Raw genomic sequence first — 240,728 nt, 5'->3', positions numbered from 1 at the left:
GGCCTCTCTTGTACCCCAGTTTCATCATCGACAGCAGTGTCTTCAGCTACCCAGGCCCTACACTCGCAATTTTCCTGAACTACTCCATTTCCTCTCCTTTAAGATCTTAATCTCTTCCTTGACCTCGCCTTATCTAATATCTTTTGTTTGACATCCATTTTTCTCTTTGACCTCTGGTGTGCCATGGGACATTTTTGTAGGCACTAGAAGAATGAAAATTGTTTGTGGCTTCTTTCACAAAGTTCTGCAATCAGTGTTCATGTATAACTGTGACTTGGTGTGCTTTTTACGTTTGGTATAATGGGGGTGGAATTGTGAAAAAAAAGTTCCCTGTTCTCAAGGCATGGGCATGGATTATGTTCATACATCATACATGGTAGTAAATTTACTGCTGTGGCTTCCTTTATAATTTCAAAGTATTATATAACATACAATATTGCAGAATTATGTGACTTTAAATTCAAGATTTTAAAAAACATAATGTATGCTGATTGCAATGTTTCTGGAAACCATTGAAGATAATGTTAAAATTTGACAACTTTTCACAATCACCCCAGCAGTGTGAATGTTATTGTACATCAAGTAGAATAGCAATCCAGAGTAGTGCACACTACCACTTTAAATTGGGTAAGAATTTCTTTAAAACACTAGATACAATGTGGAACTCAATTCTTATTGGGAATAGTGAAATTATTAAAAGCCACAGCTTGGATTAATACATCCAGAGATTCACCCGGTATGTTCAAGTGTTTTAATAAGACCACTGAAAAGGATAGATGTGACTACCATATAGAAATCCTGAAGGTTTGTACCTATCCTGATGTTGATTTCTTCATGTATTAATGTTTGTCTAAGTGGAGAGAATAGTCCTGAGTGTGAGAATATTTCTTAGATAAATATTCAGCTTTCCGAATGAATTATATAAAGGTGGAGAGCATCAAACTTCTACCAATGACACATTGCTTTGTGCTTAGCACTTCCAACAAAGATGGTTGTGATTGTTGGCAGTCAATCATCTCAGTTCCAGGACGTCACTGCAGGAGTACCTTAGGGTAGTGTCCTAGGCCCAACCATCCATAGCTGCTTCATCTATGACCTTCCTTCCATCATAAGGTCAGAAGTGGGGATGTTCACTGATGATTGCACAATGTTCACCATTCATGACTCCACAGATACTGAAGCAGCCCATGTCCAAATGCAGCAAGACCTGGACAATATCAAGGCTTGGGCCGGCAAGCAACATTTGTGACACACAAGTACTAGGAAATGACCATCTCCAACAAGAGAGAATCTATACATGGTCCCTTGACATTCAATGGCATTACCATCACCGAATCCCCCAATATCAACATCCTCGGGGTTACCATTGACCAGAAACTGAAATGGACTAACCTTATAAATACTGTGGCTACAAGAGCAGGTCAGAGGCTAGGAATCTTGCAGCAAATAACTCGCCTCCTACCTCCCCAAAGCCTTTCCACCATCTAGAAGGCATAAGTCAGGTGTGTGATGGAATGCCCTCTACTTGCCTGGATGAGTGCAACTCCAACAACACTCAAGAAGCTTGACACCAAAGCAGCTTGCTTGATTGGCACCTCATCCGCAAACATTCACTCCTTCCATCACCACCACACAGTGGCAGCAGTGTGTACCGTCTGCTAGATGCACTGCAGGAGCTCACCAAGACTCCTTAGTGCCTTCCAAACCCACAACCACTACCATCTAAAAGGACGTGGCCAGCAGGTAGATGGGAACACCACCACCTGGAAGTTCCCCTCCAAGTCACTCACCATCCTGACTTGGAAATATATCACCGTTCCTTCACTGTCACTGGGTCAGTGGAACTCCCTAACAGCATTGTGGGTATACCTACACCACATGGACTGCAGTGGTTCAAGAAGGCAGCTCAGCACCACCGCCTTAAGGGCAATTGGGGATGGGCAATAAATGCTGGCCTAGCCAGCAACACCCACATCTCGTGCATGAAAAAAAAGGCCGCTATGAACTTTCTGAAAGGATTTTGAAGGAGGTAAAAAAGCTAAAATTCTTGCCTGAAATGACCCCATCTTCCCGGAAAAAGGTTTGTGCTAATTGTTTCCCAGATCTTTCTTTCCATGGTAATCCCTGGAATGAAGTACCAAAATTTGCAACCTTCAGTGAAAATGCATCCTTCAAATTTCCATGCAACTTGCCAATTTTTAAAGATGATATTCACCCTGATTGTACCAAGCTGTCAGTAAAGCATACAGCCCTTTCATGAGCCTGTTCCTACACTGAGTTTTCACTGGCTGAAGTAAATATTAACGTCCTGCACTACCTAGCCTTTAGTTGATTCATATCAAACTGCGTAATCGTTGCAGATCCCGGATTCTAGTTGCATTGAGTTTTTATCTACTTACCCAATTGAAAACGAGTAGGTTATTTGGTTAACATGCTTGTATATTAGAAATATTAATTTTAAATTGAGAACCAGATGACAAGTATTGCTGCAAGTGAAAGGACTTCCGAAGCTAGGAGCTGAAAGATGTTAGAACAAAATGGCTGCCAGATTAAAACAGATTGAGAACTTGGCCAGTATTTTATCCCATTTTGTATATCTTGGGGAGCTCTGGAGCTGGTATAGATGGAGGATGTCATAGGGCCAATTTCAGCAGAGTTCACTGCAGTTATTAAAATGGGCTACCTGCTCAATTCTAGGCCAGCAAGCAGACCTGCAGCCAAACTCCAGCCAAGTGAAGTTCTGGTGGTTATCGGTCATTTCAGCCCTGAAACCTCATGCTTCATGGAAAATTAGCACTGTCTGTCACACACATGTATGTGATACTGGCAACTGATGTGTCATGCATCAAAGCTAGCATCATCAGTTTCATATGGAAAACTTTTTTAATGAAGTTGTATCAGTACAGACAAGAAATGCATTCATTCACTGCAAGGGTTGGTATTCAGTGAAGATGCAACTGATCTGTTGCCATAGTACAGATTTCTGCTCATTGACACATGGTTCCCAGGAGACAGACACAAAGCTGAAACAATTGCAGATGGTGGTTTGCTCATACCTAATCATTCTCACATCCCACTTCCCCTCTGCCCACAATGGCTGCAGGTTGCCTAAGCACGCACTACATGGATTTTCCCCTTCCCTTCACTACATCCCTATTGTCTTTCAGATAATTAAGAACAATGATGTAGGAGCAAGACGTATAAGAGAAAGAAGAGATTGATGACGAAGAAACACCATCATTCACATTTGGATTCCCCACAAATGGAAACCTTTTCTCTACCATATTATACCATTCATAATGTTAAAGGCTTCTGTTTGATCAATCTGCACTGCACAAACTCAACATTGGTGTTAACCATTTGTTCTCAAGGTATGGGCAGCACTGGCAAGATCTCATTTATTTTTCATCTTTAGTTACCCAGATGGTGGGCTGCCTTCTTGGACCATTGCAGTCTTTGTGAAGATGGTGCTCCAATTTGGGCAAGAGTTAAGAGTGAATTAACTAAACTCTGCAATTTAAAACTTCAACATGATATTAGAACAAGTATTTCCATTTGAAAGTTGACAGGACCCATACCTTTTTGCCTGTCTAATGCACTTAGCCATTTCTTAAAGTCATATTTAGTGAATCGAATAAGTTTGAGAATGTGCTGCTGCTAATGGCCCACAGTGCCTCATGAATGCCCACTTTTGAGCTGCTAGATCTGTTAATCGATTCCACTAAACACAGTGGTATTTTGCCACATGACACGATGGAAGGTATTCTAAGAATGAAGATGGCAGTTCATCTACTAATGTTGTCTTGACAGATACATCTGGGAAAGATAGATTGGTAAGGACAAAATCATGTAGATTAATCACCTGTATAGGTTCTCTCAACAGCTGCAGCAAGGAATAGCAGTCATGTCCTTCAGCAATGGTGGAACTACTGAGGCACTCTTGGTGATGGATGTTGAAGTCCCCCACCCAGAGTACATTCTGTGTCCTTGCTATCTTTGGTGCTTTCCCAACATGGAGGAGTACTGATTCATCACCTGAGGGAGGGCAGACAGTGGTAATCAGCAGGAGCTTCCTTGCCCATAATCTGATACCTAGAGACTCCATGATCCGGAATCAATATTAAGGACTCTAAGTTAGTATTCCACTGTTCCCTGACCTCTAGGAGGTCTGTGCTATTGGTAGGACAAGACACAACAGGAACGGTGATGGAGGACTGTGAGACTTAACTGATTGGTATAGAATCATATAATCTTACAGCCCAGGAGACTATTGGCTCATAAATGAATTCCAGATCCTAACATCTTGCTGCAGAATAAACTCCTTATGTCCCCTATGGCTCTCTTGCTGTTTATCTTAAACCTGTATCGTCTGTTTACTGACCCTATTGCGAGTGGAAACAATTTCTTCTTATTTACTCTGTTAAAACTTCTGTGATTCTGAGAGTATGACTATGTCAGGCATTCTGTGAAACAGCTCTGGTTCAGCACCTGCTTTAGGCGTTAGTGAGGAGGACTTTGCAGCATCAACTGGACTGGGTGTGCCTTTATTATGTCCTGATTCAATGCGTAGGTTGCAACCAAATTGTCTGATTTTATTCTTTTGTTCCTTTCAAACAGTTGGATAAAATGGAATGACTTGCTAGACCACAGCAGAGAGCAGTTAAGAGTCAACCATAGATGGGATTGGAGTCACATATAAACTAGATTAGGTAGGGATGGCAGATCTCATTCCCTAGAGGACAAGTAACCAGTTGGTTTTATATGACAGCTTCATGATCACCTCTACTAACACTAGCTGTTTATTCCCAAATTTCATAAAAGAAATAAATTGAAATGTCTATAGGTTTTGAAGGACATTCCCTGGATTAATAGGCCAGGACTCCAGATAACTGGTTTATTAACATAAACACTTCGCCACCTCGTGCTTTCAACAGCAACAACTTCTATTTATATAATGCTTTAATGTAATGAAACACCCCAAGGTGCTTAATATATATATATATATATATATATATGGATTATATGTTATATATTGAATATATATATTATAGTTTGAATATATAGAACCCCTTTTCAACCCATATATCTGGATATTGTCTCACCTTATCCTGTTCTGTCTTTCCTTCTGCCACATAGCTGGGAAATTTTCCTTCCTGCCAGTTCTTTGGATGAGAAATGTCTCATTTTTGTATTCCTGATCTGAGGAATCCTTCTGGTTGAATGCCCGCAATTTGCCAATCATCTCCCTGCTGCTGCTGCTTCCCATGTTACAGGCATACCCTGTTCCCACTTACATTGTGTGAACTTCCTGATGCCATGTTTTACTGCTTCTCATTTCCAGCCTACGCCTAAACAAGATGTAATAGCTAACAAGCAGGATGTGGCATTTCTGAAGTCAGTGTTGCCCAGCAAGGAGGATGTGGGATAGCCTATATTTGGATTAACTTTATTTGTGTTGAACCTTTTAACTCTTTTAGTTAAAGTGACAGCACATTTGGTTGAAATGACTCAATGCTAGGCATTTCCAATGCAAACAGGTTTACAGTTAATGTTAGTATTAAAATCTGGTGAACCCTCCTCGTATGAGGAGCAGGCTTTAATGTTTGGGGGAAATGTGGAGCAATTCTGATTGTAAACAGATGGCTTGTATGGTAGCACCTCCAACAAACTTCAGCTTTCACGCACAAAATCCATCCTGCCAAACAGTTTAAATGTGAGTGAACTCATTTCTTCTCTCTACAGTTCCTCTGCTGAGGGGTTTCCAAAACATGCATTTTTCTTTTTTTTTTTCCTCTTTTCTTTTTTTTCCCAAAGTGGCCATCTTTTATAGAGATCTAACAAGTTACAATGAATGTTATTTCAAATTGTAGCCAGCACTGAAGGTTAGTAATTATTAACAAGTGTGAGATAGAGATCACAAGATTAATTTTCTAACTTTGGGTTCCTGGAAATGCAGGCTTGCAATGCCCCAATATTTCAATCACTGCGAATAATGGTTGGAAAATTACCCATATTGCAAATTCACATTTCTAAGACAGCAGAAAACCTCTAATCAGTTAATAAAGTTAGCCAAGACTTGAGATTTTTAAAAAGCCTTAGTTTCACCTGGCTCGCATATAGCAATGCTATCTTTTAGTTCCTGCTTTGTTCTCTCTTTTCCTTTCTGCTCTTCAGCTCTCATTTCCTTCATGCACATAAACCACGGAGAGTCAAATAAATAAAGCAATCTGTAGAATATCCTGCTTGCTTTGAGAACATGTGATTAATTTGCTTTGGGATAGAGTCAGTTCTTGCATTATTATGTAAACATTGATCTTTCAAAAGGCATTTGACACAGTGCCACATTGCTGAGAAAAGCTATTGCTCATGGAATAAAAGGGACAGTAACAATGTGGATACAAAATTGGCTGGAAAATAGAACTAAGCAGAGAGTAATGGTCAATGAATGTTTTTCAGGCTGGGGGAAGGTTTGTAGTGGAGTTCCTGAGGGGTTGGTATTGGGACCCTTTTCCTGATATATATTAATGATCTAGATCTTGGTGTGCAGGGGACAATTTTAAAATTTGTGGATGATATGAAGCTTGGGAGTAAAGTGTGAGGAGGACAGTGTAGAACTTCAGAAGGACATAGACAAGTTGTGGAGTGGGCAGATAGGTGACAGATGAAGTTCAATGAGAAAAAGTGAGGTAATGCATTTTGGTAGGAAGAACATGGACAGACAATATAAAATAAGGGGTGAAATTTTGAAGGGAGTGCAGGAGCAGAAAGACTTGGGTGTATATGTGCATAGATCATTGAAGGTGGCAGGACAGGTGGAGAGAGCAGGTAATAAAGCATATAGTATCCTGGGCTTTATTAATAGGGGCATAGAGTACAAGAGCAGAGGGGTTATGCTGAATTCATATAAGACACTCATCAGACCTCAGCTGGAGTATTCAGTGCAGTTCTGGATGCCACATTATAGGAAGGATGTGAACACATTAGAGAGAGAGTGCAGAAAAGGTTTACAAGAATGGTTCCAGGGATGAGAAACTTCAGTTACAAAGATAAAACAAAGAAAAGTACAGCACAGGAACAGGCCCTTCGGCCCTCCAAGCCTGCATCGATCATATTGTCCATCAATTAAAACATTTTGCACTTCTGGGGTCCGTATCCCTCTATTCCCATTCTATTCATATATTTGTCAAGCTGCCTCTTAAACACCACTATCGTACCTGCTTCCACCACCTCCTCTGGCAGCGAATTCCAGACACTCACTACCCTCTGCGTAAAAAAAACTTGCCCCGCACATCTCCTCTATAGTTTTCTCCTCTCACCTTAAATCTATGTCCCCTAGTAATTGACTCTTCCACCCTGGGAAAAAGCTTCTGACTAACTACTCTGTCCATGCCACTCATAATTTTGTAAACTTCTATCAAGTCGCCCCTCAATCTCCATTGCTCTAGCGAGAACAATCCGAGTTTCTCTAACCCCTCCTCACAGCTAATAACCTCCAGACCAGGCAGCTTCCTGGTAAACCTCCTCTGCACTCTCTCCAATGCCTCCATATCCTTCTGGTAATGTGGTGACCAGAATTGCACGCAATATTCCAAGTGTGGCCTAACCAAGGTTCTATACAACTGCAGCATGACTTCCCAGCTTTTATATTCAATACCCCTGCTGATGAGGGCAACCATGCCATATGCCTTCCTGACTACTGCGTTGCCACTTTCAGTGACCTGTGGATCTGTACACCCAGATCTCTCTGCCCATCGATGCCCTTAAAGGTTCTGCCATTTACTGTATAATTCCTGCCTGTATTAGACCTTCCAAAATGCATTACCTTGCATTTGTGCAGATTAAACTCCATCTGCCATTTCTCCACCCAAGTCTCCAACCGATCTATATCCCATTGTATCCTTTGACAATTGTCTTCACTATCTGCAACTCCTCCAACCTTAGAGTTGTCTGCAAATTTACTAATTAGCCCAGTTACATTTTCTTCCAAATCATTTATGTATACTACAAACAGCAAAGGTCCCAGCACTGATCCCTGCGGAACTCCACTAGTCACAGCTCTCCATTCAGAAAAGCACCCTTCCACTTCTACCCTCTTTCTTCTATGACCAAGCCAATTCTGTAACCATCTTGCCAGCTCACCTCTCATCCCATGTGACTTTACCTTCTGTACTAGTCTGCCATGAGGGACCTTGTCAAAGGTCTTACTGAAATCCATGTATATAACATCCACTGCCCTTCCATCGTCGATCATCTTTGTCACTTCCTCGAAAAACTCGATCAAGTTAGTGAGACACAACCTCCCCTTCAAAAAACCATGCTGCCTCTCACTAATATGCCCATTTGCTTCCAAAAGGTAGTAAATCCTGTCGTGAAGAATCTTCTCCAATAATTTCCCTACCACTGACGTAAGGCTCACCGGCCTGTAATTTCCTGGATTATCCCTGCTACCCTTCTTAACAATGGAACGACAATGGCCATTTTCCAGTCCTCTGGGACCTCACCCATAGCCAGTGAGGATACAAAGATTTCTGTCAAGGCCCCAGCAATTTCCTCCCTTGCCTCCTTCAGTACTCTGGGGTAGATCCCATCTGGCCCTGGGGACTTATCCACTTTAATATTCTTCAAGATGCCTAACACCTTTTTTGATCTCAACATGATCCAGGCTATCTACACACTCTTCCCTAGACAAATCAACCATTAAGTCCTTCTCTTTGGTGAATACTGATGAGAAGTATTCATTTAGTATCTCTCCCATTTCTTCTTTCTCCACACACAGATTCCCACCTCTGTCCCTGAGTGGGCCTACCCTTTCCCTGGTTACTCTCTTGCTTTTTACATATGTATAAAAGGCCTTGGGATTTTCCTTAATCCTGGTTGCCAGTGACTTTTCATGACCCTTTTAGCCCCCCTGACTCCTTGCTTAAGTTTCTTCCTACTTTCTTTATATTCTCCACAGGCTTCATCTGTTCCCAGCCTTCTAGCCCTTATGAATGCTTCCCTTTTCTTTTTGACTAATCTCACAATATCCTTCGTTATCCAAGGTTCCTGAAACTTGCCATGCTTATCCTTAATCCTAGCAGGAACATGCCAGTCCTGAACTCTTAACAACCAACGTTTGAAAGCCCCCCACATGTCAGTTGTTGATTTGCCCTCAAACATCTGCCTCCAGTCTAGATTCCTCAGTTCCTGCCTAATATTATTATAATTAGACTTCCCCCAATTCAGCACCTTAACCCAAGGACTCCTATTATCCTTATCCACCAGTCCTACTCCGGCCCCCTTCCACAACTCTTTCTCCGGTACATCGATGATTACTTCGGTGCCGCTTCATGATCTCGTCGGGACTTGGAAAAATTTATTAATTTTGCTTCCAATCTCCACCCCTCCATCATTTTCACGTGGTCCATCTCTGACACTTCCCTTCCCTTCCTTGACCTCTCTGTCTCAATCTCTGGTGATAGACTGTCCACCAATATCCATTACAAACCCACCGACTCCCACAGCTATCTCGACTACAGCTCCTCACACCCCGCTTCCTGTAAGGACTCCATCCCATTCTCTCAGTTTCTTCGCCTCCGTCGCATCTGTTCCGATGATGCTACCTTCAAAAACAGTTCCTCTGACGTCCTCCTTCTTCCTTAACCGAGGTTTTCCACCCACGGTCGTTGACAGGGCCCTCAACCGTGTCCGGCCTATCTCCTGCGCATCCGCCCTCACGCCTTCTCCTCCCTCCCAGAAACATGATAGGGTCCCCCTTGTCCTCACTTATCACCCCACCAGCCTCCGCATTCAAAGGATCATCCTCCGCCATTTCCGCCAACTCCAGCATGATGCCACCACCAAACACATCTTCCCTTCACCCCCCTTATCGGCATTCCGTAGGGATCGCTCCCTCCAGGACACCCTGGTCCACTCCTCCATCACCCCCTACTCCTCAACCCCCTCCTATGGCACCACCCCATGCCCACGCAAAAGATGCAACACCTGCCCCTTCACTTCCTCTCTCCTCACCGTCCGAGGACTCAAACACACCTTTCAAGTGAAGCAGCATTTCACTTGCATTTCCCCCAACTTAGTCTACTGCATTCGTTGCTCCCAATGTGGTCTCCTCTACATTGGAGAGACCAAACGTAAACTGGGCGACCGCTTTGCAGAACACCTGCGATCTGTCCGCAAGAATGACCCAAACCTCCCTGTCGCTTGCCATTTTAACACTCCACCCTGCTCTCTTGCCCACATGTCTGTCCTTGGCTTGCTGCATTGTTCCAGTGAAGCCCAACGCAAACTGGAGGAACAACACCTCATCTTCCGACTAGGCACTTTACAGCCTTCCGGACTGAATATTGAATTCAACAACTTTAGGTCGTGAGCTCCCTCCCCCATCCCCACCCCCTTTCTGTTTCCCCCTTCCTTTTTTTTCCCAATAAATTATGAAGATTTTCCTTTTCCCACCTATTTCCATTATTTAAAAAAAAATATATAAAAAAAATTTAAAAAAATTAAAAAAAACCCCACTAGAGCTATACCTTGAGTGCCCTACCATCCATTCTTAATTAGCACATTCGTTTAGATAATATCACCAACTATAACTTTAACAACTATGTGTTCTATTGTACTATTGTCATTGACATCTTTTGATGATCTGCTTCTATCACTGCTTGTTTGTCCCTACAACCACACCCCCCCCCCCCCACCTCTCTCTCTCTCTCCGCCCCCCACACACACACCTTAAACCAGCTTATATTTCAACTCTTTCTTGGACTCGAACTCAAGTTCTGTCGAAGGGTCATGAGGACTCGAAACGTCAACTCTTTTCTTCTCCGCCGATGCTACCAGACCTGCTGAGTTTTTCCAGGTAATTCTGTTTTTGTTTTGGATTTCCAGCATCCGCAGTTTTTTTGTTTTTATTTTTAGTACCTTGAAACTTACTGAATTATGGTCACTTTTTCCGAAATGCTCCCCTACTGAAACTTCGACCACCTGGCCGGGTTCATTCCCTAATACCAGGTCCAATATTGCCCCTTCCCTAGTTGGACTATCCACATATTGTCTCAGGAAGCCCTCCTGAATGCACCTTACAAATTCTGCACCATCCAAACCCTTAGCACTAAGTGATTCCCAGTCAATATAGGGAAAGTTAAAATCACCCACCACAGCAACCCTATTGCTTTTACATCTTTGCAAAATCTGCCTACATAACTGTTCCTCAATCTCCCGCCGGCAGTTGGGAGGCCTATAGTAAACCCCCAACATTGTGACTGCACCCTTCCTATTCTGGAGCTCTACCCATTTGGCCTCGCTGCATCAGCCTACTGAGGTGTCCTCCTGTTGTATAGATTGGAGAGGTTGGGACTGTTCTCCTTATAGAAAAGAAGGCTAAGAGGAGATTTGGTAAGAGATATCCAAAATCATGAGGGTGTATCTACAGGGTAGATAAGGAGAATCTGTTTCTGCTTGTAAAAGGATCAAGAACAAGAGGGCACAGATTTTAAAGTGACTTGTAAAAGAAGCAAAAAACGTTTTCACACATCAAGTTGTCCGAGTCTGGAATGCACTGCCTGAAAGTGTAGTGAAGGCAGGTTCAATCGAGGCATTCAAGAGGGCATTGGATAATTATCTGAATAGAAACAATGTGCAATGGTATGGAGAAAAGGCAGGGCAATGGCACTAGGTCAGAATGCTCATTTGGAAAGCTGATGCTGACACGGCAGGCTGAATGGCTGCCTGTGTTAAAATTCTGTGATTCATTAGTCAAACTCTTAAAACAATATAGGAAACAAATTTTCTTTGAACATACACCAAACAAATGATTCATTTTTGAGATGAGTAAGTAAGACTTCTGAAAACACTAACATGACGTGTTTTGGTAATTGTCAATTGTAATATTATGACAGCTGAAAATGCAGCCGAATGTGTTCTGACCACCCTTGATGCCTAGTCTGGGAATAATGGGTCCTTGGAGAGACTTACAAACCAGGAAGAATGATTTAGAATGAAAGGCATCTTTAAAACATTAGAAGAAGCCCACTTTTTTTATCCTGTAAGATTCTACTTAGCACAATCTTAGGTAACATTTTGGAGGGTGGTTCCCACACATCAGGAGGTCCAATAACATGTTCCTGAAATAGTTGCAAAGCAGGGAGAAATTCTGCAACTGAAGTAAAATACAGATCACTGAAAACACACACCCCTTTGTTGATACATTACCCCAAATTTTTTGAGCCAATGGAATAAAACTGACACTGGCAACATGGATGTGAAATTGGCTGTGGGACAGAGAATAATGATGAATAGTTGTTTTTTGGACTGGAGAAAGGTATATAGTGGGATTTCCCAGAAGTTGGTGTAGGACCACTGCTTTTCTTGGTCTATACTGATGACTTGTGTGGATGTACAGGGTGCAATTTCACAATTTGTGGATGACACAAAATATAGAAGTATTGTGAGAAGAATGAATGATAGATATCAAGACAACATAGGCAGGCTGGAATGGGTGGATAGGCGGCTAATGCAATTTAACGCAGAGAAGTGCGAAGTGATACATTTTGGTAGGAAGAACAAGGAGAGGCAATATAAGCTAAAGGATATGATTCTGAAGGGGGTGCAGAAACAGAGACCTGGGCTTATATGTGAAGATGAGAAGTAGGAGCAGGAGAAGACTATGTGGGTTCCACCATTCAGTACAATCATGGTCGATCTTGGGCTTCAACTCCACTCTCCTGCCCGATCCCCATAACCCTTGATTCCCTTAGAGATCAAAAGTCTGTCTATCCCAGCTTTAAATGTATCCAATGATAGTATTTCCACAGACCTGTGGGGTAGAGAATACACAATTCTTTGGGTGAAGAAATTTCTCCATCTCAGTCCTAAATATTTAGTCCCTTATCAAACTGTGCCTCCTTGTTTTGATTCCCCAGCCAGGGGAAATAATCTCTGTGTCTACTCTGCCAAGCCCCTTCAGAATCTTGCTTGTTTCGATGAGATCACCTGTCATTCTTCTAAACTCTAAAGAATATAGATCAATTGTACTCAGCCTCTTATCAAAGAATAACCCTCTTTTCCTAGGGACCGATCTAGTGAACCCTCACTGTACCTTCTCCAATGCAAGTATATCCTTCCTTAAATATGGGGACTAAAATTGCACACAGTATTCCAGGTGTAGCCTCACCAAAGCTACATACAATTGCAGCAAGACTTGCAATAAAGGCCACCATGCCATTTTGCTTTCTTAATTGTTGATTGTACTTGCATGCTAACTTTTTTGTTCCTTGCACGAGTACACCCACGTCTCTTTGAACGTCAACATTTACAAGTTTCATAACTGTTAAAAAATATTCAGCTTTTTTATTCTTATTGAATAATTGAATAACTTCACACTTCCCCACATTATACTCCAGCTGCCACTTGTTGCCCACTCACAAAGCCTGTCCACCATCTACAAGGCACAAGTCAGGAGTGTGATGGAATACTCCCCACTTGCCTGGATGAGTGCAGCTCCAACAAAACTCATGAAGCTTGACACTGTCCAGGACAAAGTAGCCCACTTGATTGACACCATATCCACAAACATTCACTCCCTCCACCACTGTACCTACACCACATGGACTGCAGCAGCTCAAGAAGGCAGGCCACCACCACCTACTCAAGGACAACTAGGGATGGGCAATAAATGCTGGCCTAGCCAGCAAAGCCCACATCCTGTGAATGAATAAAAAATATTAACCTGTCTATATCTCTTTACAGCCTCTTTGTGTCCTCACAGCTTGCATTTTTCTATCATCAGCAAACTTAGATATGTTACTCTCTGAATCTTATATAGATTTTAAATAACTGAGGCCCCAGCACTGATCCTTGCGGCACTCCGCTTGTCACAGCTTGCCAATTGGAAAATGTCCCATTTATCTCTACTCCCTGCTTCTTGTCCGTTAACCAATTTTCTATTCATGCTAATTTATCACCTCTACCTCTTGTACATTAAGCTTTTATGTGGCACCTTATCAAATTCCTTTTGAAAATCCAGGTATACCACCTTCATTTACCCTGCTAGTTACATCCTCAAAAACTCTAATAAATTTCTCAAACAGGATTTCCATTTCATAAAACCATATTGCTTTGTTCCAATCTTACTGTGCTTTTCTAAGGCATTGCTAAGACTTCCTTAATAATAGATTCCATCACTTTCCTGGTGACTGATATCAGGCTAATTGGTCTGTAGTTCCCTGTTTCCAACCTCCCTCCATTCTTTAATAGTGTTTGAAAATTGCTAACTTCCAATCGGTCAAGACTGTCTCTGAATCTATGGAAATTTGGAAAATCATAGTTAGCACATCCACTTTCTCTGCAGCTATCTCTTAGAACCCTAGGTCCTGGGAATTTGGCAGATTTTAGCCCCTTATGTTTCTCTAGTACTTTTTCTCTGCTGATGTTAATTACCTTAATTTCCTCACTCTTATTAGCCCCTAGATTATCCTCAATTTCTGGTATGTAACCTGAATCTTCTACTGTGAAGACAGACACAAAATATTTATTTAATGTCTCTGTCATTTCCCCTCTCCACATGACAATTTCCCTTGTTCCAGCTTCTAAGGGGCTAACGTTTACTTCAGTTACTCTCTATCTTTTAATATATTTGTAAAAACCATTACAATCTGTTTTTATATTCTTGTGCACAAGTCACTGAAGGTGGTAGGGCCAGTTGAGAAATTGGTTAACAAGGCGTTTGGGATCTCAGGTATTATAAATAGAGGCACAGGGTACAAAAGCATTGGAGTAATGTTGAATCTTAATAAAACACTGGGTGGAATTTTCCAGTCCTTGGCATCCCTTCCATAAACATTCATTCCTTCCACTGACATGCAATGGCAGCCATGTGTACCATCTACAAACTGCACTGCAGAAACTCACCAAGGCTCCTTAGGCAGCATCTTCCAAACCCATGACTGCTACAATCTGGGACAAGGGCAGCAGCTACATGGAAATACCACCACCTGGAAAACCCCCTCCAAGTCACCATCCTGATGTGGAGATATATCGCTGTTCCTTCACTGTTGCTGGGTCAAAATCCTGGTTCCCTTCCTAACAGCAGTGTGGGTGTACCTCCACCACAGGGACTCCAGTGGTTCAAGAAATCAGCTCACCACTACCTTCTTAAGGGCAACTAAAGATGGGCAATAAATGATAGCCTATCCAATGACATTCACATCCCATAATTGAATAAAAAAGCCCCAAAAGCGGCAGGTGTAATGAGGTGGGGGGTGCGTGTAATGAGGTGAGGGGGGGGGGGTTGCAATGTGGCGGGAGCTGAAAAATCGGTGGATCTTCAAAGTGCAGGAGCTTCCAAGAGTTGGATCTTGCCTTCACAAAGGAGGCACAAATAACACACCAGAAATGTTGGGGAACACAGGGTTTAGTGAGAGAGAGGAACTGAAAGAAATCAGTATTAGTAGGGAAATGGTGTTGGAGAAATTGATGGGATTGAAGGCCAATAAATCCCAAGGGCCTGATAATCTACATCCCAGAGTATTTAAGCAAGTGGCCCTAGAAATAGTGGATGCAATGTTGGTCATCTTCCGAGATTCTATAGACTCTGGAACAGTTCCTACAGATTGGAGGGTAGCTAATGTAACCCCACTATTTAAAAAGGGAGGTGGAGAGAAAAACAGTGAATTATAGACCAGTCAGCCTGACGTTGGTAGTGGAGAAAATTCTTGAGTCCATTATAAAAGATTTAATAGCTGAGCACTTAGGAAACAGTGGCAGAATCAGACAGAGTCAGCATGGATTTACGAAAGGGAAATCTTGCTTGACAAATCTACTGGAACTTTTCGAGGATGTAACTAGTGGAGTTGATGAGGGGGAGTCAGTGGATATGGTTTATTTGGACTTTCAGAAGGCTTTCAACAAAGTCCCATATAAGAGATTAGCGTGTAAAATTATAGCACATGGGATTGGGGGTAGTTTATTGAGATGGATAGAAAACTGGTTGGCAGACAGGAAACAAAGAGTAGGAATAAACAGGTCTTTTTCTGAATGGCAGGCAGTGACTAGTGGGGTACCGCAGGAATCGGTGCTATTGGTATATATTCACAATATATATTAATGATTTAGTTGAGGGAATTAAATATAATATCTCCAAATTTGCAGATGACACAAAGCTGGGTGGGAGGGTGATCTGTGAGGAGGATACAGAGATGCTTCAGTGTGATTTGGACAAGCTGAGTGAGTGGGCAAATGCATGGCAGATGCTGTATAACGTGGATAAATGTGAGGTTATCCACTTTGGTAGCAAAAACAGGAAGGCAGATTATTACCTGAAAGGGTATAAATTGAGAGAAGGGAATGTGCAACGAGACCTGGGTGTCCTCATACACCAGTCGCTGAAGGTAAGCATGCAGGTGCAGCAGGCAGTAAAGGTGGCAAATGGTATGTTGGCCTTCATGATGAGAGGATTTGAGTACAGGAACAGGGATGTCTTGCTGCAATTGTACAGGGCTTTGGTGAGACCCACACCTAGAATATTGTGTTCAGTTTTGGTCTCCTTATCTGAGGAAGGATGTACTTGCTATAGAGGGAGTGCAGCGAAGGTTTACCAGACTGATTCCTGGGATGGCGGGACTGACATATAAGGCGAGATTTGCTGGAGTTCAGAAGAATGAGGGGGGATCTCATAGAAACCTATAAAATTCTAACAGAACTAGACAGGGTAGATGCAGGAAGGATGTTCCCGATGGTGAGGGAATCCAGAACCAGGGGGTCTGAGGATATGGGGTAGACCATTTAGGACTGAGATGAGGAGAACTTTCTTCACCCAGAGAATGGTGAACCTGTGGAATTCGCTACCACAGAAAGTGGTTGAGGTCAAACCATTGAATGTTTTCAAGAAGGAGTTAGATAGAGCTCTTGGGGTGAAAGGGATCAAAAGAAATGGGAATAAAGCGGGAGCAGGCTATTGAGTTTTATGATCAGCCATGTTTGTAGTGAATGGTGGAGCAGGCTTGAAGGGCCGAATGGCCTACTCCTATTTTCTATGTTTCTATATTTTGAGCTACAGGAGCTTCCAGGAGGTGGATCTTCTGGGCAGCTGCATGACGTACTGTTAGGCAGCAATGTTCTGTGTTGGGGAGACAGGATTAGACGGGGTGAGATGAATGAAGAGGTGGTGCAGGTGTGGAGGCTTACAGGGGGTTGGGGGAGGTTGGGGTGGTAGGGGTAAGAGAGATGCTGCGGCAGTTGTGGAAATGATGTGATGGTATGGAGCAGGAGCGCAGTAGGGGGTTGTGAAGGCGTGAATGGGCATGGTGGTTATGTAGCTGTGAATGGGTATGGGGGGAAGAGGGCAAAGGGGTTCAGAGGGAGGGGTCTGTGATGTCAACTGATTAGTCCTGGGAGTCATACTGAGGGAATTGGTGATAGGAAAGGATAGTGAGAGTTAAAATGGTCAGTGGGCGCCGGTAGATTGGGAGGCTGAGGGTTCGGTGATCACAGGTGATGGGGCACTGAGGGTTGTTGAAGGAGATACAGAAGTAGAAGTGGATTCTGGGGGTTGGCAGAATGAGCGGGGCAGATCTACTGTCACTGGGGTAGGCTCCTCAGGAATGTGGGGAATGTAGGCATTCACCTGCACAGGACAGGGGGTGATGGGGAAGAGTTTAGGAATGTAAAGAACATATGTTTTTATATCTGTTGGACTGTGGATTAAAATGACAATGGCTGAAGTTTGAAAGACATGTCTACTGGAACAGTGTGAGAGATATATACAATGTTGCTGTTCTGGAACAGTGTGTGCCATGAAAGACTGCATGGTGCCAAGGAGGAGTCCAGTCTAATGGGGAACTACCTGGCAACAACATTTTAATTGGCTCCTAATCAGGTGACCAGGGTTTGTGTGAGAGTGGTGCAGCAGTAAAAAAGAAGCTCTTAGACTGAAAAGAAAAATGACCCAAAACCTCTTTCTCCTGTGTGTGTCAGATTCCAGTAATTTTGCAATAATAGCTAGCTGTTTTTTATCTCCTCATATTTCTATAGCCTGCTCTCTCTCTGAAAAACTCCTGTCAAGAGGAAAAGGGGAAAATCACTGCTGGAGACATTGAAAAGCAAGTGCTCAACCAGCGAACTAAAGACTGAAAGTGCTGGAAGACCACCTCATGTCATCAACAAAGAACTGAAAGGAATTTGGAAGACATTGATCAAAATTAACCCATTGAATCCTGTACTCTGGAATTGGTGCTATTGAACTGTTTTATCCCACCCTTAATATCCATGTTTTTTTGTGTTTTATGTATCTTGTGTGTGTGTGTGTGTGTGTATCGGGATTTAAGAAGGGGTAGGATTTAGGTTATAGAGTTAGAAATTAATAGTTCATATTTCTTTCTTTTGCCACTGGTTAAAGATAATTTGTTCAATAAACAGTTATTTACTTATTAAGTTTACAAATCTGGTGCTTGTATTCTGTTAACCTAAATTAAACAGGTAGAATTGGGGCAATCTGGTGGTTTGATCAAACTTTTCACATTTGTCACGGCTCGGGGAACAGTGGGGCTTGATATTACAGTGCACTATCCCCAGTTAGTTATGACAAGGGGTAACTGGGAAGGTCAAATGTTACACCTGCAGGGTAAATGGTTATGGGTAGTTGGGTATGGGTCATGGGAACGGGTAAAGGTATTGGACTGCACATCGAAGGCAACAACAACCAGGACTGCTCGTACTAATGCAGAGCCTCATGGTGGAGATCTCGAGATGCTGCATGAGGGTTGGTCATCAGGTGTGTGCAGAAATGCAGGTCAGCTCAACTGGACAACTGAAGGGGAACCCCAGCGCATAGTACTTACAATGCTAGGGCCTTGGGACAGATGAGAGTGTGAAGGGCAAAGGCTCACTGTTCTGGGGAGGCTTCTTGCACATGGCCCCCAAGGGCCCTGCAAACAACTTTCCTCCCTGCAAATGCCTTATTCTGGGGGACATGGACCCAGCCTGGCGTGTCCCCTGGTAGATGGTGGTTGGGGGGAGGGGGGCACAGACTAAAGGAATATGAATCACAAATAAACCACATCAGACCTCATTAAAGTGCAAGTCTAGGCTATTTACAAAAATGTCATAACATTACCAATCATAGTGCACACATCCAACCACATGTGAAATCAAAACTTCTTAATTTTTCATTCCCTACCACATCTTCTAGGTGCTCCCCCGACATCTGCAGCAGGGATGGAGACAGCCTGCTGACCAGTTTGCCTTTTTGCCTTGGATGACCTTGGTGGGCGTCCTCTGGAGACCTGAGGCCTGGAGGACCCCAGCTTACTTGGCTGTCCTGCTGTGGGGCAGCTGCTCTCTCTGCAGTCACAGAGGATGAAGCTGAAGGGGTCATAGGCAAAGGGGATTCTGAAGGGTGGACACTTTCATAGAGTCCTGATTGAAGGTCCCAGGATGTCCAACAGCCACTCCTCCACCTCACATGCCACTCTGTCGAGGCCTCCGTTGTTTCTGCCTGATGTTCCCTCCCTTACAGTTTTCCCAGCTTCTCATGCTGGGCCCATCCCAGAGGTTTATCATCCAACTTGGACATCACTCGCAGTTGCCTCTTCCCCAACAGTCTTCCGAGTGCCAGTGAGTTTGGTTACCCTGCCTCCTCCTGCTGTGGGCACATGTCCATGCAGTGACCACCAGAATGTGAGATCCTGCCTGAACAACATCTAGTACCCACGGAGGTGTGTGTCTCTGCCCTGGTGGAGAGTGCAGGTGATTTGTGTGATGCCTCTACAGATCCACTTTCTTCCTCCTCCCCAATGTCCTCAGTCCTCTGTGGGCTGGAGGGCCTGCTGGACAGGGCTTCCTTTTCTAGCCTTCCCCTCTTCCTGCTGGCACCTGTAAGTGAAAGAGTAGAGAGTGAGTGACTGCATGAGCTGCCTCCAACATGGAAGAATGCATGACTCTTAGGTTTCAATGTGACTACATTATGCATGGATTCTTACTGGGTGGAGGCTGCCGCTGACCTCTCCATCTCTGTGGTGAGCCCACGCAGATAGAAGGATAAGGCTCACAGAGGCATAGCATGAGTGGTGCTTGCTGGTGTGCTCGATGCCTAACCCCCTTTTCCCCACCCCTCCCAGACAGCATCTGAGCTCTCTGTGCGGAAGAGTTGGGGGCCCACAGTGGCCTCTCTACCTGCAGACTAGCTGGACTGCAGTGGGGATATGAGGCATCACTTTGTCACATTGAGTAGTTCTTTTATGCATGGGCTGCTTGGATGGTGCCCTTGTCACTGAAACCTATATCCCCTCTACCATTCAGTGAGGTGAATTTGAGCACTTGAGTCTTCAGTTACCCTACTGTGGTTGAGGTCATTTATTCATTTCCAGCATTGCAGGGCAGTTCTCTGGAGGAGGACCCTGTGCACTGACCTCCTGGAGACTTACTCCCATGCAGGGCTTGTCACACAGCTTGGCCTTCTCCTTCCATCCTTGGGGTAGAGGACACCCCACCTGGCTTTCACTGCATCAAAGAGCACATTAAGGGACATGTCACTGAATTTGGGGGCCAGAGCTCCCTATGATTGGCTGGCCATCTCCACCTTCAACGATGGGTATGGAAGAAGTTGATGTCCGTGTGCCTTTTAAATATGGCGCCTGGATATGACAGCGGGTTGCATACCATCCAGCCCATTGTGCCACGCAAAATGTTAAGGAACCCCCGACTGCATAATTAATTAAGCCATCATTGGGCGATTCAGCTCGAATTCCTACCGACCTCTGTGGTGGGAAACACTCCCGGTTCCCGCCCCTGCATGGGACTTAGACCCGGAGTGGAAAAATCTACCCACTGGTTCAGACTCATCCAGACTATTGTGTCCAATTCTGTGCTCTGCACTTTAAGAAGGATGTGAAGGAATTGGAGAGGGTGTAGAAAAGATTTACAAGAATGCCTCCAGGGATGAGGGATTTCAGTTACATGGACAGATTGGAGCAGCTGGGTTGTTGTCCTCAGAGAAAAGAAGTTTGAGAGGAGATTTGATAGAGGTGTTCAAAACTATGAGGGTTCTAGACAGATTAGAGGGAGAAACTGTTCCCATTGGTGGAAGTAATGAGAATCAGAGGACGCCAATTTAAACCAATTGGCAAAAGAACCAAACACGAGGAAAACATTTTTATGCAGAGTATTTGGGATTTGATATATGCTACCTGAAAGGGTGATGGAAACAGAATCAATCTTAGCTTCCTAAAGGGAATTGCATATGCAGCTGCTGAGAAAAAAATGTGCAGTGCTGCAAGGAAAGGTCAGGGGGGTGTAACTAGCTAAATTGCTCTTTTGGAGAGCTGGCACAAGCTTGATGGGCCAATTTTTCGTTTTCTGTGCTGTAACCATTTTATGATGTAATTCTATAATTGCTTTAACTTTAGACCTCCAAGCTTGCTTAGGTCGCAGGATCATTACAGTAGAATTGACAGGTTAAACCCTACTGTAATCCAAGACTTGGGCAAATTGAAGTCAGTTCCTTCTCCATTTCAGCCTGAAAATGTAAGCAAATAGAATTACAGTGAATGTACTGCACAGTTTGGTCCAAATAGTCTCCTTCCATTCTAGCTACCTCATCTCAGTCTTTAAGCATGATTTTCTATTCTCTTTTTTTCACATGTCACCAATCTAGTTTTCCTTTAAAAGCACCTAAGCATATTGAGCTCAATCTCATCCTAACCTTTCTCTGAGTAAGAAAATTCCTCTTTATTTTCCCTGGTGAATTATTAGTAACCTTTATCCATTTATGGCTCCTAGTTTTGTATTTTCCCATAAATGGAAATATTTTCTTCACATCAACCCAATGCAACTCATTATTAATTTTAAATTTTATAGACCTCTATCGTTTAAATAGTAAAAGAGTGGTAAAAAGGAGGAGTGGAGCCAATTAGGGACCAAAAAGGGGATTTATGCATGGCTGAGGTAGTAAATGAATACTTTGCATCTGTCTTTAACAAGAAAGAAAATGCTACATGGGTCAAAGTGAAAGAGGAAGTAATTCAGACTCTTGAAGGGTTTAAAATTGATAAGGTGGAAGTACTGGATAGATTGTCTGTACTTAAAGTTGATAAGGCACCAGGACCAGATGAGATGCATCCAAGGTATCCTTGAAAGAAGTAAGAGTGGAAATTGCAGAGGCACTGGCCATAATTTTTCAGTCTTCCTTAGACTCATGGGTGGTGACAGAGGACTGGAGAATTGCAAACATTACATCCTTGTTCAAAAAAGGGTATAAAAATAAGCCCAGCAACTACAAGCCAGTCAGTTTAACTTCAGTGGTAGGGAAGCTTCTAGAAACAAATGCAAATTAATTAAGGAAAACCAGCATGGATTTGTTAAGCGCAAATTATGTTTAACTAACTTGCTTGAGTTTTTTTGATGAGCTAACAGAGAGAGTTGATGAGGGAAATGCTGTTGTTGTGGTGTGCACGGACTTCCAAAAGGTATTTGATAAAGTGCCACATAACAGACTTGTGAGCAAAATTAGAGCTCATGGAATAAAGGGACAGTAGCAATGTAGACACAAAATTGGCTGAGTGACAGGAAACCGAAATAGTGGCTAATGGATGTTTGGACATTTTTTGGATTGGAGAAAACTCTCCAGAGTAGAGTTCCCTGGAGGTCAGCGTTAGGACCCACATTCTTCTTGTTATATATAAATGACCTAGACCTTGGTGTATAGGGCACAATTTCAAAATTTGCAGATGATACAAAACTTGGAAGCATAATAAACTGTGAGGAGGATAGTATAGAACTTCAAAAGGACATAGACAGGTTGGTGGAATGGGGGACAAATGCCAGATGAAATTTAATGCAGTTTGATAGGAAGAATGTGAGAGACAATATAAAGATACAATTCTAAATGGGCTGCAGGTGCAGAGGGACCTGTGTGTATTGTGTATAAATCATTGAAGGTGGCAGGACAGATTGAGAGAGTTGTTAATAAAGCATGTGGAATCCTAGGCTTTATTAATAGGGGCATTAAGTATAAATGCAAGAAAGTTACAGTAATCCAGTTTAAAACATGAGCCCAGCTCAACTGGAATATTGCATCCAGTTCTGGGCACCACACTTTAGTAAAGATGTGAAGGCATTAGAGAGAGTACAGAAAAGATTCACGAGAGTGGTTACAGGGATGAAGAAATAAATTTAGAGAACTTCAGTTATGAAGATAGGTTGGAGAAGTTAGGACTGTTTTTTTGGAGAATAGTATGTTAAGAAGAGATTTGATAGAGGTATTCAAAATAATGAGGGGCCTGGACAGAGTAGATGGGGAAAAACTGATCCCAGAACCAGGGGGCACAGGCTTAAGGCAACTGACGAAAGAAGCAATGACCATGTGAGGAAACCTTTTTCACGCAGCGAGCAGTTAGGATGTGGAATGCACTGCCTGAGATTGTAGTGGAGGCAAGGTCAATTGAAGCATTCAAGAGGAAATTGGATTATTATCTGAAAAGGAAGAATATGCAAGGCTATGAGGAGAAAGTGAGGGAATAGCACTAGGTGAGTATGTCGGTTCTGTTAGTATCCTTGTAAACCTTTCTTTCACTTTGTCAGTTATTCTATGTCATTTTTAGAGAATGGAGAACAGAAATGTGCACGCTACTCCCAAGTGCAGCCTGATCTGGGTCTTAGACAAGTTTAACATAACTTTGCTACTTTAGAATTCTGTGTCCCTAGAAATAAATCTCTGTGCTTTGTTAGAATTTTTAATTTCTTTGCTGAGCTGTGATACTGCTTTTAATCAGCAAAAGGAAAGCTTATTCAGTCCACTGGGTCTTTTGTCACCAATATCCGTTTCAGTGTCAGAATGACCTTCTTAGAGTTGTACCGTATGCATCTGCCTAACACTCCATGGTGATTAGTGCCACGCATAGTTCTGTTGAAGGGTCACGAGGACTCGAAACATCAACTCTTTTCTTCTCCGCCGATGCTGCCAGACCTGCTGAGTTTTTCCAGGTAATTCTGTTTTTGTTCAAGATGACAAGAGTTGGACAATTACCAATTAGGTGAAGGGTCAAGGCCCATGATATCACTAAAGTTGAAAAAAAGCAGGAAAATAGTCAAGGGACATCAAGTCAATTTTGAATTTTAAAATACAATATTATAGGAGGAAGTAGAGTTATCTAAATAAATTTTAAATAATTTTAAAGAAGATTAAATTCCAGCATCGTAAAGAAATATTAAGAGGTTAATAAACTGTTCTTTAGAATATTTAAAGTCTAGCCACTCAACCAGATCTGGGGCCACCCGTCCCTTTCTTCAAAATAAATAGCAGCTAATATGTATTATTTTTGTTGTTTGTCCCTAGTCTTCACCAACAATACCCCCACCCCCCCACCCTGTTCCCTTTGTCTCTACTTGGTGCAGAGATTCAGCACTCTCACCTACGAGTCAGTAAGTTGTGAGTTCAAGTACTTCTCCAAAGACTTGAGCACAAATTCTAGCTCTATGCTCAATTACAGTACTAAGGGAGTTGCCATATTTTAGATGAAATATGAAACCAAAGCCCTGTCTGCCCTCTCAAGTGGATGAAAAAGATCCCATGACATTATTTGAAGAAGAGCAGAAGAGTTCCCCTGGTGTCCTGGCCAAACTTTATTCCTCAACCAAAATTACTTTTACATATAAAAAGTCACTTGCAACGTTAACTCTGTTTTTCTCTCATAGATGCTGTTAGGTCTGCTGAGTTTTTCCAGCATTTTCTGTTTTTGTTACTTTAACATATATTGTCCAGTCATTATCATATTTGCTTTTTGTGGGATCTTGTTGTGCCCAGACTCTTTGCTGTTATGTACAATAAAGCAGTGATTATGCTTTAAAAGCCTTTCATTGGCTGTAAAGCATTTTGGAATGTTCCGAGCTAGTGAAAGGTAAATGCTTGTCTTTCTATATTTACTATTGAGGGGTAAAGCTGTCTCTCACAAATTGCCAAGAGATACTCATGGCCACCATGAAACCCTTCCTAGGTTTCTCATCTTCTGCAAGGAAATGACAGAACATCTAGCTGGAGCCAACCTTTGCTCAATGCATCTGAGAATTTGAGTGCAAATCTGGAGTTTATCTAATGCCCCTTACTCTGTGATTCTGTAGTGTCTGTAATACTTTCAGGTACATAGGCCAGAAATTTTTGCTCGGTGGGTGGGCGCATGCCCGGTCCACTCGGGTGTGAAATGATGCACCTTGCCGTTGGCTGAGCATGCCGAAGTCAACGCGCAGTTGCACGATAGTTCGGTCAGTGGGTGCGTGCCAGAGCCAGCAGTTCGCCTGCTGACAATTAAAAGACCTGGTAAGGCCATTAAGTTATCAATTAATGTAAATTTTCACTGCCCGTCCAACCGAACGGTTGGCGGGCAGGCAAGAAGGCCGAAAAGGCCTTTGCGTTTTTTTGAAAAGCTCATCCACAGGTGGGACAAGGCTTCCAAAAGCAAATAAACACAAAATACAAACTTTAATTTTTCATTACTAACATGTCTCTGCTCATGTGACAGAGTCACATGAGGGGGCATGTTTCATTATCTTTTTTTTATATCCCTTCATCTCCCTGAGGCTGGTCCGCGTCTCAGGGAGATTATGCAGCGCTCACTCATGCGCATGCGTGAAGTTCATGCTCGGACAGCTTGCAATCCTTTGCTCTCTGCTCAGCGCTGCTGCTTGCGTTTCATGCCAGCATGAAATTGCAGTGCGATGCCGATCGTGGGCGACGGTTGGCTTTCCGACTGCCCCGCCCACCCCCGCTGAGCCCGCCCGCCAAAGGCAAAATCTGCCCATAGTGTTCTCCATTGCCTCATCACACAAATGGTGTGATTCATAAGGCCATTGATGGATGCAACATCAATGTTATTAGGTAATTTTCCCCCAAAGAACACTTACTCCCCAACTAATACACGATTAAAATATGACTGAAAACATCAACACTCAATTCAGCTGCTAACAGCCGGCAAACATTTACCCAGGAAGTGAGGTTTGTTTTAACAGTACTGCCAATTACACCTTTTCAGCATGAATCAGAAAAGTAAACAAAATAGATTTAGTATCTGGCTCATGTTAAGGAACTAGGGCTACTGTAGCTTTGAGTATAATAGAGGATTACAACATGCCTTTCACTTCCGCAACTTGAAATGAACACAGCCCCAGAGCTGGGATGAAAGCATCCTCTGTCATTGACTGTAAAGGCCTTTTATGAAGTGAAATTGGACAGTCTCCATGCAGTTCCTAGCTGACGCTGTTCATGAACGCAGAGTTTACTTGCTACAAAGAGGTCATAAGAAAGATTGGTGAGGGCAATGGAAATGCCACACTGGTGTAGTGGGAAAGAAACTGAAGTCCATTCAGGAGAAATCTTACTCTTGATGCCTTTAAGGGAGAGATAGTTAAGTTCATGACGGAGGAAGGGATAGACAGTTAGACCAATAGGGTTAGATGAAATGGAAAGAAAGAATAAAAGCAAAAAACTGCGGATGCTGGAAATCCAAAACAAAAACAAAAATACCTGGAAAAACTCAGCAGTTCTGTTGAAGAGTCATATGGACTCGAAACGTTAACTGTATTCCTCTCCTCAGATGCTGCCAGACCTGTTGAGTTTTTCCGGGTATTTTTGTTTTTGTTTTGGAAAGGGAGAATACTTGTGTCAAGCATAAACCCTGGCACAAAGCTGGTGTGCCTGTTTCTGTGCTATATGTTCAATGTAACAATGATGTGCGCTCCAAATAATATTGGGAAAGTGCTTTATGGGGCAGGTTCAGCCTTCCTACACTTAACAAACAAAATTGGAGACTGCCTGAGGTTGATGGGATCTCTGTTACATTATTGAAATAGCTCCAAGATTAACACAAAATTCTCCCTCCTAGGACCTCCAAAAATGTTATCTTTAGGTTGGAACTGAACTGTCAAGAATGAGTTGATTTAAATTTTATGAGTTCTTTTGTTTTGGCATGCCCCAGTATATTCTGAACTTTCAGTCAATGCTTTTAAAAACTGGACAAACAGACTAATAAAATGACCACTGCAAATGACCTTTGGCATTTGATCTTCAGACAGCCCTAAGTCTCAAGTGACTATCTAATCAAATACAGATATTCACAGCCATCCAGGCAATTCACATACAATTCCAAACAAGGATAATTTTACCATCAATCAGGATTAATATTTTGGTAAGAAAATGATGAAGTTACATAGTTCTTGGAAACTGAGAATTTAAATGCAGTAAAGGAGCAAAGTCATACAGGCCTACAGCACAGAAAAAGGCCCTTCGGCCCATCGAGTTTGCACCAGCCAAACAAGTACCTATTCTAATCCCGTTTTTCAGCACTAGGCCCATAAGCCTTGTATGCCATGGCATCGCAAGTGCACATCCAAATACTCCTTAAATGTTATGGCAGTGAGTTTCAGATTCCCACTATCCTCTGGGTGAAAAAATTCTTCCTCATATCCTCTCTAAAGCTCCTGCCCCTTACCTTAAATCTATGCCCCTGGTTATTGACCCCTCCACCAAGGAGTAAATCTCCTTCGACCCTATCTATGCTCCTCATAATTTTATACACCTCAATCTCCTCTGCTGCAGGGAAAATAAACCCATGACACTAGGAGATTCTAAGGAACAAAGGGACCTTGGCGTGTGTGTCTATAGATCTCTGAAGGCGGTGGGACGTGTTAGTGGAGTGGTGAAAAAGGCATATGGGACACTTGCCTTTATTAATCGAGGCATAGATTGCAAAGTAGGGAGGTCATGTTGGAGTTGTATAGAATCTTGGTGAGGCCACAGCTGGAGTACTGTGTGTAGTTCTAGTCGCCACATTATGGGAAGGATGTGATCGCACTGGAGGGGGTGCAGAGGACATTCACCAGGCTGCTGCCTGGGATGAAACATTTAAGTTATGAAGAGAGGTTGAAAAGACTTGGGTTGTTTTCGTTGGAGCAGAGAAGACTGAGGAGCGACCTGATCGTGGTGTACAAGATTATGAGGGGCATGGACAGGATGGATAGGGAGCAGCTGTTCCCTTTGTTTGAAGGGTCAGTCACAAGGGGACATAAGATCAAGGTGAGGGGCAGGAGGTTTAGGGGGGATGCGAGGAAGAACTTTTTTACCCAGAGGGTGGTGACGGTCTGGAATATGCTGCCTGGGTCGGTGGTGGAGGTGGGTTGCCTCACATTCTTTTAAAAGTACCTGGATGAGCACTTGGCACGTCATAACATTCAAGGCTATGGGCCAAGTGCTGGTAAATGGGATTAGGTAGGTAGGTCAGGTGTTTCTCACGTGTCATTGCAGACTCGATGGACCGAAGGGCCTTTTCTGCACTGTGTGATTCTGTGATTCTTTGATTCAGTCCATCCAATCTCTCCTCATAATTAAAACTCTCCAGCCCCGGCAACATCCTGGTAAATCTCCTCTGTACTCTCTCTAGTGCAAGAACATCCTTCCTATAATGCAGATTCCAGAACCTCACACAATATTCTAGCTGTGGCATAACCAGCGTTTTATACAGTTCCAGCATAACCTCTCTGCTCTTGTATTCTATGCCTCTGCTAATAAAGGCAAGTATCCCGTATGCCTTCTTAACCACCTTATCTACCTATCCTGCTACCTTCAGGGACCGGTGGACATGTACACCAAGGTCCCTCTGATCCTCGGTACTTCCCAGTGTTCTACCATTCATTGTGTATTCCCGTGCCATGTTTGTCCTGGCTAAGTGCATCACCTCACACTTATGCAGATTATGTTCCATTTGCCACTGATCAGCCCATCTGACCAGCCCGTCTATATCCTCCTGTAATCTAAGGCTATCCTCTTCACTATTTGCCACCCCACCAATTTTTGTGTCATCCACGAACTTACTGATTAACCCTCCTACATTCAAGTCTAAATCATTTATATATTCCACAAACAGCAAGGGACCCAACACCAATCCCTGTGGGACCCCACTGGACACTAGGCATCCTGTCACAAAAACACCCCTCAACCATTACCCTCTGCTTCCTGCCACTCAGCTAATTCTGGATCCAATTTGCCAAATTGCCTTGGATCCCATGAGCTCTTACCTTTGTTATCAGTCCCCCATGCGGGACCTTATCAAAAGCCTTGTGGAAGTCCAAGTAGACTACATCAAATGCATTGTCCTCATCTACACACCTGGTCACCTCTTCTAAAAATTCAATCAAATTGGTCAGACATGACTGCCCTTAACAAAACTATGCTGACTGTCCTTGATTAATCCCTGCCTCTCCAAGTGTAGATTAATTCTGTCCCTCAGAATTGCTTCCCCACCACTGAGGTTAGACTGATGGCCTGTAGTTCCCTGGTTTATCCCTTCCTCCCTTCCTGAATAATGGTACCACATTGGCTGTCCTCCAGTCCTCTGGCACCTCTCCTGTGGCCAGAGAGGTATTGAAAATTATTGCCAGCACCCCTGCTATCTCCTCCCTTGCCTCACTCAACAGCCTGGGATACATTTCACCTGGGCCTGGAGATTTATCTACTTTTAAGCCTGCCATATCACTGAGAACCTCCTCCCTTTCTGTGCTAATTTCTTTAATTATATCACAGTCCTTCTGCCTGATTTCCATACCTACGTCATCCCTCTCACTTGTGAACACCGACACAAAGTATTCATTTAGAATCCTACCTATGTCTTCCGGCTCCACACACAAATTCTCACTATGGTCCTTAATGTGCCCTACTCTTTCCCTAGTTATCCTCTTACTCTTCATGTACTTGTAAAATAACTTTGGATTTTCCTTTATTTTACCTGCCAATGTTTTCCATGCCCCCTTCTGGCACTCCTAATTTCCTTTTTAAGTACCCCCTACACATTCTATGATCACCTAGGGCTTTCGCTGTTTTGAACCCTCGGTACCTGCCATAAGCCTCCCTTTTTCTCTTTATCCAATCCTATATATCTCTCGACATCCAGGGTTCCCTGGATTTGTTGGTCCCGCCCTTTATCTTTACTGGAATATGTTGGCCGTGTACTCTCCCTATTTTCTTCTTGAATGAGTCCCACTGCTGTGACGCAGATTTACCTAAAAGTAGTTGCTCCCAATCCGCTCTGGCTAAATCATATCTGATATTATTAAAATCGGCCTTCCCCCATTTTAGAACTCTGACTTCTGGCGCATCCTTGTCCTTTTCCATAACAGGAATCACTATCTGCAAAATGCTCCCCCACTGATACCTCTACCACTTGCCCGGCCTCATTCCCTAAAATTAAGTCCAGGACTTCTCTTGCAGGACCTTCTATGTACTGGCTTAAAAAGCTCTCCTGGATGCATTTTAAGAATTCTGCTCCCTCTAAACCTATCACACTATGACTAACCCAGTTAATGTTAGGGAGTTAGGTGTCAGTGTCAGTGCAGACTCGATGGGCCGAAGGGCCCCTTCTGCACTGTGTGATTCTGTGAATGTTGGGGAAGTTGAAATCCCCCACTCTTACTACCCTATTATTTTTACACTCCTCTGAAATTTCTACATATCTACATATCAGCTCTTCTATTTCTCTCTGACTGTTTGGGGGGCCCATGGTACACACCCAGCAATGAGATTGCTTCGTTTTTGTTTTTCAGTTCCACCCATGTGGAATCATTTGAGGATCCTTCTAAGATGTCATCCCTCCTTACTGCTGTAATTGATTCCTTACTGCTGTAATTGATTCCTTGATCAATATTGTGATACCCCCTCCTCTTTTACTTCTTTCCCAGTCTCGCCTGATGACCCCATATCCTGGAATATTGAGCTGCCAATCCTGCCCCTTTCTCAGCCATGTCTCTGTGACAGCAATGACATCATACTTCCATGTGTTAATTTGTGACCTCAATTCATCTGCCTTATTTGTCAGACCCCTTGCATTAAAATAAATACCATCCAACCTTGCCAAACTCCCTTGTGTATAATTTCGATGCCTTCCAGATTCACTTGCTCTCTCTTCTAATTTTGGCTGTGCATCTCCCCCTGCTGAACCACCTCTTAGGATCCCATCCTCCTGCCAAGTTAGTTTAAACCCTCCCCAACAGCACTAGCAAGCCTCCCCGCAAGGACGTTTGTCCCATTCCGGTTCAGGTGCAATCCATCCGCCTTGTACAGGTCCCACCACCCCCAGAAATGGTTCCAATGTTCCAGAAATCTAAAGCCCTCCCTCCTGCACCATCTCTCCAGCCACGCATTCATCTGGACTGACCTCCTATTTCTATACTCACTAGCGCATGGCACAGGAAGTAATCCAGAAATTACTACCATTGAGGTCGTTTTTTAATCTGTTTCCTAGCTCCCTAAATTCTGCTTGCAGGATCTCATCCATCTTTCTACCTATGTCGTTGGTACCAATATGTACCACGCTCTCTGTTTGTTTGCCCTCCCCTTTTAGAATGCCCTGCAGCCGCTCAGTGACATCCTTGACCCTGGCACCAGGGAGGCAACATACCATCCTGGAGTCACGCCTATGACTGCAGAAATGCCTGCCTGTTCCCCTTACTATTGAGTCTCCTACCACTATTGCTCTTCTCCTCTTCACCCCCCCCCCACCTCCCCCGGCCCCATGCAGCTGAGCAACTCACATTGCCATAAGCGTGGCTGCACTCCCCAGAGGAACCGTCACTCTCACCATTTTCCAAAACAGAAAAACAGTTCTTGAGCGAGATGCACCCTGGGGGTTTCCTGACTACCTGCCTGACACCTTTCTTCTGACTGATGGTCACCCATTCTCTCTCTGTCTGCACTTTTGTAAGCTGTGGGGTGACCGCGTCTAAAAACGTGCTATCCATGAAACTCTCAGCCTCGCAGATGCACCTCAGTGCCTCCAGCTGCCACTCAAGCACTGAAACTCAGAGCTCAAGTAACTGCAGCTGGTGGCACTTCCTGCACACGTCGTCAGTCAGAGCGCAAGGAGCATTTAGGATTTCCCACATGTTGCAGGTGGTGCATAACACAGGACAGAGCTGTCTTGCCATGCCACTAGTTGAAAGAAAAACCCCTTTAAGTTAAATACAGTAAAAAAAGTTAAATTATTTATATACTTCAGATAAAAACTAGAACCCTTACCTTTCCTTAGTTTAATCTATTTTAAACTAGAGAAAAACTGGAGAAAAAAGATCTGAGAGAATAAATTCATAAATCACTAAAAATAGCTTGTAAGTTCATAGGGCCATAATTGAAATCAAGCCCCTGAGTTTATTTTGAAAAGTAGAGAAGATACATTAAACTTATATCAAACATTGCTTAGACTACAACATTGTTGGTTCTATTGAAGGGTCATGAGGACTCGAAACGTCAACTCTTTTCTTCTCCGTCGATGCTGCCAGACCTGCTGAGTTTTTCCAGGTAATTCTGTTCTTGTATTGCTTAGACTACACCTGGAGTGCTGGATATGGCTCCAGTCACCATCTTAAAAAAAGGATATGAAGGCATTGGAGACAGTGCAAAAAATATACCAGAAATGCAGGGCTATATCTATCAGATAAAGATGAACAGGCTGAATCACTACTTTTTCTTGAAAAGAGAAGCTTGTTGGCTGAGTGTTTAAAATTAATGAAAGTTTTTATAGTGTAAATACAGGACACAGAGGGGGAACTGTAACAATACTGACCTGCTGGGCTTTGTGGGGGTGGAGGTGCCAGTAGAGCTTGGGTACTTGAGAGCTGGGACTGTCTCACGTGTTGTGAATTTTAACTTCACAGGATTCTTCTTCTTAGGTAGTCCCTCGTATTTGAGGATGACTTGCTTCCACTCCGGTTCTGGGATGGCTGGTGAGTCCAATGCCTAATCTGCAGATTCTGTTAATTATGGGGTAGCTAATGTTTGAAAGGTTAGGTGGATGAGTTACTTGGAGGTTTATGCTGTCTCTCAAATGCCTCAACTCCACCTGTGTTCTTGCAAAGTCTCTCGATATTTTCAGTACCTTTCTGAATGAAGCTTCTCCATTTTAGTAAGTCAAAAGCCAGAGACTCCCATGAGTTGATGGGGATGTTTTACCTCTACAGGGTATGTGTGACTACAATGCAGGTCTTCAGCACAACAACTGGTGTGCTGTGGGGACCTGTAGGTTTTGGATTGTCCAGTGCACTCAGCCATTTTTCATAACATGGAATTAATTGAATTGACTTAAGACTGAAGTATGTGAAATTGGGAATTCAGGAGGAGGCAGAGAAAGATCATTGACTTGGAATTTCTTATAGATATTCCGAACAATTCAGCCTAAACTTCTGATTGCACTGCCATCATTGAGAATTGTGATGTTCGTGGAGTTTCCTCCTCTATTAGTTGTTTAATTGTCACCACCATTCATAACTGGACACGGAAAGACTTCAGAGCTTTGACCTGATCCTTGAAGAAAAGGCTGAGAGGAGATTTGGTAGAGGTAAAATCATGAGGAGTCCGGGCGTAATAGAGAGACGGAAACTGTTTCCATTAGTGGAAAGATCAAGAATGAGAAGGCACAGATTTAAGTAATTAGCAAAAGAAACAATGGCAATGTGTGGAAAAACATTTTCACGCAGCGAGTGGTTAGGATCTGGAATGTACTGCCTGTGGAGTCAGGTTCAATCGAGGCAATCAAAATGAAATTGGATTATTATCTGAAAAGGAAGAATGTGCAGGGTTACAGGGCGAAGGGGGGTCGGGTGGAGAATGGCACTAGCTGAATTGTTCATTTGGAGAACTGGTGCAGACATGATGGGACGAATGGCCTCCTATGGTGTAACAATTCTGTGATCAGTTGGTTGTGGAATTGCTTAGCTCTGTCTATAGCATGCTGCTTCTGCTGTTTAACACGCATGTAGCTCTGTAGTGTATCTTCACCAATTTGACAGCTCATGTTCAGATATTTCTGCCCACAGCGCCGCAGAGATACCCAGTTTTGAGCTGCTAGATTTGTTCTGAATCTATTCCATTTACCACAGTACTAGTGCCACACATGATGGAACATATTCACAGTATGATGATGGGACTCGGTCTCCACAGGAACTGTGGGGTGGTCACTTCTGTCATTGACAGATGTGTCTGAGACAGTTAGATTGGTGAAGACATGGTCAAATAGATTAGCCCCTCAGGTTGGTTCTCTCATCACCTGCCACAAGCCTGATCTGGTGGTTATATTGTTCAGGGCTAAGCCAGCCCTATCAGTCTCCCACTTAGAGTACATTCTGTATCCTTGCTACCTTCAGTGCTGCTTCCAAGTGGTGTTAAACATGGTGGAGTTTGGATTCATCAGTTGAGGGAGGGCTGCAATAACAAAAGATAGCCAAAGCAAATGTTTTGCCACTGGTACACATCACTGAAATTAAATTGAGCAGATTTAATCTTTTTGAGTACCGAATGTATTTTGAAACTTGCGCAATTGTTAATTGTTTCAAATGATTTTTCTTTCATTTCATGAGGCTTCATGGTTTGCAATCAATGTTGAGGACTACCAGGGCCACTCCCCTCAGAGTATATACCATACTGTCCCCACTTTGGAGGGTCTGTCCTTTTGGTGGAACAGGGCAGAGTCAGGACTAATGATGCAAGTCTGCAGGACATTATCTGATGAGTCACCACATCCCCCTTCTGCCTCCGACAGTCCCATTCCCCATGCTCTTGCAATTGGTCATCTGACACTGTTTTGCTGCACTGCATAGAAAATGAACTAAGTGGATGATTCTCGACTGTCAACCAGCTTTTTCTTTCCCATCTGTCCTAGAGCATACGCAACTCTAGTTCTGAGTCCTGAGCACTTATGGCCATTTTATAGCTATAAATGATCCCAGATATTGGCAAATCATTGACCACAGAATGTTCGCCCATTTAGATTGCCTGATTCTATTTCATATACAGCCACCAGAAAGAAGAGATTTTTATCCCATCACTAAGGGATGAATTTTAACTTAACACAAGTGTCCAAATTTTCTACACTCCATACCCCCAATGCTTAGGTACTCATTCATACATGTTTTGCATAGCTTATGCAAATCATAGAAATATGATTTCTTTTGCAAGAGTAAAATCTGAAGAAAACCAACTACACAAAGTAAACAACTAAATATCGTTATTCAAAATCTCTAATAGATAAATGCACTGATCAACCAGATTTTGTAAATATTAAGATTATGCAACAATACATTCTGTCATTCTTCAGCCATTAGAGTTTCCATTCAGTGTGAGCAAAGCCATGCAAGATCAATCCCTTCATCATAAAATGATTTTAAAATTAACTTATCAATCCTTACTGATACAATGCCAAGCATGATTTCCTTATACTGTTTCTAAAACATCTTTGGCAAAGCATGGTTTCTGTACTCCGAAAGTGTCTTGATTTCAATATAAGAAACATTATTTGGCTTGTACAACACAAAGGAATTACATCATTTAAAAGGAGCTGCATATTACATAATTTCACACAGAATTACATAAATTGGGACACTGCCATCAACAATCTGTTAAATATAGGCTGTCTTGGTCCTGTTGCCATGGTTCAGAGGTAACACTTTCACCCGAGTCAGAGATCGTGGGTTAAAATTCCACTTCAGAGAGTTGAACACAATATCCAGGCTGATGTTCCATTGCAGTATTGAGGGTGTATTGCACTGCTAGAGGTGCCATATTTATTATGAGAACTGGAACTGAGGCTCCATCTGCCCTCTCAAGTAGACTTACAAGAAGCCATAGCAGTATTTCTAAGAAGAGCATGGTTAGGGTTTACTCTTACCCTAAACTGGTATCCCAGAAAAATTTATTCCTCAGTCAAGAACTAAGAACAGATTTTCCAGTCATTTGTCTCAGTGCTTTTTGTGGGACCATGTGTAGAAATTGGCTGGCATGTTTCCTACATTAAAGTACAGTCACGTTGTATTGACGGAAAAACACTTTGGGACATCCTGAGGCTGTGAAAGGCACTAAGTAAATATAAGTCTTTCTAATTGCATCCATTGGTTGCTCTGTGCAGCTCCACTCCATTACCTAGGAATCTATGTGCCTCCTCAGTGAGCAGCTAGGCTGGGGATCAACCCATCACCACTTTAAACAGAAAATACAATTAATTTCTCTTGGAACATGCAAATTACATAAAAGGTTTAATTAAGAAGACAAAATGCTACTCAGATAAACTAATTAACTCGTCACAATGATCATAAATGGAAAAAGCATGCAAAAAGTGAGATAAAAAGCAACCCGATTTTCAGATTAATGTATAGTTGTGTGCCACTGTTTCCAATAAATGATATTCTTCCATCAACTGCAGGATAAACCCGTTGCATTTGTTTGATGTAGTCTGAAACAACTGAATAATCAGTGTCACCTACAGAAGCAAAAAAATCCTTATTAAAATAACATTAATATAAATACTAGCAGAGACCTGTAAAACATTTATGGTGAAATTAGTATCTTTATTGCAACTGTACTTCTTTAAATCCCCATCTTGTGTCATTCCATCCTTCCCATGACATCAATCTCAGGCCATATCCATCCCATTGCTTTCATCTCTCTCATATCATCCCCATTACAAACCCCTACCTCACCCTTTCTTCCTATGCAATCCCACCCCCGTCTCATATCTCCCATGCCTCAAACCCCTCCAATGCTGCCTCCCCCAATACTGTTTTCCCCAATTCCTACCCCCCCCCCCCGCCCCCCCGACCATGCATGCTATTCCCCTCTGTGCTATTTCCTGCCCCCTCCCTTCCATCATCCTCCCTCCAGCCACGGGAACTTTGTTGTTGGCTTTCCATACCTGCCACTTTTTTTTCCTCCACCAATTTCCCTCCCAACCCACTGCTATCACCACCAACCATTGGAAGCCAATGTTCATCAAATGCTTCAGTTGTCCTTATGGTCCATGTGCTTTGCCCACCAAATCAACCCATTAGCCAATTAGAAAAGTGTGGTCAGACAAAAACTGCAAATTATTATTATAGATTGGTAATAAATGGCTGGTGATTTGAACACCAATTGAAAATGTGCGTGTACCAGTGTTGTGTTTCAGGTTTTTGTTCTTCAACATGGTGAACCCATCTCCACCTCCAGCAATATAAGAGTTGACAGCTATTTTGTAAACTTTGGAGTCTTTGAGCGGTTCATAGTGTGGCACACGGCAGTCTGAGCAGAGAACATCCAGTCTGGCCACTCTGCGACCTGGCCTTTTACTCAGGTCGAACTCCACGTGGACACCTAAGAAAATGAATCACGTCAGTCTTGGCAGCAAGGAGAGAATTAACATTACAAACAATCACGTTTGGGATACTGTGTGCCCCTGAACCCGTTCACTTTAACTCCCTCCCACCTGGACTCCTCCTTTCCCTCTGAACCCTTCCCCTCCCATTCACTTCTGATAAATGATATTCTTCTACTGACTTCAGGATGATGACACTTCATTCCTCTGTGATATGCATGTCATAGGATCTCAGTTTACATATTTTAAGTGGCTTCCCACCTAAAATGTCAGGCTCTCTGACCATTCTTTTCAGGACCCTAAGCAAGATATCAACAATGAAGTGCCACCATTTCCAGGCCACAATCTCCTTATTCCCGCCGGGTTGAAACACTTAACATCAGACTTAATGGATGAAGTTTGACTGCTGTTGATGTGCTGGCAAGGGGAACTGAGGAACTGTTTGGATACCTGTGCAGTCAGTTGGTGCCCAATGAGAGCCTTTGCTGGCTCTTGTAGTCTGCTTTCTCCTCCCCTCTCACTCTCATTGCAAGCTTAAGAGAATACTAGATATTTCATCTAAAGAGTATGGGGAGATCAGAGAGGTAACAATAGGGCAGAACTTCTCAGAAAGTACTCCAGGTATGGTCTAATCTGGGCTTTATGTATCTGAGGCATGACTTCAATTCCCTTGTATTCTAGGCCTCTAAGTAAAAGAGCCAACATTCCATTGGCCTTTTCGATTACTGTTTGGACCTGTTCATGATATTTTAATGATCGATGTATCTGAACCCACCCCCTCCCCGACTCAGTGTTTTTTGCCTTGGGATGTTCAACATGTTGACCTCTCCCTCAACTGTAAATACCGAGACAAAGTAATTATACAGCATGTCCTCCATTTCCTTATTTTCACTGACAATATCACCATTATCAGCTTTTAAGGACTCCACCTTGCTCCTGATGTCTTGCTTTTTCTGAATATAATTGTAAACTTTTTATCTGTTGAATTTAATGCTGCTTGCCAGTCTCTTTTCATATTCCCTTTTTGTAGCTCTTGCTATCTTTTAGTCACTCTCTGATGTTCATTGTATCTTTCTTATTCGCCAGGATCTGTGCTAGTTCTTGCATTTTTCTGCCTTTTCTTTTAATTTTATGTTGTTTCTTATTTCTTCAGTTGCTATGTCTCCTTTTTTTTGACAAGTAGAGCTCATGCCCCTTGGGGGTGTAAAGTGATTCTATAAAATGTCAAGTTCTTTTTTGAACAATCCCCAATCATTAAAAGATTTGCCCAGTTTAATGTGGACAGTCTCTGTCTGAACACATTAAAGTCAGCCTTACCTAAATCTAGAATCTTAGTGGCTGTTTTGCATTTCTCCCTTTCAAATACTGTCAAGACAATCTTCGTATGATCACACTTAGATAAATGCTTACTCATTGTAAGGCTGCTAACCAACATTCCCTCTAATCTTTTTCAGTGTACATAGGCCATTAAATTTTTTGTGCTAAACATATCTGCATAACTTACAGGGAACATTGCAGTTATCAAATCTGCCCATTAACTATTAATAAATCCAATATTGCATGCTCCCTTGCTGGTTCTATATTGTTGCAGAAAACTATCTGGACACACTCAAGAAATTCATTATCTTTCTGACATGTGCTAGTTTGTTTATTCCAGTCTCTATGGGAGTCAAATATCCCCCATTAAAACCATTCTGCCTTTGCTACATGTTTTCACAATCTCTGTATTTGTACAATATACCATTTCACGGTGGTTATCAGGCAACATATACACAATTCCCAGTACAGCTTTAGATCCTTTTCTATTTCTTAATTCTACCCATAAAGTCTCCATTGGCTGCTTACCTCTTCATCATCACTGAAGTGATTTCATCCTTAATTATGAAGGCTACTCTTTCCTGTAGACATTATAACCTGACTGTTCTAACTTAACTTGCAGCCAACTCTCAGCAATGATTATCATGTCATACCCTCCAAGTTGAATGAAGAATTTGTGGTTGCTATTCATTCAATTTGTTCTCTATTACGCTATCCATTTGTATAAAGAGCATTGATCTGCATCACACCCTAACCTGTGCTTCTGCTATAAAGTTTTACCCCCATGGGCAGAATTTTCTCGTCAGCGCATGGGTGTGGGCCCTGCTCGCCGATACATAAAATGACGCGCGGTGACGTTGGGCATGTGTCCCGATGCCTCTGTGCTTCATTCTGATCTTTTGTTCCATGGGCATGCACCGGGTCGGCTGTGCATCCGCCGAACTGTCAAAGGCCTGTTAAGGCCATTAATACAGCAATTAATCAAATTGACAGGGCTGCCTGCCCAACCTTATGTGACACTGTGACATGAGGGGACATGTGTAAATCATTTTTAACTTTCTTTTTTTCCAACTTTCAAATTGAACTTAATCTCCCTGAGGCAGCTCCGTGCCCCCGATTCTCCCTCCTCCCGCACAATTGGCTGGATTGCCCATGTAAAATGGCGGGGTGCAGTCGATCACAGGCAACAATCAGCTCCGTGCCCACCTGCGCCCGCTCCCAACCAGCCCGCTTGGCAGGTGGAAGATTCTACCCCATGTTTTTATTTCTCTCTCGGCTTAATTTTTTTCAAATTCTTTCAAGGGACGTGGGAATCGCTGGGTAGGCCACCATCTTTGTTGCCTATCCCTAATTGCCCTTGAGAAGGTGGTGATGAGCTGCCTTCTTGAACCACTGCCGTCCATGTGGTGCCGGTACACCCACTGTGCTGTTAGGGAGGGAGTTCCAGGATTTTGACCCAGCGACAGTGAAGGAACAGCGATATATTTCAAAGTCAGAATGGTGAGTGGCTTGGAGGGGAACTTGCAGGTTCCCATGCATCTGCTTTCCATGTCCTTCTAGGTGGTATAGGTCGCGGGCTTGGAAGGTGCTGTCGAAGGAGGCTTGGTGAGTTGCTGCAGTGCATCTTGTAGGTGGTACACACTGCTGCCGCTATGTGTTGGTGGTGGGGGCAATGGATGTTGAAGGCTGATGCTTGGGGTGCCAAATGGGATGCTTTGCCCTGGATAGTGTTGAGCTTCTTGAGTGTTGTTGGGGCTGCACTCATCCAGGTAAGTGGGGAATATTCCATCACACTCTTGACTTGTGCCTTGTAAATGGTGGACAGGCTTTGGGGAATCAGGAGCTGAGTTACTTGCCACAGGATTCCCAGCCTCTGACCTGCTCTTGTAGCCACAGTGTTTATATGGTTGTTCCAGTTCAGTTTCTGGTCAATGGTAACTCCCAGGATGTTGATAATAGGATTCAGCAATGGTAATGCCGTTGAATAACAAGGGGAGACAGTTAGAATCTCTTGTTAGAGATGGTCATTGCCTGGCACTTATTTGGCACAAATGTTACTTGCTACTTGTCAGCCCAAGCGTGAATGTTATCCAGGTCTTGCTGCATATGGACACGGACTGCTTCAGTTTGCGAGGATTCATGAATGATGCTGAACATGGTGCAATCATCAGCGAACATCCCCACTTCTGACCTTATCATGAAGGGAAGGTCATTACTTTAATTAATTACTTTACATTTTTTAATTTTCCCTTTACCAGTAGCTTCAAAGGCACATTTTATAGTCATAGTGTTATAACAGCACAGAAGGAGACCATTCAATGCAACAAGACCATGTTGGCTCTCCATAGAGCAACCCACTCAGTTCCATTCTCCTGCTCAATCTCCACAGCTCTGTAAGTTTATTTCCCTTAAGTGCCTATCCAATGAAATCATTGATCTTTTCACTTCCACTACCCTTGTAGGCAGTGAGCTCCAAGTTATTGCCACTTATAGCGTAAAAAAAAATCTCATCCCCGTGTCTCTTGCCCAAAACATTAAATCTGTGTCCCCTGGTCCTTGTACCATCAGGTAATGGGAACAGATTTTGCTCTGTCTACCTTATCTAAACATGTCATAATCTTATCCATCTCTATTAGTTCTCCCTCAAACTCCTTCGCTCCAAGGAAAACAACCCCAGCTTCTTCAATCTAACCTTGTAACCAAGTTTGCTGTTACTCTACTTTCTTCCGTTATGCTTGTTTTGGGACCATAATTTAGACTACCTTTCCACCTGAACCCCCTGCCTCCAACTCCTCCTCGTCTATTTACTGATTTAAAGTGCTTGTGACCGCCCTATTTATCCTTTCCAGTAAGATACTTGGCCCAGCCTTGTTCTGCTGTGGAGCCTGTTCAAATGGTACAGTGACCTTCTGTCCCAGTTCTGGTGCCAGTATCCCATGAAATGGAATCCCTCTTTTCCATACCTTTAACCATGTGTTTACCTCCCTAATCGGCTCACCTGCAGGTTCAATCTATTCCCAGAATGGCAATAGGGGTCCTATACATGAGATAGGCTCCCAATTTTCATATGAAGGCACTTCAGATACCCCATGGATAAAACTGACCATGGGCAAATGCTCATGTTTACAAGGTGGTAAATCTGCTGACCCCATTTTGAGGAAGTTGTTTTTCAGCAAGTTAAAATTGGTTCCACAATTATAAATTTGCATATTTGCAATGTGAACCCCAGCCAAGGAGTAGGACTCCTTAATAGATGTAAAGTAATTAACAACAATGGCATAAGAGGCATGAATAATTGCTGAGTGGTTTTTTTTAAGAGATCAGCTGTCATACTGTAGCAACAATTGGCTTGTACGGTAATGCTGTGTTCAACACTGGAGAATGACCTTACCAGCCACCTGCAGGAACTCTCCTGTGTTCTGTCCATATCTCCTGACAGAATGCTCAAAAGCCTCTCTTAAAGTTGAACCGTAGACTTTAAGCAGATCAACAGTACTTCCAAATGGTAAAACAGTTAAAAGATTTTCTGCTCGTATTGTTCCTGTGTGTAGGGAAAAAAGATGAACCCATTAAGTTATTTGGTAGGAATGGAGGAATACAGTGTGTACCATTTACAAAGTGCACTGCAGGAATTCAACAAGGCTCCTTAGACAGCACCTTTCAAACTCACCACCACTACCATCTAGAAGGACAAGGGCAGCAGATAGATAGGAACACCACCACCTGGAAGTTCCCCTTGAAGCCACTCACCATTCTGACTTGGAAATATATCACCGTTCCTTTAATAGCACTGAGTCAAAATCCTGGAACTCCCTTCCTACAGCACTGTGGGTGTACCTACACCACATGGGCTGCAGTGGTTCAGGAAGGCAGCTCACCACCACCTTCTCAAGGGCAAATAGGGATGGGTAATAAATGCTGCCAGTGAAGCCCACATCCCATGAATGAATTTAAAAAAGGGTCATTTTAGTCACTGATAACTCTTCCCTCGGCCCTCACTTTCAGCTTCTAACATTCATTTAGTTGGGTTTTTATACCCCAAACTGGAGAGTTTTACATTTCACATTCACTTATTAGCTATCTTGTCTTCAAATATTTAACCAGTTTTTTTCAAAGGATGCAGTTTTCTCTGTCTATGACACTGTGACAACTTCACTTTATGGCAAAGTATTCATGAAACTCCAACGCACTGTGTAAAGAAATTTTTCTCAACCTCTCTCATTCTCTTACTAGTAATTCTAAATTGTAGACTTATCATTGAATCTTCAAACAGGAGATATAATATTTCTGATTAGTCAATTTCTATTTGATCTTCTCTGCTTTAGTGAGAATAGTCTCAATTCCAGGGTATCAACCTGGTGAATTCACATTATATGCTCCTTTTGATATTAATGCCTTTTCTATAATGAGGCACCCTAACTGGTAACTAGGGATACGCTAGCTGAGGCCTAACCAACATTTTATACAAATTTATCATTACTTCTTTATACTTGTACTCTGTAGCCCTGTAATGAAAAACATGATGTTGTTGCCCCTCTTAAGGTTTAATTCATTCACATTCTCACTTCAGGGAATGTTGTATTTAAATCAACAGTTTTCTGTAATCATCTGCCAGCTTCCCCATCTTTCAGCTGATTGCTTTGTCCCATTCATTGTTCTTAGTTCCAAAACATAGTATCTCACAAGTACCTACCACCTGTTTGCTTTCTTCCACAGCAACAACTTAAGAAAATCTTGTTGGGTGCTTCACAAGAGTGTAATCAGACAAAAAATCTATTAACATCTTAATATTTTCCTTAAGCCTTTTGTGATCCTCTTCATTGTTTACTAAGCCCTTATTTTTGTCATCAGCAGATTTTGAGATTCCTGAACTCAAGTTCAAATTACCCACACATATGGAGGAAAAAAGTGGACCAAGCACTGACCCCTGGGATATTCCACTACCAACTTGCTCTAATCTATGCAATATCCATTTACCCGTATTTGGTATCAAACAGCTTTCAATCCATGCTGCTACATTTTCTCTTATTCTTTAAGTTTAAATTTTCTAACAAATTGCATTTATGTAGCTTTCATGTAACAAAACTTCTCAAACCTCTTGTTAGATGTCTTATCTCACAACTTCTGAAAGGTCATATAAAATCCATCTATCACATTCCCTTTATCTAGCCAATCAGTTCATTGAAAAATTATTAAATTTCTCAATCAAAACTTGCCTTTAACAGTTATACTGGTTGTTGTTGATTAATCCAAGCATTTTTAAATGCTTACTAATTTTAATTCAAATCACAGTTTCTAAGAATTTGTCACAAATTACATTAGACTATTGAGTAAGATGATCTTATGGTTACACGATGTAAAATTTGCTCTGAAAAATGCAGCTGTTACCTTAGCAGCATTCCTTAAACTGGTAGGCCTCAACATTCTGGTTAGCATATCTGCCCTTTGTCTGGAGCAGGAGGGTAAGGGATGGGGAGAAGGGGTGTGAAGCAGGAGGTGCATAGTTGTAACAATGTGCAGCTTATAAATCAGAAGAGATTGTGCGATGTGAGAAGTTTGGATTAGGTAGGAACATATTGTCATCCTCAATAGTTTCAACCCCATTACTGGCCACAGCTTCAGTTGTGGCCACACCAGTGATTGCCTCATACCTTTCCTTCAGGTGCTGTCCAAAACATTGAGGCCTACCAGTGTCTACTAAAGACTGCTGCCAGGATAGTGAGCATTCATCAACATGATGTGCTGAGCATGGTTGCACACAAACTGTACATTCAGCGTGTGGTAATCTTTGTGATTGCAGTACATTTCACCATTGAGCAGCCACAGAGCCATGTGTGTACAATTAGTGGCAGCTTGCACATGGGGAAGCCCACTATCCTGGCAAAGTAATGCTGGTCCATCTGCTTCTCTCTGTTTAGAAAGAACACAATGAAATCCCCTCTCCTGGTAAAAATAACCTCTGTCAGTTCTCCAGATCTTCCAATGACAATAACCAGAAATGCTGAGACGTTCGCCATTGTTGTGGAAGAAATCTTGACCCACACAGTACTTACCCAGGAGGTTTAAACTTAGGATGGATAGAATTACACAGTCCGGGTTGTTGGCATCAAACAGGTTCTGTTTATAGATATTAAATATCCAATACTTAAAGGTAATAAGGTGAACAGGTGCTGGGTGTTGAGTTTTTACTTATACTCAATTAATATATAAGGACGAGTCAGCCAGCACTGGCTGTCTCCCTCCATGACTTTTAACTTGGTGGCCCTGTGGATCATGTCCATGTCTCGTGGGAAGTACCATGATCACAGAATCACAGAATGCAGAAGAGGCCCTTAGGCCCATCGAGTCTGCACCGACACGTGAGAAACACTTGACCTACCTACCTAACCCCATTTACCAGCACTTGGCCCATAGACTTGAATGTTACGACGTGCCAGGTATTTTTTAAAGGATGTGAGGCAACCCGCCTCTACCACCCTCACAGGCAACGTATTCCAGACCGTCACCACCCTCTGGGTAAAAAGGTTTTTCCTCACATCCCCCCCCAAATTTCCTGCCCCTCACCTTGAACTTATGCCCCCTTGTGACTGACCCTTCAACTAAGGGGAACAGCTGCTCCCTATCCACCCTGTGTCCCTCATAATCTTGTACACCTCGATCAGGTCGCCCCTCAGTCTCCTCTGCTCCAACGAAAACAACCCCAGTCTATCCAACCTCTCTTCATAACTTAAATGTTTCATCCCAGGCAACATCCTGGTGAGTCTCCTCTGCACCCCCTCCAGTGCAATCACATCCTTCTTATAATGTGGCGACCAGAACAGCACGCAGTACTCCAGCTGTGGCCTCACCAAGTTTCTATACAACTCCAACATGACCTCCCTAGTTTTGTAATCTATGCCTGAATTGATAAAGGTAAGTGTCCCGTATGCCTTTTTCAACAACCCACGAACATGCCCTCCACCTTCAGAGATCTATGGACACACATCCCAAGATCTCTTTGTTCCTCAGAACTTCCTAGTGCCATGCCGTTTGTTGAATACTTCCTTTTCAAATTACTCCTTCCAAAGTGTATCACCTCTCACTTTTCAGGGTTAAATTCCATCTGCCACTTATCTGCCCATTTGACCATCCCGTCTATATCTTCCTGTAGCCCAAGACACTCAACCTCACTGTTAACCACCCGGCCAATCTTTGTATCATTCACCAACTTACTAATCCTACCCCCACAGTCATCTATGTCGTTTATATAAATGACAAATAATCGGGGACCCAGCACAGATCCCTGTGGTACGCCACTGGACACTGGCTTCCAGTCACTAAAGCATCCTTCTGTCTTCACCCTCTGTCTCCTACAACTAAGGCAATTTTGAATCCGCCTTATCAAATTACTTGTATCCCATGTGCATTTGCCTTCTTTATAAGTCTCCCATGTGGGACCTTGTCAAAGGCTTTGCTGAAATCCATAGAAACTACATCAACTGCACTACCCTCATCTACACACCTGGTCACCGCCTCAAAAAATTCAATCAAATTTGTTAGGCATGACCTCCTTCTGACAAAGCCATGCTGACTATCCCTGATCAAGCCTTGCCTCTCCAAGTGGAGATAGATTCTCTCCTTCAGAATTTTCTCCAATAGTTTCCCTACCATTGACTCACTGGCCTGTAGTTCCCTGGCTTATCTCTACAACCCTTCTTAAATAGCGGAACCACATCAGCTGTTCTCCTGTCCTCTGGCACCTCCCCTGTGGCCAGAGAGGAATTAAAAATTTGGGTCAGAGCCCCTGTGATCTCCTCCCTTGCCTCCCTCAGCAGTCTGGGACACAAATCATCTGGTCCTGGAGATTTGTCCACTTTTAAGCCTGCCAACACCTCCAATACCTTGTCACTCCCTATATCAATTTGCTCAAGAACCTTGCAGTCTCTCTCCCCGAGTTCCATACCTTCATCCTCATTCTCTTGGGTGAAGACGGATGTAAAGTATTCATTCAACACTCTAGCGATGTCCTCTGGCTCCACCCATAGATTGCCCCCTTGGTCCCTTATGGGCCCTACTCTTTCCATGGTTATCCTTTTCCCATTGATATACTTATAGAATATCTTGGGATTTTCCCTACTTTTACCAGCCAGAGCTTTCTCATATCCCCTCTTTGTTCTCCTAATTGCTTTCTTAAGCTCTACCCTGCACTTTCTGTACTCCACTAATACCTCCACTGATTTGCTGCCCTTGTACCTGTTAAAAGCCTCTCTTTTCCTTCTCATCGTAACCTGAATATCTCTGGTCATCCATGGTTCTTTGGACTTGTTACTCCTTCCTATCACCCTAGTGGGAACATGTTGAGCCTGTACCCTCCCCATTTCCTTTTTGAATGCCCCCCCACTGTTCCTCTGTAGATTTCCCCACAAGTAGCTGTTCCCAGTCTACCTTGGCCAGATCCTGCCTTATTTTACTAAAATGCACTCTCCCCCATTCCAAAACATTTTTTTTACAACTTGTCCATTTCTTTGTCCATAACAAGCTTAAACTGTACCATGTTGTGGTCGCTATCACTAAAATGCTTTCTCACCACCACCTCAGCCTGCCTGTCCGGCTTCATTCCTCAGAATTAGGTCCAGCACTGCGCCGTCCCTTGTTGGACCCTCTACATATTGACCTAAAAAGTTCTCCTGTACACATTTCAAGAAATCGACTCCATCCAAGCCCTTAACACAATGCCTATCCCAATTAATGTTGGGAAAGTTGAAATCACCTAATATAATTACCCTATTGTTATTGCTTTTACACACCTCTGCAAATTGTGCACATATTTGCTCCTCAATTTCCCGCTGACTATAATAAACACCTAACAATGTGGCTGCTCCTTTTTTATTCCTAAGCTCTACCCACAAAGCTTCATTTGATGCTCCCTCCAAGATATCATCTCTCCTTACTGCAGTAACTGACTCCTTAACTAATAATGCAATGCCTCCTCTTCTTTTACCCCCTCCCCTATCTCGCCTGAAGATTCTATATCCCGGAATGTTGAGCTGCCAATCTTCCCGTCCCTCAATCATTTCTCAGTGATGGCTACTATATCACAATTTTACGTGTCAATCCTCACCCTTAACTCATCCATTTTACCTGTAATACTCCTGGCATTATAGTAGAGACCATCCAGCCTTGCCTTAATCTCTTGAAACTTAATGCAGCTGTACTCCCCCTGACTTGATTGTTTTACTGTATTATGATGTGTCCCTATTCTGCTAACATTCTGTGTCACCTTACCCTGCTGAATTAGTTTAAACTCCTCCCAACAGCACTAGCAAACCCGCCCGCAAGGATGTTAGTCCCGTTCTAGTTCAGATGTAGACTGTCCGCTTGTACAGGTCCCATCTTCCCCAGAAACAGTCTCAGTGATCCAGGAATGTAAAACCCTCCCTCCTGCACCAACTCTTAAGCCACGTATTCATCTGCGCTATTCTCCTAGTTCTGAGCTCCCATGTTGTAGGCTGCACCCCCTTTTTGGTAACTTTAAAAGTCTTTTGCTTTTGTTTTATTTGCACTTCAGTCCCATGCTCCTGATCTATGGGCACCCGGCACTGATGAAGGCAGGGAGTGTGGAGGACCTCCTCGTGAACCTGCTCAAGTTGGCCATCAACAGGTCTAGGCAGTGGGCGATCAAGGGGGTCATCCGACCACTGTCTGCCCCATTTCTGCAGCTACATTCGTGACCAGGTGTCCCTGGAGAGGGAGCACACAGTGTCTACGGCACAACAGAGGCCTTCCATGCTTGGTGGGCATGGCGGGGCCTGGGGTGCTTTATCGACCCTCTTAATCACGTTTGGTTTAATGTTTGTAAGTTTCCTTTTAACATCTAATTTTCAGTTTGCAGTGTCCCTTTAAGGGGCTGCATCTTGTTTTGTCTCTCGTTTTTCCCTAATTTAGTTTAATTGGCTTGATCAAAAGAAAAGCATTGGTTGTCTTCCTCCGTGCCTTTTAGCTTGGCATGGTGGGGTTTCCTGTACAGGCTGCTGCTGCACACCTTTCATTTCCTTGCCTTTGCCTGCCACCCAGATGCACTCTGGCGTGCCTTGTTGCCACCCAGTAGTGGAGATCCTCAGTGAAGGGCTCTCTAAATGAGAGGCTTCCCCCTTTCTATTGGGGACCTGGGGTGGAGGGTGTTTCATGCGGCAGTCCCGTACAACTTTAGGTCATCTCAGTTCTCAGATTTCCAGCATTTTGCGGCCTTGTGGAATCTGTGGACCATGTCCGTGTAGGGTGTTGTAGGCTGCACTCCCCTTTCAGTTATTTATAAAAACCTTTTGCTTCTGTTTTGTTTGCACTTCAGCCCCATGCTCCTGATCTTCGGACACCCTAGGAGTGGAGGGGGGCAGGGAAGGAGGAGGACCCCCTCATGAACCTGCTCCTGGGCTTGGCCAAGTTGGCCATTAACAGGTCCAAGCAGCGGGCAATCGAGGGTGTCATCCTGCCTGTCTGCCCCTCTTCCATGGCCGGTGTCCTTGAAGAGGGGGCATGTGGTGTCTATTGGCAGTATAGAGGCCTGTGCTCGGTAGGTACCACGGGGACTGGGGTGCTTTATAGATCCTTTTAATTTGACATTTGTAAGTTTCCTTTAATATTTGACTTTTTTTTGCAGTGTCCCTTTAAGGGGCTGCTTCTTGATTTATCCCTCATTTTACTAATTTAGTTTAATTGGTTTCTCAAAAGACTAGCACTGGCTGTCTCAAAAACAAAAAGTGCTGGAAAAACTCAGCAGGTCTGGCAGCATTTGTGGAGAGAAAAACAGACTAAACGTTTCGAGTCTGCATGATTCTTCTTCAGGGCTGACTGTTTCTTGTGTCAGTTCTGTAGCGGGCAATTGACAGTCTCTACCGAAGCATCCTGGTTTCTTGTATCCTTCACATCCAGGCTTGGGAGTTAGCCAACATTGGTAACAGAGGATGGGTTCCTGAAACTGAAGACTGGAGGCTGACATTCACTTCCAGATAGAAGGTTAGAATTGCAGTTAATGTTTTTGAAAGAAGATTGTAATTGCCAACTGTTTGAAGAAAGATGACTGAAACCAGGTGTAAGGTGGCAGGATATGATTTTACACCACTGTTTTGTGAAACCGAACCTTTTGATCAATGAGGTCGCGGCATGGACACGGATTACATCCCTGCTGAAAAGAAAGCAAGAGCTAGCTCCACAACTCCTACTTCCTGCCAGGAGCAAGGTCCGCCACAAACTGTTCTTGGAAATAGACACTCAGGGCCTGAACAATGACGAAGGTTTGGACGACCTCAATACTCACGGATAAAATTTATACGAAAGATGACATATTGAATGCCTATGAGGCTTGGCCCGACTTTGGCAAATTTAGAAAAATGGATGATTCGTCCATAGAAGAATACATCATGGAGTTTAAGCAACCAAATGCAAGATTGCAGTGATTTCACATTGAAATTCCTAAATCAGTCCTTACCTTTAAATTATTGGACTGTGCTAGAATATCAAACATGGATAGGCTTTTGGTTTTAACCGGAATTAGATTTATAGGGAGAGAAAAACACTTAAGGATCAAGTGTCCAAAGCCTGGGAAAGCATTCATTTCCAGCCACTTTTATGGTGCAAATGGGCTCTTCAGCAGTGACATAAAAGATGGAGGATACTATGCTGGCAGCATTTTGGGACTGTTCAAATATGTTCAAGCACCCAAACATATGACAGAAAAATTACAAACAATGAGTACAAGGACAGAGACCCTTTTGGGAGCTATAACAGATGGTGGAAATCGGGTAATTGGAAGGAGAATAATTCCCTGAAATAACCAAGGGGTGGTCAACAAGTGCTTCAGATACGGATCTAAGTATCATTATGCGTTGAATTTCCCTGAAATGAAAGGCAGAGTTTTTGAGAACATGATATCAAAGGTACAGAAGACAAGAGAACAATGCCAACCAATCAGAAGGAATTGTATTAGTTACTAAAAGTTTTAGTCCGGTAATGAGTATCCCAGTTGCAGATTCAGTCAATTGTGCATTCTAGACAGTGGGTTTACGTCCACAGTATGTGGAGTAGGCTGGCTAAACTGTTATATGGATTTTTTAAGGAAGACTGCAGTAAAGTCAAAGGACATGACAGTTCTGCTTGTTTCAGATTTGGTGACAGTAACATGTTGAAATCACTAAAAAGAATAGCAATTCCGTGTAAAATAGCAGCGGTAAATTGCTTTATCGGTGCTGATGTTGTATCGAGTGAAATACCTTTAATGTTAAGTAAGCCTACAATGAAAAATGCTCAAATGAAGTTAGACATGGAGAATGATAAAGTCATTGCCTTTGGAAAATCTGTAGATTTACAACTCATGCAGTCGGGACATTATTCTATTCCTTTAAGGCTTATCATCTCTAGACAGAATGTTAAAGAGATATTAATGGCAGCTGGGGATAAGGATTTAAGGGAGAAGAAGCAAATTTTTACTAAACTAAATCAACAATTTGCGCATCCCTCAGGCCATAGGTTGAAGTTTCTGTTAAAGGATGTGGGGGGTACTGGATGAGGAATACACTAGACTTGTCAAGAATATTAGTGGAAAGTACAGGAGAATGTCATCGCAACAGTAGCAAGTTTTCCATTGGCAAGAGACTTTAATGAAACTATAGTCATGGACCTCAAAGTATACAAAGAAAGAAACACTTTTCCATTTTGTAGATATAGCAACTAGGTTTAGTTGTCAATGGTAATTTTTAATGAAAACCAAAAAAAAATTATCGATAAAAATAATGGAAAGGTGGATAGGAACAGGGATGGAAGCACCAGCTAAATTCTTAACAGATAATGGAGGAGAATTTGCCTATGAGGGATCTGAGAGTATGTGAAAATTTGAATATTGTAGCAAAACAGCAGCAGAAAGCTTGTTTAATAATGAATTATGCGAGAGAAATCACGCTGTGATTGACAAAATGCTCTGAAAAATTTTGGCAGACCAACCAAATTGTAAATTGTCAACTGCTTTAGCATGGGCAGTACATGCAAAAAACATGCTCCAGATGGTTGGGGGCTAGAACGTCTATCGATTAGTTTATGGCAGGAATCCAAAGATACCTTCAATAATTTGGGAGCATCCCCCTGACTTGGAAGGGTTACCATTAGTTCAGTTTTTGCAGAACATTGAATCCCATGCTTGCAGGGAGAGCGTTTATAAGGCGGAAGCGTCAGAAAAGATCAGGAGAGCTTTGAGGTATTAAATCAGGCCGTGAGAAATGCATTTTCGGCCTGGGGATATGGCAAATTATAAAAGGGAAGGGCAGAAAGAATGGAGAGGCCCAGGATAAGTTATAGGCACTGATGGCAAAATGATAATCTTGCAACATGGTAACCAAACTGTCAGAGTACATTCCACGCAACTTAGTGGCACTGATTACAAGTTGACGGAACCTGAACAAATGATGAAAACTGAAGGTGCACCAGGCACCTTGCTCACATATATGCCAGACCTGTAAGAACAACATATTGTGGTAGATAACTTGCCATATGAGAGTAGATCAAGTGATTGTGTAGATCAGGATAGGGCAATTTGTCACCAAGATCAACCAATGAAAGTTGGAACTAGGGTGGCATACATGTCAAAGGGGTTAGTGAGTGGAGGGAAGTCATCATACTAGGAAGGGCAGGAAAGGCCACAGGGAAATACAAAAAAAAAACTGGCTGAATGTACAAGACAAGGGGCAGAATATGAGATCTATGGATTGGCAGAAGGAAATAAAAATGTGGAAAGCCAGGAAACATAGTGTAAGTTCAGACAGTGAGTCTACTGGTGATCACAGCTCAAGGAAAAGACCAAAAAATTGTAAGAGGAAGTCAAGTCGCAGGAGGGGCAGGTCAAATAGTAGCAGTCCAGAAAGGGACAGGAGATCTAGTAGGCGATGTACTTTAACTAGAGCAAGGACCACAGAATAGTCAAGGAGTGACACAAGAAGTAGGGGCTCCTACGATGGAGAAGCTCTAGTGGCTATGAAGTAGTTAGATGAAAATGAAATTGACAATTAGAGAGAGTTTGGTGTTTACATGGAGGTGCCAGACAAAAGGACAACCAACGTTGTCCCATAGATGTACAGAGAAAGTACTTACCGATGGGACAAATAAAGCAATAAAGCAAAGGCTAGACTGGTGGTTTGGGGATTCAAAGAACAACTGGGCAATCAGGAGGTTACAGCAGATTCCCCAACAGCAGAAAAAATAAGTCTGAGGATATTCCAAGCACTTCTAGCGACATACTCATGAATGTAAATCCATTGACGTCAAATCAGCATTTTTGCAAAGGAAGCAATTTCAAAAAGAAGTATTTTTAAAGTCTCCAAAAGAATCTGGAGATACAGAGGGGGAATTATAGAGGTTGAGTAAGTGTGTTTGCAGGCTAAACGATGCATCCAGGGTTTGGTATTTTTCACTTAGGTTTGTCTTATTAAAAGCTAGTTGTGTTCAGCTAAAAGTAGATCCAGCAACATTTGTGTATTATTAAGGAAAACTAGCAGGTGTTTTCTTATTGCACGAAGATGATGTGCTGTGGGGAGATTTTGCGGCATTTGAAAAATTTATAATAGATAAAATTATGAAGAAATTCAAAATTGGAAGTCTGGCTTCTGGAGCATAAGGTTGGATATTAGGCAGACTAAATTGGGAATAGCCGTGGCTCAACAGTGTTACCCAGAGAATATTAATAGGATCCTGATAAATCAGGCTAGGTCCTTGCAAAACGGAGACTCTTCAAGTAAGGAAGAAGCAGATCAGTTCAGAAGCTTAACTGGGCAATTTAACTGGTTATGGGTTAAACTGGGCATGCCGACAAGACCGGAAGCGTGTTACGATATATTAGAATTGAGAAGTGTCGGGTTTTGATCTCACAAGTATAACACAGATGTTGGAAAGGAAGGAAATTTCCAAAAATAAATGGGTTGAATCAAGTTGTCCGATTGTTTCACAAAAAGAACGGCTTGTTCAAAGAAATTGTTGAATATCCTCAAGAGGGATGCCTTGTATTGTGATGGATTGTGACATGGAAATTTTCATTAATTTTTTATTTATTTTTTTGTTTTCTTTTAAGAAAAAGGGGAATTTGGATTATGTCACAGGGTGATGGTATAATAAGGTAACATGTATTTTCATTTTGTATGAATTTTTTAATGCATATCAAATTAATTTAAAGAAAACAGGGAATATGTTAGCATTTAATAGACTCTGTTTAATGAATATTAAATACCCAGTACTTGAAGGCAATAAGGTGAACAGTTGCTGGGTGTTGAATTGTAAATTATACTCAATTTTACATAAGGAAGAATCAGCCAGAACTGGCTGTCTGGTGTGTTAGAGGGGAGACGTCAGCTCTGTAGTGGCAATAAACAGCCTCTACCTAAGCATCCTAGTTTCTTGTATCCTTCACGTCCAGGCTTGAGAGTTAGCCAACATGGGTGTCTGTCCGAGACTGTCCCTGATACTGACCTTTGTGTCAGAGACTTGGGCTTGATGATCCGTACTTACCCAGGTACATAATCCATCCTTCACAGGCATATCTCAGTGATTAAAAGCGGGAGCTGCATAGGAAAAGCCTAAAGAACACTGCAGTTCACCCACTGCCTGACAACGCTCACCCCCCACCCCTCCAAGCCCGACAATGCTCACTGTTTTTGTGTGGTCGGGGTCTAGATGGGGGTTTTGGGGATTATCTATTCTACCAAAGTATGCTGCTCAAGTCTGTAGTTTTTTGAAATCATTACCCTTTTATTGACAACAAGTATTTACACATTTGGACCTCTACATGAGGTTGGAATGTCTCCTCCTTCCAGATCTCTCTTCCTTCTCAGACATGTGATTTGACATTATGATTACATTAGCATAATTTATGTTTCTGATTTTAACCCTTTCCTCTACATCTCCCTCCAAGTCTTTATCCCGATCATATTTAGCTTCTCCTACATCTCCCCCTAAAGTCTCAGACTTCACCGGGTTACTCCTGAGGTGCCTCAACCAATCTCCCTGATCTCATTCTGATCTCCTTTTGAAGTCGAGGATATTCTGTACTTTCCCTTTTGTCAGTGTGAGTGATCTTCTCCTCAGTGGCTGTAGAGCTTGTAATAAGTCTTTATTGGGATCTGTGTGATAAGCCCAAGTTTCCAGTTTCTTTCTCTCCAAGGATATTAAGGTGCTGCAGTTTCTCCTTATGATACCCTGGTCTATCTCAATCCTGTACGAGCTTGGTTATGGAGTTTTTTCAATAATTGTGCCTTCCTTCTGTTGGTCTTGGACCCATGCTCTCTTCCCCCTGGACTTCAGCCCTGCTAACTCATGAGCTCTGTGCCTGTGATTAAAGTTCTGAGCTTGGTTGCGACTCTGTTCTTCCTCGGACTGTTTTACCCTCTCGTGGTCATTTGAGGTGATATTTGCGAAATTGTGGAATAGCTAATTAGCAAATTGCGGCCCATTGTCAGACACTATGATGCCACGCGTTACATAAATTTTCTTGAGGGATTAGATGTCTGATTCTGCTGTGATACAATGCAATAAATTTACTTAAATCCACAGAGTGTGGTAATCAATGACAATAAGAAATATTTCTCTCTAAATTCAAATAAATCCATTCCTAGGCGCTCCTCTGGCCTTGATGGAAAAGTAGAACTTAATAGTGGTTCTTTTTGTATAGCACAAGTAAAACAATTAGAAATCATTTCTTTATAGAGTAATGCCTGGCCACCGGACTGATTAATTGCTGTGCTCTTGCCAGCGATTTTTGCCTGGATGACTTGGTGAAGTCTTTGAAGAATATCCAACCACAGTGTTTTCGGTACGACAATTCTCTCATTGAAGAATATTAAGTCAAAAATGAGACAGTGAGGTGCTTGCGCTGTTCAAATTACCGCTGTAGTATAGGATTAGTGGGGCTATAGTCTAGCCATACTTCCAGATAATATTCTCAAACTTGGAGACATTGCTTCATCTGTTTGCTGAGCTTAGACCATAAGACCATAAGACATAGGAGCAGAAATTAGGCATTCGGCCCATCGAGTCTGCTCCACCATTCAAGCATGACTGATAAGTTTCTCAACCCCATTCTCCCGCCTTCTCCCCGTAACCTTTGATCCCCTTACCAATCAAGAACCTATCTATCTTGGTCTTAAATACACTCAATGACCTGGCCTCCACAGCCTTCTGTGGCAATGAATTCCATAAATTCACCACTCTCTGGCTAAAGAAGTTTCTCCTCATGTCTGTTCTAAAAGGTCTTCCCTTTATTCTGAGACTGTGCCCTCGGGTCCTAGTCTCTCCTACTAATGGAAACATCTTCCCCACGTCCATTCTATGTAGGCCTTTTCAATATTCTGTAAGTTTCAATCAGATCCCCCCTCATCCTTTTAAACTCCATCGAGTATAGACCCAGAGTCCTCAAACGTTCCTCATATGTTAAGCCTTTCATTCCTGGGATCGTTCTCGTGAACCTCCTCTGGACCCTTTCCAGGGCCAGATCATCCTTCCTGAGATACGGGGCCCAAAATTGCTCACAATATTCTAAATGTGGTCTGACCAGAGCCTTATAAAGCCTCAGCAGCACATCACTGCTTTTATATTCTAGTCTTCTCGAAATAAATGCCAACATTGCATTTGCCTTCCTAACTATTGACTCAAGCTTGTTTTATTTTCTGCAACTTTTTTGCAGTAGCCAGTAAGTGCTGAGTGATTAAGGGTGTATATGCTTCAATCTCCTTGATGAAGTGTAAATCCTCTTGTTTGGTTCCTTCTGATGATATTCGTGACAGTGTGTCTGTGTGTAGTAGAATAGATAATCCCCAAAACCCCCATCTAGACCCCGACCACACAAGGAAACAGTGAGCACTGTCGGGCTGTGCGGGGTGGGGGTTGGGTGAGCATTGTCAGGTAGTGGGTGAACTGCAGTGTTCTTTAGGCTTTTCCTATGCAGCTCCCACTTTTAAGAAGCCAATGCTTCTTTTTCTTTCATGGCATATGGTTGTTCTGTTTCTGTTAGTGACCAAGAGGCATAATGGACTGGTCTATGCTTGCTGTCACCCTGCACTTGAAGCAAAACCGCCACCAGACCTGTGGACTTTGCATCTGCTGCTACTATGATCAGTAATTCTAGGTCATAATGCGCCAAGATTTCAGAAGAGATTAGAAATTGTTCAATCCTTTCAAAAGCATTTTGTTGGTCCACATTCCAGCACCACTGTTGACCCTGTCTGAACAGCTGTCTTAAGGACTCATTGACCTCTTCAGAGGAACTTGCCTACTTGGTTGATCATCCCAAGAAATCTTTGAAGCTCTGTTTTGTTCCTGGGTTGTGGAAATTCTCTGATAACTTTTATTTTTTTGTGGATTAACTGTGATTCCAGTGGCTTGTATCATGTGACCTAGGAATTTGATCATAGGTTTGGCGAACTCACATTTTTCATTCAATGTTAGGCCTTCATCCTGTAAGACTCAGGACAGCTCTGACTCTGCGATCATGCTCTTCTCTCGTGGATCCATTTATAAGTATGTCATCCATGTGGCATATTACTGCTTCCATGCCTTCTAGAGTGTTCCCTGGAAAATTTCTGTAGCGGACACTATTTGAAAGGGCAACCTATTGAAACAATAATGACCTAATGCTATAAATGTGGTCAACAATCTGGACTCTGTCTAGAGGAGACTGCCAAAATCCACTGTTTGCACCCAATTTGGTAAATAAAGTACTCTTGGCTCGTTTGGCAAGGCTCTCATCTGCTGAGGCCATTGGGTGGATCTCACGTTCCACTGATTTGTCTGAATTGAATCCATGCAGATTCTTATAGAGCTGTTTCACTTTGGGGTCATAACTTGCCATTTTGTAAGCATGGTGACCAGTGAGATACCGTAGAAGACACCAATAGCATTCCAAAAATATTAAATAATCAAGGGGCAAAAAGGGGAGGCGGGGGAGGAAATAAATACAATAACTATCACTAGAAAAAAAGTGCTAGGGAAACTAATGGGGCTAGAGGCCGATAAGTCCCCTGGACCTGATGGGTTGCATCCTAGAAAATTAAAGGAAGTAGCTACACAGATAGTGGATGCACTGGTAGTAATCTTCCAAGAATACTAAGATTCTGGAAAATTCCCTGAAGTCAATATAACACCCTTACTCAAAAAGGGAGGGAGACAAAAAACAGGTGACTACAGGCCAGTTAGCTTAACATCCATCATTGGGAAAATGTTGGAGTCGATGATAAAGGATGTAATAGCAAAGCATTTAGAAATACATAATCTAATCAAGCAGAGTCAGCATGGTTTCATGAAGGGGAAATCATGCCTAAAAAAATTATTAGAATCCTTTGAGAAAGTAACAAGCAGGATAGATAAAGGGGAACCAGTAGATGTAATATATTTGGATTTCCAAAAGGCATTCAATAAGGTACCACATATAAGGCTACTTAATAAGACAAGAGCCCATGGTGTTGGGGGTAATATATTAGCATGGATAGAGGATTGGCTAACTAATAGAAGACAGAGTTGGGATAGGGGAGACAGTTTCAGGATGGCAACCTGTAAATAGTGGAGTGCCGCAGGGATCAGTGCTGGGGCCACAAGTACTTACAATATATATTAATGACTTAGATGAGGGAAGTGAATGTACTATCGCCAAGTTTGCGGATGACACAAAATAGGTGGGAAGGCAAGTGATGAGGATGACACAAGGAGTCTACAGAGGGATAGAGACAGGTTAAGTGAGTGGGCAAAAATTTAGCAGGTGGAATATAATGTGGGAAAATGTGAGGTTATGCGCTTTGTCAGGAAGAATAGTGGAGCTGAATATTATTTAAATGGAGAAAGACTGCAGAAAGCTGCAGCACAGAGGGATTTGGGAGTCCTTGTGCATGAATCTCAAAAAGCTAGCATACATGTTCAACAGGTAATAGGGAAGGCAAATGGGAATGTTGGCCTTTATTTCAAAGGGAATGGAGTATAAAAATGGGGAAGCCTTGCTAAAACTATACAAGGCACTAGTTAGCCCACACCTAGAATACTGTGAACAATTTTGGTCCCCTTATCTAAGGAAAGATATAGTGGCATTGGAGGCAGTCCAGAGAAGGTTCGCTAGGTTGATCCCGGGGATGGAGGCATTTTCTTATGAGGAGAGGTTGAGTCGGTTGGGCCTGTAAAAATTGGAGTTTAGAAGAATGAGAGGTGACCTTATCGAAACATATAAGATTCTTAGGGGGCTTGACAGGGTAGATGCTGAGAGGTTGTTTCCCCATGTGGGAGAGTCTAGGACCAGAGGACATAATCTCAGAGTAAGGGGACGCCAATTTAAAACAGAGATGAGGAGGAATTTCTTCTCTCAGAGGGTAGTTAATCTGTGGGATTCTTTACCGCAGAGGGCTGTAGAGGCTGGGTCATTCAGTATATTCAAGGCTGAAATAGACAGATTTTTAATCAGTAAGGAAATCAGGTTATGGGGAAAAGGCAGGAAAGTGGAGTTGAGGATTATCAGATCAGCCATGATCTCACTGAATGGTGGAGTAGACTTGATGGGCTGAATGGCCTGCTTCTGCTCCTATGTCTTATGGTCTAATCCCTTGTTCTGCATCTTTTCTATTTCACAATTGATTTTGTCCAACATAAAAGCAAAACACTGCGGACGCTGGAAATCTGAAACAAAAACAGAAAATGCTGGAAAAACCCAACAGGTCTACCAGCATCTGTGGAGAGAGAAACAGAGTTAACGTTTCAAGTCTATATGACTGTTCTTCAGCTCTAAAGAAGGGTCATATGGAGTTGAAACACTAACTCTGTTTCTCTCTCCACAGATGCTGCTAGACCTGCTGAGTTTTTCCAGCATTTTCTGACTTTGTCCAACAGTGGATGAGGGATTTTCTTCGATGTGAAGAGGCAAATTGGTTTAGCATCAGCTCATAGGGTGATACGGCGCTCGGTCTTTAACTTCCCTAGGCCTGTAAACAACTTTGGAAATTCATTTTGAAATGTACTCCTGTAGTTCTCATCAGCAACTTAATGCACTTTATAGATTAATTTCAGTTTTAGACATGCCTTTGTACTTATTAGAGACCACTCTTGATTTTGAATAACAGAGTGTTTCAAGGATTTCCTAATCTTTATATTTCAGCTCTGTCATGAATTGGCCTTTTATTTTTAAAGTTGTTCCACCAGGGTCTTGTATTTTGATAGATGAGGGCTGCAATGTGATCTATTTCAGCCTTTTGATTTCATCTGATAAAACAGAAACCCCAGCTCCTGCGTCTAGTTTTAAACTCTATGGGGTATCTATCCACTTCAAGTTTAATACCTCAATACTTGTTTTCAGTATCACTTACCTCCCCCAGGAGGATAGTTCCTTTGCTTGTGGTTCTTTCACTTCTTGTATGTGGGTGTGATTTCACATTTTCTCCCTCTTTTTATAGGTTGTCAGTGTTTTTGAGTGATGAACAGTTTTGAAGTGGCCTATTATTCTACAGTTGTGGCACTCTGCTACCCCACCCCACCTCACTGCTGGACATTCTTCTCACTTGTGCAGTTTGTTTCCGCCACACTGAAGAGCAGAGTCAGAGAGTTAGAACGCGAGAAAGAGTGAGAGAAAGTGAAGTCAGAGAGTTAAAAGAGCAGGAGAAGGGGCAAGACTGGGAGAGTGGAGTTGGAGTGTTAAAAGAGCACGCGAAGGAGTGAGACTGAGAGCACAGCCAGGAGTTAATAGAGCGCGAGAAGGAGTGAGATTGAGAGCGGAGTTGGGAGTTAAAAGAGTGCGAGAAGAGGTGAGACCGAGAGTAGAGTTGGGAGTTAAGAGCGCAAGAAGGGGCAAGTAAGTCCTCTGGTTCCTCAGACCCAGCCAAGAGCCACATGGCACCACAGCTGGCTCAGCTGCATAGGAGGGGAAGAGGAAGAGTGGAAGAGCTACAGTAGTAGGGGATTCCATAGTTTGGGGAGCAGATAGGCGTTTCTGTGGCCATAGACGTGAATCCCTGATGCCAGGGTGAAGCAAGTCACTGAGCAGGACATTCTTTTGGGGGAGGGTGAACAGCTAGAGGTCGTGGTCCACATTATTGGGACCAGTGACATAGGTAGGAAAAGGGATGAGGTCCTGAAAGCAGATTTTAGTGAGTTAGGAAGTGAATTAAAAAGCAGGACCTCAAGAGCAGTAATCTCAGGATTACTCCCTGTGCCACATGCTACTGAGTATAAGAATAGGGAGATTGAGCAGTTCAACAAGTGGCTGGAGAAATGGAGTAGGAGGGAGGGCTTTAGATTTCTGAGGTATTGGGTTCAGTTCTGGGGCTGGTGGGACTTGTACAAGAAGGATGGGTTATACTTTAACAGGACTGGGACTAGTGTTCTCACGGGGAGGTTTGCTAGTGCTGTTGGGGAGGGTTTAAATTAGATTGGTGGGGGATGGGAACCTGGGGGGAAGTTCAGAGTGCAGAGGAGAAAAACTAGCAGTGGGAAGTAGTGAAGTATTAGCTGATAATGAGGATATATCGGAGAGTTGCATCAAGGTAGATAGAATACTTAGAGAGTTTGACAGAATTAGAGTAGACAATAGTAAGTCATTAGATGGGGTCAGAATAAGCAGGAAAGTAAAAAAACCTTAATCAGGGCTAATGTGCATGTATGTCAATGCGCGGAGTGGGGTTAATAAGATTACTGAACTGCAGGCACAAGTTGACAAATGGAATGATGATATTATTGCTATAACAGAGACCTGGCTCAAAGAAGGGCACGGCTGGACGTTAAATATTCCTGGGTAAAGGGTGTTGCAGAGAGACGGGAAAGGAAGAAAAAGTGGAAGGGAAGGTGGGGGTGGGAGTGGCAATATTGGTTAAAGATGACATTACATTACTGGAGAGAGAGGATGTTCCAGAGGGATGAAGGACAGAATCTCTCTTGCTACGTAAGGAAAGGTGGGAAAGGTGCAATAACATTGGTTGGTGCAGTATATGTGGAAGGGGTGTGGAGAAACAAATTTGCAAAGAATTTACAGAGAGGTGCAAGAGTTATAGATTAATCATAATGGGAGACTTCAATTATCCAAATATAGACTGGGATAGGAATAGTACAAGAGGACAAGAGGGGAGAGAGTTCCTGGAATGTGTTCAAGATAATTTTATGCAGCAGTATGTTTCCAGTCCAACGAGAGGACATGCACTTTTGGACCTGGTTCTGGGGAATGAATTGGTCTAAGTGGATCAAGTATCAGTGGGAGGGCCTCTAGGGGGCAGTGACCATTTTATCATAATGTTCAGGTTAATCATAGAAAAGGACAGGGAGCAATCCAGAGCAGAGACAGTTAATTGGGGGAAAGCCAAGTGCCTTGAGTGAGCTGGAATCAAACACTGGCAGAAAAGACGGTGGCTGAACAATGGGCCACCTTCAAAGGAAAAGTATTGCAGGCAATGTCAAGGTATATTCCCTTGAAGGGAAGGGTAGGACAAATAAATGCAGAGCACCCTGGATGACGAAAGAGATAGAGCTAAAGATGAAAAGGAAGAAGCGTGCGTATGATAAATGTCAGGTAGAAAATACAATAGAGAATCAGGCTAAATACAGAACGACCAGAGGGGAAGTGAGGAAACTAATAAGAAAAGCAAGGAGAGACCATGAAAAGAGGCTGGCAGTGAACATAAAAAGAAATAAATTTCTACAAAGAGTTAAGTTTTAAAATGCTGCCTGACTGCCAGATGACGGCAGATTTTGCAAGCAACATTATGCAACTAAATTTCAGTGGAAACTCAAGTGAAAAAACACTTTTCAAAACTGGCATTTTTTTTTAGCACAAGGTTTGCAGCAAGATCAACAACTGCATCCAAAATGGAAATGCTACCTCATGTAAATAATAAAAAGGTGGTTCTATGGTTCTAAGTCCAACCTAACAAGTGAGGCACCACACTTTGATGTCCCCTGTGCCTCTCAATACCCTGTTTTAACCTGTTCATTTACCCAGCATTTTATTTCATTGAAATCCAACCATCAGTCAAGTTCTTACCTTTGGTGGTTCTACACTTATTTATTCTTCAGCTGTTAATTCTTGACCTCACTTTCTTCTCAAATTGTAGTAAGTATAAGGCTGTTTGGCATAGCAAGGGTTAATGTGGGATTGGAGAACAGTACCGGCCTTGGTGTGATGTAGAGTCACAGTAGACAGGAGACAGTATGGTAGAGAGAGAGTCTGAGGGAAGTCGGCACAGAGTAAAGGCTATACCTTGGAGGTATGTAAATAGTTGTGTGTTAACAATAAATATTTATATTCAACCACGCAAGCCTCCAGACCTCTTAGTGAGACACCAAAAAACCTTACAGCACAATTCACAACTAAAATCTCCTCCATTACTACAGATGCCTCTCAGAGGCGGTCTTCCTCTTTCTAAATGTCTGACAACTCCTAAATCTTAATAAAGTTTAAGGATGTTTTTGTATTAGACAAAACTTACTTTTCTGTTTTCAGTTCATTAATACTTTTCAAATGACTGAATTTGGGCTACTTCTTGGTGAACTAAGTTTTGATGAAACATGGCACTGTTCATCAGGGATAGAAGTACTCAAAGTATTTGTGAAAATATTAGTATATACCATTGTTACTGAGCTCATCAATGGGCCCACGGATTCCGCCCCCTTGCGTCAAACAAATGGATACGTGGGTCCAAGACTTTTCATCTGGTTTTCGGATATTTTCATTGATCTGAAATTATTGCAAGATAGAGAAGAGCAATGTAGGTTCTGTTAGCTCACTTAGATGATAAGCTGCACTTCTGCAGGACATTCATTCTTATCACTGCGCTCATGCATACAGATTGTCACAGTCAATTCCTGGTTAGTGAGATTCAACAACAACTTATATTTTTATAGTGCCTTTAACATAATGAAATGTCCCAAAGTGCTTTACAGGAGCATAATATAAGACAAAGTATAACACCAAACTACATAAAGAGATATTAGGTCAGAAGACCAAAAGCTGGTCAAAGAGATAGATTCAAGGAAGTCTCTTAAAGGGAAAAGTGAAGCAGAGACGGAGATGAGCAGTAAAGGAAGGGAATTCCAAAGCTTGGGTCTGGGCAATTGAAGACTTGGTCCTCAGTGCTGGAACAATTATAATTAGGAATGCATAAGAGACCAGAATTAGAGGAACACAGGTATCTCAGAGGGTTGTGGGGTTGGAGGGGATTACAGAGATAGGGAGGGGCAAGGCCATGGAAGGATTTGAAAACAGGAATGAACATTTCGAAATCAAGACGTTACTTGACCAGGAGCCAATTTAAGTCAGTGAGCACATGGGTGATGGGGGAACCAGACTTGCGGCGAGTTAAACCATGAGCAGCAGAGTTTTGGATGACTTATAGCTGATGAATGGCTGAGTGTGGGAGACCAGCTAGAAGTGAGTAGGAATAATCAAGTCTAGAGGTGAAAAGGCATGAATGTGGGTTTCAGCAGCAGGTGAGCTAAGACAAAGGCAAAGTCGAGTGATGTTACTGAGATGGAAATAGGCGATCTTAGTGATGGCACAAATATTCCAACATTAATGACTCAATCATCATTGTCAGATCTATAAAAATGTTTTGAAGTTTACTCTAACTTGATAGACTGATATGGTTAGTGAATATGAGCAATGGAGATGATGTAACGGAATATATTTTATGTTTCTATTGGCTGAAATAGAAGGAAATGCACTTGGTTTTTATATAACCTCAATCTACAGTAAGTCCCACTTAACATTGACCCATTTAACGTTGTTTCACTTTAACATTGTGAATATAGTGTCAAAATATCCATTTAATGTTACGAGCTTCAATTTAACATCATTTGCCACAGATTTCCTGTTCTGTGGTCTGCCTGCGCACATGACCTTTTTCAAGTGCTTCAACTCGCGCCCTCAGTCCTTAAGTCCCTCTTGCTTCTGGCTCCCGTTCCTACCATCCATTCTTACTTTTAAAGTTCCCTGTATCCATTGCCACTACTGGGAACTTCTTTAGCTGCTCTTCTTCCCCTCGCTCCTGCAATTGCTCCTAATGTTGCTCCTGGCCTTGCTCCTGCCCTTGTTCCTGGCTTTTTACCCTGAATAGCTTTGACCTTTTCCTTGCTCCTGTTCCTACCCTCTTGTCCTTACCTTTAAAGTCCCCTGTGTCTGTTGCCAAGACCAGGGACTTCTTCAGCTGCTCTTCTTCCCCTAGCTCCCATTCCCTCTCTGAGCTTGCACTGAAGTCCTGGGACTTCAGCTGCTACCTGTACCGATCAACGTCTGCCACTAGATGGTGCCTAAAACTAAAACTAGACAGGTATAAATTTTAAAAAACATTTAATTACATTTACTGTATATTTTTTATTTTAAACTTTATTTCAATTATGAATGAATGCAAATTTCCCTCCAAGCCACACGCCATCCTGCCTTGGAGCAATATTGCTGTTCCTTTACGTGTTGCTGGGTCAAAATCCTAGAATCCCCTTCCTAACAGTACCTTGGGTGTACCTACACCACATGAACTCCAGTGGTTCAAGAAGGCAACTCACTATCACCTTCTCAAGGGCAATTAGGGATGGACAATAAATGCTGGCTTAGCCAGTGATGCCCACATCCTGTGAATGAATTTTTAAAAGCATTTAGGGATGTACAGCATTTAAACTTAATGTTTGAATACTTTTTTCTGATGAGAAAGTCCCAAAGTTCCTAAGTATATAGTATTTCTTTTATATTTAGTGACTTATTTTATTTTGCAAATTACTTCATCGATGAATGCACAGCGCTGCACATGGGCGCTACTGATTTTCAACTTGTACATTGTTTTTTCAGGAGAGAAATGTCCAAAGGAACCTAACTCTGATTTTAACATTGATTCCTATGGGAACTTATGATTAAATTAAAGTTGCTTCACTTAAAGTCGCCATTTTCAGGAATGCAACCACAACTTTGTGAGGTCTTACTGTAATTCCATAGTGAATATAGCTCACAGCTCACAATTGCCTTTAATTTTGCACTAACATGGAAATTTCACACTTGATTGCGGGAGTGTAGGAAGTATAAAGAAGGTTAACAGAGATATTCATTTTAAAGGTGGAATTAAAGTACAGTTACCACCTCATCTCCAGCAGGCCAGTCTAGCTGCATCTATTGTAAAACATGCTATGTTTCAGCGGGTGAAGATTCATGCTCAACATGGATTTCTCCTGCTAATACCTTTGTAAATGCCAAGAAGCAAAGTCAATGTAGATATTCACAGGATGAAAGCAAATGATTTGCATTAATATTGCACTTTTCATGACCTCAGGATGTCCCAATGTGCTCCTAAAGTATTTCGTGAAGAATAGATCCAGTTTTTTGTGTCCCAAAAATGTCAGGAATGGGTGTGGGTTTGACAAAAAAAAAGTCAGTGGTACTACAATTTTGAACTTCCCATTGGAAAAGTAGCTTGCACAAACTTCCCAGAGGTTTGAAGAGGTCTTGGTCAGGTTCAGGTTGCATCGGGCATCGGGGTCATCATTGACTGCCCTAGGGTAAATTTGTTTTCCATGTCCCCCAGCATTTGTGTCTAGCCGGGCAGGCTTTGGAAAGCTTCTGAAAACCGGCTTTATTAAACAGTTTGTGAATCTTGGGGAAAGCCTGCTGAAGAGTTGGGAACATTCTTACAGGTAAGTGTTAAATAGTTTAATGGCTTCACATGTCATTATTAGATCTTGTCTTATAAGTTAGATGTGTTTTTACTGCAGTGCTTGATCAAACAGGTCTATTCTGCAAAAGTAAGTTGACCATTACATTGACCAACATTGTGTGTGCTTTGAAATGTATTAGAGTACTTTTCCCACTGGGAAAGTGCACTTATGCAATTAAAACTGAAGAATATAGTGGTTGGGAACTCTAGTATCATGATCTAAGTGATTTAAATGCCCACAGAATTTTAAATATTTTATAAAATAGGTCTGCAGCTTTCACTTAGAGAAAAAAGGAAACAGCCACCTGCTCCTGGATTGCTTTCATTGATAGGGCATCTGGTGTAGCTTGGAAAATATATAGCCATCTTCTTTGGAGTTTCAATAATCTTCATTATTTATAGTTATAAGGGCTTATTTTGACGGCTGAGCACATTATGAACTCCTGGCTGAGTTTCAAAAGCTGTAGACCACATCTCATCAGGAAGTCATGTTCATAGTTTGACAGTTTTAAGAGGTTATTCAAGGATTATCTGTCTTTAATGTGATTACTGAATAGTTTCTTTTGGTTTTACAACTGAATGACCACTTGAGAGGATTTATATCTTTTTTCCCCTTGGGTCTGGATTCTTTGTAAGATGAATGGTTGTGATTTTCAGTGACAGATTGTTAGAGGTGTACTTTTTATGTCCAGTTTAAAGGATTCCCTTTGCAATTACAAGGGCTCCTGAGGAGTGTATATACTTGTTGAGTGGCTGTGGAGGATACATAGAAGGTACGAAAGGGCATAGGAGTATGAGAAGGCATGGAGGAGGCATGAGGAATATGAGGGGGAAAGGAGACTATGAGGAGAGATGAAGTGAGAATAGGGGTAGGTGGGGTAAGGGGGCTTGGAGAGCTTTGTCAATGTCCCAACAAACTGAGGCAGGCCATCTAACCAGCCCATCCTGCCACTAGCACTCCTTTGAGGCTGCCTCAGGAGTTGGAAAACCTGAACCATGCCCACCCATGTCTCCAGGAGATGAAAACATGGCATGTATGGGCAGAGGTGACAGGCTAACGTTTCTGAAGTCGGGAAATGACCCAATTCGCATTTCCCAGGCCCAACATGAAAATGCAACCCATAGCTACTGTTGTAATGCAGGAAATGCTGCAGTTAATTTATGCTCAGAAAACCCCCACAAGCAGCAGCGTGATAATAATCAGATAATCTGAGGGATAAATATTGGCCAGGACACTAGGGAGAACTCCTGCTCTTCTTTGAAATAGTGTCATGGAATTCCAGTGCTCTATTGCATTGCACCTTCACCCCAATCTCCTTCCTTCTGCTATTTCAGTCAAGTTATTAACCCAGTAACTCAGTTATAAACTAAGTAGCATAACAATGTAATCAGAGTTCAGAGCAGGATGTACAAAGTCAAATTTGGAGGTGCAAAGCACCCCCAATACTAAAACAGCAGTATCAATTGCTTTCTCTAGATTCCATCCCACCTTCATCACTTGGCCACTTGGAAAAATATTGGTCAAGTTTTCTGCTCCTGATTGGTATCCATGGAGCTTTTATCAATGTGACTATGCATGAATGGCAGCAATGACAATCTAGGCTTTCAGTCAGTCACCAGCTGCTGACGTACAATCATCCACAAGAGAATGGCCAAAAGCGAAGGGGTGTGGAACTATATCCGAGTATCAATTTCCATCTTTCAGAGGTAAGTGGTGGGATTAGGGAGGAAACTGGAAGACTCTCCATCACTCAATCACTGTACAACTCAGGTCACTTGAACAAATGACAGAAAACGGAGTGACGGTATCCCTTCCCCTATCTTAGTTGAATAATGTCAGAGAGTCACACATTGCTGGCTTTATATCCATGAAGTAAATGATACTGAGGTTGCCCACACAAGTGTTTCTTACCATGGCATCACAGATTAAATTTCCCAAATTGCATTCCCGATTCCTACATTCCTCAGTGGTTCCATTCAGATAAACCAGTGTTTGCCCAATGACTTCCTTTGAATATTTGGCAAGTGCTTTTTTCCAGTTGTTTACATCTGCCAGCAGCACCTCATCTGAAGGTAAGACAGGAGAGAAAGTTTTAATGCCATTCATTTATAGAATTAAATGATACTCCTCGACAGCTTTCTCTTTTTCCGCTCCAGGGGAGAATACCCCTGCTCTTCTTCAAAATAACAGCAACAGCTGAGGAGCAACCACATGAGGAGGTATTAGGACCAAAAGCTTGGTCAAAGAGCAATGTTTAATGAAGCGATTAAAAGTAAAGCGATCAGAATTGGAGGAGTGCATAGCTATCAGAGAGTACCACAGGATCTTTTACATCCACTTGAGGGGCCAGATGAGGCCTTAGTTTAACATTGCATCTGTCAGCGCTGCACTCCCACAGTATTTGTCATTTATCGCTCAGTTGGTAGCAATCTTGTCTCTGAGACAGAAGGTTGTGGGTTCAAGTTCCAACACTCTGATGCAGTACTGAGAGAGTGCTGCACTGTTGGAAACAGTGATGGGATGTTAAACTGAGTCCCCATCCGCCTGCTCGGATGGATGCAAAGGAACCCAGAGCATTACTCTGAAGAAGAGTAAGGGAGCTATCTCCAGCGTCCTGGCTAATATTTCTCCCTCAATCAACATCACAAAAAAGGGAGATAACCTGGTCATTATCACATTGCTGTTTGTGGAGTTTGATGTGCTGCCATGCTTCGTACATTACAGCACTGACTACACTGTACTTCATTGCTGTAAAGCACTTTGAGATGTCTGGCGGTCATGAAAAGTGCAATTTAAATTGAAGTCTTTCTTTCACTGAGGTGTCAGCTTAGTGACTGCACTCGACTCTCTAGAGTGGACATACGTCCACAATCTTCTGACCCAGACATGAGAATGCTACCATTGAGCCAAGGCTGGCAGCCTATATGATATCAGGCACTGCTCTCGGTGTAAGCAATGCATTATGGAAGTGTCAACAAAGCAGCCTCCTCAAACTGAACTCTAGTCTGTTTCCTCAGAAAGGATGTTCTCAGCTGGACATTCTGGAGTAGAGGAAGCTATTTTTTATAATTTATACACTTATAATAAACAATAACAATTGTACATGAATTGAGCATACCCTCTTAGATGATGTAAAAGGTCCCATGGCACGATTTTGTAGAAAGATTAGGGTTTTTTCCCTGGTTTTCCTGGCCAACATATATTCCACATCCAAAAAAGAAAGTAATATTCAAATATGAAGGCAAAATAAAATAACATGATGTAGCTTATGAGGATCATTAATAAATACAATGGTTGGATAAAAAAACTGAGGAAAATTTGAATGGTTGGTGCATGAGACAAAGGTCAACCCTCCTCAAATAAAAACAAAAACAGAATTACCTGGAAAAACTCAGCAGGTCTGGCAGCATCGGCGGAGAAGAAAAGAGTTGACGTTTCGAGTCCTCATGACCCTTCGACAGAACTTGTGTTCGAGTCCAAGAAAGATATTTCAACTCTTTCTTGGACTCGAACGCAAGTTCTGTCGAAGGGTCATGAGGACTCGAAACGTCAACTCTTTTCTTCTCCGCCGATGCTGCCAGACCTGCTGAGTTTTTCCAGGTAATTCTGTTTTTGTTTTTGTTTTGGATTTCCAGCATCCGCAGTTTTTTTGTTTTTACCTCCTCAAATAATGTTGATAACAATCTAGTTGAATTCTTTTAGTTGCTCTTTGTCATAACTCAAAATGCAGTATTTAGAAAAGTTGCTTCAAAAACTCAATTTCTTTCATTGCAATGAATAACTTCCCAATCAATGTGTACTTGTCATATTACCTTGAGGGATGCTGCTGTCTAACAGTATTGGATTTCCCTCAGCTTTGGTCACTATTCCTTCATCATTGAATGTCACCTTTAGATGTCCAAGGTATTTTCCATATGCGTAGGCCTGTACAACAGGAACATTATTGCCGCTATCTGATTTTACAATGTAGGGGTAAGGACCGGCAGGAGCATTATTGGAAGGAGCCTTGCCTGTAAAGTTAAAATAAACAATATAATAAATATAGCAGATGGACATAGACAACTAAAACAATGACCTAATTATTTGCCTTATGGATTCAGGATTGTACAGCACATTCAGCTCATGAAGCCTGTGTCGGCTTGTTGAACGAACTATCCAGTTATCCCACTCCCCTGGTCTTTACCAGAGTACTGTAAACTTTTCATTTTAAGTAGAGATCCAGTTCCCTTTTGAAAGTTACTATTGAATCTGCTTCCATCATTTCTGGCAATGCGTTCCTGACCATAACTCTGTAAAAAAAATCAAATTCTCCTCTCTTCCCTGACATCCTTGTCCATTATTTTGAATCTTTGTCCTTGAGTTATCAATCATCCTCTTAGCGAAAACATTTTCTCCCTTTCTACCTATCAAAATTCTCATAAATTTGCACATATCTTTTCAATCTCCCCTTAACCTTTGCTTTAAGGAAAACAGTTACAGCTTCTCAAGTCTTGCCACAGAACTAAAGGGCAGAAGTTTGCTTGCCTGCTAGTGTCGGGCATGTTTGGCGGCTTGGGCGGGCTATATATGGCAAGGAGGCCAAAAATTGGTTTCACGACATTGTGAAACCAGTTTGCGATCGTCTGCTCAGCCTGTTTATAGCGGACCATTTTTTCCCGCCATCGGATGTTGGGAACCTCATTTTAACACATTTGCATATCACTATAAGGCCAGCACACTGGAATCATCCCCCCACATTGGATCATCCGCTCACACCAGCATGTTTGCACGTCGAGGTGTTTCACAACAGCATAAGGCACGGACATGGCGGACTGCACTTTGAGGGACACTCGGAAGTGTCAAGTTAGTAAAGTTACGGAGCGCTCGTGAGGGTCACCTCTTAGACTCCAAGCATGAGGCACATTGGGTGGGGGGCAAGGGCTGCCCTGTGGTTAAGGTGCATTGTGGAGGGGCAAGGGCTACCCTGCAGTTGATGGTAGTGCACAAGCACGTGCAGGATGGTGTGGGAAGGGAAGTAGCCACACATTAGGGAAATCTTGTACAAAGTGACCATTCCTCCACAGCTAAGACAGTTCAGGTGCAACCACACTGACATGCTAGGAGTCCGGCCTCTAGCTTATCTGCCCACTTGAGTAACGCAGAGGCATGAAATTGCCACCAAATGCTCCAGAGCTTTTCACCCCTCAGGCACAGACAGCAAACTAATGAGTGTTTTAGTGGACTGCAGAACAGTTGGATGATAGGGCAGATCGTACAATCTCTTTGCTAAAACTGGCCATGGAGCAGTCACTAGTGGAGTTGCTCATGGCCCCTTGCAATGTCATCTTCCCGGTTTGGACCAGTCTCCCCCATGGTTCAAGCTAACAGCGCAGCCTTGTAGTGTGGGTTAGGAGAATGCCTGCGCCTGAGCTGAGAGTACAGCATGCAGTCCAGTGGGCAAAGCTGCCACCAATTGGTCAGGTGGAATGAGGTGGAGGTGGGCAGGGTTTCAGGCAGCCATGCAGCGCACTAAACTCTGGCCATCCAAGTGGTGGCCATCGCCTTTGACTGTGATGAGAGTGAAGAGGTCCTCGAAGGCGTCAATGAGGCCCTTGCACTGGCTAGACAAGGCAGGTGTTCTCGGGAGGCCCTCATAGCTGCTGGATTTGTGGAAGATGCAGTGAGGAGGCACCATAAGATCCACACATTGCATCTGTGAACATTTGACTCCAGTCTGGCTTATGGCAGTGCACGTACCCTCTGTGATAATGCTCCTGTCATTGAGACACAGTGGAGGCCCTAATAGTCGCTCGATTGCAGGAGGATGATGATGACATGCAGTGAGGATCTTCACATTGCCTCTAAGAATGTCTGACTCCTGGCCGAGCTCCCTTGCGCTCCATGATCAGGACGATCATAGAGACGCAGCCAAGAAACTTTAAAGGGATCTGATCCTTTGTCCGCCTGCAGCAGCTGAACCCCTCAGGAGCACAGCATCAATGGTCACAGATGCTTGAGGGGATGGGGGCCAGCCCCACCTTAAGAAGTGCTGAGAGCACACAGAGAGAATGAAGGAACCCTGTGACACCTGCCCACGACATTCTGGAAATAATGACAAGCAACATCAAGGTGCAGGCTTCAGTAATGTGTCCGGGGAGTGTGAGGCCCAACCATCTCTTTGATCTGAAGGCTGCACAAAGCACAGGGAAGAGGCCCTGAGTGAGTCACCCGCCTTTATCTTGTGCCGATAGGTTTCACATCTGAGTGACACGAACACTGCTCATCAGAACAAGGAGCCATAGGAAGGGAGACATTCCTGAGAGTTTACTGACAATAGTGAACAGTATATACAAGTGGTTAACACCCATGCCCAGGCTGTGCAACAACATCAACTTTCCTGTGCTCCCCGTTGATAGCTCAGCTGATACAGTGCAGGACTGTAGGTGACTGTAAAACTGGCATCTAGGTTACTGGTTCAATTCTGGCTCGAAGAAAGCCCTCTTTGTTTTATCTAGGATGGAGGGTGTTGCACGCAGCAGTCCCATATAATTGTAGCATGTGTAGGTTCACGGACTCCCAAGATGCTTGTATTTTTTGCGGCCTTGTGGAGTCCGTGGACCATGCTTATATAGGTTATATAGGCTGCACCCCTTTTTTAGTTACTTTGCTTCTGTTTTGTTTACACGTCAGCCTCACGCTCCTGATCTATGGGCACCCAGTGCGGAGAGGGGCTGGGAGGGAGGAGGACCTCCTCGTGAACCAGCACCTGGGCCTGGCCAAGTTGGCCATTAACAGGCCTAGGAGTGGGTGATTGAGGGGATGTCCGACTGTTTGCTACGTTCATGGCCGGGTGTCACTGAGAGGGAGCATGCAGTGTCTGCCGGCACTGACGAGGCCTTCTGTGCTCGGTGGGCACCGCGGGGACTGGTGTGTTTTATTGACACTGTTAATCACATTTTGGTTTAATCTTTGTAAGTTTCCTTTAAATTTGGTCTTTTGTTTTTGCAGTTTCCCTTTAAGGGGCTGCCTTTTAATTTGTCCCCTGATTTGTTAATTTAGTTTATTTGTCTTCTAAGAAAAGAGCTACATCAATTTTCCTAACCCTTTAGCTACGTTTTGGTGCTCCCGCAACATCCACAGCGGAGGTGGAGGCAGCCTATTGACTGCTACTCCCTGTTGTCTGTGATGACCTTGGCGGGTGTCCTCTGGACGGCTGAGCCCTGGAGGACTAAGGCCCACTTTCAGAGTCCTGCTGTGTGGCAGTGGCACCCTCCTCAGTCTGTGGAACTGGACCTGCTGGGGTTACAGGAACAGGGGATTTGGATGGGCTGGACACTCCTGGGGTCACCTGGGTGGATGGCCCCAGGGTGTGCACCTGCTGATCCTCCTCCTATGGGTGCCCGAGGGCCCCTGGCTGACTCTTTGAGAAGGAGTAGCTGGAGTGAGATCGAGCTGCCCTGGACCCCTCCCGCATACACACTGTTGGAGGCCAACTACGTGATGTATGCTGCGAGATGGGCAGTCGACATCGAGATGCTGATTCTCTTAAAACTTAAAAGTAAATTAAAGACAGCCTTATATTATTACCATAGGAGATAAACAAACAAGTGAACTTTTCAGCATTACCCAAGGACTGGGTTTAGGGTTTTATCAACTTTATTAAATCACATTCAGCAATTGTATACTTTTCCAGATCCCTCCAGACAGAAGATCAACTCTTACTCTTTCACAATTAAAGGCCTCATGGAGATGAAAATGGATTTCATAAAATATTATAAACAGATTCAAATTATTAACATGTCACATTATCTTGATGAAGGGTATTAATACGGGTCAAACCTTTTTGGAAAATAACAAGCGTGTGAATGATGCTCACCATTATTAAAGCACTAATCAGCCAGCAAATTGAGGAGATGAAGAGATACATATGAGTTGCATGCATGTAGTGATTTTTGAAATTTCAAATTTCACCTTTTTTCTACTTTTCCCTTCTCCTCTCTTACTCCGACTTTTCTTTCCTTCTCTTTATATTTTTTCTGTATCTGCTTTAACTCAGCCTTCATCTCTATTGATCCTCTATTTATTTTTCAATCCTCAAATCTCACTGTTTGGCCCGTCATTCACCAAGGTCCCAGGTGTCCTACTGTCCTCGGCGCACCATTATCAGCTCACACTTTCAGCAACTTACCCAAAATCTATCTTCTGAGCTGATAGGTGAGGGAAAAGTCTAACTAACAGCACCTGCCCCATTCCAGCAAGATTTGGCCCAATATAACCTGTAGAAACATTGTAGAATAAATAGTAAAAAGTAAATAAATAACCTTAGAAAGTGCAGAGATCATTAACATTAATTAAATAGTGATTATCATCCTTTAAGGACAGATTCTTTGGGATTCATTTCACTCCAAGCTGGCATGCCTAACAAAAATGAACCAACTATATCAGCCTCAATAATCTGATGCTCGAACCATGCCAAGTCTAGGGAACTATTGGTGCTGTTTGGCCCACATGGAACAAGAGACACATCACCGGGAGCTGGGCTTTATCTGATTTAAACTTCAACTGTAACCTTGCACATACAATCCCTGGGCCTTGGACTAGACCAAGTTCTATCAACTTCGAAGAACTAGTCCTGACTACCTACTCCACCCAGGGAGAAAATGATCTCTTGGCAAACAGGAAGTCTACATGTGTGGCTTTCTTAGTAGGTTGGTTTGGAGATAGTTACATAGGAACAAAGGATCACTTAGTCCCTCAAGCCTGTTGCACCATTCAAATAGATCACGGCTGATCAGTATCTCAACTCCATTTACCCACCATAAGCAAAAATCTATCCATCTTAGTTTTGAAATTTTCAATTGACTTAGCCTCAACTGCTTTTTGGGTAAGAATATTTCAGTTTTCCAATACCCTTTGAATGAGGACTTGTTTGATCACATCACCCTTCAGTGGCCTAACTCCAATTAAAAATTTCTCTCTCCTTGTCCTGAACTCACCCACCAGAGGAAATAGTTTCTCCTTATCAAATCCTTCTTGAACACCAGAATTAGATCACTCTGTCGTCATCTGTAATAGGTATGTGCAATCTGTCATCATAATTTAATCCTCTTATAGGTATCATTCTGGTGAATCTGTGCTGCACTCCCTCCAAGGCCAATATATCCTTCCTGAGTGTGCTGAATGCAGTACTCAAAATAGGGTCTGACCAGAGCTCTGTACAGCTATATCAAAACTTCCACCCCTTTTTATACCAGCCACTTTGAGATAAATGCCAACATTCCCGTAGCCTTTTGAATTATTCTTTGTACCTGTCCACTGATTTTAGTGCTTACTGTGCTTGGACCCTGGTTCCTTCACAGTTCCTAGCTTCTTGACAATGAGAAAACAGACTGCTCTATCTTTTGCTAATCCAAGAACTCCCATGTTGAATTTATCTGCCACAATTTTCCCACAGTTAGACATGGTGTTGGGTAGTGACGCATGTCAGACATTTGAGTGACCAAAGAAAGGCAGTGAAGTGTGGCTAAAATTATAGAGGTCAGAGCACCTCAAGTCATACCCTTAGTAATTGGATCACGGTCAAATTTGGGTGAAATGCGGATGTTGCCACTGATAGTGGAACCTCAGGAAATTAATTTGCATATTACGGACAAGTTATGGGCACCAGTTAGTACCAGAGACAGCTTATCCTGGTGCAGGGGGTAGGCCGGGTGCAGGGGGTAGTGCAGGCGCAGCATGAGCATCGGCTGGGAGGCTGGCTCAGGGGAGGGGTCAATCAGGAAATTTAATGCAGCAAAGAAGGTTACCAGGCATCTGATGAAGGCTGTTCAAAATGGCGAGGAGATTTGATAAGATAATTCATGAAATGACATTTGCCAAACTGTTTGGTGTGTCAGTAGTTAGAGGGCATAAATTTATGATAATTTTCAGAAATGAATCAAAAGATTTGGAGAATTTATTTTATGCAAGATATGAAATGTGGCACCACAACAGTGGTCGGAACAGAACTCAGCAACTTAAAAAGTTAATTGACTAAATGTTTGGAAACAAGTAAACTAGAGTGGATAAAGAGTTCTCTCTGAGGCAGTGCACACATCATGTCTGACTTTGGGGTTCTAATAGGGGCCCTCACCTCCTCACGCCTCAGAGCAGATATTGGAAATTCAGATGACGGGCAGGCAATTGCCTAACCGTGCATCACAGAACCACTGTTTGCTTCAATGAGCAAGACTGTCCTCACTGTGGATGCAAGGCTAGAAGAGTTGCCCCTGTAAATTAAAAGCTGTGTCGACTGACCATGACATTTCAACTAATGTTGAATTGAGCTCACAACAGAGGTTCGAGGTTCAACTGGGTGACATTCAAATCAATAAATTGTATAGAATGTGAAATTTGAAGTTTTCTTTGTGCGTGAGCTTTTGTTAGAGTGAGTTGTTATGATCTAGAAAGCTCTGTCTGAAATGCTGATGAAAGGAGATTCAATAGTAACTCAAAATAGAATTTGTATTAATTTTGACGGTAAATAATTTGCTGGTCTATGGGGAGAGAATAGGTGAATGGGGCTAATTAGTAGCTTTTTCAAACAGCTAGCACAGGCACAATGGACAAAATGGCCTCCTTCTGTGCTGTAAGATTATATAATTTTGGCACAACTGACACAGAGATTTGGTTGAGAATTTACCTGTGTAAAGAAAAGTGTTGGTATGTCCTCCCACTACAACATCAACTCCTTTCACTTTCTTTGCAATTTGCTTGTCCGTCTCAAAGCCCGCATGACCCAGGGCGATAATCTTGTTAACCCCTAGAGTTGTGAGTTTGTTAACTTCACGCTGCACAGCTTCAATCTCATCTTCAAAGATTAGATGTGGCCCTGGAATATATATATATATATATATAACATTAATTGGTGGCCATTTCAAAGCTCCATAACGCAGGGAACCTCAGCTTCAATTGGTACCCACCTGGGCTTGAAAGCATTGGTGTTTCTTTGGTGGTGTATCCAACCAAACCAATCTTCTGCCCACTGACCTTTAGGATCTTAAAAGGATGATAGTAGCCGGCGAGCTTTGGTGCTAACTGTTGATCTGCCTTTATATTTGCACTCAGCACTGGAAAAGAAACATTCTGAAGAAAGGGGTTCAAGAGGCCATCCACATCATTGTCGAACTCATGATTCCCCAAAGCCTACAGAACATGAAACCAGACAAGTTACAAAGTTTAAAAAAAACAAAACATTCAGGGTATCAAAACTGTTCTGTCCATGGAACTGGATTCAGACTGATTATAATGTCCTTTATGACTACATACTTTGCTCAATCTTTAATGTTAAACAGTCAGTGCAAATGGAGATGGAGGCTGAAATCTGTTTAAATTGCATGTTACTTTTACAGTTATTCACAAACAGAGCAAATTGCAATAGAAATAAAGTAGCTTGCATATAGTGACACCATGAGTTCTGGCTAGAATGACATACAGGGCGTAATCTTCCGGCTCGATCAGAAGTGGGAAGCCTGGCGGATGGGGAACTTAATTTGGTGTGAGGCCAAAAATCAGTTTCCTAATGGTGGGTTGAACTTTAACAATTATATTCTCGGGACTTTATATGCAGGTTAAAGGTAGATCGCGCTTACCAATGCACAATGTTGAGACGTCCTTTTGCATGCATTAGCAAGTTAAAAGGCCACCTCACCGGAATTAAGTACCCCCTCCAAATTAAGTTAACTGCCAGTGAGAAACTCGAACATTCACAAGACTGCACGTAAGGTGGTGTGCACCTGATGAAGTAGACTTCTTCCAATATCAATAGTGAGATGCTGTTACATTGTCCTCTTTGTGGGGTGCTCGTAAATGCCAGCCTGTGCTTGAGACTCGGTGGTGGAAGTGCAAGTTGTGTGGGGAATAACCAAGAGAGGGAGGAAGGGTTAGTAGGGAAGGGTGGGGCAGTGGCTGGACAAAGGTGGAAGGGATGGTTCAGGCTCTCCAGGAAGGAAGAGTGCAGGCTGTCTGGGTGTCCTTTATATGTGATACCCAAACCTTCGACCCATGAGGTAATGGTGAGGATGGCGATTTCCTGCCTGCCCCAAGATTCAGTGAGTTCCTCGTAGATGCATATGTAATATGATGAGTAGCGCAATATTGCGCCTGGTCACCCATCCCCCCTCCCCCGTGGAAATAACTCTGACTTCTGCTCCCACCAGTGAACTTAGACTCCAGAACAGAAGATTCTAGCCATCGAATTACATAGGATGTGCAGATGAGAAACAGGTGACTTGACCCAACAGGTCCACACTGTTGTTTCTGCTCCTCCCACCCTTCATCGTACACTGTCAGCATAACCTTCTATTCCTTTTTCCCCTCACGTTTACCTAGCTTCTCCTTACATGCACTATTTACCTCAACTACTCCTTGTGGTAGCAAGTTCCACATTCTAACCACTCTCTGGATAGAGACGTTTTTTCCTGAAATCTATCGGATTTATGAATGATTACGTCATATTTATGGTTCCTAGCTTTGATCTACCCTCCAAGTGGAAATATCTCCTCTGTTCACCGATCAATAATATATAATCTTAAAGAACTCTTATTAGGTCACACCTGCACCTTTGCTTTTCGAGAGAAAAGGGTTTCAGTCTGTTTTGTCTTTTCTGAGAAGTATAACCTCTCAAATTCTGAAATCATTCCAAGAAATCTGTTTAAATCTGTTTTGGACCTTCTACAGTGTATCTTTGGCTGGAATTTTCCGGTCCCACTGTGGCAAGACCTGCCATGGGGGATACAGCAGGCCAGCCAAAAGTCCATTGGCTTTCGGGAGGACTGGAAGATCTCGGCATCGGATGGGGCCGGAAAATCCCAGCCCCTATCCTCCTCATATTATGGGGATCAGAATGGAGATAACTGAGTTTTTCCTCTGTCCATCACTCCTGAAGACCCACATTATTGTGCACATAATTTATATGATGTAACTATCCTCCACTTTTGACATTTCGCAGGAGAAATAATCCTGCTGTGCTCATGAAAATGTTTGCCGTATTTTTAGTAATAAGTTCAACGATTCTGTCAATGGAAACCACAACTCTTGAGATGATAAAAGGGTAACAACAAACATTCCAAATAAAATAAAGGGAAATGCTCATGGGAGAAGAGGGGTCAGGCCTATTTTAGTTGATAATAATTTACAGTTATAGCTTTTCATTTGAATTATAATGGAGGGCAGAGCCTCCTGTTAGAATTTTCTTTTACAGTGCTTAGATGCTGTTTGTGTTAACTTTGTGTTTGTCCGTTTTGCTGGGAAAGATAAAGCAAATCCACATATTCAGTCAGTAGAGCAGCAACTAGTTGGTTCCTCATCTTTGTTTTATTCTTTCATGGGATGTGGGTATCACTGCCAAGGCCAGCATCCTTATTTACCACAACTCAATGGCTTGTGAGGCTATTTCAGAGGGAATCAAGAGTGAACCATATTGCCGGAGGTCTGGAGTCACATGTAAGCCAAACCAGGTAAGAATAGATTGCTTTTCCTAAAGAATATTAATGAACCAGATGGCTTTTACAACAATTGATGATAGTTTCAAGGTCAGCATTATTGACACTAGCTTTCAATTCTTGTTCATTAGACGCATTTAAATTCCATCAGCTGCAGTGGATTTGAATCCACATCCCAACAGCATTAGCCCGGGTCTCCCAATTAGTAGTCCAGTAACATTACTACTACACCACCATTATCCAGGCTGTCATTTGTCTCTACTCACACAAGTCAGATCTGAAATTATTTATCATCTTTGAAATGCTAAGTAGAAGCATGCTTCCAGTCCCTCATCAGCTGTCTATCTAAAAACAACCGAGCTGTTTAATACAGCAATCAGTGAAAATAGACCAGAGTGATTCATTTGGTGATTAATTAGGATGTGGGGAGGAGGCAACAGTTTATACTGCTACTAGTGGTATGATTAACCAAAATCTTGTCTACCTGTTTGTTGAGAATAGGGTCTGAGGCTCCTTTGGGGAAACTTACTTAGCGAGGAAATGATTGACTTTTGTCTCCAAGGCGTTTGATTGGATTTGTCCTGCTTTTTGTTGACAGCATATATCTGAGCAATTTTCCAATTTGTCAGGTTGGCACCAGTAGCTGTATCCATACAGCTTGCCTAAGGGTGCAGTTAGTTCTGGAACACAAGTCTTCAGTACTGCAGTTGGGATGTTGTGTGCAGAGCTTTGATCTGATCCATTGGGTGTGGGATCCTTATCTCTGTCTACAGCATGCTATTTCCATTGTTTAACATGAATGGAGTCCTATATTGTAGCTTTATCAGGTTGGCACCACATTTTAGCTATGTCTCGTGCTGTTCCTCACATGTTCTCCTACACCCTTCACTGAATAAGGATTAATAATTTGGGTTGATGGCAATTGTAGAACAAGGGATATGTCGGGCCATGAGATTACATGGTGTGGTTGAATACGATTCTACTACTGCTGTTGTTCCATAGTTCTTCATGGATTTAGTTTTGTGCTGCTAGATCTGTTGTGAGTCTATCCAATTTAGCACAGTAGTAGTGCCACACATGACAAAGGGTGTCACAATTTTGTATCAATAAGGACTGTTCACAGGTCACTCCTACAAATATGATCATAGACAGATGCACTTGCAGCAGATAAATTGGTAAGGACAAGTAGGTTTTCCCTCATGTTGGTTCTCTCACAACCAGCCATAACTCCACTCTGGCAGCAATGTACTTCAGGATTCAGCTGGCTCATCAGTAGTGATACTACAGAGTCACTCTTAGTGATGGACATTGAAGTTCCCCACCAATAGGACATTCTGTGATACAGCTAACATTAACACTTCTTCCAGGCAATGTTCATCGTAGAGCAGCACTGATTCTTGGAGTTTGAAGTCAATGTTCAGGACTCCCAGGGAAAGTTCCTCCCAAATGTTTACTTCTATATCAATACCACTGGTGGTGCAGCCCTGCCAGTGGGATGCCCTGGTGATGGTGGAGTCTAGGACATTTGCTGATAAGTATAACTATGTCAGGCTGTTGCTTGAATAGGCTGGGGGACAGCTCTCTGTGGTTAGCTTAAAAATAGTATCAAACTTTAAAGAAAGATCATATAATTGCACAAGGATGGGTGGCAGGTCAGGAGACTGGACAGAATATAAAAAACAGCACAGAAAGACTAAAAGATTCATAAGGAGGGAAAAATTAAGAGTACAAGAGAAAGCTAGTTAGAAATACAAAAACAGATAGTAAGAGTTTTTATGGATATTTAAATAAGAGATTTAGCAAAGTGAGGGTTGCTACTGTAGAAAGTGAGTCGGGGAGTTAATAACGGAAAATAAGGAGATGGCAGATAAATTGAACAGGTATCTCACATCAGTCTTCATGACAGAGATATAAGTAACATCCTAGAAATAGCTGTAAGGCAGGATCTTTAGGTCGGTGAGCGGGGGATGGGGCGGAGTTCCGCCTGACATCACCCTGCATCATTTCAATTTTCAGGAAAGTGGGGGCGCAGCCGAATCAGCTGTGTGCCCGCCGACCTGTCAACGGCCTATTGAGGCCATTTAAAAAGTCATTCACATAATTAACGGACCTTAGGGTTGGAAGGCAGGCCAGGAGCCCTGGCAGGATTCAGAAAAAACATGAAACCTCATCCACGGGCAGGATGAGGTTTCATGAGGGTTTTTAAAAATGTAATAAATGTTTGAATTAAAGTGATGGACATGTCCCAACTTGTGACAACGTCAGGGAAATTTTTTCAACATTTACCTTCAAAGTTTTAATTCAGAGCCGATCTCCCTAAGGCATCACTTAGCACTCTCAGCTGAGGGAATCCACTCCCGCCCGCACAGGGAACGCATAGCACTTCCTGGTGGATGTCACTCTGGGCAAGCCTTAATTGGCCTGCCCACTTAAAATGGTGGCGCGCCCCCAATCGGGGGCACTGATAGGAGGCACGCCTGCCTGTGCCCGCTCCTGCACTTCTCCCCCCGATGGGGTAAAAATTCTTCCCCAGGAAATGGAAAGGAGAGAGGAACTCCAGGAAAATTACAATCAACAAGGAATAGGTACTTAGCAAATTGTTGGAGTTGCGGACTGACAAGTCCCTGGGCCCTGATGGACTTCATCCTAGGGTCTTGAAAGAAATGGCTACTCTGTTAGTTGATGCATTGGTTTTAATTTTCCAAATTTCCTCAGGGCGGAATCATCCCAGGTTTTCACTAAGTGGGAAAAAGGATGTTTTATCTGCAGGCCGCAATGGTGGCTTTTCACACCCTATTGTCTCATTCCTGGTGCATCCTACCTCATTAATAATGCATTCCTGGGAAACATGCTGGATTGCCGGTGGGCGGCCTCTGATTTGTTCATCCCGCCACCACCTCAGGCCTTCACTAACTGGACGCCAGATTTAAAGGCTGCCTCTGCACAGAGCTAGCATTCTTCAAGGGATAGGAAGCTGCTGGGAACAGATGGCTGTCAAAGGGAGGGAACACGCTGCCATCAAATTTAGCGATGCCCCCCTTGAGCGCTTGCTAGACACAGTGGAAGCCCACCGCGAAGTCCTCTATCTCACTCTGGGCAAAGACCAGCAAGCAAGGTCACCATGGGAGGCGGTGGCAATTGTTAAAACCCTGCAAAAGAGGACAGCCACTCAGTGCTGAAAGAGGATAAATGGTCTCATCTATTCTGCCAGGGTAAGTCACTCTTCTTATCATTCTCAACTCACACCCTCACAAACCTTTCACACATCCATAGGGATCTCACACCACATGGGACAACACTACTAACTCTCACACACACTCTCACATCTCCATCAGGCTCATATCCTCTCGAGCTCACATCCTCATTCCTGTCTCTGGCTCCACTCATCACACAAACATTCCATGCAGTGCCATGTGCCCTGCTCACACTCTTTCCATCTGTTTTCATGCAGGAGAAGCTGGTTCATAACATCAGGGAGAGGTCCCAGACCGGGGGTGCAGTGGCCCACATTAGGTCACTCACTCACTTTGAGGAGCGTGCCATTGTGCTCACTGTTAAGGACGTGGACCATGCCTGTGGCAATAGTGAGGTGGTGGAGAACACTCATTTGAGGATCTCTCTCTCAACACAACTGTGAGTTCTCTCTCTCCTGCTTTGGACTCTGCTGCCATGCACTCATTATCTCTATTTTGGTTCACAGGGAGCTCTGCCAAGTGACCAAAACCCTCAGCCAGCCAGACCCTCTGCTCCATCCAGGTCCTCACCTCCAGCCAAGAGGATACCTCATCCACTGAAGAGCTGAAATAAGCAGCCTGGAAGACCTATCACAGCGCTTACCCACACCCTTCACCAGTGCAGACCCGCACTGAAGGCATCAGAGGCAACAGAGCCAACCACTGCACAGGCTGTCTCTACCGCTGCTGCGGATGTCAGGGCAGCACCTAAAAGAAGTGGTAGGCCTAGAAAAGTTAAGGGTTTATGATCACAAGTGGCTGCATGGGTGAACACATTTTGTCACTTTATAATCTGAAAATATATTCACGTTCACTGAATAATATGTAACGTGTCTTTCAGCCTCATTGACAGGCTTCACTAATCCTCCCCCTGCAACCCCCCAACTAGTAGTTCAGTTGCACGTAGCAGGACGAGTGATTCTGGGGGGAGAAATGTGTGTGGGGCAGAGCCGTTTGTCCACGAGAATCCGCACAACATCCAATGCATGTGTTCTTCCAGGGCTCCAGCATCCTCTGCTCCTTGGATATCCACGATGTGTGCAAAACCCTAAATAGTAAGTCCCAACCTCTGCAGGTCATACTTGTCAAGATGTGTTCTGGGCTAGCGTGTTTTCCCACTGGCGTTGGCAGTAAATTTCTCATGGGGGCACAATTCTGGTGAGCAGCGCTCATAATTAGATGCAAATGTATTGAAATGATAATCCTGACATGGTCGGCGGGCAATGCGGCCCACCATTGATGAGTGGAGCGGACGACTGTAAGCTGGTTTCACGACAGCATGAAACGATTTTTGGCCTTATCGCCATATTGTCCCCTCACACCAACCATGACGCCCGACACCAACGGGCAAGGAAAATTCCGGCCATATATTCGGGGAAGGTTCCATTAGATTGGAAAATAACGAATGTAACTCCTTTATTCAAAAGGGAGGGAGATAGAAAGCAGGAAACTACAGGCCAGTTAGCTTAACATCTGTCATAAGGAAAATGTTAGAAACTATTATTAAAGATGTTATGGCAAGGCACTTAGAAAAATTCAAGGCAATCAGAGTCCACATTGTTTTTTGAAAGGGAAATCCTGTTTTACAACTTTATCGGAGTTCTTTGAAGGAGTTACATGTGCTGTGGATAAAGGGGAGGTACTTTATTTAGATTTTCAGAAGGCATTTGATAAGGTGCCACGTCAAAGGTTATTGCAGAAAATAAATCTCATGGTGTAGTGGGTAACATATTGGTATGGTTAGAAGTTTGGTTAGCTGACAGGAAACAGAGAGTAGGCATAAATGGATCAATTTTTGCTTGGTAAGATGTAATGAGTGGTGTACCACAGGCATCAGTGCTGAGATCTCAACTGAAAATGACTTGGATGAAGGGACTGAAGGAATGGTTGCTAAATTTCCTGAAGACACAAAAATAGGTAGGAAAATAAGTTGTGAAGAGGTTACAAAGGGACATAGGTTAAGTGAGTGGGCAAAGATTTGGCAAATGAAGTATTATGTGGGCAAATGTGAAACTGTCCATTTTGGCATGAAGAATAAAAATGCTTATTATCTAAATGGTGAGAGATTGCAGAGCTCTTAGACTCAGAATGATCTGGGTGTTCTAGTACATGAATCACAAAAGGCTAGAATGCAGCTACAGCAAGTAATTAGGGAAGATAATAGGATATCATTGTTTATTGTGAGGGGCAATCGAATATAAAAATAGGGAGGTTATGCTTCAGTTATACAAGGCGTTGGTGAGACCACATCTGGAGTACTGTATACAGTATTGGTCTCCTTATTTGAGGAAGGATGTAAATGCATTGGAAGCAGTTCAGAAAAAGTTTACTGGACAAGTACCAGGAATGGGGGTTGTCTTATGAGGAAAGCTTGGACAGGCTAGGCTTGTATCCACTGGAGTTTAGAAGATTAAGAGACAACTTGATTGAAACCTTTAAGATCCTGAGGGGTCTTGAAGGCTAGGTGTGGAGAGCACGTTTCCTCTTGTAAAACTAGCTTAAAAAGTGAGGTAAAAACAAAAAAACTGCGGATGCTGGAAATCCAAAACAAAAACAGAATTACCTGGAAAAACTCAGCAGGTCTGGCAGCATCGGCGGAGAAGAAAAGAGTTGACGTTTCGAGTCCTCATGACCCTTCGACAGAACTTGCGTTCGAGTCCAAGAAAGAGTTGAAATATAAGCTGGTTTAAGGTGTGTGTGTGGGGGGCGGAGAGATAGAGAGACAAAGAGGTGGAGGGGGGGTGGGGGTGTGTGGTTGTAGGGACAAACAAGCAGTGATAGAAGCAGATCATCAAAAGATGTCAACGACAATAGTACAATAGAACACATAGGTGTTAAAATTAAAGTTGGTGATATTATCTAAACGAATGTGCTAATTAAGAATGGATGGTAGGGCACTCAAGGTATAGCTCTAGTGGGTTTTTTTTATATATATAATGGAAATAGGTGGGAAAAGGAAAATCTTTATAATTTATTGGAAAAAAAAGGGAAGGGGGAAACAGAAAGGGGGTGGGGATGGGGGAGGGAGCTTACGACTTAAAGTTGTTGAATTCAATATTCAGTCCAGAAGGCTGTAAAGTCCCTAGTCGGAAGATGAGGTGTTGTTCCTCCAGTTTGCGTTGGGCTTCACTGGAACAATGCAGCAAGCCAAGGACAGACATGTGGGCAAGAGAGCAGGGTGGAGTGTTGAAATGGCAAGCGACAGGGAGGTTTGGGTCATTCTTGCAGACAGACCGCAGGTGTTCTGCAAAGCGGTCGCCCAGTTTACGTTTGGTCTCTCCAACGTAGAGGAGACCACATTGGGAGCAACGGATGCAGTAGACTAAGTTGGGGGAAATGCAAGTGAAATGCTGCTTCACTTGAAAGGAGTGTTTGGGTCCTTGGACGGTGAGGAGAGAGGAAGTGAAGGGGCAGGTGTTGCATTTTTTGCGTGGGCATGGGGTGGTGCCATAGGAGGGGGTTGAGGCCCATCCACCACTACTCTCCTCCGTCTGGCTGAACTTGTTCTCACACTGAACAATTTCTCCTTCAATTCCTCTCACTTCCTCCAAATAAAAGGTGTGGCTATGGGTACCCGCATGGGCCCCAGCTATGCCTGTCTCTTTATGGGGTATGTGGAACATTCCTTGTTGCAGTCCTACTCCGGCCCCCTTCCACAACTCTTTCTCCGGTACATCGATGATTACTTTGGTGCCGCTTCATGCTCTCGTCAGGACTTGGAAAAATTTATTAATTTTGCTTCCAATCTCCACCCCTCCATCATTTTCACGTGGTCCATCTCTGACACTTCCCTTCCCTTCCTTGACCTCTCTGTCTCAATCTCTGGTGATAGACTGTCCACCAATATCCATTACAAACCCACCGACTCCCACAGCTATCTTGACTACAGCTCCTCACACCCTGCTTCCTGTAAGGACTCCATCCCATTCTCTCAATTCCTTCGCCTCCGTCGCATCTGTTCCGATGATGCTACATTCAAAAACAGTTCCTCTGACATGTCCTCCTTCTTCCTTAACCGAGGTTTTCCACCCACGGTCGTTGACAGGGCCCTCAACCGTGTCCGGCCCATCTCCCGCGCATCCGCCCTCACGCCTTCTCCTCCCTCCCAGAAACATGATAGGATCCCCCTTGTCCTCACTTATCACCAGCCTCCGCATTCAAAGGATCATCCTCCGCCATTTCCGCCAACTCCAGCATGATGCCACCACCAAACACATCTTCCCTTCACCCCCCTTATCGGCATTCCGTAGGGATCGCTCCCTCCGGGACACCCTGGTCCACTCCTCCATCACCCCCTACTCCTCAACCCCCTCCTATGGCACCACCCCATGCCCACGCAAAAAATGCAACACCTGCCCCTTCACTTCCTCTCTCCTCACTGTCCAAGGACCCAAACACTCCTTTCAAGTGAAGCAGCATTTCACTTGCATTTCCCCTAACTTAGTCTACTGCATCCGTTGCTCCCAATGTGGTCTCCTCTACATTGGAGAGACCAAACGTAAACTGGGCGACCGCTTTGCAGAACACCTGCGGTCTGTCCGCAAGAATGACCCAAACCTCCCTGTCACTTGCCATTTCAACACTCCACCCTGCTCTCTTGCCCACATGTCTGTCCTTGGCTTGCTGCATTGTTCCAGTGAAGCCCAACGCAAACTGGAGGAACAACACCTCATCTTCCGACTAGGGACTTTACAGCCTTCTGGACTGAATATTGAATTCAACAACTTTAAGTCGTAAGCTCCCTCCCCCATCCCCACCCCCTTTCTGGTTCCCCCTTCCCTTTTTTTTCCAATAAATTATAAAGATTTTCCTTTTCCCACCTATTTCCATTATATATATAAAAAAAAACCCACTAGAGCTATACCTTGAGTGCCCTACCATCCATTCTTAATTAGCACATTCGTTTAGATAATATCACCAACTTTAATTTTGACACCTATGTGTTCTATTGTACTATTGTCGTTGACATCTTTTGATGATCTGCTTCTATCACTGCTTGTTTGTCCCTACAAGCACACACCCCCACCCCCCCCCCACCTCTTTGTCTCTCTATCTCTCCGCCCCCCACACACACACACCTTAAACCAGCTTATATTTCAACTCTTTCTTGGACTCGAACGCAAGTTCTGTCGAAGGGTCATGAGGACTCGAAACGTCAACTCTTTTCTTCTCCGCCGATGCTGCCAGACCTGCTGAGTTTTTCCAGGTAATTCTGTTTTTGTTTTAAAAAGTGAGGGGTTGTCATTCAAGGCAGAGAGGGGGACAATTTTTTTTTCTCTGACAGTAGTGAGCCTTTGGAACACCTTTCCTCAAAAGGCGGTGGAAGCAGATTCTTTGAAGGCTGAGCTAGATAGATTCTTGATAAAGAAGGGGCAAAAGGTTATTGGGGGTAGGCAGGACGCCACAATCCAGGTCAACCATGATTTTATTGAATGGCATAGCAGGCTGGAGTGGCCTATACATGTTCCTAATTCATATACTTGTATGGGCACAAGTCCCCATATATTAGAGAGAGAAAATTTGCAAGATCACCTGGGCTGTTGTGCCTTTTTTGTGTCTGAATCTGATGCCTAGGTCAATGCTGAGTGGTCCATCCTGTTTTATTCTTATTTTACTTTTTGGCAGCAGTTTGATACAACTGAGTGGCTTTCTCACCATTTCAGAATGCAGTTAAAAGTCAAGCGCATTGCTATGGATCTTGAGTCATATGTAGGCCAGATTTAATAACGACGGCAAATTTCCTTTCTTACAGGACATTGAGTTTTAACAGCAATTCAATAGCTTCATGGTCACCATGACTGATAAGAGCTTTTGTATTCCAAATTTATTTGAATTAACTGAGTTCAAATTCACAAACCACAATAGTAAGATTGGATCTAACATCTGTAGATTATTAGTCCATGCCTCTCTAGTCCAGGAATATTTCCACTATACTACTGCATCCAAAATGCATATTCCTGTTTTATAACATCAACATTAGTTATAAAACAGGTTTATTATAATTTTAGACTTATTTCAGCATCTGTTGAAAGCTTAAAAAAATCCAGTTCAGGGAAGCTGGTATTTCCTTTGCTCTGTATGCATTTTAGGGTTAAAGAGAGGGTAAATATTCTGCTAAGGAACAAATCATATAAGGTGTATTGATCCAATACTGACTGTCATTACTGCACATTTACAGACCACCCAGAATACAATAGAAACAGAGGCCGGGATTTCCAGCCCTGTTGTGGAAGGACCCGCCGCAGGGGATGTAGTTGCCCAGCTAAAAGTCCATTGACTTTCGGCAGGACTGTAGAATACGAGCAGCAGCATGGCCAGAAAATCCCACCCAAAGCTTGCAAAGGACAAGGGAAGCAATATCATGCTTTGACTCTCTCAGTTGCCATGGTGATATAGAGCAGAGTTTTGCCGTTGGCGGGGGATGGGAGAGGGTAGTCGGGAAGCTGACCGCCGCCCGCGATCAGCACAGCACCGCAATTTCACCCTGGCGGGGCCACTTAAGCACGTGTGGAACGCGAGCGACAGTGCTCAGCACTGCCTGTGTGGGCAGGGTGAGGAGTGTGAATGGGCCTAGCACAAACTTCATACATGGGCCCGAAAGAATGTTTCAATCTCCCTGAGGCATGGAGCTGCTTCAGGGAGATGAAGTGCTGTTTAAAAACATAATGCACAAAAAAAGTCATAAAACATGTCCCCTCATGTGACTCCTGTCACATGAGCAGGGACATGTTTTTACTTCAAGTGTTACGTTTTTATTTTATTTTAATTTGCTTTAGGAAACCTCGTCCCACCTTTAGATGAAGTTTCCTAAAAAATGCAAAGGCCGTTTGGCCTTTTTGCCTGTCCGTCAACTGTTAGGTTGAATGGACAGTGAAAATTTCAGGACAATTGTTAACTTAATGGCCTTAATAGGCTTTTTAATTGTCAGTGGGCGTGCTGCTGGCTCAGGCACGCATCCGCCGACTGAACTATCGCAAGAGTGCGCATTGATGTCGGCACGTTTGGCCGACGTCAACTCGCTTCATTTCACGCTTGGCGTGTCAGGCACACGCCCACGCACCGAGTGAAAAATCCTGCCAATAGTTTTGTCCATCTTACTTCCCAAATGTAGATTGATGGGATGGATGGATTCAAGAAGAATGCCAACTTAGATTCTGGGAGGCAGGCCTCTCAATGAGTTTTGGGAGCATGGGCAGGGGACAGGGAATAGACATAATTCAGATTTTTAACTTTTAGAATGGTGAAACCTGGTTTAATAGCTTGTGTGTTACGGATGTATTAACATGTTAGCAACACCTATTCCGATTACTGCAAAATGAAAACTTGTTAGTTTCCAGATTCTAGGTTCTGAATGGACTAAAAATTAACTTTGAAAGAAAATTTACAAATGGTCGGACAACAACAAAAGAGACAATAGATTAGTAAAAGGGTTTTCCATTGGAAAAGTGTGACATGCAGAAAGGGGCATGCAGACAGGATACCATGCCTGGGTGAGACAGGAATTTGGTGCAGGGGGAAAGAAGTGCTCCTTTTTTAAAACTTTTTTCAGACTTTACTGGTTGGAGAGTTTCCTTCCTTGTCTCCAAGCTAGGTGTGTACAACTTTCTATTAGTCATTTGTTAGTACAGAACTTGAGTATTGCTGAGAAAAGAGACTTTTTTGTCGAAGCTTTTTGTCTTGTACTCAGGACAATCTTCAAGAAAATACCAATGTCGGGGAAACAACACATTTATACTGCATGAGAAGGGAGTGCTAATTGGTTGGCGAGTGAACTCTGATTAGTAGAGATGTTGTCATGGAAAATGTACCAGTTGATTGTGACCGACAGTTGACTGTCATTGGCTGCCAAGCATTGTTTGAAATTTAAACCACGCAGGTTGACTCTGGTCATGACATTGCCCTGGGAACCAGCGAATGGCTGTCACTCATTTTGTTTAGCTGAAACAGGTGCAATGTGTGTACATGTCCTTTTTGTCTACAAATAACAGGGCCCTGTGTATTAATATATGTAGCTTCCAGGATACCCAAATGCGCTGCATGGCAAGCCTGGCTGACAACCTTAACTTGACTGTCAGCATAATTATTAGCACACAGAGGATTATTTAGCAAATGTTGTCCAATCACGGAATCACATCTAATGTTGCACAATGTGTTCTGAGTTTTGCAAGCTTGGGCTGGTTGGGTACAGCCTGTACCTTGCCCATTGCGAACCGTGGAGGGACATACTGTTTGATACGACCTGCCAGTCTTTTAAGATGTATGGCTCACATACCTAGCAGCACACTGGCATTGAAATTCATACACCACGTTACTCATTTGTGGGATAGGCAGAACGTCTTTTTGGATTAACAGCAGCATCCTGTTAATGGTGAATACCACTTGTGTTGCTACTGCATAGTAGTAGTGCGAAACAGCTAAGCTTCATTTGTTGCTCAAATTTTTGAGATAATCCCTGCCCTTCCACTGTAATTTGAGGTAGACTGATCACTTTTCAAGACCGAAAGTGATGGCCTTGGGCCCATTCATGACTTCGCATTATATACCACATGAAATGATCTGATCGGGGTAGCCATTATCCCACATGATGTCTTTGATGCACCCTATTTCAGCACAAATGGCTCGTACCCTATTTATGAGGCTGCTGATAAGGCCAATCTTATGGTGTGTAGAACTGTCAGAGTCCCAACTTGTGTATTGAGCAGTGAAGGTAGGCTAGCGGTAGACCATGGTAGAGAACCCTCTGGTGGTTTTCTCAACTAGTACATCAAGGAAAAGAAGTTCATTTGACTGCTCCATTTCAAAGGTAAATTTGAGTGCAGGATTGAGCCCATTAAGATATTTAAGGACATAAACAAAAATACCTGGAAAAACTCAGCAGGTCTGACAGCATCTGCGGAGAGGGATATAGTTGATGTTTTGAGTCCATATGACCCTTCATCAGAACTAAGACATATAGAAATGAGATTAAATATAAGCTGGTAGAAGGGGGTGGGATAGGAGAGTTCGATAGGGAGCCATTGACAGGTGGAGGCCAAGAAGAGACTGCCAAAGATCTCATAGACAAAAGGGTGTTGATGGCGGTGATATTATCTAAAGGATGTGCTAATGGGGACATTAAGGGAACCAAGCTAGTGGCAGATGGCCCTAGTGCAGGTGGGGTGAAAGGAAGGGATCAAATGGGCTAAAAGGTGGAGATGAAACAATAGATTGAAATAAATTTAAAAATAGGAGGGAAAAGAAAAAAATATAGTGTAAAAAAAAATATTGGAAAAAGGGGGATCGGAAAGGGGGTGGGGATGGAGGAGACAGTTCATGATCTGAAATTGTTGAACTCAATATTCAGTCTGGAAAGTTGTAAAGTGCCTAGTCGGAAGATGAGGTGCTGTTCCTCCAGTTTGCGTTGAGCTTCACTGGAACATTGCAGCAGGCCAAGGATGGACATGTGGGCATGAGAGCAGGGTGGTGTGTTGAAATGGGAATTATTACATGCAGTTGTGGATTTAAATTTAGCAAACCTATCATCCACATATCGGAAATATGCAAGGGGTAGGAAGTTGGGCATCATTCCATCAAAGGCATGTTTCTCATTGTACCCAACAAAGGTGTTTGCAGGAGCTGGGGCTCGAGGGGATCCCATGACATCATCTATTTGGGCATACATGGTGTCATGGTATTTTCTTGCAAATTGTCCTGTGGAGTGCAAGACGAAAAGCTTTGAAATGAATATTGCTGAAAGAGACATTTAAGTCCTGTACTGCCCAATAACTATTTGTATACCTGAGGTAGAGGTGCAACTAAAACCAAGTTCAGGATATCAACAACACAGTTCGATTGTAACCTTAGCTCCAACTCCCCCCTATTTGACCTGTCAATCAGATCCGCGATGATTTTATTGAATGGTGGAGCAGGTTAGAGGGGCCAAGAGGCCTACTCCTGCTTCTAATTTGTATGTTAGTATAAAAATGAATTGAAAAGTTAAAAAAAATAAAATTATCAAAAGATAAAGCAAGAATTGGGGAAAAGAAATGGCTTGGTATGCACAATTAATTGTTTTTCAATGATCATTGTTTTAGCTTCTGCTTTTCATTATTTTTGACTTCGTTATTTTTATTCATTCATGGGACGTAGGCTTCGCTGGCTGGGCCATCATTTATTACTCATCCCTAATTGCTCTTGAGAAGGTGGTGGTGAGCTGCTTTCTTGAACCACTGCAGTCTATGAACCACCCACAGTGCTGTTAGGAAGGGGGTTCCAGGATTTTGACCCAGTGACAGTGAAGGAACGGCGATATATTTCCATGTCAGGATGGTGAGTGGCTTGGAGGGGAATATCCAGGTGGTGGTGTTCCCATCTATCTGCTGTCCTTGTCCTTCTAGATGGTAGTGTTCATGGGTTTGGAAGGTGCTGTCTAAGGACCCTTGATGAATTCCTGTAGTGCATCTTGTAGATGGTACGCACTGCTGAGACTGTGCGTCAGTGGAGGAGGGAGTGAATGTTTGTGGATGTGGTGCCAATAAAGCAGGCTGCTTTGTCCTGGACGGTGTCAAGCTTCTTGTGTGTTGTGGGAGCTACTCTCATCCAGGCCAGTGGAGAGTATTCCACTACTATCCTGACTTGTGCCTTGTAGATGGTGGACAGACTTTGGGGAGTCAGGAGGCGAGCTACTCGTCGCATGATTCCTAGCCTCTGACCTGCTCTTGTGGCCACAGTATTTATATGGCTAGTCCAGTTCAGTTTCTGGTCAATGGTAACTGTCAGGATGTTGATAGTGGGGGATTCAGTGATTGTAATGCCATTGAACATCAAGGGGCGATGGTTGGACTCTCTCTTGTTGGAGATGATCATTATCTGACACTTGTGTGGCGGGAATATTACTTGCCAATAGTCAGCCCAAGCCTGGAAAATGTCCAGATCTTGCTGCATTTGGACATCGACTGCTTCAGTATCTGAGAAGTCACGAATGGTGCTCAATATTGTGCAATCATCAGCGAACATCCCCACTTCTGACCTTATGATGGAAGGAAGGTCATTGATGAAGCAGCTGAAGATGGTTGGGCCGAGGCCACCACTATGGGGATCTCCTGCAGTGATGTCCTAGAGCTGAGATGAGTGACCTCCAACAATCACAACCACCTTCCTTTGTGCTAGGTATGACTCCAACCAGGGAGAGTTTTCCCCTTGATTCCCATTGACTCCAGTTTTGCTAGGGCTCCTTAATGCCACACTCAATCAAACGGGGATTCGACGTCAAGGGCAGTCACTCTCACCTCACCTCGGGAGTTCAGTTCTTTTGTCCATATTTGAACCAAGGCTGTGATGAGGTCAGGAGCTGAGTAGCCCTAGTGGAACCCAAACTGGGTGTCAGTGATCAGGTTATTGCTACGCAAGTGCCACTTGACAGCACTGTTGATGACCCTTCCATTACTTTATAGTGTAGATTGCTGGGGCAGTAATTGGCTGGGTTGGATTTGTCTCGCTTTTTCTGTACAGGACATGCCTGGGCAGTCTTTCACATTGCCGGGTAGACACCAGTGTTGTAGCTGTACTGGAACAGCTTGGCTAGGGGCGCGGCAAGTTCTTCAGTTCTATTGCCGGAACATTGTCAGGGTCCATAGCCTTTGAGGTATCCAGTGCCTTCAGCTGTTTCTTGATATCACGTGGAATGAATTGAATTGGCTGAAGACTGGCTTCTGTGATGGCATCTTAATTACTCTCATATAAAGAAATCAAAGAATCATACAGCACAAAAGGAGGCCATATAATTGATTGGCTACCTTTTTCAGAAAGCCAGCACAGGTACAATCAGCTCTACTCTCCAGATGGAGTTTAATGACCTCCCTTGAGGCAAGTTTTGAGGTGGGAGGCATTTAATTGGCTGCCTCTCCTTGGTCAAATCAGGAGTGGGAACGTTTGTGGCTAGCCTTGCCACCCCACTGCCAATTGAGACACTGAAGTGGGCAACTAATGCCCACATAAGGGTTTCACCCCACAGTTGCTGGTATTCAACCACAGGTGGGCGGAAGAGTGGCCATGCCAGAAGCCCGAAAAGCAAACCCACAGGCACCCCGGGTTCCTGGTTCAAAGGCACTTGGTGCCTGCTTGAGGGACCCAGCTTCAGGAAGGCGGTGCCTGCTGACAGCCACCCCCTGCACTTGCTACTCATGCTCTCCCCACCCCTTCCCCTGCGACCCTCACCCATGATCCACATCCTGCCCTCGTTCCTGTGGCCAGGGTCCTTTGCTGATCTTGGCTATCTCCTTGGGCGCATTACCAGCCTTCGCTCCCCCACTGGCACTGCTTCCAATGGGCAGCTGCCAGGGAAGGGCACTTAAGTACCTAATTGGCACTTTTTACAATAGGCCTCCAGAAAGTAGGCAACTCTGGGCATCAATACCTCCTCCCATTCTTTACACCTTGCCTTCCAATTTTTTTCCTTTTCATTCATGGGATGTGAGCATCACTGGCGAAACCAGCATTTATTGCCCATCCCTAATTGCCCTTGTGGTGGTGAGCTGCCTTTTTGAACCACTGAAGTCCATGTGGTATAGGTATACCATAGTGTTGTTAGGGAGGGAGTTCCAGGATTTTGACACATTTTGAAAGTTACTGTTGACTCTGCTTCTACTGCCCTTTTAGATAATGCATTCAAACTCATAACAATTCAGTGCATTAAAACAAATTCTCTTTATCTCCCCTCTGGCTCTTTTGCCAAATATCTTAAAACTGCCTCCTCTGGTTCGTGACATTTTTGTCACTGAAAACAGTAGCCTGAATCTTATAGTACCCCCCCTAGGGGCAGTATGGTAGGCAGAAGGGGTGCATAAAATTGGCACATTGCCTGCTCTGCCTGCCCACCCACCCCTGAACCCGCTGCGATTCTGCCATTTGTGAGGGAAGTGTAGGGTGGCTCGCTCAAGGAAGGGAAGGGAAGTGTCAGAGATGCACCGTATGAAAGTGATGGAGGGGTGGAAATTGGAAGCAAGTTTGATAAATTTTTCCAGGTCCAGACGAGAGCATGAAGCAGCACCAAAGTAATCATCAATGTAGCGGAGAAAGTTATGGGAAGGGGGCCTGAGTAGGACTGGAACAAGGAATGTTCCACATACCCAATAAAGAGACAGGCATAACTGGGGCCCATGCGGGTACCCATAGCCACACCTTTTATTTGGAGGAAGTGAACTTGTTTTCTCACTGAACAATTTCTCCTTAAACTTGTCTTACTTCCTCCAAATAAAAAGGTGTGCCCCCACCTATCACTGGCCTTCAATCCGGCTTCACCTGCTCCACCCCCTTTAAACAGTATAAATTTCACCACATTTTTACTTCTCTTTAGTTCTGAAGAAGAGTCAAATGGACTCAAAACGTTAACTCTGTCTTTCTCTCCACAGACGCTGTTCAACCTTCTGAGTTTTTCCAGCATTTTCTGTGCAAGTATTGGGACCCTTGCTTTTCCTGATATATATTAATGATCTAGATCTTGGTGTGCAGGGAACAATTTCAAAGTTTGTAGATTATACAAAGACACAATAAACTAAGGGGTAAAATTTTGAAGGGGGTGCAGGAGCAGAAAGACCTGGATGCATATGTGCATAAATCATTGAAGGTGGCAGGACAGATGGAGAGAGCAGTTAATAAAGCATTATTAATAGGGCAGAGAGTACAAGAGTAGGGAGGTTATGCTGAATTTATAGGAGATACTAGTTAGACATGTTGGAATATTGTGTACAGTTCTGGGCACCACACTATAGGAAGGATGCGAGCACACTGGAGACAATGCAGAAAAGGTTTACAAGAATGGTTCCAGGGGTGAGAAACTTCAGCTACGAGGATAGATTGGAGAGGTTGGGACTGTTCTCCTTGGAAAGAAGGTGGCTGAAAGGAGATTTGATAGAGATGTTCAAAATCATGAAGGGGCTGGCTTGTAAAAGGATCAAGAACGAGAGGGCACAGGATTAAAGCGATTTGTAAAAGAAGCAAGTGTGATGTGAGAAAAAACTTTTTCACACAATGAGTGGTTTGGGTCTTGAATGCACTGCCTGGAAATGTGGTGGAGGCAGGTTCAATTGAGGCATTCAAGAGGGTATTAGATAATTATTTGAATAGAAACAATGTGCAGGGATAGAGGGAAAAGGCAGGGCAATGGAACTAGGCCATGATGCTCATTTGGAGAGTCAGTGCAGACACAATGGGCCGAATGGCCTCCTTCTGTGCCATTAAAATTCTGTGATTCTGTGATATAAAATCCATCACATTTCTGTTTCCCTTTAGCTCTGAAGAAGAGTCATATGGACCAAAATGTTAACTCTGTTTCTCTCTCCACAGATGCTTCCAGACCTGCTGAGGTTTTTCAGCACCTGTTTTTATTTCAGATTTTCAGCATCCGCAGTATTTTGCTTTTGTCTCCTGGATATGTCCAGCCAGAGTTGGCAACCCTATTAATATGCCCCATTATTGAAGACAGCAGTTACAAACCACAGACTTTTGTTTAAATTTCTGCTTCATTTTCTTGAAAAAATCCTGAACCCAGGCTTCATTTGTCACAGGATCCCAGCTAGACTATCCCAGAATGGAAATACAGTCTCTTGATCAATGTCAACAAGACAAAGGTGATGAGGCTGGGTGGATAGAACTGCAAGATTCTGATTAACCGAGTTCAGCTTGGACAGGTTGATACCTTCCGCTATCTTGGATCACTCATCTTAGAAGATGCAGAGTCTACCAAAGAAGTCTGGACTAGACTTAACGAGGGTTATGACATTGTGAACTCACTTAAGAGTATGGAATAGTTACAGATTCTCAATTACAATGAAAATTTGTCTTCTGAAATCCCTATTGTGGCCAGTGACATTGTATGGCTCTGAAAGCTGGGCCATCAAGAAGAGTGATGAGGCTCAAATAAGACCATTTGAAATGAAAGGACTCAGGCAAATATTACATATCATGGATGACCAAGCAGACAAACACATGGGTGCACGAGAAAGCTGGTATTAAGAGGAGCTTGCTTGAGGCATTGATATCAGGGAAGCTCACATATTTTGTACATGTGATGTGAACTGGAGTGGAGTGGAGTGTTTGGAAAAAGAGGTAATGCAGAGCAAAGCATCTGGAAAACATGCACAAGGAAGACCCAAGACCATGGATGTATAATATCAGAACATGGACAGCCTCTCTTATGAGGCAGGCAGTGAGAGCTGTGGAGAAAGATAGTTCATAGTGCAGCCAACCCTCTGAATGGGGATGGATAAAAGACGAGACCCAGCCAGAATAACTTGTTTGTGTTGTAGCTTCAATGTCTGTATCAGGAGTCTTATGGTGTCGGAATGCACTTGACAAGTACATTATCAGTCTTGTACTGCAGCACAATTTTTTGACAGTCCAGGAACTACTGTCAGTGAATGAATGCTTAATGTCTTTGCATGACATTTCTTGGTCTGCTCTGTTAATGCCTGCTTTAAAAAAATATGAATGTTGTATGAATCAATTGAGCATTTGGCTGCTAATATTGCCAACTACAATTTCTAGTTTTGAATCACTGTGTCAGAATTTCCAGTTGTGAAGTTTTTCGACAATGAAGCAACCATTTATACTAATCAAAATCCTGTGGTTAGACATCAGCAGTAGGAGTGTCTGCAATAAAGAACTACTAGCACCATGTAACGACAGCAGTATGATTGTATATTTAAAGCTAATTTTCTGGGGTCCTGTTTCCATCACCACAGATTGCCAATTCAGATGTATAATACCCATAATACTCCATCCATTAAAATTAAGAGAAAATTGTGACTAAGCCCAAATTTCTGATATGCACTGCTAGTGGGATGCTCCCTATTACAGTGGCAAATTTGTAAAGGTATTCCTTGCTAAAAAGGAGCATTCAGGCAGCCAGTGTACCAGCTTTAAATTTCTGATAACAGAAAAGAGGTGACAATTTCTATAGGTAGGAATTTCAATGGTAGTCATAGGTCAGTTGTTCAGTTTCCAAGAGCAGAAAATTCTAATGTTGACTTATTTCCCTGTCCCCCACCTCCTTATATATTGTGTAAGAAATAAATTTTGCAGACTGAGATACTGTGGAACTGCAAATAGGCAAACATAAACTGGTCAGATGAAATTTCTTTCTTGCACTCATTAGAAAAATCACAAACCTGAAATAGAAATTATGAACAGCTTGGGACTGAATTAAAAAGCAGAATCACAAAGGTAATAATCTCTGGATTACTCAGACAAAATGTCCAATGGTGAATTCCTTCAGAGGTCAGCAGGCTGAACTAATGCTGGATAATTCATTTTTCTAGTAGAGTTGGCTTCCATGATCAAATAAGCACGCAGTGATGAATTAGTCTTGTAGGCAATGGTATAGAAGTTCAGAAGTCCCTGTAGAAAAAGAGTGTTGGTAGGGGCCAGGCATTCAAACCTGGACAGAGCACTTGTTCTGTGCTGCTGCTTGGTAGATGGAAGATAGTATCACAGCAGTATAACTGATTCTCCCAGCTAGGGGGCGTCATGTCACATGACTCCCACTTCTCCACTTTGGCTTTAACAAAGGGTGTATATTCCTTTGTCTGGGTTCCTGAGATTGAAATTCTTAATGATTGGAACATCAACAAAGGAAGGTTACAGGTTCTTTGTCCTAGCAGACTAGTAGACTCCAGACCTGGCATATGAAATATAGCTGGCCTTTGCGTAATTCCCTTTGAATTTGGTCTCTGCAGCCCACTGGGATCATTAGCATCTCTTCAGAGATAATGAGGTGCAAGGTGCTGTGATCCTGCCTTATTGTTCGAGGTCACAGCCAGATATGGCTTAGTCATTTTAAAAAGGTCACTGTCCAGTTTTAAAATTTTACAAAGCAGCTACAAGGATATATATGTATTTTATAAAAATAGAGTATGAGGCCTTAGCCCCATTACAATAAATACTGGGGGAAGTGATCAAGTGCGGGAAGGTGTGGTAAAATAAAGAGAAAGGACAAGGCAATGGAGTAGGGTAGCAACGTGGGTAATAATAAACCAGAGTGTGGCAGGAAAGGACACAGCTTACAAACTTAAATGTGCACTAGCAAATAAGGCCAGAGTTTGCATGAATGGTAAAAATCAGAATTAAAGGCTCTGTATCTGAATGCTTACAGCATTCATAACAAACGGGTAAACTGTAGCACAAATAGAAATAAATATTTATGACCTGATAGCCATTACAGAGATGTGGTTGCAAGATGACCAAGGCTGAGACCTAAATATTTAAGACTATTTGGCATTTTAAAAGGATAGGAAGCTAAGAAAAGGTGCTGGGGTAGCTCTGTTAATTATGGATGACATTAGCATAGTATTGAGAGATGGCCTTAGTTCAGAAGATCAAGATGTAGAACCAGTGTGGGTAGAGGTAAGAAATAGCAAAGGTAAAAAGTCACTTGTGTGAGTAGTTTATAGGCTCCCAACAGTAGCTACACTGTAGGACAGAGTATAGAGGAAGAAATAATGCATACAAAGACAGTGCTCCCAAGACACTGTGATGCATCAGAGAGGGAGAAAGTTACCTGAGCATTTTGTTCTAGAAAGCAGACTTATCCCTTAGGCTAGGGTCTTCTGATTTGGTCTGTAGTCAGGGGCAGGAGGATGTGACTGAGTGTGATTCAGGTATGAAGATCAAGGAGGTAGAAATGGAGAAGCCTCAACCCTTGCAATTACCCAACAGGTTTGAGGTTCTTGCAGCTGTAAGAAGGGTACTTCCATCATCATGGATGATTACAATCTTCATATAGTTGGATGAATCAATAAACTCATGTTCCAGACTACCTTTGCCAGAGTATATTCAGGACAATTTCATGGAGCTGTGCACTCTAGAGCCTTGGGGAGCAGGCTATTTTAGATCTGGTAATGTGCAATGAGACGGGATTAATAATGAGCTCAGAGTAAATGAGACTTTAGGCAACAGTGATCATAACACGATAGAATTTCTTGTTCGGTTTTAGGATGGAAAGAGTGGGTCTAAGATTACTGTCTTAAACTTAAATAAAGATAATTACAAAAGGTGAGGTCAGAGTTAAAGCAAACTGAGAAAATAGGTTAAAAAGGTAGGAGAGTTGAGAAACAGTAGCAAACATTTAAGGAGATATTCCGTAACTCTCAGCAAATATATAAAACACAAGATCCTGAAGGGACTTGACAGGATGGATGTGGAAAGGATACTTCCTCTTGTGGGAGAATGTAGAACTAAGGGGTTACTGTTTAAAAATAAGGGATCGCCCATTTAAGACAGATTAGGAAAAAATTTTCTGAGGGTTGAGACACTTTGGAATTCTCTTCCTCAAAAAGGCAGTTGAGGCAGAGTCTTTGAATATCTTTAAGGCAGAAGTAGCCAGATTTTTGAGCGCAAGGGGGTGAAAGGTTATTGGGGCTTGGCAGGAATGTGAAGTTGAGGTTAAGATTAGATTAGCCATAGATCTTATTGAATAGAGAAGCGGGCGGTGATGTAGTGGTATTGTCACTGAACTGGTAATCCAGAGACCCTATTCTGGGTCTCTGGGGACCCAAGTTCAAATCCCACCATGGCAGGTGGTGGAATTTGATTTCAATAAAAACCTGGAGTTAAAACATCTAATGATGACCATTGCCGATTGTCGTAAAAACCCATCCGGTTCACTAATGTCCTTTCAGAAAGGAAATCTGCTGTCCTTACCTGGTCTGGCCTATATGTGACTCCAGACCCACAGCAATATAGTTGACTCTTAAAATACCCTCTGAACAAGGGCAGTTAGGGATGGGCAATAAATGCTGGCCTTGTCAGCGACACCCAAATCCTGTGAATGAATGAAAAAAAAGGCTCAAGAGGCTGTGGCCTACTCCTGCTCCTAATTTGTATGTTCATATTCCATTGAGAAAGGAAAAAACTCTGAGAAGGACTCACAACTAACTAAGGAAGCCAAGGATAGAATCAAATTGAAAGAAAAAAAAATGTACAATATTGCAAAGACCAGTGCTGGCTTAGAAGGTTGGACCAATTTTAGAAATCAACAAAGAATGACTAAAAAATGAAGATGGAGAATTTAGAGTATGAGAGAAAGCTAGCTAGAAATATTTTTTTAAAAGTGAAAGTATTTAAAAAGGAAAAAGAATAACTAACCTGAGTGCTGGTTCCCGAGATGGTGAGAATGGGGAAGTAATAACGGGAAGCAAAGAAATGGTGGAAGTGCTGAACAAGTATTTTGTGTGTGTCTTCATTGTAGAAGACAGAAAAAAACTAAACCAACACATTTGAAAATCAAGTGGTAAATATATGTCTATCATCCTGGCTACTTTATAAAATTATGATTCTCTTTTTTTTTAAAAAAAAAATGGGCAAATGGCTGGACTGATAACATGGTCGCCGCTGATCACATTATTGTTCTGGAAGTTTCTGAACAATTTAAACATGGACAAAGGCTAACACAAACCACTGGAATGTAACACTCCTTGCATTGTATAAACATTCCAGCCAAGCCAACGCAAAGGATAGTAGATGAGACATCTTCACCAGTCAGCTATGGACAAAGACTGAGATATTTGTGACTCCTCATCTCCAATGTTGCACTAATGGTTCTACAGTTACCTGCTCAAAACACAATTGTTTTAACCTTGATAACTGAATAGCTCGGCCTGAAATCACCGTCACATGACCAGGACTAGAGCTGTTTGAATTGCTTTAATCATACATCTTTCAGGTTATGTCTTCAGTCTTCTATTTAATATCTGACTGGCAGACCACACAGAAGCAAGCTCTGGCCAGGTTGGACAAGTGGCACCCACCCCCCCTATCTAACCTGACTTCACTGGGACAATTTTGTACTACAGCCTACAGAACTGATTCAATCTCTGCATGCCTACTTCATCTTGGGACATCCATGCCACCTGAAATGCAAAGCTTACACCACTGGTCTTTAGTCAGTCGAACTCTACGAAAGAATTTGTCATTGTACTTGAATTGTGGACTCAAGTGCAATCATAATTCTTATTTTTAATCATGGTCTTTGCCCTGAACCCTTTTCTTTATCTTATCCCTTTTTTATTGTATGAATGCAAAAAAGGGGCAGACATTGCAAAACCCCTTTCCCGTGTTTTGTGTGTGTGTAAAATAAACATATCCTTTTATTTTACCATCTCGAGTTTGCTGTGGGGTTATTAATAGAGGATTGGATCACTCTAAACCGAAGGGTTGGGGGAACATACAACATCACTTATAAAAGGGGGAAATAAAAAACACCTTTGTTTACGGATAGGTAGATAGTGAAGAAATCAGGGCTGTTATAAATTAAATCCTCTCCTGTCTGTAACAAGTATGATGGAATACTCCATTTGCCTGGATGAGTGCAGCTCCAACAACACTCAAGTAGCCTGACACTATCCAGGACAAAGCAGCCTGCTTGATTGGCACCACATCCACAAACATTCACTCCCTCCAATACCGATGCACAGTTGCCGCAGTATGTACCATCTATAAGATGCACTGCAGGAACTCACCAAGCTTCCTTAGGTATCACCTTCCAAACCCACGACACATGGCAACACCGCCACCTGGAAGTTCCTCTCCAAACTACTCACCAACTTGTCTTGGAAATAGATTGCCCTTCCTTCACAGGATAAAAATCTTGGAACTCCCTCCCTAACAGCACTTTGGGTTTACCTACATGGACTGCAGCAGTTCAAGAAGGCAGCTCAACACCACCTTCTCACGGGCAATTAGGGATGGGCAATAAATGCTGGCCTAGCCAGTGATGACCACATCCCATGAATGATTTTTTTTTTTAAAACTAAAGAGATACTAGAAAAGCTATTAGAAGTAGAGGATGACAAATCCCTTGGATCTGATGACTTTCATCCGAGGATCTTAAAAGTACTGGCTGCAGAGGTAGCAGGTGCATTAGTTGTGATCCTCCAAAATTCCCTAGATTCTGGAAATGTCCCAGTGGATTGGAAAATAGCTAATGTAACACCTCTATTCAAGAAAGGAGAGACACAGAAAACAGGAAACTATAGGCCAGTTAGCCTAACATCTGCCATAAGGAAAATCATAATACGATAAACATGGTTTGGTGAAAGGGAGATCATGTTTCACTAATTTATTAGAGTTATTTGAGGAAGTAACAAGCAAGGTGGTTAAAGGGAAGTCTGTAGATATGGTGTACTTGGATTTCTAGAAGGCATTGCACAAGGGGCCATATCAAAAGGTTATTATACAAAATAACTCATGGTGTAGGGTGTAATATATTAATGTGGTGGAGAATTAATTAGCTAACAAGAAGCAGAGAGTAGGGATAAATGGGTCATTTTTGGTGGGGCAAGCTGCAATTAGTGTACCACAGGGATCAGTGCTAGGGCCCCAACTACATCAATGACTTGGATGAAGGGACTGAATATACAGGAGCTAAATTTGCTGATGGCACAAAGATAGGTAGGAAAGTAAGTTGTCAAGAAAACATATAGCATACAGAGGGATTTAGAATGTTAAATGGGTGGGCAAAAATTGGCAGATGGAGTAGAATGTGGGAAAATATGAACTTGTTCATTTTGGCAGGAAGAATAGAAAAGCAGCATATTTGAATGGAGAGAGGCTGTCAAACTCTTTGGTACAGAAAGGTCTGGATATCCTGGTACATGAATCACAACAAGTTGGCTTGCAGGTGATTAGGAAGGCAAATGGAATATGGTATTTATTGCAAGAGCATTACATTATAAAAGTAGGCAAGTGTTGTTGCCTTAGGCTGCATCTGGCATACAGTGCAGTTTTGGTTTCCTTACTTAAGGAAGGATATAGTTGCATTGGCAGTTCAGAAAAGATTCCCTTGACTGATTCCTAGAATGAAGGGGTTGGCTTATGAGGAAATATTAGACAGGTTGGGACTGTACCCATGAGGGTTTATAAGAATGTTACAAACATGTATAGATTTTATAAAAAAAATCCTAATCTTTCTTTTAAATGGACACAAGGAGCCTGAAAAATATCTGCCAAAAGTCACCTGATCTTTTGCAACTGCAATGTTCGTCAAGCTTCAAGGGGGTTCAAGCAAATAGACCAACCTAGACTGGCACATTTTTTAAAATATTCATTCATGGGATGTGGATGTCACTGGCTAGGCTAGCATTTATTGCCCATCCTCTAATTACCCTTGAGGTGGTGGTGAGCTGCCTTCTTGAACCACTGCAGTCCATGTGGTGTAGGTACACCCACAGTTCTGTTAGGGAGGGAGCTCCAGGATTTTGTCAATGGGAATCAGGGGGAAAACTCTCCGCTGGTTGGAGTCACACCGAGCACAAAGGAAGATGGTTGTGGTTGTTGGAGGTCAGTCATCTTAGCTCCAGGACTGCAGGAGATTCTCAGGGTAGCGTCCTTGGCCCAACCATCTTCAGCTGCTTCAATGACCTTCCTTCCAACGTAAGTTAAGAAATGGGGATGTTTGCTGATGATTGCACAATGTTTGGCACCATTCGTGACTCCTCAGATACTGAAGCAAATGCAGCAAGACCTGGACAATATCCAGGCTTGGGCTTACAAGTAACATTCCCGCCAGATAAGTGTCAGATAATGACCATCTTCAACAAGAGGGAATCCAACCATCGCCCCTTGATGTTCAATGGCATTACCATCACTGAATCCCCCACTATCAACATCCTGACAGTAACCATTGACCAGAAACTGAACTGGACTAGCCATATAAATACTGTGGCTACAAGGGCAGGTCAGAGGCTGGGAATCATGCAAGGAGTAACTCACCTGTTGACTCCCCAAAGCCTGTCCACCATCTTCAAGGCACAAGTCAGGAGTGTGATGGAATATTCCTCACTTGCCTGGATGAATGCAGCTCCCACAACGTTCAAGAAGCTGGGCACCTGCTAGGACAAAGCAGCCCACTTGATTGGCACCAAATCCACAAACATTCACTCCCTCCACCACCAACGCACAGTAGCAGCAGTGTGTACCATCGACAAGATGTCCTGCAGGAATTCACCAAGGTTCCTTCGACAGCATCCTCCAAACCCACGAGCACTACCATCTAGAAGGACAAGGGCAACAGATAGATGGGAACACCACCACCTGGAAGTTCCCCTCCAAGCCACTCACCATCCTCAGTTGGGAATACATCGCCATTCCTTCACTGTCACTGGGTTTTATTTTTTTCCCTATGGGATGTGGGTGTCACTGGCTGGGCCAGCATTTAATGCCCATCCCTAGTTGCCCTTGAGAAGGTGGTGGTGAGCTACCTTCTTGAACCACTGCAGTCTATGTGGTGTAGGTACACCCACAGTGCTGTTAGGAAGGGAGTTCCCAGTGGTGGCGTTCCCATTTGTCTGATGCCCTTGCCCTTCTAGGTGGCAATGGTTGTGGATTTGGAAGATGCTGTCTAAGGAGCCTTGGTTGGACTCCATGGGCGGAATTTTGCCGGGAAGCCGACCGTGATTGGGGACACACCACGATTACATGTTGGCTGCTCACCCAGCGTGAAACACGAACATTTGCGGGTGCGTGCTTGAAAATCATGAGCAGTTTTCAAAAGAGATCTTAAAATGTTTTAAAACATGCCCCCTCATGTGACTCTGTCAGATGAACAGGAACATGTTATTAAATAAATTTTAAAATTATTTTACTTTTATTTGATGTTGGAAACCTCATCTCACCCGTGGATGATATTTCAAAAAAAATGCAAAAGGCCATGGCCTTTTTGCCTGCCCGCCAACCATAAGGTTGGATAGGCAGCTAAAATTTCCTTTATTTACTTCTTTAATGGCCTTAACAGGCCTTTCAATTGTCTATGGGTGTGCTGCCTACTCCGGCAACCTGCCAACTGAAATATTGTGCCAATGCGCGGTGACAGCGGGATGTTCACCCAGCGTCATCGCTTGTCATTTTATGCTCCGTCGGGTTGGGTGCCTGCTTGCCCGCTGAGCTAATAGTTCAGCCCTATGTCTTTTTTGACGACTTCCTTTCCTACCTATCTTTCCACAAGGGTAAACAGAAACTTATTGACCATGGCTTCCCTGGAGATGTGAACAGTCCTTTCCTGTTGCACCAAATCTGGAAGAATGGGAGCCATTCAAGTTAATGACCAGGACATTTAAAGGGTTAATTACCTTGGCTAAAAGACAATGGACGGGACTATGCCCCAGCTCTGGGCTAACGTGGAAGCATGATTCGACAGTTTGGAATAGCAGCCATTTTGAGTCTTGAACCTGCCACCAGGAGTCAGAGGAAGTCAGAAATCATCACTGGTCATGCCAGCAGAACCAGTGAAGAAAACAGACCTTCACTTGCTCCCTAAACCTGTTGACTTGCTGAGTTCACCTGCAAAGGCAACCTCTGACTATTCAACTTTAGAAGCCATCTCATCTGAACAGAATTCCAACTTCAACTCTGCACTCCGGACAACCAACAATTCAACTGCAAGCTATGGGCCTGCAACAATATCTTAAAGGACTGAAGTGAATCATCATTATAAGTATCTTTTATCCTTATTGATATCTAATTTTTATATCTGTTTGGTTAGTAACTTTATTATTTCTATGTAAGTAACTTACAGCAGTCTTTTGTAATAAGCTAACCTTTCCTGGTTTAAGACTAAAGCTTTGGTTATTTTTAAAATGGAATCACTCGTAAATTAAAAAGGAGCTACACACAGACAAATTCCTAGCTCATGTGCCACGTTGAGGAAACATCTTTTAAGTGGTTGTGACAAGAATGGGAGGTGATCTTATTGAAACATAAGATCCTGAGGGGACTTGGCAGGAGAGGGGGGGATGCTTTCCTCTTGTGGAGGAGTCTAGAACTAGGGGGCATGGTATAAAGGTTAGGAGTTTCCCATTTAAAACTGTGATAAGGAGGATTTTCTTTTCTCTAAGGGTCATTAGTCTGTGGAATTCTCTTGCAGTGGAGGCTGGGTCAGTAGGGTCATTGAATATATTCAAGGTTTTTTGGTCAACAAAGGAGTCGAGGGTTACGAAAGCTGGAACAGAGAGTTGAAGCCACAATCTTATCGAATGTTGGAGCAGGCTTGAGGGGCTGAATGGCCTAACTCCTGCTCTAATTTTTTGTTCCTGCGGCATCAGTTCGATGAAAGACTGGATTCATATGCTGAAAGTTGTATAAGGAGCATGTACTTAAACAAAGAGCACATCGGTACATACAGTGGAACTTCTTCTCTTTGGAAAAAGCACTGAAGAGGGAGGGGACCACCTTAATAAAAACAATTCTAGCATCCTTACTGCTCTTGCCTGGTGCTCCCACTGTTAGGCCACTGTCTCTCATGCACCCTTTGTTCTGTTGCAAAACTCCCAGCAGCTGGTTTCTGGTTTCCAACATTTTTGTTGGGCTGGCAGTGGGAATTGTTGGTGGGGCGGAGGGTGGGTGAAGGGATGAGCAGTGCCTTAGGAAGTATCCAGTCATGATGTTCCAGGTGAGTATGGCACAGGCTTGACAAACCAGCTGGTCTTTTCTTGCTGTTTATTTTCATACGTTTGTATAACAGTGACCCTGTGAACATGAGCTGATCCAGCGAGGCCAGCTCACATGCATGTGTACGAGTCACATGTGCACGCGAGCAATGGCACCATGTGCAAGTGAATAGTTGGCTCTACAAGTAGGATGAAATGGATATCCTTGCCAAGTGGGAAAATGGGCAAACGGTTATAATCTATATTTAAAATATGTCAGGTAAAATAAGACCCTGAGTTTAAATCTGTGAAAGTATAGTGGGGCATGGTTTGTAACAAAAGCTATGGGCACATCCAATATTTGATCAATTTAAACATATAGGGGTAGAGACATGTGTTGAAGGTATAAAATTTACCTTCAATGGTGGGTCTGGGGAAAACGTTCTTTATCACGACATTGAAGGAATCAGTTTTCTTCAGATATGGCTGGAACCTTGTTTAAAACTGTTAACACTGAGGGTGGAATCATCCCAGAATTGCACTAAGTGAACAACAATGCTTTATTCGCCAGCCGCAATGTCAGGTTTTCACCCCATATTGTCCGCTTCCCACCTCATTAATTATGCAGCCACAGGAAACAGTCTCGCTGGCGGGCGGCCTCTGAATTGCTTGCTATGCCATTACCTCACCATTTCCTCACTGAGTGTCATATCTAAACTGCAGCCCAGGACTGCTCCAATGAAGACATGGACCTGAAAGCCAAGAAGAGTTTAATGAACTGTCACTGGGACGCCTTTTGGAGGCCCGCCATGATGTCCTCCACCCCCACTCTGGCCACAGGACGTCCAGTAATCTCAGCACTCCAGTTTGGGAGGCAGTGGCAGTCAGTGCCAACACTGCACAGAAGAGATTGGCCATTCAGTGCAAAAAAAGGTTGAATGGTCTCATCCATGCTGCCAGGATAAGGCAACTATCTCATCACGCCAAATTCATACACTCAAGACCACCAGATATTCCCTGGCATCTTACTCACTGCCAGTTCAAGGGACATCACCACTCACTCTTCTATACACATCCTCACGTCTCCATTTGGCCTCATACTCTCTGGAGATTTCCTCCACAGCCCTCATCATCTTGAGGCCACTTGCACAGATCAACATGTGCATCCACACAATCCCTGGGATACCCACCATCCCGAGTACAGCCTCTTCCCTTACCCGAGACCTGTCCCCCCTTTCCCCAAACAAGCCCTAGTGCCTGCACATGAACAGGAGGGTGAGCACATCGAGAGTGGAGCACAGCCAGAATTTGGTGCAAAGCAGGAATTTGGTGCAAAGCAGGAATTTGGTGCAAAGCAGGAATTTGGTGCAAAGCAGGAATTTGGTGCAAAGCAGGAATTTGGTGCAAAGCAGGAATTTGGTGCAAAGCAGGAATTTGGTGCAAAGCAGGAATTTGGTGCAAAGCAGGAATTTGGTGCAAAGCAGGAATTTGGTGCAAAGCAGGAATTTGGTGCAAAGCAGGAATTTGGTGCAAAGCAGGAATTTGGTGCAAAGCAGGAATTTGGTGCAAAGCAGGAATTTGGTGCAAAGCAGGAATTTGGTGCAAAGCAGGAATTTGGTGCAAAGCAGGAATTTGGTGCAAAGCAGGAATTTGGTGCAAAGCAGGAATTTGGTGCAAAGCAGGAATTTGGTGCAAAGCAGGAATTTGGTGCGTGGGGGACCAGGTGCTCTTTGCATTTTTCCTTGCTATCCAACTTCTTAAAATCTTCAGAGCGTGCTGCAGCAGGAGAGGCTACAAGGGAAAGGAATCACTGGTAAGTAGTGGGTAAGGTATTTACTACTTTAATCACCTATAGTTTAAGGTCTTTTTGTGGTTTACAGTTTGTTTATTCTACAGTAACAAGGATCAGGAAAGAAGGGCCCTATAGTAATTGACTTAAAAGGCTTAATTTAAAGGGATAATTCATGGCAGGAGCACTCAAAGCCGTGGTGTGCTCCTTGTGGGAAGCCAGGGACGTTTCCAGTGCCCAGGCCCAGCATGTGTGCAGGAAGTGTGTCCAGCTGCAGCTCCTGAAAGCTTGGGTTTCAGAGCTGGAACGGCGGCTGGGGACACTGTGGAGCATCCGTGAGTCTGAGAGCATCGTGGATAGCACGTTTAGAGGTGGTCACACCGCAGATGAAGGGACTTGAGGAAGAAAGGGAATGGGTGACCACCAGGCAGTCCAAGAGAAACAGGCAGGTAGTTCAGGAGTCCCCTGGGGTCCCCCTCACAAATCTGTATTCCGTTTTGGAGGCTGATGAGGGCGCTGGTTCCTCCAGGGAGTGCAGACAGAGCCAAGCTCCTGGCACCACAAGCAGCCTGTGAGGGGAGGAGGGGAGGAAGAGAGGAAAAGCAATAGTAATAGGGGGTTCTATAGTCAGGCACTACTGTGGCTGTCAACGTGACTCCAGGATGGTATGTTGCTTCCCTGGTGCCAGGGTCCAGGATGTCACTGAATGGCTGCAGGGCATCCTGAAGGGGGAGGGCATAGGTGGAAAGAGGCATGAGGTCTTGCATCAAGAATTCGGGGAGTTGGGCAGTAGACTAAAAAGCAAGACCCCTCAGGTTGTAATCTCTGGCTTGCTCCCAGTGCCACATGCTAGCGAGCTCAGGAATAGAAGAATAGCACAGATGAATATGTGGATTAGCAGCTGGTGCAGGAGGGAGGGTTTTAGATTCCCGGATCACTGGGACCATTTCTGGGGAATGTGGGACCTGTACAAGCAGGACGGTCTACAGCTGAACCAGAGCGGGACTAACATCCTTGTGGGCGGGTTTGCTAGTGCTATTGGGAGGAGTTTAAACTAATTCAGCAGGGGAAGGGGACACAGTATGTTAGCAGAATAGGGACACATCATAATACAGTAAAACAATCAAGTCAGAGGGAGTATAGCTGCAATAAGCTTCAAGGGAGCATGGCAAGGCTGGATGGCCTCTACTTTAGTGCCAGGAGTATTACAGGTAAAACAGGTGAGTTAAGGGTGAGGATTGACACATGGAATTGAGATATAGTAGCCATCACTGAGTCGTGGTTGAGGGAGGGGCAGGATTGGCAGCTTAACATTCTGGGATATAGAATCTTCAGGTGAGACGGGAAGGGGGTAAAAGAGGAGGAGGCATTGCATTATCAGTTAAGGAGTCAGTTACTGCAGTAAGAGATGATATCTTGGAGGGGGCATTGAATGAAGCTTTGTGGGTGGAGCTTAGGAATAAAAAAGGGGCAGCCACATTATTAGGTGTTTATTATAGACCCCCAGATAGTCAGTCGCAAATTGAGGACCAAATATGTGCACAATTTGTACGTAAAAACAATAATAGGGTAGGGTAACTATATTAGGTGATTTCAACTTTTCCAACATTAATTGTGATAGAATAGTGTTAAGTGCTTGGATGGAGTCGATTTCTTGAAACACGTACAGGAGAACCTTTTAGGTCAATATGTAGAGGGTACAATAAGGGACCGTGCATTGCTGGTTCTAATTCTGGGGAATGAAGCCGGACAGGCGGCTGAGGTGGTGGTGGGGGAGCATTTTAGTGATAGCGACCACAACATGGTACAGTTTAAGTTTGTTATGGACAAAGAAATAGCCAAGTTGCAAAAAAAATGTTTTGGATTGCGGGGGGGTGGGGGGGGGGGATTTGTAAAATAAGGCAGGATCTGGCCAAGGTAGACTGGGAACAGCTACTTGTGGGGAAATCTACAAAGGAACAGTGGTGGGGTGTTCAAAAAGGAAATGGGGAGGGTACAGGCTCAGCACGTTACTTCTTCCTATCCCCTTAGAGGGAACAAGCCCATAGAATCATGGATGACCAGAGATATTCAGGTTACGATGAGAAGAGAGAGAGAGAGGTTTTTGAGCAGGTACAAGGGAAGCAAGTTAGCAGAGGCATTAGTGAAGTACAGCAAGTGCAGGGTGGAGCTTAAGAAAGCAATTAGGAGAGCAAAGAGGGGATATGAGAAAGCTCTGGCTGGTAAAAGGGAAAATCCTAAGATATAAGTATATCAATGGGAAGAGGATAATCAGGGAAAGAGTAGGGCCCATAAGGGATCAAGGGGGCAATCTATGGGTGGAGCCAGAGGACATCACTAGAGAGTGTTGAAATGAATACTTCACGTCGATTTTCATCCAAGAGAATGGAGGATGAAGATATCAAACTTGGGGAGAGAGACTGCGAGGTTCTTAAGCAAATTGATATAGGGAGTGACAAGGTATTGGCAGGCTTAAAGCTGGACAAATCTCCAGGTCCGGATGATTTGTGTCCCAGACTGCTGAGGGAGGAGATTGCAGGGGTTCTGACCTGAATTTTTAATTCCTCTCTGGCCATGGGGGGACTGGAAAACAGCTAATGTGATTCTACTATAAGAAGGGTTGTAGAGATAAGCCAGGGAATTACAGGCCAGTGAGCCTCATGTCAGTGATAGGGAAACTATTGGAGAAAATTCTGAAGGAGTGTATCTATTTCCACTTGGAGAGGCAAGGTTTGATCAAGGATAGTCAGCATGGCTTTGTCAGAGGGAGGTTATGCCTAACAAATTTGATTGAATTTTGAGGAGGTGACCAGGTGTGTAGATGAGGGTAGTGCAGTTGATGTAGTCTATATGGATTTCAGCAAAGCCTTTGACAAGGTCCTACATGGGAGATTTATAAAGAAGGCAGATGCACATGGCATACAGGGTAATTTGATAAGATGGATTCAAAATTGGCTTAGTTGTCAGAGGCAGAGGGTGATGACAGAAGGATGCTTTAGTGACTGGAAGCCAGTGTCCAGAGGGATACCACAGGGATCTGTGCTGGGTCCCCTATTATTTGTCATTTACATAAACGATATAGATGACTACGTGGGGGGTAGGATTAGTAAGTTTGCGAATGACACAAAGATTGGCCGGGTGGTTAACGGTGAGATTGAGTGTCTTGGGCTACAGGAAGATATAGATGGGATGGTCAAATGGGCAGATAAGTGGCAGATGGAATTTAACACTGAAAAGTGTGAGGTGATACACTTTGGAAGGAGTAATTTGATAAGGAAGTATTCAATGAACGGCATGACACTAAGAAGTTCTGAGGAACAAAGGGACCTTGGCGTGTGTGTCCATAGATCTCTGAAGGCAGAGGGGCATGTTAGTGGAGTGGTGATAAAGACACATGGGACACTTGCCTTTATCAATCGAGGCATAGATTACAAAAGTAGGGAGGTCATGTTGGAGTTGTATAGAACCTTGGTGAGGCCACAGCTGGAGTAGTGTGCACAGTTCTGGTTGCCACATTATAGGAAGGATGTGATTGCATTTCAGGGTGTGCAGAGGAGATTCACCAGGATGTTGCCTGGGATGAAACATTTAAAGTTATTAAGAGAGGTTGGATAGACTGGGGTTGTTTTCATTGGAGCAGAGAAGACCGAGGAACAACCTGATCGAGGTGTACAAGATTATGAGGGGCATGGACAGGGTGGATAGGGAGCAGCTGTTCCCCTTAGTTGAAGGGTCAGTCACGAGGGGACACAAGTTCAAGGTGAGGGGCAGGAGGCTTAGGGGAGATGTGAGGAAAATCTTTTTTACCCAGAGGTTGGTGACGGTCTGGAATGCGCTGCCTCGGAGGGTGGTGGAGGCGGGTTGCCTCACATCCTTTAAAAAGTACCTGGATGAGCACTTGGCACGTCATAACATTCAAGGCTATGGGCAAAGTGCTGGTAAACGGGATTAGGTAGGTAGGTCAGGTGTTTCTCACGTGTCAGTGCAGAATCGATGGGCCGAAGGGCCTCTTCTGCACTGTGAGATTGTGTTATTCCTGCAGCCACTGAAAAGCCACCCTGCCTTATGGCTGGTCTGGTAGCTAAAGACCTGCCCGAGCCCCCCCTAAAAAGTGATGTGGCGCTGTGAAGCCTGGTGCTGATGACCGTGTGTGCTGCCTGAACCAAGGTAGGCAAACAAACCTCGAAGTCCCAAGCAAAGATCAGCTCCTGAAGAGCAGGTCATTCATTTATACTTGTGAATCGTTGCACGCCGTGGAAGGGATGGTTCTAGCAAGCAGTGCAGATATATTAAAATGACATTCCTGACTTCTAGTGGCAGGAAGCGTGGTCCATTGACAGGTGGAGCAGATGATTCATGATGTCATAAAACCGGTTTTTGGCTTTCCCGCCATATTGTCTGCTCATGCACGCCATGATGCCCAACGCCAATGGGGGTGGAAAATTCCTCACTGAGGGTGGAATTGTAACTGGAGCATCTTTCCCAACAGACCAAGAGGAAGTAGGCACCACTTCCACTCTTTGCTGCTTCCCAAGTGATTACAGTGGCCATGTGCATGGCAGAAGCTTTTCTGTGGTGAAACCCACCATCAGCTGTCAATGCAGCAGATATGGACAGGTTATAAAAAGGGTCTCCTGGTCAAATAGGGAGGCTCTGTATCACAGCCGCAGCTTTCCTGCCCAACTTCATTGCCACTAATGTAAGACGTATTGAGAGCACAAAGGTCACATAGGTGTTTTTCAAATTTGAATTTCACATTACATTGGTTTCACTTTATTCATCTGTGTATCGTTATTTGTCGAGACTAGTTTAGTTGACACACATTGATAGTTACAGGGGCGTTGGGACACTTCCTTTAATGTTGAAAGAAACAATGCTGTGTTTCTTTGTTCTCTCTTTATTGAATGTTCATGTTAGTGTTCAGTGTTGTATTTGCCAGTGGGACATGGCTGAACTTGCATGCTCAGCTGGCCCTCCCTTCTATGTATTGTGAAGGACATTGTCCGAGATCACTCTTAGATGGCGAGAAGCCCTATAAAAAAGGACCCTGCCAGCAAATGCCCCGAGATGGACCGGTGTGGTCCTTCAGGCCCCTCACTATCTAAACGTTGACTGACTGTTCTCACCACCCCCACCAGACCGAGCATGCCAGGTCCTTCCCTCTTCCACTCCATGCCCTCAACCCCACCCTCTGTCATCCCTTGAATTCCTCTTCCACTCTGTCTCCCCCCCCCACCACTCACCACTGAGCCACCCTGCGGGCTGCCATTCTCCTGATCCCTCCCTTGTGCAATAGACTTCAGGAAAACTACCATCAGACACAACCGCACAAAATCAACTGCTACACGCCACTTTTAAATTAATGTGAACCAGATGCCACAGAATTCCTGCGTGCTGCAAGCTTTATATTGAAGGTAGGACTTTATTAAAAAGAAAGTTTCACACTAATGAGTATTCATGACATCTGACACCATAAACAGGCCATTGACTTAATCTCTGCATCTCAACCTGTTGTTGGGGAATCAAAATTTCAGCTCCCACCTAATTGAGTCACCCACACACCTTCCCCATTCTTAGAGACTGCACAAAATTTCCACCTCCTCCTCCTCCTGTCCCCCCAACCCCCATCCCACCGCAAGTACAAAGTCCTTTTAAGATATTTCCACAGAAAGTAAGTATCTTATATGATGATCTCTTTTACCTTTGACAGTCAGCCCTAATAAGCATTACTGGCAGCCAAAACTCTATTGCAACAGCCATGTTAAAAAGTGAAGTTGCACTACGAAGGAACAATTGCAACTTAAGCAGTGAGTAATATGTCACATTGCCTCAAGTTCTTTCTTCTGTTCCAAGGTCAAAAAGGAAGTTAGTGCTTTTAGTTTGATCATATAGTGCTGAAAAGAGAAGTAAGTTACTCAGGCTATGTTTTTAAAAGTATGAGAAGACAGACCAAGAAACAGAAACAAACACCCTTAATGTACAAATGATACAGCTTTGTGGTCATGCAGTGCAATACCATCACTTTCCACTGATGGTGAGTCTGCTCTTGGTAAGCAACTAAAAACAGGGGAAAGATCAGGAAGAATGAGAAACAGCAGGAACCAGCTGCAGTGCAGTTTAAATTGGATTACACCAGTAATTCTAAGGCAGAAGAATCATTGAAATTGTTATAACTCCTTGAATTTGCAACCAGCAAACCACAAATAGGCATCATTCTACCAAACAAACTTTTATTGCTTTATGTGGCTGTTGATAAAAATAGATCAAGGAGGCATTTAAAGGATTGGCAATGCTAATGTAGTCACTTAGGACAGAATCTTCTGCTCGGTGAGTGGGGGTGGGGCCCACTTGCCAAGGCATAAAATGACGTCAGGCAAGTGTCCCGATGTCACCGCGCATCATAGAAACATAGAAAATAGGAGTAGGCCATTCGGCCCTTCGAGCCTGCTCTACCATTCATTATGATCATGGCTGATCATCCAACTTAATAGCCTGCTCCCGCTTTCTCCCCATACCATTTGATCCCTTTCACCCCAAGAATTATATCTAACTCCTTCTTGAAACATACAATGATTCGGCCTCAACTACTTTGTGGTAGTGAATTCCACAGTTTCACCACTCTCTGGGGTGAAGACATTTCTCCTCATCTTAGTCCTAAATGATCTACCCCGTATCCTCAGACTGACCCTTGGTTCTGGATTCCCCCACCATCGGGAACATCCTTCCTGCATCTACCCTGTCTAGTCCTGTCAGAATTTTATAGGTTTCTGAGATCCTTCCTCATTCTTCTGAACTCCAGTGAATATAATCTTAACCGAAACAATCTCTCCTCATATGTCAGTCCCGCCATCCCAGGAATCAGTCTGGTAAACCTTTGCTGCACTCCCTCTATAGCAAGAACATTCTTCCTCAGGTAAGGAGACCAAAACTTCCAGGTGTGGTCTCACCAAGGCCCTGTATAATTGCAGCAAGTCATCCCTGTTCCTATACTTGAATCCTCTGGCTATAAAAGGCCAACGTACCATTTTCCGCCTTTACTACCTGCTGCGTTTGCATGCTTACCTTCAGCGACTGGTGTACAAGGACAACCAGGTCTCGTTGCATTGCACATTCCCCTCTCAAGTTATAACCAGATAATAATCTGCCTTCCTGTTTTTGCTACCACCTTATACTGCATCTGCCATGCATTTGCCCACTCACTCAGCTTGTCCAAATCACACTAAGCATCTCTGCATCCTCCTCCCAGCTCACCCTCCCACCCAGCTTTGTGTCATCTGCAAATTTGGAGATATTACATTTAGTTCCCTCATCTAAATCATTAATCATTGGTCCCAGCACCAATCCCTGCATTACCCTAGTCGCTGCCTGCCATTCAGAAAAAGATCCGTTTATTCCTATGCTGTTTCCTGTCTGCCAGTTTCTTATTCATCTCAACAATCCCATGCGCTTTAACTTTACACGCTCATCTCTTATGTGGGACTGTGTCAAAAGCCTTCTGAAAGTCCAAATAAACCACATCCACTGGCTCCCCCTCCAACTCTACTAGTTATATCCTCTAAAAATTCCAGTAGATTTGTCAAGCATGATTCCCTTTTGTAAATCCATGCTAACTGTCCCAATTCTGCCACTGTTTTCCAAGTGCTCAGCTATTAAATCTTTTATAACGGACTCCAGAATTTCCCCCCACTACCAACATCAGGCTGACTGGTCTATTATTCCCAGATTTCTCTCTACCTCCCTTTTTAAGTAGTGGGGTTACATTTCATACAGATTGGAGGGCAGCTACTGTTCCAGAGTCTATAGAATCTCAGAAGATGACCAACATTGCATCCACTATTTCTGGGGCCACTTCCTTAAGTACTCTTGGATGTTGATTATCAGGCCCTTGGGATTTATTGGCCTTCAATCCCATCAATTTCTCCAACACCATTTCGCTACTAATACTGATTTCTTTCAGTTTCTCCCTCTCACTAAACCCTTTGTTCTCCAACATTTCTGGTATGTTATTGGTTCTGTCTTCAAAAGGGAGGACACAAAAGTATGTATTTAGTTGGTCAGCTAGTTCTTTGTTCCCCATTATAAATTCCCATTTCACTGTAAGGGACCTACATTTGTCTTCAATCTTTTTCTCTTCACAAACTGAAGAAGTTTCTATAGGTATATGTTCCCCGCAAGTTGACTCTCGTACTCATATTTTCCACTTCTTAATCAATCCGTTGGTCCTCCTTTGCTGAATTCTAAACTGCTCCCAATCCTCAGGTCTGTTTTTTTCTGGCCAATTTGTATGCCCCCGCCTTGGATCTATTACCCTCTCTCTCTCTCTAATTTCCCTTGTAAGCCATGATTTCCTATTTTACTTTTGCACCAGACAGAAATAATCAATTGTTGCAGTTCAGCCATGCGCTCTGAATGTTTGCCATTGCCTATCCACCATCATCCCTTTAAGTAACATTTCCCAATCCATCATAGCCAACTTGCGCCTCAAACCGTCGCAGTTTCCTTTAAGATTCAGGACCCTAGTCTCAGGATCAACTATGTCACTCTCCATCTTGAAGATATTTAGATATTGTGTTTGGTGGGCGCGTGACAGAGGTGGCTGCAAACCCAAACTTTAAAAGGCCTATTAAGGCCATTAAAGAAGCCAATTAAATTTGTTAGCAATGTTGCCTATCCAACCTTAAGGCTGGCAGGCAGGCCTTAGTTGTTCATGGAACCTCATCCAAAGGCAGGATAAGGTTTCATGAATGCTAAGCGTTTTAATAAAATTAATGGACATGTCCCAGGTCATGTGACAGTTTCACATGAGGGGACATGTCCTTCAAATTTTTTGACCTTTAAATCAATATTTTATAAAGTGAAAGCAACTCTGTGCCTCAGATTTCTGTGCTCTTTCTGCCTGTCCACACCCACCCCCCCACCTTTTACCTGGGGTTTCTTCACCCGTGTACATTTTCAACTTGGTAGATGTTTGTTCAATTTAATGTGGATCACCTTTTAGATATCTGAATGTGTGTTCTCCTATTACAGCGATAGAAGCTCCTGTGTCTACCTCCATTTTTAAGGGTTTACCATTCACTTGCACTGTGACAATAATTGGCTCTATCTTCCCAACTTTCATGTTGAATAATGAATAAATATCAGAATTTGTTGTTTCAGGCTCTTCTACACTATAGGCTTCATTGGACTTGGCTTGAAGCCCGTTTAAATCTCACTTTGCAATGTCTCATTTTGTGTTCACTTGTGACAAAAATAACATTCTACTTTTTAAAATTGCCAATCGCTAGGGGAATGCTTGTTTCCATGTAGCTGAAAGTTATTTTTCAATTTAGTTGAAAAGCTGTTCCCTCATTTATTGGTTAGCATAGGCTGTTTCCCACTTTGCAACAGAGTCCCAGCATTTCGCATCACTTTCAGCTGACTGTTCCCACCCGATTTGGAGCATGGCACCATTTTTCACCCCTTGAATTGCTTGCGAAACCCTTACAGCTCTTTCCATCACCAGCACTATTTCTAACACTTTAAATTCAAAATTCTCTTCAGCCGATCTTCACTGAGTAGTGCCTTCCTACACACCACAAACGAAATGAGCATGTCATTCAGGGTTTCACCCAAATCACAATATCCCGTTAGTTGCTTAAAGTCCGCCACATAGGTAGGAGTGATCTCCTCTAGGGATCTATTTTGTGAATTGAACCTGAATCTCTGCATTGTGACAGAGCTTGGGTTGAAAATGTCCCTTAATGAGGTCTACCAATTCACTGAAGTCTTCAAATCTGGGGCACTGGGGACTGTCAAGCTTCGAATCAAACTGTAGGTTTTGTTCTCAAATGCTCTCCTCTTCTCCATAATTTTGTTTGCTTGAGAGAACACAAGACTGAGACCAATCGTCTGTGGCTGGCTCAAAAGGGATGGATTCTGCTAAACTGTGGCATTTAGGATGAGTATATCTTCTGTTAATTTTAAATGAACTTAGTTACTCACAATCGCTGGGCGAGGTAGAGCACCGAATCTGATTTATCCTCATCACCAGCTTGTTATAGAGTTGATCTTGAGACAGACAAACTTTTCTTAGTGGAAACATTGGATTTTATTTACAAGGCAGCAGCAACTACATGCATCCATCAAACTCCATGACTAAAGAACTCTCCTGTAGAGGTTCCCTGTACTAACATGATCATGTGATCTTACAGCAGCGGCTTATTCTTAAAGCTACAGTCCCACATTTCCCACAACTATAATTACTACATTTAGCCTGATAGGGTGTATCCAATTCCTGAGGGAATTAAGAGTGGAAAAAAAGAGGCTTTAAAAGTGTGGTTACGGTTTTAATGTGGGAAATGCAGCAGACAATTTGCATATAGCAGGGTCCCACAAAAAATGTTGTATTAGATCAATTCAGTGGTTTGTATTTTCCTTTATTGTGAAATAGATCTCACATCATCATCTCCAGGAGGAAAGGTGATCTGGTTTTTGTGATGTTGGTTGAGGGATAAATTTTGCCAGGACACTGGGAGAATTCTCTGCTCTGCTTTGAATGGGATCATTTTACTTTCAGAGGGCTGATGGAATCTCAGTTTATAGTCTCAACTGAAAAATTGCTCCAACAGTGCAGCACTCCCTTAGTGCTGTACCAGAGTGTCAGCCTAGATTCTGCAATCAGATGGGCTTCAATATGCAACCATCCAACTTAGGAGCAAGAGTGCTGTCAACTGTGCCACAGCTGACAAAGAAAAGAAACATTTAGGGCAGAATAGTCCCAGGTTTGCACTAAGGGTGTTAGTGAGCAGGAAAAAAAGTCATCTTACCTACTGGCCACAATGGTGGGTTTTCACACCTCATTAATTATGCAGCCACAGGAAACACTATCTGGCTGGCGGGCAGCCTCTGATTTGCCCGCCACTCCATTACCTTGCTACTTCCTCATGCAGGGTGCCATATTTAAACTGCAGCCCTGCACACACTTCTCAATGCTTACAGCCCAGGAGGACACTGGTGAAGTCACGGCCCCAAAACCAAGAAGAGTGCAGCCCCCGATTCAGTGATGCATTCCTGGGATGCCTTCTAGGCACTCTGGAAGCCCACTGCATGGCCCTCTAACCTTGCCCTAGCTGGAGGAGGCCCATCAGTCTCACCATTCCGGCTTGGAAGGCGGTGCCAGAAGGTGGTCAGTGCCAATGCTGCACACAAGCAGTCGACCATCCAGTGCAGGAAATGGGTGAATAATCTCAAGTGCCACCAAAATAAGTCAACAATCTTATAATCTGCAGCTGTTGTAAAGGCACCTGCCCCCGAGCCCCCCTAAGTAATGTAGTGCTGCCTGCGAAGCAAGGCAGGCAAACAAACCTTGAAGTCCCGACTGAAGTGCAGCTCACCAGGTGCACGTCACTCAGGTACCGTTGTGAAACACGTAGGTGTGATGATGCAGCAAGGGGTGGTGGGTGAGGGGTGTGATTCCAGTGAACAGAGCTTAAGATGAGATGCTAGAGTATTGAAATTAGGCGCCTGACGTGCAGCGGGGCCTGCCATTGACAGGTGGAGCAGACAATCAAGTTGGTTTCACGACGTCAAAACCGATTTGTGGCCTTACCATATTATCCGCTTACACCTGCCATGACGCCTGCCGCCAATGGCACCAGACAATTTTGCCCTTACTGATAGTTAACCTAAGAGTTATACAGTAGAATCTTCCAGTCCCACCAGTGGGAAGCTTTGTTGATGGGTAAGTTAGTTTGGTGCGAGGACAAAAATCAGTTTCCCGACAGCTATATTCTCAGCCCTTTAAAAGAGTTAAGCTTCTCGACATGTCCTTTTGTTCATTAAGAGGCCAGCTCGCCAGAATTGAAGTTCCCTGCCAGTGAGACATTAGAACTTCACATTCACGACTTGCACAGGTAGTGTGCACCTGGTGATCTTGACATTTTCCATGATTAAACAGTGAGTTGCCACTGCATTGTCCTATTTGAGGAGTGCCTGTAAATGCCAGCCAATGCTCGAGACTGGGTGCTGACAGTGCAAGTTGCTTGGAGGATGACCAAGGAAGAGAGGAAGGGTTATAGGGGAAGGTTCGAGCAATGGCCGGGCAAAGATGAAAGGGATGGTGCAGGCTGGATTGGGGGGGGGGGGGGGGGGAGAAAGAGAAGAGAAAGAGAAATTGGGAGCACAGTAGCAGGCCTGATCGCTGCTTGCAAATTGGGTCTGCTCTGCCATTTTATGTGGGTGGACCAATTAAGGCCTGCCAAGCGTATTTGCTGACACCCGTGGATAGCGGGAGTGCGCAGGCGGCAGTGGGTATGCACAGACCGCCGGGTCCAATGTCGACCCGGCAGTCTGTTTAAACAGGAGGCCTGGCAGCCTCCTGTAGGCTGCTCTCAATGGCCAGTTCCAGACACCACCAGAAGGGTGTGTGTGTGCAGGCCAGGCCGGAGCACGAGGACCAATACGCCCCTCGTTTTTCTGATGACTGCCTTGCTGTCCTCCAAGGTGGCAGCATGGTGGGAGATGTTGGTCCCCCAGGATAGGAGGCGGAGTCCCAACATGACCAAATGTGTCTGGGAGGTGGCGAGCTCCTGCAGTGTGTGCGGCGTACCTGGATCCAGTGCTGTAAGCGCTTTAACGATTTGTTGCACTCTGGCAGGGTGAGTACCATGTTGGCTTTGGGCATTTAACCCAGCAGGTAGCCTTACCCTCTGCGACCATCTCCCCCCACCCCAGTTTTAGTGTCTTGACTGCATTGAATCATTGAGGACATTTTTCTTTTGCTGGGTGGCCAAGCACAGTGCCCAAGCTGAGGTCAGCCTGAGTGGGTCATGAGGAGATGAGTTCTCCCCCACACCGTGTGTTGATCTGAGCCCCACATGACTGGTTTGGGGGCAACCTGGAGCTGCACCTAGGCGCAGACTCAGAACTCCAGGACATGTAGTCAGGGTGATGAGATGGTGGAAGGGGAGCCTCAAGGTGTCGTGGAATGAAATCCATCTGCTGCCCTCTACGCTGCACGTGGTTGAACCTCCTTGCTATGGGAGGAAATACGTGGTTCCTAATGTGATGTAGGCAGCATGTGTTGAGATGGGAGGGGAGGTGGGGAGCAGGCCTAGCATCTTTTGAGTGTTCGGCAACAGCGAGGTGAGGGGGCACAGGAGGTCTGATATGTCCCACTCTGGTTGGGGTGTGCAGTGCACGAGCAGAGTCCATGTGCAATTTGCCCTAATTGCCTCTCAGGAGAAGAATGCTCATAACACATCCGAACGTGAGAGGACTGGAGGCAGCCAGGTACAGCTCTCCATATTAAGCTATTTCGAGCAGGAGGCCCTTGAGCTAGAGAAGCACCATGTACCCAGGTCAACTGGTGTCAGTGAGGCTGAGGTGGCATGGCCAGGTATTTAAGGTCAGTGAGGTCCACATTGTCCTTCCAACAGTCATAGCATTGAAGACAGTTAAATTGTTGCAACATTGCTGGATCATTGGTTATGGAAGGCTAAGTGCATAATGAGCTTGGGGGACAGGGATGAAGTTTGTTAGTGTATCCACTGTTCTTGTTCTTCCTTTCAGCATCATTGGAGCAGGGCCGGGAAGAGCAGCAGAGGTCCCCTCTCACACCCGAGGGGCCTGAAGTCTCACCAGCGTCACACCATTTTTGCGAGGCAGGCACCAGCACAGATACTAGCACCTCGGTGGGAATTCGAACATTGGCTAGTGTTCCGGGGCAGAGTGGTGAAGGCACTTCAGTTGCTGAAGGAGTGGCAGAGACAGTGCCCATGTCACCAACAGTCAGAGGACTGCAGGGGACCAGGCACATGCTCAGTCGGTGCCCGATGATGCAATTCTGGAGTCATCCATGATGCAGCAAGGGCAGGAAATGCGGCCGGGTGTGCTGGATCTGGGGGAGATCCATGAGGCCATGCTTGGCTTGGTCTCCATGATGGAGGAGTCTACGTGGACGATCGCTGAAGCAATGAGTCACATGTCCGAGCGCCATGTGTCCTCCATGGAGAGGGTGGCAACTCTTATGGAGAGCCTCCTCCAGGAGACCTGCCAGGGCTTCCTGGGGATGCGCTCTGCCCAGCAAGCCCTCACACTGGCAATGACCTCAGCTGGTCACTGCCAGTGTGGGATATGATGTGGGCATCAAGCTTCCCAGCTTGTTGCACATTCCATCTACAGTGAGCAGGGAGGTCTGAGGCAACCTCACGTTGGCACAGGCAGCTGCCTGTTGTCTCTGCGGGCACCTCAGGGTGCTCTGAGTGAGGCACCAGCTCCTCCACCCCTCTCCCTGTGACCATATCATTTGGTGAGGCTGCAACGACTGGGGAGGCGCCAGCTGCAGAACAGGCAGCTGCCTCCCAGGCAGGGCCAGCACAGGCCAGAGGACAGCCGCCAAGGTCATCAAGGCCAACAAGACAGCAGAGTTAGCAGGCTTTCTCAGATGCCACTCTGAGCGATGGGGCAGCACTAAGACGTGGCACCCAAATGAAAGTAGAAGGCACATTAGGCACACCACAGGTTTTTCACTGGTGCTTGTGTTGCCCTGAGATTAGGTCCTTGGGATTTCTTTTTGATTTAAGCAATAGTGTCAACATAATTGAAAACTTCTGATTCACACATTAAATGCCAGGTGTGTGACCATGGCTGAGGGTGCCTCGTTTCTTCTGCATGTGTATGTTTAAGTGTCATGAGTGTTTCTTTGGACATTCATCTTTATGTACAAGGCCCTTAATGCTGATGACCTGGCAGATTTTGCACTTAGGTGTTGAGAGTCGAGGCGGCTGCCCAAGCTTGTCCTGGTGATCCATCTGTGGTGCATTAGCTAAAGGTTCGCTGGATTAAAGCATCCCAGGTGTCCCTGCCTCCCTGGTGTAGTCCTGGGTCAGCGTCTACCCCCCCTCAGCATTTCCCTGTGCATGCTCATCCTCAGACTCACTGCTGGACTCATCATCATCATCATCATCATGTGCAGCTACAGACACTGCATCAATGTCTTTATCGTCCACTGCGTCCCCCCTTTCCAGTGCAAGATTGTGGCGAGCGTAGCATGCAATCACTATCAGCAACATACAATCTGGGGGGAGGGAGGGTACTGGAATGTGTCCCCCAAATGGTCCAGGCATTGGAAGCGCATCTTAAGACCGATGATTCTCTCCACCACAGCCCTTGGAGGCATGGCTTCTTTTGTACCACTGCTCAGCTTCTGTTCTTGGATAGCGGAGTGGCATCATGAGCCACCTTCTGAGGGGAGAGCCCTGGTCTCCTAGCATTCATCCATCCAGCCGAGCCGGAGCACTGGAGAGCCCCGGCATCTGGGAGCGTCTGAGGATGTGGATGTCGTGGGAGCTCTCTCTGTACCTTGCACAAACTTGTAGAATCAGCATCCTGTGGTCACACACTATCTGCATGTTCATGGAGTGGAAGCCCTTCCTGTTGACTAAGGCACCGGGCTCACCTGCTGGCACTTTGATGGCCACATGTGTGCAGTCTATTGCACCCTGGACATGGGGAAAGCCAGGAATTGCTGCAAAGCCTCTAGCTCGCTGTGTCTGGCCCCAATGGATGTGGATAAAGGTCAATGCACACCTCAGCAGAGCATGTGTAACCTGCTTGACACAAGTGTGGACAGTTGATGGGAGGCATTACAAAGATCCCCCACCAAGCCCTGGAAGGCCAAAGGCATAGAAGTTGAGGGCAGCTGTGACCTCCAGAGCCACTGGCACAGGGTGTCCACCCATAGTTAGGGGAGATCTCAGACCCAATCATCTGACAGATATAGTCTGTCTGAGCCTGCTTTGGTACTGTACCTCAGACATTGAGGTAACTGCTTCGCTGCCTAAATACCCTGGTGGCAGGATAGTGGCATATTCAGCAGCCCCTTCCACCTTGGACTATCTCTTGGCCCTGCACTCCCAAAAAGGTGGCTCCCCTGGAGGCTGAATGTGCACTCCTGGCCACCTCTTCCACCTTCTAGCCCTCCCTTCCTCCTCAGGGGAGCTGCCTCCAGTGGACAGATCAGATCCCATAACCAGACTAATGCAAGGCTTCCTGACAGCTACAGACCCAGAAAAGATGCCTCACTGCAAAGTGCTGACCTGAAGGTTAAGAGTTCAGAAGAAGCTGCTGGGGTGGGTTCCGAAATACTGCAGATCACAGGCAAGTTTTAAAAACCCCTCAATAAATACTTCACAGGGCAGATCTCACAACCCCACTGAGCCCTCATATCCTGTCCATGGATGAGGTTAATAGAAGAAGTGTCTCCTACCCGCCTACCCGAAGATTGCATGTGCACTGAAAAATCAGCATCAGTTGAAGACTAAAAGGCCTTAAGTGGCCTGTTAATTAATGGCAGGTGCACAGACTTCATCTTGCACCCGCCCAGCAAAATCTCACGATGGTGTGCGGTGATGTCAGGACACACGCCTGATGTCAACGCTCCTCATTTCACATGTGGACCCCCACAGGTCAAATGGAAAATTCTGCCCCACAAGTTATCAGCGGGGACACCAACTTCTTTCCTGCCCCAGGAATTGACTAGCTCCTCACACACGCACTGTTCAGCTTATTACATACACAAAATCATCTGTCTTGCATCTCCAGCAGAAATCACTCACTTTTCTGCCTACCACCAAAATTAGACTGTAGAACAGAAGATTCCAGCTACAGAATCATTGAATGGTTACAGCACAGAAGGAGGCCATTCACTTCAGTTTATGCACTTGCTGGCTCTGCAAAGGAGCAATTCACCTAATGCCACTCACCTGTTCCCTGTTGCTCTGCAAATTTCTCTCAGATAAAGATCCTTTTTGAAAGTCTCCATTGACCCTGCTTCCACCACACCTTAGCAGTGCATTCCAGATCCTAGCCACATGCTGAGTGAAAAGAATTTTCCCATCACTATTGCTTCTTTTGACAATCACCAAATCTGTGCCTTTAAGTTCTCAACCCTTTCACCAATAGGACTAGTTTCTTGCTATCTCCTCTGTCCAAACCCCTCCTGATTTTAACACCCCTATCAAATCTCCTCTCAACCTTTGTTTCTCCAAAGGAGAATAGTCCCAACTTCTCCAACCCTTGTGTAACTGAAGTTCCTCATCCCCAGAACCATTCTTGTGAATATTTTCTGCACAATAAGGTCTTCACATCTTTCTTAAAAAGGAGTGGTGCCCATAACTGAATATAATACACCAGCTAAGGCTGAACCAGTGTTTTACACAGGTTTAACTTAAATTCTTTGCCCTTGTACTCTTATGTCCCATACTGATAACCCCCAAGATGCCATATGCTTTATTGCTCTCAAAAATTTCCCTGCCACCTTCAATGATTTATGCACATACCCAAGTCCCCCTGCACTCCCTTTTAGAATCGTTCCCTTTATTCTATATTGTCTCTCTCCATTCTTCCTACCAAAGTGAATCACTTCCCACTTTCTCCATTAAATCTCATCTGCCACTTATCTGCCCATTGCACCAACCTGTCTATTGTCGCTTTCAGTTCTACACTTCATGGTTCACAATACTGCCAAGTTTCGCATCAACCACAAATTTGGAAATTATGCCCCAATATCTAGGTCATTAATATATCAGGAAGAGCAGGGGTCCTAACACCATGGGATCTCTACTAGAAATCTTCCTCCAGTCCAAAAAAAAACCTTTAACACCTCTTTGTCCTTTTGTCTATGACATCTTTTGGTCATCTATCACTGGCCCACTATCTAGCTCTACCTGTCCCACCCCTCTCAAACCAGCTAATATTTCACCTCTTTTCTATTTTTCCTTAGTTCTGTTGAAGAGTCATACAGACTCGAAACGTTAACTGCGTTCCTCTCCACAGATGCTGTCAGACCTGAGTTTTTCCAGGTATTTTTGTTTTTGTTTTGGATTTCCAGCATCCACAGTTTTTTGCTTTTATCTTAATGTTTAATTGACTGCCACTTCCCTTCAAGGAATGTCTAACTTGAAGTATTGCTCTTCTCTCCGACAGGATTTCTGTCTCTCTTTTGCCTTGTTCACCTTCATTGCTTTCCATTTCTCTCCTGGTGTTTGACAAGGTGTTTACTAAAACTCGCTTTCACAGCCATATTTCCTTCCTCAGGGACTGTCTGTCTCACCCCACGTGGATTTCAACTGAAGTTCCATCCCTTAAATGTTTCGAACCCACCCAGGATTACAGGTATCTCTGGGACATACAATGCTCCTTGGACTGCTGTTCTCGTCGCATCCAGAGATCCACACTCAGTGCCATGCACCACCATACGAACACACTCAACTTCTCCCTCCAGCAGCACCGCTGCACCCCATTTCTAAGCTGCCCGTGCCCCCAGTTTCATTTTATTCTTCGTCTCATCCGACGCCTCAACAAGAAACGTTGTCCCTTTCTTTCAGGTGCAAAGGAACGCAAGCTCCAACAATTCATCAACACCAATGCCCATCCAAGACCCTCCACCCCTGCCTGTCACTCTGTCCCCATCCCACCTTCCAATCCCAGCCCGTATTCACCATACCCCCTGACCTTCCCCTCTCTGATGCTGAATGTTCAGTGCTCAAAGGACTTAGTTTCATACCCTTGCGCCCTCATCTCAATGAATTTCAGGCTCGGCATGATGCTGAACTCTTCTTCCATCGCCTTCGTCTCCGTGCTCACTTCTTTGGGCAGGAGTCCTCTCCCCGCCTCCAATATTCTCCCTCCACCTGGACCCCTCGCTCTGGATTCTTACCTTCTCTTGATCTTTTCATTAAGAACTGTCAGTGTGACATCAGTCGTCTCAATTTCTCTGCTCCTTTCACCCACTCTAACCTGTCTCTCTCTGAACTTGCTGCACTCTCAGGTCCAACCCTGACATTGTCATCAAACCTGCTGACAAGGGTGTTGTTGTTGTCTGGCGCACTGACCTCTACCTCGCAGAGGCTGAGCGTCAACTCGCAGACACCTCCTATCTCCCCCAGACCATGACCCCACCACTGAACATCAAGCCTTTGTTTCCAGGACTGTTACTGACCTCATCTCCCCTGGAGATCTTCCTTCCACAGCTTCCAACCTCAGACAGCCCGCTTCTACCTCCACCCAAAATCCACAAACAGGACTGTCCCGGAAGACTGATCATGTCAGCCTTTTCCTGCCCCACGGAACTCATTTCTTGCCATCTTGACTCCATTCTCTCTCCCCTTGTCCAGTCCCTTCCCACCTACATCCGTGATTCCTCTGACACCCTACATCATATCAACAATTTCCAGTTCCCTGGCCCCAACCGCCTCTTCACCATGGATGCCCAATCCCTCTACACTTCCATCCCCCATCGGAATGGTCTGATGGCCCTTAGCTTCTTCCTCGAACAGAGGCCCGAACAATCCCCATCCACCACTACTCTCCTCCGTCTGGCTGAACTTGTTCTCACACTGAACAATTTCTCCTTCAACTCCTCTCACTTCCTCCAAATAAAAAGGTGTGGCTATGGGGACCCGCATCGGTCCCAGTTATGCCTGTCTCTATGGGGTATGTGGAACATTCCTTGTTCCAGTCCTACTCTGGCCCCCTCCCACAACTCTTTCTCCAGTACATCAATGATTGCTTCATGCACTTGTCTGGACCTGGAAAAATTTATTAATTTTGCTTCCAATTTCCACCCCTCCATTTTCACATGGTCCATCTCTGACACTTCCCTTCCTTGACCTCTCTGTCTCAATCTCTGGTGATAGACTGTCCACCAATATTCATTACAAGCCTACCGACTCCCAGTTACCTCGACTACAGCTCCTCACACCCTGCTTCCTGTAAGGAGTCAATCCCATTCTCTCAGTTCCTTCACCTCCGTCGCATCTGTTCCGATGATGCCACTTTCAAAAACAGTTCTTCTGACATGTCTTCCTTCTTCCTTAACCAAGGTTTTCCACCCACGGTGGTTGACCGGGCCCTCAACCGTGTCCGGCCCATCTCCTACACATCCACCCTCACACCTTCCCCTCCCTCCCAGAACCATGATAGGGTCCCCCTTGTCCTCACTTATCACCCCACCAGCCTCCGCATTCAAAGGGTCATCCTCCGCCATTTCTGCCAACTCCATCATGCCACCACCAAACACAGCTTCCCTTCACCCACCCCGGCAGCAATTCTCAGGGATTGTTCCCTCCGGGACACCCTGGTCCACTCCTCCATCACCCCCTACACCTCAACCCCCTCCCACGGCACCTACCCATGCAACCGCAAAAGGTGCAACACCTGCCCCTTTACTTCACCTCTCCTCCCCGTCCAAGGGCCCAAACACTCCTTTCAAGTGAAGCAGCATTTCACTTGCACTTCCCTCAATTTAGTCTATTGCATTCGCTGCTCCCAATGCGGTCTCCTCTACATTGGAGAGACCAAACGCAGACTGGGTGATCGCTTTGTGAAACACCTTTGGTCTGTCCGCAAACATGACCCAGACCTCCCTGTCGCTTGCCATTTCAACACCACCCTGCTCTCATGCCCGTCCTTGGCTTGCTGCAATGTTCCAGTAAAGCTCAACGCAAACTGGAAGAACAGCACCTCATCTTCCGACTAGGCACTTTACAGCCTTCCGGACTGAATATTGAATTCAACAACTTTAGATCTTGAACTCCCTCCTCCATCCCCACCCCCTTTTTCCCCCCAATAATTTATGTAGATTTTTCTTTTCCCACCTATTTCCATTATTTTTAAATGTCCGTCCATTGTTTTATCTCTACCTTTTAGCCTATTTTGATTCCTACCCCCCCCACCCCACCTCCACTAGGGCTATCTATACCTTGCTCGTCCTGCTTTCTATCCTTAATGTCACCTATTAGCACATTCCTTAGATAATAGCACTACCTTTAAACACCTTTGTCCTTTTGTCTGTGACATCTTTTGGTTATCTCCACCTATCACTGGCCCTCTATCCAGCTCTACTTGTCCCACTCTCCCCCTTAAACCAGCTTATATTTCACCCCTCTTCTATTTTTCCTTAGTTCTGTTGAAGAGTCATATGGACTCGAAACGTTAACTGTGTTCCTCTCTGCAGATGCTGCTAGACCTGCTGAGTTTTTCCAGGTATTTTTGTTTTGGATTTCCAGCATCCGCAGTTTTTTGCTTTTATCAAAAAAAACCGTTCACCACTAATGTTTCCTATCACTCAGCCAATTTCATATCCATGTTGCTTTTGACCCTTTTATTCTAATAGCTCTAACTTTACTCAAGTTTGTTGTATAGCTCTTTGTCAAATGCCTTTTGCGAAGTCCATGTACACCACAGCAACAACTTTACTCTCATCAGCCCTCTGTTACCGTTAGTTAAATACAATTTAAGAAATCCATGCTGGCTTTTCTTAATTAATCTGCATTCTCTAGTGGCTATTAATTGTTCCAAATTATCATTTCTAAAAGCTTCGCCACTACAGATGGCTTATCTTAACAACCTTTTCTGAACATTTGTCTCCATTCTCTCCAGTCTTCAGTTATTACCCAAGTCTAAGATTGACTGAAAAATCATTGCCACTGCTTCCACAATTTTGACTCACTTTCAAGAGTATACATCTAATCTGGTCCTAGTACCTCATCAACTTTAAATACAGACAGACAGCATATCCAATACCTCCTGCTTAATTTTAAAACCTCAAGTGTCTGAACCACTTCCTCTTCCACCATTACCAAGGAAGATGATGCTGCCCAGGTTAAGACAGATGCAAAGTATTCATTTCATACTTCAGTCCTGCCTCCAAGCGTAAATCCCCTTTTTGGTCAGTAATTGGCCCCACTCCTTCTAACCACCCTTTTACTATTTATATTTTTGTGTTAGATGTCAATCTCTTCATATTCTCTATCTCTCTTGTTTGCTTTCTCAATTCCCCTCTGAACCTTATGTTTTGGCCTGGTTCTCAATTGTATTATCCACCTGACTTCTGTGATACGCACACTTTCTGCTTCATCTTAATCTCTTTCATCATCCAGAGAGCTCTGGATTTGTTTGCCCTATCTTTCCCCTTTGTGGGACTATACCTTGGCTGTATTCAAACTCTCTTCTTTAAAAAGGGACTATATTGTTGTTCCTTCACTGTTGCTGGGTCAAAATCCTGGAACTCCTTTCTTAACAGCATAATGGGTGTACCTACACCACATGGACTGCAATGGTTCAAGAAGTTGGCTCACCACCACCTTCTCGAAGGCAATTAGGGATGGGCAATAAACACTGGTCTAGCCAGCAACTCTCATGCCATGAAAGAATAATAAAGGGACAACTATTACTCAATTACAGTTTTGCCTGATAATCTTTTGATTCCAATTTGCCTGGGCCAGATCCATTCTTACTCCATTGAAGTTGGCTTTCCCTGGTTATTTATTCTGATTCTGGATTGCTCCTTGTCCTTTTCAACAGCCAACCTAAACCTTACGATACCATGATTGCTGTCCCTTCAACATTCCCCAACTGACACTTGATCCACCTCTTTCCCAAGAACCAGGTCTAGTAGTGCCTCCTTTCCTGTTTGACTGGACACATTCTGCTGTAGAAAATTCTCCTGAACACACTAGGAACTCTAGCCTCACTCTACACTTATCCCTGTCTATTCAGATAATGAAATTCCCCCATTTTAATTACTCTAATTATTGCACCTCTCTGTAATTACCTTGTAACTTTGTTCTTCTATTACCATTAGTTGCTGGCCTAGAGTACTGTGCAATGTATCTGCATCCTTTTTGTTCCTTAGTTCTAGCCAAAGATTCTGAACTGGACTCCTACATCCTGTCTCTCCAGCACTGTAATGTTCGCCATCAATAATGTCAGCCCAACCCGTTTCCTTAACACCTTGCACCCAGGAGTATTTAATATCCAGTCCTGCTCTTTGAGGCAGGTCTCAGTTACAACATCATCATATTTCCATGTGGCTATCTGCAAATCATTCGCAGTTACTGCATTTTGCATTTACATACATGCACTGTAACCCTAATTTAGACTTTATTACTTGCTTTCTTACACTGAACCCACCTAATGCCTTACTATATCCTACTCTAGTGCAATCTGTCTCTCCTAGTATTCTTTGCACCTTGGTATTCCTCTATTATTATATCCTGGCCCCCCTGCTGCGTTAGTTTAATCCTCCCCAATAACACATGCAAATCATCCTGCGAGGAACTCAGTCCCAGGTTTGTTCAGATGCAACCCATCTGGCTTGTACTGATCCCATCACCCCCAGAACTGGTCCCAATGTCCCTGGAATCTAAAGCCCACCTTCCAGCCACTCATTAAATCTTCCCATTTATGTGCTCACTTATGTGTGCTACAGGGAATAATCCTGAGATTACTACTTTAGAGGCCCTGCTTGCTAATTTTGTAGCTAACTCCCTGAATTCTGACTGCATACCCTTTCTACCTATGTCAGTCATATCAATGTGGATCACAGCTACTGGCTGTTCACCCTTCTCCCTCAGAATGTTCTGCAGACATTCAGTGGCATCCTTGACCTTGGCACCAATGAGGCACCATGCCATATTGGATTTACATCTGTGGCCACTGAAACACCTGTCTATTCCCCAACTATAGAATCTCCTATCATTAACTGCTCTATCTTCTTCATACCCTCCTGTACAGCTGAGCTACTCGCAGAGCCACGGACTTGACTCTGGCTGCACTCCCAGGTGAAACATCACTTCCATCAGTATTCACAACTAAATGCTGGTTGGAGACCTGGACTATCTTCCTCCAACTGCCTAGTGGTCGCTCATTCCCTCTCTCCCTGCACACTCTTAAAGGGGAGCACATCTATATGTGTGCTATCCATGAAGCTCTCGGCCTCACAGATGTGCTGCAGCTGTTCCAAGTTCCAAAACCCGGAGCTTGAGCTACTGCAGCTGACAATACTTTCTGCGCAAATGGTTATCCAGGACATGGATTAAAAAAATGAAACTATAAAATCTCAGCAATTGGGTCTATGTATTTTACATAATGCCCTCAAGTCCTACCACCTTTATCTTTCAGAAAAAAAACCTCCAAAAAGCACAGAACCTAAACCCCTGATCACTTGAACAACCTCAAGTCCCTTTGAACCTTAGTTTCTGATGAAAATAACCCTAGCACCTCGAGCCTGACTTTAGCCAAGAATACATTTGCTAGTCCTCCTTTTAACCTCCTTTAGGGCCTTGAACTGCATCGTCTACAATGTAGAACTTGTTTTCTAGCCAGTCAGAATATGGGTTCTTAAACATTTGAGCAGATTTTCTGAATGAATGTGGGAGGCAGCAGCATGTTCCAGGGCTTAGGGGCATTAGTGGAGATAGGCCAGTAGTTAGAATGGACAGAGGGATCAAGCCTTGGCTCTTATATGCAGAGGGTTATGACAGCAGCTGTGAATGGGAAAGGGACAGTACTCGAGGGAACAATTTACTGTGTGAACTAGCATGGGGACTGAAGCTGGGTGGTAAGGGGTATTGTGGGAATAGGGCCAAGAAAGCAGGAGATGGATCAACTGGATAACATGAGCTTGGAAGGGGTGGGGGAGAACAAAAAGAGAAAACAGAGAGACAAGGGTCAGGGATATAGTGGGGACAGGATAGAGGAAGGTATGAATTTAGAGGGAGTAGGGGGAAGCAGCCAGGAGGTCTTGTGGTGCAGTGGGTAGCCAGAAGCTCCAGGTTCAAGTCCCACCCCAGTGTTTGATGGCCCAGGAAGGTGCTCATAACATGGCCAAACAGATTGAGTGTCAACTTGCAAATCCTTCCAACATACACCAATGGCAGGCAGTAAGAGTGGGAGAGACACCTGCTCAGCCATCTTCAGGAGGCAACGGCAGACCACTGCAGTAGCTTGACAAGCATAACCATGTACTAACACAAGTCCATGGTCACCAACGCCCTTTTAGAGCTTGGTACCTGGACAGGGAGAAGCAGCAGAGGCTGCTTGGAGGTGAAAAATATCTTCATAGAACCATAGAACACTACAGCACAGAAAACAGGCCATTCGGCCCTTCTAGTCAGTGCTGAAATATTCCGCTAGTCCTGCACCTAGTCGATAACCCTCCAGACCTCTCCCATCCATGTATCTATCTAATTTATTCTTAAAATTTAAGAGTGAGCCCACATTTACCACGTCAGATGGTAGCTCGTTCCACACACTCACCACTCAGTGAAGTTCCCCCTAATGTTCCCCCTAAACCTTTCCCCTTTCACCCTAAAGCCATTTCCTCTCATATTTATTTCTCCTAATCTAAGTGGAAAGAGCCTACTCGCATTTACTCTGTCTATACCCCTCATAATTTTGTAAACTTCTATCATATCACCCCTCATTCTTCTACACTCCAAGGAGTAAAGTCCTAACCTGTTTAATCTTTCCCTGTAACTCAACTCCTTAAGACCCGGCAACATCCTAGTAAATCTTCTCCTGTAGTTAGGTGACCAGAACTGCACACAATACTCCAAAGTTGGCCTCACCAATGTCTTACACAATCTTACCATAACATCCCAACTCCTATACTCAATACTTTGATTTATGAAGGCCAGTATGCCAAAAGCTTTCTTTACAACCTTGTCTACCTGTGACGCCACTTTCAGGGAACTATGTATCTGAACTCCCAGATCCCTTTGTTCCTCCGCACTCCTCAGTGCCCTACCATTTACTATGTATGTCCTACCTTGGTTTGACCTTCCAAAATGTAACACCTCACACTTTTCCGCATTAAATTCCATCTGCCACTTTCTGGCCCATTTTTCCAGTTGGTCCAGATCTCTCTGCAAGCTTTGAAAGCCTTCCTCGCTGTCCACAACGGCTCCAATCTTAGTGTCATCAGCAAACTTGCTGACCCAATTCACCACATTATCATCCAAATCATTGATTATAGACAACAAACAACAATGGTCCCAGCACAGATCCCTGAGGCACACCACTAGACACAGACGTCAAGTCTAAGAAGCAATCATCCACTACCACACAGCCAATTTTGAATCCAGTTTACAACCTCTCCATGGATACCAAGTATCTGAACCTTCTGAACTAACCTCCCATGTGGGACCTTGTCAAAGGCCTTACTAAAGTCCACGTAGACAACATCCTCAGCCTTTCCTTCATCTACTTTCTTGGTAACCTCCTTGAAAAACTCTACAAGGTTAGTTAAACACAACCTACCATGCACAAAATCATGCTGACTATCCTTAATCCATCCTTGGCTATCCAAATAATTATATATCCGATCTCTCAGAACACCTTCCAATAACTTACCTACTACTGACGTCAGGCTCACTGGCCTGTAATTACCTGGTTTATTTTTGGAGCCTTTTTTAAACAACGGAACAACATGAGCTACCCTCCAATCCTCCGGCACCTCACCTGTGGCTAAGGACATTTTAAATATTTCTGGCAGGGCCCCTGCAATTTCTATACTAGTCTCCCTCAAGGTCTGAGGGAATATCATGTCAGGCCCGGGGGATTTATCTACCTTTATTCGCTGTAAGGCAGCAAGCACCTCCTCCTCTTTAATCTCTATATGTTCCATGAAACTACTGCTTGTTTCCTTCCTTATACACTATGCCAGTTTCCTGAGGAAATACTGATGCAAAAAAACTAATTAAGATCTCCCCCATCTCGTGAGGCTCCACACAAACGACCACTCTGATCTTCAAGGGGACCAATTGTGTCCCTTACTATCCTTTTACTCTTAATATACTTGTAGAAACCCTTCGGGTTTACCTTCACATTATCTGCCAAAGCAACCTCATGTCTTCTTTTTGCCTTCCTGATCTCCTCTTTTAGTATTTTCTTACATTTTCTATACTCTACAAGTACCTCATTTGCTTCTTGTTGCCTATACCTGTTATACACCTCTCTCTTCTTCTTAACCAGATCGCCAATATCCCTTGAAAACCAAGGTTCCCTATGCCTGTTAACTTTGCCTTTAATCCTGACAGGAACATGCAAACTCTGCACTCAAAATTTTGCTTTTGAATGCCTTCCACTTACTGAACACATCCTTGCCAGAAAACAACTTATCCCAATCCACTCTTCCTAGATCCTTTCTCATTTCCACAAAATTGGCCTTTCTCCAGTTTAGAATCTCAACTCGAGGACCAGACCTATCCTTATCCATAATTAGCTTAAAACTAATGACATTGTGGTCACTGGACCCAAAATGTTCGCCTACACGTACTTCTGTCACCTGACCTATCTGGTTCCCTAATAGGAGATCAAGTATTGCATTCTCTCTTGTTGGTACCTCTATATATTGATTTAGAAAACTTTCCTGAACATATTTGACAAACTCCAAGCCATCCAGCCCTTTTACGGTATGGGAATCCCAGACAATATGTGGAAAGTTAAAATGTCCTATCACAACTTTCTGTTCCTTACATCAGTCTGCTATCTCTCTACAGATTTACTCCTCCAATTCTGACTTTTGGGCGGTCTATAATACAACCCTATTAGTGTGATCACACCTTTCCCATTCCTCAGCTCCACCCATATGTCCTCTGTAGACGAGCCCTCCGGGCTGTCCTGCTTACACGCAGCTGTGATATTTTCCCTGACTAGTAATGCCACTCCTCCCCCTTACATCCCTCCCCCTCTATCACGTCTGAAACAACAGAACCCCGGAACATTGAGCTGCCAGTCCTGCCCCTCCTGCAACCAAGTCTCACTAATTGCAATAATGTCGTAATCCCACGTGCCAATCCATGCCCTAAGCTCATCTGCCTTTCTGACAATACTCTTGCATTGAAATAGATGCACTTGAGAAATTTCTATCATGTACGGACCCTTGATTTCTGTCTATACATGCATTCCTCACTTGACCTTTATCCTCCTCCACCTCACTATCTGCTCTAACACTCTGGTTCCCCTCCCCCTGCAAATCTAGTTTAAATGCCCTGGAGCAGCACTAGCAAACCTACCTGCAAGGATGTTAGTCCCCCTCCAGTTCAGGTGCAAACTGTCCCATCGGAACAGGTCCCACCTTCCCTGGAACAGAGCCCAATTGTCAAGAAACATGAAGCCCTCCCTCCGGCACCATCTCCTTAGCCACATATTTAGCTGCATTATCCTCCTATTTCTAGCCTCAGTAGCATGTGGCACGGGTAGCACTGGATCGTAACCCTGGAGGTCCTGTCCTTCAACTTAGCACCTAACTCCCTAAACTCTCTTTGCAGGACCTCCTCCTCCTTCCTATCCAAGTCAAGTTCTTCAGACTTGTTAGATGTGAGGGTGGAAGGGGCAGGGGAGAGAGGATCTAAAGGTGGTGGGTGGTAGTAGAGAAGATGAGTAGACTCCAGAGTAAAAGGTCTGTTTTGGCCAAATAAAATCAAAGCCCAGTAAAACTTGATGGAATCAGCCAGGTGTGGTGATGCAAGGGTTAAACAAGTTATGTCAAGTACAGGCAAGTTTGTACTCCTTGAACTTGAGGGAGCAAAGATGGGAGCTGTACTTTGATACAGAAGATGAAGTTTTGCTGTGGGCAAGGTGGTGGTGAGGATGTAAATCAAGCACCTAAAATACTTCAGAAGTATTATGGTGCATGAAGGGCAGAGCAATTAGTCTTAGAAACTCTTGTGCATCCTGTATTGTTGCAAATCACCATGTGGACAGTACAGAGGGAGTTGAAGAGGGTTTGTAATGAAAACAAGGAATGGCAATAAGGTGTTGCAGGATCTACAGAAAGTTCTTGTATCCATGTCTTACCCAGAAATGGAGTGGTGAGCCCAAAGCCCTCGACAAAGAAGTTAAACAGCATTGGATGTAATATTAGTGACATCAGGATGTCAGTGATGAATCAGCCATCAGAACATTTTAGTCCAAGGATAATGAGGTTCTCTCCTTCTGGAGACACTGAAGCACAAGTACATTTTAATGGTAATGATACTAAATTTTGTCCACTCTACACAACAGGAATGCATCTTGAAGGAGCCGAAACTTGGTAATTGTAAGTAAACTGATTGGAGAGCTGGAGTCAGGGTGTCTCTCTTTGCTCTGGCTGACAGCTTCATTGCCCCATCAATTTGAGAATCTTGGATTCTCATTGGTACAATGTAATCTATGTGGTTAACCAAAACAGTACATACTCTTCTTTGGCTGCTGTCCCTGGCATCTATCCCTTTCTTCAGAGTCAAACATGTGTAACGCAAGAGCGGTGTACAAATAAATGAATTATATTCTGTTATCAGGGACATTGTGGTATTTTGGTCAAAGGTTGAAAACAGGCTTTAAACCAGTACAATGTTAATAAGACTAGCCTGTCTGAAAGTTTGGATTTAACACAATTTGTCACCATAATTTAGAACTTGCCTGGAGATGCTAAACCTGACTCCTACTCGATTGCTGACAAATGTGATTTTCCTTGCACTGTATGCATGGGTTTCTCCACCCACAGTCGTAAGTGTGGGTAATTCTGCCTGGCACACACCAGCACATTGCAATTTGACTTCGGAACTGAGGGGGAGGGGGTACCACAGGTGCATGCTGGAGGTTTTGGTAGGAGGGACTAATATACCAATAAGGGTGGAGGGCATGGATGGATACCACCTCATCCTGCTGTTCCTCTCTCCTGCAGCAGCCAGTGCTCCTATACCTGCTCTCAAGTCCTCCTCCCATTCCTCACTGAGGCCAAGGGTGACCCCTAGAAAGGTCACCACAATTAAGCACTTGCTTTCTCCTGATGACTCCTACAAAAGGTGTTCAATAAGGTTGAGCACTTAATCTTTGCGTGAAATACTCAGTTTCCAAAATAAACGTTGGTCGAGTCTCTGAAGTCAGAGTTATACAGCACAGAACAGGCCCGTCAGCCCATCATTTCTGTGGCCATCAGGCACTATCTATTCTAATCCCATTTTGCAGCACTTGGCCCGTAGCCCTGTATGCTACGGTGTTTCAAGTGTTCATCTAAACACTTAAATGTTGAGGGTTCCTGCCTCTACCACCCCCTCAGGCAGTGTGTTCCAGATTCCAACCACCCTCTGGGTGAAAACATTTTTCCTCAAATCCCCTCTAAAACCTCCTACCCCTTACTTTAAAAATTGATGGCCCCTGGTTATTGAAATACAATAAAGGGGAAAGTTTCTTCCTATCTATGCCCCTCAATTTTGTATACCTCTATCAGGTGCCCCCTTAGCCTTCTCTGTTCAGGAAAATTACCCTCGCCTGTCCAGTTTCTCCTCATAGCTGAAAAGCTCCAGCCCAGGCAACATCCTGGTGAATCTCCTCTGCACCCTCTCCAGTGCAATCACATCCTTCCTATAGTGTGGTAACTAGAACTGTACACAGTGCTCCAGCTGTGGCCTAATGTTTTATACAGCTCAAATATAACCTCCCTGCTCTTATATTCTATGCCTCAGTTAATAAAGGCAAGTATCCCGATCTTGGAAGTCTTGACCAAGAGTCCCAAGAAAGTCTCCAATATGGTTTGGAGTTCCCTTTCATAGCTCCAGCAGTAAAAAACTTGAAATGATGAGTAATCCTTTTATTGCTTAAAAACATCAAAGACTTGTTTACTTCTAAACAGCAGAGGGAAGGGCATTAGTTAAAGCATGAGCCACTAAGGGAGGGTATTGATTACAGAAAGTGTCTCTTCCAGAAGTCTTCAGTACATTAAAAAAGTCTTTATTAACTATATACTTACACAGCTCTGCTCAACACCACACTGATCCTAGGTCTGGGTCATGTACCTTCCTACAGTGTCAGCAGTATTTTGCACATTAACCATGTACCTTATACTATACCTCACCCCCAGTCTTTATCCAATGGATATAAATTTACACCAGTTTACTTCATGTCTTACATGGTTATCAGTCTCATGCATTTATATTATTGTTACCACAATAATTGCTATTATCAGTATCCTATCTCCCCCTTCAAGTCCTTGAATTTACAGGTTTAGGAGATCTGGAGGCCATAAGCCTTCCATATCTCATCCACCATTCTAAATCGGAGTAGGAGGCTCTTTTGGTTCTGGTTCTTGCTCCTGGCTTGGAAGTTGAATATGCTTTCATCCTTTTCTTCCATTGATTCATCTTAAACCACAGTTGCATTGATCAGTGGTTACTATTACTCCCAATTAGTCTCCTTGGTGCTTCTTTCATTGTGTAGGCTGTCTTATGGATGTTTATGTTTCAACAACGGAACCTTCATTTGCACCTGGTTTCACAATCTTAGCCTTTTTTTGATTATTTCCCTCAGATATTTTGAGCTTATGAGTTTTTTCATTCGGCTCAGCACTATTTTGGCAAGGTGTTAAGAGTTATCTTCGTCTCAAGAGTTAGGTGCTGAAGTTTGACAACTTCACCTAGGCTTTCGGTTGTGTTGGGAATGTTTCTTGCCTGATTACTGACTGCTGTTTAGACACTGTTCATTCATTAAATAATTCCCTCTCACCTTCTAAAGTCTGGATTTGCTCTTCCATATTATGCACCTTATCCATCATATTGTTCAGATTGGATCAGAGTTCAACAATTTCAGTTTTGATTGTTAATTCTGCATTCAAGCAACTGTTCTGATACTTCAGCAATTCCTCCTCCTGTCCCAGATATTTTCCATGATGTTTACTAGAGATGCCAGATGCTTGAAGTTCATCACGTTTTAAATGGAAGGTCAAATTTGTTTGTAGAAATTCATCTTCTGCATGTTTCAAGTTCTCTTAAATGTTCTACTTTCTGTGAGCACCACTCGTGTTCAGTTCTTATTTTTCCTTATCAAACTTTGTACGTGAAATTTAATTCTCTCCAGTGATCAGTTTTTCCTTGGCAGAGTATAATTCCTCTTTGCTACTGTCCAAGCTCACATTCTGTAATTGCACTTCAATTGTTTTTGGAAACACCTCATGCACTTTAGGTGAGAACTTCAACCTTCACTTGCCATTCTGTGCTCTGGATTTTCATCTGTTCATATATCTCTTTGCAAATGTAATGTTTTTCCAAGGTTCCTTCCAAATGTGCAACTGTTTCCTTCAGTGATGTAGCCTCTTTCTTGGGCTGCTTGGCTTCCTCCCGGAATACTAAACATTTGAGTCTTAAAATCAGTTTGTCAGTTCCTTGTAGCATGTAAAGGTCCTTCAACAGGTTTTTTTTTTATTGCAAAGCTCAATTACTTCATTTTGTGTTCTTGTAATTTACCAGAGTCTCATGGGCGAGAATTTTTCTTATGGCAGATGGGTCTGTGATCAGCTGTGCAGTCATTTTTATGCAGGTGGACCAATTAAGAGCCAGGGCCTGAGCTCTTTCATGCATGCGAGCAAGAGCGCAGCAATCTGAGGCACGGAGCTGCCTCAGGGAAACTGAATATTTATAAAAACGTTTTATAATCTAAAGTAAAAATTTATTTAAACATGTCCCCTCATGTGACAGTGTCACATGAGCTGGAACCTGTTTGTGAATGCCACTTGGGCTCTTCGCCTGCCCGTCACCCTTAAGGTTGGAATGGGCAGCATTCTTAACTAGTTTAATTACTTTAATGGCCTTAATAAGCTGTTGACATTTCGGCAAGCATGCAGCTGCCTCTGGCGTGCACCTGCCGAACAAAAGAGATGACAGTGTCAGGATGCATGCCTGACATCAATCGCACATCATTTTGTGTGCCGGTGTGTTAGGCCCGTCCCCGCACACCGGCCAGAAGATTCAGCCCATTGAGTTTGTTCTGCCAAAGGCACTCTGTCATGTTGCTGAAGGATTATATACCTGTTTTTCAATATGATCCTGAAGCTGATTAGCTGTTCTTTCAACTGTTTTTTTTTTTTCTTGGTGGGGTCTCATTCTCTCTCCCCACCCTCAGTGTTTTGCTTTGTCACTACTAATAGCTCCATGTGGTCTCAAAAGTATATACTCAGCACGAATGTTGTGCATCAAACCTTCCCATTCAGCTTCGATACAAACATTTTCTGATTTAACTTCCTCTGTCTGCCACAAGGCTCTCTCCTGGTCATTTACTACCAGCTGCTGATACAGTTCTGGGAACATGTCTGGGTCTTCAAAAAGGTATTCATTTGGGACTTCAGTCTCAGGCTTCTCAAAAAGATATATTCCTGGGACTTCTGGAAAGTTCTATTGCTCTCTGGCACCCTTGTGGTTTGTTCAGGTACAGTTTTGTCACTTTGCTGATGGTTTTCTATGTCTCTTTTTAAGTTCTGCAGGCTCCTCCACTTAAATTAAAATATTTGTCAAAGGCATTTGATATTTTATCAAAACTGGCTGATGACTCAATGCATTGCCTTAGGATTAATTCATCAGCAAGTCCACCAAAATGAGTATAAAAAGGGTATTAATCTGGACTTCAGATTTTGTGCTTAGACTTGACGCATTCTGATAATTTGAAAATTCTCTTCTCCAGGACACTCAATTTTTTGTTAAGGTTGGCCCTGGGTTGAGTCCAAACTGACCTGGTAGGTTAGATTCAAAATCCATGGTCATTTAACATTTTTTTTTTTGCAGTTACAGTTTTAAATGTTGTTGTCCTTTTAATAATGGCTGTACGGTAGCCATTTTTATTCTGCACTTCCCCAATAATTTGTCAGTTTTGCTTGGAATGGGAGTTCCCCATTGCACTGATGGGTTATTTGTTTTCCAAACTTTTTAAACTCTGCAGGAAAGCTTCAAATCAAAGGGTTTGGGCTATAAAGAGGGTTTTTAGATTAGAATTGTGCTGGAAGGCGATTTCTTGCTCTGCCTTGTGTTTTTTTCTTCCTCTTCTCAGGACCTTCTCCTGGATTTCAAGATGGCATTGTCAGTCTCTCAGAAAGGGAGTTCCTGTGCTGGCTGGTTTTGGCAGGCTGTGAAAAATGGTGATGCCATGCTTCTTGAAGGAAAACTGTTTTAACTATGGCTACCTGGGTCAGCTGTCTGCCGACTTATTTTGTTGAATGGTTTGCTTTTCCGAGTAACGAGGTATTCAAATTTAAATGTAAGTGAGTTAAATTCGGAGTTGGACAGTCAGGTACTGAGGGCTAAAAAAGGGCAGAGTTCCGAGAAGAGTATAAAAAGCAGAGGGGGGGGAGAAGCTTAAATAGGAAATTAGGTAAGCCAAGAGTGTGCATGAGAAAACATTGGTGGATAGAATAAAGAGCAAGAGAATAACTAGAGAAAAAGAGTAGGGCCAATTAGGGGCCATAGAGGTAATCTGTGTGTGGACCCGGAAGACATGGGTGCAGTCCTCAATGAATACTTTGCATCGATCTTTACAATGGAAAAGGATGATGCAAGTATAGACATCAGGGTAGAGGGTTGTGAAATATTAGAGGAAATTAACAGAGGAGGTACTAGCAGGTTTAGTGGCATTAAAAGTGGATAAATCCATAGGCACAGATGAAATGTGTCCCAGGCTGTTGAGGGAGGCAAGGGAAGAGATATCAGGAGCCCTGGCAGTAATTTTCAAATGCTCTGGCCACAGGTGAGGTGCCAGAGGACTGGAGGACTTGTTAATGTAGTCCTGTTATTAAAAAGGGATAGAGCAGGAAATTACAGGCCAGCCAGTCTAACCTCTGGTGGGGAAGCTACTAGAAAGAATTCTGAGGGACAGAATTAATGGGCCGAATGGCCTCCTTCGGTGCTGTAGGTGCCTATGACATTCCCGAGTGATTTAATTATTCTTTTATGAACTCAGGAGGTCACTTGTTGAGACTGAGTCAGAGATCAGGTTTTAGTGATGGGTTTCATTCAAACATCACTTCTGACATTGGATTAGTGGAAGCTCTCTCAGGGGTCTTCAGCTTCTATTTGGAGCTTCTCAGGTCAGAATAATGCTCATTTGGAAAGCTGGTGTGCATGATGGGCCAAATGGCCACCTCTGCCATTAAAATTCTGAGATTTTCCATTGAAGTTTTTGCTTTAGTCTTTCAGCATTTTAGCAAGGTTGAGTGTTTTTGATCCCAAGCTGCCACCACGTTGGGAGGGTGTTGGTTAGACGGTGTCTGTTATAGAGGCCTTCATAGTCTTCAGTAGGTGAACAGCAAGTTCTTATATACAGTAAAGGATACAAGGCAGGGAGCTACACATACTATAATACTGTGCAGTTTCTTTACTGGGCAACCAGCTGGTATTTTATTAAGTGGCAACCAGCTGGTCAGCAAACTTCTGGGTGGCCATTCCTAATGCTTTCTTCAACTTTTTCAAGATGGTGTCATGCACAGAAATGTAGGATAAATTGATTTTTCACTCAAAACCCATCTTGGCTACTTTAGAGGATCATTAGCACTTGAACAGGCTGCTGGAAACCATCCTTATTATTTCTGGTCACTACGAAGGATAGAAACGCCATTGGAGAAGTGGTGCTTCGATCCCAGTGCTCCTGAACAAGTAATTTGTTGTCTATTATCTCTTGGGTTCTGATGATGATTTAGTTTGCTAGAGATAAAATTACTTGGTTATGTTGGCCACTGCAAAAATGCAGCAATTTTCTTGCTCAATAATTCTTGGCTACTGCTGTCTATCATTGGCATATCACACCAATGGGCCAGGCCATAACTTAATGTACATTCCCCAAGTTTCCAGCCAGCCAAAACTGACTAAGGCTACAAATAATGGAGACCAGTATTTACAGCAAAAGCCCCAGCAACACTTGCTCAGGTCAGAGATTAGTGGCTAGGATTCTGTTGGGGCAGCAGTGGCCCAGTTGGTGGGCAGGAAAGCTGGAAGAAACCCTACCTTGGCCATTTAAGGGATGCAGTCCAGAATTGCTGACAGAGGGCTGACAGCTCTTCACTCACAACAGCAAACTGGGAGCAGTGACCACTGCTTGGATTGCACTCAACTGTAAGACTCACCGATGGACATGGGTTCTTGGCAAAGTTGGGTTGGGTGTGCAGAGGCCAGTCAGGCAGGTCCCATTGTTGGGGGTGAGGTAGCAGGAGGGGGGGGTTGGTGTCTGTTGCCATGGGGGTCACTTCATGGACAGAGTGCTCAATGAAGATGACCCTGCTGGTAAAATGCCAGCAACAGTTTGAAAAGGACCCTAATTGGCCTCTAGATGGGAAGGCCGAACTCCACATCCCCTCCACCCCCAAACTTTCCCTCCTGGCTTTTTGGCCCTCATCAGCCCACTCCCAGCCTCTCAACCTGTTACTGCAGGATCCATAAAAACCCAACCATTGTTTTCAACTCCACAACAGAAGTTTGCACATAAAATCTCAGCTGACACTTCAGTGCAGTGCCGAGAGTGCTGCACTATCAGAGGCAGTATCTTTGAGATATGATATTGAACTGAGGTCCCATCTCCTTGCCGATATTGCCACAAGAGGTCCCTTGGCACTACTTTGAAGAGCAGGGGATTGCTCCCCAAAACCCTGACTAATCCCTCATACAACAATCACAGAAAAAGATTAACTGGTCATTATCTCTTAGCTGTTTGTGGGACCTTGCTGTGCACTTATTGTAGGAAAAGGCCACGTGGCAACATTTGAAAAGTTCCATGTTGCCTGTAAAGAGCTTTGGGATGTCCTGAAGTTAAGAAAGGAGCTGTATAAATGCAAATTCTTACTTTCTTCATTCTAATCTTGGGGCTGACATGTCTTCTTCAGCAACACAAGCCACACCCCAAACATCTGCAGCTCAGAATGTATTTAATATTTTAAACCATATAAAATGCTGAAAAATATTAAATGTGTTCAGTGTTCATACATTTTTCCATCATTTGTGCATCACTGTCTCCTTTCAATATTGGACTTCACTCCTCTTTGCCAAAGCATCCCACTAATGTGGGATCATTCTGGAGAGCAAACATCCAACTTATTTACTAACCATCTCTAACCTTTTTCTCCCCAAATTCTCTCCATGTTGTCACCTTCCATATGCATGCCCATTCTCAACTCCACACTTTAATCTTTCTAAACAGGGTCACATCACTGAAATAGCCTCAAGTGCCACAAATGACATCCTGTGCCTGTAACCATGGTACAGTATCCCTCATATCCTTCAACTTCCCTGCAGCCTTAACACATGATAGACCACACCATCATCCTCTGCATGTCTCCCCTGTTCTCCAGCTACTGGCAGAGCCTTGAGGCATTAGGTCATCCTTCTGAAGTGCACACAACTCAGCCACCATCTGCCTAAGGATATACTTGCATCGGAGGCAGCATAGCAAAGGTTCACTCGATTGGTCCCTGGGAAGAGAAGGTTGTCCCATGGTGAGAGGCTGAGAAATTCGGTCTTATTCTCTGAAGTTTGTAAGAATTAGGAAGGGTCTCATTGAAATATTCAAGATTCTGAAGGGGTTTGGTAGAATTGACCAGGCTTCCCAACCTGTGGGTTGCAAGACGAGCTTTGGGGTTGCAAGCTCAGAGGCAGTAATGGGTGCCGTGGAGCTCGGACTGATTTCTGACAGCTGCAAGGCCCCTTCAAACCCTTGCAAGTTTGGGAAGCACTGAAGTAGACAGAGGTTGTTTCTACTGGTCAGGGAACCTAGAACACAGGAGCAGTGTCTCAGGTTAAGGGATTAATCATTTAGGACTGAGGTGAAGAGAAAGTTCTTCACTCCAAAGGGAGTGAATCCTTTGAATTTTCTACCCCGAGGGTCCATTGTTGAATCTATTTAAAGTCGATTTAGACAGATTATTGGTTTCTCAGGGAATCAAGAGATATGAAGAGCAGGCAGGAAAGTGGAACCGACGCCCAAATCAGCCATGATCATATTGAATGGAAGAGCAGCGTCCACAGGCTGTATGGTCTATCCCTATTCCTATTTCTTGTGTTCTAGATAGACGAAGTGGTCAATGGCACTGCAGCTCTGACATGCTGAAGAAGCTGATCATATAGTGATGCACTGAATTCTGCGGATATCACCTTCTGACCCTGCTTGCCTCTCGATCAGCACCTCAGCATCAACTACCGCTGGTCCAACTGACCTCCAAGTGGCAGAGACAATGCCTCTGCTTGGCTGGGCCACCCCAAGCTGACTTTATGGCCATTGGACTGTTAATTGGCTCAGAGCGAGACTTCAGTCCTGCCTGGGAGGAAGTCCTGCCTCAGAGCTGCTGGCCAATCCAATGGCTGGCAGCTCTCCAGTCCCAACAGTGCTGCTGGGAGCAGTGACCACTGGGACTGCAGGCAGTTCCTAATATCAAGGGGCTATGAACCTGAAGTGCCAACTAAGTTTGGGGTTTCACTGCTGGCAGGCACGGAGGTCTGGGTTCGGGAAACAAGTACAGTGGGGAGGCCTCCATTGGGCACTGGAGAGACAACCCCCTCAGGCTGCAAAATGGTTGCTTTGCCTTGTGGCGTGGGTGCCTCCAGCCACTGGGAAGAGGCCCTTAAGCGGCCATTAAATTACCATTTTGGGGTTGCAATTGACCCAAAAATAGTTAAGCCACCTGACACCTCCCCTTCCATTGGTAGTCTGTGGGGATGATGCCACTTCCATGGAACCCAATTTTACAGCCCTTCCAATTGCAAGCCCACTCCCTAGGGAGCATAAAATTCCATCCAGCATGATGCATTAGGACCAAAATTGTGCCTTTATGAAAAGGCATTCTCCAAGACCCTCTCTGCCACCAATCCTAATCGTACAGCACCATTTAAAAAAAATGGCAGCTTAGTGATGTGCATGAGCTGCTACTTAATGTTTAGTCTGTTTATAAATAATTTTACATGGCTGCCATTTCAGTCAAGGACCTCCTGTTGTGCAGCTGTCTCATCTAGTTGAATGAGGTGCTGAGAAAGCGTAGGGCCCATGCAACTCAAGTGAAACACAATCCCTTAAAGTATCTCTCATCTGCCTCTTTAACAAGCATAATTCCCTGCCTGCCACTACCAGGAAGATGGGCATCCTCCATAAGAAGCCGCTTCCAGAAAAATCAGGCAACCTAGACAATTTGCTGCAGGGAAATCTTGCTGTCTCATCTGAACTCCACCACTTCCTGAAAATCCAGTCCTTGCACTCAGTTCTGGGCACCATCTTTTTGGAAGGATGTCGAGAGTGCTGAAAAGATCGACTGGAATGGTACCAGGCACGAGGGACTTCGGTTGTGTGGAGAAGGTTAAGAGGAGATTTGATGGAGGGTGTTCAAAGTAAGTATGGAGTAAAGGATGCATGGAGAGCAGACTACACTGGAATGTGATGTAGACAGAGTGTGCAGCTGGGAATTTAGTTTAGGTGGAAATTCAGTGCAGAAGGGTAAAGGTACACTCTTTCCTACTTTTTTTTTTCAGCCTCCAATAGTCGCTGAGTTTTTTGTCTCCAAGCTAGATGAATGCAACTTTCTATTATGTTGTGTAAATTATTAAATAATTGCCTAATTAAGTAAATAAGGTTAGATAGAAATGGCAGGACTGGGTGTGCTGTCACTAGAATGTCAAAATCTGTGGAATACACTGCAACCCCAGACAACCATATCTGCAATAAGTGTCTGCAGCTTTGGATCAGAGTTGCTGAGCTGGAGCCTGAGTTGCAGGCATTGCAGGGCAGAAAGGGGAGACTTTGGTCTAGGAGGCAGTCAGTCCCCTTAGGTTAGGCAGCACCTTAGAATTGGTCAATGGTCAGGGATGGGAAACTGTGAGTCAGACAGATATGGGAAAAATCAGCATGCAGTGACAGAGGAGCCTCAGCCCCTGACTTTGTCCAACTGGTGTGGGTTGACTGCTACCTGTGTGAATGAGAAGAAGGACTGCAAGGTGGATGAGCAGACTGGCCATGGCAGCATGAAGGATGCCATTCAAGTGCGGGGAGTGAAGAGGAATGTGGTAGCAATAGGAAACAGTATTGTCAGGGGGGATAGATACTGTTTTCTGTAGCCATGACCAGGAGCTCGGAAGGTTGTGTTGCCTGTCCAATGCCATGATTAAGGGCATCTCCTCACAGCTGGAGGGGGAGAATCTAATTGTCATGGTCCACTAGGGAACCAATGACATAGCAGAATATCATTCCTGAGGAGTTAGGAGACCAAATTAAAACATAGAACAAAAGGTAATAATCTCTGGAATGTTACCTGAACCATGCGCCATTTGGCATAGAGACAAGCAGATTAGAGAATTAAATGGTGTGGGATCAAGGGGGTTTTGATTCATAGGGCACTGGCATCAATACTCAGGGAACAGTGTTGGGATGGGCTCCAATTAAACTGGGCTGCGACCAGTGTCCTGGCCAAACATATAACTAGGGTTGTGGACTGGGCTTTAGACTAATACAGTGGGGGAAATGAGTGTTCAAATGAAGGGAGATTTAGAAATTCAAAGAGAAAGGTTGGGGATGTCAGAACAGTGGGTAAAGACAAGCAGTCTGGGATATGAAGAGACAGTTTGCCAAAAATTGTATATCGGTAAATAAGGACATTACAAGGAATAGAAGTACAACACTGAAATTAAAAGGTTGTTGATCTGAATGCATGGTCTGCAATAAGAGAGATGAACAAAGAGGTAAATGATTTTGATTTAATCACCATTACAGAGACATGATTACAAGGTGATCAAGGTTGGGAAATAAATACTAGAGGATACAATATTTCAGAAAGACAGAATGGCAAAGGAGGAATGGTAGCCCTGTTAGTAAAAAAATGCCATATGGACATTAATGAGAAAGGATCTGACCACAGAAGATGATGTAGTAGAATCACTGTGCGTGGAGATTAGGAATAGCAAGAGTCAAAACATTGATGAGAGTAGTTTATAGGCCCCCTAACAATAGTTGTACGTTGAGCAGAGCATTAAAGAGGAGCTTATTTGAAGGAAGGCAGGAAAAACTGAAGGCCTAACACAGGTAGGAATTATACAGTAAATGGCAGAACCCTTAAGTGCATTGACGGGCAGAGGGATCTGGGTGTACAGGTCCACAGGTCACTGAAAGTGGCAACGCAGGTGGATAAGGTAGTTAGGAAGGCATATTGCATGCTTGCCTTCATTGGCAGGGGTATTGAGTATAAAAGTTGGGAAGTCATGCTGCAGCTGTATAGAACCTTGGTTAGGCCACACTTGGATATTGCGTGCAATTCTGGTCATCACATTACCAGAAGGATATGGAGGTGTTGGAGAGGGTGCAGAGGAGGTTTACCAGGATGCTGCCTGGTCTGGAGGTTATTAGCTATGAGGAGAGGTTGGAGAAACTCGGATTGTTCTCGCTAGAGCAACGGAGATTTAGGGGCGACTTGACAGAAGTTTACAAAATTATGAGTGGCATGGACAGAGTAGATAGTCAGAAGCTTTATCCCAGGGTGGAAGAGTCAATTACCCGGGGACATAGATTTAAGCTGAGAGGAGAAAATTATAAAAGGTGATGTGTGGGGCAAGTTTTTTTTTTAAACGCAGAGGGTAGAGAGCGTCTGGAATTCGCTGCCAGAGGTGGTGGAAGCAGGTACGATAGTGGTGTTTAAGAGGAAGCTTGTCAAATACATGAATAGGATGGGAACAGAGAGGGATACGGACCTCGGAAGTGCAAAATATTTTAGTTTACGGGCAATATGATCGGCGCAGGCTTGGAGGGCCGAAGGGCCTGTTCCTGTGCTGTACTTTGTTCTCTTTTGTTCTTTATAACAAAAGGAAAATGTTATAATTGTAGAGGACCCTAATCTTTATATAGACTGCGACAATCAAATTGGCAAGAGTGGTCTAGAAGATGAGTTTGTAGAATGTTAATGACAATTTCTTGGAGCAATATATTGCAGAACTGACTAGGAATAAAGCAGGGTTAATTAGTAATGTCATATTAAAGATCCACTTGGAAATAGTAACATGGAATTCAATGGTATTATGATTAAGTATGAAAGTGAGGTACTCCAATCACAAACAAGAATCTTAAACTGAAACATGGGTATGATGGGAGAACTGACTAAGGTTAATTGGATAAATACATTAAAAGGTATGGAGGTAAGTGAAGGAAGGGAAACATTTAAAGAAACAAATTCAAAATCTTGAAAAATACATTTTATTGAAAAACAAAAAGTCAGCAAGAAAGACCCATCCATGGCTTACTCAGGAAGTTAAGGATGGTAATAGATTAAAAGGAAAGGCACACAATGTTGCAAAAAAACAGTAAAAGTCCTGAGATTGGGAGTGTTTTAGAAACAAGCAGAGGAACACCAAAAAGGTTAAAAAATGTGTAAACTAGCCAGAAATATAAAAACAGATTGTAAGAACTTTTATAAGTATATAAAATGAGAGAGAGTGTAACTAAAGTTAAGTGTTGGTCCCTTAAATGCATAGACAGGAGAAATGGGGAAATGAGGAAATTGCAGAGACATTGAACAAACTGTGTGTGTGTGTGTGTGTGTGTGTGTGTGTGTGTGTGTGTGTGTGTATGTATCTGTCTTCATAGTAGAAGACATTTTTATACCAGAAAGAGATGACAATCTAGGGTCTGAAAGAGTGAAGAAATTAATATCAGCAGAGACATGTATGATCAAAACTTCAGGGAATAAAATTTGACAAATCCCCAGGACCTGATGGCCAACAAGCTAGGGCACTAAAAGAGATAGCTGCAGAGATAGAGTGTGTGCTGGCTATGATTTTCCAGAATTCCTTAGATTCAGGAATTGGTCCTATTGGATTGGAAGTTGGCAAATATTGCACCACTTTTCAGGAAAGGAGGGAGAAAGAAAACCGTGAACTACAGGTCAGTTAGCCTAACATCAGTTGTTGCGGGAAAATGCTGGTATCTATGATTAAAGAAGTCTTAACATGCACTTAGAAAAGCATAGCATGATTTTACTAAAGAGAAATCCTGTTTTGACAAATTTAGAGTTTTGAGGACGTAAACTAGTAGGGTAGATAAAGGGGAACAGTAGAGTCCGTCATGAAGCTATTAATGTCTATAATGTTATTGGAATGTTTTTTTTAAAATAGAGGTTGTGTGCGTGTGTTTTAATTGGATTGAAGCCAGCTGGCCTGGGTGCTTTGATGTATAGTAGTTTTGAGATGTAAACAGAGATAGAGGTACATTTGCATTTTGTTGAATAGAGCATTCATTAAGTGAAGTGAAATCTTCCACCTAGCTAGGAGATACCAAGCAATATGTTTAAATTACTAATGAAATTGGTACTATGAAGAAGGGTTTTATTGTTAGAAGAGGGGGAGTTCAAAATGCCTAGTGATACAAAGAAAATATACATTCAAAGAAAGTGCTGGGCATAACCTGAGGGGGGTTTGTGTGCAGGGCAGAGGCATGTAACAAAGCAGCTGTAAGTCTACAACTGTCTGCAAAGGAACCAAATTGAAAGGAACCTCATTTTGAATTCATAAGGTGAAAATGCTTTGCCTGGTGTCTGGTTAAGTCAATTGGTTATTGTTGCCTTAGTGGAGATTAATTTGGGAATTTGTTAAAATTATGATAGTAGTAATTTGTAGACATTAATTTACTCCAAATTAAACATATATACGCATAAGTGTCTTGTGTAGTTTGATGCAAAAACCTTTCAAGAACTGGTGGTCTTATTGCTGAATTTAGAGCAGTTTCCCCTGTGATTTTAAATAACAGCCTTTACCAACTGCTGTGTCATAATGTAATATACCTCGATTTCCAAAAGGCATTAGATGAGGTGCCACAAAGGTTAATAGGCAAGATAAAGGCTCATGGAGTTGGGGTAATATTTTAGCATGGATAGAGGATTGGTTAATGGATAGAGGGCAGAGAGTGGGCAGAAACCAGGCTTTTTCAACTTGACAGGCAATGAATAGTGGAGCGCTAATAGCTGAGGCCCCAGCACTGATCCTATTTACAATCTATATTAAATGACTTAGATGAAGAGACAGAGTAATGTATCTGAGTTTGCTGATGATACCAAGCTAGATTGGAAGGTAAGCTATGGGGTGGACACAGAGGCTGCAAAGAGATATAGACAGGTTAGTGAGTGAGTGACAAGATGACAGCTGGGAGTATAATTCACTTTGGTCATAATAGGAACGCAGAATTTTTTTTTTTTGAAAAAAAAAGGTGAAACTTTGATGTTCAAAGAGACTTTGGTGTGCTCATACAAGGAACACTTAGTATGCAGTTGCAGCAAGTAATAAGGAAGGCAAATGGCATGTTGGCTTTTATTGCAGGGGGATTAGAGTACAAGAATAAATAAATCTTGCTATAGTTGTAAAAGATTTTGGTGAGACCACATCTGGAATCTAATTTTGGTCTCCACATTTAAGATAAACTTCCATTGGAGGCAGTACAGTGAGGGTTCACTGGATTAGTCCCTGGATGAGGGGGCTGTCCTATGATGACAGGCTAAGTAAATTGGGTTTATATTCTGAGTTTAGAAGAATAAGAGTCAATCTCATTGAAAACCTACTAAATTCTGAAGGGCTTGATAGCGTCAACACAGATTGTTTCTGCTGGTTGGGGAATCTATAAGACGGTGGCACTGTCTCAGGATAAGGGCTGATCATTTAGGATTGAGATGAAGAGAAATTACTTCATTCAGTTGGGAATTTTTGGAATTCTCTACTCCAGAGGGTAGTGGATACTTCATCATTGAAACCATTTAATGCTGGGATAAATAGACTTTTGCTCTCATGGAATTAAGGTATATGGGGAATGGGCAGGAAAATGGAGTTGAGGCCCAAGATCAGCCATAATTGTATTGACTAGCAGAGAGGGTTCAATTGCCCATATGGTATACTCCTGTTTCCATTTCTTGTGCTCTTGTAAAGTCATGAGCGCTGCTGATAGTGTCAGGTAGCAGAAGGATCAATAACCAAAGGACAAGTTTAAGGTGATTAAAAAGAACCAGTGTAGGGAACATATCCTTTTTTCTCTATTTCTGTTGGACTGTGGATTTAAGACTATAATGGCTGCAGTTTGAAAGACATGTCTACTGGAACAGGATGAGATTTTTTTTTTTTTTTACAATGTTGCAGTCCTGGAACAGTGTGCCATGAAAAACAGGATGGTGCTGGAAAGGAGTTCTGGACTAAAGGAGCTGCCTAACAGCATTTTAATTGTCAGGGACAGCATAAAAGCTAAAGAGAAAGCATATAACGCGGCGAAGAGCAGTGGGAAACCAGGGGATTGGGAAGCCTACAAAGACCAATCAGGGACAACTAAAAAAGAAATAAGGAGGGAGAAGATTAAATATGAGGGTAAACTAGCCAGTAATATAAAAAAAACTCTTGCAATCTTCTTTTAAAGATATATAAAAGGGTAAGGGAGAGGCAAAAGACATTGGGCTGCTGGAAAATGACGCTGGAGAAGTAGTAGCGGGGAACAAAGAAATGGCGGAGGAACCGAATAGGTACGTTCGATCAGTCTTCACAGTGGAAGACATGAGTGACATCCTCAAAGTTCAAGAGAGTCGGGTGGCAGAGGTGAGTATGGTGGCCATTACCAAGGAGAAGGTGCTAGGAAAACAAAGGTCTGAAGGTGGATAAATCACCTGGACCAGATGAATTACACCCCAGAGTTCTGAAGGATAGTTGAAAAGATATTGGAGGTGTTAGTGGTGATCTTTCAGGAATCACTCAAGTCAGGGAGGGTCCCAGAGGACTGGAAAATCACTAATGTAACCCTCCAGTTTAAGAAGGGAGTGAGGCAAAAGACAGGAAATTACAGGCCGATTAGCCTGACCTCGGTCGTTGAAAGATTTTAGAGTCCATTATTAAGGATGAGATTTCAGAATACTTAGAAGTGCATGGTAAAATAGGGCAAAGTCAGCATGGTTTCATCAAGGGGAGGTCATGCCTGACAAATCTGTTAGAATTCTTTGAGGAGGTAACAAGTAGATTAGACAAAGGAGAGCCAATGGATGTTATCTACTTGGACTTCTAGAAGGCCTTTGACAAGCTGCCACACAGGAAGCTGCTCGGTAAGATAAGAGCCCATGGCGTTAGAGGCAAGGTACTAGCATGGATAGAAGATTGGCTGTCTGGCAGGAGGCAGAGAGTGGGGATAAGGGGGCCCTTCTTGGGATGGTGGCTGGTGACTAGTGGAGTTCTGCAGGGGTCAGTGTTAGGACCACAACTTTTCACTTTATACATTAATGATCTAGATGAAGGAACTGAGGGTTAAATGCCTCATCCTGGCTAAGTTTGCAGATGATACAAAGATAGGTGGAGGGACAGGTAGTATTGAGGAGGCAGGGAGGCTGCAGAAGGATTTGGACAGGTTAGGAGAATGGGCAAAGAATTGGCAGATGGAATACAATGTGGGGAAGTGTGAGGTCATGCACTTAGATAGGAAGAAGAGGCATAGACTATTTTCTAAATGGGAAGAGAATTCAGAAATCTGGAGTGCAAAGGGACTTGGGAGTCCTAGTCCAGGATTCTCTTAAGGTTAACTTGCAGGTTGAGTCGGTAGTTAGGAAGGCAAATGCAATGTTGGCATTTATTTTGAGAGGACTAGAATATAAAAGCAGGGATGTGCTGCTGAGGCTTTATAAGGCTCTGGTCAGACCACATTGAGAATATTGTGAGCAATTTTGGGCCCCGTATCTCAGGAAGGGTGTTCTGGCCCTGGAGAGGGTCCAGAAGAGGTTCACAAGAACGATCCCAGGAAAGAAAGGCTTAATATATGAGGAACGTTTCAGGACTCTGGGTCTATACTTGATGGAGTTTAGAAGGATGAGGGGGGATCTGATTGAAACTTACAGAATACTGAAAGGCCTGGATAGAGTGGACGTGGGGAAGATGTGTCCATTAGTAGGAGAGACTAGGACCCGAGGGCACAGCCTCAGAGGAAAGAGAAGACCTTTTAGAACAAAGATGAGGAGAAACTTTTTTAGCCAGAGAGTGGTGAATCTATGGAATTCATTGACACAGAAGGCTGTGGAGGCCAGGTCATTGAGTGTATTTAAGACGGAGGTAGATAGGTTATGGGGAGGAGGGAGAGAGAATGGGGTTGAGAAACTTATCACCCATGACTGAATGGCAGAGCAGACTCAATGGGCCGAATGGCCTAATTTCTGCTCTTATGTCTTATGGTCTTAATTGGCTCCTGACCAGGTGGCCAGGGTTGTGTGTGGTAGCAGTGCAGCAGAAAGCTTCTGGCCTGCAAAAAAACATCTAAAATATCTTTTCCTCATTTCTATAACCTGCTGTCTCTGACGAACCCCTTGCAAAATAAAGTAGGAAAATCACCATTAGAGACATTGAAAGGCAAGTGCTCAACCAGTGAACTACAGACTAAAAGTGCTGGAAGACCACCTTGTGCCATCAAAGCACAAAGAAATTTGGAAGACAATCAAAATCAACTCATCCTGTATGCCAGATTGGTGCTATGAACTGTTTTATCCCACCCTTAAGATCCATGTTTTGTGTGTGTGATATATTTAGCAGTTTATATTTCTCTCTTTTGCCACTAGTTGAAGACAATTTGTTCAATAAACAGTTACTTAAGTTTACAAAGCTGGTGCTCATGCTCTGTTAACCTAAATTAAACAGTGAAGTGAGGCAATCTGGTGATTTGGTCAAACTTTTCATATTTGTTGTGGCCTGGGGAACAGTGCAGCTTGATATTAGTGCACTATTCCCAGTGAGTTGTGACACCAGACACGAGAAAACTTTTATTTTGCAAGTTGTTGTGATTTGGAATGCATTTCCCCAAAGAGCAATTGGAGCAGATTCAATGGGCAGAAATTTGCTTGGCAGGCTGGTGCATGCCCAACCCATCTGAGCGTGAAATGACGCACGCTGATGTCAGCCTAGTGGTCAGAACTGGCAGCGCACCTGCTGACAATTAAAAGGCCTGTTGAGCCACTAAGTTATCAATTAACAAATTTTGCGCTGCTCGTTCAACCTAATGGTGAACAAGGCCCAGCAGCCTTTGCATTGTTTTGCAAATCTCATCTATGGGTGGGATGAAGTTTCCAAAAGCAAATAAAACGAAAACTTTAAATTTTTCATTACTAACATGTCCCTGCTCATGTGGCGGGATCATGTTTCATGACTAATTTTAAATTGATTGTTTTTCTAATATCTCATCACCTTCCTGAGGCAACTCTGTGCCTCGGAGATTTTGCAGCATTTACTTGCACCCACACTTGAAGTTTGCATTCGGCTGGCTCGCACACCACCCCCCTGCCCACCCCTCGAGAGATTGCAGAGCTCTGAGGTTCAGAGGGATCTGGGTGTCCTGGTGCATGATTCACAAAAGATTAACATTCAGGTACAGCAAGTAATTAGGAAAGCTAATATAATGTTATTGTTTATTGCAAGGGGAATTGAATACAAAATTAGGGAGGTTATACTTCAGTTATACAGGGTATTGGTGAGACCACATCTTGGAGCACTGTGTACAGTAATAGTCTGCTTATTTAAGGAAGGATGTAAATGCGTTGGAAGTAGTTTAAAGAAGGTTTAGTAAACTAATATCTGGAATGGGCAGGTTGTCTCATGACAAAAGGTTGGACAGACTAGGTCTGTATCACTGGAGTTTAGAAGATTATGGGTGACTTGATTGAAACATAGGACAAGGCAGAATTTACAGGCTGGCGGGAACAGGCCCGATCGCAGCCCGCGATAGGGCCTGTCGCCATTTTTTGCAGGCGGGCCAAATAAAGGCATGCCCAGTGTGAATCGCAGCTCCCGAGGATAGCGGGAGTGGGTGGGCGGCAGCAGGACTGTAAAGACCACCGGGTCCAATGGCGACCCCACGGCCTGTTTTAAAAAGTTGCTGCAGCCTTTCAAAGGCTGTGAATCATGGCCAGTGGAAGGGCACCCCAGAGCCCTGCTAGTGAGCAGGCCAGGCAGGAGGGTAGGGCAGAGGGCACTGTGCCTGTTTTTCCTGACGATTGCCTTGCTGCCCGAGGTGGCAGCAGCACGGCGGAAGGTCCTCGTACTGCAGGACGTGGGGAGGAGGCCCTCCCACACCCCATGACCAAACAGGCCTGGGAGGTGGTGGTGGAGGTGGTGAGCTCCTACTACATGGTGCAACTCACGTGGATCCAGTGCTGCAAGCACTTCAAATGACCTGTTGTGCTCTGGAAGGGTGAGTACCATGTTGGCATTGGTCACTTAACCCAGCAGGTGGGCTTTTTCCCCTGGTGCCCCCACCCTCAAGTCAGTGTAGTGACTGCATTGAATCATTGATGGCATGTGTCCTTTGCTGGGTGGGCCAGTGGATATCACCCATGCCGAGGTCACCCTGAGAGGGTGGTAAAGAGATGGGTTCTGCATCTGCAGCATGTGGTACACCAAGACCCACATTACTGGAGGAGCTGCACCTTGGCACAGTGCTGGAATTGCAGGACATGTCCAAATCAGGGTGATGACATGCTGAGAGGGGAGCTTCAAGGTGGCATGGCACTGATCGATCTGCTATCATCTACGCTTCACGTGCTTGCACCTTCTTGCTATGGAAGGTTAGACTGTGTGGTGCCAAATGTGATGTAGGCAGCATTTGGTCAAGGGTGGGGTGGGAAAATAGGCCTAGCATCTTTGTGTGGAGTGTTCGGCAGCAGTGGGGTGAGGCGGCATTGGAGCCCTGCAATGCCCCACTCTGGTTGGGGTGGGCTGTCTGCGAAGATAGTACAAGTAGCACTAATCAATGCTCTTCTTTTCAGGAGAAGAATGCACCTAATGCAGCTGAGCAGGTGAGGACTAGCGCAGGGCCGGCCCAGGTGGCAATGCTTAGATGTTGACCAGGAGGCCCTGGATGTGGAGAGGCACCATGTGCCCAGGTCCACTGTGTTGGTGAGGCTGGGGTGCCATGGGCATGTATGTTTGCCCAACAGTAAGGTCACCATTGTTCTAACAGCCATGGCGAATGTTCAGTGATTGAAGTTTGCAACATGGCTTGACCATTGCTTATGGAAGGATGCACATAATGATTCGGGGATAGGGGATGCACATTGACATTGGGTCAGCTAACGTGGAGACATTGTCCTTGTTCTTCTTTTCAGCACTAGCGGAGCAGGGCTGGGAGAAGCAGCAGGAGCCCCCCCTCTCACCTGAGGGCCCTGAAGTCTCAGACTCCCCAGCGTCACACCATCTCTGTCAGGCAGGCATCAGCAGCTCGGTGGGAATTAGAACATTGGGTATTGTTCTGGGGCACAGCAGTGAGGGCACTTTAGTTGCTGGAGGAGCTGGCAGAGACAGAGTGCCCATGGTGCCAGCAGTTGAACTGCAGGGGACCAGGCATTTGCTCAGTAGCTGATGTGCCTCTGGAGTTGTCAGCAATGCAGCAGGGTGTACAGAAGCATCTGGTGGAGATACATGAGGCTATGCTTGGACTGGTGTCCATGGGAGGAATCTACGTGGACTATTGCTGATGTAATGAGCCTCATGGCCGAGCACCATGCATCCTCCCTGGATAGAGTGGCAACTCTTATGGAGGGTCCTCCAGGAGACCCATCAGGGCTTCCCGGGCAAAAACAAAAATACCTGGAAAAACTCAGGTCTGACAGCATCTGCAGAGAGGAAGACAGTTAATGTTTAAATGGCAAGTGACAGGGAGGTCTGGGTCATGCTTGCGGACAGAAGGTGTTCTGCAAAGCAGTCACCCAGCCTGCGTTTGGTCTCTCCAAAGTAGAGGAAACTGCATTGGGAGCAGCAGATACCTTTGGTCTGTCCACAAGCATGACCCAGACCTCCCTGTCGCTTGCCATTTTAACACTCCACCCTGCTCTCATGCCCACATGTCTGTCCTTGGCTTGCTGCATTGTTCCAGTGAAGCTCATCACAAACTGGGGGAACAGCACCTCATCTTCCGACTAGGCACTTTACAGCCTTCCGGACTGAATATTGAGTTCAACAACTTCAGATCATGAGCTCTCCCCTTTATCCCCACCCCCTTTTCTAATAATTAATATAAATATTTCTTTTACCACCTATTTCCATTATTTTAAAATATATTTCCATCCATTGTTTTATCTCTACCTTTTAGCCTAGGCCAATCCCTTCTCCGCCCCCCCCAAAACTAGGGCTATCTGTCCCTTGCTCGTCCTGGTTTCTACCCTTAATGTCACCATTAGCACATTTCTTAGATAATATCACCACCATCAACACCTCTTTGTCCTTTTGGCTATGACATCTTTTGATAATCTCCACCTATCACTGGCCCTCTATCCAGTTCTACCTGTCCCACCCCCCACTTAAACCAGCTTATATTTCACCTCTTCTTTTCTATTCTTCCTTAGTTCTGGTGAAGAGTCATACGGACTCGAAACGTTAACTGTTCCTCTCAGCAGACGCAGTCGGACTTGCTGAGTTTTTCCAGGTATTTTTGTTTGTTTCGGATTTCCAGCATCCACAGTTTTTTCCTTTTATCTTAGGGCTTCCTGGGGATGTGCGTGTGGGAGATGGTCTGGGCACCAAGTTTCCCAGCTTGGTGCTCATCCATTCACGGTGAGCAGGGAGGTCTGAAGTGACCTCATGTCAGGGTAGCAGCTGCCTGTCATCTCTGCGGATTCCTCAGGGCACTCCAGATGAGGGCAGCAGCTCCTCTGCCAGTGACCATTGCATCTGATGAGGCTGAGATGACTGGGGAGCTGCCGGCTGTAGAACTGGCAGCTCCCTCCCAGGCAGGGCCAGCACAGGCCCCACAGGCCAGAGGATAGCCTCCAAGGTCACAGAGGCCAACAGGACAGTAGAGTGAGCAGGCTGTTTCAGATGCCAGTCCCAGCAAGTGAACAGCACCAAGACATAGCACCCAAAAACGTAAACATAAGGCACCTTAGGCACACCACAGGTTTATCACTGGTGCTTGTGTTGGCCTGAGGTCTTTGAGTTGGTGTGAAGTCGAACACTTTTGTTATTGTGTTTTCTTAAGTTCCTTTTGTTATAAAATTCAGACATGTCACCCTGGCTGAGGGTGCCTCTATTCTTCTGCAGGTGGATGGTTACCAATGATGTTATGAGTGATTTGTGGGATATTCAGCTTTATTGACAAGGCCCTTAGTTAATGTTCCTATCCAGGCAGATTTTGCACTTAGGTATTGGAGTATGGAGCCTACAGCCCAGACTTGTCCTGGGGGGGTCCATCTGTGGTGGGCTAGCTGAAGGTTTGTTGGATTAAAGCCTCCTGGGTGATCCTGCCTCCCTGAAGTATGCCCGGGTCAGTGTCTACCCCCTCAACATTTCCCTGTGCGTGCTCATCCTTGGACTCACTGCTGGACTCATCGTGTAAAGCCGCAGTGTTGACGTCTTCATCGTCCAATGCGTCCCCCTGTTCCAGTGCAAGATTGTGGAACTTGCAGCACACTACCACCATCAACAGTCAGGGGGGTTGGGGTACTGGAGTGCACCCCTTGAATGGCAGAGGCATCAGAAGCACATTTTAAGACTGATAGTTCTCTCCACCACAGCCCTTGTGGAACTGTGGCTCTTATTGTAGCGCTGCTCAGCTTCTGTTCTTGGATGGCGGAGGGGCATCATGAGCCACTTGAGGTGACAGCCCTGGTCTCCCAACAGCCATCCATCCAGCTAGGCTGGAGCACTGAAGAGCCTCTGCACCTGGAAGTGTCTGAGGATGCAGGCGTCATGGAAGCTGCCTGGGTACCTTGCACAGACTTGTAGAATCAGCATCCTGTGATCACACACTATCTGCACATTCATGGAGTGGAAGCCCTTCCTGTTGATGAAGGCTCTGGGCTCACCTGCTGGCGCCTTGATGGCCACATGTGTACAGTCTATTGCACCCTGGACACGGGGAAACCCAGCAATGGCCTTGAAGCCTCTGGCTCAGTGCCTGGCTCTCCTGGTCCCAACAGAAGTGGATGAAGGTGGATACCCGTCTGAACAGAGTTTAGACAGTTGATTGGGAGACACCGCAAAGATCACCCACCGAGCCCTGGAAGGAGCCAGAGGCATAGAAGCGGAGGGCAACTGTGACTCTTAGAGCCACTGGCATGGGGTTTCCACCCACAGAGTTCGTGGAGATCTCAGGGCCTATCATCTGACAGATGTGGTTACCGTCTCTCTCGAGAGCCTCCTTCAGCACTGCACCTCAGACATTGAGGTAGCTGCTTCACTGCCTGGATACCCTGGCAGCAGGATAGTGGTGTCTTCAGCAGCCCCTTCCACCTTGAACTATCTCTTGGCCCTGCACCCATGTGCCTGCACCTGTCCTTCCAAAGGTGACTCCCCGGAGGCTGAATCTGCACTCCTCCCACTTCAAGCTCTCCTTTCCTCTTCAGGAGGAGATGTCTCTAGTGGAAAGTTCAACTCCTATTCCCAGGCTAAGGGAAACCTTCCTGAAACCTGCAGGCCCAAAAAAGATTACTCACTGAAAAGTGCTGACTTGAAGGTTGTAAGTCCAGTCCAAGCAGCTGGTATGCATTTTGAAGTATTGCAGATCTCACAGGCAAGCACCAGCAACTTTGAAAAAACAATTTGACAGAGCACACTCATGACCCCATTGAGCCCTCTTACCCCACCTATGAGGTTTATACAAATGTGTCCTACCTGCTGCACCTGTGCGACAATCCTAAGATCGCATGCAGACTGAAAAAAAAATCACTATCAATTGGTGCCTCGAGTGGCCTGTTAATTAAATGCAGGTGTGCAGAGATCATCACACACCCACCCAATGATATATCATGATGGCACATGGTGACATCAGGACACTTGCTGACATCACTGCATGTCATTGTGTGTGTCAGTTTGCAGTTCCTGCCCCTGCATGCCAATGGCAAAATTCTGCCCATAAGATCCAGAAGGGTCTTGACAGCATGGATGTGGATGGGATGTGTCTTTTTGTAGGAGAATCTAGAACTAGGGGTCAGTTTAAAAAATAACACTCATTTAAGACAGATGAGAAATTCTCTAAAGTTTGGGAGTCTTTGGAACTCTTCCTCAAAAGGCAGTGGAAGCAGAGTGTTTGAATATTTTGAAGGCAGAGGTCAGTAGCTTCTTGATAAGCAAAGGGGGAAGGTTATTGGAGGTTGGTGGGAATGTTGAGTTGAGGTTACAATCAGATCAGCCATGATCTTTTTGAATGGAGAAGGCTCAAAGGGCTAAGTGGCCTTCTCCAGCTTCTAATTCATATGTTCATGCTAGTTTGATGCTGAAGAAAGGAGAGGCCTGGGAGACCAGATGAAGGGTGTGTAACCTCTTTTGGTTAGCTACAATGGATTACCTTGTACTAATTGGAAGTCAAGATTTTCAAATGAAATGCCAACCTGGAACTAAAACAAAATTCCTTGAGGCTAGGAGGTAGAGATTTGGCTTGGGCAAAGGTGCAAACCAGGCAACATTGGATCAGCTGCCCCTGCCTGCTTTTAGTTCCATTTTTTGATACCACCACTTGAGAATAATTTCTATTGACAGCTTTACAATTACATTTTGTTTACACAATGGAACTGCCAAGTTCTGGCTTCACCACAACATTATCACAGTGCACAAAATTTGATATTTTTGCCTTTAAAAATACTTTCTGCTTTACTGTTTGCAGGACTGTGTTTGCAATAAAGTGTGCTGGTGGTTGATGCCTTATAGTAACATGAGTCAGCCACAGGCCTTTTATGAACATGTGCCAATCCCAGGTACCCTGCCATGTGCCAAACACTGATGTGACAAAGATGTTGAACTTCTCAATACTCAGTTGAACATTTTGCTCACCACTGCATGTTTGTAGGTAATATAGAACAATAAATTTATTCTGTAGTTTGTGCAACACCTTGTCATGCCTTGTTTCCAGTACATTCACCTTCTGTTCCCACTGTATTGTTCAGTGTTTTGCAGCAACACAGGATGTAGAAATATTTTGTAAGTTGATTACTCTGCATAGCCTTCGCTATTCATTTGCAATACTACTTCTGCTGCATTTAATGTGCTCACTCACTCACCTCCACCTGGTCCACACAAGGAAAACCTGTCCCCCAATTACACCCAATGACTTATTTTAATTGGGTAAAAAGTCATTAAATGATTAGGATAGTTTTAAATGAGTGATGAAACATTCTCTCCTGTTAAAATGAATAGATAATAAACCCAGAGAATTATTTCAAATTCATTCTACCCATTCCATGGTCTTGTCTTTTCTTTAATTCTGTATCTGTACCAAATTAATTTGTAAGAAGAATTGCCCCAGTTATTTGCTGGACTTGTTACCTGCCCCTGATCTAATCTTTGATGGATCCATCCTTTTGACTAGCCAACCGTAGTGTCCACCCTCCTTGTAAACTCTTACTTTGTTGCGTTCCTATGGCATGTGTAGGATACAGAAGATTAACTACCCTGTTAGGTTAAAATCTTGATCATTCTGCTCATGGAAAGTTCTTCACAAGCTGCATTGCCACCCAGCCATCCTCTCCTAGATTAGATTTGAAATACTGTAGCATGGGTCAAAAGCTATTTCTTATGAGTTGATTGCCTTTTATAGGCTGTGCACATTTAATAATTGCTTGTGACAGTTGCCAAGTTGTTGCCTTCTAGGGCAAAGACTAACTCCAGTGGCAATTAATCTTTGCATCATAGCTATAACTTGGAAGGAGGAATGCAGTAGACCAATTACCCTGTTTATAGTTAACATGATAGATAAGATACATAGGAGGGAAGAACTACATGTAACTTAATGGGTTCAGGTCATAATCTTGATCAGTTTATGAACTTTGTAGGGGATTCTCTATACATCATTGAGTGAGCTTGTCAACACTTCTATGCTAAATTCACATATTCCCTGCTTTAGCAGTAAATAACTAAGTTACCAAACTATTTAGAATAAATAGGTTAAGTAGGTCATTAGTGAATTAACACCAATGTGATAACCAGTGAACACTATAACCAGCAAAAAGAAGAATCTCAAATTCATGAGCTCATTGCTCCTGGAGCTGATGTAATGGGTTATCAAATTAGTTTATAAATTCCAGTAAGTGAAGTTCACCTGCAAACACAATGCATTTGTACAATTCTCCCTTCACCCTGTTTTAATAACATGATCCCAAACAGACTTGTGGATTTGTACAATTGAATTGTGATTTGTGAGCATTTTATCAAAGTCAACCTGTTGCGTGTGAGATACTTTGAGATATGACAGGCACACACTATAGTCAAGGCTTTTATGTAGAAAATACAATAAATTAATGTCTAGTCTAAACATGTTGGAGAAGGAAAATAATACATTAGACGTATGCAGATATCACTCCACCAGCACCCTACTTCTGCAATGGATGGAGAAGACTGGTTGAAAGAAAGATAGAGGTACTACATCTGCACCAACAGTGAAGAAAGGATCATTGGAACAGGACTCAAACACTATAAAAATACCAATGGGGAGAATTTCTGCAGGCTCCTCCCATTACTTTGGTAGAAACCCTGAAGAAATGGCTGTTTTAGTTTGTCTTCCATTGGGATTATGCTGGAAGAGCAGGAGAACATCCCTACCCAACTCCCCACCACCTCGAAATTGTTTGTTTCTGCTACTGCTATATCGCCACTTATCTTAGTGTCAACAGCAATGTGGATGCACGGCTTTCCACTTCATTATCCAAGTCATTAATAAATATGGTGAAAAGCTGAAGCCCAAACAGATTCTTGCAGGACACCATTAGTCACATCCTGCAGATTTGAGCACCTGCCCATTATCCCAACACACTATCTCCTGCCATTCAGCCAATTTCCTAACCAGGTCAATAATTTCATGAGCTGCACCTTTAGCTAATAGTCTCAAATGAGGGATTTTATCAGATGCCTTCTGAAAGTCCATATAAATAACATCCATAGACATTCCACTATTTTAATCACCTCTTTAAAAAATTCAATTAGGTTTGCCACATCTGTCCTTACCTTTTACAAATTCATGCTGACTCCTTAATCAGCTGAAAATTTAAGGTTTTCAGCTGATCTACCCTTAATTGTAGACTCTGGTATTTTCCTGACAGGTGTTTGGCTAACCACTATAATTTTCTGGTTTCTCACCCTCATTTCTTAGAGTGGAGTGGCATATGCAATTTTCTAATCTAAAAGAACAGTTTTCAAATCAATTGAACTTTGAAAGCTGGTCCAAAGAACAGCAGAGTGTGTTCCCACAATCCTTACATCACAAGTTGCATATTTGTATAGGGGACACAGATTTGCTCCAAGCTCCATTGGGTTTCCTACACCTGGCAGCCAGCTAATCAAAACAAAAGAGGACAGCAGGTATGCAGATTGCACTGTGATGGTTGCCAATGTCCTGCAGAGTTCAGTTCATTAGATGTTAACCATGGCTCCAGGGACATCAACACAATATAGGCAGATACCAAAGCAGTGTTATCTTTGGATGAGGTGTTAAACCAAGACCTCATTCGCAATTCTCAAGTGGAAAAAAAACAGGAGAGTTCTTCCTAGTGTCCTGGCAAACATTTATGAATCACCCAATAACTAAAATTTGTTTATTTGTGGGATTGAGAGAGTGTGCAACTTAGCTGCTACATTTGCTACTTTACAACAGCTACACTTCAAAAGTACTTCATTGACACTTTGGGATGTCTGGAAATTGTGACAGGCACTCTATAAACGCAAGGGAAAAGACGAAAAGCTTGCTTAACATTTGATGGCAAATGACAGCTTTTATACAGAATAGTTTTGTAAAGATTAACTCTGACACCGGTTTGATTAGAAAGCAGGCATTTCCAGCACAGTAGTGCCTTCTTACCATTGCATCATATCGCAGCTTGTTCATGAAGTGGGCAGCCTCAGCACCCTTATAATAATTGAACCAGATGGTCCCCTGGTACTGATCCCCGGCATCCAAAAGCAGCACATTCGGCTCCTGCTTCCTGATCTGGCGGATCATAGTCAATCGCCTGGCCACTCCTGCATAACAGTTAGACACGCACTTGCTCGAATCCTCGCTGGTCTCCTCCACCCTGGCGTGCACATCGTTGGTGTGGAGAATAGTGAGCTGAAAAGAAATAGTGCCCTTGATGCAGAGGACACTGAACAGCAAGAGAGAGAACAACTGTGCGGTGAAGCAGCCCATAGCGAGCGAGCGTCTGACTGGCGTCGCTCCTCTAGCTTTTAAGGAACCCGAGCCTTGCACTCTCCCTTACATAAAAGAGGTAGGCGGAGCGTCAATCATTTAGGTCGTGAGAGGCTTATTAATATAGATCACAAGGAAGCTCACTGATAGCCCCGGGAGCTGCAGGTGACCTGCAGAAATTTGAGAACATTTGTTGATAAAAATGTTACACATTTTGTATTGCTTGTATGTTCAAATCTCTACATTTTTTTCCCCCTCTGGAAGTGTGGCTGGAACTTTTCACGAGTCACTAAAAGTTCAGCCCTGAGTTGAGGGTTCTGAGCATGACTTGAACACAACATTCAGACTCAAACCGCTGTCTTTTGGATGAAACTTTAAACGAAGGTCCTATCCGCAGTCAAGTCTTTGGAAGTCTCTTCTTCAAAAGGTGGCTGAATCAGAGTCTTTGAACATTGTTAGGGCAGAGCTAGATAGATTCTTGATAGGAAAGAGGGTGAAAGTTTATTGGGGATAGGCAGGAATGTGGAGTTGGGGTTGCAATCAGATCAGCCATGGTCTTATTGAATGGTGGAACAGGTTTGAGGGGCCTACTCCTGCTCCTAATTTGCATATAATCGAAGTAAGTGAATGTGAAAGATTGCCAGGCTCTATATAGATCAAGAAAGTTGTTCCTGGTGTCCTGTCCAATATTTATCCCTAAACCAGCATTACTAAAAAGCAAATTATCTGGTCATGATACCAGTGCTTTTTTAAAAAAGTGTTTGCAGTGTGCAAATTGCCTGCAACATTGCTACATTAAGACACTGACCACATTACAGAAGTATTAAGCACTGTAGGATATCCCAAGGTTGTGAAAGGCACTTTATAAATAAAAGTCTCTCTTTCCTAGTGAAAGCATAGACATGGTCCACTGAATTTTAAAGTGTGCATTGGAAACTCCAATCCTCGTTCTCCAATGGTCTTGTGACTCCACCTGGGGAAGAATTAGCTTCTAATCTTTTCTGCTTAACTGTGACAAATAATTTTTCGCTGACTGAGCCAAAGGGCTTGGGTTGCTCATTCTGGTTGGACATATTCCTAGCGGCTTCATCACAAGGCAGCATGAAAATTGGTTACCATTGTAAAGTGGGACGATATTGACCTTACCCTAACGTCAGAAGTTCTTGCACTGTTCCACCAGTAAGATGATTGAGAGAAGATAAGCATGCAAAACCTTGATAATCCGACAAACTTGCCTCCAGGGATGTATGAACCTAACTAGAAGCTGATAACAAGATAAATTGGATTCACTGTTCAGTGTTCCAGGCTATTGGCAGCATTAATCTTTAATTGCTGGGTATTCCAGGATGTTCTGGGATGGATGGTAACCTTAAGAGGGTCTATAAACCTGTTCTGTTATTGCTGAGGTGTAGCCTAATGATACCCTGCACAAACAATAATTATGGGCCCACTGTCAGAAAAAAAGGGGTGAAATAGGGTTTGGGCTGCACTGATGTGCTCACCAGGTAGGCTACTCCTTCCAATTATCAACTGTATGGTCTGAATGTCATGCTGGAGATAGAGTTGGACCCCTGCATCCTCTGTGCCATTTTTTAGCAAAGGCTGCAGATGTTTGGGGAATTAGTGGTGTGAAGTTTGATGAAAAATCTAAAGGCTACCTGGCTGATTCACCCATCCACCAGCTGTAAGGTTGGATGGATAACGGAAAATTGCAGACAATTGTGCCATTAATGGGATTAATTGCCAGCTTAATTGCCCTCTTAATCGTCGGCAGGTGTGCGAGCGTAGGATGATGTCAGGACGCTCGCTCGACATCATCTCGTGCAATTTCACGCTGGATCTCGTTGGGCATGTGCCCGCCTGCCGAGCTAAAAAGTCGTCAGTTTAAAAATAAGGGGTCACCCATTTAAGATGGGGATGAGAGGATTATTCCTCTCAGAGCATTGCAAATCTTTGGAACTCTCTTCCCAGAAAGCAGTGGAGGCAGGGGTTATTAGTGAATATTTCTAAGGCAGAGATGGATCAATTCTTGACTAACAATGGAGTCAAAGGGTATTTGGGGTAGGTGGGAATGTGGAGTTGAATCCACAAGGGCCACAATCAGCCGTAATCTTATCAAATGGTGGAACAGGCTCAAAAGCTGAATGGCCTACTTCTGCTACTAATTCATATGTATGTATGGCTAAGAACCCTGCAGATCCAGTCCTCCAGCCTTACCACTCAACAAGTTCCTGACATTATCCATTCCAACCATCTCTTCCTCAACTTGGCAGATAATAATGCCCACCTCCTGCTCCCTGTTATTGCTTGAGGGCTAGAAGGGGGGGTGTTAGAGGTAGTTTAATGAGATTCTTTGACGGTATGCATATAAAGGTCGAATTTTGCTGTTAATATGTGAAGGGGTTTAGAGGTTTGAGGAGATGAGAAATGTAATAGAGAGGAGCATTTTAGGTGCAGATTGTGACATTAGGAGCAGACACGTGGAGTAAAGTGTGCTGCAGTGATTGGGAGAGCGTGGTGGTGATTGGGAGGGAGGGGTTGTGAATGCTGAGGCTACAGATACTGCAGAATTAAACAGAGTGAGCAGTGAGTGAACTCAGCAATGATAGTCAGGTCATCAAACATCCTATGGCACTTCAGCCAAGTCTGTTAGGTGATGCTTCTGCCACCTTTGATCAATGCTGCGATCAACTTGTCTCAAGACCATCCTGCTGCCTGGTTGGCAATCCTTCTCCTGTCCACATCTAATACTTCCACTGAGCATCTGAAAACCTGTGGAGCAGAGTCTTGCAGCTTATATTTTGCCTGCCATTGTAAAAAAAAGTTGCCTGCAGCTACAGAGCCTCTCATGTTTAAGATGCACAAATAGATAGCTTTGTTAAAAACAAAAAAACTGCGGATGCTGGAAATCCAAAACAAAAACAGAATTACCTGGAAAAACTCAGCAGGTCCGGCAGCATCGGCGGAGAAGAAAAGAGTTGACGTTTCGAGTCCTCATGACCCTTCGACAGAACTAGTTCTGTCGAAGGGTCATGAGGACTCGAAACGTCAACTCTTTTCTAGATAGATTTGTACCTGTTTGATTTCATTGGAATTCATCCAAGAAACTCCAGCTTTTGTACCACTCTTTCTTCTCACTTAGGAATAAATCCTGACTTCTGTTTCAAACTAGTTAGCATGGGTGTACTAAGAACCTGTCCTGGTTAAGTGTGAAGCCCCCTTAATGATTCCCGGAGAGTGTTGGCCAGAGATTAGTGCACTGTATGGTTGCCTGAAACCCCACTACCTCCAACCCAGTCCACCCGACCGATTGGTGGCAGCTTTGCCCATTGCACTGCATGTACTCTCAGTATTCTCAGCTCAGGCGTAGGTATTCTCCTAACCCGTACTGCAAGGCTGTGCTGTTAACTTGAACCATTGGGGAGACTGGTCCAACCCAGGATGTTGACATTGCAAGGGGCTGTGAGCACCTCCAGCTGTGACTGCTCAATGGCCAGCTTTAGCGAGGAGCTTGTACAATGTGTGCAGTCGTCCAACTGTTCTGCTGTCCACTAAAATGCTTATGACTTTGCAGTCTGTGCCATGGGGTGGGGTGTTGTGGGCTGGGGGGGTGGTGAAAAGCTCTGGAGCAATTGGTGGCACTTTGATGCCGCTGCATTGCTTGAGTGGACAGATAAACTAGGAGCCCGACTCCAATCATATCAATGTGGCTGTGCTTGTAATCTCTCAGTTGCAGAGGAACGGTCATTTTCTACAAGTTTCTCAAATGCGTGGCCGCTTCCCTCGCCCACCCAAAATGTGCGCTCTATCAAAGGCAGGGCTGCCTTGCCCCACCCCTCCGCACAAGTTACCTCAGTGGCAGGGTCTGCCCTTGCCCCATCACAACTCACCTCAACGGCAAGCCTGCCCTTGCTCCCAACCAGCCAGCTCAATGGCAGGGTTCCCTTGCACCCTGCCTCCCCCCCAACAAGTCACCTCAATGGCAAGCCTGCCCTTGCCCTCCAACTAGTCACCTCAATGGCAGTGTTCTCTTGCACCCCCCCCAAAAAGTCACCTCAATGGCAGGCCTGTCCTTGCCCCACGCCTGCCAGAAGTTGTCTCAACGGCATGGCCTGTCCCTGACCCCCCTTCCACAAGTCGCCTTAACAGCAGGCCTGCCCTTTCCCCCAACCCCTCCACAAGTGGTTTCAATGGCAGGGCTGCCCATGCACCCTCCCATCACAAGTCACCTCAATGGCAGGGCTGCACTTAACCCAACCCCCAGCGCCCCAAGCTTGATGTCCAACAGGTGACCCTGGTGAGTGCTGTATGTTCTTGTGTACTTTCACACTCACTGGGGATAGTGCACTGTAATATCAAGCCCCACTGTTCCCCGAGCCGGACAAATGTGAAAAATTGGCCAAACACCAGATTGCCCCAATTCTGCCTACATAAAAGAGACATAAGACACACAAAAACATGGATTTCAAGCATGGAATAAAACAGTTCAATAGTACCAGTTCCTGAGTACATGAGTCAATTTGAATAGACTAAATCCAGTAGATTTCATTTGGAGAATCTCTGGTAGCAAATAGTAAGAAATCTAATCCTTTGTCCCAATCCTTTGGGTATTCATAGCAATAGGTCTTAATCATGGTTTTGAGGTTCTGACAGTATCTTTATAAAGCTCCCTGTGTCTGTGGGTGGTAGATGGTAGACCTTAGTTGTTTGATACCCCAACTGCTGATTATGTCCTGGAAAATTTTAGACATGAAATTAGAACCTTGGTCAGATTGTATTTAAATTGGTAGGCCACAACAAGTGAAAAACTGAGTTAACTTTTCCACTACCACCTTAGCTGTAATTGTCCTTAAAGGAATAGCTTCTGGAAATTGGGTTGTCATATCCATGATTATCAGGATATACTGATGTCCTGGTTTCATTTTGGGTAATGGTCGTACACAATCTACCCAACTGAAAGGTTCTTCAAAAATTGGTATGGGTATTAAAGGTGCTGGTTTGATTACATGTTGAAGTTTACCTACTGCCTGACATGTATGACACCTTTTACAACATTGCACTACATCTTTAGGAAGTCTTAGCCTGGTAAAATGCCTGTTTATCGATAATTGGGCTTTCCATATTCCTACATGCCTTGCCAAAGGGATTTCATGTACTACCCGCAATATCTCCATATGATATTTGGGTGGTATCACTGTCTGATGAGCAACCGTACATTCCTCATCCGCAGGTCTGCGAGGGTGTCTCCACTTCATCATCAGAACTCGGTTTTTAATGTAATAGCACTATGGAACTCCTCCTGCCTCAGCTTCAGTGTGAGCTGACTGTGCTAACTTGTTTAACTCTGGATCTGCTTTCTGAGCCTCAATCAATGAAGTCCTGCCAAACACTTGCTTCGAATTATCCTCATCCTTAAAGAAAGTTTCGGGTACTCTAACATCTGCTCACTTTGACCTCCGGTGATGGACTTTGTTTAGCCATCACCACATATGATGGAAAAATACCAGGATCTTGTTCTTGTAACCGCTCTGCCTCTTTAGCCTCTCTCAGACTTTCCATAATTATGGGCAAAGCCAGAACCTTCACTCCTGCCAAATCATTCCCCAGGAGTAAATCAACTCCATCCACAGGTAATTTCTTAACCACTCCTACAACCACCGATCCAGACAACAGATTACACTCTAATTGTACTTTGTACAATGGAACAGCGATATACTCTCCACTTATCCCGTTTACCAATACTTTAGCTTTTAGTGAACTCTCTGAAGGGAAACTAGGTCCTTCTCCAGCAAAAGAGTTTGAGTGGCTCCTGTGACTCTTAATATAGTTATGGGCTTAGCTGCATCATTTAATGAAAAAGGGTTATCTTTCCTTTAGACAAAAACCCTTCATATCTCTCATTTTCTTTATTCACTTCACCTGAATTCACAGCAGTGTTTACCTCCAGTCCCTTATTTGTAGTTAAAGCTACAATTTGATCCATAGCATTTTCTTTTTGAGTTCTCTTTTTGGACACACTCTTACAAACTCCAATAAGTCCCATTGGCTTCCCTCGCAACTTCCAGCATTCTGAACAAATGTGTCCCACTTTATTACAATGGAAACACTTAAGCCTTTGAGTTTCACCTCCACCCTCAGTACCTTCTTTCCTAATCTGGGGAGGAGATCTCAAGGTATTCCCAGCTATCCATTCTTTACCCTGGCTACTTGCCTTCATTTCACCATTCCACTTTCTATTCTTTTCAAATTTATGGGGGTGATGGAAAAAGGGTTTTGTTTTATGGATCAGCTCATAATCATCAACCATTACTGCTGCCTGTCTAGCAGTTGCAACCCTTTGGTCTTCAACATGGGTTCTTATTACAGAAAGTAAGGCGTTTTTAAATTCTTTCAAGAGAATGTTCTAAGAATGTCATAGATAGTTTCAGCTCCCAATGCTTGTATCCACCTGTCAAAACTACTTTGCTTAATCACATGCTCTCACACAAAACCTGGTCAAGTGGTCAGGAACCAATTAAAATGTTGTTGTCAGGCAGCTCCCTTGGTCCAGGACTCCTTTTCGGCACTATCCTGTCTTTCATGGCACACTCTGTTCCAGGACTGTGACATTGTATATATCTCTCATCCTGTTCCAGTGGATATGTCTTTCAACATAAAGCCATTGTAATTTTAATGCACGGCAGCAGAAAATAAAAAGAAATATTTTTTACAACAGTCCAACAGAAATAAAAAGATATTCCTTTACAGTACCTACCTCCAATTTCCCCTCAAAGTGCAATGCAACAAGTGCATGTTGCTGATGTGCTGTTGTAAAACACGTCGGCGTGCTTTCCCATTGGCGTGGATGGACAGATGGATGGACGGCTGGGTGGGGGGGGGCGGGGGGGGGCGCGGTGCTGGTGGTGGGGGGAGGATGATTCTGGCGGGATGGCTTAATAATGATATGCTGATATATTAGAATGAGATTCTCGATGTCCGATGGCGGGAAACACGGACCGCCATCAGCGGGCTGAGCAGATGATCACAAACTGGTTTTCTGCCCTCATAAAACTGACCATGCCATATTGTCTGGGAAATTCCACCCCTAGTCCTCTGTAAAATACCTATTCCATAATGCCAAATGTCATGCTGTAGAAATAGAGCTTTTCCTGAACTATTTTGCATTTTGGTCCTTGCCCTCCTGCATTGCTGTGTCTCACCCCAATCGGTAATAACCAAATAATAGCTGTCAGTTCCTGCACTTCAATGGCTGTATTTCAACCCTGAAACTTAGAATTTTAAATTAAAATATTTGCAAAATTAACCTCAGTTTGCAATAATAACTTGTGATAGGTTTGATAAAATGCAAAGTGATGGAGGCTAAGATTGTGGTTGTAATGCAGCAATCATGTGAGATAGGTATCTGCCATTTGCCATTAAGACAATTTGGCTGAGACTGGAATGAGACAGTGGACCAGGAGCATTTGCTATATGTCGACATTGCAAAGACAGAGGACAAAGTTTTAAGAGTGCCTAGGTAATCTAATGCAGGGGTTTGAAAGCTTTTTTCTTCAATCTACACCTACCATGTTATACAAATCCTGTGGATCCTTGTAACAGAACCAGAGTACTTTGTCTGTGTAAGATAATTATACAGTTCATCATATATATTGATTATTATTTTTGTTTGACTTAATGAGAAACTTGTTGCTGTTGTTGGGCAATAATTGTGTAAGGACATAGAAGTATTTTTGACAAGGATACATGCACGTCATGGTCAATGTTCAACCTGGCTTTAGTGGTTTGTTTTCATTAATGCCATTTAATGCCATTTCTTAAAATCCAGCTTTACACAAATTGGTTTTACTAAATGGGAGAAATACTTTCAGTGCTGCTAAAGAAGTGTCTTATTCATTGGAGCATTCACACCAAAATATCTCTTGCAGCATTTCACTGAACTTGATTTTGAGAGCTGTCTGATGAAATGTCAATGAGCTCTTCCAATAGCTTTTATATGACAGTTGGAGGCAATTTATCTTCAATATTCAATAAAGGGATTTGGAGTCCACAAGCGTGTGACTAACTGTTCTACCATGAATTCTGGAAAATAAATTCTATATTTGTTACATAGACCAGAAAGATGTGCTACATCTGATATTAAATCAATCTGTTGTATGACAGTGGCATTTGACATCAATATCTTCCTAGTTTCTTATCCTTTTATTGTCCAAACATTTCCCTTATGATTTCAGTAGCACATGGCAGTATCAACTCCTTAGCAATCAAACGATTTTTTTTTACTTATTAATTTTCTGTGCCAGAAAAGCTTTCTACAAGCTTTTTATCAAAAGTACTTGTAGGTTGCATTACTGCTTGAATACCAACCAATTCCTTAACCTTTTTCTCAAAAAATGACCACATCTAAAGAATTGTCCAGCTTTGCACTGGGCTGATGTCAGTCTAGAGTTGACTTGAAGGTTACATAACTGACTTCTTAGTTATACTGCCCTGTTCTGCCTGGTTGGCTCACAGCTGAGTCAGCTACGTGTGGATTCAAAGCCCCTCTAGGGAATAGAGCTCATCATCTAGACTGACACTTCAGTGCCATACCAAGGGAAGCTACATTGCTGGGGTGTCACTTTCAAATGATGCATTAAATGGAGGCCATTTCTGCCTGTTCTGGTAGTTAGGGTGGGTGTTAAAGGTCCGACAGCACCATGCAGAGGTTACTGAGGTAAGCTAAATCTAAGTAGATATGATAAAGAGCCAACTGTGGTTTAGTACGCCATCTCTTCCTTTAGGTGCCCAGATGTACCTTAAATGTTACAATATAATTGTCCTTACTTTGCCATGTGTGAGGAATTGAAAAATTGATCTTAACTTCTTAACTTTCCTCTTACTCAAACACTAACCTTCTCCCTTTCAAACCTGCCAACATTATCTCACTCCTCATGAACCCCATTTGCACATTCCCACCTCTAATCCCCTGTCGTCACCTCCCAGCTCTGCACCTACCTTCCCAAAACTCCCTTCAATCCAGCACTGAAACATGCCTGGTCAATGACACAAATAATGTTATAACTATAACTATCCCTCTCCAACATCTCTGTAACGGTTGATAGAATCAGTCATGTTCTCCTTTTTCATCGCCTTTCTCCATGGTCCATATCAATGGGACTGTCTTCATGTGGTCCCAATCCAACCTTCTTCATCAAACAAAAACAGAAAATGTTGGAAAAACTCAGCAGGCCTAACAGCATCTTTGGAGAGAGAAGAACAAAGTTAACGTTTCGAGTCCGTATGACTCTTCTTCAGAGCTCTGTGTGGACTTGAAACGTTAATTTTGTTTTTCTCTTTCCACAGGTACTGTCAGACATGCTGAGTTTTTCCAGTATTTTCTGTTTTTGTTTCAGATTTCCAGCACCCGCAGTATTTTGCTTTTAGCTTCAACCTTCTTCACCAATGGTTTCCTACCACCTTCACAAAGTCACTTCTAGAGGAGGGGTCTCCCCTTAGCCTCCACCTGTTCTTCACGAACACGCTAACTCTCAGTGGAATCATTCACAGGCATGGGATAAACTTTAAACTGCGCGCTGAAGACACCAGGCTCTATTGGGAGAAAATAAGTCTGGAAAATTCCTCTCCAATCCCCTTAGTCAGTCAAAAATTAGACAAACAGGCTGCTTTGCCTGTGCTTATACTGTATTACTTGGTAGTTCACTACCTTCCAAAAGATGTAATGTTAGCCCCATGCAGGAGCTGGTCCAGCACTCTTGTGAAATATGTAGGGTGTTAGCAATCACCACATAATCTAACAACTTGTTCCGAGATCTACTTTCCTCTGGGATGCGTCATGACCAATGGAAGTGTGTTTCTGTTCCAATACATGTGACAATGTTGACCATACAATCAACATGAAAAAAACTTAAATAATGTACAGTACCAGCCTGCTCCAGGAAAGCCCTATCTAGAGCCCAAGGTTTCAGTCCATGAACAAAATCTGTCATCAGTGGATAAGCTTATCTAGAGCACACTCTCTTGAGCTGTCTGTATTGATGATGAGACACATGCAAGAATTGCCCAGGCAAGTGTAGTCTTAGGCAGACTTTGAACATCAGCCTGGGAATGAAGAGGAGTAAGGCTACCTACTGAACTGAAAGTCCAAAGAGCAATAGCTCAGCAACTGTCACTTGAGCAGCCTTTGGAAGCTTTTGAAGATCAGATGCCAGGACACAATACCAGACACTGAGGTGTTCATCTGAACTGCCCTGCTAAGCAACCATACCATTTTGAAACAGTCACAACTAAGTTAGACTGGTCACATAGCCAGAATGCCTGACACTTGCTCACCAAAGCAAATCTTGTATGGAGAGCTTGAGTTGAGGGTGTACTCACATGGCGGTCAAAGGAAGTGCTACAAGGACACTCTGAAAACCTCACTCAGGAGTTTTGATATCAGCATTGAGTTCTGGGGAAAGGGTCACTTCACATTCTTCCACCTCAACCAGGAGCAATGCCTGAGGCAACTCATACTCAACACGAGGTGGCGACAGAACTGTCCCGCCTCCTTCAATACAATCTGCAGCCTCACAGCAGAGTGAGGACTGTGCTGCCAGTGGCTGTACAGATCCCAGTCACATTAACTTTCTATATGAGTGGATTATTTCAGGTAGGAGCAGGCAAGCAGGAGTATCCCAAGCACCGGAGCATTCGAGAGGTTACCGAGGACCTGAATGCGAAGGCAGGCATTTGCTTTAAGCAGGGAGCAGCAATCACGTGCCTTTGCCAGGGTAATGGGATTGCCAATGCTGCAAGGAGACATTAACTGCGCACCTGTGGCTCTGCAGACCCCCCGTGTTAGTGGGAACTTATACAGGAACTACAATGGCAGTTGGTTTGCAGTCATGCACAAGCTGTTTATCAGGAAATGTCCCCATTCCTGGCAGCAGCTCAGTGCCAATATCCTGAAGCAGTCTGCCATTCTCATTGTTTGGAGGCCTCCAAGAAGAACCAGAGGCTGGCTGCTCCAAGAAAAGGACTACAGACGTTAATGATCCCCTCCAGCATTTGCCCAAGTGAGGACAATAGGCATATAATGAAAGCCATGAAGCTACCAGAGACATTATTGAACAGATTATCAGCATTTTCAAGCAATGATTCTGCTGCCTGGACCGTTTAGGGAGAGCCTGACAATAGTTGCCGGACTGTGCATCCCCCACAATCTCACTACCATGATGGTCCAATAATTGCCACCAGGTATCCAGAGAGAAGGGTAGGAGGATGTTAAGGAAGAGGAGGAGACAGGGAGGAAGCAGCCGGGATCATTTCGCTTTGGATGGGCTGCTTAGACTCCACTTTCCTTTGGGAAACGCCCTTTCACCACTACTACCCACCCACCAAGGGCCAGAGGCGGGAATCGGGAGATGGGTTAATTTCCTAGTCATGCACTTGACCCGACATGAACCAGGATGATGTGTGACTTGCAGGGGAACTTGCAGGTGGTGTTGTTCCTGTGCATCTGCTGCCTTTGTTCTTCTAGGTGGTAGAGATTGCAGGTTTGGAAAGTGCTGTCGAAGGAGCATCAGTGAGTTGCTGCAGTACGTCTTGTATAAGGTGCACGCTACTGTCACTGTCTGCTGGCAGTAGAGAGAGTGCATATTTAAGGCGGTGGATAGCAGACTGCTTTGTTCTGGATGTTGTTGAGCTTCTTGACTATTATTACAATAAAAGCCACCAATGATAACCTTTCTATTACATCCTTATCAAAAACACATCCACTTACGTAAACAGAAATATGCTATTCACTCTTGTACATTCCTTTAATGCAGGCTTGTCCAATGGTGGCCCGCAGGCCACAACCCAGTCCCCGGAGCCTCTGTATCCGGCTGCAGACTCACTGTTCAAACGACTGGTAAGTTGAATGAAAGATCTGCAAAGAGCTGCTCTTCCAATCACAGGCCGTTCCTCTCCTGCGTTTGCTGCTGATAGGCTCACTGGCGAGCCTATCAGCAACAACTTCTGGAGGTAATCAGTCTCTGATTGGAAGAACAGCTAACAGTGTGAAGGTGAGTGGCTGTTCCTTTGAATTCAGTGTGCACACTCTCTCTCGCCCTCCTGCACAGGCACCGGCCCCGGCCCCCGAAGGAGCACAGGGCCAAGATGGCGGAGGGGGCGAGGCAGTCATGAGGAAAAGTAGAGTGGCACATTTTTGAAAAAACGAACTGAAATAAAATATCAAAATCTGCAAAGACACGCTGGTTGATCTGGCTGAGAACATGAGATGGAATTATGCTGCGTTCTGATAGTGCTGATCGCTCTGCACGTCGTCCCAAGCAAAGGAAACAAGCAACAAGCAAGGGAAAGAGGTGGTAAGAAGGGTGGTAAGCAGGAAGCAACAAGTATTCAGTAATCAGGAAGAGGTTGGGAAGGCCTGCAGAGTGGGAAGCAGCAACATGGGGCAGAAATTTACGCCTCGTGGGCAGGCGCGCGCCCAGCCCGTTTGGGTGTAAAATAGTGCGAGAAGACGTCGGGCGAGCGACCCCGAGTCATCCCGCATGCGCACAATCTTCAGCTCAGGTGTCGGAGCTGCGCCTGCCATTAATTAAGATTTTTCACTCGTCGCACGGGCAAAACGGGCGGGCGGGCAGCCCACGTTTTGCAAAACCTCATCCAAAGGCAGGATAAAAAGGGTCAGCAGCATTGCCAGTGTGAGTAGCGAGGGGTTTAGGAGGTAGTTTGCTGCAGGATGCTGATTTGAACTTGACAGCTTCACCTCTGTTCTGAGCTTCAGTCTTAGCATTTCCAGGCTTCATTTCAATTCTCCTTGGTATCTGCATGGCCCCAGGAGGATTCAGACAGTATGGACCCTTCCATGTATCAGACAGCCTTCCGTTACCCTGGTAATGGAGATTGTGGTGTCTGCCGGAGGCACCTCCCCTGAGGACGAAGAGAGGGGCAGGAGGGAGAGGAGGCCAGGTGTCCCTGTGTTTCCGGGGGAGCGACCTGTGGGAGCAGAGGTGCAGGCACAAGGGATACAGGGCCAGCAGGAAGTCCAAGGTGGAAGGGGCTGCAGAAGATGCCACTATCCTGCTGTCAGAGTTTACAGGCGGCGATGCAGCTACCTCAATATGTCTGAGGTGCAATGCCAAAGGAGGCTCCGCCTCTCTAGGGATTTGTCAGATGATTGGGCCTGAGATCAGTTCTGACTCAGTGGGTGGACACCCCACGCCAGTGGTTCTGAAGATCATGGTGGCCCTCAACTTCTATGCTTCCGGCTCTTTCCAGGGGTCAGTGGGGTATCTTTGTGGAGTCTCCCAATCAGCTGTCCACAGTTGCATCAAGCTGGTGACAGAAGCTTTGTTCAGGCGGGTAATGACATTTATTCATTTCAGTATGGGACGAGGACAGCCAGACACAGCAATCCAGAGGCTTTGTGGCCATTGCTGGCTTCCCCCGCGTCCAGGGTGCTATAGACTGCACACATGTGGCCATCAAGGCACCAGCAGATGTGCCCGGTGCCTTCGTCAACAGGAAGGGATTCCACTCCATGAACATGCAGATAGTGTGTGACCACAGAATGCTGATTCTACAAGTCTAAATGGTACCCTGGGCAGCTCCCATGACGCTTACATCCTCAGACACTTCCAAGTGCTGAGGCCTTTCATGGCTCCAGCTTGACTGGATGGATGGTTGCTGGGTGACAAGGGTTATCCATTGAAAAGGTGGCTTATAATGTCTCTCCGCCATCCAAGAATAGAGGTAGAGCAGCGTTATATTAGGAGTCATGCCTTCACATGGTCAGTGATAGAGAGGAACATAGGTCTTCTGAAGTTGTGTTTCTGATGCTTGGACTGTTCAGGGGGAGCATTACAATACCCCCCAGAGTGGGTGTCACTGATAGTGGTTGAATGCTGCGCTCACCACAATCTGGCTCTGGCAAGGTGGGGGAGACCCATTGGAGGAAGAGGATCTTGATGCAGCTCCACAGTTCACAGATGATGAGTCCAGTAGTGAGTCAGAAGAGGAGCACAGTGAGAGAACACTGAGGGCATGGAGGCAGGCCTCAGTAACCTGCAGGGAGGCAGGGACACCAGGGAGGCTTTGATCCAATGCTCCTTTGGCTAGGCTGCCAAAGATTTGCTTCCACCTCATGCCAGGGCTGTCACCTCCATCCCCGGTGTCTAAAGTGATGCTTTAATTTGATTACCTGTGCAATAAAATTTAAAGCCACTCACATCCAGCATTATATACCGGTGTACCCTGTACCAAAAATATAAAAAGGTGAAGCATACTCAGGCCATTACGACAAAAACAAAATTTATCTCATTTTGACAATACAAGCAAATTAGCGTAACCTTTTCTGGTCTTCATTCATACATTACAAACCAGGAGATCACCCGTGACCACGCCCTCTTGTGCTCATGGTGCCTTAAATTTACGTTTGCAAGTGCTACGTCTTGGTTTCCCCCCCCATCCTCCTCACTCGCTGGCAGCAGTATTGGAGATAGCCTGCTGACTCTATTGTCCTGTTGGCCTTGAGGACCATGGCGGTCGTCCTCTGGCCAGTGGAGCCTGTGCTGGTGCCACCTGGGAGAGGGTGGCCAGTGCCATGGCTGGCATTTCCCCAGTTATCGCAGCCTCAGATGCGACAGTCACTGGTAGAGGTGCGGAGGAGCTGTTGCTTCATCCAGAGCACCCAAAGAGGAGCCCACAAAGATGACAGGCAGCTTGTGTGCCAAAGTGAGGTCATTCTGGATCTCCTTGTTCACTATTGATGGACGGGCCGCTTTGCTTGCGAACCGGTTGCACGCTTGTCTATTGGCAGGCGAGTTGATTACAATATACAGATGCAGTCTGCTCACAGTCTCTTAAAGGTGTATTACACCTCAGATTACCACATCCCTCCCCCTTTATTTGAAAGCACATTTTACAATATATTAACTATTTACAAAAATGAACTATTTACAAATTAGACTCTCAGGAGGCTTTTTCAAACGAGTCAACTGTCATAGTTCTATGACTTTGGATGGTTTATCTGAAGCCTCCCTCTCAGGAGCTATCTGTCCACTAGGCTCCCCAGTAGGAACATGTAAGTTTGCCACTTCAACTCTCTCAGGCTCAACTGGTTCTGCAGGTACTCCCAAAGCAAGAGGAGTTCCTTCTACCTGTGGTGTAGACTTCAACAGGAATGCTTACTGCACCTTTTCTTGTGAATCTGTTTCCTGTTTCCTGTTTCCTGTTGCCCAAAAAAAGGTCCCACGTGGTCAACGTGGAGGCGGACCCATGACCTTCCTGACCATTCTCAAGCATGCAGTGGAGCAGAAGTGGGCAATTTTCATTCTGGAAATGCTGGGGTGAGCGCTATGCAATTCTATGAATAATATTTGTCTTCCTCTGGGAGGCACAATGACTCTCGCTCCCCACAGTAAGGTGCCATCCTGGGAGGGGAGCTCATATCTCCTGTTAAAATAGGGCTTCATTTCATCCGACTTTGGCTTGTTACACCATCCCTGCAAGACTTGGTCCCAGAGACAAAACTGGATCGCGGTTGGTCCATTCTCTGATCTGTTTGGCATTCACTGATGATGAATCTAAAGTTTAATAACAAGACAAGTTCTTGAGGATGGGGACATTCACATTGCAGCCCTTTAGGGGTAATTGGCTCAGTGCGTCGGCATTGGCAATCTGGATTCCTGGCCGGTGGATGTAAGTATATACGCAAGCAGCTAGAATCAGCTCCCACCTTTGGATGTGTGCTGCGGCCATTGGGGATATTTCCTTATCTTCCCTAAACAAGCCTAGTAGTGGCTTGTGGTCAGATACTACAGTGGCGACCTTGGATGTATTGGTGGAATTTGTTAATGCAAAATACAATAGATAAGACATCTTTCTCTATTGGTGAGTATCTTCGTTCTGCCTCAAAGTGTTCTTGAAACGTAGCCAATGGGCCATATGGAGCCAATCTGCCATCTGATGGGGCAGTACTGCCCTACTTCATATGGGGATGCATTGCAGTTGATTAAAATCAATTGTTTCTTTGAGTTGAAATGTACCAACAGGACCGATGAATGTAGCAACTCTTTTACGCCGTAAAAGCCTGTTGTTGTGGGGCTTGCCAAGTCCACCTGCAGTTTTTCTTGAGTAACCCATAGAATGGAGCCAGTACTGTGGACAGAGTTGGGAGAAAATGACTGTAGCAGTTGACCATTGCCAAGAAGTACTTGAGTTCTGTGGCATTTTTTGGGCTGGCGCCTCACAAATAGCTCTCACCTTGTCTTCTACTGGGTGAAGGCCCTGCGAGTTGACCCTATGACCAAGTAAATCACTTCTTTTGCTTGGAAGATACATTTTTCTCTTTTCAAGCATACTCCAGCTTGTGAGAAACGCATCAATACCTCTTCCAAGTTAGCCAGATGTTCTTCATCAGTTGGTCCTGTTACTAGGACATTATCGAGATAAACTACCACATGGAGTAGTCCTTGGAACAAATTTCCCATAGCCTGTTGGAAGATGGCACAAGCCGATGAGATTCCGATGGGTAACCTGGTGTATTGGTATAACCCCCTATTGTGTGTTGATAGTCACAAAATCCCGAGAGACCTTTTCTAGCTCGACTTGCTGGTAAGAGTGGCTCATTTTGAGTTTTATATATGTGGTTCCCTCTGCCAGCTTGGAGTAAAATTCATAAATTTTTGGTATAGGATGCCTGTCAAGTCTGGCTGCTTTGTTTACGGTCAGCTTGTAGTCCTCACATATTTGCACACTCTGGTCAGGCTTTAGTACTGGAACTATGGGTGCTGCCCATTTGGAAAATTATACAGGTTATAATCGCAATCTTTCCAACCTGTCTAATTCAATATCCACTTTTTCTCGTAAGGCATAGAGGACTGGTCTCGCCTTCAAATATCTGGGGGTTGCTCTGGGATCCACGTGGATTTTAGCTTGCAGTCCCTGAATCTTCCCAAGCTCTTCCCTGTAATAATTCTTTCAGGTCTTTCATTTTGAATTGAAAAATCTCAGTCCACTCCAATTTTATTTCCTTAAGCCAATTCCGACCAAGTAGAGTAGGACCCTCTCTGCTACTACTATCAGGGGTGGGTTAGTAGACTGGCCTCCATATTGTACTGGAACCTTGTATTTACCTTTCACTCATATGTTTTCACCAGTATATGTCTTTAGTCTGGCATCTGAGTTTTCCAGCTTTACTGAGTGGCCTCCTCCATTTAGATACTTAGATATGTGTTCCCCTATGACTGTTGTGGATGCGCTTGTATCCACTTCCATTCAAAGGGTTTTTATGTTGATCCTACTGTGATGTAGATTGGCTCTGTTTTACCCATTTTTAAATTGTGTAGGGAGTAAATATGAGTCTGTTTTTTCTGGCTCCTCAGTTATACAAATTTCATAATTTCTGCCTTCTTGTTTGAAATTTGGCCTCAATCTTTCTTTACAATATTGGATAATGTGCCCATTGCGATGACAGTAGAAGCACTCGGTTCTTTTAAATGGTCATTCATTTGTTTTTTCTGGCTCCTTCATTATACAAATTTCACGATTTCTGCCTTCTTGTTTGAAAGTTGTCCTCAATCTTTCTTTACAATATTGGATAATGTGCCCATTGCGATGACAGTAGAAGCACTCGGTTCTTTTAAATGGTCGTTCATTTGTGGACTGTCCGTTTCCAATCCTGCTATTATGATTGTGGTTTTTATCCGTTAAGCCATTGCTTTGTGCTGGTCTGTTAATGGCGGCTGTTTCCCACCTTTCCACAGAGCCCTGCGCTTCCATGCCATTTCTTGCCGGTGCCTCCCTCCCAATGTGAAGAACTGTGCCATTTTATGCTCCCTTGATTCCTTCTGAGTCCCTGACCACGCTTTCCATTGCGAGTGCCAATTCCAGTGCTTTGCTGAAATCCAAATTTATCTCAGACAGCAACCTTTTTTGAATGGCATCTTCGTTAATCCCACACAATAATTGGTCTCTTAACATTCATTAATCGACGTCCCAAACTCAGTGCTCTGTCAATTGTTTTAAGGCTGCTACATAGCAAGTGACTGTCTCTCCAGGGGTGCAACATATCAAATTGAATTTAAAACACTGTGTTGTTACCGAGGGTTTCGATTGAAAGTGGCCTTTCACTAGATTAACCAACTCATCAAAGCTCTTGGAACCTGGGGTGTTGGGTGCCGATAGACTACAAATTAGGCCATATGTTTTACTGCCCATCTTGATAAGAGGATCGCCCGCCTCTTCTCCTCCCCTGATATGTTGTTGGCCAAAAAGAAAAACGTGAGGCGTTCAATATAATGTGACCAGTGGTCTGATCAAACAGTTTGATACAGCCAAATTGTACCATATTGGAGGGCGATGACTTTGATGACTACGATTAGGGTTTACAATTGTAACGTATGTACAATCGGTCTGCAGGGCATGGCTAATTCACTACAGTTGAGTTTTCACGGCTTTCCTTGATGTCGTCAACTGGTTGTGTTTTGCCTCATCGCCAGTTGTTATGTTTTACTTTGGGGTCGCTTTGCTCACGAACCGGTTGCACGCTTATCTGTCGGCAGGTGAGCTGATTACAATATACTGCAGATGCAGAGACCGATATGAAATGAGGCACGTAATATTTATTTACACAAACAACAGAGCACCAACATGATGTGTGCTTCTCTAGCCAGACACTACTTTAGACTAACATTAACATGGTAGCCTGTGCTAGCTATTGGGTCTTACAGTCACGTGGTCAATCTGCTCACAGTCTCTTAAAGGTGTATTACACCTCAGGTTACCACAGGCACCTAGCTGGGATACAGGGTGCCTCATTCATCTCCCACACTGGCACTGATCACCTGAGGCCAGTGCTTGTGTGAGGGCTTTCAGGTCCTAGCGCAAGCCCAGGAACCCCTGATTCTGTCCCTGGAGCTGCCTCTCCATGAGAGTCGCCACTCTCTCAATGGAGGAGGCTGTGCACTGGGCCATGAGAGTCAACGCAGTGCTCATGCTCTGCATGGACTCCTCCACAACGGAGACCATGGTACGCATACCTTCATGGATCTCTGCCAGATCCTTCCGCACATCACACTGGACATCCAGCATCTGCTGCCTGTCGGACGAGTCCAGAGGCTCATCATTTGCCTTTGACTGATCATTGTCCTGGTTTCCAGCAGTCCTCAAACTGCTGGCGCCCTGGGCATTCTCTGACTCCTCCTACTCCTCAACTGAGTGTGAAGTGCCCTCACCGCTGGGCACTGATACTCTAGCCAAAGATCTAACGCCCACCGAGGTGCTGGTATCTGCACTGGTGCCTGGTTCAGAGAGCGGGTATGGCGCAGGTGCATGTGAAGCCTGGTGGTCCTCTGGTGTCAGGGGTGGCTTTTCGGGGTGAGTGCATGCTGGCAAATCTATGGGAGAACAACAGCATGTCATGAGTTAAATTCATCACACTGTCACTGTGCATGCCAGGCACCTGGTGAGACAATGGAGATCCGTATCATGGTGTCATCATCTTTCAATGATCAACAGGGACTCCAGTTTTGAGGCTCCCATCAATGATGAAACTACACAAGAATGTTTGCACCATCCAAAACTCTCACCTCTATGCACCTCACTCTTACCTTCGTCTGACACCCCAACCTCTCCGTGGCTGGTCGACTGAGGTGCCTCTCCTGCTCCAAGGTGTCCTGCTCAAATCTGGATAGGATTACGAGGTTTGAGGGCTTCTGCCTGTCTACAACCTCTCAATGTTGTTCTGGCTCATTTTCCCCTGAAAGGACTGACAAGCGATGATTAGTCCACTGTCTACCTGCAGCGCCATTGCAGCCTGGTCAGCCACACCTGTGTAACACCCCGCAGGATACACCTGAGTTGTGGCCCTCGAGCCAGAAGGCACTCAGTCCAAACAGCCAGGGCTCACCCCCTTGGCCAGCTCCGGTGTCATTGACAATTGGCACTCAGACTCTAACACCCCTGAGGTCCATGGGGTGACGGCCAAACCTTAACACTTCAACACGCTGATCCATGCTAACATGGTACTCATCCTCCCGAGCACAGCAGGTCGTTGAACCCTTTGCAGCACTACATCCATGTGCGTTGCACGACGTCATGGCTGCTGACCTGGGCTGCCACGTCGTCCGTTAGGTGCTGTAGCCTCCTCCTTCCATCTCTAGGGGTGAGGGTGTCCCTCCTGGCAGCCACCTCCTCCAGGAGGACCACGAGGTACTCGTCCAAAAACCGGGAGGACGAATGCCCACCCGATCTGCCCTCCTGCCTGGTGTCTCCAACCACACTTGATGACATAACCTCGGTGTTCAGAACACTGCAAATGTGTTCTTCCCTGGCAACCTTCAAGGAGTTACCTATGCCATTTTTAAAACCCACTGGGTTGGCATTGGACCTGGTGGCCGACAGGCTCCCTCCCCCACCCAGCCCTCCCCCGACCATTGGGAAGACCCGTTTCATGCTGGGAGGGCCTTAATTGGCCAGCCAGCATGAAATCGTGGTCAGGGGCCAATTGCAGCTGGTGGCCTGTTTCCCGACCCGTCGCGGGCCCGCCAACGCGCCCGGCCACCAAGGGTAAAATTCAGGCCATAGCCCACAGAGCGGGTGGAGGTTGGGGCCTGCCAAATGGGAGGAGGGCCCAGCCACCACCTCCTGAGGTAAAGTGTCTAAACACTGTGGGCCTGGGTGCGGAGTGAGTCTGTGAGTGTGAGCAAGTGTGTGTGTGTGTGAGAATCTGTGTATGAGTCTGTGTGCGTGTTTGTCAGTGAACGAGCCTGTGCAAGTGAATCTGTGATTGAGTTTGTCTGTCTGTGAGAGCGAGTGAGTCTGTGAGAGAGAGAGGGGGGGTGAGTCTGTGAGAGCGAGAGAGGGGGTGAGTCTGTGAGAGCGAGAGAGGGGGTGAGTCTGTGAGAGAGAGAGAGGGGGGTGAGTCTGTGAGAGAGAGAGAGAGGGTGAGTCTGTGAGAGAGAGAGAGGGTGAGTCTGTGTGAGAGAGAGAGGGTGAGTCTGTGTGAGAGAGAGAGGGTGAGTCTGTGTGAGAGAGAGAGGGTGAGTCTGTGTGAGAGAGAGAGGGTGAGTCTGTGTGAGAGAGAGGGGGTGAGTCTGTGAGAGAGAGAGAGGGTGAGTCTGTGAGAGAGAGTGTGAGTCTGTGAGAGAGAGTGTGAGTCTGTGAGAAAGAGTGTGAGTCTGTGTGAGTGAGAGTGTGAGTCTGTGTGAGTGAGAGAGTGAGTCTGTGAGAGTGAAAGAGAATGAGTCTGTGAGAGAGAGAGATGGTGAGTCTGTGAGAGAGAGAGAGAGAGAGAGTGTGTGAGTCTGGGTGAGTGAGTGTATTAGGGTGAGAGCCCTGAGACTGGGAGTGAGCCAGATACACACACAACCTGTCGTCCTCTTCGTCCCTCCCCAAAAACCTAGCCACAAAGCAGGCCAGAAGAAGAGGAAAACCCAGGCTGAAAGGCAATTTGCTTCCAACTCTCCGCTTTTGTATGAATTCCGCCAGGCCAGCACAGTGTATGTGCCACCAGAGGCAAATGCAAGGTCAGTGTTAGTTAAACCTAACTCCTTATAGCTCTGGCCTGGTCTCCACCCTCTCCCTGGTGACCAAGACATGGAATCTAGTCTGTCTCTCTCTAACTCTGCTTCTTAAGCAAAAAAGCAAAAGCTTTTTTATTGGTGAACTCTGCTGCTTGGCACTTTTGAAATGGGCATTCTTGTTAATTACTCTTTTTTGAAATTATCAATTCATTGCTTTGACACTGATTTTCAAAAAAAATAATGTTTAATGTTGTGTGAAACCTTATCTTGCCAAAATTTGATCATTGGCCTCTTGAATCAGAAAAAAATTTAAACGTGGCTGCCCTGCCCCACCCCACACGAAAAGGTTGGACAAACCTGACATAATATTTGTCTTGTGGGTGTCTTTGTCCTAGTCAGTAGGCAGAGCTACCCCAATAGCTACAGCATGGAGAGTGGAGATGGCTTTGCAGAATCTTTACTATTTGTGAGATGTTACTGTATGCTGTGTGCTTTACAACTATCATGGTTGTGAAGTATAAACATACCAGTTATTGTGCATTTAATACTTCTCACAAATAGAGAATGAGTGACTGGATGTTGATCTAGTGAAGGCAGAGGACTCTGTTCTTCAGGTAGGACAACAGGATCTTTTACACCCACCCCAGCTTTATACACAGCTTGCCTCAGGTTAATGTCTTTTGTGAATCCCTAATAACATGGCACCCATCCTATATGGTACTGAAGTGTCAGTTTTGAATATAGCTTCAACGTAGTGATGGAATCTTGACCTATATCTCAAGGGGGCTGAATTACAAAAGGGAAGGAAATTGTATTTCACTTGTATAGAGCTTTGGTCAGACTGCTTGTGGAGTGCCTCTTTCACTATTGGGCACTGTGCCTCAGGAGAAATATGCTGGCCTCAGAGGAGATAGAGTGCAGATTCACCAGTGTGATACTGGGGCTGAGATGGTCAAGGTATGAAGACTGGTTGCATAAATTTAGCATCTATTTCCTTTAGTATAGCAGTTTAATGGGTAAATTGATTGAGGTATTTAAAATGTGAAAAGAGTTTGATAAGATAGATACAAGAGAAACAATTTCCTTTGATGGGGTATCAAGAACAAGGGTTCATAACCTTAAAATTACAGTCAGGTCATTCAGGGTTGATGTCAGGAAATATTTCTGCATTTGTTCTCCTTAGAGCAGAGAAGACTAAGAGGAGATTCAATAAAGGTGTTTAAAACCATCTATGCTTTAGATAAAGCAAATAAAGAGAAAGTTTTCAATAGCTGAGGTCGATAACCAATAAACACAGATTTAGTGATTTGCAAAAGAACCAAAGGCAACATTGCAAAAATATTTCTTAAACAATAAATGGTTACAATTTGGAAGCATTATGTATTAGGGTGGTAGAAACAGATTCACTAACAGTCTTCAATCAGGAATTTGATAAATATTTGAAAGAGAAGATATTCCAGTAATATGGAAAATGGGCAGGAGTGGGACTAACTGGATTGTTTTTTGAAAGAGCTGGTGCAGACTTAATGGGTCAAATAGCTTCCTTCTTTGCTGTGGTTTTCTATAATTTATGGTTTTAAGTTTGCGATGAGCTGGCAGAGAGCAGGGTGTGGGGTGGAGTGATTGGGTGTGGGTTGTTACCATACAGGAAGCCATAATGTTTGGTGCATCGGCCAGTGTCTTTTTAACTCAGCCACCTCATAATTAATGTCCTTTGGTGTTTCCCTTCAATCAGTGACTGGGGGCCTAATAATGACCCACATGAGGCCAATTCAATTACAGTTTTTAAATGGCCAATCCAAACTTGTGAGTTGAAAGAGTGGGGCATTAGGAAGAAGAAAGAAGCAAGTAGAGTTGAAGTAGACATTGTGCTTTCAAATCAAAACCATTTATTGTGTAAAAAAGATTTTCCTCATGTTGACTTTAGTTCTTTGCAAATCATTTTAAAGTGGTGCCCACTGGTTATCGACTTTCAGCCACTGCAAACAGTTTCTCTTTATTTATTCCATCTAATGAGCTACATTTCATTGATGCGTCCCAAAGTGCGCAGTTTGGGGCTGAGGAGAAGAGAGATAGTCCTACATTGCAATGAGAGAAAGAAGCCTGTAGCTGAGAGCAAGACAACATGGTTAAGAGTTAAAGAGGAGGTGAGCAGCAGGAGATTGGTGCTATTTGGTATAGAAAGCAGTTTAGTGACCTCACCAGATCAGGAAAAGAGTTTGCTGTCACATTCATTTACATCCTGTTGTATGCAAAACGCCAAACATCTCACTCTGCCTGTGAAGCGTCCCAGTCTGTGAGAGGGGAGCGAGTCACTGCGTGAGGGGTAACGGCGCGTCGGTGCATGAGGGGTAATGGCGCGTCGGTGCGTGAGGGGTAACGGCGCGTTGGTGCGTGAGGGGGAGGGAGCGTCGCTGCATGAGGGGTAACGGCGCGTCGATGCCTGAGGGGGAGGGAGCGTCGGTGCCTGAGGGGGAGGAGCGTCGCTGCGTGAGGGGTAACGGCGCGTCGGTGCGTGAGGGGTAACGGCACGTCAGTGCGTGAGGGGGAGGGAGTGTCGGTGCCTGAGGGGGAGGGAGCGTTGGTGCCTGAGGGGGAGGGAGCGCGTCGGTGCCTGAGGGGGAGGGAGCACGTCGGTGCCTGAGGGGGAGGGAGCGCGTCGGTGCCTGAGGGGGAGGGAGCGCGTCGGTGCCTGAGGAGGAGGGAACGCGTCGGTGCCTGAGGGGGAGGGAGCGCATCAGTGCCCGAGGGGGAGGGAGTGCGTCGGTGCGCGAGAGGGAGGGAACGTCGGTGCGCGAGGGGGAGGGAGCGTCGGTGCGCGAGGGGGAGGCAGCGTCGGTGCGTGAGGGCGAGGGAGTGTCTCTGCCTGAGGGGGAGGGAGCGTCAGTGCGTGAGGGGGAGGGAGCGTCATGGCGTGAGGGGGAGGGAGCGTCAGTGTGTGAGGGGGAGGGAGCGTCGCTGCGTGAGGGGGAGGGAGCGTCGGTGCGCAAGGGGGAGGCAGCGTCGGTGCGCGAGGGGGAGGCAGCGTCGGTGCGTGAGGGCGAGGGAGTGTCTCTGCCTGAGGGGGAGGGAGCGTCAGTGCATGAGGGGGAGGGAGCATCGGTGCCTGAGGGGGAGGGAGCGCCGGTGCCTGAGGGGGAGGGAGCGCCGCTGCGTGACGGGGAGGGTGCGTCGCTGCGTGAGGGGGAGGGAGCATCGCTGCGTGAGAGAGAGGGAGCGTCGGTGTGTGAGGGGGAGGGAGCGTCGGTGCATGAGGGGGAAGGAGCGTCAATGTGTGAGGGGGAGGGAGCGTCGGTGCGTGAGGGGGAGGGAGCGTCGGTGCGTGAGGGGGAGGGAGCGTCGCTGCGTGAGGGGGAGGGAGCGTCGCTGCGTGAGGGGGAGGGAGCGTCGCTGCGTGAGGGGGAGGGAGCGTCGCTGCGTGAGGGGGAGGGAGCGTCGCTGCGTGAGGGGGAGGGAGCGTCGCTGCGTGAGGGGGAGGGAGCGTCGCTGCGTGAGGGGGAGGGAGCATCGCTGCGTGAGGGGGAGGGAGCATCGCTGCGTGAGGGGGAGGGAGCGTCACTGCGTGAGGGGGAGGGAGTGTCGCTGCATGAGGTGGAAGGAGTGTCGGTGCGTGAGGGGGAAGGAGCGTCGGTGTTTGAGGGGACATTGTTACCGTGAATAACTTTCATGATTCGGGGAGTTGGGGAATAACGGGCTCAGAAACAGGGGAAGCACCAGGGACCATGATTTCTCTCCCTGGCCTGGCTGAATCATTTGAAAGTTGCAGAGAAAAGGAAGAGTTAGGCTTAGTAATTCTACAGAATATGCACATGGTTACCCAAGAAAATGTTGTGATAATTTTTTGTTTTTCATTTAGCTCATATATTATTCTTTTCCACGATTTTTCAGTCTTGTCCATCCTTGAGTGCTGGGTGGTAAATGACCTTCCAACTTTTTTGATGATGGATGTGAAGACATGAATTGATGGGGACTGATCGGTGGATATTCAAGGGGCAGTTAGTTGTTAATATGATCGCTATATGTCAGGGGCATGGATGGAGACTGAGCGGGAAAAGTGGCCGGTAGCTTTTCTGGTGAGATGGGTTCACTGGTGCAGCTTTGGATTAACAAGAGCATCACTGGGAGCAGTGTGAGCATCTATGGGGTGGGGGCTGGTGGGTGGGGGTGGGATATATTGCCTCATCATCCTCCTCTTCTTCCTCCTCCCCCTCTGAATCATCTGAGGAGGATTTGAGCTCTTTACCTTGTCCCTCCTGCTGTTGTGGAATGTTACAAAGTGCAGCAAAACATGACCATTTCGGGGACTTTTCTGTCTAGTCACCTGAAACATTCAGATGACTTGCTCGGTGACACATGTGGTAGTGATATAGCATTCACTATTGGGTGGATGTTTGAAATGTTGACGAGTGTCATCTGTCAAGTTTGCACTGTAAGACACTGATGCGACTAGTTTAGACAATAGTTATCTGGTTGAGCAGAGCATTAAGCAAGAAATAATTGGAGCCTGTAACAAAGCAATAAATTAGTCATGAGGGACTTCAATGTTCATATATACTGGACAAATCTAATGAGAAAAGGTAGTCTGGAAGATATGCTTTCACAACAGTTTCCTGGAACAATACATTGTGAAACCAACTAGGGATAAAGCTATTTTAGATCTAGTATTGTACAATGAGGCAGGTTTAGTTAGTAATCTCATAGCAAAAAATCCACTGGGAGAACTCATCATAATACAGTTGAAATCCATATTAAGTTTGAAAGTAACATACTCGCAGACAAGAAACTAAATAAAACCAAATAAATAGGTATTGGGGAGAGCTTGCTAAGGTTAATTGGGTGAATAGACTAAAAGGGCTGGCAGTAAATAAACAGTGGGAATTATTTAAGGAAATAATTCAAAAGTTCAACAAAATTATATCCCGTTAAAATCAAAAACTCTGCAATAAAGATCCATCCCTAGTTTGCTAAGTTAGTTAAGGGAGGTTATAAATTAAAAGGGGAGGTTTATAATGTTGCAAAGAATAGCAGTAAGCCTGAGGATTGGGAATGTTTTAGAAACCAAAAAGGGTTACCAAAATGTTAATAAAAAGGGAAAAAATAAAATAGGAGAGTTATTCAGCCAGTAATATAAAGCGGATTGGGTGAGCTTTTACAAGTTTATATAAAGGATATTAATTAAGGTAAATGTTGGTCTCTTAGAAACAGAGACAGGAAAAATATCATGGGGAATGAGAAAATGCCATACATTGAAAAAAATTCCTGACATTGTAATCCTACCTCCTACCCAGGAGTGCCAGCTGGTAGGATTTTCATCTGACAGAAGCAGGGATGGACTGGAGTTGGCAGGTCCAAGGCAGAGATGGAGGTGGGCTGTTGCCAAGGCAGCCAGATTAAAAAGCCCACCTCTGTTCGCAGAGATATTGGCTCAGAGTGAAGCCTCCCTAACTCTCACCCCTACACTCTCGCTTAAAAATATTATCCTTTTCAGAAATGCATATATCTGTCAAAAACATTACTTGAATAGCCACTTAACATTATTCTCTTCAGAATTTGTCAAAATGAACAAACTCACATTTCCATGGACAGCTGTGTAAACAACCCATGCTAAGTAGAATCCATTAATGATTTGAAAGGCAGGCAACCATTTATAATGACATTCAACTGAACAACTGTAAACAAACAAACCTGCCCGAGCAGAATTGGTTATAGCCTATTAAGACAGCCAGAAGCTCCATCGTCTGTCAAGGCTTTGAATCAAACAAACAGATGGCTGAACTGAACCTCAAGGATAAGTGAAAGCACCGGGGATACTTCACATAATTAGATCTGGATTTCAAACTGGGTTAGCCTTTCAAAATTGTACAATGCAGAATAGCACTTCATCCAGTAGATAATGTACTCTAATGTATGTGAAGAACTTTCTACTTTCACAATGCTCTTTCCGCTGACAGCTTGCCAGTTCTCAGAAATAACAACCTGGCAACCACAATATTTATTTATTGGTCACATCTTTTCAAATCAAAGCATTAGCATCACTCATTGTAGTAAAAACAGATATAACTTATGCTACAGCATTTCATGAAGAAATGTGAAGCAGGCAACACCCTTTGTACTAACTCTTCAAACTGCTCCCGTCTCCAAATCATGGTTCATCCCTGGATCACAACATCTCTATGCTAGTGTGAGCACCTTTCAAAACCCACCCTCCTCCATAAAAATTGCAGAAGTTTGGCCATGCCTATTTCCACAATGTAGCCGGCGATGTCGAGACAACAGCATGTCAGCTGCCCTCCCACCCCCCTTTCCCGTCCCCCTTTCCCGTCCCCTTTCCCACACTGAATATTGCCAGCACCAGAAATGAGGATCTGGGCCCCACATACAATTTTCAAAAGCCCACCTGCGCACTTCGGCCCTATGTCAGGATGGGGAAATCTGGCCGTTTATGTCTGTCTTCGCAGTACATACCAAAAATAGAGGGTAACCTAGGGACTAATAAGAGTGATGAACCTATGGTCATTAAATTCAGCAGAGTAAAGGTATTGGAGAAACCAGAGGGACTAAAAGTCTACAAATCCCCAGGCCCTTGTGACCTATGTCTAATGTTCTACACATGACTGCAGAGATAGTGGATGCACCGGTTATGATTTTCTGAAATTCTTTTGATTCCCTGGAACTGCCAATTATTAGCCAGAGAGGGTATTTCCATCCAATTAAAGACTGTGGGCAGGCTCTCGAAGCTGGAGGGTCAATCAGTGGACTTCCAGCTTGAAAGCAGGATGCAATGAAAGGTAAGTGAGGGAGAGATTGCTTCAAAATGGAGGGGTCCTCTCTCTATCTTTGTTAAAGTTTAAATGAAAAATGGCTCTTGCAGCCAAGCCACCACTGCAGTGTGAGGAGGTGGGGTGAGGGGAACTCCTTCCTGAGTGACTAGCAGCTTCTGCTGCTCTAAGGTAGATAAGGAAGGCCTCTAAACGTGCCAGTAGTGCTGGCCCTCTGGAGTGAGGCGTGATGGAGCCAGGAAACTGGCACTCCGATTGGGGATGCTATTTTTAGCACCACCTGACTCCATCCTTAGCTCTGAGGGGACTGAAAATCCAGTGCTTGGTCTCCGTATTTAAGGAAGGCTTTACTTGCCTTGGAGGCAGTACATTAATGGCACATTAGATTGGTTCCTGGGATGAGAGGGTTGTCCTATGATGAGAGGATGAGTGAATTGGGTCTAACTTTCTGGAGTTTGGAAGAATGAGAGCAGCACATTGCTTAGGGAACAAAGGAGAGGGCACGTAGGTTCTCAGATGTAGCACTGGAGATCCTGGTGGAGGCGATCTAAAGGAGGAGAGATGCCTAGACCTATAGGAGAGAAAGGTGCCACCTTGATCTTCTGTCCTGCTCTCCTGTAGCAGCATGTATTGCTCTGCCTGGCCTTGTGTGCTCCTCCCATTCTTCATCCAGACCGAAGGGATCTAGCAAAATGCTCATGACCGAAGCACTCCATTCCTCTTGGTGACTCCCAGAAAACACCCTGGAAAGTCTCCAAATGTGAATCAGAGATCTTTATCACAGCTCCAACAGCAAATGAACATGAAATGGTATCATTTTAAGTCGTATTTAAAATCAACATCAGCACTTGTTTATTCCCAAACAGCTGGTTATTGTTAGGAAAAGGGGGTTGGCTAAAAGCCTAGTCACCAGAATGCTGTGTAGCCTCACTTCTTAAGTGGCAATCACTGTTTAACAAGCCCCTATGCAACTGTTCCCAGTGTGAGTTTCAACTCCTTTACCAAGCTGACTTTATTGTGCTAAATGTGGGCTAAATGCCATTTCAGCTCAAGACCCCACCTGGTCACCTCAGATGCTCATTAAAGCCCAAAGTAGCTAGTGAGAAATCCCTGTCTCTAAAATACCCGAGGATGTTTTCCTATGCTAAAGCAATATCAATGCAAAAATTGAAAAATTTAAATAATCATCGACATTTAGCCCAATTGTTTTCTGTAGCTCCTTGATTCTAATTCTGCTTTTTGCTTCTGTGGTCTCTCTCTTTTTTAAATGTTGTGGTTAAATGTTGTGTTTACAGTCATGAGATAATTGAAGTCAAAATAGATGATCATATCTCCTTAATTCCTGCCAGCAGCTTCTATTTGTACAGTCACAAACTCACATTGAATTTACAACACAGAAACAGGACATTTGACCCAAATGATCCACTCCACTGTTTATTTTCCACATGAACCTCCTCCCTTACTCTTCATCAAACCCTATCTTCATGATCTTCCCTTACTTTCTCTCTTTTGTGCTTATTCAGCTTCTCCTTAAATGCTTCTATACTATTCACCTTAACTATTCCAAGGTAACAACTTCCCTATTTTTATCTCTCTCTGGGGAAGGACATTTCTCCTGATTTCTTGCTGGATTTATTAATGTCTATCTATATCTATGGCTCTTAATTTTGGAATCCCCATAAGTTGAAACCTCTTCTCTACATTCACCCTATCAAACCGCTTCATAATTTTAAAGATCTCTATCAGGTCATCCCTCTGCAGAGAAAAGCATTCTAGTCTGTTCAGTCATTCTTGATCATTGTAACCTCTCCATTCTGGTGCAAATCTTTTTGCACCTTGCGCAGTACCAGACAGCCTCTTTGTAATATAGAGACCAGAACTACGCACCGGACTTGAAGTATTATCTTCAAAATTCCCAGCAAGTTTAACATAATAATCCTTTTCAATTTTTTATTTCTCTAGAAATTATTTTATTTGCATTTTTATGGCCTTGTTAACTTGTGGATCCACTTTTAGTGATTAGTAAACCTAGATCACTTTGCTCCTCTACTGTATCGTCCAAGGGAAATATGCCCTCCTTATTCCTCATATCAAAATGTCCCATCTCACACTTAACTATATTGAAATTACATACCCATTGTAGAGGTCATGTGACTGAGTAGGTAACACCCCTGCATCTGAGCCAGAAGCTCGGGTTCAAGTCCCACTCCAGGACTTGATGGCCACGGAAGGATCATTCATAACTTATCACCCCACCAGTCTCCGCATTCAAAGGATCATCCTCCGCCATTTCCGCCAACTCCAGCATGATGCCACCACCAAACACAGCTTCCCTTCACCCCCCCGGCGGCTTTCCGCAGGGATCGTTCCCTCTGGGACACCCTAGTCCACTCCTCCATCGCCCCCTACACCTCAACCCCCTCCCACAGCATCTTCCCATGCAACTGCAGAAGGTGCAACACCTGCTCCTTTACTTCCCCTCTCCTCACTGTCCAAGGGCCCAAACACTCCTTTCAAGTGAAGCAGCATTTCACTTACACTTCCCTCAATTTAGTCTACTGCATTCACTGCTCCCAATGTGGTTTCCTCTACATTGGAGAGACCAAACGCAGACTGGGTGACCGCTTTGTGGAACACCTTCGGTCTGTCCACAAGCATGACCCCGACCTCCCTGTCGCTTGCCATTTCAACACTCCACCCTGCTCTCATGCCCACATGTCCGTCCTTGGCCTGCTGCATTGTTCCAGTGAAGCTCAACACAAACTGGAGGAACAGCACCTCATCTTCTGACTAGGCACTTTACAGCCTTCCGGACTGAATATTGAGTTCAACAATTTTAGATCATGAACTCTCTCCTCCATCCTCACCTCCTTTCCGATCTCCCTTTTTTCCAAAAATTTATATAGGTTTTTCTTTTCCCACCTATTTCCATTATTTTTAAATGTATTTCCGTCCATTGTTTTATCTCTACCTTTTAGCCTATTTCGATCCCTTTCCCGCACCCCACCCCCATTAGGGCTATCTGTACCTTGCTCGTCCTGCTTTCTACCCTTAATGTCACCTATTAGCACATTTCTTAGCTAGTATCACCACCATCAACACCTCTTTGTCTATGACATCTTTTGGCAATCTCCACCTATCACTGGCCCTCTATCCAGCTCTACCTGTCCCACCCCCCGTTAAACCAGCTTATATTTCACCTCTTTTCTATTTTTCCTTAGTTCTGTTGAAGAGTCATACAGACTCGAAATGTTAACTGTGTTCCTCTCCGCAGATGCTGCCAGACCTGCTGAGTTTTTCCAGGTATTTTTATTTTTGTTTTGGATTTCCAGCATCTGCAGTTTTTTGCTTTTATCATTCATAACATCGTTCAACAGGCTGACAATTGGTATCCTTTCAATACTTTCCCACTACTCCTCAAAGGGGAAGATACAAAACTGCCCAATCTGCAAGTTTACTGATGTTTTCTGTATTTTGTTGCAGATCTTTTTAGTAAACACACCTCTCAACTTGAAGTCATCCCCAAATTTTGAAATTATGTTTCAGATTCCTTATCCAAATTGTTTTTAAATGATTAATGACACCAAGCCGTGTAGAACACCACTTCCCTTCTTCTGCCAGTCTGAGTAACTACGTTTAACCATTGCTGTTTGCTTTCTAGCCAGATTGCTAACTAGTCATTAATCATTTTCCCCTGATTCCAAGTTTAGACTCGAGCCTATTATGTGTACCTCATCAAAGGTCTTTTGGAAATCCAGGTATGTTATAATTACTACGTTACTCTTGTCTGCTCTTTCTCTTACTTCATAATAAAATGTAGGGTAGGATTTTAACCGCCAAGGATGAACATAAGAAGTAGGAGTAGGAATAAGCCATTCAGTCCCTTGAGTCTGCTCAACCATTTAATAAGGCAATGATAATAAATAAGATGAGTGGGATGTGTGGGTGGGAGATTAAAAAAATTTAAGTCTCAAACTCGACCTCAACCCACTTGCAATCTACCCACTTATGATATTAACTAAAGTGGGTTGGCTTCTTCGATGAGACATTAGACTGATGCCCCGTCTGTCCAGGTGGATGTAAAAGATCCCATGATACCATTTCAAAGAACAGTAGGGAAGTTGTTCCTGGTGTGCTGGATAATAGTTTTCCCTTAACCAATATCACTAAAACAAAATAACTGCTTATTATCACATTGCTGTTTATGGGATATAGGCCCAGATCTTCTGGTATTCAGATGGTTGTACCCCGAATGTACCCCAGAAGATGCGCTGGGGGTACTCAGAGGTCCCAACCCAAAGATTCTGTGGGAATTACCTGAGAAGTTTCAAATCCCAATGTGCAATTCCCCGACTCCAAGGACAGGTAAGCTCTGCATTTCTGAAGAGGCCAGCTTCGGAAGTCCGGGCAAGAAATGCGGAGCTCAGCACTGTAAAAAAAGAGTGGAGTGGCAACCTGACAGTGATTGCCACTCCTTGGAGGATTTGGCCCCTTGGGGTGTTTCCTACAATGAAATAGTGATTACATTTCAATTCATAGGTCTGTTCTTTCCCCCTTTGCAAGAGAAAGAACCATAGAACACAAGGGAGGAAGATGGTTATCTGTAGATTTCAGGCGTGAGCAGATTGGGACCTCCCAGCTCCCTGGTGACATATTAGATATCAGCAACCCATAGGTCAGCAGTGAGTGAAATATAACTGTCTTCATAATGATCAATTGCAACATTCTTACCTTGTCAATGTTAATTCATGTCTTTTCTCTTTGTCAAGGCCTTCATAAAAGCACTAGCAGTCAGCAGACATTTCAGATGACAAGTTCTCAATGGAGCTGAATCCTTCTGAGGGTGCACTGTTGCAAGACGTGTGCTTACCATGCACCAGCAGGGATACCTGTGCTTCAGTGGATCCAGTTAGACAGATAGTTGGGTTTTCATCTGATCTCTCACAATTTATGATGAGCTAGAGCTAACAATGTTGGTATGAACAGCTGTGAAGAGTCTGCATCAGAGGGCACAATTCTTCTCAGCTGGACCTCTTCTTACATGAATAGTGCCTCCTTTGATCTGGGATTCTGACCCTTTTCCAATGTACAGGCTAAAACATTTCTCCTGAATGCTTTTTAGGAATTCTGCATCCTCTATATGTTTAGACTGATTTTACCCCAGTTAGGGTAGCTGAATCTTTTCAGGCATATCATTCCTGTCAGCTGTGATTGTTTCTTTAACCAATATTGTGACCACGCTTTACATCTTTATTCCCTTCTCTGTCCCATCTGAAAATCCTGTAACCAGGAAAGTTGAGTATATGGAAACCCTGAGCTCAAATTATCTGGCTGACCACAGCTCCCCGCTCTGTAATATATAAAATGTCACTTCCAGTCACCTCCCCGTTCTGTACTATATACTGTCACCTTTAGTCAACTCCCCATTCTGTAATATATACCGTCACCTTTAGTCACCTACCCATTCTGTAAAATATAGAACCATAAAAAAGTTATAGCACAGAAGGAGGCCATTCAGCCCATCTTGTCCATGCCAGCCCGAGAACACCCAGGTGCCCTTTCTAATCCCACCTTCCTGCACCTGGCCCATAGCACTGCAGCTTACAGCGCTTAAGGTGCAGATCCAGGTACTTTTAAAGTTTCTGCCTCTACCACCAACTTGGGCAGCGAATTCCAGACACCCACTACCCTCTGCGTAAAAAAGTTCTTCCTCATGTCCCCCCCTACACCTTCTGCCACTTCTCTTGAATCTATGTCCCCTGGTTCTAGAATTCTCCATCAAGGGTAACAATTTTATCCTGTCCACTCTATTTATTCCCCTCATAATTTTGTACACCTCAATCAAGTCACCTCTCAGCCTTCTTTATTCTAAGGAAAATAACCCCAACCTATCCAATCTCTCCTCCAAGCTACACTTTTCTAACCCTGGCAACATTCTTGTAAACCTCCTCTGCACTCTCTCCAGAGCTATTACGTCCTTCCTGTAATGTGGTGACCAGAACTGCACACAATACTTCAGTTCTGGCCTCACCAGTGTTTTATACAATTCCAACATTATATCCTTACTTTTATATTCTGTACCTCTGCCAGTGAAGGAGAGCATTTCATATGCCTTCTTTATAACCTTGTCTACTTGAACTGCTGCCTTCAGGGACCTGTGTACTTGTACGCCAAGATCTCTCACTTCATCTACCCCTCTTACTATATTCCCATTTATTGTGTAATCCCTGTAACTGTTTGACCTCACACTTCTCTATGTTAAAATCCATCTGTCACTTTACTGCCCACTCCACCAACCCATCTATATCATTTTGGAGATTATGGCTATCCTCTATACTATCCACTACTTGGCCAATCTTTGTATCATCTGCAAATTTACCAATCGTGCCCCCCACGTTCACGTCTAAATCGTTAATATATAACACAAACAGCAAGGCTCCCAACACCGAGCCCTGTTGGACACCACTTGAGACAACCTTCCATTCGCAAGGGCATCCATCGACCATTACCCTTTGTTTCCTGTTACAAAGCCAACCTTTTATCCAGTTTGCCACATTACCCTGAATCCCATGGGCTTTTACTTTCCTGACCAATCTGCCATGTGGGACCTTGTCAAATGCATTGCTAAAATCCATGTGCATAACATCCATTGCACGACCTTCATCAACCCTTCTTGTCACTTCCTCAAAGAATTCAGTCAAATTTGTGAGGCAAGACCTTCCTTTAACAAATCTATGCTGACCATCCCTGACTAGTCCATGCCTTTCCACACGACAGTTAATCCTATCTCTCAGGATTGACTTACTAATTTGCTCACCACCGATGTAAGACTACCCTTTGGCATTTTCTTTGATCCCTTTTAAACAATGGAACAACGTTTGCATTTCTCCAGTCCTCCGGTACCTCCCCTTTATCTAGCGAAGATTGGAAAATCATCCTCAGAGCATCTGCTATCTTCCCCCGACATACTTCAGCAGCCTCAGAAACAATCCATCTTGCCCTGGCGATTTATCAACTTTCAAGGATTTCAACCCTTCAAGTACTTCCTCTCTCTTTATGACTATCCCGTCCAATATCTTGCAGTGTTCCTCCTGGACTATTATATCCACATCCTCCCTTTCCTTTGTTAGCACTGAGACAAAATATTCATTCAATACCCTTCCCACAGCCTCTGCATCTACACACAAGTTTCCATTTTCATCTCTGATAGGTCCCTCTTTTTCCTTAACTAACCTTTTAGCATTAATGTATTGGTAAAACATCTTTGGGTTATCTTTAACTTTACTTGCTAATCTTCTTTCATGCCTTCTCTTTGATTTCCTTATTTCCTATTTTACTTTGTCCCTGCACTTCCTATATTCATCTAAGCTATCTGCAGTGCTTAGTTCTTTGTGCCTATCATACGCTTTCTTTTTCTGTTTGATCTTCCCCAGTATTCCTCTAGACAACCAGAGGGGTCTAGATTTGGCAGTACCGCTCTTATTTTTGTAGGGGACATGTCTACTTTGTATAATTAGGATCTCGCTTTTTAGTGTTTCCCACTGGTTTTCCACTGTTTTATCCTCCAGCAGTGCTGTCCAGTCCACCTCAGCCAAGTCCCTTCTCATTTCTGCAAAATTTCCCTTCCCCCAGTTCAAGACTTTTACTCCTGCCTTATCTCTGTCCTTTTCCATGGTAATGCTAAATCTAACTGAATTGTAATCACTGTCCCCGATATGGTCGCCAACTGTCACTTCACCCACTTGCCCTTCCTAGTTCCCCAAGACTAGGTCTAGAATTGCATCTCCTTTCATTGGGTTCGTCACTAATTGGTTGAAAAAATCTTCCTGGACACACTGCATGAATTTTTCTCCCTCAGTGTCCCTTATATTGTTTGAATCCCAGTTGATATTAGGATAGTTGAAGTCGCCTACTATTATTGCCCTCTTGTTCTTACAAGTAGAAATTTGCTTACATATTTGTTCTTCTATCTCCCTTTCACTGTTTGGGGGTCTGTAGTATATTCCCAGTAGTGTGACTGCCCTTTTTTATTTCTAAGCTCAATCCATAAAGCCTCATTTATTGACCCATTTAGTATATCATCTCTTCTCACAACTGGAATTGATTCTTTAACCATTAGTGCTACCCCCCCCCTCCTTTTTTACCTCCTACTCTATTGTGTCTGAAGACTCCATAACCAGGGATATTAAGCTGCCAGTTTTGTCCCTCCTTTAGCCAGGTCTCCGTTATAGCAATGACATCCTGCTGCCATGTGTCAACCTAGTCCTTAACTCATCTACCTTGTTGTAATGCTCCTTGCACTGAAGTATAAACAGTTTAACCCCCTCAATTTCCCTTGCTGGATACTTTGTAAACTTAGCTTCTCCTGTAACTCCATGTCTATTACAACGTCCCTAGCTAATGTTCTACCTCCATTTTTCTGATCTGAATCTGACCTATCTGATCCTACTCATGGGATCCTATCCCTCTGCCACACTAGTTTAAGTACTCCCCAAAAGAACTAGCAAAAGGCCCTGCAAGTACATTGGTCCCAGCTCTGCCTAGGTGCAGCCTGTCCAGTTTGTACAGGTCCCACCTTCCCCAGAACCGGTCCCAGTACCTCAAGAATCTGAATCCCTCTCAGCTACATTATCTCTCCAGCCACATGTTCATTTGGTCTATCCTCTTATTCCTGCTCTCGATAGCACGTGGAATTGGGAGTAATCCTGAGATTACTACATTTGAGGTCCTGCATTTTAATTTATCTCCTAACTTGCTGTACTGAGCTTGCAGGTCCTCATCCCTTAGTTTACCTATGTCGTTGGTATCAATGTGTACCAGAACCACTGGCTGTTTACCTTCCCTACCCAGAATGTCCTGCAGCCGCTCCATGACATCCCGGACCCTGGCACCAGGGAGGTAACATACCACCTTGATTCATGTTTGCGGCCACAGAAGCGCCTGTCTGTGCCCCTAACTATTGAATCCCCTATCACTAAAGCCCTGGCACTTGTTTTCCTCCTGCTCCTCTGAGCAGCAGAGCCACCCATAGTGCCGTGAAATTTGCTGTTGCTGCTTTCCCCTGAGAGGCCACCCCCCAACAGTATCCAAAGCGGTATATCTGTTAGAGAGGGGGATGACCCACAGGGGACTCCTGCACTACTTTCCAGAGTCTTTTACTGTTCCTGATGGTCACCAATTCCCTTTCTGTCTGTGTAATCTTCACTTGCGGTGTGACCACCTCGCTAAACATGCTATCCACGACTTGCTCAGCATCGCAGATGCTCCACAATGAGTCCACCCGCAGCTCCAGCTCCGAAATCCGGTTAGCTAGAAGCTGCATTTGGACACACATTCCGCACACATGGTCAACAGCGATGCTGGAAGCGTCCCTCATTTCCCACATCCTGCAGGAGGAGCATATCACAGGTCTGAGTTCTCCTGCCATGACGTCCCTCTCAATTAAGCTAGTTATTCCCTTAAAAAATATGCTAGCTCGGGGCCTTATTTATGTTAGTTAGGAACTTTGTTTCTTGACTAATTATACTTGTACAGTACTACTCTGTACTTTTTTTAACTCCTACCTCAATATTGAGCAATGAATTACTTTAATAGATTGAAAAAAAACTCACCAGGATTTACTCACCAATCAGCTGCTTTTTAAAAGAAATCCACTTTCAGAAGGTCTGGTGCATTCCTGAAAGTACTGCCTCTCCCTCTCTCTTTTTTTTTGGTTTGAGGAGGAGGGATGGATGGAAACACTACAGCAATGTAATGTTTGGGGCTATTCTGTTCTTTGACAATGGGTCCTCCTCAATCCCCTTCTGAGTTGCGGTGACTGCGCTGACTTCTCCCAGAATGCTTCTCAGTCACTTCTTGCTACCGCCCTCTGTCACCTTTAGTCAGCTCCCCATTCTGTAATATATATTATCACCTCCGGTCAGCTCTGTAGAATAAGTGTGTTTGGATTAGTAAAGGTTAATGTGGGACCGGGGAAACAGTACCACCCACATTATGATGTAAAGAATTACATGATAATGGACCAAGTAGTCTAGCAGAAGCCAACATGAAAATAGTACCTAGTCAGGGCTATCCGATGAAGATGTATGTAGTTATGTGTACGAATATACACTGAGGGTTGAATTTCATCCCGCAGATGGGTGCGTGCCCGACCCAAACAAGAGTAAAATGGTGCGCGATGACGTCAGGTGAGCATTCTGACATCATCACGCACTCACGCGATCTTTCACTCAGCAGGCGCACGTGGGTGCCGGAGCGATGCCGGCTAACTAACAGGCCACTTAAGGCCCTTAACAGTCAAATTGTCTGTGGCTTTTCGTTGCCTGTGTGATTTCCTGCTCTTCGCACGGACAAAACGGGCAGGCAGCCAGCTGACATTTTCACAAAACTCATCCAAGGGAGGGATAAAAAGGATCAGCAGCATTGCTGTGTGAGTCATGAGGAGATTTACAGATAGTTTGCAGCTGGTTGCTTATTGGTACTTGCCAGCTTCATTCTCTGTTTGGGCTTCATTCTTAGCATTTCCAGGCCTCATTTCAGGACTTATTGCTGTCTGTCAGGCCCCCTGAGGATTCAGTCTGTGTGGACCCTTCCTGGTATCAGACAGCCTTACATTACCCTGGTAATGGGGATTGTTGTCTCAGCTGGTGGCACCTCCTCTGAGGAGGAAGAGAAGGGCAGACGGGAGAGAAGGCCAAGTGTCCCAATGCAGCTTCCAGGGGAGGGACCTGTGGGAGGAGAGGCGCAGGCACATGGGGCGCAGGGCAAGCAGGAAGTCCAAGGTCGAGGGGCCCGCAAAAGATGCCACTATCCTGCTGCCAGGGTATTCAGGTGGCAATGCAGCTATCTCAATATGTCCGGGCGCAATGCCAAAGGAGGCTCTACCTCTCAAGGGAAACCATGACCTCCATTTGTCAAATGATTGGGCCTGCGATCAGCTCCGACTGTGTGGGTGGATGCCCCATGCCAGTGGCTCAGAAGGTCACAGTGGCCCTCAACTTCTATGCCTCTGGCTCCTTCCAGGGCTGAGTGAGGGATCTTTGTGGAGTCTCCCAATCACCTGTTCACAGTTACATCAAGCTGGTGACAGGGGTTCTGATCAGGCGGGTACTGATATTTATTCTTTACCATATGGACAAGGCCAGCCAGGCTGAGTGAGCCAGAAGCTTTGCAGTGATTGCTGTGCCATCGACTGTACAAAATGTGGCTATCAAGGAACCAGCGGGTCAGCTGGGTGCCTTTGTCAACAGGAAGGGATTCCACTCTATGAATGTGCAGATAGTGTATGATCATAGGATGCAGATCCTGCAAATCTGTGCAAGGTACCCTGGCAGCTCCCATGGTGCTTACATCTTGAGACACTCCCAGGTACCGAGATTCTTCAGTGCTCCAGCCCGATTGGATGGATGGCTGTTGGGTGACAAGGGCTATCCGTTGAAGTGGTGGCTCATGACACCTCTTCACCACCCAAGAACTGAGGCAGAGAAGCGTTACAATATGAGTCATGCCTCCACAAGCACGGTGATAGAGAGGACCACAGGTCTTCTTAAGATGCGCTTCCAATGCCTGGACTGTTCAGGGGGGCTCTACAATACCTCCCAGAGTGGGTGTCAGTGATAGTGGTTGCATGCTGCTCTCTCCACAATCTAGCACTGGCAAGGGGGGACACTGGAGGAAGATGATCTTGACGCAGCTCCACAGGCCACAGATGAAGTGTCCAGTAATGAGTCAGAAGAGGAGCTCGGTGAGGAGAACACTGAGGGTGTGGAACCAGACCTCAGTAGCCTGCAGGGAGGCAGGGACACAGGGAAGCCTTGATCCAATGCTCCTTCAGCTACCCTACCAAAGATCATCTTCAACCGCATGCCGGGGGTGCCACCTCCATCCTGGATGTCTGAAAGGACCCTTTCATTTGAACACAAAGAACAATGTGAGAGGGATGATGTGGGTCTGGAAATCAGGCAGAAGGACTGTGATATAATTGAAGAAATTAGCATGGAAAAGGAGGAGGTTCTAAGTGTCTGGCAGGCTTAAAAGTAGATAAATCTCCAGGCCTGGATGAAATGTATCCCAGGCTGTTGAGTGAGGCAAGGGAGAAGATGACAGGGGCGCTGGCAATAAATTTCAATACCTCGCTGGCCACAGGAGAGGTGCCAGAGGACAGGAGGACAGCCAATGTGGTACTGTTATTCAAGAAGGGAGGAAGGGATAAACCAGGGAACTACAGGCCAGTCAGTCTAACCTCATTGGTGGGGAAACTATTGGAAGCAATTCTGAGGGACAGAATTAATCTACACTTGGAGAGGCAGGGATTAATCAAGGACAGTCAGCATGGTTTTGTTAAGGGGAGGTCATGTCTGACCAATTTGATTGAATTTTTCGAAGAGGTATCCAGGAGCGTAGATGAGGACAATGCATTTGATGTAGTCTACTTGAACTTCCGCAAGGCTTTTGAGAAGGTCCTGCACGGGAGACTGATAACGAAGATAACAGCCCACGGGATCCAAGGCAATTTAGCAAATTGGATCCAGAATTGGCTGAGTGGCAGGAAGCAGAAGGTGATGGTCGAGAGGTGACTGGATGCCTGTTTCCAGTGGGGTTCCATAAGGATCAGTGTTGGGTCCCTTGCTGTTTGTGGTATATATAAACGATTTAGACTTGAATGTAGGAGTAAGTTCGTGGATGTCACGAAAATTGGTGGGGTGGTAAATAGTGAAGACGATAGCTTAGATTACAGGAGGATATAGACGGGCTGGTCAGATGGGCTGATCAGTGACAAATGGAATTTAATCCAGATAAGTGTGAGGTAATGCACTTGGGCAGGACAAACAAGGCACGGGAAAACACAATGAATGGTAGGACTCTGGGAAGTACTGAGGTTCAGAGGGACATTGGTGTGCTGCCCCTCCAGCTCTAGGGCATCTTGCTTGAACCAGGAGAGGAAAAGCAGGTTGGGCGGGCCTCCACATGTACATGCCTTCTCTGCTTGGTTATGGCTCATCTTCTCCTGAAAGGACAGAGGAGCGTTGATTAGTTCACTCTCTACCTGCAGCCTGGCCAACCCCAGCTGAGGCACATCTGAGTCATGGCCCTCGAGTCGCAAGGCACTTAGCACAAGCAGCAAGGACTCACCACTTTGGCCAGCTCTGGCATGATTGACAGTTGGCACTTAGACTCTAACACCCTTGAGGTCCACGGGGTGGGGGGGTGGTGGCTGGGGTGGGGAATGGCTGCAGCTTAACACTTCTGCACACTGACCCATGCTAACATGGTACTTGATCTTCCTGAGCACAGCAGGTCATTGAGGGGTCCAGCACTGCACCCAGGTACACCTACAACATCACAGCTGCTCACCTGGGCTGCCACCTCCTGCAATGCCCTCTTGGTGAAGTGCGGTGGCCTCCTCCTCCCATCTCTGGGGACAAGGGTGTCCCTTCTGGCAGCCACCTCTTCTAGCAGGACCGCAAGGCACTCATCCAAAAAGCAGGAGAACTAGTACCCACCCAACCTGCCCTCCCGCCTGGCACTTGCTGCTGCGCTCAAATGCATCTTCAGAACAGCAGCCAAACGTCCTTCCTTGGCAGCCTTTCTGGGCCTATTTTATACCGGCTGCCGGGTCATATTGGACCCAGCGGCCAACAAGCCCCCGCAACGCCCCCCCCCCTCCCGGCCAGTGACGAGCTGCATTTCACGCTGGGCGGGCCTTAATTGGCCCGCTGGAGTGGAATCGCGATCGCTGCTCGATCCCGGGTGGTGATCGTTTTCATGGCTGCTCCTGGGTTCGCCTGCTGACGGGGGCAAAATCCAACCTTTAATGTTCAACCATGCAGACCTCTTAGTGAGACACAAAGCAACCTTACAGCATGGTTGGCAGTGAAGGAATGAACCCATAACCTCAAAGATGCTGAAGACAGACCCCAGAATCTTAAAGTGTGAAAAAATAAAGAAACCTGTGAGAACTGCACCTAAGCCAACAACACGGCTGGAGGTCGCCTAAAAAGAACTCCGTTGCCAGTCCTGATCAAACACAAATTCATAGGATCTAGCCAGATCAGAAAAGGCTGAGCAAAATTCCAAGAAGGAAAAAAAAAAAGGCAAAAAAACTGCCATTGTATCAGATCTCGTGGAGGTCCATTGTGAATATCCACTGTCGGTAGAGTCAAAGGACAGAGCAGCAGTGAGCAAAAAATTCAGTTCTAAGGCAGAACTAGTTTTAAAAGTCTTCAGTGCTTTAAAAAAAGTCAGAGCAGCCTGTTTCTGAAATCACTGTGCACAGCCTAGATTCAGAATCAGCGCCATACTGCGTTGTGAGCGAACTCGTTTAAAAGATAAAAAGAAGCGGAAGGTTTAAAAACCTCAGCCAAAGCCAGTAACCAATAGTATATACCTGACAATCTTCTGATATTGCGGTGAAGACCACAAATTGCTGATTTAATAAATCACTGCAGGAAATAAATCCCACAGAGATTAGGACCACAATTGCCGCAGGAGCCCACCAAAGCCTAACAAGCAACGGAATAAGCTTTGACAAAATGGTTACTGTGGCGCCATCTTTAAAAGCTGTACAGCATTTAAAGCTGTACTCACCTGAATTTAAAAACAATCATGGACAACAAATCAACATTACCAGATCAAATGGGACTGATGCAAGGGCCAAACCAGAAGCAAAATTGGGCATCATGGAAAAGAAAATTTTTAAATTACAGGAGTACATCAGGATTAAATAGTAAATCAGAGGAAGTCCAAGTTAATATGCTCTTGTACTTACTTGGTGAAATTGCCGATAATGTAATCGTAAGACAAGGTATAGATGAATCCTCAACCACATTTGGTGAGGCCTTTGACCTGTATTTTAAACTCAAAGTTGTGGAAAGCACAGGCCTTAAAATAAAGCATAAAACAACTCCAATAAAGCACCAAAAGGGCAAGGAGAATCCAGGGCAAGGGAGGCAATACCCAAACAAAACAGATGGTTGCAAACCATGTCAGCGCAATGAAGTGCATGAGCCATAGAGTTTAGTGCAGAGGAAAGAAGAAGCTGAGAAGCAGGCAGAAAATGTACTCAAAGAAATTGCTTTATAGAAAGGCTTTTTGAAGAATCAGTACATGCTCCTGGAAAAGCAGGAGGAGTTAAAAATGTTGAATACTTCTTCAGCAAAAGTTGCATTGGAACTATACTTAGTGACAAATCAATGCACTGAAGCTCTATGTGAGTTTGCAGGAGGTCAACAAGAAAGTGAACAGTTTAAAGAACAGTTGGTCATCCTTCTAGATCAAGTGCAAAAGGAATACATAACCTTCTGCAGCGTGAAGAAATGATGACTGTCTTGAGCAGCAGAATGGAAGAGCCGCAGAACAAAGTTGTGGAGACTCTGTTAAATGACAAGAAAACTCAGGATGAAACAATTGAGCTTTGCAAAGAAAAGAAAAACATGTTGAAGGACCTTCACATGCTATAAATATCCCTCAGGTCAAGATTTGTTCCTCTGGAAAATTAGGAGGAAAAGTAAAGTGAATTTAATATCACGCTGAATGAATGGAAGAACCAGAGAAGATTCAGCAATGTTCAATATTCCAGCTGGAAGCCAAGAGAAACAAGAAAGAGACTGGAGAGCTAAAGAAAATGGTTGAAATATGGAAGAAAACTTCAAAAACATTATTTCCAAAGATATATATGAAAAAAGGGAAAGCAGGTGTGTTAACACTATGCTTAAAAAAGATGAGCATGTGGATGAAGTGATGAGGAAGTATGTAGAGGTAAAACTGCAAAATGAAGGGCTGCAAAATGAAAAGAAATTATGAAGAATTCTTGTGTACAGAAGCAGCAAAAGTAGAAAACTTGTAGCTCCAATTTGACAGTCAGAAAAAGAGTTCTCTATCACTTTTGCAACATACTTTTAGTCAGCTCCCCGTTCTGTAATGTATACTGCCATGTCCAGTCAGCTACCTGTTCTGTGATAAACACTGTCACCTCCAGTCAGCTCTCCATTCTGTAATAGAGACTGTCGCCTCCAATCAGCTCCCTCTTCTGTAATATATTCTGTCACCTTCAGTCAGCTCCTTGTTCTGTAACATGTTCTGTGAACTGCACTCACCTCCCTTTTTGGTAATATATAGTCACCTCCAGACAGCGCCCCATTCTGTAATATATACTGTCACCTGCACTCAGCTCCACATTCTGTGATGTATACTGTCACCTCCAGTCAGCTTCCTGTTCTGTTATGTATACTGTCACCTCCAGTCAGCTCCCTGTTCTGTTATATATACTGTCACCTCCAGTCAGCTCCCTGTTCTGTACTAAATACTGTCACCTCCAGTCAGCTCCTTGTTCTGTTATATATAGTCACCTCCAGTTAGCTCCCAGTTCTGTAATATATACTGCCACCTCCAGTCAGTGCCCTTTTCAGCGATATATAGTGCCACCTCCAGTCAGATGTCCCTTCTGTAATAAATACTGTTACCTCCAGTCAGCTCCCTGTTCTGTAATAAATACTGTCATCTCCAGTCAGCTCCCGGTTCTGTTATATATAGTCACCTCCAGTTAGCTCCCAGTTCTGTAATATATACTCTCACCTCCAGTCAGCTCCCTGTTCTGTAATATGTACCTTCACCTCCAGTCAGCTGTCCCTTCTGTAATAAATGCTGACTCCTCCAGTCAGCATCCTGTTCTGTAATATATACTGTCACCCTCCAGGTTCTGTAATATATACTGCCACCTCCAGTCAGTGCCCATTTCAGTGATATATAGTGCCACCTCCAGTCAGATGTTCCTTCTGTAATAAATACTGTTACCTCCAATCAGCTCCCTGTTCTGTAATAAATACTGTCACCTCCACTCAGCTCCCTGTTCTATAATATACAATGTCACTTCCAATCAGCTCTCCTTTCTGTAATATATACTCTCACCTCCAGTCAGATCACTGTTCTGTAATATATACTGTAAACTGCAGTCAGCTCCCTGTTCAGTAATATATACTGGCACCTCCAGTCAGTGCCCAGTTCTGTAATATACACTGTCACCTCCTAGTTCTGTAACATATACTGACACCTCCAGTCAGCTCCCTGTTCTGTAATATATACTGTCACCTGCACCCCGCTCCCAACTCTGTAATAGACACTGCAACCTCAAGTCAACTCCCTGTTCTGTAATATATACTATAAACTGCAGTCAGCTCCCTGGTCTGTAATATATACTCTCACCTCCAGTCAGCTGTCCCTTCTGTAATAAATGCTGACTCCTCCAGTCAGCGCCCTGTTCTGTAATATATACTGTCACCTCCAGGTTCTGTAATATATACTGCCACCTCCAGTCAGTGCCCATTTCAGTGATATATAGTGCCACCTCCAGTCAGATGTCCCTTCTGTAATAAATACTGTTACCTCCAATCAGCTCCCTGTTCTGTAATAAATACAGTCACCGCTGATTATCTCCCAGTCCTGCAATATATACTGTCACTTCCAATTAGCTCTCTGCTCTGTAATATGTTCTGTGAACTGCAGTCAGCTCCCTTTTTTGTAATATATAGTCACCTCCAGACAGCGCCCCATTCTGTGATATTTACTGTCACCTCCAGTTATCTCCCTGTTCTGCAATATACACTGTCATCTCCAATCAGCTCTCAATTCTGTAATATAGATTGTCACCTCCAGTCAGCTCTCTGTTCTGTAATATATACCATCACCTTCAGTCGGCTGTCCCTTCTGTAATAAATACTATCAGCCGCAGTCAGCTCCCAGTTTTGTCATAAACACTGTCACCTCCAGTCAGCTCCCCATTCTGTAAAATACAGGCTCGCCTCCAGTCAGCTCCCTGTTCTGTAATATATACCATCACCTTCAGTCGGCTGTCCCTTCTGTAATAAATACTATCAGCCGCAGTCAGCTCCCAGTTTTGTCATAAACACTGTCACCTCCAGTCAGCTCCCCATTCTGTAAAATACAGGCTCACCTCCAGTCAGCTCCCTGTTCTGTAATATATGCTGACAACTCCAGTTAGCTCCCTGTTCTGTAATAAATACTGCCACCTCCGGTTATCTCCCAGTCCTGCAATTTATACTGTCACCTCCAGTTAGCTCCCAGTTCTGTAATATATACTGTCACCTCCAGTAAGCTTCCTGTTATGTAATAAACACTGTCACCTCCAGTCAGCTGCCTGTTCTGCAATATATTCTGTCACCTCCAGTCAGCTCACTATTCTGTAATATGTACCGTCACCTCCAGTCAGCTGTCCCTTCTGTAATAAATACTGACTCCTCCAGTCGGGGCCCTGTTCTGTAATATATACTGACACCCGCAGTCAGCTTCACATTCTGTGATGTATACTGTAACCTCTAGTCAGCTCCCTGTTCTGTAATATATACTGTCACCTCCAGTCAGCTCCCTGCTCTGTAACATGTTCTGTGAACTGCAGTCAGCTGCCTTTTTTGTAATATATAGTCACTTCCAGACAGTGCCCCATTCTGTAATATATGTACTATCACCTCCAGTCAGCTCCACATTCTGTGATATATGCTGTCACCTCCAGTCAGCTCCCTGTTCTGTAATATATACTGATACCTCCAGTCAGCTCTCTGTTCTGTATTTTCTACTGTCACCTCCACTCGGCTCCCAGATCTGTGATACATATTGTCACCTCCAGTTAACGCCCAGTCCTGCAATATATACAGTCACCTCCAGTCAGCTCCCTGTTCTTTAACATGTTCTGTGAACTACAGTCATCTCCCTTTTTTGTAATATATTGTCACTTCCAGACAGTGCCCCATTCTGTAATATATGTACTGTCACCTCCAGTCAGCTTCACTTTCTGTGATATATGCTGTCACCACCAGTCAGCTCCCTATTCTGCAATATATACTGTCACCTGCAGTCAGCTCCCTGTTCTGTAATATATACTGATACCTCCAGTCAGCTCTCTGTTCTGTAATTTCTACTGTCACCTCCACTCGGCTCCCAGATCAGTAATACATATTGTCACCTCCAGTTAACTCCCAGTCCTGCAATATATACTGTCACCTCCAGTCAGCTCCCATCTCTGTCATATATACAGTCACCTCCAGTCAGCTCCCTGTTCTTTAACATGTTCTGTGAACGGCAGTCAGCTTAGTTTTTTGTAATATATAGTCACCTCCAGTCAGCTCCACATTCTGTGATATGTACTGTCACCTCCAGTTATCTCCCTGTTCTGCAATATATACTGTAACCTGCAGTCACCTCCCTGTTCTGTAATATATACAGGCACCTCCTGTCAGCTCCCTGTTCTGTAATATATACTGTCACCTGCAGTCAGCTCCCTGTTCTGTAATATATACTGTCACCACCAGCCAGCTCCCTGCTCTGTAACATGTTCAGTGAACTGCAGTCAGCTTCCTTTTTTGTAATATATAGTCACTTCCAGACAGCGCCCCATTCTGTAATATATGTACTGTCACCTCCAGTCAGCTCCACATTCTGTGATATATGTTGTCACCTCCAGTCAGCTCCCTGTTCTGTAATATATACTGACACCTCCAGTCAGTGCCCTGTTCTGTAATATGTGTACTGTCACCACCAGTCAGCTCCCTATTCTGCAATATATACTGACACTTCCAGTCAGTTCCCTGTTCTGTAATATAGACTGACACCTCCAGTCAGTGCCCTGTTCTGTAATATATACTGACACCTCCAGTCAGCTACCTGTTCTGTAATATATACTATAAACTGCAGTCAGCTCTCTGTTCTGTAATATATACTGTCACCTCCAGTTAACTCGCAGCCCTGCAATATATACTGTCACCACCAGTCAGCTCCCATCTCTGTAATATATACTGTCACCTCCAGTCAGCTCCCTTATCTGTAATATGTCCTGTGAACTGCAGTCAGCTTCCTTTTTTGTAATATATAGTCACCTCCAGTCAGCTCCACATTCTGTGATATGTACTGTCACCTCTAGTTATCTCCCTGTTCTGCAATATATACTGTAACCTGCTGTCACCGCCCTGTTCTGTAATATATACTGGCACCGCCAGTCAGCTCCCTGTTCTGTAATGCATACTGTCACCTGCAGTCAGCTCCCTGTTCTGTAATATATAGTCATCTCCAGTCAGCTTACTGTTCTATAATATACACTGCTATCTCCAGTCAGCCCCTGTTCTGTAATATATACTGTCACCTCCAGTCAGCTCCCTTATCTGTAATATGTCCTGTGAACTGCAGTCAGCTTCTTTTTTTGAAATATATAGTCACCTCCAGTCAGCTCCACATTCTGTGATATGTACTATCATCTCCTGTCAGCTCACTGTTCTGGAATATATACTGTTACCATCAGTCAGCTCCCTGTTCTGCAATATATACTGTAACCTGCAGTCATCTCCCTGTTCTGTAATAAATACTGTCACCTCCACTCAGCTCCCTGTTCTGTAATATATACTATCACCTCCAGTCAGCTCCCTGTTCTGTAATACATACTGTCACCTGCAGTCAGCTCCCTGTTCTGTAATATATACTGTCACCTGCAGTCAGCTCCCTGTTCTGTAATATATAGTCATCTCCAGTCAGCTTCCTGTTCTATAATATACACTGCCATCTCCAGTCAGCCCCTGTTCTGTAATATATACTGTCACCTCCAGTCAGCTCCCTTATCTGTAATATGTCCTGTGAACTGCAGTCAGCTTCTTTTTTTGAAATATATAGTCACCTCCAGTCAGCTCCACATTCTGTGATATGTACTATCATCTCCTGTCAGCTCACTGTTCTGGAATATATACTGTTACCATCAGTCAGCTCCCTGTTCTGCAATATATACTGTAACCTGCAGTCATCTCCCTGTTCTGTAATAAATACTGTCACCTCCACTCAGCTCCCTGTTCTGTAATATATACTGTCACCTCCAGTCAGCTCCCTGTTCTGTAGTATATACTGTCACCTGCAATCAGCTCCCTGTTCTGTAATATATAGTCATCTCCAGTCAGCTCTCCATTCTCTAATATATACTGTCACCTCCAGTCAGCTCTCTGTTCTGTAATATATACTGTTACCTCAGCCCACTCCCTGTTCTACAATACATACTGTAACCTACAGTTAGCTCCCCATTCTGTAATATATACTTTCACCTCCAGGCAGCTGTCCCTTCTGTTATAAATACTATCACCTGCTGTCAGCTCCCTTATCTGTAATATATACTGGCACCGCCAGTCAGCTCCCTGTTCTGTAATGCATACTGTCACCTGCAGTCAGCTCCCTGTTCTGTAATATATAGTCATCTCCAGTCAGCTTACTGTTCTATAACATACACTGCTATCTCCAGTCAGCCCCTGTTCTGTAATATATACTGTCACCTCCAGTCAGCTCCCTTATCTGTAATATGTCCTGTGAACTGCAGTCAGCTTCTTTTTTTGAAATATATAGTCACCTCCAGTCAGCTCCACATTCTGTGATATGTACTATCATCTCCTGTCAGCTCACTGTTCTGGAATATATACTGTTACCATCAGTCAGCTCCCTGTTCTGCAATATATACTGTAACCTGCAGTCATCTCCCTGTTCTGTAATAAATACTTTCACCTCCAGGCAGCTGTCCCTTCTGTTATAAATACTATCACCTGCTGTCAGCTCCCTGTTCTGTAATATACCCTGTCACCTCCAGTCAGCTGCCTGTTCTGTAATATATACTGCCACCTCCACCCACTTCTCCCTTCTGTAATGAATGCTGTCACCTCCAGTTAATGCCCACTGCTGCAAAATATACTGTCACCTCCAGGCAGCTCCCAGTTCTGTAATATATACTGTCATCTCCAGTCAGCTCCCAGTTCTGTAATATATACTGTCATCTCCAGTCAGCTCCCAGTTCTCTAATATATACTGTCACCTCTAGTCAGCTCCCTGTTCTGTAACATACACTATCACCTCAGTCAGCTTCCTGTTCTGTAATATATACTATCACCTCAGACAGTTCCCTGTTCTGTAATATATACTGTAACCTGCAGTCAGCTCCCTGTTCTGTAATACATACTGTCACCTCCAGTCAGCTGTCCCTTCTGTAATAAATACTATCACCTGCAGTCAGCTCCCAGCTCTGTAATATAGACTATAAACTGCAATCAGCTCCCTGTTCTGTAAAATATACTGTCAAAAATTAAGACAAGGTCACATGAGCTGGTACATGTCAATGAACATTAATGAAAAAATGTAATTAATTTATAAACCTTTCAATGAAACCTCATCCCACCCGTGGATGAGGTTCCATGAAAAATGTGAAGACTGCCTGGGCTCTTCGCCTGCCCACCAACCTTAAGGTTGGACGGGCAGCTTTCTCAATAGGGTTAATTAGTTAATTAATGGCCTTAACAAGCCTTTGACAGTCGTGTTAGCTGTGTGCCCACAGAACTGAAAGTCTAAATGACGCGCAGTGACGTCGGGATGTACACCTTACATCACCCCGCATCATTTTACACCTCGTCAAGCGGGACCCACCCATGCTCGCTGAGCCGAAAATTCTCCCCTATAGTTAAGGATATGGTAACTGAATATATTGAAAATTTTCAGCTGATCAAGGAGAGCCAGCATGGATCTGTAAAGGGTAGCCCATGACTGAAATATCAGATTGGTCTTTTGGAGATATGACTAAAGCAGTGGACAAGATAATGTCTATGGATGTTATTTCAATGGGCTTCCAGAAGACATTGGATAAAGTCCTTCTTAAGAGACTGTAAGCTAAATTCAAGAACATGGAACTGAAGACAAACTATTGACCTGGTTTAGAAATTGGCTGAGTGACAGGAGACAGAGAGTAGGAATTAAACAGATACTCAGTGGTAGAATTTGACTAATAATGTTCTGCAAGGATCTGTGTTGGGACCTTAACTATTCACTGTACTTATTAATGACTTGCATGATGGGACCGAAAGCCATATATCCAAATTTGGCAATGACACAAAGACAAGCAGTATTGTAAGCAGAGTAGATGGAAGTGTAACATTACAAAGAGAGAGAGAGTATTTTATGGAGGTGTTGGGAGACTTGCCAGCCAGCTGTAGAACTGGCAAGAGGCCTGTGTTGGCTCCTCTGGGAATGCCCAACAATATTAGATTCCTCTTAGGCATTTAGGTGGCCAGCAATACCCCATCCTCAGGATTGAGAATCTTTCGCGCATCAGCTACCAGAGGCCCAGGATCGTGGATCAATCCAGGCCAGAGGTAAGTCATGGCAGGAGGGGTTTCGCAGGGGAGGGGTCACATGGAAGTGGGGAGGGGTTCACTGGCTCCCAGCAGACCTTCCTGTCTCATTGCCAGGTTGGCACTGAGTGCCTTTGAACAAGCCCCCCCCCCCCCCGCCCCCCCACCCCACCCCCCCCCCCCCCCCCCCCCCCCCCACGCCACAGTAACCTGCACAGATTTGCTTATGATCCTCCCAAAATGGTGCCGGGCCCACGTACCAATGGGTTACTACCAGTAGTAGTGGGAAGTGGTAGGAACAGTAACAGGGAGGTTGAGTGAATCTAGTTCTGCTTGTTGGAGAGTCTAGGACCAGAGGGTGTAGTCTAAAAATTAGGGTCAGACCATTCAGGAGTGAAATTGGAAACACTTCTACACATAAATGGTGGTAGAAGTTTGGAACTGTCTTCCGCAAACAACAATTGATGCTCAATTAATTGTTTAATTTAAAATTGAGATTGATAGATTTTTATTAAACAAAGGTATTAAGGGATATTGGACAAAGATGGACATGTGGAGTTATGTCACAGATCAGCCATGAACTTATTGAATGGTTGAACAGTCTTGAGGGGCTAAATGGCTTATTTTTGTTCCTATCCACCTATGGTGAAGCTATAACAGAAGCAAAAGATAAATGTCCAGGATTTTGCTGCCGAGTCAGGTAACAGGAGCCGAAAAATCTCCCAGCTTGCCGTGCCTGCCTCGGGGGAAACTCGCCTGAATAGCTGGATCTTTGCTTTGGAGAGGCGGTTGAGGATGGATTTGGGCCAGCTGCCCCCAGATGCAGATCGGAGGCGTGCCACTGGAGCTGTTGGGTGCCAAGGTGGGCTAGTTAAAAGGTCCACCTCAGTTCTCTAGGCCATCATTCCACATGTTTTGTTAAATTTTGGGCCCACTAACCCTTATCCCTCACATTCCCTCACCCACATCCACTGCCTATACTCCAACCAAGCCAACTCATGCAACCCATCCACTCCCATGGCTCCTCATATGCTCCATTCCATCTCATTCCCCCCAAACCATACCCATGGCCCTTTGTAGCCCCCATGCCAACTTAGTGTCAATTCTTGCCAACCCACCTACCACCCTTTGTCCATGCACTCTCCATGCCAACTCACCAAGTATTTACCATGGATAGCTCTCAGGAGTGATGTTGAGATGAAATAAAATAAAGTTCTAAAATGACTGACCCTGGAAACAGGGTCAGGAAACCAGCACACCAGTCAGTCCCTGTATTTTCAGGCTCCACCGTTCTCCGTACACAACCTCAGCAGGGCTCGCAAATTCTGCCCAAAGTAAAGGCTCTGTCTGGAAGTGGGTATGATTTAAAGTCATTGTCTAATATCATACCAGATGGACAGCCTCTGCAGTGAGAAGCAGCCACCCCAATTCATTGATATCTGTACACAAAAACCAGTTTTCTTGAAAACATTATTAAACAACTCCTTATATGCAACACTTTTATATTATAAACATTATATAGTAATAAAATTTAGTTGGGGGTCTGTGATCATTAATCCATTTGAAAATGAGCTCATCAACCAAAGAAGCTTGAGAACCACTGATCTATCCTTCAATTCCTAAGAATGTGTCACCCTTGGTTTAATGGTAGTGCAAACAGAACTAGTTAGCCACAGTAGCTGGTGCAGACACAGTGGGCTGAAAGGCTTCCTTCTGCACCATAACAATTCTGTGATTCGGTAGCATCAGATGTTGATGACTCAGAAACGAAGCAGTCACCATGCAGACCGCCAGGAATCACCAGTTTCCCAACAGGTTGCTAGGCAATGGGAATGCACGTCCTCTTTCCAGGTGTCACAAGTAAACACATTACATGTCATAAATGAACCTCAAACAGAAATACACACTCTCAGCAACCACGCATAACAATATTGGCTTAATAAGTGTTCAGCCCTTGACGTGTTTGAGATAATGCAAAGTCCAGTAAAACGTGAGAAATTTGCAGAACTGCAAAAGAAACTGTAAGAGATAACCACAGGTAGTCCTGGAGATGTACATTACAGCTTAACAAGTAGTCTCACAGTCTTTATTATATTAAATAAAACCACTCCCATTCAAGAAAGCCTGGTCAAAACATTTAACATCCTCATGTACTTAATCTCTTGCAAAAGCAAGACTTGTATTCATATCAAAGACAAGTAATCCTTTAATAATTTCTTTGCGGTGTCAATCAAAATGTGAACTTAGGATCCACTACTAAGATAACGATAGGCTGTGGAAAGCAGCCAAGCATTAATAATGACATAATGATAGCACTTGGGGTAATGTCAACAATCTGCTATTGTAATTGCTAAAACAGATTTTTTCAACTCTTGCTAACACAGGCTGACTTTTTTTTTAATTTTTAAAGGGCTGGTAATTTAAATAACTTCACAGCTTGACAGTTTTACACACCTTTTCTGCCCTGCAAGAGCATTCATAACTCCCACATTGCAGGTTAAGGCCCTTGCTAAAGCAAAAATAAAGCCACTTTGAATTCAGCTCTGAGTTTAACTGGCCCTGCTGAGTTTGGGTTTCCCTCATGTGTGAATCACACCCCTTTACCTTACCAGCAAAAATAGGATCTGTTAGAAACGTGGGTGGACTCCCAGTTCCAGGTCCTGCCTGCCATTTTGGAGTCTCCATTACTCTGCGAAAATCCGGACCAAAGTGGTAAGTAGTCAACGCACCAATGCAACAAATGAGACTGGACACTTAAGAATGACTTACGTTTATATCGTGCCTTATCCCAAAATCCTCACAGGCAATGAGGATAATGAATAAATGATTTATTTTTGGTGGCATCAGTTGAGGGAGTATTTGGACATCAGGAGATCGCTATTTCTGTCATGGAATCTCTTACATTAATTTATAAGGGCAGGCAGAATTAATGCCTCATCCATAAAGTTGCATCACCCATAGTACAGCACTGAAGTGTCAGCCTAAACTATGCATTCAAGTATCTGCAATTGAACTTGAACCTGCTGCCTCAGAGGTGTGAGACCTTCCACTAAACCACTGTTGAAACTAACCAAAGGAACCTTGCAGTATATGGCGGAGTGAGACCACATGTTAAGCTGTAGTGTACATTTCCAAGACTACCTGTGGTTATCTCTTACAGTTTCTTTTGCAGTTCTGCAAATTTCTCACGTTTTACTGAACTTTGCATTATCTCAAACAGGTCATGTGCTGAACAATTATTTAACCAATATTGTTATGTGTGGATGCTGAGAGTGTGTATTTCTGTTTGAGGTTCATTTACGACATGCAATGTGTTTACTTGTGACACCTGGAAAGAGGACGTGCATTCCCATTGCCTAGCAACCTGTTGGGAAACTGGTGATTCCTGGCGGTTTGCATGGTGACTGCTTCGTTTCTGAGTCATCAACATCTGATGCTACCGAATCACAGAATTGTTATGGTGCAGAAGGAAGCCTTTCAGCCCACTGTGTCTGCACCAGCTACTGTGGCTAACTAGTTCTGTTTGCACTACCATTAAACCAAGGGTGACACATTCTTAGGAATCGAAGGATAGATCAGTGGTTCTCAAGCTTCTTTGGTTGATGAGCTCATTTTCAAATGGATTAATAATCACAGACCCCCAACTAAATTTTATTACTATATAATGTTTATAATATGAAAGTGTTGCTTATAAGGAGTTGTTTAATAATGTTTTCAAGAAAACTGGTTTTTGTGTACAGATATCAATGAATTGGGGTGGCTGCTTCTCATTGCAGAGGCTGTCCATCTGGTATGATATTAGACAATGACTTTAAATCATACCCACTTCCAGACAGAGCCTTTTGGGCAGAATTTGCGAGCCCTGCTGAGGTTGTGTACGGAGAACGGTGGAGCCTGAAAATATAAGGACTGACTGGTATGCTGGTTTCCTGACCCTGTTTCCAGCGTCAGTCATTTTGACTGAGGTGGGTTTGGTGCCAGCAGAACTGCCCATTCTCATGAGGTGGGCAGCCATTTAGCCTCCTTAACAGCCTTGTTAAAAGTGAATTTAGGATGTTGTCTGGGGCTTTATAGTCGGCCTCCGGTTTCCAGATGTGACCTGAGACATTTCAACTGCCTGGCGGTGGGCAACTGGCAGAAGGCTGAGATGCCAGCAATACAGGTAGTCCTACAGGCCCTCGCTGCCTGTCTGGGTGAGGAATTTCCCCAGCATCTGCCATCCACTATCACCCCCACACCCCAATCTGAGAGCTTTTAACTCTATTTTTTACCAGTATTCTTTGCATGGACATTATTTATTCATGCATTATCATTGATAAACCCTCTGTCCCACTCTGCTTGTCTTTAGCCAAATTGCTACCCTTGCTCTATTGCCTCGTCTTTTCTCTTTAGATGTCTAAGTGTCCTTTCTCCTGACCTCACCTCTTGTTTTAGTTTAAAGTCCTACTCAGTGATTCACCAGGACACTGGTCTCAGCCCAGTTTAAGTGGAGTCTATCCCAACGGAATACCTCCTTCTCTCCCCAGAACGGGCGCCAGTGCTTCATCAATCAAAATTCATTCTTCCCACACCACTCTTTGAATCACTTGTTTAATACCGTAATCTGCTTACCCCATGCCAATTGACCTGTGGCTCCCGTAACTATCTGGAGATTATCACCTTTGAGGTTCCTAATTTGGACCATAACGCCTCAAATTCTATCAGCAGTTCTACCGATGTCATTGGTTCCTATGTGGACCATGAAAACTGGATCCTTCCTCTCCCACTCCAAGGTCGGGCAGAATGAGAAAAGTTGGAGTATGGCCAAAAGCCAGTTTCTCGCTGGCATAAAAAATAGTTTGTAATTTTCCCCTCCCAACTTTCATGGCGGTTCTGGTAGGCCCCCATGCCATGTCAGGAACTGCATTTATATGTATTAGGAAAATTACAAACTATTTTTTATGCAGCGGGAAGCTGGCTCTTGGTCATTCTGCCCAACCTTGGAGTGGGAGAGGAAGGGTCTAGTTGTTATGGTCCACATGACTGGTGGGGCCGATTACTCAGGACCAGAAAGCATAGTCTGTCCTGGGCAATAGCTCAGTAAGTAGTTGGAGCTAGAAAACATAGACTACCCTGGGCAATAGCGCACCAATTTAGAGGGCTGTGCTTGGCAAGCCTGTCCTGGGCCCAGTGCAGGGAGGGGAAGGCCCTGTCTGTTCTGTGTCATTCGGGCCTAGCATGGCATGACCAGTCCCTCACACACCTCTGTCCTGCGGGTTGTTGGCTTCATACTGGGCTGCAGGTGGCACAGTCACAGTCACAGTCAGGGGAGGCATTTGCAGCTTGTAGATAGGGAACAGGTAACATAGTGGAGGGCATTCAAAGATTTCATACTGGAAGCTCTGTATGTCACTGTGCATAGGGCCTCAAAATGGGGAGGGGTCAGGATGACATGGGGCATTGGGACATCAACATAAATGGGGAGGACAGGGATATCAACAACAATCATGATGGAATCCAGGATTAGAGAGGAAGGAAGGATAGTCATCGGAGGGAGGGAAACCTGTACATTATGCTTTTCCAGCATGATGGGAAGGACTTCAAAGGGAGAGGTTGAAAGCTGGTCTCAGAATAGTAGCTGAGCACCACCATTTTGCAAGCCAACCCAATGATGCAGTGCAAAAATAAACTATGAAAAGAATCACCAGGGAGCGAGTCTAAGGGCTTGGGGGAAGGGTCAAATACTGCAGTTTTGGGCCGAGTGAAGGGGCACCCTAATAATTAGCGCTGCACCAAATGGAGGTCACTGCACAGCTGAGACAAGTTAGGAAGACTTCAATGCTTGTTGAAGGATTTGGGCACTTAAACTCATGGTGTACATTCTTGTGAGAATTCATTCCACCTTGCAGCTATCTTTTGACTGTGTTCGAATGACCATTTATCCCTCTCATAGGAAAGCACAACCCTCAGAAGGATCCAATGGTTAAGGGACAACAGCCAAAGTGTCTATGGCTGATGCCCCAAAGACCTCCATACCACAGAACTGACAGTTTCAGGTTTTACATGCCTCCTGATTATAATCATAACATTGGTACAAGGTTGGGCTCTAGTCTAATCCAAAGGAGTCAATCTGACAGAGTCCAGACTGAGACTGCTAGTGCCTGGCTGCACTCATCCTGATCCAACCCTCTTTCTGAAAGTGCTGTCATGCCTGGGGCCTTTGGGTTGGGCAGCAGTGGGGGGTCTTCCATTGATGCTTAAGGCTGTGCGGCAGCTGCAATGGAGGACCTGGGGATGGCATACCTGGACTTAGGGCTATCCAAGGTTTCACAGTGACTCCCTAACTTGCGACTGGAAGGTGATCATTGGAGGGTTATACTCAATCATGTATCTGTTCAATGTCTCTGCAGAAACGAGCAGGACTGGAGAATGGATGCAATGAGCAAAGTTGCCATTTTCCTCGCAATCAGGCAACTGAGGAGAAGAAGAAGGACCCATGGCCATCAGGCAGGGCAAAGGAAAGACCCTCGCCCTGATGAACATGGACCAGCAGGGTCCCCTCAAGACCCAGAAGCTCATACTGACAGACCAATTCTACGAGCGTGTTTGGCATGACCAAGGGTGTACCAAAGACACTTCTCATACCGACAGGAGAGAGACACCTTGACTTGTCAAAGCATGTGGTGGCTCACATCTGCAACATTCTTCAGGAGGATCTGACTCCACGGGGAGTTTCTTTAGAAAACCTATCACTTTACAGAGACAATCCAATAAGGTGGAACCAAAAAAAGAGAAAAGGCTGGTTCTGAGGAACCAGATGACATAATGACACAATTTCCCCGGTCCTGGAGTGGTGGGCTTGGCGACAGGGGATGCAGGAAAATAGTGCCCAAAAATCTATCGATCTCTGACTTGAGTGTCTCAATGACTGCACATTTACAGCCCTCTGGGGAAAGGGTGGGGGTAGCGAGTGGGGGAGCAGGTATAGAAAATCTGGAAGATTTACAACCCTTTGATGAAGAAATTTCTCCACATCTCAGTACTAAATAGCTGATCACCTATACTGAAACTGTAATCCTGTGTTCTAAATTTCCCAGTCGGGTGAAAGATTTTCTCAGCATCTACCCTGTCAAGTCCCTTCAGTATTTTATATGTTTCAATTAGATCACCTCTCATACTTCTAAACGCCAAGAAATATAGGTTTACTCTACTCAATCTCTCCTCATTAGACAATTCCCTTCTTCCAGGAATCAGTCTAGTGAACCTTTATTGGATCCCGTCTAGGCTAAGTATGTCCTTCCTTGGTGACAAGACCAAAAAATTCACACACAACTCCAGTTATGACTTCACTACTGTCCTGTACAAGTATAATATGACTTCTTTACTCTTATACTTTAATCCCCTTGTAACAAAAGCTAACATACCATTTACCTTCCTAATTGTTTACTGTACCTGCAAGTTAACTTTCTGTGATACATGTACATGGGTACCCAGGTCCCTCTGAAAGCAAACTGTTCTCTGTCTCTCACCATTCAAAAAATATTCTACTTTTAAAAAAATGTTCCTATGGAAGTGGATAAATTCATACTTTGTCACATAGTATTCCACCTGCATGTTCTTGCCCATTCACTCAACCTGTCAATATACCTTTGGAGTCTCTTTAACCACCTTCTCTAACTATCCTTTAACCTTCAGGGATCTGAGAATATGCACTCAAAAGTCTGTCTCTGTTCCTCTACACTTCAACAAATTATATAACGCCTTTAACATAATAAAACGTCCAAAAGTGCTTCTCCATTTCTGCCATTTATTATGTATTCCGTTTCCTTGTTTGGTCTTCCCAAATGCATTACTTCACACTTCTCCGGATTGAATTTTATTTGTAATTTTTCTTCCCAACTGACCAGTCCATTGATATCTTTCTGCAGTCTCCAGCTTTCTTCTTCATTATCAATCAAACAGTCAATTTTTTGCATCATCTGAAAACATCTCAATCATGCCCCCCACATTTGAGCCTAAATAATTGATACGACCATGAAAAGCAAGGGACCTCGTACTGAGACTATGGAACCCCACTGGAAAGAGACTTCCAATCACAGAAACACCCATTGACCATTGTCGTTTGTTTCCTGCCACTGAGCCAATTTTGGATCCAACTTGCCACTTTTTCTTGGATCCCATGGGCATTTGCCTTTCTAATCAGTCTGCCATGTGGGACCTCATCAAAAGCCATTCTAAAATCCATGTACATCATATATATGTTACCCACCTTGTTATCTCTTCAAAAAATTCAATCAAGCTCGTCATGTATGATCTTCCCTTAATAAATTATTGTTCTTATGTAGAACACATTCTATTTATCTACAAAGGAACTCAGCAGTTACACTTGTGTGCTTACAGTTCAAACCCTGTCTCTACATTACAGACTTTAACTCTAGATTATTCAATACTGACTACTAAGGTAGCCCACGCTACTCTGCTATTGAATACTAAGATCATGTGATCTTCCATTATAACATTCCTCTTAAAGGTATATTACACATTAGATTACCATATCCCTCCCCCTTTACTCAGAAATACATTATATAGTTGCAATTACAATTTTTCTCAAAATATCAGTTTATTTACACAGATAAGTAATTTACAAATTCAGTCTTTCTGGGGGTTTCCTTAAGCGTGTAGAACATCTGAGCTCTGCAGCTTCAGATGCTTTGACAGGAACCTCCTTTTTTGGTGTTGTCTGAACATCAGGTTCTTTGGTGGGCACCTGCAAATCCATTTCCTCAATTCTTACAGGTACAGCCGATCCTTCAGACACATCTGTACTCAGTTGAGTTCTTTCAGCAGGAGATGTTGACGCACTTGTGAGCACTGGATGAATCATGTCCTGATACTTTGTTCCTCTCATATGATATATATGTCTCTGTATGACTCAGTCTTCCACTTTCATATGGTAAGAAAGAGGTCCAGTCACTGCACTTATTTCACCTGATAACCACTTGGGTTCTTCTCTAAAAGTTTTCACGTATACCGTCTTTCCCAGCATAAACTTTCTGTCACGACTATGCCAGTCAAGTCCAGTTTTCTGACTTCGCTGAATGTATTCCACCTTCCCCCCCTAAATTTGGCATTATTAAGCTCAATCTCGTTCTGAGATGGCATTTCACCAACAATTCTGTAGGTGTGACACTTATTGTTGTGTGAGGGGTGGTCCTACAATGGAAGAGAAAATGTACTATCTTGGTCACTATAGAGTCTCCAGTTAATTTCTTCATGCCAGTTTTGAATGTTTGAACCACTCTCTCAGTCAGTCCATTCGATGGAGAGCCCTGCTCCCACACCATAGGGACTTGCGCAGCATGTCAAAACTAACTCTTTTCTTTGGTACACATGTACTAATAGGGTGGATGAGTTTCACCTTTGTGAAAGCTTTTTTTTGTGATGTTTGCCAAGACCAACGTTGTTTTTTCTTGCATAGGTAATACAGGGGTGCCCATTCTGTCGACAAATTAGGCAAGAAGCGTCCATAGTAAGTGATCATCACAAAGAATCATTTGAGCTCGGAGGTGTTCTTTGATGCTGGTGCCTCTCTAATGGCTCTCACTTTTTCCTCAACTAGTTGGAGGCCCCGTGAATCTACCCTGTGACCTAAATGAATTATCTCTTTCGCTCGGAATGTGCACTTTTCTTTTTTAAAGACACTCCCACTTGCGAGAACGTTTCAAAACTTCTTCCAAGTTTGCAAAATGCTCCTTTTCAGTGAGTCCTGTCTCCAGAACATCATCTAAATAAACTATAATGTAAGGCAATCCCTGCAGTAAGCTTTCCATTGTTCCCTGGAATATGGTGCAAGCTGAGGATACACCAAAAGACAAATGAGTAGATTGGTACAACCCTTTGTGTGTCTTAATTGTGACAAATTTCTGGGAGGCCTTCTCTAACTCTAATTGTTGATAAGCATGACTCATATCAAGCCTCGTGTAGGTGGTTCCACCTGCCAGCTTAGCATAGGGGTCTTCAATTTTTGGTACAGGGTGAAATGTCCAACTTAGCCACTTTATTAACAGTCAATTTGTAGTCTCCACAAATTCAAACGCTTTGGTCATGTTTGAGTATGGAGAATATTGGTGCTGCCCATTCTGAGAACTGTACAGTTTATATAACTCCCAGTTTCTCTAATCTGTCCAATTCAGCATCTACCTTTTACCCCACTGCATAAGGTCGGGGGGTAGCGTCTGGATTCACATGATTTTTTGCTTGTAGCCCCTGGATCTTCCCAAGTTCATCTTGGAAAACTGAGGCATATTTTTGTAGTAGCTCAGGCATCCCACTGGCTCTCAGCTGGAAGATCTTAGCCCAAGCCAGTTTCATCCAAGGAGCAAAAACAAAAAATGCTGAAAAAATTCAGCAGGTCTGACAGCATCTGTGGGGAGAAAGACAGAGTTAATGTTTCGAGTCTGTATGACTCTTCTTCAGAGTTCATCCATGAAGGCTTGGCCCCTCACCTGCCATTACCATCAAGGGTAATTTTACTGATTGCCTTCTGTACTGTACAGTAACCCAGCTTATACCTTTGATTTTGATGTCTTCTCCAGCATAAATTTTCAATTTGGCATCTGTTTCTTCCAAATTTAATTTACATTTCCCATAATTCAGGTACATGAAGGTATGCTCATCTATTACCACAGTGGAAGCTCCTGTGTCCACCTCCATTTTGATAGTCTATAATTCTCCCTTACTATTACATAGATTGGTTCTGTTCTTCCTACCTCTAAGTTATACAATGAATAAATATCTGAATCTGTACTTCAGGCTCTTTTATGTTATGGATCTCACAGGGTTCTTTCTTTTGATTGAAAATCTGCCTGATTCTATCCTTGCAATGTCTCATGAGGTGTTCGTTTCGATGACAGTAAAAACATTCAATTTTTTTAAACTTCCATTCATTACAAGGTTATCTGCTTCCACCACTGTTACCATTATTCCATGTTTTGGCTGCTAAGTCATTTCTTTTTATTTGTCTGCAAGCAGTGGCTGCTTCCCGCTTCTTATCAGAACTGTACATTTTCATGCCCTTTTTGGCTGAGGTTCCCCACCCAATGAGCAGGATGGCACCATTTTGCACTCCCTGTATGGCTTAGAATTCCCTCACTGCGCTTTCCATGACCACTGCTACTTCTAGTGCCTTCTGAAATCCAAATTTGTTTCACTGTAATCTCTTCTGAATCATATCTTCATTTATACCGCACACCAAACGATTTATAGATGTACCAAACTCGCAATGTTCTGTTAACTGTTTCAGACTTGCCGCATAACAAGCAACTGTTTCCCCTGGGGCTCTATTTCTTGAATTAAACTTGAACCATTGCATCATTACTGAGGGCCTGGGCTGGTAATGACTCTTCGCAAGGTTCACAAAGTCATCAAAACTTATCAAATCCAGGGTATTGGGTGCAGTCAAACTTCGAATCAATCCATAGGTCTCACTCGCACATGTGGGTAAGAGGATCACTCACCTCTTCTCCTCCAGTGCAATGTTGTTAACTTGGAAAAAAAACACGAGGCACACAACATAATGAGACCAATTGCCCGTGGTTGGGTCAAAAAGATCAACTCTTCCAAATTGTGCATGCTTCGAGGGGATTGCTTCAACCATTAGGACAGAAATTCTACTTACAATTACCATGCGAGGCAATTCAGTTCACTTGATTTTCTTCCTTGCTTTTTCTTGCTTTTAACTTGTGCCAGTTTGTTAGATCCTGGTCACTAGTTTAGTTGGATTAATGGACTCAGGTTGCACGCATGTTTCAGGATGGCCAAGTTGGTACCATAGACAGAGTAGATCAGCAGATAGTTCTTATGCAGAACATTCTATTTATTTACAAAGGAACTCAGCAACTGAGCTTGTGTGCTTACAACTCAAACCCTGACTCTACATTACAGACTCTAACACTAGACTACTGACTACTGAGGTAGCTCGCGCTACTATGCTACTGGATACAGATCATGTGATCTTCCATTATAACATTCTTCTTACAGATATATTACACATCAGATTACCAAAATGATCTCTTTGCAGAACACCTTTGTTCAGTCTGTTAGCTTGACCCCGAGCTTCCAGTCGTCTGTTATTTTAATTCTCCATCTTGTTCTCATGCTGACATCTGTGTCCTTGGCCTGCTGTACTGTTCCAGTGAAGCTCAATGCAAACTGGAGGAATAGCACCTCATCCTTCAAATAGGCATTTTACAGCGTTCAGTACTCAACATTGAGTTCAACAACTTCAGATCATAAACTCTGTCCCCCCCTCATTTTGTATCATTTCCTTTGCATGTTTTTTTTCTTATTTTTGCACACTCTGCTCTAAGCAAATCTTTTGCTTCTTTGTTTTGGTTCTTATCACCATTCCCTTTCGCCCCAGAGGGCTAACTTTTCTGTCATTTAATCTCTCCTGTCCTTCGCCCTATCTCAGAACTTCCTTTTGTTCTTATTCCACCCATCCCTTGCTCAAACCCTATTACATCTCTAATTATTCCCAGTTCTGATGAAAGGTCATTGAGTTGAAATGTTGGGTGGAATCTTTTGAAGCTCCTGAGAATGGGAAGTGAGGCAGGCAAGGGCACTTATTTGCAGGAAGCCAAAAGTCAGCTTCTCGATGGCAGGATGAAACTACAGAATTAAGTTAGCGGCAGACTGACGGCAGATTGAGTTTCCCAATGGCAACCGGCCGGTGATCCTTTTTAATACATTTGCATGTCATGCGTGCTCATGAAAAGGAACCCTCATCAGAATTAAGTACACCTTTCCAATTAATTAATCAGTGAACAAGAAACAAATGCCTTCAGATTCACATTTGCTTAAATGTGGCAATCAGCAGGCGAGGTAGTCTTCCTGGTGGATTTGGAATGAGTAGGAGCTACTTTTTCTTCAATGGGGAGCTTTGTTCAAGTACTGGAGAGGAGGCATTGATGATTGAGATTGGGTGGCAGCAATCAAATGGGAATGGGCATGACTGTCCAAGGGAGGGAGAGCGAGGTGGCAACCTACAAAATCTTGTGGGGGACAGAGGGAACAAACTAGACTATACGGGGGAGGTCAATGTCAAAAGATGGTAAGTCAAGCATGAGTGTGGGCAGATCAAGGGTTATATAGGGAAGGTCAATGTTGAAGTCCTGAGAGTCGAAGATCAAGGGTGATTGAGGAAGGGTTGAGGATAATGGAGGGAAGGTCAAAGATGATTGAGGGGGTGTGTAGGGTGATGGCTTTCAATTCCAGGTTCACTATGTGAGTATCCATGGGCTTGGCTGCATCAGCAAGAAGACTTCTCTGCAGTGAACCTCAAGAATGGAGTTGACCACGGTTGGATGGGTGGAGGAAAGGGTGTGGCTGATGCTAAGTATATGGCTCCTCATTGGTCAAAAGAGTTCAGGACAGGAGGGGGGGCCTCGAAGACTAAGCTGATCGGGTCTTTGCTTGACATTTGTTCACAGTTCACTTCAGGCAGACAAGGTGGGTCAAGTGCAGCCAGTGTTTCTGCTAGCTCTGATGAAGCTGCAGAGGAACGAACAGTGGATGGCCCAGGGACAGGCACAGCAATGGCCAGAACACCAAGGGGAGCCACTCAAGGGTCAGGCAACTGAGAATGCGGGTAACCAGGGGTCAGTGCAACATTGAGTGTTCACAAACAATTGCATATACCACAGGACACCACTGCAGGAGTTCCTCAGGGTAGTGTCCAAGGCCCAACCATCTTCAGCTGCTTCATCCTTCTATCATAAGGTCAGAAATGGGGTTGTTCGCTGATGATCGCACAATGCTCAACACAATTTGCGTTTCCTCAGATACTGAAGCAGTCCATGTCCAAATACAGCAAGACCTGTACAATATTTAGGCTTGGGCTGACAAATGGCAAGTAACACAAGTGCCAGGCAATGACCATCTCCACCATCTTGCCTTGACATTCAATGACATTACCATTGCTGAATCCCCCACTATCAACATCCTGTAGGTTACCTTTGATCAGGAACTGAACTGGACTAGCCATATAAAAACAATGGCTACAAGTGCAGGTCAGAGGCTAGCAATGTTGCTGCGGGTAACTCACTTCCTGATTCTCCAAAGCCTGTCCACCATCTACAAAGCACAAGTTAGGAGTGTGATGAAATACTCTCCACTTACCTGGATGAGTGCAGCTCCAACACCATCCAGGACAAAGCAGCTGCTTGATTGGCACCCCATCCAGAAACATTCACTCCCTCCACCACCGACGCATTGTAGCACCAGTGTGTACCATCTACAAGATGCACTGCAGGAATTCACCAAGGCTCCTTAGACAGCACCTTCCAAACGCACGACCAATACTATCTCGGAGGAAGAGGGCAGCAGACACAAGGGAACACCGCCATTTTCAAGTTCCCCTCCAAGCCACTGATCATCCTGACTCGAAAATAGATCACCGTTCCTTCATTTTTGCTGGTTCAAAATCCTGGAACTCCCTCCCTAACAGCACTGTGGGTGTACCAACACATATGGACTGCAGTGGTTCAAGAAGGCAGCTCACCACCACCTTCTCAGGGGCAACTAGGGATGGGCATTAAATGCTGGCCTAGCCAGCGATGCCCACATCCCATGAATGAATTTTAAAAAACAGTGCAACTTCCAGCAAATGTCAGAGAGGCAATGCCGGAGGAGGCTAAGGATGTCACGGGCTTCCATCACTCACCTATGTCAGTTCCTTCAGGAAGGCCAACATTCTGATAGATTGGGAGGCAATCCACTGCCAGCAGCTTTAAAAGTCACTATGGCATTGGATTTATACACCAGTGGGTCTTTCCAGGGATCTATGGAACGACATTCCCTCAGCCACTCATAAATGCATTAAAGAGGTCACCAATGCCCAGTTCACAAGAGCCAATGAATTTGTACAATTCACCGTAGACTCTGAGAGCCAAGCCAGCCAGAGCTGAGGGCTTTGCTGCATATCCACAAGTACAAGAGGCAATTTGTTGCATACATGTGCCGCTGAGAGCTCCCTGGGAGCAGCTAGCAGCATTCATAAACATTCTTTCAGTGTGCAGCTGGTCTGTCATCACCTAAAACAAATCCTTCAGATGTGTGCTCGCTTCCTAGGGAGCTGTCATTTCACTTACATCCTCACTCAATCTCAGGTGGCTCTACTGTTTGCTTCCCCTCAGCAACTTCAAGTGTGGTCCCTGGTGACAGGGGATATCCGCAGGATACCTGGCTCATGACACCCTTGTGGAACCTGTTGGGATGCTGTTGGTTACAGAACGTATCTGTTTCAGATAAAAACAAAAAACTGTGGATGCTGGAAACCCAAAAAAAAACCAGAATTACCTGGAAAAACTCAGCAGGTCTGGCAGCATCGGCGGAGAAGAAAAGAGTTGACGTTTCGAGTCCTCATGACCCTTCAACAGAACTAGGTGAATCCAAGGAAGGGGTGAAATATAAGCTGGTTTAAGGTGTGAGTGTGTGTGGGTGTTTGTGTGTGTGTGGGGGGTGGGGTGTTGGGTGGGGGGAGAGAAGTGGAGGGGGGTGGTGTGGTTGTAGAGACAAGCAAGCAGTGATAGATGCAGATCATCAAAAGATGTTACAGACAACAGAACAAAAGAACACAGAGGTGTTGAAGTTGGTGATATATATTTAAACGAATGTGCTAATTAAGAATGGATGGTTGGGGAATTAAGGTATAGTTCTAGTGGGGTTGGAGGGAGCATAAAAGATTTAAAAATATTTAAAAATAATGGGAATAGGTGGGAAAATAAAAATCTATATAACTTATTGGAAAAAACAAAAGGAAAGGGAAAGAAACAGAAAGGGGGTGGGGATGGAGGAGGGAGTTCAGGACCTAAAGTTGTTGAATTCAATATTCAGTCCGGAAGGCTGTAAAGTGCCTAGTCAGAAGATGAGGTGTGTTCCTCCAGTTTGCGTTGGGCTTCACTGGAACAATGCAGCAAGCCAAGGACAGACATGTGGGCAAGACAGCAGGGTGGAGTGTTAAAATGGCAAGCGACAGGGAGGTTTGGGTCATTCTTGCAGACAGACCGCAGGTGTTCTGCAAAGCGGTCGCCCAGTTTACGTTTGGTCTCTCCAATGTAGAGGAGGCCACATTGGGAGCAACGAATACAGTAGACTAAGTTGGGGGAAATGCAAGTGAAATGCTGCTTCACTTGAAAGGAGTGTTTGGGCCCTTGGACGGTGAGGAGAGAGGAAGTGAAGGGGCAGGTGTTACATCTTTTGCGTGAGCATGGGGTGGTGCCATAGGTGGGGGTTGAGGAGTAGGGGGTGATGGAGGAGTGGACCAGGGTGCCCCGGAGGGAATGATCCCTATGGAATGCCGACCAGGGGGGGTGAAGGGAAGATGTGTTTGTGGTGGTATCATGCTGGAGTTGGCGGAAATGGCAGAGGATGATCCTTTGAATGCAGAGGCTGGTGGGGTGATAAGTGAGGAAAAGGGGGACCCTATCATGTTTCTGGGAGGGAGGAGAAGGCGTGAGGGCGGATGCGCAGGAGATGGGCCGGACACGGTTGAGTGCCCTGTCAACGACTGTGGGTGGAAAACCTCGGTTAAGGAAGAAGGAGGACATGTCAGAGGAACTGTTTTTGAAGGTAGCCTCACCGGAACAGATGCGATGGAAGCGAAGGAACTGAGAGAATGGGATGGAGTCCTTACAGGAAGCGGGGTGTGAGGAGCTGTAGTCAAGGTAGCTGTGGGAGTCGGTAGGCTTGTAATGGATATTGCTGGACAGTCTATCACCAGAGATTGAGACAGAAAGGTCAAGGAAGGGAAGGGAAGTGTCAGAGATGGACCATGTGAAAATGATGGAGGGGTGGAGATTGGAAGCAAAATTAATAAATTTTTCCAGGTCCCGACGAGAGCATGAAGCAGCACCGAAGTAATCATCGATGTACCGGAGAAAGAGTTGTAGAAGGGGGCCGGAGTAGGACTGGAACAAGGAATGTTCCACATAACCCATAAAGAGACAGGCATAGCTGGGGCCCATGCGGGTACCCATAGCCACACCTTTTATTTGGAGGAAGAGAGAGGAGTTGAAGGAGAAATTGTTCAGTGTGAGAACAAGTTCAGCCAGACGGAGGAGAGTAGTGGTGGATGGGGATTGTTCAGGCCTCTGTTCGAGGAAGAAGCTAAGGGCCCTCAGATCATCCTGGTGGGGGATGGAGGTGTAGAGGGATTGGACGTCCATGGTGATGAGGAAGCGGTTGGGGCCAGGGAACTGTTAATTGTTGAAGTGACGTAAGGTGTCAGAGGAATCACGGATGTAGGTGGGAAGGGACTGGACAAGGGGAGAGAGAAGGGAGTCAAGATGACAAGAAATGAGTTCCATGGGGTAGGAGCAAGCTGACATGATCGGTCTACCGGGACAGTTCTGTTTGTGGATTTTGGGTAGGAGGTAGAAGCGGGCCGTCCGAGGTTGGGCGACTATCAGGTTGGAAGCTATGGGAGGAAGATGAGGTCAGTGACAGTCCTGGAAACAATGGTTTGATGTTCAGTGGTGGGGTCATGGTCCAGGGAGAGGTAGGAGGAAGTGTCTGCGAGTTGACGCTCAGCCTCCGTGAGGTAGAGGTCAGTGCGCCAGACAACAACAGCACCACCCTTGTCAGCGGGTTTGATGACAATGTCAGGGTTGGACCTGAGAGAATGGAGTGCAGTAAGTTCAGAGAGAGAGAGATTAGAATGGGTGAGAGGAGCAGAGAAATTGAGACGACTAATGTCACGCCGACAGTTCTCAATGAAAAGATCAAGAGAAGGTAAGAATCCAGAGGGAGGGGTCCAGGTGGAGGGAGAATATTGGAGCTGGGTGAAATGATCCGTTGAACGGGGAGACGACTCCTGCCCAAAGAAGTGAGCCTGGAGACGAAGACAGCGGAAGAAGAGTTCAGCATCATGCCGAGCCCGAAATTCATTGAGGTGAGGGCGTAGGGGTATGAAACTAAGTCCTTTGCTGAGCACTGAACGTTCAGCATCGGAGAGGGGAAGGTCAGGGGGTATAGTGAGTACACAGTTGGGGCTGGGATTGGAAGATGGAGTGGGGATGGAGGGACAGGCAGGGGGGAGGGTCCTAGATGGGTGTTGGTGTCGATGAGTTGTTGGAGCATGCGTTCCTTAGCACTTGAGAGAAAGAGAAAAAGTTTCTTGTTGAGGCGTCGGATGAGATGAAGAATAAAATGAAACTGGGGACACACGCAGCTTTGAAAAAGGGTACGGCGGTGCTGCTGGAGGGAGAGGTCAAGTGTGTTCATATGGCGGCGCATGGCACTGAGTGTGGATCTCAGAATGTGACGGGAACAGCAGTCTGAGAAACGTTTTATGTCCCGGAGATACCTGTAATCCTGGGTGGGTTCGAAACATGAGGGGTGGAATTTCAGTTGAAATCCACGTGGGGTAAGTCGGAGACAGAGACAGTCACTGAGAAAGGAGAAATGGCTATGAAAGCGGGTTTTAGTAAACACCTTGTCAAACACCAGGAGAGAAATAGAAAGCAATGAAGATGAACAAGGCAAAAGAGAGATACAGAAATCTTGTCGCAGAGACGAACAAAAATTCTTCAAGGTAGGCATTTCTTGTGAGAGAAGCGGCAGTCAATTAAACACAGAGATAAAAACAAAAAACTGCGGATGCTGGAAATCCAATACAAAAACAGAATTACCTGGAAAACCTCAGCAGGTCTGGCAGCATTGGCGGAGAAGAAAAGAGTTGACGTTTCGAGTCCTCACGATCCTTCAACAGAACTCGATGAATCCAAGGAAGGGGTGAAATATAAGCTGGTTTAAGGTGTGTGTGTGTGTGTGTGGGTTGGGGGGGTGGTGGTGTTGGGTGGGGAGAGAGAAATGGAGGGGGCTGGTGTGGTTGTAGGGACAAGCAAGCAGTGATAGATGCAGATCATCAAAAGATGTCACAGACAACAGAACAAGAGAACACATAGGTGTTGAAATTGGTGATATATATTTAAACGAATGTGCTAATTAAGAATGGATGGTTGGGGAATTAAGGTATAGCTCTAGTGGGGGTGGGGGGAGCATGAAAGATTTAAAAATATTTAAAAATAATGGAAATAGGTGGGAAAAGAAAAATCTATATAATTTATTGGAAAAAACAAAAGGAAGGGGGAAGAAACAGAAAAGGAGTGGGGATGGCGGAGGGAGTTCAGGACCTAAAGTTGTTGAATTCAATATTCAGTCCGGAAGGCTGACAGCTACCTTGACTACAGTTCCTTACACCCTGCTTCCTGTAAGGACTCCATCCCATTCTCTCAGTTCCTTCGCCTCCGTCACATCTGTTCCGATGATGCTACCTTCAAAAACAGTTCCTCTGACATGTCCTCCTTCTTCCTTAACCGAGGTTTTCCACCCATGGTCATTGACAAGGCCCTCAACCGTGTTCGGCCCATCTCCCGCGCATCCGCCCTCATGCCTTCTCCTCCCTCCCAGAAACATGATAGTGTCCCCCTTGTCCTCACTTATCACCCCACCAGCCTCCGCATTCAAAGGATCATCCTCCGCCATTTCCGCCAACTCCAGCATGATACCACCACCAAACACATCTTGCCTTCACCCCTCATGTCGGCATTCCGTAGGGATCGTTCCCTCCAGGACACCCTGGTCCACTCCTCCATCACCCCCTACTCCTCAACCCCCACCTATGGCACCACCCCATGCCCACGCAAAAGATGTAACACCTGCCCCTTCACTTCCTCTCTCCTCACCGTCCAAGGGCCCAAACACTCCTTTCAAGTGAAGCAGCATTTCACTTGCATTTCCCCCAAATAGTCTACTGTATTCGTTGCTCCCAATGTGGTCTCCTCTACACTGGAGAGACCAAACGTAAACTGGGCGACCGCTTTGCAGAACACCTGTGGTCTGTCCGCAAGAATGACCCAAACCTCCCTGTCGCTTGCCATTTTAACACTCCACCCTGCTCTCTTGCCCACGTGTCTGTCCTTGGCTTGCTGCATTGTTCCAATGAAGCCCAACGCAAACTGGAGGAACACACCTCATCTTCCGACTAGGCACTTTACAGCCTTCCGGACTGAATATTGAATTCAACAACTTTAGGTCCTGAACTCCCTCCTCCATCCCCAACCCCTTTCTGTTTCTTTCCCCTTCCTTTTGTTTTTTCCAATAAATTATATAGATTTTTCTTTTCCCACCTATTTCCATTATTTTTAAATATTTTTAAATCTTTCATGCTCCCCCAACCCCCACTAGAGCTATACCTTAATTCCCCAACCATCCATTCTTAATTAGCACATTCGTTTAGATATATATCACCAACTTCAACACCTATGTGTTCTTTTGTTCTGTTGTCTGTAACATCTTTTGATGATCTGCATCTATCACTGCTTGCTTGTCCCTACAACCACACCACCCCCCTCCACTTCTCTCCCCCCACCCAACACCACCACCCCCCCCCCAACACATACACACACACACACACACACACACACACCTTAAACCAGCTTATATTTCACCCCTTCCTTGGATTCACCTAGTTCTGTTGAAGGGTCATGAGGACTCGAAACGTCAACTCTTTTCTTCTCCGCCGATGCTGCCAGACCTGCTGAGTTTTTCCAGGTAATTCTGTTTTTGTATCTGTTTAAGAAATCTTCATAGTCTTCCGTATGATAGCAGTAAGTCTTTATTAACTACTTGTAACTATACACACATACAGCAAGGGGTACAGGCAAGGAGCTATCTTCATCCTAGGTCTTAACATGTCTCTGTTCAACACCACACTGACCCTAGGTCTGGGTCATGTACCTTCTTAGATCACTGCCTGTGTGGTATTGTACTCAGTTCTACGTTACCTCTGTATGTGCCGGACCCTTATACTATACTACCCACAAGGTCCATCAGAAGAGAGGTACAACGCTACTCATGCCTCAACAAGGGTAACAATAGAACAGACCACTGGACTGATGAAGATGATTTTCTGCTGCCTGAACCAGCAGGCAGAGTGCTGCAGTGCATGCCAGAGAGAGTCTTCAGGATTATTGTGGCCTGCTGTGCCCTACACAGCATCACTCAGCAAAAAGCTGAGCAATTTGCAGACAGGGAGATGGAGGAGCTGGATGCCTCCTCAGATGAGGAAGAAGGGGAAGAAACTGACGTTCATGAGGGAATGCATGGTATGGCTGCAGCTGCAAATGCCAGGATGATGAAATAATGCGCCAGACAGGCCCGTGACACCCTCACTGCAATCAGATTCCAGCCAGAATGAAGCCCCTGCAAGATCTCTTGCACTGGCAAAGGATGCAGGGAAATGATGTGATGGTGTACCCTCTAAGTGTTGTGTCTCTTCATCCTCAGAGGTGGAGGTGGAGCTGGAGGTAGGGGAAGGCTGTTTCTTCCTCTTGCTCTTGCTGCAAGGTCCTGAAGTGAAGAACACAAAGGATTAGTTCAGGGTTATGCACAGTCTCTTCTTCCATCAATATATCAGGCATCAATGCTCTTGTATGCCCAGTTACCAACTGGAGGCATCCTCACTCGAATGCCTTAAAATGTTAGCCTTTTGGTCTGTGCACGATCAGTTCTGACCTTCCCCAGTCAGTTCCAACATCTCTTCTTAAGTGGGGGTCAATATGAAAATGTCAAGGCCAGCTCCACCTGTCTTTTTTTTTTCC

General features: G+C 44.3%; 1 protein-coding gene across 1 annotated transcript; it reads right to left on the bottom strand.

Moving 5' to 3' along the window:
- Positions 1–36,005: 36,005 nt before the first annotated feature.
- nt5e (5'-nucleotidase, ecto (CD73)) lies at positions 36,006–173,211 on the bottom strand. Its single transcript, XM_041206867.1, has 10 exons — positions 173,101–173,211; positions 167,326–167,574; positions 77,051–77,273; positions 76,771–76,959; positions 69,923–70,120; positions 68,022–68,176; positions 63,042–63,150; positions 41,848–41,997; positions 36,938–37,138; positions 36,006–36,269 (listed from the first exon to the last, which is right to left on the bottom strand). The coding sequence occupies exons 1-10, from the start codon at positions 173,209–173,211 to the stop codon at positions 36,100–36,102; spliced, it is 1,755 nt and encodes a 584-aa protein (XP_041062801.1). The 3' UTR covers positions 36,006–36,099.
- Between the last annotated feature and the right edge of the window lie 67,517 nt (positions 173,212–240,728).

This window comes from Carcharodon carcharias, chromosome 2 (genome assembly GCF_017639515.1).
Source record: "Carcharodon carcharias isolate sCarCar2 chromosome 2, sCarCar2.pri, whole genome shotgun sequence".
NCBI classification, from domain to species: domain Eukaryota; kingdom Metazoa; phylum Chordata; class Chondrichthyes; order Lamniformes; family Lamnidae; genus Carcharodon; species Carcharodon carcharias.
This window is presented reverse-complemented; position numbering and strand designations above follow the sequence as displayed.

Excerpts from the sequence above, each read along its gene's own strand:
- nt5e (XM_041206867.1), bottom strand. The coding sequence starts at position 173,211 with ATGGAAAGTCTGAGAGAGGCTAAAGAGGCAGAGCGGTTACAAGAACAA. Across the intron at positions 63,151-68,021 it reads ATTTAATCTGTGATGCCATG|ATCAATGAAAATATCCGAAA; the intron begins GTAAGAAACACT and ends CAATAATTTCAG. Across the intron at positions 36,270-36,937 it reads AAACCTGAAACACAACACTG|GTGACACTGATTATTCAGTT; the intron begins GTACACGCACAT and ends TTGCTTCTGTAG.